The sequence below is a fragment of the Heteronotia binoei genome, chromosome 18 (assembly GCF_032191835.1).
Source record: "Heteronotia binoei isolate CCM8104 ecotype False Entrance Well chromosome 18, APGP_CSIRO_Hbin_v1, whole genome shotgun sequence".
Taxonomy (NCBI): Eukaryota; Metazoa; Chordata; class Lepidosauria; order Squamata; family Gekkonidae; genus Heteronotia; species Heteronotia binoei.
Genome location: NC_083240.1, coordinates 50,479,690 through 50,768,047, shown reverse-complemented (window position 1 = coordinate 50,768,047; position 288,358 = coordinate 50,479,690). Strand labels below are relative to the sequence as shown.

General features: G+C 47.1%; 2 protein-coding genes across 3 annotated transcripts in view; both read right to left on the bottom strand.

Moving 5' to 3' along the window:
- Positions 1-95,606: 95,606 nt before the first annotated feature.
- On the bottom strand, positions 95,607-243,283 carry WSCD1 (WSC domain containing 1). Of its 2 annotated transcripts, XM_060259396.1 has the most exons (8): positions 242,596-243,283; positions 207,769-207,883; positions 205,454-205,638; positions 175,957-176,078; positions 128,897-129,074; positions 101,750-101,914; positions 98,378-98,578; positions 95,607-96,600 (listed from the first exon to the last, which is right to left on the bottom strand). In XM_060259396.1, exons 1-8 carry the CDS (start codon positions 243,014-243,016, stop codon positions 96,248-96,250), a joined length of 1,740 nt encoding a protein of 579 aa, XP_060115379.1. In that variant the 5' UTR covers positions 243,017-243,283; the 3' UTR covers positions 95,607-96,247. The 2 variants fall into 2 exon arrangements, with proteins under 2 accessions (XP_060115379.1, XP_060115380.1); XM_060259397.1 differs by lacking the exons at positions 205,454-205,638; positions 207,769-207,883 and having other exon boundaries at positions 96,040-96,600.
- Positions 243,284-287,880: 44,597 nt separating this feature from the next.
- LOC132586858 (uncharacterized protein K02A2.6-like) overlaps positions 287,881-288,358 on the bottom strand; it is a gene marked incomplete at its 5' end in the record, with an annotated part of 5,620 nt that continues 5,142 nt past the window's right edge. Inside the window, one exon of the mRNA XM_060258990.1 lies at positions 287,881-288,078. Coding sequence (XP_060114973.1) covers positions 287,881-288,078 — 198 coding nt within the window. The remainder of the gene's footprint in view (positions 288,079-288,358) is intronic.

Here is a 288,358-nt window from a genome sequence, read left to right as displayed (position 1 = left end):
AAGCCCTATTGCTTCAGTATGGAGACCCTCTCCAGGAGACCCGGGCCATCACGGCCTTGCGAGACATGCAACAAGGGTCAAAATTGGTGAGGGAGTACACCGCTGACTTCAGGGCACACTGCTCCAAGGTCTGAGGCTTGAGTGAGATGATGAAGATTGAGGTGTACCAACGCGACCTCAATGCCAGCCTCTTGTATCGGGCCCTCCAGCAAGCTCGCCCCACAACGCTGGTGGGTTGGGTGCAACTGGCAGGTGAAGTAGAAACCAACATCAAACACGTGGCCCTCCAGCACCAGCTGCAGCAAGGGGAAAGGGGAGACGTGAGGCTTGGCCAGGGGGCAAAGCTGAAGGGAAGAAGGGGGCGACCCAAGGGGGAACCCCCAAGCCCAACACGGGCCGCAAGTGCTTCCGCTGCGGCAACCCAGGCCACCTCACTGCCAGCTGCCCAGAGAAGCCTCAAGCCCCCCCTTAACCCAAAGCCGACTGCGGCGGGACCAAAGAAGACACCAGCCAAGCCGAAGGAATCGAGTCGCAGTAGCATTGCAATTTCGATGGTGCTTGACGAGGATACTATAATTTTAGACAACCTGAGTGAAGAGTCGTGGGGAACCGAACCGAGAGCGACCTGCACTGAGAGGTGCCGGGAGGCAGGTCGTGGATCTAATGGCACTGTTACGGGTGAGAATAACTGGATCTTTATTTTTTGTCCCATTGACTTTACTAAACCCGAAGCTTAAACACTTCATGCACACCCGGGCTTTGATTGACTCAGGGTGCACGAGAGAAATTATCACCCCAAGATTAGTGGATGCCCTCGGACTTTCTCGATCGCCCCTACCCCACCCGATCCAGTTCGAGCAGATGGACGGGTCAATAATGCGAGGGAAACCCTGCATAGAGGAGACTCAGGGGCTGCCAGTGGGGATAGATGAGCACTGGGACATAGAGGTCTTCGTGATCGTCCCCTCCTCGTAATTTGATGTGGTGCTAGGGGTTGGTTGGTTGGCCAGGCACCAGCCGGACATACAGTAGGGGGCACAGACCATAGACTTCACCGACAACCTGTGCAAACACCACCATTGGTCGGGGAAGTGGAGACCCAATTCATCCCCCAGGAATGAAAAAATGTGCGTGTTGGTGGAAGAGATCCAATCGATTCCCCGAGAGTACAGGGACTTACGCAGGGTGTTTAGCGAGGAGGAAGCGAACGAATTGCCCCCGCATCGGAGCACCGACTGTGCCATCAAACTCATGCCCGGTCAGGAGCTACCTAAGGCTAAGCTGTATTCAATGGGGTGGGCAGAAAAAGCCGAACTACGAAAATTCATAGACAAAAACTTAAAGAGGGGTTTCATCAGGCCAGCTACCGCTCTGCATGCCGCACCAGTCCTATTCTGGAAAAAGAAGGACGGGAGCCTTAGACTTTGCACAGATTTTTGTGGGATAAATGGGATTTCAATGTCAAACGCCTACCCCATCCCCCTAATCAAGGATCTACTAAGCACGGTGTCAGAAGGGTCCATCTTTACCAAATTGGACCTGAGGGACGCTTACTTTCGGGTGCAGATCAAGGAGGGGGATAAGTGGAACACTGCCTTTAACACTCCTTTGGGGCAATTCGAGTACCTAGTGATGCCGTTTGGACTACAGGGGGCCCCGGGGGTGTTCATGAACTTTATCAACGAGGTCCTAAGAGAATATCTGGACAGGAGGGGGGGGTGTACCTGGATGACATCATTATTTATTCAAAGGACCTGTCCTCCCATGTCCAATTAGTAAGAAAAGTGCTCACCACTTTATACGAGCACAAACTGTATGCTAAATTGTCGAAGTGCGAGTTTTACCAAAAGGAACTCGACTACCTGGGCTTTTGTGTCTCCGGGAAGGGATTGGCGATGGACCCTGCAAAAATACAGGCGGTACTGGATTGTGAGGACACGTAGACAGCTACAATCTTTCCTCGGGTTCGCAAATTTTTACAGGGGGTTCATTCAGGGGTTTGCCCAAGTGATGCTGCCCCTGACAAACTTATTAAAAACCAAAGGGAAGGGCCCTGAAGCAAAAAAGACAGGAGCCAATTTGAAATGGTCCACGGCTTGCCAGAAAGCCTTTGACAAACTCAAGCGCTTGTTTACTAGTGAACCGGTATTAGCCCATCCTAATGAGCTTAAGCCCTTCATTCAATGTGACGCTTCCAACGTGTCCGTAGGAGCAATATTGATGCAAAAAGATTTGGAAGGGTGGTTGAGACCATGTGCCTACATTTCCAAGAAATTCTCCCACAAACAGCGCAACTGGTCAGTTGAGACAAGGAAGCATTTGCAGTGACTTTCACATTGAAAACATGGCGGTCTTAGCTAGAGGGGGCCAGAGTACCATTTGAGATTTGGACCGATCATAAAAACTTGGAAGCGCTCACCAGGCGCAGAAAATTGACTGAAAAACAAATCTAGTTTATTGATACTGTTGTTCTCGACTAGGCTAGTATTAAAAGACTAAAGATCATACATATAAGGTACACTTCATATAAGGTACACTTCAAAGGGATTCTTTAGGGAGGGGGACTATGCAGGGCACATTCACACACTGATGTTACCATTTCGTTCTCAGGCCTGCTTTGGCCTTGAGCATTGTTGGCTCCAGCCTCCCCCTGAGCTCGGCCTGAGAAGGCTCAGATAAAACGTTCACATATTCCCATTTCAAAGCATAACTACATAACAAAGGAAGGGAGGGGGGAAAGGAGAGTTCAAGCTAGCAGCAATGGAATACAGGTTGGCTTTACCCAGGGTGCCTTTTACCCAAGCCAAAGTTAGGTACAGACTTGACCAGAGTTTTACACAGACTTGACACATTGGAACTGATGCCCGTTGGCGGGAACATGAATGCTTTAACCAACATACATCAAAGGCTTTCTAAACAAATCTACATTCTCACACTATAGGGATACATGTAACACCTTAGCTTCCCTTTATCTCTTTGCGGTTCCCTTTCTCACGGAAGAGCCCTGCTGGCTTTCCTTGAGGCATTTTATCTTCAAGGGGTTGTTGCTTTTGTTAGTACCAAGGAGAGGAATTCACAGCAGGGGTTAGTAACATCTCTGTTTCTACTTTGGTATGCAAGGTTTCTGCTTCAGGGTTAGTAGTAAATGTTCAAAGATGGAGTTAGTTAGGTCAGGCTATACATTGTATTTTAAGCATACTATCATATCATAACAGCAAAGCTTTCCAGTGTCTGACAGCTATGGCTGACCCAAGGCCATGCTAGCAGATGCAAGTGGAGGAGTGGGGAATCAAACCTGGTTCTCCCAGATAAGAGTCTGAACAGTTAACCACTACACCAAACTGGCTCTCTCTATAAAAAAGGGCCACAAGAACGAAGCCCTGATGCAGCCCTTTCTGTCCTCCTTCTCATCATCTGCCTAAGTTCACAGAAGGAACATTGCTGTCAGATGACCATCTAGCCTCTGCTTAAAAACTCCAAGGAAGAGCCCACCACCTCCCGAGGAAGCCTGTTCCACTGAGGAACCACTCTAACAGTCAGGAAGTTCTTCCTAATGTTGAGTCGGAAACTCTTCTGATTTAATTTCAACCTGTTCATTCTGGTCCTACCTTCTGGGGCCACAGAAAACAATTCTACATCATCCTCTATATGACAGCCGTTCAAGTACTTGAAGATGGTGATCATATCACCTCTCAGGCTAAACATGCGCAGCTCCTTCAACCTTTCTTCATAGGACAGTCTCTAGACCCCTCACCATCTTTGTTGGCCTCCTCTGGACACATTCCAGCTTCTCAATATCCTTCTTAAATGGTGGTGCCCAAAACTGAACACAATACTCTAGGTGAAGTCTCACTAGAACAGAGTAGAATAGAATCATAGAGTTGGAAGGGACCTCCAGTGTCATTTAGTCCAACCCCTTGCACAATGCAGGAAACTCACAAATACCTCCCCCTAAATTCACAGGATCTTCATAACCATCACTTTGCATGACCTAGACAGTATACTTATGCTGAGACCAGGGCTGGCGGGTGGGAGTAGGCCAAGTCAACGACCACCTCGGGTGCCACTTGGCCTAGGGCCACCATGAGGCGCCCCTTGTCCCCGCACCCACTGCCCTCCATCTCCCCCCACAGCCATCCATCTCCCAACATGCCTGCTACCACCAGCCTCCCCACACTAGCTGTCATCTGCCATCCTGCGCCGGCCTCCCCACATCCACATCACATACGGTGCTGGCTGATGATGCTTGCACATGAGCTCTCAGCCTGGCCCAACCCTCCCCTGCTTCAAAGGTTGTGTGTAAGTGAGTATGCGCAATCGCACAGCCCAGCCTGCCCATGCTTCAAAGGTACCTTTGAAGCAGGTGGGGCCGGGCTGAGTGCTAGCATGCAACCACACATAGCTTGATGATGTCACTTCCAGTAATAAGAAGAGATCGGAGGGTGGGGTAGGGGAACAGGCCTCGGCCTAGGGGTACCAGAAGCCCTAGTGCTGGGCCTGGTTGAGACAGCCCAAAATCTCATTGGCCTTTTTAGCAACTACATCACACTGCTGACTAAGACCCCTAGAACCTTTTCACACATGCTTTTCTCAAGGCAAGTCTCCACAATCTTATAATGACACATTTCAGTTTTCCTACCTAAATGTAGAACTTTAAACTTATCTCCATTAAAATTCATGATATTAGCTTTAGTGAGTTTCCCAGCATGTCAAGATTATCCTCTATCTGTCAAGAATGCTTCTTGTCAGATTGGAATATAACTACAGTAAATGCTTAGCCTCACTGACTCCATTTTATTAGCATTGATACTAACCATGAGAAAACTTGCTGCATATCAAAGTAGAGGCCACAGAATGTTACTAATACTTGGTGTGAACATTCCTTTCCCTGTAAACTAACAAAAGATACTTTCCTTTGAAGATAAGTGCCTCAGGGCTGGCAATTCAGCCATTCCTGTGAAGCAGCAATAACAAAGAGATAAGAGGAAGTACCTGTGTGAAACCTAGCACCCCGACCTAGCAATGTTTAGATGTGTGGGTTTTTGCCTAGCAAGCTTTGATGTAGAATTCTTTAAGATATGTGCTCATATGCAACACTGTATCAGTTCCAATCTTTCTTCGTTCAGATGCTATGGATTCTCTAATAAAGCCTAAACTTTGTATCAAATCAAATGGTTGATTTGAAGTTCCATTGTCTGCCATTTTGGTACTGATCCACTTTTTAAAAAGTTTATCCGTGCCGGCTACTTTTAAGCCAGATGGCTGCAAAATTTCCGGATAATGGAGAACCTACCAAACCAGCAGAGGAGCCGAAGGATACCCCCCCACACACACACGTTACTGGGACTAGGGGCACAGGAGGGTCCCTGCTGCATTTCCAGACAATCTTCCTCACCCCAAAGCAGTGGAAGCCCCACACCTCAACCACCTTAATGGACGAGGCGGTGAGTCGATATGAGAAAGTACTCGCAAGGCCAGACCAGGGCGAGAACCCGGGAGGCGATGATAATCCGAAACGAGGGGTAACTGAGGAGGGTCGAGACGGGGGGGGGGTGACTCGGACGGAGAGGATGGGAACCCCCAAAAGGAGAGGAAATCCTTGAGCAAATACGAAAGGAGATGAGAGGCTGGGCCAAAGACCTCCGGAACGAGATACAGGCGAACACAGTGCACATCGCCAGAGAGGTTCAATGGCAGCTCGACCAGCTACAAGTTTGCCCACCACCAGCACCCGGCCCGCCGGACGCGCCGCCAGGGGAACCTGCAGCACGCCCCGCACCACCAACACCCCCTGCACCGCCAGCGAGGCCACCCGTCCTGCGGCCCGTGGGGCCCAGGCCTTGGGACGGGGGGAGAGGCAGAGGGCTGGATATCACTTTTGATGGAGACCCAGAAGAGGTCGAATACTTTACGATCCAGGGCAATAGTTACATGCACTACTGGTGCAGCTGGTGCAGAACGCGGCGGCTAGGCTGCTATTGGGGCTTCCAAGATGGGAGCACATACGGCCAGGGTTGCGCGAACTGCACTGGCTGCCAGTGGTCTACCGAGTTCATTACAAGGTGCTGATCATGACCTTTAAAGCCCTATATGGCTGAGGGCCTGTCTACCTGAGGGACCGTCTCTCCCTATATGAGCCCCAGAGAGCACTGAGGTCAGCTGGTAAGCACCAGCTGAATATCCCTGGGCCAAGGGAGGCCAGATTAAAGACCACCCGGGATCGGGCCTTCTCCGTTGCGGCCCCACTACTCTGGAACCAACTCCCGGAGGAGGTACGGGCCCTGCGATGTGTAAATCAATTTCGCAGGGCCTGTAAGACATACCTCTTCAAAATAGCCTTCGCCCATGCCAAGCTAAGATAACATCGCTGTGTATGTTTTCTGCTCTTCTACTGAATTTAAGATCCATTTAGCACCTTAATGTCAATTTTAATGTAACTGTATACTGATTTAAGATGATTTTATTGTTTATATGATTTTATTATATTGTATTACATTTATATGTTGTGAGCCGCCCTGAGCCTGCTTCTGTGGGGAGGGCGGAATACAAATAAAAAGTTATTATTATATATTATTACTGGGGGAACACCTTCCCTGACGAACCCAGCCGGGTGGACTATCTTGCCTCGAAGCTGAAAGGGGCAGCCCGGAGATGGTACATGAGCCTGTACGAGAGTCGGGCCCCCGAGCTGACCAGTGTAGAAGGGTTCCTGCAAGTAATGCTACGCTACCCTATCCAAGAATCCCGGGCCCTGACCGCGCTGCGTGAAATTCAACAAGAGTCGAAAATGGTGAGAGAGTACACCGCAGACTTCAGGGCCCACTGCACGAGGGTCCAAGGCTGGAGTGAATCGATAAAGATCGAAGCTTACCAGTGAGGCCTCAATGCAAGCCTGCTGGACCACACTTTCCACCAAGCCCAACCGACCATGCTGGTGGGGTGGATGCAGCTAGCTGGGGAAGTGGAGACCAACTTGAAGCGCATAGCCCTGCAATGCCAACAGCAGCAAGGGGCGAAGGGGGGAAGAGAGACTCAGCTGGGGGCGAAGCCAGAGGTGAAGAAGACCCAAACCCCGGGAGGGACCCCCCAAACCACCAGGGGGCCGAAAGTGTTACCGCTGTGGGGACCTGGGGCACCTGGCCGTAAATTGCCCGGAAAAGCCGAAGCCGACAGCGGCAGGCCCAAAGAAGACCCCGGGGAAGCCCAAGGAGCCAAGTCGGAGCAACGCTGCCATATCGATGGTGATTGCCCGGAGAACCCGAAGCCGACAGCGGCAGGCCCAAAGAAGACCCCGGGGAAGCCCAAGGAGCCAAGTCGGAGCAACGCTGCCATATCGATGGTGATTGACGAGGATAGTATAATTGCTGAGGACACGAGCAACAAGGCGTGGGAACCCGAGCCGGTGGAAAACGAGAACAACCTGCACTAAAGGGTGCCGGGCAGCAGGTCGTGGAACTAACAGCACCATTATGGGTGAGAATAAACGGGTCCCTACTTTTCGTTCCCCTGACTCTATTAAATCCAAGACTTAAGAGATTCATGCACGCTCGGGACTTGGTTGATTCAGGGTGCAACCGAGAGATCATAACCCCGCGGTTGGCGGACGCCCTGGGATTGGCGCGGAACACCCTTCCCCACTCGATCCAATTTGAACAAATGGATGGGTCGGCCATGAGGGGGGAGCTATGCATGGAGGAGACCCAGGGGTTACCGGTGCGGATTGAGGAACATTGGGAGGTGGAAGTATTCGTCATCGCTCCATCTTCCTCTTTCGATGTGGTGTTGGGGGTGGGCTGGCTCGCGAGGCACCAGCCGGATATATAGTGGGGAGCACAAACAATAGACTTTACGGACCGACGGTGTACACACCACCACTGGCTGGGAAAGTGGGGGCCCAACCCACCCCCTAAGAATGAAACTATGTGTGTGTCAGTGGAGGAGATCAGGTCGATACCTAAAGAGTATCGGGACCTGTGGAGGGTGTTTAGCGAGGAGGAAGCCACCCCACCGCAATACCGACTGCGCAATTGAACTGATTCCGGGGCAGGAACTCCCAAAGGCAAAACTGTACTCCATGGGGTGGGCAGAGAAGGCGGAATTGAGAAAGTTTATTGACAAAAACCTCAAAAGAGGATTAATCAGACCCGCTACGGCCCCTCACGCTGCCCCAGTCCTCTTCCGGAAGAAGAAGGATGGGAGTCTTAGGCTTTGCACGGACTTTCGCGGGATAAATGGGATTTTGATGTCAAACGCCTATCCCATCCCGTTAATTAAGGACTTGCTAAGTACAATGTCAGAGGGGTCCATATTCACTAAACTGGACCTAAGGGATGCCTACTTCAGAGTAAGGATTAAGGAGGGGGACGAATGGAAGATAGCGTTCAATACACCGATGGGGCAGTTCGACTACTTGGTGATGCCGTTTGGCCTTCAAGGGGCCCCAGGGGTGTTCATGAACTTTATTAACGAAGTGCTCAGAGAATACCTGTATAAGGGGGCGGTGGTGTACCTGGATCTGTCTATTCCAAGGATCTGCCCTCCCATGTGCAGCTGGTTAGAAAAGTGCTCTCTACACTGTATGAGCACAAACTGTACGCAAAGTTGTCAAAATGTGAATTTCACCAAGCGGAACTGGATTACCTGGGGTTCTGGGTATCGGGAAAGGGATTGGCTATGGACCCAGCCAAAATACAAGCAGTGCTGGACTGGGAACCTCTAAGGACACGTAGACAGCTACAATCCTTCCTCGGCTTCGCAAATTTTTATAGGGGGTTCATTCAAGGGTTCGCCCAGGTGATGTTGCCCCTGACCGAGCTACTTAAGACTAAGGGAAGGGGGCTGGAGGCTAAGAAACCCGGGGCTAAACTCCGATGGTTGCTGCATATCAAAGTAGAGGCCACAGAATGTTACTAATAGTTGGTGTGAACATTCCTTTCCCTGTAAACTAACAAAAGATACTTTCCTTTGAAGATAAGTGCCTCAGGGCTGGCAATTCAGCCATTCCTGTGAAGCAGCAATAACAAAGAGATAAGAGGAAGTACCCGTATGAAACCTAGCACCCCGACCTAGCAATGTTTAGATGTGTGGGTTTTTGCCTAGCAAGCTTTGATGTAGAATTCTTTAAGATATGTGCTCATATGCAACGCTATATCATTTCCAATCTTTCTTCGTTCAGATGATATGGATTCTCTAATAAAGCCTAAAATTTGTATCAAACCGAAGTCTGGTTGATTTGAAGTTCCATTGTCTGACACTTCTTGCCATAGGAACAGGCCTGTGGCTCTTGGCCTAGGGGCTCTGTAAGGACCAGGAACCCAGATCCCTAATTTCCTTGTGCTCCCAATAAGGTAAGTTGATCATCCAGAAGAGGAGCCACATAAACAAACAGGATTTAAAAGGGACTATATGTATGTATGTGTATATATATATATATACATCTATTTTAAATCTATCATATATATATATATATATATATATATATATATATATATATATATATATATATATATATATATATATATATATATATATATATATATGTGTGTGTGTGTGTGTGTGTGTGTGTGTGTATTTAAATCCATCACATATATATATATATTTTAAATCTATCATGACGGTAGAATGCCAGCAGGGGGCTGGGGGCTTTCCAGTGTTTTGCACTGAGTGTCACATGTATGACTATCTCCCCATAGGACAGAAGTCTTGGGTGTGTGCTCGATGCAAGGAGCACCTGGTCCTCAGGGAACAAGTTCGTACCCCTCGACCAAAAGACATGCACGATGAGGACTACCAGATGTTCCGTTCGATGGTGCATCGGGAAGTCGACAGGGCAATGTGGGGCCTGAAGGACGAGATGCAGACCCTGACAGCCCAACTGGGGAGAGCGCTGGGGGTGACCGGGTCCCGAAGACCACCACCGGTCCAACCAACGACCCGAGGCCACCTGAGCCAGCCAGTGTAGGCAGCAGCCCCCGCAAGAGGCGCAGCTCCCACGATCCCACCGGCCCCTCGTGACAGTGGAAGGGGGCGAGAACTGGATGCCACCTACGACGGGGACCCCGAGGAGGTGAACTACTTCGCCATCCAGGTGAACAGCTACATGTATTATTGGGGGAACTCATTCCCCGATGAGTTTAGCAGAGTCGACTACCTGGGGTCGAAGCTGCGGGGGGCGGCCAAGAGGTGGTACGTGAGCCTGTGCGAGGCCATGAGCCAGGATCTGGACTACCCGCAGACTTTTTTGCAGTCCTTGCTGACCCAGTATGAAGACCCCCTTCAGGAGACCCACACGCTGGCATGCAACAGGGGGCTCGATCCATCCGCGAGTACGCGGCCGAGTTCAGAGCAAATGCAGCCAAGGTCCGGGGTTGGAGCAAGCTGATGAAGATTGAGCACTTTACCCGGGGGCTCAACACTAGCATCCTGGACCGGGCCCTCACTCAAGCCCGCCCGGACACCCTGGTGGGATGGATCCAGCTGGCGGGGGAAGTAGAGACCAACCTGAAGAGGGTGGCGATGCAGCGCCAACACCAGTCAAGCAAGGGTCAGCCCAAAGCAACCCCGGTGAAGGCAGAAAGCCAGAAGTCCAAGAAGCCCACCGGGGGGGGGGTGCCAGTGGGACCCTGCAGGTGCTTCAGGTGCGGGGACCCAAACCACCTCGCCTCCAGTTGCCCACGACCCCCCGTCGCCCGAGCCCACCAGGCGGGCCCCAAGCTCGGCACCCCGGGACCCAAGAAGGCGATCAGCCGCCCTAAGGATGCGGCGAAGAGCAGTGCGGTGATGGCCGAGGAGCCGCTGGACGAAGAGGTGCTGCTGTCAGCAGAGCTAGCCAACCTAGCCTGGGCGGACGAACCGGTGGGAAAAGAGACCAGCCTGCTCTGAACGGTGCCAAGCAGCAGGTCGAGCGGGAAGAGGCACCAGTGACGGTGAGAGTAACGGGACACTTATATTTTGTTACAATGAAGTTGCTGAACCCCAGGCTGAAAAGGTTCCTGCAAATCTGGGCCCTAGTGGACTCGGGGTGCAACCGAGAGCTAATTTCCCCCAAGGTAGTGGAAGCGTTGGGGCTTGAGAGCTCGCAGCTACCGCACCCGATGCTGTTTGAGCAGATGGACGGGTCCGTAATGTGCGGGGAACCGTGCACTTTAGCAACCCAGCCCTGCCCCTTGGGGATCGAGGAACATTGGGACCAAGAGGTCTTTGTTATTGCCCCCTCGTGCTCCTATCCCATAGTGCTGGGTGTAGGCTGGTTGGAAAAGCACAAGCCTAGCATCCGGTGGAGAGCCCAAACCATCCGGTTCCTAGACCCCCTGTGCAAAGGCCACTTATGGGACCCGGCATGGGGGCCACGCGCTCCTGTGGCCAAGGAAAGGGCTTGTGTGTCGGTGGAGGAGGCGCACCCTGTCCTGAGCGTCTACCACAACCTGATGGGGGTGTTTAGTGAGCGCGAGGCCAACCAACTACCCCCCCATCGGAGCACGGACTGCGCCATAGAACTGATCCTGGGAGAGAGCTTGCCAAAGGCCAAACTGTACCAGATGGGGTGGGCGGAGAAAAAGGAACTGCGCAAATTTTTAGATCAAAATCTGGAGCGAGGGTTCATTAGACCGGCAACGACCCCCCACACCACCCCAGTACTGTTCCGAAAGAAGAAGAACGGCTCGCTTAGACTTTGCACAGATTTTCGCGGGATAAACGCAATTTCCATGTCCAACGCCTACCCCATCCCCCTTATCCGAGACCTACTGAACACGGTTTCAGGGGGGGAAATTTTCACTAAGCTGAACTTGAGAGACGCGTACTTCCGAGTGCGCATCAAGGAGGGGGATGAGTGGAAAATGGCGTTCAACGCTCCCATGGGACAGTTTGAATATTTGGTCATGCCTTTCAGGTTGCAGGGGGCTCTGGGAGTGTTCATGAACTTTATAAATGATGTGCTGAGAAAATTTTTGTACAAGGGGGTGGTGGTGTACCTGGATGACATCATTATTTACTCCCAGGATGAGCAATCACATGTAAAGTTGGTGAGAGAGGTGCTCAGTACCTTGCTGCAGCATCAGTTGTATGCCAAACTGTCTAAATGTGAATTTCACCAAATGGAGTTAGACTATCTGGGGTTCCGGGTATTGGGGCAGGGGTTGGCGATGGACCCAGCCAAAGTACAGGCAGTGTTAGAATGGGCCCCACCGAGGACTCGTAGACAACTCCAATTGTTCCTTGGCTTCGCATATTTCTACAGGGCCTTCATTGAGGGGTTCGCCCAAATTGCCCTGCCCCTGACCGAGCTCTTAAAGACCAAAGGGAAGGGGCCGGAAGCCAAGCGGCTGGGAGCCCGGCTGCATTGGACCCTGAAGTGCCAGGAGGCTTTTGACCACCTAAAGCGCTTGTTCACTAGTGAACCGGTACTAAGTCACCCCGACGAGCAGCGGGCCTTCGTGGTACAATGTGACGCCTCCGACGTGGCCGTAGGAGCCATTCTCATGCAAAGGGACGGGGAGGGGAAATTACGACCCTGTGCCTATATCTCCCGGAAGTTCTCGGGGGAACAAAGAAACTGCTCAGTGTGGGACAAAGAAGCCTTTGCAGTCATGTTTGCCCTAAAAACCTGGAGGTCTTGGCTCGAGGGGGCTAAGGTGCCATTCGAGATCTGGACGGACCACAAGAACCTTGAAGCCCTAACGGGGAAAAGAAAACTGAGCGAAAAGCAAATTCGGTGGGCGGGCTTCTTCTCCAAATTCGATTTCACCCTGCGGCACATTCCAGGGACCAGGAATTTTCTGGCCGATGCTTTCTCCTGGCTCCCGCAACACGAGAGTCAGAGGGAAGAGGTGGTAGACTCCTTAATTCCGCCCTCCCAAGTGGCGGCCATGGTCACCACCCGATCACAAAAGAAGCGGGAGCTGGAAGGGATTAGTAGCGACCGAATTGCCGTGGAAACGGAGAGGGAGGGAGGAGCACGGCCAGAGGGGGTGCTAAAAGGAAAAGATGGACTCTGGTACAAGGTAGAAAAGCTGTACATCTTGAGGGGCTAAGAAGGGAGGTCCTGCAGCTCTGCCACTCTTCCAAACTAGCCGGACACTTCAGTTACGTAAAAACTCTGCACCTAGTCAACCGGCAGTTTTGGTGGCCGTCCCTCAAGAAGGACGTGTCGGAATACGTGGCTGGCTGCCCTGTTTGCATCATGGCCACACGGAGGGGGGGGGGAGCCGCCAGGGCTCCTGCAACCGCTAGAAACAGCCAAACGGCCATGGTCAGTAGTGTCTATGGACTTTATAGTAGAACTACCCCCCTCCCGGGGGAAAACGGTGATCCTCGTGGTGGTCAACACCTTCTCTAAACAGGCCCACTTCATCCCGTGCGCACAGCTACCCATGGCTAAGAAATTAGCAATCCTGTTATTTGATCACATGGTAAAACTTCACTCGTTCCCTGATAAGGTCATTAGTGACCGCGAGCCGCAGTTTGTTGCCAACTTCTGGCAGGAGTTTTGTAAGCTGGTGGGGATAGAGCAAGGCTTAAGCTCAGCCTATCACCCCCAGACGGACGGCCAGATGGAGAGGGTGAACGGGATTCTAGAGCAGTACTTAAGATGCTTCATCAACCAGCGTCAGTCGGACTGGGCTGATCTTCTCCCCTTCGCTGAATATGGTTACAATAATAGTGTGCATAGCTCCACAAAAGCCTCCCCTTTCTCCACCATGTTCGGATACGAGGGAAAGCCTATCCCCTTGCTTCCTGGGGGGGGGGGAAACCCTGGGGACCCCCTCTGCGTTTGAACAATGGTGGCAGGGACCAAGCCGAAGCTGGCCAACCATCCAGGTAAACCTGGAGGCTGCTAAAGAGACTTACAAAAATATTATGACAAATCCCATGTCCCCGCCTGGGATTTTAAAATTGGGGACTCTGTTTCTGTCAACCAAGAACTTACCTCTCTCCCTTCTGTTAGGCCAAATGCCCTCAAAACGAGGTTGGGGAATTAGTTTAATGGACACTTGGCTTTAATAGGAATCTTTTTTATCTATGTATACCAGGCTCAACCATTCAGAGAGTGATGCTCAATAAACTGGACTCTAATTTAATAAAATCAATTGTAATTTATTTGAAATAATAGTTCTTTCACACAAGGTACAAAAACAATCACACATTCACACAGATCTAAAGAAATATAGAGAGATCGATAGGGGTAACATATATGGGTAGACAAGCAGGGTCATATTTACCATCGTCGTCTTCAGGGAAGGTTTCCAATGGCGACATAAGAGGACAGGGGAAATGGACCCAAAACTGTGGCCAGAATTGGGGATGGATCTAGACAGTGGAACTGGGATACTGTTAGATGCACACATGAGTGGAGTTGGGTCAGAGGTTAAATAGACTCCCTTAGACCCTTAGGGGCTGGGAGGTCTTGGGGAGGAGCAAGGGGGAGGCTCTGTGATGACCAAGGAGGCTGGACATTAGCAGAGCCAATGGGGAGCTCCTTGCTGACACCTAATTGGATGCCAGTTTGGGCCAATGAACTTCACCTGAGTCTGGTGAACCTGGAAATTTCCAAGCTGCAATGCTGCCTGGGGCGGCTCCAAGGTGAGAATGGGAATGACTAGGGTGAGAATGGGAATGGCTGGATACTTAAGGTTAAATGGGATTAGCTGGGAAGGTGACAATAGGGAATCAAATACTGGCCTAGGTACCACCCGGGTAAGACAAAAGACTTGATGAAGACAGGAGATGTCCTTCCTCTTATCTCATCTTCTGCTGGGCAAGATTTATTGTTCTGGTATTGCTGAGCAATTAGGATCAACAGTGGAGCTATTAATCCATTCATGAGGTAAATGAGTTGCTTGCAGGCTAGGGTGTGTACGTGTGACTTTCCCACTAAGAAGGAATGAGTTCAGCCTGGCAGGGTATGCTTGGGTCAGGAAAGCAAGATGGATTCTGCTGTTGTTAGCCTTAGGTCCATGGAGGCAGGCTGGAAACATGGTGGCCTGGCTTCTTCCACTGCAGTGGCCAAGACTGGGCACACAAGGAGCAGCTGGAGCATGTCTGTAGTTCTGGCTAACACTCTTCAGAGATGTAGAATGCAAAGCTGAGGCTTATAGTATCCACATAAGCCTTAGAAACTGTAAGCAAAGTCCACTTCTTAGAGCAGATGTGTGAGAGCCAAATCTCCAGGCACCCTGGCAACCATATTGGTGATCATGATGTCCATGTGTATGAAAAGTAGGGGGCTTTTCCTTACACAGCCATCCAGGAAACTGGCCTATAAATTCCTGGGGCCATTCAAGATCAAAAGGGTCATTAATCCAGTAACTGTAGAGTTGAACCTGCCACCTGCCCTTGGTAAAATACACCCTGTATTTCATTGCAGTCTACTCCGTCGAGACCCTGGCTCTTCGATTTGGCATCCTCAAGAACCAGGGCCCCTCCCAATGCCGAGGGGGAAACAGAGCCATGCAATCCATGAAGTCTGGGACTCTAAGACCAACCAGCTTCCCCCACTGCCTCTGGCTGTGGAGGGGGCCTAGGGGGGGGGCAGTATGTCAAGTCTGCTCTTAGCTTTGGTCAGGCCTGCACTCAATCTTTGGTTCAGGAGAAAAGCATCCTGGGTAAAGCCATACTGTATTCCAATGCTGCTAGCTTGAACTCTCCTCACCCCCCTCCTTTCCTTTGTTATGTAGTTTTGCTTTAAAATGGGAATATGTGAAAGAGATTATCGGGCCTTCTCAGGCTGGGCATCGGGGGAGGTTGGAGCCAAGAGACGCTCAAGGCCAAAGCAGGCCTGAGAAAGAAATTGTAACATCAATGTGTGAATGTGCCCTACATAGTACCTCTCCCTCAAGAATCCCTTTGAAGTATACCTTATATGATTGCATTCTACTTTATGATCTTTAATCTTTCAATTTCGCTGTAGTCGAGAACCATGATATCAATAAACTTTGTTATCAATAAGGACTCGTTATTGAATCTGCCAACTTGACAGCACTGGGATGCTTTCTGGAACAAGTGGGAGCTGTACAAAAGAGACCGTCTCCACTTGTCCCCAGATGGAACCAGGCTGCTGGCACTTAAAATCAAAAAGGTGGCAGAGCAGTTTTTAAACTAAATCTTGGGGGAAAGCCGACAGGAGGTTCAGGAGGACTTATCTCAAAGAGATGAAGGGTTAGCTGTTACTTTTCTATCGGGTAATTGATCAGAATTGTCCACTGAGATGGTGACAAACAGTATGGACTGTCTGTCAAAGTCTCGAGGCGGCTAGGTTGCGGGCCTAGGTTGCCTGGAAAATTAAAGATATTTGTATGCAAATGCTAGAAGTGTTCAAAGTAAAATTGGTGAGTTGGAACGTTTAGTGTTGGGAGAAAAGATAGACATTGTGGGAATTTCAGAAACTTGGCAGAATGAGGAGAATCAGTGGGACGTGATTCCTGGATATAAGTTATATCAGAAGGACAGGGAGGGCAGGGTTGGAGGTGGGGTGGCTCTGTATGTCAGAGAGGGTATACGGTCCGGTAAGACTGAGGTGAGAGAATTAGATTCCCTTATAGAAATGCTTTGGGTTGATATAGAAGGCCCAAAAGGAAATTTAACTATGGAAGTTTGTTATCGCCCACCAAATCAAAAGATAGAGGACGATTATAATATGATGGAAGGGTTAAAGATAGCGGCTAAACGTGAAAACTGTGTCGTAACAGGTGATTTTAACTATCCACAGATTGATTGGGTCAATATGTGTTTTGGTCGAGAGAAAGAGTTTCTTGATTCTCTCAATGACTCTGCTATGGAGCAGATGGTCTCAGAACCTACCAGGGGTGGGGTGATCCTGGATTTGGTCCTAAGTAATGCCCAAGACTTGGTGAAAGATGTAAAAGTGATTGCACCGCTTGGGAGCAGTGACCATAACGTTATTGATTTCACCATTTGTATAAATAGAGAGTTGCCCCAAAATACCAGCACAACTACGTTTAACTTTAAAAGGGGTAAATTCTCTCAGATAAAATATATACCACAAGTTAGGAAAGGCACAAACAGGTATAAGAAAAGGCCTGCATGGTTAACAAACAAAGTAATGGAAGCTATAAAAGGTAAGAAGGACTCCTTTAAGCGGTGGAAAGCTACTCCAAGTGAGATTAATAAAAGGGAACACAGGCTGTGGCAAATCAAAAGCAAGGCTGTGATCAGGCAGGCAAAAAGGGACTATGAGGAGCATATTGCAAAACACGTAAAGACCAACAATAAAAATTTCTTCAAATATATTAGAAGCAGGAAACCAGTCAGGGAGGCAGTGGGGCGCTTGGATGACCAAGGGGTCAAAGGATTACTGAAGGAGGATAGGGAAATGGCTGAGAAGTTGAATGCATTTTTTTTCCTCCGTCTTCACTGTAGAAGACGAGAAGTGTTTGCCCGCTCCAGAACCACTAATTTTGGAAGGGGTGTTGAAAGACCTGAGTCAGATTGAGGTGACAAGAGAGGAGGTCCTACAACTGATAGATGAATTAAAAACTAATAAGTCACCAGGTCTGGATGGCATACATCCAAGAGTTCTGAAATAATTCAAAATAGAACTTGTGGATCTTTTGACAAAAATATGTAAACTTTCATTGAAATCTGCCTCCGTTCCTGAGGACTGGAAGGTAGCAAATGTCACCCCCATCTTTAAAAAGGGTTCTAGAGGAGATCCAGGAAATTACAGGCCAGTCAGTCTGATTTCAATACCAGGAAAGTTGGTAGAAACCATTATCAAGGACAGAATGAGTAGGCATATTGATGAACACAGGTTATTGAGGAAGACTCAGCATGGGTTCTGTAAGGGAAGATCTTGCCTCACTAACCTGTTACATTTCTTTGAGGGGGTGAACAAAAATGTGGACAAAGGAGACCCAATAGATGTTATTTACCTTGACTTCCAGAAAGCTTTTGATAAAGTTCCTCATCAAAGGTTCCTTAGAGAGCTCAAGAATCACGGAGTAAAAGGACAGATCCTCTTGTGGATCAAAAACTGGCTAATTAATAGGAAGCAGAGAGTGAGTATAAATGGGCAGCCTTCGCAGTGGAGGACGGTAAGCAGTGGGGTGCCGCAGGGCTCGGTACTGGGTCCCATGCTCTTTAACTTGTTCATAAATGATTTGGAGTTGGGAGTGAGCAGTGAAGTGGCCCAGTTTGTGGATGACACTAAATTGTTCAGGGTGGTGAGAACCAGAGAGGATTGTGAGGAACTCCAAAGGGATCTGTTGAGGCTGGGTGAGTGGGCATCAACGTGGAAGATGAGGTTCAATGTGGCCAAGCGCAAAGTAATGCACATTGGGGCCAAGAATCCCAGCTACAAATACAAGTTGATAAGGTGTGAACTGGCAGAGACTGACCAAGAGAGAGATCTTGGGGTCGTGGTAGATAACTCACTGAAAATGTCAAGACAGTGTGCAATTGCAATAAAAAAGGCCAACGCTATGCTGGGAATTATTAGGAAGGGAATTGAAAACAAATCAGCCAGTATGATAATGCCCCTGTATAAATCAATGGTGCAGTCTCATTTGGAATACTGTGCGCAATTCTGGTCACCGCACCTCAAAAAGGATATTATAGAATTGGAAAAAGTGCAGAAAATGGCAACTAGAATGATTAGGGGGTTGGAACACTTTTGGGCTCTTGAGCTTGGAGAAACATCGACTGCGGGGTGACATAATAGAGGTTTACAAGATAATGCATCGGATGGAGAAAGTAGAGAAAGAGGTACTTTTTTCCCTTTCTCACAATAGAAGAACTCGTGGGCATTTGATGAAATTGCTGAGCAGTCGGGTTAAAATGGATAAAAGGAAGTATTTCTTCACCCAAAGGGTGATTAACATGTGGAATTCACTGCCACAGGAGGTTGTGGTGGCTACAAGCATAGGCAGCTTCAAGAGTGGGTTAGATAAAAATATGGAGCAGAGGTCCATCAGTGACTATTACCCACAGTGTGTGTGTGTGTGTGTATAGGCCACTGTGTGACACAGAATGTTGGACTGGATGGGCCATTGGCCTGATCCAACATGGCTTCTCTTATGTTCTTAACTCCCTGCACAATGCAGGAAACTCACAAATACCTCTCTCCATACACACACCAGTGCTACCTGTTCCATGCCTGAAGATTGCAAAAAACAAACAAACAAACAAACCCCAACAAACCTCCAGGATCCCTGGCCAAATTGGCCTGGAGAAACACTGCTGACTGACCCCAAAGTGGTGATCAGCATTTCCGTGGGCATGCCAGAAAGGGACACAAGAACTAAGCACTGCTGCAGCCTTTCCTGCCCTCCTTCATAGAATCAGTATTGCTGCCATCTACCCTCTGTATAAAAACCTCCAAAGAAGAAGTGCCCATCACCTCCCAAGGAATTAGTTGTTTATCTTGCACCTCCTTGATAATTCCACTGCCAAATTACCTCCCAAGTTGACTTGTGAATAGTTACTCACCCTCCTACTGGGCCCCCAGGCCAGACTTCCCAGGCTGAAAGCCCTTTGGCTTGCACCTCTGTCGAGGAGAAGCCTTACAATTTAAAGGCTCACAGCCCCAACCTCTGACTCAACAGCCAGAGTAATTTCAGACTTTCAACCAAACTTATCTCAGAGGGTGGTTGTGCAGATCAAAGAGAGGAGAGAAGAATGATGTAAACTGCTTTGGTCCCCACTGTCGAGAAAGACTTCCTTTTCCTAGATATAGGCTGGGAGGGAGGAGATGGAAAGCTGAAGTCAGAGGGGCTGATACAGGTAGGTTGATGGTTGACTCAGAACTTCAGGTTAGGAAATTTCTGGGGACTTGAAGGGTGTTTATTTATTTATTTTATTCATATCCCGCCCTCCCCGCCAAAGCAGGCTCAGGGCGGCTTATAACATAAAATCCCACAAACAATTAAATTAATAAGTATTAAAATTACACATTCACTAATAAAACAAAATAATAAAAGGGTGGAGTCTGGAGAGGGTGGGGTTTGAGGAGGGCAGGACCTCAGTCAGGTACAGTGCCATTGACTCCATCCTCTAAACCAGCAATTTCCTCCTGGAGAGCCATTTTTGCCAATCTCCAGGTGAGGACTGGAGACTACTCAGATCACTTCTCCTGGCGATCACTCCCCCTGGAGAAAATGTCTGTTTTGCAGGGTGGACTCTGCTGAGGTTGCTTCCCTCCTCCTTTGGTCCACACTGTGGAGAAAGACTGTACTTTTCCTTGGTAGAGGCTGCTGGGGTGGAGGAGATGGAAAGCTGAAGTCAGATCAATTCTCTTATAGAAAATGGCCACCTTGAAATGCATATTCTATGGTATACCATAAGACAGCCATGCCAGGCACCCCCTCCCAAAAAAACCAAACAAACCACAAGCACAAACTGATACCAAATATTGCAAGGCCAATTACAAAAAGAAAAGGCAGCAACAACACCCTGCAGATGAATGGAGCGCTGAGCTTCACCGTCTGCATGATCATCACGTTATGATGCTGCAGCAAATCGACGCTGAGTGTCCATGTCTGGGGCACTCGAACACAGCCTCTTTCCAGAAAAGGGCAACTAGAATGATTAAAGGGCTGGAACACTTTCTCTATGAAGAAAGGTTGAAACGCTTGGGGCTCTTTCGCTTGAAGAAACGTCGACTGCGGGGTGACATGATAGAGGTTTACAAGATAATGCATGGGAGAAAGTAGAGAAAGAAGTACTTTTCTCCCTTTCTCACAATACAAGAACTCGTGGGCATTCGATGAAATTGCTGAGAAGAAAGGTTAAAACGGATAAAAGGAAGTACTTCTTCACCCGAAGGGTGATTAACATGTGGAATTCACTGCCACAGGAGGTGGTGGTGGCCACAAGCATAGCCACCTTCAAGAGGGGATTAGATAAAAATATGGAGCAGAGGCCCATCAGTGGCTATTAGCCACAGTGTGTGTGTGTGTGTATAATTTTTTTTTTGCCACTGTGTGACACAGAGTGTTGGACTGGATGGGCCATTGGCCTGATCTAACATGGCTTCTCTTATGTTCTTAGAGCTCATTGTATTTATTCTCACCATGCACTAAGGCTTCCTAGTGCGTGATATATAACATCTATACTGTTTGTCTTTCAGTATTTTGATTTTGCACTGTCAGTCTTGGCCCTATTATTTATTTCCTGTGACTTTGACAATTTCTCATTGTCATTTTGGTCAGGGTAGAAAAGTTCATATAGGAGTTGTTATACCATCGGGAGTTGCAGATTTGGTGATGTTTCCTTTTTGTATTGCGTATTTATTTTAACACACTCCCTTGAGGGGAAAAAAACCTTTGCTTTATTTCACTTTTCACTTATAAAGGCGAGTGCTAGTTGTGGCTGGTTATGGCCTTGCAGGACCCAGACTAGGGCTTCTGTTCCAATAGACTGTTTTGGTACCAGGTGCTGTGCAATTATTACATTTTAAGATATTCAGATAGTTTGGACCCAGGCCTCTTAGGGTTTTCAAGGCCTAAACCTACATTTCAAGTAAGTGCAGACAGAAACTGTATGCAGGTGCTGTTGGATGAGTAGATGGCTTCCAGGTGTTTGCCACAGACACAATACAAGCCCTCAGCACATCAAATCAGCCTCCCAGTTCTGAACTGGGATGAGGCCATGTAGACAAGCCCCATCTTGTAAAAGCATTCAGCACTTTCAAGCTGGCATGATGCCAAAGAATTACCAAAGAAGCAAAGGCAAGCAGAGAATGTGTGAGAGGGGGAGCAATGTGAAAAAGTATGGCCTTGCATGTTTATGTACTGGAGATAAAAATGTACCTTGCCTTTTAAATCTGCAGCATCTATGGCTGAAAATTAGCTGATTACAAGGTATGTGAGCAGAAAACTTATAAGGGCATCATCATTCAACAGAACATTGTTGAAGGCCTTGCTGAAAATCACACCTGACAGACTGAAGAGCCTCTAAAGTGTTTCTAAGTCTGGGAAATTAAATCCATATTACCATGGAATGAGAATATATATACCCAGAGAGAGAGCGCTATGCTTTAAATTTTCTTCAGCCAACTAAAACCATTTAAGAAGTGCTTTTTATGATGTATTTTCACCTGTGCTGGGTTAACTGGAGCCAACACAAAGAACATTTGCATCCACCAGATGGTTGAAGGAGAACAACACTGGGTGTGATCACACAAGCAGTTTGGCCCAACATAGCCACCCCTCCCCTCCAGATCAAATGAGCACATCTGGCCCCCATGCCCCTCTTGTCCCTACCTTGTGCATGACTCCCATGTGGATTAAATTCTGATGGCTACCTCAGCAAGGCACTTGGGTGTCTGATCTCCTGGGCATGCCATGAACTGCAGGAGTGGTGTGATCATGCCATTCTGTTTCTAGCACATCTATTACCCCCTGCCCCCCTCCAGCGTGCACTTCAGTGCCCCCTTAGAACTGGATAGGAGTGTGTGGCACTTATCTGTCTCTGCACATGCTCAACAGGACTTAGAAAAATAACAAACCAACCCAGCTGCGGGTCTATGGTTGTGACATATTAGTGATGTGAATAACCAACCAGAGGCCCGCGGCACTATGATGCCAGCTTAAAGGGCGCTGTCTGATCAACATAAACTGCTCCAAACTCAAGCAACTTATTTAAAGCTAAGATACTCCTATGGCAATCTGCCTGTCTGACCACACCCTCCGATAAAACTATATTTTCAGACTCCCCTCTCATATGTTCTGCCCACTTTCTCCAATTTACACTGTTCTTTTTACAGCCCAAATGACTGATTTCTGCAGATAGCCAAACCTTCAAGTACAGAGGATGGTGTGGAATTGTTTTCCATGGCCCCAGAAGGTAGAACCAGAACCAATGGGATGAAATTAAATCAGAAGAGTTTTTGGCTTAGCATTAGGAAGAACTTTCTGACAGAGTGGTTCCTCAGTGGAACACACTTCCTCAGGAGATGGTGGGCTCTCCTTCCTTGGAGGCTTTTAAATGAAGGCTAGATGGCCATCTGACAGCAATGCTGATCCTGTGAGCTTAGGGGGAGGTATTTGTGAATTTCCTGCATTGTGCAGGGGGTTGGACTGGATGACCCTGGAGGTCCCTTCCAACTCTATGATACTAAAAGAACTCGCAGATGTAATTTCTGAGCCTCTACCCATTATTTTTGAGCATTCTTGGAGAACTGTTGAAGTACCAGAAGACTGGAGCTGGGCATAGGTTGTCCCCATCTTCAAGAAGAGAGGAAAGGAGGATCCGGGTAACTAATGACATGTCAGCTTGATTTCTATAAAGAACAAGCTGTGAAAAATGACAGAATCATTAAACAGTTTCTAGCTCTATTACAGATCTATTATCATTACAGTCAAGTCAATCAAATACCAAAATGCATATGAAATTACAGTCTCATATCATTCCAAAGATTTGAAGTGCAAAAGTCCAACCATATCAAATCACTCTATCTTCCTTTAAATGCAAAGTTCCAATGTATAACAAAGTAGATCTTTTCTCCTTTCTTCTTTTCCACTCCTTGGTTCTTCTCTGTAAAGTGCCTGGGCAATCCCAAAAATCAACTAAAGCTCCTGAAAATATTCATATGAAATTTGGTCTCATCAATTCATTTGTAGCTGTCAGGATGGACTCATGTAGAAAAGCTTTTGATGGTAACATCGACTAGGTCACTATGTCTCCCAACGCCTTTATCAGAGGTATACTTAGCAGTCTATCCCTACAATATACAATCGAGAACCATGCCAATATACAAATAAAGAAAATTATTGTTCAGAGATTTGGAGGCAGTTGTCAAATGAGGCTCACTACCACTTGTTAGATAATAGCTCTACCATGCATGTAGTTTATGTCATTTGAATGGTTTTGATTGATGCAGAACAACTAGGCACAACTGACAGTAAAATATTTCAATATTTGTACGAGTGTCCAGAGTTCCTGTCCTTTATACCCTTCCTAAAATTAATAAACCTGCCCCCCCACACACACACTGGGTAGACCTATAATTTTGGGGTTGAAATCATTATTAGAACCCTTATCTAAGTTTGTAGATTTCTTTGTAAAGCCATTTGTGTCAGTGATTCCATCTTACATTCAGGCAGTATTAGCTTCACTGTTCAATTGCAGGAGTTTGCAGGTTCCACAGGGTGCTTTTTTGCTGACATTGGACATTTTGTCCCTGTATACCAACATCCCACTGGAGGAAGCAAGGGGCATCATACAGGATTTTTTGGACAGGACACAGGATCTTAGCCGCCCCGTCAAGTCGGCTGGATTCAATAACGAGACTTTGGTTGAAACAAAGGTACTAGTTTATTGTAATCAGACATATCGACCAGGGCTGAGATTGAAAGACTGAAAATCACACAAACTAACAAAGCATTTAAGGCATAGATCAAAGGGATTCTTGAGGGAGGGGCACTCTATGCAGGGCACATTCACACCGGGATGTTACTACTTCGTTCTCAAGCTGCCTTGCCTGAGAAGGCACCATAATCTTGTCCCCATGTTTCCATTTCAAAGCAAACTACACAACAAAGGAAGGGAGGGGGGTGAGGAGAGTTTAGCTAGCAGCATTCGGTGTACAGTGTGGTTTTACCCAGAATACATTTCTTCTGAACCAACGTTTGGGTACAGGCTTTACCAGAATCCAAGCAGACTTGACACCGCCCCCTCCCACATACTTTCTAATGGAATTAGTAGATGTGATTTTTGAAAATAATCATTTCAGGATTGATTTTACCTTCAAATCAAGGGCATGGCAATGGGGAGGAGTCCGGCACCTTCAGTTGACAGTTTGGTTATGGCAGACTCCAGAAGATTTGTAATAGAGAGTCTAATCCCTTTTAGGATCAGGTATTAACATATAAGAGTTATATAGATGATCTCTTTATTATCTTAAACAGATGGAAGTATACAGCTCCGTATATTGATCGGTTGAATTCAGTGCATACAGACATATTTTTTCTTGAGCTGGAGATTTAGCAACTGTTGCTTATTTGGATGTGCAGATTTATAAGATTGAGGATAACATCTTGACTATGAAATTGTATAGGAAGGCCACAGATCATAGCACCTACTTACATTTTTCATCCTTTCATATTTTCAAGAGCTTTATTTGATTTTTATTTGTAAGGCTGCACCTCACCAGAGTGTTGCCTTCCACTCCTGCTACTGCCAAGTAGCTTGCCTTCAAGGATTCCTCTGCCCCATCACCATTGGAACTGCCCTTTCTCTTCTGTTGATGTTGATCCATGAAGGGGTTGGGTGCACCTCTGTCTGGTTTCTCAGCTGTGACCTTTCTGCCTGAGTTACTTTGCTAGGAGTTTAGCCTCTAGACAGAGCCTAGTGTCAAGCATGGTGAAATTTCATTGATAATTGATTAAGGGTCCTGCCTAATCTGGTCTGTGAAGTATCATGGAGGATCCAACTTTGCTAGCTTGTTATTCTTTCCCTTTCCCCCCAAGTAATCAGCACCTTCCCATACATTCCTGTAAGGGAGTAAGAGACATCTGGGGAAAGCAAGTGCCAGACGTTGGAGTTCAAAGTAAACGGACCTCCATTTGTTGCAAAAGTTAAGGCATTTATTTGATATCTCAAAGTTCTGAATAGGCAGTTATTGGAACTGATACATTCGAATAGTAGGCACAGGGTTTTAAACCCTTACATCAAAGCAATTCTAACCAATATGACATTCTCACACTTCTAGGCTACAAGTAACACTTTCCCTGCAGCTTATCGCTTGTGGTTCTTCTTCCCACGGAGGAGCCCTGCTGGCTCTCCTTGAGGCCTGTTACCTTCAAAGAACTTTTGCTTTTGTTAGTGCTATGCAGAGTAATTCACAGTGGGGGTTAGTAACATTTCTAAAACTGTTTGATATGCAAGATCTTTGCTTCATGGTTAGTAATTAAGATTCAAAATGGAGTTAGTCATGTCAAGAAGCAAGTTACAGATTACATTCAGCATAATATCATAGTAGTATTCTCCAATGTCTGACAGCAAGGACACGGTCCTGATAACACTATGGGAATGTAGACATTTATGATAGTTTATATGTGAATGCTACCCCGCAACCCCATCCCTTGGAATCCCTTTGAAGTAGGCCTTAAAAGTATTGTATCTATGGGCGTTTTCGCACTGACCTTCAAGTGGCGCGACGACCCTCTTCACACCGGAGGATCTGCGCGGATTTCACACAAGAAGCGCCGGCGCACCCAAAAGAGCTGGCGACTTCCATCGCGAAACCCGCTCAAACGGAAACTGCCAAGAAGCAGGAAAACGTTTGAGCGGGTTTCGCGACGGAAGTCGCCGGCTCTTTTGGGTGCGCCGGCGCTTCTTGTGCGAAATCCGCGCAGATCCTCCGGTGTGAAGAGGGTCGTCGCGCCACTTGAAGGTCAGTGTGAAAACGCCCTATGTGTATTCAGTATTACTCTCAAGAACCTGTTACCAAAGTATCGGTCTATCAATAAACATAGTCTTTGTATCAACTTCGACTCGTCATTGAACTCGCATGCTTGACATCTAGAGCCATTACAGTATTGCTCTCAGCTTTGCTAACACACACAAACCCCTCACCACACTGAGGTGTGTTTTCAAGAGGAGGACTTAACTAGTTAGAACATGTCAATAAAGTATGATCTGATCCCTAGGTTTCTTCTTCAGCGTTCCACAACTCAGATGCTTGTTAATAACATTGTTAAGAGAAATTCTCCTAATGCCTCTTTGCTCAATTTCTCCCATAAACCTACCAATCCATTTCTTTCCCCCTTTTTAGGAATTTGGAGTTTCTTTCTAAAGAAGTGACTCAGCTGGGCTGGGAGAAGGAGCTGGGACAGAACTGCTGAGGAGATGATTGTTAATTCTGCTTTTCCTAAACTGCTGGGGAGCATTAACTGAGGTTTCTGTGTGAAATCACTGTGTGAAAGAACTGTGTGAGTACTTGGAGCCTGCTGGAGATGGGTTTCTGACTGATTCTCTGTGTTTTTTGTCTGGTTTGTTGCTGAGAGAGGAGGGCTTCTTTGTCTGGAGGTGGTTGCTGACTCTGTACTCTGATTCAACAGCCTTAGTAAGCTCAAGAGTTGTGGAGTAAAAGGACAAGTCCTCTTGTGGATCAAAAACTGGCTAATTAATAGGAAGCAGGGAGTGAGTATAAACGGGCAATCTTCGCAGTGGAAGACGAAAAGCAGTGAGGTGCCGCAGGGCTCACTACTGGGTCCCATGCTCTTTAACTTGTTCATTAATGCTTTGGAGTTGGGAGTAAGCAGTGAAGTAGCTAAGTTTGTGGATGACACTAAATTGTTCATGGTGGTGAGAACCAGAGAGGATTGTGAGGCACTCCAAAGGGATCTGTCGAGGCTGGGTGAGTGGGCATCAATGTGGCCAAGTACAAAGTAATGCACATTGGGCCCAAAAATCCTAGGTACAAATACAAGTTGATGGGTTGTGAACTGGCAGAGACAGACCAAGAGAGTGAACTTGGGGTTGTGGTAGATAACTCACTGAAAATGTCAAGACTGCACAAACTTAGCCACTTCACTGCTTACTCCCAACTCCAAATCATTAATGAACAAGTTAAAGAGCATGGGATTCAATACTGAACCCTGTGGCACCCCACTGCTTACCATCTTCCATTGCGAAAATTGCCCATTTACAGTCACTCTCTGCTTCCTATTAATTAGCCAGTTTTTGATCCACAAGAGGACTTGCCCTTTTACTCCATGACTCTCAAGCTTACTATGGAGCCTTTGATGAGGAAGTTTATTAAAAGCTTTTTTTTTTTTGTTCTGCATTGTTATATGTATTATTGCACTGTTTTCTAATTCAGCTTTAGTGCATTGTTATAGTGTTCGATTGCATTAAAAAAAACAAAATTGTAATCCACCTAGAATCTCAGCAAGAATGGCAGACCAGAAATGAAGCAAGGAAGTAAACAAATAGCAACTATGTTCTGCACTGTACACTACAGCTGTGCTCTGGGGAACTGGCCTTTCATCCTTTCTCATGGGGCATTTTCGCACTCACGTTCAGCCGGCGCGACCCCCCTCTTCACCGCGCAGCATCTGCGCGGATTTCGCACTAAATGCTGTGGAGCAGCCGGAAGAGCCGGAAACTCCCGTCGCAAAAGCTGTGCAAACGGAAACTGCTTTTGGGCGGTTTACGTTTGAGCGGCTTTTGCGCCGGGAGTTTCCGGCGCAAAAGGCTGCTCCGCGGCATTTAGTGCGAAATCCACGCAGATCCTGCGCGGTGAAGAGGGGGGTCACACCGGCTGAAGGTGAGTGCGAAAACGCCCATGATGCCACATGCCATACCTGACTGCTGTTTGAAGCCCTCGATGCAAACCTTCCTGCCTACTGAAGGAAGTGCTTTGTGCCACTGAAGAAGGGGCTCTGAATCCTGAAAATGTCTGTCACAAGAAGGTAACAGGGCAGTGGACTCTAGTTTTCAATACAGCCATTTGTAGGGTTAGGGCCTTTAAAAAAAAAAATCCCTAGAGTTTCAGTTCAGTTTGTCTTTCAGCCTCAGACCCTGTTTTGAGGACTGTGAATCCAGCCAGGCTGCTCTTTCACTCTCAGAGCTCAGTGGAGGCATGGCTGATATCTTTGGCTCTCTTTCTCTGACCTTTGGGTGCTAGGAGACCTGCCGACTTTGGGGGGGGGGGTGGCAACAAGTAGCACATAGCCCGGCAACTATGAGGACAGTCACCTTCCCACCTCAGTGGTAGAACATCTGGTTTATGATGATGATGATGATAATGATGATATTGGATTTATATCCCGCCCTCCACTCCGAAGAGTCTCAGAGCGGCTCACAATCTCCTTTACCTTCCTCCCCCACAACAGACACCATGTGAGGTGGGTGGGGCTGGAGAGGGCTCTCACAGCAGCTGCCCTTTCAAGGACAACCTCTGCCAGAGCTATGGCTGACCCAAGGCCATTCCAGCAGGTTTACATGCAGAAGGTTCAACCACAGGCATCATCAGTTCACAGGAACAGGGAGGAAGAGACCCTGGCGACCCCCTGGAGAGCTCCTGCCAGTCTGGCTAGACAAGACTATCTTGATCAACCAATGGTCTCACGTGGTCCAAGGCAGCTTCATGTCCTCCTGTTTCAATGGCCATCAGGTGGGTGCCAACTGCCAGGGAATGGGCAGGGATGGAAAGTTATGGGGACAACCGCAGTGAAGTGATGGGCTTGGGGAGAGGAGCCTGGAGAGGAGCAATCCTGCTCTGGCCTGCAGGCACTATTCCACTATGCTCTCCAAGGCCCTCCCAACATCCCAGGGGAGGGGATTTCCAGATGTTACAGATGTTTTACAGTGCCTTCATTACCTTTGAGCCCCTTTCAGGTGTGTAGGTCAGCACAAAGCAATGGCTGCCTTCCCTAGACCTCTGGCCAGAGTTCTGTCTGCCTCAGTGGAATCAGCACAAGAGAGACCCCCCCTCCCTCCCAGCTCCCCAGAGTTTCATCTTTTCTCTTTCTCCCCCCATTGACCAGATCAGGCCAGGTCAAAGAAGCTTCTCCTAAAGTCTCCAGAAGATTTTGTCTTGAAGTCTTTCTAGAACTTTGTTCCTCCAAATCTCTCTTCTTTTTAGACATAATCTGTCTAGCTAGAAGTGGGTGAAGCAGAGCCATCCCATTCCCTCTTGCTTGACCTATGAGCATTTCCAGGGCTTTTTCTGAGCAGGAACACACGGGAACACAGTTCTGGTTGGCTTGGTGTCAGGGTGTGTGGCCTAATATGCAAATGAGTTCATGCTGGGGTTTTTCTACAAAAAAAGTCTTGAGCATTTCTAAAAGGGGGCTAAATTCAGGCTGGAAGGCAATTGACTTGACTTCCTCTTTCCTACTTGGCCAAGAGACAGGAAAAAAAAATTAAAAACTCAGAGTGGAGACTTTGCTCAGTTTAAACTTCCAAAGAAAAATGCATTATTCTGGGATGGTTATGTGTTGAAAAGTCCAGGATTACCCCCACTGAATTGTTTTTATAGTGTAGTGTGAGAGTTCTGGAGACTCTTCTGGTTCAAAAGGTAGGGTAGAAAAAATGTATTTTATAGGAGATTGTGCCCCAGAGACAGATGTCAAGACAGAGCTGGACTCACGCTTGGAAGGCAGAGTTGAAATCCCCACTTGGCTGAGACTTGTGACTTTGGGCCAGTCACTTCCCTCCAGTCCAGCCGAACTTAAATAGGGAAAGGAGAGCTCCAGACACCAGCCTGGGCTTTTGGGAGAAAGGGCTGGATAAAAATGACCCAAAGGGTCTTCATTTGTGCCCTACAGCTGAATTGCCTGGTCTTCACTTTCTTCCAACTGGGCTTTTGACAGAACATGAAATGCTTACATAGACTTCTAGAACAATCACTGTTGAGTTTGTAGAAATATTCAATTAGTTTCATTCCAAGAATTTCTAATCAATATAGCATTGTAGCTGAGAAATAACATAATAACAGCAATTATTAGGATAATTCTGTCATCAAATTGTTGACATTCACGGATGGCAGCATATCTTTAATTAATACCTGTGATATTATTCCAATACATGCTATTCTTATTTTCCATTTATTTTATCTCTTTTTTGTTTTCTTCAGCATACATAAATATAAACTAGGCTGACCAGTGTTTAGCTTTGGACTTTACTGGTCAGAATTTTAATATGCATTTTTTCTATGCTTATGTTAATTAATTTGAACACTGAAAATACATCCAATGGATAATATAATAAAATATATGATTGGAGACCTTCTGTTTTCAGTGTAAAGTTAAGCCCAGAAAACACAAGGGAAAAGCAGATGATACACAGCTCTCCTGTGCAAAAGGAAGAATCACAGTGCACCTTCCCTCACTCCCTCTCCACCCACCTGATGCAGCTGCCCACCTCTGAGCCCACCAGCCACTCCTTGGGAGGGCAAAAGATCAAGCAGCCAGAGTGAGAAGACGAGGCAGCATCCAGACCCCACCCACTCCATCATTACTACGTCTGGCTCCACAGATCCATCACCCTTGCTGAAGTCTGTCACATCCCTGTTGCCCCCTGGGGGGGGGGTCCCCTGGGGGTCAGCCCTCCCGGTGGACCCTCGAAGCCAGCTATGGAGGTCTCAGAATTTGATAGGGGTGGGATTGAGTCACCCAGTCTCCTATCCCTGGTGGTGTTTAGGGCTCACATACAGGACAGTTCTCGGATTCGAGTGAATGACAATTGTGCACTGACTACTGAGTCCAGCTCAACTTTGATCTCACTGGTCCCCCTTATGGAAGCACAAGTTAAATCCCCATGTCATGACGTTGGAAACTTCCCATCCTCCCACGATACTGATTATACTCCACTATCCTCTATAGAGCCCCAAATCATCTCCAATTCTGATGATTTATTACATCTACCCACAGAAGCTCCTCTCCCAATAATGACATTCAAAAACTCCACCAAAAATGGCAGTGTATTTCTTGATCAGGGGAGAGTTCTGGGTAAGATATCAGAGTCCAACTGACTATTCAAAGGTGCCCAAGAACCAGCCCAAAAGATTTTATCCTGGAATATTGCAGGTTGGAAGAAAAAGGTGACTAGCACAGATTTTTGGACTTTCCTCAAACAATTTGATATTATATTATGCCAAGAAACTTGGGCTCAGAGTGAAATACAATTTGAAGGTTATAACCCTATTCCACGCCAGCAATTAAGCTTAGGCAAATGGCCCGCTGTAGAGCAGGCCTATGTTGTTTAATTTCTTACCAGATTAAAGCAGAAACTACCTTTCTTCACCCTTGCTCTTCACTGGCCCAGGCGCTTTTGCTTAAACTATCAGCCCTAACATTAATAATGGTTAATGTATATTTACCCCCTTGTCTAAAGAGAGGAGACCTTCAGCACAATGGAACAGTTTTAGCATGTATATTGAGAACCTAGAGCAGGAGTTACCCCTCTGCCAAATTTATAATTATGGGTGATTTTAACGCTAGAATAGGTAAAGATAATGACACATTATGTAAATCCTTGGGTCTTGACCTGCACGACTCCCTCCCCGAATTCCTGATTTTTTCAAGGAACTCCAAGGACCCCCATGCTAATGCAGCGGGAGTATTCCTAGCAAATTTTTGTATCCCCTCTAATAGATCTATATTAAATGGGTCTATGCAACATGACTTGCTGGGGGAGTACACATTCAGTTCCAGATTAGGCAATAGTGTTGTCGATTATGTTATTGTTTCTCCCAATCTGAGAAAACTTATTGTGGACTTTTTAGTGGGGAAGAGCTTGGACAGTGACCATTTTCCATTGATTACTAAAATTTGAGGCTGTTAGCCATTCATCTCTGGGTCCTGTCAATATGCCTGCCCCTCCAAGAGTCAGATGGACAGAGACAGTTCGAGAAAGCATTAACCTGTTGCTCCAAACAAATAAATTAATGGAATTAAATCAGCAACTGGCTAAAGCTGTAGACCCTTCTGAGGCCCTTCAAATTTATAGCAATATAACTTCTGCTATAATTAACTTTTATAAACAGCAATTGACAGCTAAATCCAGTCCCCTTGTTTGGAAGACAGACCGATGGTATGGTAAGGAATGCCAAAAACTGAAACGCCAACTGATGATAAGTGAAGTACACTTATCATAACAGCCTCACTGCTAATATCCTCCTAAGCTACTTCAAACTGAAAAATTCTGACTGATGGGCTTCCCCTTTGGTGACTCTCTTCACAGTGATCGATAAAATAGGGACCATGGCTGAATCATGGACAAATTCCATAGTTGTCCCAGTTTATAAGAAGGGTGACCCACAAGCACCAGAGAACTATCGCCCAATTAGTCTGCTTGACATAGCAGGCAAATTATATGCGAGACACCTGGAAAAACTCACTTCATGGATGAAAGAGCAAAATCTCCCAAGTAGGGAACAGATTGGATTTTGTCCTGGCAAGTCTACAATGGACCACTGTATAATTCTTAACCATCTGATAGAGAAATACAGTAATAGAGGGGGAAGAGGGCTGTTTGCAGCTATAACAGCATGCCTTGCGGTCTCACTGGATCGCTTCTATATGCGGCTTATGGTGACCCCAGCCCCTCTTCAGCCTCAGTTCTTCCTTTAAAACATTTACCTCATGACTATTGGATTCAAGGGGTGGGTATAATATGGATTTCTCTATACTAGACTCTTCGGGGTATTTGTTTTGGTTTCTGATGGATATAGAACTCAATTCGTCGGGGACCACAGCAGCTTTGATAGTTTTCACAAAATATAGGCACCAGAGAACTTTAGAGTAAACCACAGAAATTTATTAACGTACACAGTCTTCAACTGGGGAATGGGCGATATTTACATGGGCTATATTGTATCTTAAGTAGTTAACAAGTTGCTCAGTAGTTTCAGGCTTTATAATGTATATTTTCCCTTAGGTATCTCAGGTTCCACAGATCATATAGATTTCACTCTCCAACACTATTATAGGCTGGCCTCTTGGGTATAATGTGCCAAGTCTCTAAAGTCGCCTGGTGCCCCTACTCCCAGCCCTTTAGACTTCTAGACCCACATCTGTTCCCTCAACCACCTCTTTAGCTCTTAAGAGACGTGTATATGTGTCTGTGACCGCTCAGGACTTCACTGTGACTCTCCTTTTGTCACACACAGCCCCTTGGCTGTTTTTATAGAGCTAGCAGTGAGCTTTGCTTCTCTCGAAGACTCTCCTCAGCTACTGTCTCAGCTCCTTCTCAGAATCAACTGCTCTCTTCAGCAGTCTCCCTCAGACTCTGTTAGTCAACTGACTGCCCTCAGCCGTTAGCTGTCAATCACCTCTGAGAGTTCCGAGCACCCTGGCCTCCACTTTCAGGTCATCTGACGCAGGCTCTAAGCATCCTTAGTTTTTTCCTTAACCCATTCATTACCGTCACAGCAGCCTTCCTTGATTTAAAAGGGGCATTTGATTCTATTCCCAGGGATCTTCTCTGGAACAAATTGGACATCATGGGTCTGGATAAACGGCTACTTTTTCTTATTCCTAAAATGTATTCCCTTAATACCTGCCAAGTGCGATATAACAACTTAGGTGCATTAACTTCAAAGATCATTTCCAATCAGGGAGTCAAACAGGGCTGTATTCTAGCCCCCTATTTGTTTAATTTATTTCTGAATGATCTGGCCCCCTCTCTAAATGCTATTGATGGTCACTCCCCTATGGCCATTCGTTATTCCTTAATTGCTCTATGCCGATAATGCAGTTGTACTATCACGTCTGCAGAAGGGCCTCAAGCGCCTGTTACTCGCTTTTACTTCATACCGAGACAAATTTCCTGTCTATAAACTATGTAAAATCCAAAATTTTAGTATTTTCAAAGTCCTGGAAACCACAAAGCTGGTGCCTCAAGAGAAATAATATTGAACAGGTGAAATCTTTCAAATACTTGGGGGTCTTTTTCCAATATAATCATAACTGGACGGTACAACGCAAGCAAGCAGTCATCTCAGCAAGGTGTAGTTCGTTTGCAGTGGTTAGCTTTTTTTTACAAGAACGGCAACCAATTTGTCCCAGCTGCCATTTGTGTCTTTAATGCTAAAACAGTTTCTCAGTTGTTATATGGGATCCCCATTTGGGTTTGCGCCCTCAATTTCCAACTTGAGCAAATTCAGGCAGCATTTTTACGCCGTAATTTAGGGGTCCCCAACTGTGTCAGCTATGCTGCAATGTGCCTAGAGACTGGAATCCATTTGATTGAGACAAGGGCATGGATACTAACTATAAAGTTTTGGCTACGTCTACACTTTAGGGCAGACCCTACTAGTTATATCCATATGATGCTAGCGGATTCCTTCGTTTCCACTTGGTATAGTCAGATCCAAAAGAAAATACATTCCATAGGTGTACCCTTGGACAGCCTCTGTATGCTAAGTGAAACACAGGCATTCCGAATCCTGAAACAGAGGATCTTAGCTATTGAGAAACAGTCCCTTTGTTCTTCTGGACATAAAACTTTTTTTTTCCTGGTTTAAAACAATTATATTTGGTAACATATTTCTTGCATCATTAATAACTTCTTTTATCTATCCCATAAATTACTTTCTACCCACCCCTCCCCCAGTTACTTGACCCCCGCCGGTGTTATTTACTTAAAATACTAATATTTAAAGGTACCCTTAACTAATAAACACAAAAATTAATGTTCTCCTTTTTTCTAAGACTTAATCATTATCAAAAATTGTCCAATGTCCTTTTATTCTCCACTCTTTTTCTATATATCTTCTGAACTTTTTCCACTCCATCTTAAACATTTCTACATCATAGTCTCTTAAAATTCTTGTTAATTTGTCCATTTCACTCCACATCATAACTTTTACAAGCCAATCCCATTTCTCTGGTATTTTTTCTTGCTTCCACAACTGCGCATACAATGTCCTAGCAGCTGAAAGCAAGTACCAAATTATAGTTTTATCTTCTTTTCGAAATTTTTCCATTTTAATCCCAAGAGAAAAGTCTCTGCAACTTTCTTAAAATCATATCCCAAGATTTTAGAAATTTCTTGTTGAATCATCTGCCAATACTTTTTGCTCTTTCACAAGTCCACCACATATGGTAGAAAGAACCTTCATGTTTTTTACATTTCCGACATCTATCTGGCATCTTGTTGTTCATCTTTGCCAATTTCTTAGGAATCATATACCATTTATACATCATTTTAAAACAGGTCTCTTTAATACTATGACACCTTGAGAGCTTCATAGAGTTCTTCCACAAGTATTCCCAAGTTTTCATCTGTTTTTTTTAATTTACATTAATTGCCCATTTAATCATTTGAGATTTCACTACTTCATCCTCCGTAGACCATTTTAAAAGTGATTTATATATTTTTGAAATTAATTTTTCATTGTCTCCAAGCAGAACTTTTCCCATTTCTGTTTGTTCTTTTCTTATTCCTTCATTGATATCATTATCCACCAAACTCTTAATTTGTTGCATTTGAAACCAATTATATTTACTATTCAGCTCTTCAGCAGTTTTCAATTCTATTTTGCCACTTTGTATTTTTAATAATTGATTGTATGACAACCACTTTTCTTTACCTATCTCAGCCATTATTTTTATTACTTCACCTGCCACTATCCATAGCAGTTGTCAGAACCTGTATCTGTCATGTATGCTGAGCTTAATGTTAGCCTAACTGACTCCATTTTGTAACTGTATACTAATCCCATGTCCTTGTAGCTAGGGCCACTAACTAAATGCTTTGCATTTCAAACAAACTGTAACCACTGAAGGGTGGCAGATAGCCTCTGGAAAACATCTGCAGGTGTCCTTTGAAGCTGACCAACCAGAGCATCACAGCAGGACTCCTTCCTCCTTTCGGAGATAAGGAACCCTGGGAACAGACAACTGTCTCCCAGGGTGTGAGAAAAGGGTTTTATTGTTTCGGTAACAACTGCATAAAAAATGTATCAATCGCTGAGCCTGTTATCAGAGTCAACTTGTGCCTTCCCTGAAGGCAGTTCTCAATAAATGCCTTATACTTTTGCAACAAAGTAATGGGCCTCGTTTGAAGTTCTTCAAGTTCTGACATTTTGACTCTGATCCATTTTTGGAGCTAATCCGAACTGGCAACTTAGCTGAATGGCAGCAAAGGCTCCAGATAACAGAGAGCCCAGCACCCCACCAAGGGAGCGCCCGATCGAACCAGGAGTTACGGTAGTGAGGCGCAAGGCGAAGGAACAAGTGCACTTCTTCATGTTCATCTTTTCCCCGAGGACCTGGAGCCCGCGAAAGTCAACCACGCTCATGGACGCGGCGGACGAGTGCTACAAGGCGTTGGTGACGGGCACTGGGGCCGAGGCCAGGCAAGACCCCGAGAAAGAGGAGGGCCCGATCCCGCGAGGGGAGGACTATGCCCAGATGCTGCGCAACAAACTGTTCCAGTGGGTGAGAGAGATCCACAATGAGGTCCACAAGAGCTGCGTACAACTCGCCGGGGAGATGCACCGGCAGATGAACGCCATCCAGGAGCAGATCCAGGCGCTACAGGGAGCTGGAGCGCCCGGCAGAGGGGAGCCGACTGGCCCGCCCGGCGGAGTGCTGGGCCAACCGGTGGTGGCGCCCGACGGAAGGCCGGGCCAGCCGGTGGCGCCAGACGGCGGAGTGCTGGGCCAGCCGGCGGCCCTGCCCGGCGATGGGGGGGCCCCGCCGGACCACCCGGGGGGGTCCCCGGCGGTCAACCAGCGGGACCACCAGTGGGGCAGCCGCTGGTGCAACTGGCAGGGCCACCGCTGGGGCCAGGCCCGGCACCAGGGGGCCCGGCAGTACCGGGCGCCCCGGGAACCGGAGAGGGGGCGCGAAACCGGGAACTTCAGATCACCTTCGACGGGGACCCAGAGGAGGTGGAGTTCTTCACCATCCAATGTAACAAATTTATGACCCACTGGGGAGCAAGTTTCCTGTCAGAGGCGAGCTGAGTGGACCACATAGCCTCCAAACTGAAAGGGGCCGCGAGAATATGGTATGTTGGACTGTACACTGGGAGGAAACCGCAGCTGGCAACCGTGGCGGAGTTCCTCCAGGTGATGCTACGGCAGTATGGCAACCCACTGAAAGAGGAGAAGGCCATAGAGGCCCTCCAGAGGATCGAGCAGGGGAATTGCACCATCCGGGAGTACGCCACCGAATTCATGGCGCACTGCACTGCGGTGAGAGGCTGGAGCGAGCTGATGAAGTACACCGCGTTCAAGAACGGGCTGAACGCCAACATTCTCGACCGGTGCTACCATCAAGGGAGGCCCGACACCCTCGTCGGCTGGATCCAACTCGCCGGTGAAGTGGAGACGAACCTACAACACGTAGGAATTCGCCGCCAGCAGCAACTAGTGAAGAAAGGGGGAAGACCGAGCCTCTCCATCGCCAAACCCGAGGGGAAGAAGCCCTCGGCGACCCTGGCGCCGCCAGGGCCGCCGGGCGGAAGAAGGTGCTTCCGATGCGGGGACCTGGGGCACTTAGCCGCTAACTGCCCAGAGAAGCCACGGCTTGCGACACCACCCCCCAAGCCATTCGCGCCAACCCCAAAGAAAGGGGGGACGAGCAAAGGAGCCCAGTCGGGGCGCCGTCGCCATGTCCATGGCGATTGACGAGGATGTTATAACTATCGAGGAGTCGAGTGAGGAGTCCGGGGATCCTGAGCTGGTGGGAAACGACAGCGGCCTGCTTTAATGGGTGCCGCGAAGCAGGTCCAAGAAGCGACGGCACCGATGACGGTGAGAATAACCGGGAAACTATTGTTTATGGTTGTGACTTTATTGAACCCTAAGTTAAAGCGATTCATGCATGCCCGGCCCTTAATAGACTCAGGGTGCACCAGAGACATCATCACCCCCCCCAGTAGAGGCCCTAGGGCTGGCTAAATCCCCCTTGCCCCACCCGATCCAATTCGAGCAGATGGACGAGACGGTGATGAAGGGGGAACCCTGCACCGAGGAGACACAGGCAGTGCCGGTGGGGACGGAAGAGCACTGGGGGATAGAGACGTTTGTGATAGCCCCCTCATCCTCGTTTGATGTAGTGGTAGGGGCGGGGTGGCTAGCAAGGCACCAGCCCGACATCCAGTGGGAAGCGCAGATCGTCAACTTCCCAGACTGGAGGTGCGAGCACCACCATTGGCGGAGGGAGTGGGGACCCAAACCCCCGCCGCAAAACGAGAGGCTATGCCTAACCATAGAGGAAGTTAAGTCAATCCCCAGGGAGTACTGGGACTTGAAACGGGCGTTTAGTGAGGAGGAGGCCAACGAGCTACCCCCGCCCCGCCCCACTGACTGTGCTATTGAGCTGATCCCTGGGCAAGAGCTGCCAAAAGCCAAACTCTACTCTATGGGGTGGGCGGAGAAGGCAGAACTAAAGAAGTTCATAGACAAAAACCTGAAACGGGGTTTCATCCGCCCCGCCACCGCACCGCACGCGGCCCCGGAACTGTTCCGGAAGAAGGACGGGAGCCTGAGACTTTGTACTGATTTTCGCGGGATAAACGGGATTTCTATGTCCAACGCTTACCCGATCCCGCTCATAAAAGATTTACTTAGCACAGTGGCGGAGGGCAAGGTGTTCACAAAACTCGACCTCCGAGACACATATTTTAGAGTACGAATCAAGGAGGGGGACGAGTGGAAAATGGCGTTTAACACCCCCATGGGACAGTTCGAATACCTGGTGATGCTTTGCATTTCAAACAAACTGTAACCACTGAAGGGTAGCAGATAGCCTCTGGAAAACATCTGCAGGTGTCCTTTGAAGCTGACCGACCAGAGCATCACAGCAGGACTCCTTCCTCCTTTTGGAGATAAGGAACCCTGGGAACAGACAACTGTCTCCCAGGGTGTGAGAAAAGGGTTTTATTGTTTCGGTAACAACTGCATAAAAAATGTATCAATCGCTGAGCCTGTTATCAGAGTCAACTTGTGCCTTCCCTGAACGCAGTTCTCAATAAATGCCTTATACTTTTGCAACCAAGTAATGGGCCTCATTTGAAGTTCTTCAAGTTCTCACAGCAGTCTTCTTTCATCTCCATATTTCTTATATTTCATCCATGTATTTAACAAATTATTTCTTATATAATGGGGAGAGAAAAAACCATCCATCTTCTTTTTTCCATAATACAAATACGCGTGCCAGCCAAATTTATTTCCATGACCTTCCAGCACTAAGAGTTTTTTATTTAACAGCATTATCCATTCTTTTATCCACACTAAACAAACTGCTTCTTGATATAATTTTAAATTCGGTAATTGAAATCCACCTCTCTCTTTTGCATATGTCAAAATTTTCATTTTGATCCTTGGTTTCTTCCCAGCCCACACAAATTCTGAGATTTTTCTTCTCCATTTATCAAATTGTTTACTATCTTTCACAATAGGAATAGTTTGAAACAAATACATTATTCTTGAAGGAATATTCATTTTAATTGCAGCTATTCTGCCCAGCAATGACAAATGAAGTTTATTCCATTTTAACATATCTTCATCCATTTTACGCCATAGCTTCTCATAGTTATTTTTTAACAAATCAATATTCTTCATTGTTATTTCCACACCCAAATATTTTACCTTGGAGGTAACTTCACAGCCCGTTAGTTTCTGCAATTCTTGTTGCTTGTTTATTTGCATATTTTTACATAAAAACTTTGATTTTTCTTTGTTAATACAAAGTCCCGCTAACTCTCCATATCCTTGTATTTTGGCTAACAACAAAGGTGTAACTTGTATAGGATTTTCATTTATAAACATTATATCATCTGCAAATGCTCTATATTTGTAAGTAAATCCTTTTATTCTTAATCCTTCTATTTCTTTATCATCTTGAATCTGCATCAATAATATTTCAAGAGTCATTATAAACAACAGCGGGGAGACAGGACAGCCTTGTTTTGTACATTTGCTAATTCTCATATCTCCTGTAAGATCTGCGTTTATACATAGCCTTGCACATTGTTCAGTATATATTGCTTTTATCATTCTTATAAAGCTTTCTCGCAACTCCATTTTCTCCATTACTGCAAACATAAAGTCCCAGTTTAAATTGTCAAATGCTTTCTCTGCATCCGCAAAGAATAATGCTACTTCCTTTTCTGGATGTCTTTCATAATATTCTACAATATTTACAACAGTTCTTAATATTGTCTCTTATTTGCCTTTTGGGAAGAAACCCTGCTTGTTCCTCCTTTATAAAATTTATCAGATGTTTAAGCCGTTCTGCCAAGATTCTTGTATATATTTTAAAGTCATTGTTTAATAGCAAAATTGGTCTGTAATTTTTTACATTCATGACATCTCTATCTTTCTTTGGGATCAACGAAATAACAGCTTTCTTCCATGTGTTTGGTATTTTCCCTTTTATTCTTATCATGTTCATCAACTTCTGCAATTTCGGTATTAACTCTTTAAAGGTTTTAAAGTATTTAGCTGTATATCCATCTGGCACAGGTGCCTTTTTCATTGCATTAATTGCTGCTTCAATTTCTATTTTTTCAATTGGATCATTCAAAACTTTTTGCATATTTTCTGTTAAGGGTTCTGTTTTTTTCTTTTGTAAATACTCATCCATCTTTTCTTTCCTTATTTTAACACCTTTAAACAACTTGGCATAATACTTAAAAAATTCTCTTTTTATTCCCTCTTGATTAACCACCTCTCTTCCATCTACCATAATTTTATTAATAATTTTATTTTCTCTCGTTTTCTTCAATTGCCAAGCCAAATATTTTCCAGGTTTTGTTTGCACCCTCAAAAGTTTTCTGCTGCAATTTTTTCAAATTCCATTCCAATTCTTTATTTAACAAATGTCTCATTTGCATTTGTAGTATTGTAATTTCCCTTATAATTTTCTTTTTCCCTGGCCTTTTTCTCAACTCCCCTTCTTTTTTATTTATTTCATTTTGAATGGCCAACAACCTTCCAGCCAAGTCCCGAGGCAGGACACAGTCCTAACAAGCAGCAGACTGGGATGTCAAGCATTTCATTAGAAACGTTATTTGACTGTTGAAATTACCATATTAGACCAGGAAAACCAGAAATGAGCTGATCAGGGTTCAGATTGCAGCATTTTTGGAAGTACCTGCTGCCCTTTCTTCACTTTCCAGAAGTGCCAGAGACTCCCCATCATCAGGGCTGGATTAAACATTGTGGAGGCCCCTAGGCAGTCAAAATCTTGGGAGGGCCCTCACAAATTATCTCAGCGTTGGAGCACCCACTCCACCGCCTGCGGCCTCCACTGCAGCCTGCAGGCACCTTCTCAAAAGCCCCTTTGACAAAGCTGTGGGAGAGAGGCAGAGAGAACCACATTTGGTGACAATGCCAGCAGCAGCCACACCAGGCATGTCGGGCAAAGAACAACTCAGTTGCTGGCTGTGTGTGCAGGCTGGGGAGCTGTAAACAGGAGGGAAACTGGGGAGGAAAGCCAGCCTGAGGACCCTAAAGTCATGGGGGCCCATAGGCCAGGTCCTACTTGGCCTAATTGTTAACCCAGCCCTGCCCACCATCACCTCTTCCAGCTCACCAGATTCTGTGGACTGCCACATTTGGACAGGGCCTCTTTCCCTCCTTCCTGCTAGCACTCCCTGACCCTCACAGCAGGCAGTTAGGGTTGCCAAACTCCAGGTGGTGCCTAGATTCTCTTGGGATTACATCTGATCTCCAGACTCCAAAGATCCACTGCCCTGGAGGGGAGGGCAGCTCTGGAGAATGGTCTTCAGGGCATCAACCCCACCCCCCCTGAGCTTTCTCTCCAGGCACTACCCAAGAGCAGGAATTCCCAGACCAGGCGTCTGGCAGCCCTATGGGGAAAATGGAGACTTGGGCAAGAGGGTGACATCCTTTCCGGCATCACTGCAGCGTATCACTGGAGTTTTCCTAATCGCTATTGTTTTTACCATAGTAATCAGGGGAGATCCTAGAGCATTGCACGGCAAGGTAATGTTGCTTCCAGGTTCCTAGGGAGAAGTGCTGCTACCGTGTCTACCCTGAAAGGGTCCCATCACTGCTGGAGCTGGGCTGACAATCCTACGGCTCACCCAGTTTTCATAGACGAGTCAGCCTTCTGCCCGCCCCCCCCCCTCCGCCCATCCTAGGCTGCTCCTGACAAACATTGCCTTGTTTATGCAGCCTTCAGGGAACTCATGATGAGCCCAGGTGACTTGGACTGATACACACACAATCATCCCAACACCGTCCGGGAGGGTGTAGAAGTTAAAGCGTGCCTTGCTTGAGTCCAGTCGCTTAAAAGTTTGGCAATTAAAAAATGTTGCATGGAACAACAAAACACTGTTGTGATTACTTGCGGTTTTTCACACCTATTTGCCTGGACCCTTTTTTGGAGATGCCAGGGATTGAACCTGGGACCTTCTGCTTACCAAGCAGATACTCTACCACTGAGCCACTGTCCCTCCCGATGACTAATAAGTCACCAGGTCTGGATGGCATACATCCAAGAGTTCTGAAAGAACTCAAAGGTGAACTTGTGGATCTCCTGACAAAAATATGTAAACTTTCATTGAAATCTGCCTCGATTCCTGAGGACTGGAATGTAGCAAATGTCACCCCTATCTTTAAAAAGAGTTCCAGAGGAGATACGGGAAATTTCAGGCCAGTCAGTCTGACTTCAATACTGGGAAAGTTGGTAGAAAGCGTTATCAAGGACAGAATGAGTAGGCACACTGATGAACACAAGTTATAGAGGAAGACTCAGCATGGGTTCTGTAAGGGAAGATCTTGCCTCACTAACCTGTTACAGTTCTTTGAGGGGGTGAACAAACATGTGGACAAAGGAGACCCAATAGATGTTGTTTACCTTGACTTCCAGAAAACTTTTGATAAAGTTCCTCATCAAAGGCTTCTTAGTAAGCTTGAGAGTCATGGTCCTCTTGTGGATCAAAAACTGGCTAATTAATAGGAAGTATAAATGTGCAGTCTTCGCAGTGGAGGACGGTAAGCAGTCGGGTGTCGTAGGGCTCACTACTGGGTCCCATGCTCTTTAACTTGTTCATTAATGATCTGGAATTGGGAGTAAGCTGTGAAGTGTCCAAGTTTGCGTATGACACTAAATTGTTTAGGGTGGTGAGAACCAAGGAGGATTGTGAGGAACTCCAAAGGGATCTGTTAAGGCTGGGCGAGTGGGCATCAACGTGGCAGATGAGGTTCAATGTGGCCAAGTGCAAAGTAATGCACATTGGGGCCAAGAATCCCAGCTACAAATACAAGTTGAGGGGTGTGAACTGGCAGAGACTGACCAAGAGAGAGATCTTGGGGTTGTGGTAGATAACTCACTGAAAATGTCAAGACAGTGTGCGATTGCAATAAAAAAGACCAACGCCATGATGGGAATTATTAGGAAGGTCTACCGAGTCTACCGAGGCCCACACGACAGCATCTACCAGCCTGCAGGTATTGAACTTGCCCCTCTCCGCCCCCGACAAGGTCAAAATGACGGTCCTCATCGAGGGCGCCCCCTGCCTCATGGAGGTGGACTCGGGTTCCTCCATCTCCATAATTTCGGAGGAAACCCTTAGGAAACTATGTCCCCGCTGCCGCCTCACCCTGAGGTCGGCTGACTTTGTTCTGAGGGACTTCCAAAAAAACCCGGTGCACATCGTGGGCTGGGCCCGGGTACGGATAGAGAGAGGGAACTTCAGGGATCCCCTGGACATTCTGGTGGTCAAGCGCCAGCTCACCACCCTACTGGGGCTGGCCTGGTTCCAACCATTAGGGATCCAGTTAGTGGGGGTGGAGCAAGTGCAGACGAGCAGTTTTGAGGATGTCTGCCAAGAGTTTCCAGCAGTTTTCGATGGGTCCCTGGGGAGTTACAAAGGGCCGCCCATCACCCTGCCGCTCGATCCCCTGGTCAGACCGATCCGGCTCAAGGCGAGGCGAGTCCCGTTTGCCTTAAAACCTAAGATAGAGGCAGAACTGGACTGCCTCACAGCCCAGGGAGTCTTGGAACCAGTGTCTTACGCGGCCTGGGAAACCCCCATAGTCACACCGGTGAAGCCAAATGGGGACGTGAGAATCTGCGCTGACTACAAGTGCACGATAAACAAAGCGCTCCAGGACAACCCCTACCCTGTCCCAGTGGTCAGCCATGTACTGGCGGCATTAGCGGGGTCCAAAATTTTTGGGAAGCTGGATTTGGCACAAGCTTACCAGCAACTACTGGTCGACGACAAGACAGCTGAGGCACAGACCATCGTGACCCACAGGGGAGCCTTTAGGGTGCGGAGGCTACATTTTGGGGTTAGTGTAGCTCTGGGGATTTTTCAGAGCATAATGGACTCTCTCCTTAAAGGGATCCCTGGAGTGCAGCCATTTTTCGATGACGTTCTAATCGCCGCCCCAGACACAGAGGAGTTCAGCAGCCGCCTGCGAGAGGTACTCCGCCGTTTCCAAGCGGTGGGGCTAAAAGTGAAAAAAGAAAAATGCTTGCTAGGGGTCCTGAGGGTGGAGTTCCTGGGGTTTGCCGTGGATGCAGCGGGGATCCACCCAAAGAAGGACAAGACCAGGGCCATAGTCCAAGCCCCGGCCCCCACATGCAAGACGGAGCTACAAAGCTTCTTGGGGTTATTGAACTTCTACCATTCGTTCTTGCCCCACAAAGCCGCCATCGCGGAACCGCTCCACCGGCTGCTCGATAAACAAGCCCCGTGGGTTTGGGGGAAGCAGCAAGCCGCAGCGTTCCAAGCGGTCAAAGATCTACTGGTCTCCAACGCAGTGCTCCACCACTTCGATGAAGCCCTGCCGCTGATTTTTGGCCTGTGACACTTCCCCGTACGGGGTGGGTGCAGTCCTGGGGCAACAACTCCCGGACGGGAGGGAGGTTCCGGTGGCATATTATTCCAGGACCCTTACTTCCGCAGAATGGAACTACGCCCAAATCGATAAGGAGGCTCTGGCGATGGTGGCCGGAGTACACAAATTTAACGATTACCTGTACGGCTGGCGGTTCACCATTGCCACGGACCATAAGCCGCTCCTGGGCCTCCTCGCTCCTGACCGCCAGACCCCACAAATTGTGTCTCAGCGGGTCCTGAGGTGGAACCAATTCCTAAACTCATACACGTACACCCTGGTGCACCGCCCGGGCAAAGCCATGGGACATGCTGACGCCCTGAGCCGCCTGCCGCTTCCATCGACAGACCCCGATCCTGCCCCGGCCCACCATGTGATGCTAGTGGAGTCTTTGAGGTGGCTTGGGCCACGGGAAGGGACCGCATACTCGCTCGAGTTTCTGACTGGGTGGGAAGGGGGTGGCCCACGGGCAAGGTAGGCACGCAGTTCAAACCTTTCACTTCACGCAGAGATGAGCTATCCACCCACAAGGGATGCATACTCTGGGGTAGCAGGGTGGTGGTTCCCTCCCCCCCATGCGGAAGCAGGTGTTAGCCGCCCTTCACGAAACGCACCCAGGGATAGTGAGGATGAAAGCCCTGGCCCGCAGTTACGTTTGGTGGCCAGGGATGGATGAAGAGATAGAGGGTTGGGTTAAACGGTGCCAACCCTGCCAGGAATCCCGGCCCGATCTGCCGTGCACCCCCGTCCACCGCTGGGAGTCCAACCGGCAGCCGTTGTCCAGTCTGCACTTAGATTTTGCAGGACCCTACCAGGGCCAAATATTTTTCATACTGGTGGACGCATATACTAAGTGGCTAGAGGTAATCCCCGTAGCTTCCACCTCAACAGCGGCGGCAGTTAGAGCCTTGCGAAGGGTATTTTGCACGCATGGAATCCCCGATACCCTGGTCACAGATAACGGAACGGCCTTCACCTCCCGGGAGTTCTGGGAGTTCCTAGATAGGTACTTGATCAAACACGTCCGGCCCGCCCCCTTCCATTTGGCCACCATTGGGCAGGCAGAGCGAATGGTGCGTACCACCAAGGAATCCCTGGGGCGGATTGTACAGGGGGACTGGGACCACTGCCTGGCAGCCTTCTTGTTTCACAATAGGATTACCCCGAACCCCCTCACCGGGTCGAGCCCCGCGGAACTACTCATGGGTAGGAAACTAACCACAAGGCTAGACCGGCTACATCCGGACAGGGCCACCAATGTCCGCAGCACACCCGAGATCAGGGAAGCGGTGCGGGGGTTCTTCCCGGGGGACCCTGTCTATGCGAAAAACTTTGCAAATGGCCCTGAGTGGGTAGCAGCCCGGGTGCTCCGGGTGACGGGATCCCGTTCTTACAAGGTCTCAACAGAGGGGGGCCAGATCTTAAGGCGGCACATAGACCAGCTGCGCCGCCGAACCTTGCCAGAGGAGCCAGCCGGAGCCGGGGAAGCAGCAAGCAGAGAAGAGTCAGCCGCAGAACCACCCGAAGTGACCCCACAGGTGCCAACCCTGCCGACGTACAATTCCCCGAGACCGGCAGACCCGGAACCGCAATCCGGGTCGGCCAACCGGCCGCCAGACGCGAGTCCACAAGAGGAGACCCCCTTCCCGGGGACCGCTTCAATGCCCCAAGCAACCCCGAGGCGCTCTACCCGGGAACGCAGGGCTCCTGCATACTTGCAAGATTATGTACAGTGAACTAGGGGGGGAGGAGTGTAGTGTATTGTGCTATATGAAGTAGCACCGCGTGGCCACGCAGCAGAGGCATCCAGGGGAAGTCCCTTGTTCACTCTGCGCAGCGCGGGAAAGACTCCGCCAATCAAGACCAGTGGCGGGAAGTTTGACTGGCCAGGATTGGACTGGCCAGCTGGAGGGCTGTTCCGGGAAGAATGTATATAAAGCGGGTCCCGGCCCGCATTGCCCAGTTCTGTGATGTACCTTCTTCAAATAAAGTATGTTGCCTTCTGCACGTCTAGTCACTGAGTACATTACAGCAGGTCATGAGAGTTTTTGGTTGAGGATAGCAATGGCTTCCATCCTGGCTGGCCCCCTCCTCCGTTCTTCATGTCTGCTTTCCCTTCCCCCCTACCTGTGGGGGGGGGGGACTGGCAGTCTGGTGTAACAAGGAACTGTACTTGCCAACTGTTTTTTATAATACATTTAGTTTTGTCTGTTGATTTATCTTGTAAATGTTTTTAACCTTACATTTCCCAGAGCCCTGCAGTAGCAGGAACTGGGCAATTCACAAACTGAATAAATAATAAATAGTCAAACAGGGAGGGCAGGAAGAGTTGAATCATTACTTAGTTTTCATGCTCCTTTCTTACATGCCCAGGAAAATGCTGATCACCACTTTGAGGTCAAGAAGCAATTTTTCTCTAGGCCAGTTTGGCCAAGAATCCTGGAAGGTTTTTTGCCATCTTCTGGGCATGGAACAAGAGTCACTAGGAGTGATGTTTCCAATAGTCTAGGATACCTTAGCAATAAATAGATAGTTGCTTAGTAATCTTTGAACCCGTGACTGACATATGCATCTGTAGTGTAACCTTTGATGATATCCTATATAGCAACTCTGTAACCGTTGGTACTCCATTACTCCCAAGGCTTGTGTCCTCGGTAAAGCTCTTGAGTTTCCTGAAATAAACATATCTTTTGTTTCAAAACAAAAGGACTCTGTTATTGGGAAATATCAGTGCTTAGCATTTTGGGAGTAACCCCACTGGGGACTTTACCAAACTTTGAAACTTTCTATCGCAATGGCGGAGAGAGCTCCAGATAATGGAGAGGCCCCTAGCCATCCCGAACTGCCGGCTGGCAAGGATGAAGGAGCAAATACAGCCCTGAGATAGCCTCTGGGGCATATACTCGACACCAGGAGGCCTGCGGGCAGAGGGTCCCCACTACACATACAGTGACTATTCATAACCCCAAAGGACTGAGGCCCCCGAAGGTCTACCAGCCTAATGGATGAAGCACAAGCGTGAAGGGAAGTGATCTTAGCGCTACTCCCCCATGCACATGGATGGGGGATGATAGCGACCAAGGCACCTCCGAGGCATGGGGGTGACGGTTGAGAAGATTAGGGCACCAACCTGATCCTGGATGAGGAGGAGGAAGAACAAGATCCTGACCCACAGGACTTCTTCCAAATGATGTGGTTTGAAATGGTGGAGATGGCCAGAACCCTCAGAGAGGAGATGCGAGCGAACAATGCTTTCATGACCCAAGAGGTGAGGAGGCAGCTCAATTGGGTGTTGCAGTCACCAGTGCAAGGGGGGGCAACCACAACAGCCCCCACAACCCCAACCTCAACAATCGCAGCAACCATAGCCGCCGCCACAACCCCAGCTCCTGCTGCTGCAACAAGTAGACTTTGGCCAGGGCCAGGAACTAGATGCCACCTTTGACAGGGACCTCGAAGAGGTGGAATACTTTTCAATACAAGCGAACAGCTTATTGTGTTACTGGGGGCATACCTTCCCCAATGAGTTCAGCCGAGTGGATTACTTACAAACTGAAGGGGGCTGCTAAGAGATGGTGTGTGAGCCTCTATGAAACCCGAAGCCCTGAGCTAGATACAGTGGCGGCATTTCTGTGGGCATTACTGACACTGTATGAAGACCTCCTACAAGAGACCTGAGCACTGACTACTCTGCGAGACTTACAACAGGGGCCCAAGTCAGTATGAGAGTATGCAGCGGAATTTCGTGCCAATGCCGCCAAAGTACGAGGCTGGAGCAAACAGATGAAAATCGAGCAATTCCAGAGAGGTCTGAACGCAAACGTGCTGGATCAAGCCCTTCAACAAGTTCACCCAACCTCGCTGGTCAGGTGGGTGCAACTTGCGGGGAAAGCAGAAACCAACATGAAGCAAGTGGCTCTCCAGCATCAACAGCAGCAAGGGAGAAAGGGGGGATGTGAGTCTCAACTGGGGGCAAATGCAGAAGGGAGGAAGACAGGCTAGTCCGGGGGTGCATCCAAACCACCCACCCCTCGATGCTGCTTTTGATGTGGAGACCCTAACCACATGGCCACGAACTGCCTCAAAAGCCCTCAAGGCCCCCCCTACTCCAAAGACCAGCACACCCAAAGCAAAGAAGGCGGAGGGACGAGCAAAGGAGCCAGCAAAAGGCAGCTCAGCAGCAGCAACCCCATGAGAAGAAGAAATCATCATCATTGACGAGCTGGGAAAAGAATCCTGGGAAGAGGAGTCGGCGGGAAACAAGAACAACCTGCATTGAACGGTGCAGAGCAGCAGGTCATGGAACTAACAGAGCCGCTGAGAGTGAGAATTACTGGGAATTTGTTTTTCATCCCACAGACTTTACTGAACCCTAGCCTTAAATGTTTTATACATGCTCAAGCATTATTAGACTCTGGGTGCACTAGAGACATAATCACCCCCAAACTAGTTTAGGTTCTTGGGCTCCCTACGAGTCCCTTTCAGCTTTGCATGGATTTTAGAGGGATTAATGGGATTTCCACCTCAAATGCATACCCCATATCACTGATCAAAGATTTGCTAAGCACGGAGGGAAAGATTTTCACCAAGCTAGATCTGCGGGATGCATATTTCCAGGTGCGCATAAAGGAAGGGGATGAATGCAAAACTGCCTTTAATACACCCATGGGCCAATTTGAATATTTGGTCATGCCTTTTGGACTACAAGGCGCCCTGGGGGCCTTTATGAACTTTATAAATGAAGTTCTCCGCAAGTATTTATACAAGGGGTTCGTGGTGTACCTGGATGATATAATTATTTATTCCAAGGATTTACAATCGCATGTGAAATTGGTACAAGAAGTGTTAAACACCCTGTATGAAAACCAGCTGAATGCCAAATTATCCAAATGTGAATTCCACAAGACGGACCTTGACTATTTAGGAGTGTCCAGGAAAGGATTATTTATTTAGAGTGTCCAGGAAAGGATTAGCAATAGACCCCGCCAAAATCCAGGTGGTGTTAGATTGGGAATCCCCGAGAACACATAGACAGCTCCAATCTTTCCTCGGGTTCGCCTATTTTTACTGTAATTTCATACAAGGGTTTGCACAAACGATGCTACTCCTGACTGATCTGCTCAAAACAAAAGGGAAGGGTCCTGAAGCTAAAAGACCCGGGGCCAAGTTAGAATGGACAGCTAAATGCCAAGAGGCATTCAATAAATTGAAGAGACTATTTACCAATGAGCCCATCCTAATTCACCCTAATGAATTAAAACCTTTCGTGGTTCAATGTGATGCCTTGACGTCGCTTTGGGAGCAATTCTGATGCAGCCCGATGAAGAGGGGGCATTAAAACCTTGTGCGTATATTTCCCAAAAAATTTCCCTTGAACAGAATTGGTCCGTTTGGGACAAAGAGGCGTTTTCAGTGACTTTTGCGCTAAAAGCCTGGAGATCATCGCTAGAAGGGGTAAGAGTTCCATTTGAAATTTGGACAGATCATAAAAAACTAGCAGCTCTCACAGGGCGAAGGAAGCTAACTGAAAAACAGATTTTCTGGGCAGGCTTCTTTGCAAAGTTTGACTTCACCCTGAAGCACATTCTGGGTTCAAAAAATTTCTTAGCAGATGCATTATCTCAACTTCCCCAACATAATAGCCAAAAGGAAGAGGTGATCAACTCCCTTATTTCCCCAAGTCAACTAGGATGGGCAGTGACCACCTGTTCCAAAGCTAAAAGGGAAAACCTTGAAGAAAAGTGTGTGTGGGGGGAGAAAGACTAATTGCTGAAGTAGAAAAAGAAGGAGACAACAAACCTGAGGGAGTCACTAAAAGAGAAGGGGGATTCTGGTACAGAGAGGGGAAACTCTACGTACCCGAAAACCTTAGAAAAGAAGAGCTGCAATTTTGCCATAGTAGTAAACTTTCAGGACACTTTGATTAAGTGAAAACTTTGCATTTGGTGAATAGGCAATTTTAGTGGCCCTTCATGAAAAAAGACATTTCCACTTACGTAGCATCTTGCCCAGTGTGCATAATGGCCAAGAAAAGGGGAGGGAAACCCCTAGGGCTATTGCAACCTTTGGAGACAGCTACCAGACCATGGTCGGTGGTCTCGATGGACTTCATAGTAGAACTCCCTACATCACAGGAAAAAACAGTAATTTTTGTGGTAGTGGACACATTCTCAAAACAGGTGCATTTCATCCCATGCGACCAACTACCCACAGCAAAAAAGCTGGCCCATTTATTTTTTCAACACGTGGTAAAATTACATTCATTCCCCGATAAGGTCATTAGTGACAGGGGACCTCAGTTTGTTGCCAACTTTTGGCGAGAGTTTTGCAAATTGATCGGAATGGAACAGGATCTGAGCTCTGCATATCACCCCCAAACAGATGGACAAACAGAAAGAGTGAATGCACTGCTAGAGCAGTATTTACGGTATTTTGTAAATTACAACAATCCAATTGGGTGGAGCTTTTGCCTTTCGTGGAATATGGATATAATAACAGTGTGCATAGTTCTACAAAGACCTCTCCTTTTCTGGTGGTGAATGGGTATGATGATGCAAGATGGCGACCTAGGAAGGAGCTCAGGTGCTAGAGCTCCCGAGTATCGGGTTCTATTATCCACCTAACCACCCATGAGAAACCCCGACAGGCTGGGATTCGATACTGGCGAGGAACGAGACACTGGAGACACTGGAGACTGCAGAAAATTGGAGGCTACCGATGCCGACGCCGGGCTCCCAGTAACAAACAAACTGAACGCGGACCGCGGCCTACCTGACCGCGAGTACAGCTGAGGCGGCGGAGTAGACTGCAGTCGATCGCGGCAACGACGCGGACGCCCGGGCCAGGACTAAAATCAACATCGAGGCCCGGCGGCCCGGCGATTCGGCGGCCGAGCGGGGACGAGTGCAGTGAAAGCGGGGCAGAGCGGAGCGGAGTGGAGAGCGGGGAACGGGGCGAGTGCAACAAGAGACCCCCCCCACGCTTGCGAAGTGGGAGTGACGGAGGAGTAGCGGCGAGCGGGGAGCGCAGTGAGAGACCCCCCGGCGCTTACAGACCAGGAGCGACGGGAGGAGTGCCAGAGCAACGAAGGGGCCGACGCCCAAGAGAGAGCTCTGATGCAGGTGACCTGGGTGCTTCTGCCTGAAACTAACAACTGGCCGTACAGGCATAATAGGGCTCCATATGAATTGGTTGTCCCTACAGGTAATACAGGAGGGGCTTTACGGCGCGGCGGGGAGTACGAGGGGGGTTTTCACCCACCGCGGGCTCACCAGCCTGCGCGAGATACAGCGAACAAGCCCCAACCATGAGACCTTTACTTGCACCCAGAGCCTGCAACCTCTCAGAACTATCTGGCGCATTCATATGACCGGGCACAACCACTGACACTTAGTCCTGGACTCTGCACTGTGCACTTTACTTCACTCCGTGCTGACTGGCTGACTGCTGACTGTAGCTTGATTGGCAACACCCCATTATACCTACTGGTGATTGCTACCCCACAAGGAGCGTCCAAACTGCACTCACGTCGCACTTTAAGAACTGCCAACCCACTCCGGAATTTAGTAGTTAAAAAATTAATTTATTACCAATTAACTCATTGATTTATTATTATATATTTGACCTGGACCCATGCCCCTCCTGGCTAATTAAGGCCTGCCAGGAGGAATTAAGATATCCTATTATAAATCGATCCCTTTCAGAAGGTGTTTTTCCAACACCCCTGAAAGAGGCATTGGTCCGCCCTCTCCTGAAAAAACTGTCATCAGATCCGGCCGAATTGGCACATTACCGGCCGGTCTCAAATTTGCCCTTTTTAGGCAAAATTATCGAGAGGGCCGTGGCGGTGCAGTTACAGGAATTTCTGGAGGACGCTTCCGTCCTAGACCTATGCCAGTCCGGCTTCCGCCCGGGCCATGGGACAGAAACAGTCCTGGTCGCCCTCATGGATGACCTCCGACGACAACTGGATCGAGGCGGCTCGGCGGTATTGCTGTTGCTAGACCTATCGGCTGCGTTCGATATGGTCGACCACTGGCTGCTGACCCGCCGCCTCGCCGACGCAGGAATTCGGGGGCTAGCTTTACAGTGGCTCTCCTCCTTTCTTGAGGGTCGGGGACAAAGGGTGGCAATTGGGGGAGAACTGTCTCAGAGGTACCCACTTCATTGTGGAGTGCCTCAGGGAGCAGTTCTCTCCCCAATGCTGTTTAACATTTTTATGCGCCCCCTTGCCCAGATTGCACGGAGGTATGGGCTGGGTTGCCATCAATATGCAGATGACACCCAGCTCTATCTACTGATGGGCGACCGGGCTGGTGATGTCCCTACAAATTTGGACCGGGCACTACAAGCCGTGGCTGACTGGCTCAGGCTGAGCGGGCTGAAGTTGAATCCGGCGAAGACTGAGGTCCTTTGCGTGGGCTGAGGCGGACCAGGAGGGGAGATCACTTTACCGGCCTTTGACGGTGCGCCACTGGTACCGGTGCGCAAAGTCAAGAGCCTGGGAGTGCTACTGGAGTCCTCCTTATCAATGGAGGCCCAGGTAGCTGCCACTGCTAGATCCGCCTTCTTCCATCTCAAGAGGGCGAGGCAGTTGGCTCCCTTCTTGGAGCGCACCGACCTAGCAACTGTGATCCACGCAACAGTCACTTCGAGGTTAGACTACTGCAATGCCCTCTACATGGGGCTGCCCTTGTACCGAACACGGAGACTCCAGGTAGTCCAGAACGCGGCGGCCAGGCTGCTGGAGGGACTACCACGGTGGGAGCCTGCGCGGCCTGGGCTGCGGAATCTGCATTGGCTGCCGGTTGTGTACCGTGTTCGCTATAAGGTGCTGGTTATCACCTTTAAAGCCCTATATGGCCGAGGACCTGCCTACCTAAAGGACCGCCTCTCCCCATATGTGCCCCAGAGAGCACTGAGGTCTAGTTCTCAGAACTTACTAACAATCCCTGGGCCAAGAGAAGTTAGGTTGAAGGCTACTAGGGAGCAGGCCTTCTCGGTGATAGCCCCTCGTTGGTGGAACGACCTTCCAGAAATGGTGCGAGCCCTGCGGGACCTGAACCAATTCTGCAGGGCTTGCAAAACATTTCTTTTTCAGTTGGCTTTCGCGATAGAACCTGACTAACAAACGAGCAGATACCCAGCCATCTTGTGTACATCATGTTTACAGCACTTTAGCACCTATTTTATATGTTTTATCTATTTTAAATAACTTATTTGTAATTGATATCTAAATTGTTATGTTGTTTTATGCGAATCATGGGACTCCCATGTCTGTTATGTTGTTTTATGTGAATCATGGGACTCCCATGTCTGTTAGCCGCCCTGAGCCCGCCTGGCGGGGAGGGCGGGATATAAAAAAATTAAAATAAAAAAATATATTATTATTATTATTATTATTATTATTATTATTATTATTATTATGAGGGGAAGCCTTTCCCATTGCTACTGGGAGGATCAAACCCTGAAGTGCCTTCCTCTTTCGAACAATGGTGGGGAAACCTAGGGAAGGTGTGGAAAGCAATACAGGAGAATCTGGAAGCAGCCAAAGACACCTACAAAAAACACTATAACAAAAGTCATACCCCCGTGTGGAATTTTAAAGTAGAAGAGACAGTCTTTTTTTCTACTTTTACCTCTGCTTCAGCCTGTCAAGCATGGTAAAATTCCATTGATAATTGATTGCTTTAGGGTCCTCCATAACACTGGTCTGTGAAGTATCTTGGAGGAGCAAGGTATGCTAGCTCTGTTATTCTTTCCCCTCCCCCTTCCTGCTTTATTGCTTGCAAAGTAGAAGAAGAGAGAAATGAAACTAATTTGAGAAGAAGTAATCAGCACCTTCCTGTTAGGGAGTGTGACACATCTGGGGAAAGCAAGGACAAAGTCCTGATAGCGCCATGAGAATGTAGACATTTATGATAGTTTATGTGTGAGAGCTATCCCTCGCCCTCACCTTTTGGAATCCTTTTGAAGTAAGCCTTAAAAGTATTTTATCAATGTATTTGCAGCATCACTCTCAAGAATCTGTTGCACTGAAAGTATCGGCTTATCAATAAACGTAGTTTTGTATCAACTTGGACTCGTCATTGAAACCGCATGCTTGACACAGCCTTCTAAGAAACTGGCATACAAATTTCTGGGTCCGTTCAAAATAAAAAGGGTGACCAACAAAGTGACAGTAGAATTGGAATTACCTAAAATGTTCGGTAAAATACACCCTGTTTTTCATTGCAGCCTACTCTGTCAGGACCCTGGAGCTACGTCTTGGCACCCTCAACCTCAAGCTCCACAACCTATCCAGATTGGGGGGGTCAGAGCCACAATGAAGTCAAGGAGATTTTAGATGCTAAGTTAAAATGGGGGGTGCTGTATTTTTAATTAGATGGAAACATTTCTCAACAAGCCATGATGAATGGGTCGAAAGCCCAAATGTGAATGCAAAAGAATAAAAAAGTTCTATGAACTTCATCCTTCCAAGCCACGAACCAGATCTTAGAGGGGGCAGTATGTCAAGCATGCTATTTCTGATTATTGGACTACTGTGTCTTCTTTCTTCACCCTTCCCCCCTCTCCTCCATTCCTCTACATTTGAAAGTAGTTGCTTCTCTTCCCGCCCCCCCTTACCTCGCAACTCTTAATGATTAGAATATGCAAGTAACCTTGCAATTGTAAAGCGAAATGCCTCTCCCCCGGGTTCCCATCCACAAGCCTTATCAGCAAGCTGGGAATGTATGAGAACCAGGAGATGTTATTATTCTGTAGTGACCAAATGGATAGTTGATAGTACCCTTTGAACCCTCAATGTAATTTGCATCCTTATGTTATGCTTTTGAAGTTATCTACAACTCTGCCTTGAAGTAGCCTTTAAGACTCTATGCTATGTGAAACTCTGTATCACTTCCAAGGTTTCAGTCCTTGGAGCAAGTATTGGAATATCAATAAAACAAGTCTTTGATTCAAAGAACAAAAGCTTGATTATTTCGAAATAATGCTTGACACATTCACCCACTTGGGACTTTAAAGTGGGAGATACCATATTTCTGTCAACCAAGAACTTGCCATTACCACAAAAGTCTAAAAAACTGGCCTACAAATTTTTGGGACCATTTCATATAAAACGAGTGATCAATAAAGTGACTGTTGAACTAGAACTGCCAAAAATGTTTAGAAAGATACACCCAATTCTGTTATGCCATTAAAGCTTTGGTATGGTATGATACATTCAATTTTTCATTGCAGTTTACTCTGAAAAGACCCTGGAGTGACGCACTGGCACCCTAGACCAAAAGCGCCGGAACCTATCCCAGTGGGAGATCAGAATCACCACAAAGTAAAAGAAATCTTAGGTGCTAAGCTGAAGCGGGGTGTGTTATATTTTCAGATTAGGTGGAAACATTTCTCAACAGCCCATGACAAGTTCAAACGTGAGGGCCCCAGTCCTAGTTAAACAATTCTAAGTTAAATATCCATCTAAGCCCAGGAGGGTGGCTTCAGGGGGGGGGGGCAGTATGTCTAGCGCGCTCATTTCTTGACCAGATTTTACTATGTAGAGGGCATGTCACCAGTCCGGCTCTCCTTCATTATTTACAACCCAGAGGGCACGTAGCAAAGTCATCTGGCCCTGGAATGTTTATGGTACAGGCTAGCATCTTCCCCTGGTTTCACACAGGCAACTTTTATCTCTTCACAGAGAAGTGTGAGAATGTTTCTGATGTTTCCAATAGCCTAGGATGCTTTGGCAATAAATAGACAGTTGCTTAGTAACCTTTGAACCTGTGACTCACGTATGCATCTGTAGTGTAACCTTGATATCCTATATAGCAACTCTGTAACTATTGGTACTCCATTATTCCCAAGGCTTGTGTCCTTGGTAAAGCTCTTGAGTTTCCTGGAATAAACATATCTTTTAATTCAAAACAAAAGGACTCTGTTATTGGGAAATATCGGCGCTTGACACTCATCTACCTAACCTAGCAAAAATGGCTTCTTTGAAGGATGGACTCTATGACATTACACCCTGCTGACACCCCCTCCTCTCCCCAAATCCTACTTAGAATCATAGAGTTGGAAGGGATCTCCAGAGTCTTCTAGTCCAACCCCACCTAAATAATGCAGGAAATTCACAGATACCTCCCCCACACACCAGTGTTCCCTCTAAGCTGAGTTAGTGTGAGCAGGCTCACAGATATTTAGCCTCCAGTTTACATATCCACCTTGGACCCATTCCAGTCCAGCTTTCACCCAGGCCATGTCCTAGTTGTTTTCACCAATGACCTAAGATGGCATCTGGATCAAGGCGGGTCAGTGCTGCTGATACGTCTCAATCTGTTGGCAGTGTTTGACATGGTCAATTACGACCTTATGACCCACTGCCTCGCCACTGCTGGAGTTCGGGGGGTGGCCTTACAATGGTTTTCCTCCTTTCATTGGGGAAGGGGACAAAGGGTGGTGCTTGGCAAGCAGGCTTCCTTGTCAAGCATGAGATTTCAAAATAACCAGTCTTTGGATTTTGAAACAAAGTTAGGTTTATTGATAATCCATGTGGCTCATTCAAACTGAAGACTGGAACTGATACTTTGTAGCACTAGAATACATGCTTTAAAATGGCACATCGAAGGTTCTATAAACAATTCTACATTCACATGTGAAATTCACACGCTGGGTTCCTTATCTATATTGCGACTAGTACATCCTGGGTTCAGGTCTGGCTGGGCCTGGGAACAAGTCCCAGCAGGTCTTATCTTCAAAGAGGACATTTCTGCATCTGTTAGTAAAAGCGAAAGAAGAAAAGTGGGGGCTGCTACTTTGATGTGCTCACATTTTTAACTTTGGGTTAGTAACAACTCTACAATCTGAATTCTATAATATAAAAGTAACAATTCTAAGATCTGGCTTCTTTAATATAGAATGGGTATACAATGCTTGACATACTCCCCCCCCCCCTAAGCTCTTGCTCGGGGTTTGTCTGGGTGCAGTAGGTAAAATCTTTTGAGGAGGAGTGGGGCTCGGAGGTCAGATGCTTTCACCCACTCATCGCAACTAGGGGGGAAATATTTCCAGCGCACTAAGAAGTATAACACCCCTCTTTTCTCTCTTGCATCCAATATCTCCTGCACCTCATGATGACTCTGACCCTTCACTTGAATAGGTTTGGGCTCCGGCAGGCAGGGATGCCAACTCGTAGCCCCCGGATCTCGCCGAAGAAGGCTGCAATGGAAAACAGGATGAATTTTACTAAACAGTTTTGGTAATTCTAGTTCTACTGTCACTTTGTTTATCACCCTCTTTATTTTAAAGGGTCCCAGATATTTGTAAGCAAGTCTCCTGGAGGTTTGTGGCAATGGCAGGTTCTTCGGAGATAGGAACACAGTCTCTCCTACTTTAAAGTCCCATTCTGGGGTGTGCTTTTTGTCATAATGTGCTTTATAGTCTCATTTGGCTGCATCCAGGTTTTCTTGAATTACAGTCCACCCCTTTCCCAGCGTCTCCCACCACTGCTGACAAGAGGAGGGGTTTTTGGTCCATTGTCCTCGGGCAACAGGGGGAATGGTTTCCCCTCATAACCATTCACAATTTTAAACGGGGATGCTTTGGTTGAGCTATGGAGGCTATTATTGTATCCATATTCTGCAAACGGCAGCGGCTCCACCCAATTGGTCTGTTGATAGTTCACATAGCACCGTAAATACTGTTCTTGAAGCGCGATTATGTGTTCTGTCTGCCTGTCCGTCTGGAAGTGATAGGTGGAGCTCAATCCTTGTTCCATGCCTGTTAGTTTGCAGAACTCCCGCCAGAAGTTGGCAACCAACTGCGGGCCACGGTCACTAATGAACTTATCGGGAAGGAGTGGACTCTAACAATGTGTTGGAAAAATAGGTACGCCAGCTTCTTTGTGGTGGGCACCTTTTGCACGGAATGAAATGTGCTTGCTTTGAAAAAGTGTCCACTACTACTAGTATTACGGTCCTGCCCTGAGAAGCCGGTATAAAGTCCATAGACACTATGGACCATGGCTGCTCTGCAGTCTGAGTGGGTTGAAGGAGACCGGGTGTCAGAACTTGTATCTGTTATGTATGCTGAGCTTGGTAATATTAGCCTAACCGACTCCATATTGTAACTGCCTACTAATCCTATGTCCTTGTAGTCAGGCCTACTAACCAAATGCTTTGCATTTCAAACAAACTGTAACAACTGAAGGGTGACAGATAGCCTCTGGAAAACATCTGCAGGTGTCCTTTGAAGCTAGCCTGCCAGAGCATCACAGCAGGGCTCCTTCCTCCTCCATGGAGATAAGGGACCCTGGGAACAGACAACTGTCTTCCAGAGTGTGAGAAATGGTTTTATTGTTTCTGTTACAACTGCATAAAGAATGTATCGATAGCTGAACCCGTTATCAGAGTCAACTTGTGCTTTCCCTGAACACAGTTCTCAATAAACGTCTTATACTTTTGAAACAAAGTAATGAGTCTCGTTTGAAGTTCTTCAAGTTCTGACACCGGGGGGTTTCACACCTAGCTTTTTTGCCATTATACACACTGGGCAAGTAGTTACAAATTCTGAAATACCTTTCTTCATTTGAGGCCACCAGAATTGTCTATTGACCAGATGCAATGTCTTTACGTAACCAAAGTGGCCAGACAGTTTATTACAATGACAGTGTTGTAATATCTCTTGCCTCAGTGCTTTTGGCAGATATAGTTTCCCATCGTGATACCAAAAGCCCCCGGTCCCTTTAGTTAATCCTTCTGGCTTCCCCTCGCCTTCTCGTTCTGCTTCTTCTATTAGTCTATTACCCACACACACACACGGCTCTGGCGTTCCTTTTTTCTTCCCTGACCAAGTGGTCACGGCGCCAGCCACTGCGCTGGGGGAATGATGGAGTTCACCACTTCCTCCCTCTGACTCTTGTGCTGGGGCAATCTGTCAAGTCGGCTGAATTCAATAACGAGTCTCTTGATAAAGTAGCAAGTTTATTGTAATCAGAACTGTGGACCATGGCAGAGATTGAAGGACTGAAACACATATGCACTAATCCAGTATTTAAAGTATGAATCTAAAGGATTCCTACGGGGGGCAATCTATGCAACACATCTTCACACTAGGATGCTACTTCTTTCGTTCCCAGACCGAAGTCTTGACACCCCATACTCCCCACAGAGAACAAGGCTGGGAAGGCGCCACTATCTTGTTCACAGGTTAGCATTTCAAAGCAGGTTACACAACAAAGGCATTTCTAGAGAGGGGGCAGGAGAGTGAGCTAGCAGCCCCCGGTGTACACTGTAAAGTACCCAGACTCCTTCACTTCAGAACCAACCTTAATACAGATATTGAGTAACCCATAGCAGACTTGACATACTGCCCCCCCTAGGATCCCCCTCCTGCCGGGCGGCCTCGCAAGGAGGGCGAGTCACATTTATGGCTCCGGAACTCGGGCCCCGAGAGGCTCCGGCACTCCCCCTTCGAGGGGAGGGTTGGTGAATCTTGTGAATGCCATTTGGACGGCCCCGGAGATCTGCGCAGTAGGCTGCAATGAAAAACAGGGTGGACTTTACCAAGAGCAGGGGGGAGGTCTAACTCTACTGTCACCGGGTTGATTACCCGCTTGATTTTGAATGGCCCTAAGAACTTAAAAGCCAATTTCCTAGACGGTTGTGCCAGAGGCAGGTTTTTTGTTGACAGGTACACGGAGTCCCCCACCTTCAAGTCCCAGACTGGCACATGGCTTTTATCGTACTGTTTCTTATACGCCTCCTTGGCCAGCTTCAGGTTTTCTTGAATGGCTGGCCAACATTGGCTGGGACCTTGCCACCATTGCTCGAAACTTGAGCCCGTCAATCCCTCCCCCCCTGGCAGCATGGGAATCGGCTTTCCCTCATACCCGAACACTGTTGCAAAGGGAGATGCTTTTGTGGAACTGTGAGCGCTGTTGTTGTAAGCGTATTCAGCGAAGGGGAGGAGGTCCACCCAGTCCGACTGGCGTAGGCTCACAAAGCACCGTAGGTACTGCTCTAGCACCCCGTTCACTCTCTCAGTCTGTCCGTCCGTCTGGGGGTGATAGGCAGAACTTAGCCCCTGTTCCATCCCTAGTAACTTACAAAACTCCCGCCAGAAGGTGGCAACGAACTGAGGCCCCCTGTCACTTATGACCTTGTCAGGGATGGAGTGATGTTTGGCCACGTGGTCGAAAAATAAAGTCGCTAGTTTCTTGGCCGTGGGTAATTGGCTGCAGGGGATGAAGTGGGCTTGTTTTGAAAACATGTCCACCACCACCAGTATGACTGTTTTCCCCCGGGAGGGGGGTAGCTCGACTATGAAGTCCATGGACACCATGGCCCATGGCCGTTTTGCTGTTTCCAGAGGCTGTAGGAGTCCCGGGGGTTTCCCCCCCCTCCTTTTTGCCATCACACACACCGGGCAACCAGCTACAAAGTCCGACACATCCTTCTTTAGGGACGGCCACCAGAACTGCCGGTGCACCAAGTGCAAGGTTTTTACATAGCCGAAGTGCCCAGCTAATTTGGAGCAGTGACATAGTTGGAGAATTTCTTTCCTTAATATTTCCGGGATGTACAGTTTCTCCCCCTTGTACCAAAGAGCGTCTTTTCTTTTCTGCAACCCCTCCGGCCGCCCACCTCCCTCCCGTTCGGCCTCTAGGGTGATTCGTTCTTTGCTTAGCCCGCTCAATTCCTTTTTCCTCTGCGAGCGGGTAGTGACCATAGCCGCCACTTGTGTGGGGGGGATCAGGGAATCTACCACTTCCTCTCTCTGGCTCTCATGCTGTGGGAGCCTGGACAGGGCGTCTGCTAGGAAATTGCGGGTCCCCGGGATGTGTTTCAGGGTGAAGTCGAATCTGGAGAAGAAGCCCGCCCACCTGATTTGCTTTTCACTCAATTTTCTTTTCCCTGTTAGTGCCTCTAGATTTTTGTGGTCCGTCCATATCTCAAAGGGCACCCTGGCTCCCTCCAACCAGGACCTCCAAGTTTTCAGTGCAAACATGACAGCGAAAGCCTCTTTGTCCCACACTGACCAGTTCCTCTGCTCCTCCGAGAACTTTCGCGAAATGTAAGCGCAGGGTCTCAGCTTCCCCTCCTCATCCCTCTGCATGAGAATGGCTCCTACGGCGACGTCGGAGGCGTCGCATTGGACCACAAACCCCTTCCGCTCATCTGGGTGGCTTAAGACCGGCTCGCTTGTGAACAGTTGTTTAAGCCGGTCGAAAGCCGCCTGACAAGTCGGTGTCCAATTCAGCCTGGCCCCTGGTCGCTTTGCCTCCTCCCCCTTCCCCTTCGTCTTCAGGAGGTCTGTTAGGGGCAGAGCGATCTGGGCGAACCCCTCAATGAATGTCCTATAGAAATTGGAGAATCCGAGGAAACTTTGGAGCTGTCTACGTGTCCTCGGGGGGGCCCACTCTAGAACTGCCTGAACTTTGGCTGGATCCATGGCCAGCCCGTCCCCAGACACCCGGAAGCCCAAATAGTCTAGTTCCGTGCGGTGGAACTCGCATTTAGACAGCTTGGCGTAGAGCTGGTGCTTCAGCAGGGTGGCCAGCACTTCCCTCACTAGTTTCACATGGGATTGTTCGTCTTGCGAATAAATAATGATGTCATCAAGGTACACCACCACCCCCTTGTACAGAAATTCCCGCAATACATCATTTATGAAATTCATGAACACCCCCGGTGCCCCTTGCAATCCAAACGGCATGACTAAATATTCAAATTGCCCCATCGGGGTGTTGAACGCCGTTTTCCACTCATCCCCCTCCTTGATGCGCACTCGGAAGTACGCGTCCCGCAGGTCAAGCTTTGTGAAAATCTTCCCCCCCGCCACCGTGCTTAGCAAATCTTTGATGAGGGGGATGGGGTAGGCGTTTGACATGGAAATCGCGTTAATCCCACGAAAATCCGTGCAAAGCCTAAGACTGTGGTCCTTTTTCTTTCTAAACAACACGGGGGCCGCGTGGGGGGCCGTCGCGGGTCTGATGAACCCCCTTTTCAAGTTCAAGTCTAGGAATTTTCGCAGCTCCTTCTTCTCAGCCCACCCCATTTGGTAGAGCTTGGCCCTGGGAAGGCTTTCCCCGGGGATTAGTTCTATCGCACAGTCTGTGCTCCTGTGGGGGGGTAGCTGGTTGGCCTCCCGCTCACTAAATACCTCCATCAGGTCGCGGTAGGCGTCCGGGACATGGTGCACCTCTTCCACCAGGACGCACGCCCTCTCCCGAGCGGCTGGCGCTCGTGGCCCCCATGCTGCCTGCCAAAGGTGCTGGTTGCAACTTGGGTCGGGAAATCTGATGGTCTGGGCTCTCCAGCGGATGAGGGGCTCGTGCTTTTCCAACCACCCCACTCCCAGGACCACGGGGTAGCCGCAGGCGGGCGCGATCACAAACGTCTCTGAGTCCCAGTGATCCTCAATCCCCAGGGGGCACGGCTCAGTCTCTTGCGTGCAGGGTTCCCCCCCCATTACTGACTCATCCATCTGTTCAAAGTGCATGGGGTGGGGCAGTTGTAAGCGTTTCAATCCCAGAGCCTCCACCACCTTGGGGGAAATCAGCTCTCTATTACAGCCCGAGTCTATGAGGGCCCGGATCTGTAGGAACCTTTTTAGCTTTGGGTTCAACAATTTGACCACTATAAAGTACAACCTTCCCGTGGGTCTCACCGTGAGCGGTGCCTCCTCTCGGTCGACCTGCTGGTTGGCACCGTTCAAAGCAGGTCGGCGTCGTTTCCCGCCGGCTCCTCTTCCCACGCCAGCTCGGCCAGCTCCTCTGACAGACGCACCTCCTCCTCTTGTAGGTCGTCTTGCACCAGGAGCGCGCTGCTCTTCGCCGCGTCCTTAGGGCGGCCGGTGGTTTTCTTGGGGCCGGGGGTGCCCGGGCGGGTGGCTCCCTGCGGTGGGGCGGCCCCGGTGGCTGATTGGGGGCAGCCGGAGGCTAGATGGTTGGGGTCCCCACACCGAAAACAACGTCGGGGCCCCCCCGGGGCAGCCACCGCCTGCTTCTTGACTTTAGGTGGCTCAGCCTTCCCGGGGCTTGCTTTCGGCGTTCCCCTGCCGGCGGCCAGTGCTTGGCGCAGCATCGCCACTCGTTTCAGGTTGGTCTCCACCTCCCCCGCCAGCTGAATCCACCCCACCAGGGTATCGGGGCGGGCTTGCGTGAGCGCTCTATCCAGGATGCTCGGGTTCAGCCCATTGGTGAAGTGCTCTATCTTCATCACCTCGTTCCAGTTCCGAGCCCGGGCGGCGTTGGCCTGGAAGTCGGCCGCGTACTCCCGGATGGATCGGGCCCCTTGCTTCATGTTCCGCAGCGCCGCCAGCGCTCGGGTTTCTTGCAGGGGGTCCTCGTACTGGGTCAGCAGGGCCTGCACGAAAGTGTTTACGAAATGGAGGACCGGGCTGTTGGTTTCGCATAGGCTCACATACCACTTCTTCGCTGCGCCCCGTAGCTTCGACCCGAGGTAGTCCACGCGGCTCATCTCATCGGGGAATGAGTCCCCCCAGTAGTGCATGTAGCTGTTTGCTTGGATCGCGAAGTAGTTCACTTCCTCCGGGTCCCCGTCGAACGTGGCGTCCAGCTCCCGGCCCCCCCCCCCAGGTCTCTTTGTCTGACCGGGGCAGGGGGGGGCGCCGCTGGGGCTTGCGGGGCCGCTCCGGGTGGAGGAGCGGCGGGGCCCTGTCGAGCCGGGGGTCCCCGCGGACCCGCCGGGGCTGGCTGTTGCTGGCGAGCCCCGGTCACCCCCAGCGCTCTGCCCAGCTGCGCGGTCAGGGTCTGCATCTGGTCCTTTAGGTCTCTCACCGCCCCGTCGATCTCCCTGCGGACCATCGCGCGAAACGTCTCGTACTCCTCATCGGTCTGGTCCTTGGGGCTCGCCCCTCCGTCCTCCGCTCCGCACTCGGCCCCTTCGCTTCCACTCTCGAGGTCCTGCGCCCCCGCGGCGCTGGCGCCTTCGCTCGCCTCGCCCGGGTGGACGGCGGCGGCCTCGGCCAGTTGGACCCGCTTGGTGTGGCGGGTCATGATCGCCTCCCGACGGACCGGGGCTTGATCCATCAGCGTAGTGGAGGTTCTTGGCTGGTATTGCCGTGGGGTCGCCACCAGCTGAAACTGTGGAGGGGAGGCCGCGGTCCTTCTGGCAGTATGGATGTGCCAGGGTGTCTCGGCCCCCTCCACTCTGGTTGGGAATCCTCCATTCTCCGGAGACTGTTCGGACATCGCCTTTTCAGTTGCCGGAAAGGTTGAACTCCAAGATAGGGAGTCCTTCAAAATGTCAAGTCGGCTGAATTCAATAACGAGTCTCTTGATAAAGTAGCAAGTTTATTGTAATCAGAACTGTGGACCATGGCAGAGATTGAAGGACTGAAACACATATGCACTAATCCAGTATTTAAAGTATGAATCTAAAGGATTCCTACGGGGGGCAATCTATGCAACACATCTTCACACTAGGATGCTACTTCTTTCGTTCCCAGACCGAAGTCTTGACACCCCATACTCCCCACAGAGAACAAGGCTGGGAAGGCGCCACTATCTTGTTCACAGGTTAGCATTTCAAAGCAGGTTACACAACAAAGGCATTTCTAGAGAGGGGGCAGGAGAGTGAGCTAGCAGCCCCCGGTGTACACTGTAAAGTACCCAGACTCCTTCACTTCAGAACCAACCTTAATACAGATATTGAGTAACCCATAGCAGACTTGACACAATCTGGATAGCGCATCGGCTAGGAAATATTTTGCCCTGGGAATGTGTTTTAGGGTGACTTCGAACTTCGCAAAGAATCCCGCCCACCGAATCTGTTTTTCAGTTAATTTCCTCCAACCAGTCACAGCTTCTAAGTTCTTATGATCAGTCCAGATCTCAAATGGCACCCTCGCTCCCTCTAGCCAGGACCACCATGTTTTCAATGCAAAAGTTACTGCAAACGCCTCCTTGTCCCACACCAACCAGTTGCGCTGCTCTGGTGAAAAGTTTTTAGAGATGTAAGCACACGGTCGCAGTCTCCCTTCCGAGTCTCTTTGCATTAGTATGGCTCCTACGGCCGCACTGGAGGCATCGCATTGGACCACGAAAGGCTTAAGTTTATCAGGATGGCTTAATACTGGTTCGCTTGTAAACAACCATTTAAGTTTCTCGAAGGCTTTTTGGCAGGCGGGAGTCCATGCTAACTTTGCTCCCGGCTTCTTCGCCTCCAGCCCCTTCCCCTTAGTTTTAAGTAAGTCCATTAGGGGCAACATCACCTGGGCGAACCCCTGAATGAAGGTTCTGTAAAAATTTGCGAACCCAAGAAAGGATTGTAGCTGTCTACGTGTCCTCGGGGGTGCCCAATCTAATACCGCCTGTATTTTGGCAGGGTCCATGGCGAGCTCCTTCCCAGAAACTCTGAACCCTAGATAGTCAAGTTCGGTTTGATGGAACTCACACTTGGATAGTTTCGCAAACAACTTGTGCTCATACAAGGTGGAGGGCACCCTCCTCACTAACGGTACGTGGGAAGTCAGGTCTTTGAAATAGATAATGATGTAATCCAGGTACAGCACTACCCCCTTATACAAGTATTCTCTCAGAACCTCATTGATAAAGTTCATAAACACTCCTGGGGCCCCCTGTAATCCAAAAGGCATCACAAGATACTCGAACTGCCCCATTGGAGTGTTGAAGGCTGTCTTCCACTCGTCCCCCTTTTTGATCCACACTCTAAAGTACGCGTCCCTCAGGTCCAGTTTTGTGAAAATTGATCCCTCGGACACCGCACTCAGTAGATCTTTAATCAAGGGGATGGGATACGTGTTGGACATCGAGATCCCATTTATCCCATGAAAGTCAGTGCAAAGCCTCAGGCTCCCGTCCTTCTTTTTCCAGAAAAGCACCGGTGCAGCGGGCGGGGCAGTGGCTGGCCAGATAAAGCCTCTTTTGAGGTTTTTGTCTATGAACTTCCGTAGTTCTGCCTTCTCAGCCCACCCCATGGAGTATAGTTTGGCTTTAGGCAGTTCCTGGCCAGGGATTAGTTCAATCACGCAATCAGTGCTTCGATGCGGGGGAAGCTCATTCGCCTTATCCTCGCTGAATACTCTGCGCAAGTCTCTGTACTCTCTGGGGATAGAATGAATCTCTTCCACTGACACACATATTTTTCGTTCCTGGGGGGCGGGGATTAGGCCCCCAGGCCCCCAACCAGTGATGGTGTTTGCACCTTCTGTTAGTGAAATCTATCGTTTGGTCCCCCCCATTGTATGTCCGGTTGGTACTTAGCTAGCCACCCGACTCCTAATACCACGTCAAAGGAGGAGGAGGGGGCGATCACAAACATTTCTATGTCCCAATGGTCCTCTATCCCTACTGGTACTCCCTGAGCCTCTTCTACACAAGGCTCCCCCCTCATTACCGACCCGTCCATTTGCTCGAATTCGATCGGGTGGGGTAGGGGCTTCCGCACCAGTCCTAAAGCATCCACTAATTTTGGGGTGATAATCTCCCTCGTGTACCCCGAGTCGATTAGGGCTCGGGCATGGATAAAGCGTTTAAGCTTTTGGTTCAACAATGTCAATGGTACAAAAAATAAGGATCCAGTCACTCTCACCCACAATGGTGCCGTTAGATCCACGACCTGCCTCTCGGCACCTCTCAGTGCAGGTCGCTCTCATTTTCCACCGGCTCTGTTCCCCAAGACTTCTCACTGAATGCGTCCACAATTATAGTATCCTCGTCTAGCACCATTGACATTGCGGTGCTTCCCCGAACTGACTCTTTGGGTCTGGTTGAAGTTGGCTTCGGAGTAAGAGGGGGGGCTCGAGGTTCCTCTGGGCAGTTGGCCGCCAAGTGATTTGGATCACCACATCGGAAGCACTTGCGCCCTGGGGGAGGTTTTGGCGTCCCCCCCCCCCGGGCCACGTTCTTCCCGTCTGACTTGGCCCCCGACTGAGCCTCATGTCCCCCCTTTCCCCCTTGCTGCAATTGGCATTGGAGGGCCACCCGCTTCATGTTAGTCTCTACTTCACCTACCAGTTGTACCCATCCCACCAGGGTGGTAGGGCGGGCTTGCTACAGGGCTCAGTCCAGCAGGCTCGTGTTTAGCCCTCTCTGGAACTCCTCGATCTTCATAATCTCACTCCATCCTTGTACTTTGGCCGAGTGGGCTCTGAAATCGGCCACGTACTCACGCACGGATTTTGCCCCTTGCTCCATCCCGTGCAGGGCCGTGATGGCCTGGGTCTCCAGAAGGGGGTCTTTGTACTGAGTTAGCAGTGCCTGCAGGAATCCGGCCACGGTGTCGAGCTCGGGGCCCCTCATCTCGTATAGGCTTACGTACCATCTTCTTGCTGCTCCTTTCAGTTTTGACCCAAGGTAATCCACTCGGCTGAACTCATCAGGGAATGTGTTCCCCCAGTAATGCATGTAACTATTGGCTTGAATGGTGAAGTACTCCACTTCTTCGGGGTCGCCGTCGAAGGTGGCGTCTAGTTCTCGCCCCCTCCCGTAGTCTTAAGGGGCCAGGGGCCCCGGTGGCACTGGGGGTGCTAGCACGTTTGGTGGTGCCGGTGGTATTGATGCTGGCGCAGCTGTTGGAGCTAACGGGGGCCTCCCGAGGTTGCGTCTTAGCATCTGATCGATCTGCCTCTGCATCTCTTGCGCCATGAAGGTGGCGTTGGCTTGAATTTTGTCCCATAGCTCCCTCGCCATGGCAGTCATTTCTCCTCTCACAGTCTCCAGGATGTCTGGCTTTTTCGGGTTGCCCCCATCTTCCTCCTCTGACTCAGACCCAGCTGAACGGCTGTCCTCTAGTCAGGGTCCACCCCGCTCATCCTCATTTCTTATGGGGCAATCCTCCTGGCTTCCCCCAGGGTTCCCGCCGCTTTTGCTCCCTTGTAACGGCCTCAAGAGGATGATTTTGTGGCATGCTGGTGCTTCGTCCATTAGTGCTGTGGAGGTGCACAGCTCCCACTTCTGAGGGGTGATGAATAATTGCTGTACGTGTAGCGGGGATCCGCAGCCCCCAACTCTCCGAGTCCCAACGATGTGCCTGGGGGGGGGGGTCTGCACTTCTACTCCTTCGAATGGATCAGAAGGGTCTCTGTTGTCTGGTGCTCTTTCAGCCATCTGGCTTAAAAGTTGCCAGGTCAGATGAACTCTTAATAAAGGATCAGTTCCAAAATGTCAAGCATTTGATTTCAAAATAACCAGTCCTTGGATTTTGAAACAAAGTTAGGTTTATTGATAATCCATGTGGCTCATTCAAGTTGAAGATTGGAACTGATACTTTGTAGCACTAGAATACATGCTTTAAAATGGCACATCAAAGGTTCTATAAGCAATTCTACATTCATTTGGGTTTGTAGAATCTTTCAGGCTCAAGTGCTGTGTTCTACTGGAGAAAGTTTTCCTTCCAGATGTTTCGTTCTCAGCTGCGGAGAACATCCTCAGTGGCTGGAGGGGGTGTGATGAAAGGGCAATTGGTTTGTGGAAGTGCCCATTGTTTGGTGGGGCTTCCTGTCAAGTCTGCTGTAATGTCTGAGTAGTTTAGGCCCAAACGCTGGTTCAGAAGAGGCCCCTGGGTAAAAGCCATACTATATTCAAATGCTGCTAGCTCAACCTTTTCGCTCCCCCTCCTTTCCCTTGTTATGTAGCACAGCTTGGTAACAAGAGTATGGGAACAAGATTATGGTACCTTCTCAGAGATAATGAGCGCTAAGGAAGCGCCCAAGGCCAACCAAGGCCTGAGAACGATAAAAGTAACTACGATGTGTGAATGTGCCCTGCATAGTGTACCCCCCTTCAGGAATGCTTTTGATTTGTACCTTAAAAGTTTGCCCTTTGTGTATGCTCACCAGTCTCGCAATCTTTCGTCTATAGCTCTGCAACATGTTGCAATAAACTAGAACCTTCTTATCAAAAGAGTCTCGTTATTGAAACATCAGACTTGACAGTGATAAGGAAACTGGCTGTTGAATGTGACCATTGTTCTGTGTTAATTGCTGGGAGGGTTGGAAGGGGTGTGAAGATAAGGAAGATGGTTGTTGACTGTGCTGATTGTTCTGTGTAATGTGCTGGTTGTTCTGTGACTTTCCGCAATTTATAGTCTGTAGGGTGTTTTGCAGAGCTGGGTACCAAGATTGGTGGATGAAAATGCCTTCTTCCTTTCTGTTAAAATTGTGCTGGTGTTTGTAAATCTCAATAGCTTCTCTGTTCAGGCGGGTATGATAATGTGAGACTGTAGAAAGGACTTCAGTTCTTTCAAAGTGGATGACGTGGTCTTCTTGAAGTGCATATTCAGCTACAGCTGATTTTTCTGGCTGAAACAAGCGACAGTGTCTCTTGTGTTCAGTGAGACGGGTGTTGATACTGCGTTGGGTAGTATTCAACAGCCAGTTTCCTTATCACTACCCTTCCAGGAAACCCCACCAAACAATAGGCACATCCACAAACCAATTGCCCTTTCACCACACACCCCCCAGCCTAGAAATAGCAGCTCTCCAGCAGCCCTGGCCCCACTCAATGCACAGCAGCCAAGAAGGTCAGAGCGCCTGCTCCGGCTGCAAAGCCACTGAGGATGTTCTCCGCAGCTGAGAACGAAACGTCTGGAAGGAAAACTCCAGTAGAACAAGGCACTGGAGCCCGAAAGATTTTACAAACCTTAATGATGTTACCAGCCGTGAAAACCTGAAATCTTTGATAATTCTACATTCACGTGTGAAATTCACATGCTGGTTTCCTTATCTATATTGTGACTAGCACATCCTGGGTTCAGGCCTGGCTGGGCCTGGGAACAAGTCCCAGCAGGTCTTATCTTTAAAGAGGACATTCCTGCATCTGTTAGTAAAAGTGAAAGAAGAAAGGTGGGGGCTGCTACTTTCATGTGCTCACATTTTTAACTTTGGGTTAGTAATAACTCTACAATCTGAATTCTATAATATAAAAGTAACAATTCTAAGATCTGGCTTCTTTAATATAGAATGGGTATACAATGCTTGACATTAATAACAATAAAAATAATAAATTTATTTTTGTATCCCGCCCTCCCCTGCCAAAGGCAGGCTCAGGGCGGCTCACAGGACATGGTATAACCATGATTTCAATAAAATACAATCAGTACAATAAAACAGATTAAAATACAATTGAATTACATTTATAAATTAAGTTAAAAATTAGATAAAACAGTTAGCCGTTATGAGTTATTAATTAAGGTGCTACAATTCACAAACATGTATAGGATGGCTAGAAGTCAATTTAGCCGGGTTCCATCTTAAAAGCGAGCTGAAAGAGGGTGGTTTTGCAAGCCCTGCAAAACTGATTCAGGTCCCGCAGGGCTTGCACCTCCTCTGGGAGTTGATTCAACCATCGGGGGGCTATTGTTGAGAAGGCTTGCTCCCTTGTTGTTTTCAATCTAGCCTCTCTTGGTCCAGGGATTTTTAAAAGATTTTGGGAACTGGATCTCAGTGCTCTCTGGGGAACATATGGGGAAAGGCGGTCCCTAAAGTAGGCAGGTCCTCAGCCATATAGGGCTTTAAAGGTAATAACTAGCACCTTATAATGAACTCGATACACAACCGGCAGCCAGTGCAGCTCCCGCAGCCTAGGCTGCACATGTTCCCACCGAGGTAGTCCCACTGTCAGAACTTGTAACTTTCCTATATGCTGTTAGCCTAACTGACTCCATATTGTAACCGGATACTAACTCAATGTGCTCTCAGCCAGGCCACTAACCAAACCGCTATGCATTTCAAACAAACTGTGATCACTGAAGGGTGGCAGATAGCCTCTGGCCAACATCTGCAGGTGCCCTTTGAAGCCGGCCGGCCAGGACATCTCAGCAAGACTCCATCCTCCCTTGCTGATAACAGACCCTGGGAAACAGACAGTTGTCTCTGGCCGTGTGAAAGATCGTTTTATTGTTGCTGCCACAAGCACATAAAAATGTAACCAATGCTAACTCCGTTATCAGTGTTATTCTGTGCCTTCAGTACTGTAGTTCTCAATAAACGCCTATACTTTTGTAACCAAGTCCTGGGCCTCGCTTGAAGTTCTTCCAGTTCTGACATTATAACACTGATCCCTTTTTGGGAGCTTATCCAAACTGGCAACTTAGCTGGATGGCAGCAAAGGCTCCAGATAACGGAGAGCCCAGCACACCCCCGGGGGAGAGACCGCTAGAACCCGGGGTGACCGCGGTGAGACGAAAAGTCAAGGACCCAGCGCACTTCTCCACGGCAATCTTTGCCCCGAGGAGCTGGACACCGCGAAAGTCCACCGCGCTCATGGAAGCCGCGGACGAGAGATACAAGGCGCTGGTGACTGGAACCAGAGGGGACGACTGGGACCTGGAGAGAGAAGGGACCCAGATCCCCAGTGGCGGCGAGCTGGCACACGCGCTCCGCAATGAGCTCTTCCAGTGGGTGAGAAAGATCCACGATGAGGTCCACGAGACCCGCGTCCAGCTGGCCGCGGAGATGCACTTGTAGCTGGCCGCGATCCAGAACCAGATCCGTGCCCTGCAAGGGGCCGGACTGGGGGCGCCGGCCGGGCCCCCCGGAGGGGGACCGATCCCCCCAGCCGCACCCGCCGATGGAGCACCAGCGGCGCCTGACGGAGGAGCACCAGGGCAACCTGCGGCACCCCCCATCGACGGGGGTGGGGGCCCAGCCGGACCATCGGCCCCGCGGGGCCACCAGCCGGACCACCTCCGGGCCTGCCGCCGCCGCCAGCCGGGCCCCAACCGGCGGGGCCGGCGCCGGCGGCGCCCGCAGCACTTGCGGCCCCAGTGGCGGGGGAACGGAGCGAGGGTCCGCGAGCTCCAGATAACATTCGATGGGGATGGAGACAAGGTGGAGTACTTCACCATCCAGTGCAACAACTACTTCACCCATTGGGGCGTGAGCTACCCAATGGAGGCAAGTCGAGTAGACCACGTCGCCTCCAAGCTAAAGGGGGCCGCGAGGAAGTGGTATGTGGGGCTATACACAGGAAGGAGACCCGAGCTGGCGACAGTCGCGGATTTCCTCCAGGCGATGCTGTGGCAGTACGGCGACCCCCTGAGAGAAGAAAAGGCCATAGAAGCCCTCCAGAGAATTGAGCAGGGGAACCGCACCACCCGAGAGTACGCTACAGAATTTATGGCGCACTGCGCGGCAGTGAGGGGTTGGAGCGAGCTGATGAAGTACACGGCATTTAAGAACGGCCTGAACGCCAACATACTCGACCGGTGCTACCACCAGGGCAGACCCGACACCCTGGTCGGTTGGATCCAACTGGCCGGAGAGGTGGAGACGAACCTGCAACATGTCGGAATCCGCCGCCAACAACAGCTAGGGAGGAAAGGGGGAAGGCCGAGTACCCCAGCGACCAAACCCGAGGGGAAGAAGGCGCCCACCACCTCCACCCCGGCCGGGGTGGGGAGGAGATGCTTCAGGTGGGGGGACCCGGGGCACCTGGCCGCCAACTGTCCCGAGAAGCCACAAACCACCACCCCGCCGCCCAAGCTGTTCGCGGCCACCCAAAGAAAGGGGGGGCGAGCCAAAGAGCCCAGTCGGGGCGCCGTCAGCACGTCCATGGTGATTGACGAGGATATTATAACCGTCGCGGAATCGAGCGAGGAATCGTGGGACCCCGAGTCGGCGGGAAACGACAGCGACCTGCTTTAATAGGTGCCGCAAAGCAGGTCCGTGAAACGCCGGCACCAATGACGGTGAGAGTTACCGGGGAACTGTTATTTATGGCCCTGACTTTATTGAACCCCAACTTAAAATGATTTATGCACACCCGGGCCCTAATACTCAGGGTGCACTAGGGATATTATCACCCCCCGCCTCATAGAGGCGCTCGGGCTAGCCAAGTCCCCGTTACCCCACCCAATCCAATTCAAACAGATGGACGGGTCAGTGATGAGGGGGGAGCCCTGCACCAAGGAAACCCAAGCGGTGCCAGTAGGGACCGAGGATCACTGGGGGATCGAGACGTTTGTGATAGCCCCCTCCTCCTCGTTCGATGTAGTGGTGGGGGCGGGCTGGTTAGCGAGACACCAGCCAGACATTCAGTGGGAGGTACAGATTGTGCGCTTCCCAGACTGGCGGTGCGAACACCACCATTGGCGGAAAGAATGGGGTCCCAAAGCGCCACCTCAAAATGAACGGCTATGCCTGACCATAGAGGAGGTGAAATCGATCCCCAAGGAATACCGGGACTTGAGAAGGGCGTTTAGCGAGGAGGAGGCGAACGAACTGCCTCCCCACCGCCCGACTGACTGCGCCATCGAACTAATACCAGGGCAGGAACTACCGAAAGCCAAGCTTTACTCGATGGGCTGTGCGGAAAAAGCGGAAATGAAAAAGTTCATAGACAAAAACTTGAAGCGGGGGTTTATCCGCCCCGCCACGGCCCCCCATGCAGCCCCCGTCCTATTCCGCAAGAAGAAGGATGGAAGTTTGAGACTTTGCACAGATTTTCATGGGATAAATGGGATTTCCATGTCAAATGCTTACCCGATCCCGCTGATAAAAGACTTGCTAAGTACGGCGGTGAGGGCAAAATATTCACCAAGCTTGACCTCCGCGATGCGTACTTTAGGGTCCGAATCAAAGAGGGAGACAAGTGGAAGACGGCGTTCAACACGCCAATGGGACAGTTTGAATACCTAGTGATGCCGTTTGGGTTGCAGGGGGCGCCGGGGGTGTTCATGAATTTTATCAATGAAGTGTTAAGGGACTACCTGTATAAGGGGGTGGTGGTGTACCTGGATGACATCATTATTTACTCTAAAGACCTAGAATCACATGTACCATTGGTTAGAAAAGTGTTGACCACCCTGTATCAGAACAAACTGTATGCCAAATTAACCAAATGCGAGTTCCACAAGACGGAACTAGACTACCTGGGGTTCCGAGTGTCGGGGGAAGGGCTAGCGATGGACCCAGCAAAAATCCAGGCGGTACTAGATTGGGAGCTGCCCCGAACCCGACGGCAGCTACAATCTTTCCTCGGGTTTGCCAATTTTTACCGCGGGTTCATCAAGGGGTTCGCCAGGGTTATGCTACCCCTCACAGAACTACTCAAAACAAAAGGGAAGGGGGAAGAAGCAAAAAAGCCCGGGGCGCGCCTTGCATGGTCACCAGAGTGCCAACGTGCGTTCGATGAACTGAAAAGACTATTCACATCCGAACCAGTATTGGCCCACCCCAATGAGCTAAAGCCGTTCGTGGTGCAATGCGACGCCTCCGACATCGTGGTGGGGGCAATATTGATGCAAAGGGACGACGAGGGGGGGTTGAGACCCTGCGCATACATCTCCCACAAGTTCTCGAACGAACAGAGAAACTGGTCAGTGTGGGACAAAGAAGCCTTTGCGGTCACATTCGCTCTAAAAACATGGTGATCGTGGCTGGAGGGAGCCCGGATCCCTTTTGAAATTTGGACAGATCACAAAAACCTCGAGGCGCTAACCGGACGGCACAAACTCACCGCCAAACAAATACGGTGGGCGGGGTTTTTCGCTAAATTCGACTTTGTGCTCAAGCACATCCCTGGGACTAAAAATTTCTTGGCCGACGCACTCTCACGCATGCCCCAACATGACAGCCAAAGAGAGGAAGTGATAGACTCACTCATTCCCCCCACCCAAGTGGTGGGCGGAGTCACCACCCGGTCGGGAAAAAAGACAGGGGCTCCGGAGCCCAAAGAAAAGGAATGCTTCGCGGCCGAAGCAGAGGCAGAGGGAGGGGAAAGGCCCGAGGGCGTTGAAAAGGGAGAAGGAGGGCTGTGGTGTTACAACGGGAAGATCTATGTGTCAAAAAGCCTGCGGAGTGAGGTCCTAACACAATGCCACTCCAGCCGCCTAGCCGGGCATTTTGGCTATGTAAAAACGCTCAACCTGGTCACCCGGCAATTCTGGTGGCCGCACCTGAAAAGGGACGTGTTGGAGTTTGTGAGCTCCTGCCCGACATGCATCATGACCAAACGGAGGGGGGGGGGAAACCACCGGGTCACCTAATCCCACTGCCAACTGCGACCCGACCATGGGCAGTGGTGTCGATGGACTTCATAGTAGAACTACCCCCTTCCCAAGGGAAAACAGTAATCCTGGTGGTAGTGGACACCTTTTCAAAACAAGCCCACTTCATCCCGTGCAAGCAATTGCCCACAGCCAAGAAGTTAGCCTATTTGTTTTTCAATCACGTGGTCCGGCTCCACTCCTTCCCTGATAAGGTAATTAGTGACCGCGGGCCACAATTCGTTGCCAACTTCTGGCGGGAGTTTTGCAAACTTGCAGGGATAGAGCAGGGGCTTAGTTCCGCTTACCACCCACAAACGGACGGCCAGACGGAGAGGGTCAACGGGCTTCTAGAGCAGTACCTCAGATGCTACGTCAACTACCAACAGTCCAACTGGGTGGAACTCCTGGCCTTTGCAGAGTACGGGTATAATAACAGTTTGCACAGCTCCACAAAGACCTCGCCCTTCCAAATAGTCAACGGGTATGAGGGCAAGCCTTTCCCTCACCTCCCCCTTCGAGCTGGGGCCCCTGGGCAAACCTCTTGTCAGCAGTGGTGGGAGGGAGTCCGCCAAGGGTGGGAGGTAATACAAGAAAATCTGGAAAAGGCCAAAGAGGAGTACAAACGGCATTTTGACCGAAAGCACTCCCCCCAGTGGGAATTTAAGGAAGGGGAAAAGGTGTTCCTGTCAACTAAGAACCTCCCGCTACCCCAGACCTGTCGGAAACTAGCCTACAAATATCTGGGCCCCTTTAAAATAAAGCGGGTGATCAACGAGGTGACCGTAGAACTGGAGCTGCCCAAGCTATTGAGTAAGATCCACCCTGTTTTTCATTGCAGCCTTCTTCGCAAAGATCCTGGAGCTACGTCCTGGCACCCTCGCCCTCTAGAGCCACCTCCTACTCGAGTGAAGGGCCAGAGCCACCATGAGTTGCAGGAGATCCTAGACTCCAGGGTCAGGCGGGGGGTATTGTACTACCTGATTAGGTGGAAGTACTTTCCCCCGAGCTGTGACGAGTGGGTCAAGGCCAGTGATGTGTCAGCCCCGCAGCTGCTTAAGAAATTCCACCTACTGTACCCACACAAGCCCAAGGCGAAGAGCTTAGGGGGGGCAGTATGTCAGAACTTGTAACTTTTCTATATGCTGTTAGCCTAACTGACTCCATATTGTAACCAGATACTAACTCAATGTGCTCTCAGCCAGGCCACTAACCAAACCGCTATGCATTTTAAACAAACTGTGATCACTGAAGGGTGGCAGATAGCCTCTGGCCAACATCTGCAGGTGCCCTTTGAAGCCGGCCGGCCAGGACATCTCAGCAAGACTCCATCCTCCCTTGCTGATAACAGACCCTGGGAAACAGACAGTTGTCTCTGGCCGTGTGAAAGATCGTTTTATTGTTGCTGCCACAAGCACATAAAAATGTAACCAATGCTAACTCCATTATCAGTGTTATTCTGTGCCTTCAGTACTGTAGTTCTCAATAAACGCCTATACTTTTGTAACCAAGTCCTGGGCCTTGCTTGAAGTTCTTCCAGTTCTGACACCCACTAACAGCCTGGCTGCCGCGTTCTGCACTAACTGCAGTTTTCGCGTTTGGTATAAGGGCAGCCCCATGTAGAGGGCATTACAGTAGTCTAGCCTCGAGGTGACCATTGCTTGGATCACAGTTGCCAGATTGCTACGCTCCAAGAAGGGAGCCAACTGCCTCGCCCTCCCTTATGGCATCCACTTATACGTAGAGTGCCGCAGGGAACCATTATCTCACCAATATTATTTAAGATCTATATACGCCCCATTGCCCAGATTGCCCAAAGTTTTGGGCTGGGTTGCCACCAGTACGCTGATGTCACCCAGCTCTATCTGTTGATGAGTGGTTGACCAGTCACTGCCCCTGACCAGCTGTCTGAATGATTGAGAGCCATGCCTGAAGCTGAATCCAACTAAGACGGAGGTCCTGTACCTGGGTCGGGGTGGGGTGGGTATGTGCATCAGCTTCCAGCTTTGGACGGTGTCACATTGGTGCCAGCCTAACAGGTGAAGAGCTTTGGACTGATCTTGGATACCTCCCTTTCCATGGAGGCCCAGATCAGATGGTTGCCAGGTCTGCCTTTGGCTACAGTGATCCATGCAATGGTCACTTCCAGACTAGACTATTGTAACTTGCTCTACACTGGCTTGTCCTTGAGACTGATCCGGAAACTGCAGCGGGTGCAGATGCAACGGCTCACCTACTGACTGCACTACCTCTACAGATGGACATTTGGCCGGTGCTCCGCAGTCTGGGCTGGCTGCCTACTGAGTACCCGATCTGCTTCAAGGTTTTAGTTTTAACATTTAAAGACTTATGCGACCTGGGACCAACATACCTGCGGGACCATCTCCTCCCATATATGCCCGGGAGGTCGTTATGTTCAGCCTGCCAACATCTGTTGGCTGTCCCCGGCCAAAGAAATGCCCGCCTTGCCTCAACTAGGGCCAGGGCTTTTTTAGTCCTACAAAGATCTGGGCTCTACTGGCTTATTAGCCTTCCGTAGGGCCTGTAAAACGAAGCTGTTCTGCCAGGCTTTTACAATTTAATGGACTATTTACAATTTAATGGAGTAAATTTAAAAGGTGGGAAATGAAAATCTAGAAAGCTTGGAAGAAGAAGGGAAAAAGAGGTGAAATTTGGACTTTGTAAATATAAAGGACAGTGCTAAAAAGTGGAAAGGAATTTATTGTTTGGTCTACTTGCCATTTTGAAAAAAGAGCACCATCGTCACAGACCTGCAGCATATTCAAGCAAAACAGGAAGTACGTCAAGTATCATGAGATCTCCTTACTAGTGTGAATGAGACTTCGTGGCAAGTAAACCAGGAAGTAGTGGATGGAAAACCTACTCTAGGAATATAACACCATTGAGAAATAGCAACGGCCATTGCATGGAGGTCAAAATTAAAATAAGGTTTTTAAAGTGTTCGGGACATTAAAAATTGTTGGAATTAACTCAGAAGAGGACAAGAATATAAGTATTATTGGACATATTATGTGTGTGAACTTTATAAGTTTTTAAAAGGGGAAAAAATTGTAAGGAGCAGCAAAAAGTCATGACCGCCATTTTGAAACATTTAAAGACTTTAAAAATAAATATATTGATTTTGGAAGCTTGGAGGATGGCAAAATTAGGCTTATTAAAAAAGGCAAGTCCTATTCTTTTGAATCTGATAGTTGAATTTGAATTTGGTGAGGTCTAAATTTTCACTGTTTTTTAAATGTCAGAACACAATCAACCCCGTACAAACGCTACTTCATTAGAAAAAATGCAGGACCAATTAGAAGCAGTGGAGGCCAGAATGATGAGAGGTGTGAGAGAGATGATAACTGAATCAAAAAAAGAAATTATTGAAGAGATTAAAAAAGATATGGAGGATCTCAGAAAGGAAACATCTAAGAAAGTGCAGGAGGTAGAAGGCAGAATGAAAGTTTATGATTCCACCTTGTTGAAAATGCAAGAAAAAGTGACAATCCATGACTGCAAACTGATGGAGACTCAGATACGTCTGAGAGGAGTACCCGAAAAGGAAGATGGTGATCTAAAAGAATATATAATAAAAATAATTGCAGAATTTTTAGAGGAAGATCCTGAAGAGACTAAAAACATGTATGACTATATGTATAGAGTGAACACACTTTATGCCAAGAAAAACAATTTATCAAGAGATGCTGTTATAAGATTTATGACAAAGGAAATGTGGAAAGGATCATGAATAAAAACTTTGAAAAGACATTGATAGTGGGAGGCAGTAGAGTAAAATTATGAAGGAGTTGCCAAGGCAAGTGATAAATAATAGAAGAACATATAAAAAATTGACAGAAAAATTAAGAGATAATGGAATAAGATTTAGATGGATAATATCTGAAGGTCTGAGCTTTGAACTTCAGGGGAAAAGAATCACAATTACAAATGCACATGAAATGCGTAGATTTTATGAAGAAAATAAAGAATTTGCATCATGATGGATTACAAATTATTGTCTTGGAACGTAAATGGACTAAATTCACCACAAAAAAGAAGGGCAACATTTCATTGGATTAAGAAACAAAACTGTAATATAATTTGTTTACAAGAAGTGCATATTAAACAAAAGGATTACAAATTTTTATGAAATAAACAATTGGGACTAGAATTTTTTTCATTGGCTGAACAGAAGAAAAGGGGAGTGATTTTTTATATTAAACAAGAATTGGAGCCAAAATTAGTGTTTAAAGATAAAGATGGGAGATTTGTAGCAGTAGAAACAATATTAAATGGAAAGAAAATGTTGCTATTGGGACTGTATGTGCCTAATGGTGCAAAGGATGCTTTTTAAAAAGACATTATACAACAGCTTGATTTACTGACCTATGATCAAGTTTTGATAATGGGAGATTTTAAGGGAACAGTTAAGAACTCATTGGACAGGTCTGGAGGGGAAAAAAACAACAGTAAAGAAGGAAAATTGCCAAAGTCTTTTTTTGAATTGGTTAAACAAGAAAATCTAGAGGATATATGGAGCAAATTTAACCTGAAGTTCGGGACTATACTTTTTTTTCAGCTAGACATAAAACTTTTTCTAGAATTGACATGTTGTGGGGAACTAAAGATTTAGGTCTTATAACAAGGAAAATAGAGATTTTACCTAAAATTGGGGCTGACCATAACCCAATAATGTGGATTACAAAATTGTCCAAGAAGTTGAGAAGATGGAGATTGAATGAAGATTTGCTACAGAATAAAGAAACAGTGACATACCTAGAAAATGAAATTAAAGCCTTTTTCCAAATGAATGACAAAGAGGACATAGATTTCTAGACGGTCTGGGATGCTTATAAAGCAGTAATGAGAGGAATGTTGATTACTTTGAATAATATGGACAAAAGAGTAAAAGAGAAACAGATGTTGGACATTCAAATGGGAAAAAGAAAAAAGAAGGGGAGTTGAGAAAAAGGCCAGGGAAAAAGAAAATTATAAGGGAAATTACAATATTACAAACTCAAGTGAGACATTTGTTAAATAAAGAAGTGGAATGGAATTTGAAAAGATTGCAGCAGAAAACCTTTGAGGGAGCAAATAAACCGGGAAAGTATTTGGCTTGGCAATTGAAAAAAAAAAGAGGGAAAGTAAAATTAAATTAACAAAATTGTGGTAGATGGAAGAGAAGTGGTTACCCAAGAGGGAATAAAAAGAGAATTTTTTAAAGTATTATGCCAAATTATTTAAAGGTGTTAAAATAAAGAAGGAGAAGATGGATGAATATTTACAAAAGGTAAAAATAGAGCCCTTAACTGAAAATATGCGAAAAGTTTTGAATGATCCAATTGAAAAAATAGAAATTGAAGCAGCAATCAACGTGATGAAAAATGGAAAAGCACCAGGGCCAGATGGATATACAACTAATTTTTTTAAAATCTTCAAAGAGGAATTAATACCAAAGTTGCAGAAGTTGATGAATACGATAAGAATGAAAGGGAAAATACCAAACACATGGAAGGAAGGTGTTATTTCGTTGATACCTAAGGAAGATAGAGATGTCACGAATGTAAAAAATTATAGACCAATTTCACTATTAAATAATGACTATAAAATTTATACAAGAATCCTGGCAGAACAGCTTAAACAGCATTTGATAAATTTTAAAAAGGAAGATCAAGCAGGTTTTCTTCCCAAAAGGCAAATAAGAGACAATATTAGAATTGTTGTAAATATTGTAGAATTATGAAGGACATCCAGAAAAAGAAGTAGCATTATTCTTTGCAGACGCAGAGAAAGCATTTGACAATTTAAACTGGGACTTTATGTTTGCAGTAATGGAAAAAATGGAGCTTGGAGAAAGCTTTATAAGAATGATAAAAGCAATATATTCTGAACAAAGCGCAAAGTTATGTATAAATGCAGATCTTACAGAAGATATGAAAATCAGCAAAGGTACTAGACAAGGTTGTCCACTTTCACCATTGTTGTTTATAATGACTCTTGAAATATTATTGATGCAGATACAAGAAGAAAAAGATATAGAAGGATTAAGAATAAAAGGATTTACTTACAAATACAGAGCTTTTGCTGATAATATAATGTTTATAAATGAAAACCCCATACAAGTTACACCTTTGTTGTTAGCTAAAATACAAGAATATGGGGAGTTGGTGGGACTTTGTATTAATAGAGAAAGATCAAAAATTCTGTGTAAATAATATGCAGATAAATATACAACAAGAATTGCAGAAACTAACGGGCTGCGAAGTCACCTCCAAGGTAAAATATCTGGGGGTGGAGATAACAATGAAGAATATTGATCTGTTCAAAAATAATTATGATAAGTTATGGCGTAAAATGGATGAAGACATGTTAAAATGGAACAAGCTTAATTTGTCATTGTTGGGTAGAATAGCTGCAATTAAAACGAATATTCTACCAAGAATAATGTATTTGTTTCAAACTATTCCTATTGTGAAGGATAGTAAACAATTTGATAAATGGCGAAGAAAAATTGCAGAATTGTGTGGGCCGGGAAGAAACCAAGGATTAAAATGAAAATTTTGATAGATGCAAAAGAGAGAGGTGGATTTCAACTACCGAATCTTATATCAGGAAGCAGTTTGCTTGGTGTGGATGAAAGAATGGATAACGCTGTTAAAAAGAAAACTTCTAGTGTTGGAAGGCCACGGAAATAAATTTGGCTGGCACGCATATTTGTATTATGGAAAAAAGAAGATGGACGGTTTTTCTCTCACCATTATATAAGAAATAATTTGTTAATTACATGTAGTAGTAGTTCTTTATTCATGGTCATCCGACCAGCTTAATACAAACAAAAACAAAATCATAAAAACAAACCCATCACCTCTTACACAAAATTCCTGACTCCTACTATTACACATATTGTTAAAACTCATAACCAAGATTTACATTCGCATAACAGAAACGGGCAATCTTAGATGAAACATCAGAATGAGCATCAGACAGGAGGAAGGCAATTTGCTCATCCTCCTGCCTGCCCGCCAAGGATCCAAGAATCGGAGAGATTAATTCATTGTAATTAGGGCAGTGCAAAACGATGTGGAGAGTTGTTTCCACCTCATTGCAATTGCAGGGGCACAATCTTTCCAGATATGGGTACCCAGCGTAACGTCCCAAAAGCACCGAAGAGAAAAGAGCATTGAGTCGTGCTTTTGAGAAAGCTATCCGATATTTTGGGATAGTGATGTTGAAAAGGTACCTGGCTGGGGACAGTACTTCGGCTTGCTTCCCTAAGAAAATGTGTGCAGAAAGACTAGCTCTAGCAGATCTCAGTTCAAGCTCCACCAACCTGAGGCGCAGAAGTTCTTTCGCATCCCTCAGTTCCATCATTACTAGGGACTCAGGGGAGAGATCACAGAGTCTAAAATGATCTAAACACCTTTTCTCCCAAGTTCCCACAAAAGAATAAAAAAAAATCAGATGGGGAAGGCCACCTGGCTTTGAGAGAACCTTCAAAAAGTAACAAAGGGTGTTTAACCACATAGACGTCTCAATGCTTGGGACGCCAGAGTCCAACCTGATGGCAGTGTTTGGCACACAACTGGGAACAAACAGAAGCTTGCGCAGGAGTTTAGTTTGTACAATCTCCAACGGCTTGGTGGTTAAATAAGGGGCAATTTCAGCGCCATAGAGCAACTGGACCCTGGTCTTTGCAGTATGCAACCTTAATGCTGCAGGCAAGAATTTAGCCCCTTTGGAGGTATAAAAATGGTAGATGGCATCAGCTGTTCTTAGTGCAGATTGTGCAACATAGTTCTTATGTGCCAAACGCTTACCCCGATAATGAAAAATCACCCCCAGGTATTTAATAATTTTTACTTGCTCAATGGGTTTACCATTTAGAAACCAGCAATGAGCCTTGAAACGTTTGGCGAAAACTAAAACCTTGGTTTTTTCTAGATTTATTTCCAACTTTTCCTGCAGACTGGTCTGGGTTAGATGGCGAAGGGCCCTTCGCATACCAACCTGCGTCCTGGATAGTATAAGCACGTCGTCAGCATACGCCAGAACTGGAATATGCCGATCGGCGAGCTTGGGAGGATGTAAAGCCAAATCATTAAAGGAGGTTAGAAGTGAATTTATGTACAAATTGAAAAGCAAGGGGGCAAGCACACAACCCTGTCTGACACCCTTGTTCACTAAAATTGGTTGGGTTAAATGGCCTTGAGATGAGCATCTTATCCTGATGCCTGAGTTACTATAAAGGCTAACCATTAGCAACAACAGCCGTCTGTCAATAGACGAAGCTGCAAGCTTTTCCCATAACCTGGATCTGGGTATCAGATCAAAGGCAGCCTTAAAGTCGACAAAGGCTGCAAAGAGTCTGGAGCCCTTTGTGGCCAAATATTTATCAACCAGAAATTGCAGCACCAAAGTCTGATCAAGGTGGGATCTTCCAGGGCAGAAGGCAGCCTGAACATCGGCAATAATGCCTTGAGAATCCATCCAGGCCGTAAGTTTGTCCCTCAGATGTAAGGCATACAGTTTGCTAATAGCACTTAGCAAACTAATTGGCCTATAGTTCAAGGGGAGATCATGACCCCCTCTTTTGTAAATGGGCACAATAATCGCCCAGCCCCAATCGGCTGGCATGTTTGCTGTCTCATCGATATATGAGAAAAGGGAAGCCAACGTTGGAGCCCACCAGTCCCGATGCTCTTTGGATGAAATATAAGAAGTATGGAGATGAGAGAAGACCGTTATGGATAGTACCGGTGGAAGTAATAGAAAAAACAGCTGAGATAGGGGAGGAAAAGTGGTTGTCATATAGTCAACTGTTAAAAATACAAAGTGGCAAATAGAACTGAAAACTGCTGAAGAGTTGAATAATAAATATGATTGGTTTCAAATGCAACAAATAAAGAGCTTGGTGGAGAATGATATTAAAACTGAAGGAATAAGGAAGGAGCACACAGAAATGGAAAAAGTTCTGCTTGGAGACAATGATAAATTAATTTCAAAAGTATATAAATTACTTTTACAGTGGTCTACAGAAGATGAAGTAGAAAAATCTCAAATGATTAAATGGGCAATTAATGTAAATAAAGAAATACAGATGGAAATTTAGGAATATTTGTGGAAGAACTCTATGAAACTCTCAGCATGCCAGAATATCAAAGAAAATTGTTTTAAGATGATGTACAGATGGTATATAACTCCTAAAAAATTGGCAAAGATGAATAACAAGATGCCAGACAGATGTTGGAAATGTAAAAAGCATGAAGGTTCTTTCTACCATATGTGGTGGACTTGTGAAAGAGCTAAAATGTTTTGGCAGATGATTCAGCAAGAGATTTCTAAGATCTTGGGATATGAATTTAACGAAGTTGCAGAGACTTTTCTGTTAGGATTAGAAATGGAAAAATTTCCAAAAGAAGACCGAATTTTAATCTGGTACTTGCTCTCAGCAGCTAGGACATTGTATGCGCAGTTGTGGAAGCAAGAAAAAATACCAGAGAAATGGGTTTGATTGTTAAAGTTATGACATGGAGTGAAATGGATAAGTTAACAAGAACTTTAAGAGACTATGATTTAGAAGTATTTAAGATGGAGTGGAAGAAGTTCAGAAGATACGTAGAAAAAGAATTAGGCAGATCATGAGAAGGTGGGCAGGAAGGGTTGCCTCAGTGCTTAGTTCTCATGGCTCTTTTTTACATCCATCTTTTACCATCTTCTGGGCATGCAGCAGGGGTCACTGGGAAGGGGGGGGGAGTATTTGTGAATTTCCTATATTGTGCAGGGGGTTGGACTGGATGGCCCTGGAGGTCCCATCCAGCTCTATTATTCTATGATTAAAAAGATATAAATTTGGTTGGGACTAAGTTACAGAACTGCTCATAGTCAAGATTCCAATTTCAGGGTTGATTTGCACAGAAAAAAAAATCATAATAGCAAAAAGGATGCCATGATGGATTTGGAGACCGTGGTTTGGTGAAGGGGTCTCTCTACTCTCAGGTAACACTGGTTTGGCTTTTGTTTCTAAGCAAATATCTATGGGATTCAGCTATGCTTTTGTCATGGTTTGTAGCTGGGGAGGGGGGTGGCTTCCCTAAGGACATGAGTTTCTGAGTTAACCTAAGTCTGATTCCATTTTGCAAATGAAACAACTTCTGCAAAACTTCTGCTAGAGATCTAAAGAGTTACATCAGAAATTATTCCATTTTCAGTTGTGCTTGTTAATGGATTTGTATTTTTGGCCAAGGCCTATTACAGCTGTCCCTAAGAGAGGAATAGCTAACCACCTTCACATTAATGGTGTCAAGTGCTCACTATAATGGAATATAAAATTAAAGTGCATTATTAAAATGAAATGTTTTATGCAACAGTTAAAGACTCTCTTAGAGATCCAAGGATATTTTTGAAAAAAAAACCACTATAGTTAATATGATCTAATTTCCTTTACTCAGTGGTTAAGTGTGCGGACTCTTATCTGGGAGAACCGGGTTTGATTCCACACTCCTCTACTTGAACCTGCTGGAATGGCCTTGGGTCAGCCATAGCTCTTGTAGGAGTTGTCCTTGAAAGGGCAGCTGCTGCGAGAGCTCTCAGCCCCACCCACCTCACAGGATGTCTGTTGTGTGTGGGGGGGGGGGCAGAAGGTAAAGGAGATTGTGACCACTCTGAGATTCAGAGTACAGGGTGGGATATAAATCCAATATCTTCTTCTTATCCTTTCTCACAGTTTATTTATAATATCAAGTTTATACCAGCCTTGCTGAATTTGTCATTTCCAGAGCATTCCCAAATAATTGCTGTGAACTTCTTATTTATTTATTTATTTATCTGGGATTTATATCCCGCCCTTCCCCTCGAGTGGCTCAGGGCGGCTTACAACATATGTAAAACTAACATAAAAATAAATTACACTATAAAATTAACATTTCATTAAATAATTAAAATCCAACGTTTGTTATAAATGTACATGTCGTTAAAATCAGACAGCGGTCGTAAAGCTACACTCTATTCAAATTCAAATACTGATTCGGTATACCGTCTTCAACATTTCGATGTTCCATATTCGATATTCAGTAGTCGGTATACAGGTATACAAGGATACAAGGCCGGTTAGTTGTGGGCCAGCCGGAAGAGGGTTGTCTTACAGGCCCTGCGGAATTGAGTAAGATCCCGCAGGGCCCTTACCTCCTCCGGCAGCTGGTTCCACCAAAATGGAGCCATTACAGAGAAGGCCCGGTCCCTTGTGATCTTCAAGCGGGCCTCCTTTGGCCCGGGGACGACCAAAAGACTTCTGCCCAACATGGAATTCAGTCAGCCCAAATGTAGGTGTTTGTTAATGTTGAAATGCAATGAGGGGTTGGTGAGCACACCCAAACTCAGTCTGAAACAGCTGGATTCCTTTTTCTGGCAATCTCCTGGGATTACAACTGATTCAGGGACTGCAAAAATATGGAGGCAACGGCTGCAGTGGAGACATCCCCTCCCTGCTGAGGCCCCTCCCCTCCCCCCCAAATGATAAGCAGTTAGATTTGTCAGTTGTTGTGGTTGTTTAGAACAGGACTTGAGAGATCTGGATCTCCATTCAGCAATGGAGCTCATTGCAGGAATACAAACCAGTAAACTAACTAATTAACTAACTCAGTCTCTCTCTCAGCTTCATCATTCAGATAGGACTGTTTGGAAGGCAACAAAGAAGGGGAAGGAACTATGTATACTGCTTTGACTTGCATGGGAGAAAGATGAATAAAAGATGTTAGATCATAGAATTGTAGAGTTGGAAGGGACCTCTAAGGTCATCTAGTCCAACCCCCTGCACAATGTGGGAAACTCACAAACACCTTTCCCAAAATTCACAGGATCTTCATTTCTGTCAGATGGCCATCTAGCCTCTGTTTAAAAACCTCCAAGGAAGGACAGCCCACCACCTCCCCAGGAATTCCTCCACTGAGGAATCGCTCTAATGGTCAGAAAGTTTTTCCTAATGTTGAGCCGGAAACTCTTTTGATTTAATTTCAACCCATTGGTTCTGGTCCTACCTTCCGGGGCCACAGAAAACAATTCCACACCATCCTCTAGATCAGTGTTTCCCATTTGCAGGGTTGTGACCCAGTACCGGTCCACAGAAGCCTCACTACTGGGTCACAAGAAAAGCCAAAGCTAGCCCCGCCCCCAGTAAAGCTAGTCCTGCCCTGTCTCTGTGTTGTGCAGAGAGAAGCTGGGCTGCCTCTCCTTTCTTCTCCCCCGCTCCCGGTGTTTGAGAGAAAAGCTAGCATCCACTGGCACTTTAGACCCTTCAAGGTATAAGCTTTCATGTGCCTTGCAGAATGTTCTTTTGGAGAGATTTCTTCGGGAGGCCTGGGGGGGGGGCAAAGAAGGGTGTGTGTGTTTTTTTCAACTGGGAGGGGCGGGGAGTGGGCATTCCAGTAGCTATTTTTTTACCAAATGACCCCTGGGCAGAATTTTTGCTGGCTGGGGTCATCTGATGGTGAGAAAGGCTTTTTTTTCTTTGCCCCCCCCCCTTCTTTCTTTCTTTCCCTGCAAGTGATGCTCTGTCTGTATTCATGGTGCTGGGAGGAGGGGAAGCAACAGTGGCAGGGCTTCTAGTGCCCTGGCCCCACTGGTGGACATTCTGGTGTAGTCAGTGTCAGACGTGTAACTTGCTGGAATTGAAATGTAGAATAGAATGCTTGACATGACTAACACCATGATGTACCCTAGTATAAACTCTGCTTTACTAACCATGAGAGTTGTAGCAAATGCCTTTCCCCCCCTTTCACATTGTAACCGCAAGAGTGAAATCTCACCCCTATGCGAAAAGCCAGCTGCAGCTTTGAAGTCCACATCCTCAAGGACTCTTCCCCTGGGAAAGAGATAACACCCTGAGAAGAGCTGGCTGTCTCTGGGGGTGTGAAAAAGACTGTATTGTTTCCCGCCTGTAGAAACCTAGAAAAGACTGGCTCCAACCTTGGGCCAGTATCAAACTCAATCTGCCTCCATACTGTACGTGTGTTCTCAATAAATGGATTAATTGTTAAAGCAACATGGTCCGACTTTGCTTGAAGTTCCACGTCTTGACAGTCAGGTGGCCTTCTATGAGATTTCTGTGTGAGTGAGTGAGAGTAAGAGGTGTGGGGCAGAAAGAGATTATTGGAGATTACTGCGGTATATCTCAACACCACTGGAAGAGATGGTACTATGAACCTGGCACCATTTTACTGGTCCCGCTTTTAACAGCTGTCTGACACCAAAATTAAACTCCTCCTGTAGATATTAAAAAGGATGAAAGTAGTTCACTGGCTAAGTATCTGCACAACAGGTTGCTTTTAAAGGCATGGGAAACACAGTCAGTAAAAAGCTGCAAGCCCCTCATAAATATCCTTTTTGGGATAACTGCAAAAAAGCTTGTATGAACTTCATATAACTTGAAATTAATTCATTAATTGTAGTAAAATTCTCTGCTACCTTTCACAGCAATTTCTCCATGTTTCAACCAAAGAAAAGTATGAAAAATAGCTGTCAAATGATTTTCTTGAAACCAAGCAAGCTTGGTTGTAGCTTGAAGCAGGGTTCCAGTAGTAGTAGCTGAAGGAAGGGCCTACTAAATGTGTCAGCATATTTTGAGGTAGAGCAGCTGCCATGGCCCAGTGTGGGTGGTACACAGTGCTGGCATTCCTGATGGCAATGGCACAGCACTCCCAACTGCATACACTGGCCAGTGTTGTTGAGGAAGGGATGTGTAGGTGGTGCAGGCAATTAAACATGAGCATTAGGAGTGCTTGCAAGCTGGAGAAGAATGCACAAACAGATAGGTGCATGCAGATGTGGGGGTGAAAAGAGAGGACAACCCACTTTCCATCTTCATTTTGGCTCAGCATGAGTTTCAGAGAGATTTTTCTGAAAATGAATTTACTTCTGAAGAAGAGGCAAATTTGGGGGAGTGCCCTGGAAGTGACATCACAGGAAAAGGTGGAGTTTTGGTTCAGTGTGCCCCGGAAGTGACATCACTTGGTCCTTGACACCACAGGAAATGACATAATTCCTGTCTCCCGGCTCCACCCCCAGAGTCTCCTGGCTCCAACCCCAAATTTTAGTTGGCCACGAAGGAGAAGTGTAAAAATAACGAGGCCACGGGAAAGAAAAGTTTGGGAAACACTGCTCTAGATGACAGCCCTTCAAGTACTTGAAGATGGTGATCATAACACCTCTCAGTTGCCTCTGTCAAGCAATGTTTTATCTTACTATGACTGTCTATGTTTATCAGAATGTAACTGCCATGCTGTAACTATTACTAACCCTAAAACAAAGCTGAGGCACATCAAAGTAGAGAATTAGCCGGCGCCTCTTTCCTGTGCCTCTTTCGCTTTTACTAACAAATGCAGGAATTCGTTCTTTGAAGATAAAGCCTCCAGGGACATATTCCCAGGCCTGGGCCCAGGAAGAATAACCGCAGGGAGTTAAAGAAAGTACTGTGTGAATTTTCACATGTGAATACAGGACTGTTTAGTAATTGTAGCTTTGTTGATAGAACCTTTAAGTATGCATTCTACTTTACTCTGTATCATTTCCAATTCTTGACTCAATAGAAGCACATAGATTATCAATAAGACCATACTTTGTTTCAATTCAAGGACTGGTTACTTTGAGATCCGCTTGTTTGACAGCCTCCTCTCCAGGCTAAACATCCCCACCTTCTTCAACCTTTCCTTATAGGACTTGATCTCCAGACCCCTCACCATCTTCGTCGCCCTCCTGTGGACCCATTCTAGCTTGTCTATATCCTTCTTAAAATGTGGTGCCCAAAATATTCCAGGTGAGATACTATCTTTGTTCAGGTGGGGATTTTGGCTGAATTCTAAAACACCCCCAGTGCCATGAGGATGTTATTTCTGGTTGTCTGGAAGTGAGGTCTTTGTGGGCACTGCAATGCCGATACCTGAGCAGCAACAGGGCAGCAACGGATGGGCAGGGGATGCAGCAATCCTGGTGGGGACAGAGCCAGTATGCTTTAATGTCTTTGTATGTTTCCTTCTACATAATTATGCCATGTGCACAGAGCTAATATGGTGCAATGTATATAGTGTTGGAGCAGAACTAGAAAGACTTGTGTTCCAGCCCCCCATTCAACCATGAAAAGGACCTTGGGTCTGTCTATGGGTGTGATCAGATGAGCAGTGTGGCCTGCCATAGCCCCCCCCCCTGGGTTAAGTGGGCGCAATCACACAAGTCCCATGCCCCACTCATCCTTTCCTCGTGCTCAAATGATTTCCATGCGGATTCAGGTGGCTTCCCTGGCAAAGTGCTTTCATGGTGGGTTTCCAGCCATTGGATTGCCCTGGCAAACCATGGAAATGTAAGAGCTGTGTGATCACTCCATTCCGTTTCTGGTGCGTCCTTCCCCACCCCCCACCCCCATTACAACCAGCTAGGAGTTTCTGCGTTCACACAGCAAGGATTTGGGAAAACTCCATCATGGTGTAGATGGAGTGGTGTAGATGACTGTCCCTGGCCTGCAATGCTACAATTCCAGTTTAGCAGCTGCTATCTAATTGGTGGGGAGTTACACAAAATCAAGCGGCTTTTTAAAAGCTGAGATCCTGCCGTGGCAACTTGCCTGTCCAATCACACCCATTGTCTCTCAGCATAATTTACCTCTCTGAGTTGTTGTGAGGTAAAAAAGAAGTGCGTTGTGAGTGCTCCTGAACTCCTAGGAGGCAGGGTGGGATAAAAGCAGAGTGTGATATTACTACTGTGAAGATTGCACAGCCCAAACCAATTCTGTGTTAGATACCATCAGCCACTGAGACCTGCAGGAACTGAAAGCTGGGATCAGGATGAATCTTTTATGGGCCAGCTTGGAAGAGCACTGAAACAATTTTGGTTTTGCACAAATTAAAAAGTGGGTTTTTTTAAGGCAAACACACTGAGACTCATCAGCTGAATTCTATCAGTTGTACTGTGATGGTTCATTTGAAATGTGGGTGCTGGAGGAGAGTTGTACAGCGGCCTGCCAAAAAGGACAAATCAGGGGGGGCGGGTTCTAGATCAAATCAGGTCTGAATTCTCCTAGAAACTAAAATGTCTAAACTGAAGCTATCATACTTTGGTCACATTATGAGAAGACAAGAGTCCCTGGAAAACACAAGAATGCTGGGAAAAGTTGAAGGCGGCAGAAAAAGAGGAGGACCCAACATGAGATGGATGGTCTCAGTCAAAGAAACCACAAGGGCCCCCCTCAATTGGCAAGATGGGAGCAAAGCTGTTAACCCCAGAATGGTTTGGAGATCATTCATGGAATTGCCATAAGATGGTGCTTAACACAGGTATTGCAAAGGTGTCCTTGCGAGAGCAGAGTGCCCTGCTGCTTGTGTGAGAGACTGCCAGAACTTCTAGAAGGCTGGAGTTGATTCCTTATTCCCAGTTTCTTATTCATTCCTTATTTGTGAGTTATTTATGAATCCAACCAAAACCACTGAACCCGAAAATAAGGTCTGGACCACTGTATGTCGTATACTTCCATGTTGGGGTTCTGAGCTTTCAAACTCTCCTCAGAGTGGCTATGTGCTGTTTCCTGCTCCAAAGTGTGGCAGCTGTTCCAAAGTGCAGTGCTACAAGATTCAATTTGGCATACCACTAAAAAGGCCTGTCTTTCAAAGTACATTGGAATAAGGAACCACTCCCAGTGAGGTGCTGGCAGGACAACCACACAGGCAGACCTCAGGACAAAGGTCATTTCACTGCTGCATGAGAATTAACACTCCTCAGAGAATCTTCAATTACTGATAAACTGAGATTGCTGAATTTTAATTCATTCACAAGTTCACAATGATGGATCCATCAGGGCTTAATGGAGTCTTCTCTCACCATAAATGCTGATGTTCCACATCCATGTCCCAATCAAGCTAAGAAAGCACATTGCAGCTTTGCACTCTGACTTCTTTCTTTTAAACTGTCCTTCCATCCTTTTATCTCAATATAACAACTTAAAGGTTTCTATTCAAATTCTGTCTAAACAGATGAGCTTTGATAGCTGAAAGCTCAGATTCCCAAATGATGTTTTATGTTGTGCACTTTGCTGATTTTAAATGTTTATTTTATAAAATCTGTAAAATCTCTTATGTTATCTCACAGAGCCACTGTGAGTTACATTTAGTAATATTTTGTACATATTATTGATGAATTTCCTATTTCATTGCCATTTGTTTATCCCCAAATGGTCTGTGAGCAATAAACATATATAATATGATGATTCCCAAACCCAAAGTAAGCTCAGAGGTGCTCCTTAGGACAGTGTAGCTGGGTCCAGAATGGCAGCTTGGGGCACATAGGAGGGGTCCCAAATTGGGCCAGCTCAAAATGGAGCAGCGGAAGCCCATCCACACATTCCCCTGCAATGCACCTGTATCCCATGTGGGACACACTTTGGTGCCGTCAGATGGCTGTTGTGCACCATCCCCATAGCTTGCTCTGGGTTTCTTTTTCCCCCTTTCATTTCCCCCCCTCCATTCATTTATTGGTCATGGTCATGTGTGCCCGAGCCTCCATGTACTTGGAAGCAATACATTTTTTGTAAAAAGTCGTCCCTGTGTTGACTTAAAATGCTGGTCTGGTCCCAGCCTCTCTCTGTTTGACTGCTCAGTGATTGGGGTCTGAGACACATGTAGTTGGTGCAGATGTCCATAGGATGCATTTGGGTCTGAAACGACTTACTAAATGTAACCCACAGTGGCTCTGTGAAGTAACATAAGAACATAAGAGAAGCCATGCTGGATCAGGCCAAGGGTCCATCCAGTCCAACACTCTGTGTCACACAGTGGCCAAAAAAAACAGGTGCCATCAGGAGGTCCAGCAGTGGGGCCAGGACATTAGAAGCCCTCTCACTAGAAGCTCAAGCACCAGGAACACAGAGCATCATTGCCCCAGACAGAGAGTTCCAACAATACGCTGCGGCTAATAGCCACTAATGGACCTCTGCTCCAGATGTTGATCCAATCCCCTCTTGAAGCTGTCTATGCTGGGTATTCCATGTGCCCCAAACTGCCAGTCTGGCCCCAGCCAGACGGTCCTAAGCTGCACCTCTGAGATTAGTTTGGGTTTGGGAATCTGAGCTTTCAACTGTCAAAGCTCATCTATTCAGACAGAATTTGGGCAGCATAGGTAGGATTATTTTTGCAGACCGCTTTCAGGAGCATATTGAATGTGCATTTTCATATATGTGAGCCAGCTCTTTGCCCAGGTGGCATGTCAAGATATGCTTTGGGCCCTACAACACAGCAGTTTAGGCCTGGATCTTTCTTGACATTCTGTGCAGTAGCCCAGTGCTCCTTGGGGCTTTCAAGACTCGCTTCCAAGAAAAGTCCCTGCACTTCCCAGGTGCCACATTGGTGAGGTGACATCAGAAATGTTGAAAAAGTAAAATAAATAACTTTGAAAGTGTCAGCTGGTTTAGCACAGAATAAAAAAATTAACACAAGTGTAACTGATAGTCTGGTCCTTGTATACTGAAGGCAAAGGAAACCAGGGATGGGGGTTGTGATACTGCAACATTTCAGTATGAGAATCCATGTTACATGCACCATTTTTTGATGCCAGAACCAGTGCTTGGAGCAGCACCACTGTATGTCTTCATGCAGGGGACAGTCTCCAGGGCATACTGTGACCCAAATATTGTTTTGGGGTGCATCCAGGCCCCAGTGTCTGCCTGTGTGGTTGTCCTGAGGGCATCTGGCTTTGGAGCAGCTGGCATGAGAACTGCTCTTTGTTCCAGGAAACAGCACATGTCCCCTAGAAAGGGGAGAATCCCCTGAACATGGGGGTGTATGATATATATGGTGGTTCAGACCTCTTTTGGGACTCAGAACTTTCAAACTCTCCTCAGTGTTTTTGGTTGAATTCATGAATAAGTAACAAATATGGAATGAATAAGGAACTAGAAATAAGGAACCAGCTTCAGTATCCTCTTGAACAGGAGTTCTTACATCACTTGTTCTACTAGTGGGACAGTTTTAGGTGACGTTGGGGTTTCAGAAGACAGAGGATCCAATCTGTGCGCAGAACTCTACGCATAATCCCTTGGATCCAATCCAGTCTTACGGCTTCTCCCCCCTTTAAAGCCCCTGCGTCCTTTCCTTTTATTCTCTTAAGAGCTCAGCAATTGACAATCCTGAGTAGCAGAAAAATTCATCATTTTCTTATGCAAGGGATGAAAAGCCTGAAACAAATTTTGCTACCACCAAAGTAATCTTAGGATAATTATCTTGAAACAAATGAAAGAAAGTTTCTGAGGTCTGGGGTGGGGGTGGGGTAACTGGCCAGTAATAGAGACTGCAGCATCTGCCTCTTGAGATGTTAAAATTCAAATTCATTCAAATTAAGAGATCACACATTTAATTTTTTTTTTAAATTCAAATCAAACTAAAACTAGGGGAAACTCCCCTGCTCTGAGCCAGTAATATTAAAGTCAAAAGACAAACACAACTCCTCAAATTACAACCTTCTTGATATATCCCAAATTTAAAACATTAGTTTAGAACTTATGGAGATTGTTTTAGTGAAGGAAAAAAGCAAAGAAACCATTCATTTGCCATTTTAAATGATTAGTTAAAACTATTTATCAGGCTGAGTTTTAAACAACAACAACAAAAAACAGGTAAAATGTACACATCTGAATTGCCAAATTGCTAGAAAAATCTCTAGATACTCTTGACAAAGGATTGCTAGTCTGCAGTTAGGATGAGACCAAGAGGCCATTTTTGTTGTTGCCTGGAATTAGCAGCGCACCAAAGTGTTACCATTTGTAGCCATTTATAGAGAAGAAGACAACACTCAGGCAGATGCTAATAGCTTTTGCCTTGGTTTAGAACCCAATTTCCAGCCTTCATTGCTTGCTGGTCAAAGCACTTAGTGTACCCCTGAAGAACATCCAAGTGTTGAGAATTTGCATTCATCAGCAGACTATACACAAATCTTGCCTTTTTTACTGCTATAAAACTCTAGTCTTTTTTATTGTTAAGATTTTTTGAAAATGCAGCTCACCTACTATGGGCCATCATCTGGGCAAATATTCTTTTGGCAGCCCAGTGAAGTTTCTGTCCCTTAGAGCTTTGTCCACAATAACAATATATTTATTGATCAAGTCTTTCATTTCTTTTGTAAACGGTTCAAATCTTTTCTGCCTGGCACCGGACCGCTTGAAATTCCCATCACGGTTGTTTTCCACACAGAGCAGTCGGTCCTCAGCCACACTGACATTCAGAAATGCCACCATTTTGTGGAGCTGGGACAAGAGGTTCTGCTTCAAGTCTTCATAGTGAACGACAAGGAGATGCTTCCCGTACCTCAGCCAGTCAAGGGCATGAGAAGCCCACCAGGAGGCATAGCTGTTTACAAAATCTGGCCATTCTGTAGGGGGGGAAAGAAGACTCAGTATTTTCATCTAGGAGAAAGAACTAAAGAAATAAGGCCTCCCAAAGAGAGGTTCCCCACACAGGAGGCTTTCCCAAAAGACAGCTGCCTGGCACCTCATGTCCCCTCTTTTAACATCAAGTGAAAACATTTTTTTTTGGGGGGGGGGGGTGTCTTTCTTTTAGTGTCATGTGTTAGTTAGGGTCATTGCAGGAAAAAAATGGCTTCATCAGCAGTCTAATTTGTACTCACTGTTTGTACTCACTATTTCATATGCTGCATTACTACGTGCTGGTATATCAGTTTATATTTGAACTTGCATTTTATCTACTGTTCTTATTGATGGAATAATTTTGCTTTTACTGTTTTGTTGTAAACTCCTTTGAAAATAATGTATGGAGAAGTGTGGCTAAGGAATTTAAAAAACTGGGTTTCATCAAATATTCATCCACACCAAAAAGGTGTGGTATCCTTGCCAATAATGGGTTAATAGTATTGTATCATTCTGAAAGTACCTTCATGCTCTGTATTGAGACTAATCTCCACCTGTTGTTTCGTCTATGCTAAATGCCTGCTTGCCAGAACGCTGTAAACAAGAACTGGGCTTTGGGAACCAAAGTGTTTTGCTTTTTGTTATCCAAGCAGGACCTCCGGCTGGGGCTGCGAGAACAACTTGCTCTGAACCATGAGAACTGAGGACCTGAGAACCAGGGGGGTAAGGGGGCTTGCATTTGTGCACTTTTGCACAGTATAAACTGTACATCTGAGGCACAGACCTCAGTCTTGACTCAAACCAAAAGTGAGTCTATATCTTTCCTGATGTTTTAATAAACGGAACCATTTTGAACCCAATAGACTGAGCTAACAGGGGTAGGATTGACAAAAGGATTGGGTGAGTGAATGTTTTGTCTCTTGTGTCTTTTTATGAGTGTTTACAGCTTTGTTGGTTTGTCAAGTTACAGTTCTCCATTTTCCCAAGTCTGTAGATTTGTTTATTTTGTATCTGCATGATGTTTATGTTTAACATGCAGTTTATCTGTACAGAATACCCCATTTTATCCCATTATATATATACACACACACACATTATGTATAGCCCACAAATCTTATTGAGACATAAATGGGGGGGGGGGGGGGAATCAGTGTCATGGAAGAGAAAATGCAATAGAAGTAAAGAATTGTGAGTTCAAATTATGCAAAGAAGAAATGAAATTGAGAATTTTAAAGTCAAAATATCAGGGGTGAGTAATTTAAAATCATACTTTGAAAAAGGATCTTGGGGGGGGGCTGAAATATTCCCCAAAGATCCTAAATTCTTATGCTTTTGCATTTGTTTGCCTGTTGTCTATCATTCCGTTAGGTTCATGTTTCAGCACCAAGTTTTGTCTAATGCTGTCTTCTTCTCCTTTACGACCCCATTTCAGCAAATCAAGAATTATGTTGAGAATGGGATTCCATCACTAGGAGCCAGATTTGACATTTTGATAGAATTGAGGGGGAATAAGGCTTTTGGAGTGAAATGGGCCGAAGGAGGAAAAGGCCCTTTGCCACCTCCCCTTAATTAAGCCAGGCAAAACCTGGGAGCCACCTTCACACCCCCAAGGAGTCAAGCCTGGAACCCCCTTCCTGATGTCCAAGGAAGGGCTGAGACTTCAGGGAGGCCATTGGACAGTTAAGGAGCCCTGGGATGGGAATGGCCCCCACAATTTCATATTTCTAAGACCCCTTTTTTCCCATGACTTGAGGGGAAAAGATAAATCCCTGATCTTTTTACCTTTGCTTTTCCAGTTCTGGTCTGTAGCATATCCAAGGTGACCGGCACATTTCCGATTAAATTCTGCCACAAGCGACTTGTAGGGATTCCGTATCAGCAAGATGGCTGAATCAAACATTTCAATTTCCTTTCTGCCGCTCTCATGTGTTTTGACACAAATAGTCCTTCTACTTCTCCAGTGATCTTTTTCCCCTTTAAAACCTGTGTTTTTAAACATATGTGTATACAGTTATGATCTTAGGCCATCTGCACATTGCTCTATTGCTGTCATTTGGACTAAAGTGTTATTTATTTATTTTATCAAATTTATATCCCACCCTCTCCTAACGGGCTCAGGGCATCTAACAACAGTAAGGAACCACATCAAACATTAAAAACAATATACAAATAATCAATTGCACACATTTTTAACCTTAAATCCAAGATGCACGTCAGTGTTTCTGAATATCTGTATTTGTCCAATGAGATTGTAAGTATTTGTCCAATGGGATTGTAAGGGGCATTTGCTACCTCCCCTTAACCATTGAAGGCAAGCTTAAATAGCTTGGTCTTACAGGCCCGGCGGAATTGTGGCAGGTCCCCTGATGTTTTTGGGGAGGGCATTCCACAGAGCAGGGGCTATTGTTCAAAATGCTCTGGCTCTAGTGGTGGACAATCTAACTTCTTTCAGTCTGGGGATCTGGAAGAGATTTTGGGACCCTAAATGTAATGCTCTCTGGAGTACATATGGAGAGAGGCAATCCCAAAGGTAGACAGGTCCCATGTCAAATAGGGCTTTAAAGGTTATGACCAGTACCTTGAAATGAATCTGGAACACCACCGACAACCAGTGTAATGTTTCCAGTGCAGGTTGGATGTGCTCCCGTACAGGTAGCTCCGATAACAACCTGCCAGTTGTGTTTTGCACCAGTTGCAGCCTCTGGAGTTGAGTCAAGGGCAGTCCCATGTAGAGGGCGTTACAGTAGTCTATTCTTGAGGTGACTGTTGCAAGGATCATTGTTGCCAATTCATTACATTCCAGGTATGGAAACAACTGCCTTATCTGCCTAAGATAATAAAATGCAGATTTGACAGTGGCTGCCACGTGGGCCTCCATTGTTAATGAAGGCTCCAGGAGCACCCCTAAGCTCTTGACCCTTGATGCTGGCACCAGTGGTGTCCCACCAAAGGCTGGCAAAGGTATCTCTCTACCCAGGCCACCGTGACTAAGGCACAGGACCTCCATCTTCGCTGGTTTCAATTTCAGTAAACTCTGCCTGAGACATTTCACTATGGCTTGCAATGCCAGGTCCAGATCTTCTGGGGCGCAACTGGACTGGCCTCCAATCCAAAGATACAGCTGGGTGTCACCTACATATTGGTGACAACCCAGCCCATATCTCCGGACAATCTGGGCAAGGGGGCACATATAGATGCTAAACAACATCAGGGAGAGAATTGCCCCCTGAGGCACACCACATATAAGTGAGTTTCTCTGGGACGATTGCTTCCCTATTGCCACCCTTTGTCCCCAGCCTTGGAGAAAAGAGGTAAGCCATTGAAGGGCAGACCTCTGAATCCCCATGTCAGTGAGACAGCGGAACAGTAGATGATGGTCGACTGTATCAAATGCAGCCGACAGGTCTAATAACAACAGCACTGCCGAGCCACCCTGATCTGGATGTCTCAAAAGATCATCCATGAGGGTGACCAGTACCGTCTCTGTCCCATGACCTGGACAGAAACCAGACTGAAATGGCTCTAGCATGGAAGCGTCATCCAAAAACCACTGTAAGTGTGCTGCCACTGCTCTCTCGATGACTTTACCCAATAAGGGCAAGTTTGACACCGGCCAGTAGTTTGCCAATATGGCCTTATCCAATGGGTAGTATCATGGCCTTGACAAAATAACATTCCAATGCAGCATCCACAGAGCCAAAGAGAGAGAGAGGGAAGGGAGGGAGGGCTGAAGCCACAACAGAGGTGTGGCAGAGATTACAATGAGAAATGAAAGACAAAGTCTTCTTTAGAGACAGAAAAGGAGAACAAAGAGGAATCAATGGCTATATTTACAAAAGTGGGTTTTGCGAAAAGGAAATTTTTGCCCCATAAGACAATGCTGAACATGCCAGCCAGGGGGTTAGCTGTATAGCTGTGTAGACTGGAAAGGCAAAGTGTTGTCCAAGTCAGTCATTTGCCCATTCCATGACACCTCAGACTCAACTTTCAGGTGAGCTTTTTGACCCAGTGAATTGTTCTCTGTTGTTGAAGTTGCAGCAGGACTCTTCATAGAATAGAATCATAGAGTTGGAAGGGACCTCCAGGGTAATCTAGTCCAACCCCCTGCATGATGCAGGAAATTCACAAATACCTCCCCCCATACAAGTGACCTTGGCTCCATGCCCAGAAGATGGCAAAAACCTCCAGGATTCCTGGCCAAACTGACCTGGAGAAAAACTGCTGACCAACCCCCAAAATGGTGATCAGCAATTCCTTGGGTGTGTAAGAAGGGACCATGAGAACTAAGCCCTGATGCAACCTTTCCTGCACTCCTTCTCATGATTTGCCTCATTCACAGAATCAGCATTGCTGTCAGATGGCCATCCAGCCTCTGTTTAAAAACCTCCAAAGAAGGAGAGCCCACTACCTCCCAAGGAGAAAGCCTGTTCCTGAGGAAGCCTGTTCTGCCCATTTAATTTGTATCCAAGCTCTGGGTGGCACCCATGGATTCACCACACCTCCCATTTCACACTATGAGGAAGGGTCAGTGGAGGGAGAGAAATTTGCCTAAGATCACTCAGTGAGCTTCATGGTTGAGTGAGGATTTGAACCCAAACCTCCCTCCTCTCCATTCCCTAGCCCACTACCTTTGAACAGCATAGTGGCTCTTCTCTTCCATCGACCCAACCATTCTCAGGCAGATGCTGGGGCAGTGAGAGGAGGCACTCCCAGCAACTGCTCTCTTCCCATCTTCTGCCTTTCATCCACTTGGCTGACCGTTGCTGCAGAGCAGGGGGTCTAGATGCTAGGAGCCATTCAGAGGCCACGAGGAGCCTTGGGGAAACTCTGATCTCCAGAGCTTCTGGGTCCTGCCATAGCGGGATTCACCAGGGAGAGGAGAGAGGAGAAAGATTCACCAGGGAGAGGAAGGGAAGCAGGGCATTCCTTCCAAGACCAACAAGTAATACCTGCTACAGTTGTTGGAGCTGCCAGATTTTTTTTTGGTGGGGGGGGGGAGGAAGAGGATCTTGTGGATCACAAGATTCCATGATAACTTAGAACTGGGGGAGTTTTTTATTCTCCAGTGTGGCTGGAGTGGCAGTTGCCAGCTCCATTCCAAAGAGAGCATGGGGGAGTTTGCTGTACACTGAACTGGATCAATCTGTGCAGTACCTTTATTGTACAGGGTCCCATCAAAGTAGTAGCTCCCTGTGTAGAATCCTGTGGCGTGTTCTATGAGGTGACGGGCCCAGGTGTTTCCGGCTCCCGGGAAGCTTGACAGAGCAACAAATGCTTTGGATTTTGTAGGGAGAAACTTCCGGTCAGTACATCGGGTATCTGTAACCAAGTATAGTTGCTATTTCATTAACATTGTAACCTTTATCATAAGGAATGCTAAGGTATCAGGTTGCTTTCTGCTCAACACTATTCAATCCTAATCGAGTGTAGGCTAAATACACACATGCATTGAGAAGAATCATAGAAATAGTCACAGAACACTAGCCTGCATGTAGCAGAGGGGTGAGATTGTGCTTTTCTACCTCCCCATGAGGCATCCCTGTCCCACTTCCCACACCACTGGATGCTCCTTCATGGCACTAAGGCTGGAAGAGACACTTCCCCTCTCACACAGACATAAAACACTTGTGTTCCGTCCTCCCCCCAGTTCATGAACCAACTTTGTAATCTGTGCATATAACACTCTTCAAATGTTATGTCCATGGATGGATGCTGAGAGAGGAGCAGTAGGTCTTGCACTGGGACCATTGCCCCTTCCCCACTGCTTGGGGCCATCTTAGCTACTGAAGAACAAGGGCAACTCCCTCAGACCCCCATTTTAAGGGACCCTGACCACACACAGCCTTGCCCTAACAGAGGGAGGAGGAAGTAGTAGTAGTAGAGTAGTAGTAGAGTAGTAGTAGTGTGGGCTTCCACCACCAACCCTCACACCATTTCCCAGGCTCCTCCTCTTCCTCCCTAGCTCAGCAGCAACTACTTGTGCCTGCTGTGGCCAAGACTTGGGCAGCCGTTTCCAGCCATCGCCCTGGTGGTGAAGGCGAGCAGGGTGGTGGTGATGAAAGAATGGTAATGATTATGGGGCCCCATTAGGGACTTTTGCCAGGGTCCTAGAAGAATCATTGCATGGAAATGGAAAGGAAGGAATAGGACAATCCAAAATGGACTCTGGGTGCTTGTTTACTGGGCATAGATGTGTGTAAACAGGTGTGGGGGACTCTGACCGCACTGGGAGGTGTAAACTCCTACTACTTATCCCCAAGTATCCTGGCCAATGGCAGGTGGCAAATGTCTGCAGTGTTGTCCCTTACACGACCATAGTCGTGACTGACCCAGAGAGGGGTAGCTAGCTCTCCAAATATATATCTAGCCTCTTTCCACCATAAGTTATTCTTCCGCGTCTTCCTGACCAGTGTGCATTCAGAGTATCATACTAGTATCTGAGAAACGAAGGTTCGATTCTCCCCTTGTGGCATGGAAGCTCCTTGGGAGACCCTGGGTCAGTCATACTCTCTCAGCCTCACCTACCTCACTGGGTTGTGGTGAGGGTAAAATGAAGGAGAAGAGACTTAAGTAAACCAGTTTGGGTCCCCATTGAGGAGAAAGGGGGATATAAATGAAATAAATAAATAGTACAAATCCCTGCTGGGTTGATGGGAATTAAAGGTTTTGCAACTTCTTAATCTGAATTAGAAGACCAAAGTTCTGATGATGAATGGTACCAACTGTACAAATGCAAATACACTCAAAAGACTCCTCGTCCTTGAATTATAGTCAAGTCAGCAGTGTGAGATTGTGGAACACTCAACTTGAGGGGAAAACAGGAGTTATGAGCCATGTTCCCTCTAAGCCATGTGGTCTTGTGAGCAGAAATTTTACCTTGTGAGCTGAAAGATCTACTAGTCTTAAAGTTGTGAGCGTGCCTACACGCACACACACACACACACAAGTTCACAAACATAGAAAATGAACATAAAATATAAACTATTTGTATTGCAAATCAAATATGAAACTTATCACTGATGTCTTTAGCTGACACCACCTTGTTAAAACATGCAAGTTCCTACCGCTATTTCATTTAGAAGTCCTGATACTATTATCCAGTTTGTTCTGAGTCTTCAGAATGAGAATACTACCCCTCTAAACCACATTTTACTAACTTGTCAATGCGACTAGTATGTGGAGCCTTATCTAAATCCTTACTGAAATCAAGATAAGCTATGTCTACAGCATTTCCCTCATCCAGCAAGGTAGTCACTTTCTCAAAAAAAAAGAGATAAGGTCTTAGTAATCGCAGTCATCTTTTCTAAATGCTCAAGGACAGACCAACTGATGATTTGTTCTAAAACTTTTCCAGGTATAGATGTCAAGTTGGCAGGTCAGTAGTTATTCAAATCCTCTTTTCTCTCCTTCTTGAAGATCAAAACAACATTTTCCCACCTCCAATCTTTTTGCACCTCACCTGTTCTCCAAGAATTCTTTTTTAGAAAAGAATGTCCAGGGGCTCAGAAATTATGTCCACAAGTTATTTTAGCACCCTTGGATGCATTTTCTCTGGCCCTGGGTACTTAGTTTCATTTAAAGAAACCAGGTGATTATGTACTATCTGTTGGAAATTTTGTGAGGGAAATTATTTAAACTTTCCCAGATAGTTCCAAGGACCACTGGATCACAAAAGAGTTGAGTTTAATATTGAAAAAATATTTTATTTCTAAAGAGGTAGGGACATTGGGATGACAATAACACTATAGACTACATTCTCTAAGTTGTCACTAACAAGATGTTCCTCAGTCAGCTCAGTGCAGATCCTAACACAGAACTGCCAACTGCTCTTCTTTAACTGTCTTTTTCAAGCCTCTACTTCATATTCCATCAGCTCTAGTCTGATTGACAGGTAAACATATCGAACACTATAATGACTGAACTTTAGACATGGCCTAGACATACAATATAAATATTCAAAATTCCAACACCCCTTCTGAATGTCTAACGTGCAAGTCATTATACAGTACATTCAGCAATTATTGCTGAAACATTGTTCACTGTTTCAGTTAGATTTACCAAATTTAGCATTTCATGTAAACATTTCAGTCTTGTATGAGATAATGGCTTGGCGAGAATATCAGCCACCATTTCTTCTGTATGATAGTATTCTATTTCAATCAGCCCCTTCTGGAGCAGATCTCTCACTAGTTTACAGTTCATGCCAATAGATCTACTTCTGGCTTTAGATTGGTCTTTAGGTGCCAGTGGTGCAACTCCTGTAGACATAGGCTGGGAGATACCTTCTGAAAATGAAGCTATATTCCTGGGTGGTACAGGGATCTATTTCACCCCATTCCGAATTTCTCCCCAGATCAGTTGCTGCTTCAGTAGTTCAATTTCTTTCTTCAGTTTAGCATTTTCTACACTAAGCCTCAAAGATGTCTGCAAGATTGCTTTTTCTTTCAGAAGAGCAACTGGATGCTTAAAGTATTTGATATCTTGATCTGCTTCTGCTTCCTTCTGCTTCAATCTGTTCACAACTGCATTGTTGCCAGCCATTTTGGGTTCTTTTATAGATTGCACAGTTTCACAGTATCCATATTTCTTTGGTGGTTGCCCTTTAGTGCTCCTTTCAGATCGTCTGAAAGTGGGTGAAGATTCTGCTGCGGATTCTGCTGCTTTCTGATGTATAGTTCCTACTTCCCCTTTTGGCTGAGTAGTGTCTTCAGAAGACAGACCTGCTAGTTTCCCAGTGGTCACTACAGGTAACCAAGCAAACCAGTCCTCAGCAGCAGTCTCAGGGTAAACTTGGCCAATTACTGTCATTAACAAACACCACATTGCAAATCTGCACTGTGTGGGTTTGTAGATGATAAATTCTGTAGCCTTTCCCTCCAGTAGTATCCAACTACAAATGCAACTTGAGCGCTGGCATCAAGTTTTCCTCTATTCTCTTTAGAAACGTGCATAAGCTTTGAAACCCAAAACTTTGATGTGCTTGAGTCCAGGCCTCTTGCCAAACTAAGCTTGAACTGGAATGATATCTGTTGATTTTGAAGGAAATCTATTATGCAGGTACACTGCTGTATTTACAGCTATAGCCCATAAACCTTTAGGCAGTTCAGAATACATTAACATAGCTCTGGTCATTTCCTGCAAAACCCCATTAAGTCTCTCTGAGGAGGACTGTGTGGAACAGTCACTTTATGTTCAATCCCTTCAGCCTCCAAAAACCTTTTAAATTCAGCATTGTAATATTCACCACTTCCATCAGTTAACAAACTTTCTGGTGTGCGCCTAAATTTGTTTTTAACTAGAGCAACATAGCACTTGAATTTACTTTGACTTGCTTTCTGTAAAGGTTACGAAGTACTGATTTTGTCCATTAGAGGGCAATAGAGGACCTATTAGCTCACTATAAACAGTTTCCAAAAATCTTACTTCCCAGTATAGCTGGGTGAAGTTCCCTTTGCTTTGAGACAAATATCACACCTTTCTTTAGACTTCTCACAATTCACAGCAGCAATTCTACATTCCTTTAGCAACTTTTCAACACTTTGCATACTGTGATGAGCAAATTTTGTATGCCATGCATAAAGACAGTATTTGTGATCACATTGGTTGCTGCTAGTTTGATGAACTGACTTTTTACCAACATCAACAACATTTGAGTCTTCACTAAGATTGACAACATAATGAAAACCATTTCTCTTTGTCACCTTAAAATCAATACCAGAAGCTTTTCCTATGATTTTGCTTTCATCATCAACATCAAGCAATACTGCATGTTTGGTCTTCATAAGCTGTTTACTTGAAATCAAGCTATCAGCGGCTCTAGGTGCAAAAATAACATTTTCCACCTTAGCATTTATAAATTTTCCTTTAGTAGTAAGTAACTTAACTCTTACTTTCCCAATGCCTAGTACTTCTAATGGTTTTATTGGCACCTTGTTCAGACCTTTTATTTAGATCTAGTTAAGAACATAAGAGAAGCCATGTTGGATCAGGCCAATGGCCCATCCAGTCCAACACTCTGTGTCACACAGTGGCCAAAAAACACGAGTGCCATCAGGAGGTCCACCAGTGGGGCAAGAAGCCCTGCCACTGTGCCCCACACAAGCACCAAGAATGCAAAGCATCACTGCCCTGGACAGAGAGTTCCAACAATACGCTGTAACTAGTAATCACTGATGGACTTCTGCTCCATATGCTAATCCAGTCCCCTCTTGAAGCTGTCTATGCTTGTAGTTGCCAATGGCAGTGAATTCTATGTGTTAATTACCCTTTGGGTGAAGAAGTACTTCCTTTTATTACTTCTAACCCGACTGCTCAGAAATGAATTGAATGTCCACGAGTTCTTGTATTGTGAGAAAACGAGAAAAGTACTTCTTTCTCTACCTTTTCTATCCCATGCATAATCTTGTAAACCTCTATCATGTCACCCCATAGTTGACGTTTCTCCAAGCTAAAGAGCCCCAAGTGTTTTAATCTTTCATCATAGGGAAAGTGTTCCAACCCTTTAATCATTCTAGTTACCCTTTTCTGCACTTTTTCCAATGCTATAATATCTTTTTTGAGGTGTGGTGACCAATTCTGTACACAGTACTCCAAATGAGGCTGAACCATCGATTTACACAGGGGCATTATGATACTGGCTGATTTGTTTTCAATTCCCTTCCTAATAATTCCCAGCATGGCATTGGCCTTTTTTATTGCAATCACACACTGTCTTGACATTTTCAGTGAGTTATCTACCATGACCCCAAGATCTCTCTCTTGGTCAGTCTCTGCCAGTTCACACCCCATCAACTTGTATTTATAGCTAGGATTTTTGGTCCCAATGTGCATTACTTTGCACTTGATCACATTGAATCTCATCTGCCATGTTGATGCCCACTCACCCATCCTCAACAGATCCCTTTGGAGTGCCAGTTTGGTGTAGTGGTTAAGTGTGCAGACTCTTATCTGAGAGAACCGGGTTTCATTCCCCACTCTTCCACTTGCACCTGCTGGAATGGCCTTGGGTCAGCCAGAGCTCTGGCAGAGGTTGTCCTTGAAAGGGCAACTGCTGTGAGAGCCCTCTCCAGCCCCACCCACCTCACAGGGTGTCTGTTGTGGGGGAGGAAGGTAAAGGAGATTGTGAGCCACTCTGAGACTCTTCAGAGTGGAGGGCGGGATAAAAATCCAATATCATCTTCTTCTTCTCTGGTTCTCACCTGAACAATTTAGTGTCATCTGCAAACTTAGCCACTTCACTGCTTACTCCTAACTCCAAATCATTAATGAACAAGATAAAAAGCATCAGATCCAGTATTGAGCCCTGCGGTACCCCACTTTTTATCATCCTACATTGCGAAAATTGCCCATTTCCTGTTAATTAGCCAGTTTTTGATCCACAAGAGGACTTGTCCTTTTACTCCATGACTCTTGAGCTTACTAAGGAGCCTTTGATGAGGAACTTTATCAAAAGCTTTCTGGAAGTCAAGGTAAACAACATCTATTGGGTACCCCTTGTCTACATGTTTGTTCACCCCCTCAAAGAACTCTAACAAGTTATTGAGACAAGATCTTCCCTTACAGGTCCTTCAACACCCCTCGCAAAATTAGTGGTTCTGGAGTGGGCATTCAGCATCTCAGCCATTTCCCTATCTTCCTTCAGTAATCCTTTTACCCCTTGGTCATCCAAGGGCTCCACTGTCTCCCTAGCTGGTTTCCTGCTTCTAATGTATTTGAAAAAAAAAATTATTGTTGGTCTTTATGTTTTTTGCAATATGCTCCTCAGTCTCTTTTTGCTTGCCTGATCACAGGCTTGCATTTGATTTGCCACAGCCTGTGTTCCCGTTTATTAACCTAACTTGGACTAGCTTTCCACCACTTAAAGGAATCCTTGTTACCTTTTACAGCTTCCATTACTTTGTTTGCTAACCATGCAGGCTTTTTTATACCTATTTGTGCCTTTCCTGACTTGTATATATTTTATCTGAGCTTCTAGTATCAAACATCGATATTTCGCAATAATCAAGCGTTAGTTCTTTAATCAAAACTTGTTTTATTGTAAAACTCCATAGCTTGCTCCACGGACGGATTCCTTGGAAGTAATGGCATACATAGTATTGGATAGTATCTTATAGGCAAACTTCAAAAGGCAGGGTTACAGATAACTTCAAAAGAATAACATACAAATGTAAATTGAGTTGAGAGTTCAAAGGCTACTCCCTAGTATCTCTTTTATGACTAAAGAATGTCAGCTAATGATCACATCTCCATTTCTCACACATTTTCTGTGAGCTGATAAGGCATGGCTGTGTGAATCTGGGGCATTCTACACCGTTAATACAAGGTTACTCTAAAACATCCTGAATCCAGATGGATTTATTATACATTATACATTCAAAAGGGGGGAAAGAGAGAAGGGGAGAGAAGAAGAAAGGGGAAAGGACAAAGGTGACACTCTGCTTTAACTCTGGCCTGTCCCCTAGGTACATATAAAACCAGTACTTAGAATTAGCATGCTTGACATCTAGGATTGTAGTTTTAAATAGTCTCCAAGTTTCCCCAAGGGTTTTGACTTTATTTACCTTTCCTTTCAGTTTCCTCTTCACATGCCTTCTCATCTCAAAGAATTTACCCCTTTTAAAGTTAAAAGTGGTTGTGCTGGTCTTTTGGGGCAACTTCCTATTTATACAAATGGTGAAATCAATAACGTTATGGTCACTGCTCCCAAGCGGTGCAATCACTTTTACATCTCTCACCAGGTCTTGGGCATTACTTAGGACCAAATCCAGGATTGCCCCACCCCTGGTAGGTTCTGTGATCATCTGCTCCATAGCACAGTCATTGGGAATGTCTAAAAATTCAAGCTCTTTCTCCCGACCAGAACACATATTGACCCAATCAATCTGTGGGTAGTTAAAATAACATATTATGACACAGTTTTTATGTTTAGCCACTATCTTTAATTCTTTCATCATATTATAATTGTCCTCTATCTTTTGATCCGGTGGGCGATAAACTCCCATAGTTACATTTCCTTTTGGACCCTGTAACAGAGTCTGCCAACCTTCCTTATACATTATTACACATTATACATTCAAAAGAGGGGAAAGAGAGAAGGGGAGAGAAGAAGAAAGGGGAAAGGACAAAGGTGACACTCTGCTTTAACTCTGGCCTGTCCCTTAGGTACATATAAAACCAGTACTTAGAAATAGTATGCTTGACATGCTGCCCCTCCTAAGATCTTCTTCAAGGTTTAGAAGGGTGGGCATCATAGAACTTTTTTATTAAATGTGGTACTCTCCTTCACCGATTCCTTCAATCGACTTTCTGTCTTCTTTGTCTTGGGCGCTCCGGGTTTCGGAGCAAAGGGGGGGTTTTGAGGTCATTACAAGGAATTGGCGGCCAAGTGGTTTAGGTCTCCACACTGAAAACAGTGTCTGGGGGTAGTTGGTTTAGTAGCTCCCCCCGCTGTGCTGGCCTTTTTCCAATCTTGTTTTGTGCCTGACCAAGACTCATGTCCCCCCTTTCCCCCTTGCTGCTGCTGACATTGTAGGGCCACTTGTTTCATGTTGGTTTCGACCTCACCTGCTACTTGCACCCACCCCACCAGCGTGGTGGGGAGCCCGATCCAGCACGCTCACGTTTAGGCCCCTCTGGAACTGTTCTGTCTTCATTTGCTCATCCCATCCACGAATCTTGGCCGTGTTAGCTCGGAATTCAGCAGCATACTCATGCACAGCTTTGGACCCTTGCTGAAGGCCTCTCAGGGTGGTGAGGGCCCTTGTTTCTTGTAGCGGGTCCTCATATTGGGTTAAGAGTGCCCGAAGGAAAGCGGCCACAGTGTCCAGTTCAGGGCTTCTGGTCTCGTATAAACTTACGTACCATCTTTTTGCAGCCCCTTTCAGCTTCCCTCCTAGGTAATCCACTCTACTGAACTCATCAGGGAAGGTGTTCTCCCAGTAATGCATGAAGCTATTCACTTGAATTGAGAAGTACTCCACCTCTTCTGGATCTCTGTCAAAGGTGGCATCCAGCTCTCTTCCTCTCCCATAATCACAGGGAACGAGAGGTAGTGGAGGTGGCTGTAGTGATGGTTGCCTCAGAGGAGATATCTGCCCTCCTTGTGGGTCTGGCGGTTGCAGTACTTGCTCTAGTTGCCTTCTCATCTCTTGGGCCATGAATGTAGCATTGGCTTGCATCTCAGCCCTCATCCCCTTGGCCATTTCAGCCATCTCATTTCTCACCACTTGGAGGAACCCATGTTGGTCGTATTGGGCTCTTCTTCCCCCTCATCCGGGCACAGTAGCTCTCTGTCACCCCCATCCTCTTTCTCCTTATCTGGCCTCGGTAGTTCCTGGTCACCTCGACCACCTCCTCCGCTCGCTCTCCAACTGTCTTGGTCACTTTCTTCTCCCGCTCACGAACACAGGGAGGGTAGTGCCAGGATCACTCCTCTCCAAGCCGGTGCCTCATCCATCAGGGTGATGGACATTCTGGGGACCCACACTTTAGGGGTGATAAACAGTTGCTGTATATGCAGGGAAGATCCTCTTCCTGTGACTCTTTGAGTGTCAAGGATGTGCCATGGGGGTGTTCGTACCCCAGCACCGTCTCCTCCAGGCTCACCTCTCAGTCTGTCTGGAGTTATAGGGAATCTTTCATTGTCTGGAGTTCTCTCCGCCATACGGTCAGAAAGCTACCAGTTCGGTTACACTCCCGAGTAGGATTACTTCCAAAATTCAAGCCTTGATATTTCGCAATAATCAAACATTTGTTCTTTAATCAAAACTTGTTTTATTGTAAAACTCCATAGCTTGCTCCAAGGATGGATTCCTTGGAAGTAATGGCATACATAGTATTGGATAGTATAGGCAAACTTCAAAAGGCAGGGCTACAGGTACCTTCAAAAGAATAACATACAGATGTAAATTGAGTTGAGAGTTCAAAGGCTACTCACTAGTATCTCTTTTATGACTAAGGAATGTCAGCTAATGACCGCATCTCCATTTCTCACACATTCTCTGCGAGCTGATGAATCTGGGGGGAGAATCTGGGGGCTGTGTGAATCTGGGGGAGAGGCATTCTACACCGTTAATACAAAGTTACTCTAAAACATCCTGAATCCAGATGGATTTATTATACATTATACATTCAAAAGGGGGGAAAGAGAGAAGGGGGGAGAAGAAGAAAGGGGAAAGGACAAAGGTGACACTCTCTGGCCTGTTCCCTAGGTACATATAAAACCAGTACTTAGAATTAGCATGCTTGACATCTAGGATTGAAGTTTTAAATAGTCTCCAAGCTTCCCCAAGGGTTTTGACTTTATTTACCTTTCCTTTCAGTTTCCTCTTCACATGCCTTCTCATCTCAAAGAATTTACCCCTTTTAAAGTTAAAAGTGGTTGTGCTGGTCTTTTGGGGCAACTTCCTATTTATACAAATAGTGAAATCAATAACGTTATGGTCACTGCTCCCATACCTAAATTTCCTTTTGGGCCCTGTAACAAAGTCTGCCAACCTTCCGGCTGAGTTTTGCCAGCAGAGCTGTTAACCAATAGCACAAACAGAAACAAAGCCTGGTATTTCACTTCTGACTGGGTTAATCTCTAGTACAGAGGCCCCCAATCAAATCTGCCTAATTGAGACACACTAAAGAAAACCAAGCCACTCTCTTGCAGCAAGGGGTTCCCAAAGTAAGTTTTTAAAGAAATGATAGTAGGCACTCCGAGGCTAATGGGCAAGCTTTGGCAAAGTTGCTATGACTTCAAAAGCAAACAACAAAAGGTAAACTTATAAGAAAGTTTATTTTAAAGAATAAGCATAACAATAGCACTTGATAAGTGATCCAGAAAAAAATAAAGACATTATAAATTATAACTAATTTAGTGCAGCTTAGTCGTCCAGATATTACCATCAAACAGAGTCCAATGTCCAGATGGAATCAAGTAGTTGCACAAAGGAATCAAGTCAGGAGGTTTTCCAGCATGACAACAACAGGAGAGAGTCTTATCTCCGGATCATAAGACTCCAACCATGCTCTAGGCTCTAGTCTCCAGGCTAGGCAAAAAGTTACCCAGGCATAGTTATTTTATGCCTCAAGGACCCTCGTGGGGTAACCAATTAGAGCTGATCTGCAGTTTCAGCGATAATTAAGTTCACATGGTGGTAACTGGGCCGAAACACTTAAGCCAATTAAAAGAAAATCTAACTAGTATACTCGTACAACGACCTTGCAGGTGTTCTTTATTACTACCAGCAACCACATTCTTTTACACTGAGCAGAACCCTGCAAAGAAACACAAGTTAAGTTTCTTTTCCAAATAGCAGGCCAAAACTTGACCCTTGTTAACTTCGGAAAACATTTTTGCATGGCTACTGCACTACAGGCCCACTATTTCAACCCAAAACATTTCTAGAAGGGAATCTAGTAAAGAAAACTTTTCTCTGTATTTACAAATATGCACAGAAGATCCACTATCAATAAGGAAGTCTGATTTCCCTTTTAGACTTAGGATTTCCCTTTGGTTTTAAACTTAAAACAGACATCACATTAGACAGTTCACTTTTCTTAGAATCATGTGATGCTGACTCCTCTTTCAGGGTACTTAGGAGTCCCGCTAAAGTCAAATTTTCTTGCTGTCTTAGAACCATTGTTAGAGGTGCATAGCTTTGTGGCAATCCCTTTAAAATTGTTGTAATTGTCTTTTTTCCAGGAATAATTTCCCCCAGTTCCTTTGCTTTGGGTGCTCAGAAGCTGTTTCAGTTGCCCTAGCACAGGCTCACAATCTTTAATTTCAAATGCAAATATTTGGCCTTTTAAAGCATAAATTGTATTTGTGGGCCCTTTCTCATACTTTCTTTTCAAGCAATTAATCATCTCTTTGGCTGTTTTAAATGTGTGTAGATCTGGGACCTCATAGGGGGTAACTGACTCCATTATTAATGCTTTTGCTAGGCCATCCAGTCTCTTAAAAACAGATTTCTTAGGGTCTTGGACTGGGCAATCTGTTAATGTGTCTTCAGCCCCATATATCTGAAGTTTTTGACTCAGAAACAAATACCAATAAGTATAATTATGTGAGGTCAGCTTCAGAGTACTAAGTCCCACTGTTGCAGTAGGGGTACCAATATTACTCACAACATCAGAATTTACAGATAAGCTTGCAGCTGCTGCATCTTCCCCATTGTTCATGGTTGTAAACAGGCACAGACAAGATTAAAATTCTTTTCAGCCATGCATGCACATGATAGAAGAGTAGTCTCCGATGTAATCCGCAAAAATTTTCAAAAATTCTTGACAGCTTCCTTGGATATCTACCAGCACACAGTAGCAGGGTTTCCAGAACTTAATAGACTCTGAATCCCAGCTCATATCAGTGCAGTAAACTCATTAAAACAAATCAAAACTTTCAAAGAGAAAAAAAATGTTCATTTTAAACTCACGCCTCTGTCTAGCAGCTTCTCATTGCTACTATGCCCCTTGTCTTCTAAATCTCTCTCTTTGGATCCAGAACACTTAAAAATTATTCCAAAATATAGGAAACCATCAAGCTATGCTACCACTTGTTGGAAATTTTGTGAGGGAAATTATTTAAACTTTCCCAGATAGTTCAATGGACCACTGGATCACAAGAGTTGAGTTTAATATTGAAAAATATATTTTATTTCTAAAGGGGTAGGGACATTGGGATGAAAATAATAACACTATAGACTACATTCTCTAAGTTTTCACTAACAAGCTGTTCCTCAGTCAGCTCACTGCAGACACTACCGCACTTTAAAAAAAAAATTGCACCTTAGACCGCACTTCAAGAACTCTTTATGAACAGCTTCACTCTAAAAAAGCAGTCTGCACTACAATAAAAAAAGGATAACATCTGGCACTTTAATACCACAGCACTCTTATCTACTGACTTTTTTTGTTTAAACCAATTTTATTATTCTGCAATATATTGTAATAATAATCCATCTTCATTATAATCCTTTAGTCCTTATAAAAAAAAGTTGAAAAAAATATGTTCACCTATTCTCGCTTTTTGACTGTAGTCCATTTATTATTCCTCTAAAGTTCAACTATTGTCAAAAATCGTCAAGTATCCTTTTACCTTCCATTGTTTTTCAACATATTTTTAAAATTTTCCCCACTCATTTTTAAACTTTTCTAAATCATATTCTTTTAAGATTCTTGTAAGCTTGTCCATTTCACTCCAATGCGTAACTTTTAAAGTCCAGTCCCATCTTTCTGGTATTTTATCTTGCTTCCACATCTGCGCATATAATGTCCACGCAGCTGAAAGCATGTACCAAATTATCGTTCTATCTTGTTTCGGAAATTTTTCCATTTGTAATCCCAACAAAAAGATGTCTGGTGCCTTCTTAATGCTATAACCCAACATTTTCAAAATCTCTTGCTGAATCATTTGCCAAAATTGTTTTGCCTTTTCACAAGTCCACCACATGTGGTAGAAAGATCCTTCATGTTTTTTACATTTCCAACATCTATCTGATCAGTCTCAACAGATTCAGGCACCCTTCTCAAACGTATCTGATTTTCCACTAGTTTACAATCTTGTAGCACTGCTTTCTCCTGCATTTTTTTATAGTGGAATCCACTGTATCAATTCTTGAGTCTTGGTCTTTCACCTTTTCTTCTACCTCCTGCACTTTCTTTAATGCTGCTTGGGAGTCTTTCCTGAGTTCCTCAATTTCTTTTTTAACTGCCTCTGCAACGGATTCAATGACTTTTTAAAATTCTTTCTTACTCTCTGTTATTGAATCTTTTATTACTTTTGCCAGTCTTGCCTCCATGGTTACTATTGCCTCCTGCCATTTAGACATTTTTGCTTCTTCAAGTGACCTAGCACTCGTACGAATTTGCTTTGTTCCTGATTTATGCACAGACATCACTGTCTGCCCATTGCTAAAATAGGCTTTGAAACTGACCTCATCAAACTGGTTTTCAATTACACACTCTTATAGATTAAGGCTTGCTCTTTTAAATGAGCCCAAAATTGCCGTTCCTAGAAGCTCCTAAGTCAAGATATTAATTTTTTAAAGTTTTATTTTCTTCAAAATGGTGTCCGCAGCTTTTCTGTCCCTTGTAAAAAAATTTTTCCTTTTTCTCCTGGAGTGCTCCAAAATTAGTTCAAAGCATATAATCCAATAGATTTCACCTTTTAATAATGATATCTGCCGGCTCCAGTGTTTTTTAAAGTCCCTTTAAAAAAAAAAATTTTAAACTTTTGACCTTCTTTTAATGGCCGCTGGTACTTATCTATGATTTATGGTTCTAGAGAGGGCTAGGAGGCTTGCAGTTTTCCCTTCTCTTAATGGCTACTTCCTTTCTTTTTTGCCACAAAGTCTCGTTTTCAATGGTTGAGAAGTCTCACGTTACTTCTATGACGCCATTTCCTGTGACATCCATTGAGTCAGCAGTTCTGTTTCGGAGGGGGTTGTCTGGCCCGACCACAGGTATTCAAAACAAAAGTTGTTTTTCCTCTTTTAACCTTGTTTCTCAAATTTCATTAGTCCCAAATTTACCCCCTCCTTTATCTTCTTTACTTTAAAATAATGTAGTTGGATGCAGACCTTTGTCTTTATTTCAAATAAGTCTTATTTTAGTCCCGGAGTGATAAAGATCTTTTACCTTTAAAGTTGCTATCCTTTTGAACACCGTTCTCATCAAAGATAGATGTTAATTAGTTCCAAAGAAGCTTTGAATCCTGGTGAATTTAAGTTGATTTAACAACCCCAGAAGTCCTCTGTAGACGTTGGAATGCAATCCTTCTCCGGGGACTCTTCAAAGCCAAAAAGGAACCCCACTGGGATTCCTTGTCAGCCAAAGTAAATCCCCTCAGAATTTAATATGCATGTCTTGGCCTTCTCCCTACCTGGGAGAAGTAGGCAGCAGGTGTTAAGATCACCTTCTCTGCCCAGAACAGAGGCTCTGGTCTGCTCCTCTACTGAGAAGCAGCTCAATCCTCCATGACCCAAACCCGGAACTCTTATCTACTGACTTTTAACCATCCCTACTCACCAAGATTGCTGGCTACTAAAATGATTGGGAAAAATTGTTTTAGTTAATTAATTGGATTTTGTTAATTGTTTAGCTTTGATGAATTTATATATATTTTTAGCAAATTAATTGATGGAGGATATTAATTGGGAGGGTTTAATCTATTAAGGAGCTACTGATTAAATTAAAATTTTTAGCTGATCAATTAGAGGAGAGATTACAGGGTTGGGATTTTTAAAATAATTGTTAGATTAAATTATTAGTGAGCTAGCCAAATTTGATTGGTGAGGGAAGGGCAGGGTTGGAAGTTTTAACATCTAATATAGGGTGGTGAGGGAGGCTGTACCCACATTGGTAAGGGTCATACCGGTCACCAGTGAGGATGCCCGACCTGGGGATTCCAGTACTCCTGGGGAGGGGAAGGTATGATGGTGGGAGCAGGCAGAATTATAAGGGAAGGAGGCCGAGACAAAATAGTGCCCAGCTCCCTTCCAGTCTGTGTCCCATCCCGATGGTGACAGGCAGTGGTGTCAAGCGGCATGCCCCGACTCCATCATTGGTGTTATGTAATGCCAGGTCCATAAATAACAAGACCTCGACCCTTAGAGAGTTCCTGCTTAAGCAGGAAGTGGACCTGGCTTGCGTGACCGAGACCTGGGTGCGAGATGGGGAGAATGTAGCTCTCTCTTAGATGACCCCCCCCCTAGGATACTTGGTCTTTCACCAATCAGGGTGGGGGGGAGGGGCGGTGCTATTCATACGAGAGGATTACTCCTTTCGGGCCCTCCCGGCCCCAACGATCAATGGTATAGAATGTGCCGGTCTGGCGTGGGGGGGGGGTTGGCGATCTGGCTGGTGTACCGTCTGCCTAACACACCAGCCAGCGCCTTACTATCCCTGATGGAGGCCGTAACAGACTGGGCATTGGAATACCCAAGGCTTGTGATCCTGGGTGATTTCAATGTCCATGCCGATGACGCGACCTCCAGTCAGGCGATGGACCTAGTGTCTTCCATGGCAACGCTGGGACTCTCCCAATTTGTTACAACACCCACTCACCAGGCAGGGCACATGTTAGATTTGGTCTTTGCAGCCGGGGTTCTGGTGGACGGTATTACCGCTGAAGCGATGCCATGGTCAGACCACTTTGCCCTCAAGGCTCGTGTGGATGTACCATCCCAACCCAGTATGGGCGGAGAGCCTATTTTGGCTCGCCCGCAGAGTCTAATGGACCAAATGGCTCTGTGGGATCCCTGGCTCCCTGGTGATTCCCTTGATGACCTGGTTGAGTCTTGGCATGGTCGACTATCCAGGGCCATCAATGAGATCGCACCTCGACGCCCTCTGCACCCTCGTGTTAAGCTGGTTCCTTGGTATACCACGGAGCTGCAGCAGCTGAAACAAGGGCTCAGATGGTTAGAGAGGCAATGGCAGCGACGAGAACATATTATAGAGAGTTTATGAGGTTCTATGAGATGGCAGTCAAAGCCACTAAGAAGGATTACTTTGCGGCTAAGATTGCATCTGCAAATTCGCGCCCAGCACAATTGTTTAGGATAATTGGGAACCTTACAACACTACCTCAAGGCAAACCAAATGCTAGAGAATTAGAGAATGGCTGCAAGGCTTTTGCAAATTTTTTTGCAGATAAAATCATGTTGCTCCGCCACGACTTCCCTGCCACATTGGATACAGTACAAGAACTCAAGGCTCTGTGCCTGTCTTCTGGTTCAGTTCTGGATCACTTTGACACACTTAGCTTGGGGAAGTTGACGGAATCTTCTCTACTGTACGCCCAATAACTTGTGATTTGGACCCATGTCCCTCGTGGCTAATTAAATCCTGCCAGAGGGAACTTAGATGTCCTATATGGCAGATCGTAAATAGATCCCTCTCAGAGGGGCGTTTTCCAACACCTCTTAAAGAGGCTGTGGTCCGCCCTCTCCTGAAAAAGATTACATCAGATCTGGCCAAATTGGCACATGATCAGCTGGTCTCAAATTTACCATTTTTGGATAAAATCATTGAGAGGGCAGTAGCGTTACAGTTGCAGAGTTTTCTGGATGACGCTTCCATCTTAGATCCTCATCAGTCCGGCTTCTACCTGGGTCATGAGACGGAGACAGTGCTGATCGCCTTGGTGGATGATCTCCAGAGGCATCTGGATCAAGGTGGTGTGGCAATGCTGATGTTGTTAGATCTATTGGCTGCGTTCAATATGGTCAACCATCGGCTGCTGACCCGCCGCCTCACTGATGCAGGAATTTGGGGGCTGGCCTTACAATGGCTTTCCTCCTTCCTTGATGAACGGGGACAAAGGGTGGCAATTGAGGGAGAGCTGTCCCAGAGGCACTCACTAGATTGTGGGGTGCCACAAGGGGCAGTGCTCTTTCCGATGTTATTTAACATCTACATGTGCCCCCTTGCCCAGATTGCCAGAGATATGGGCTTGGATGTCATCAATATGTGGATGATACCCAGCTCTATCTACTAATGGATGGTCGGCCTGACTGTGTCCCCAAAAATCTGGACCTAGCATTGTAAGCTGTGGCAGATTGGCTCAGGCTGAGTAGGTTGAAGCTGAATCCAACAAAGACAGAGGTCCTTTGCCTGGGTCGTGGCAGTCTGGGAAGGGAAATCCTCCTTTCAGTTTTTGATGGTGCGCCATTGAAAGTGGCGCACAAGGTCAAGAGCTTGGAGGTTCTACTGGAGCCTTCCTTGTCAATAGAGGCCCAGATAGTAGCCACTGCCAAATCAGCTTTTTTCCATCTTAGGTGGGCGAGGCAGTTGGCCCCTTTCCTAGAGCGTCACGACTTGGCAACAGTGATCTACGCAACGGTCACCTCGAGATTGGATTACTGTAATGCCCTCTACATGGGGCTGCCCTTGTGCCAAACCCGGAAGCCGCCCTGAGCCTGCTTCGGCGGGGAGGGCGGGATATAAATAAAATGTGATGATGATGATGAAGCTGCAGCTGGTGCAGAATGTGGCGGCTAGGCTGTTATTAGGGCTCCCGAAGAGGGAGCACATACAGCCAGGGCTCCGCGAGCTGCAATGGCTGCCTGTTGTATACCAGATTCATTACAAAGTGCTGGCTATTACCTTTAAAACCCTATATGGCCGAGGACCTGCCTACCTTAGGGACCGTCTCTCCCCATATGTGCTCTAGAGTGTACTGAGATCAGGTACACAAAATCGGCTGACAATCCCTGGGCCGAAGGAGGCCAAACTGAAGAGTACAAGTGAAAGGGCTTTTTCAATCGCAGCTCCACACTGGGGAAACCAACTACCGTATGAAGTGCGGGCCCTGTGGAGTCTTGATCAATTCTGCAGGGCCTGCAAGACTAACCTTTTTCAAATGGCCTTCACTTAAATGTGGATTGATCCACTATATTCTTCCATCATAAACTACCAAGGAGAACATGTAGAGTATAGCACTGAAAATGTTAATTTCATTGTAACTTTATGTTTTTAATTATAATGGTTTTAATTAGTAAATTACATATATTGTTTTGGAAAATGTTTTATATTGTAAATTGTAAGTTTTACATGTTGTGAGCCGCCCTGAGCCTGCTTCAGCAGGGAGGGTGGGATATAAATATAATATATTATTATTATTATTATCCTAACACAGAACTGCCAACTGCTCCTCTATAACCGTCATTTTTCAAGCCTCTGCTGAACATTCCATCAGCTCTAGTTTTAGATATCTGGGGTATACTTCCAGGCAAATGGTGCAAGATCATGTAATATGAATGTAACTGTTTTAAAGGCTAACAGGAACATGAGCAATCAAAAAAAAAATTGGCACAAGGATGGCAGATGCGTAATAGCAGCCCTCAGGTTGTTTAAAGCAGCAATCCCCAACCTTTTTGGCACCAGGGACTAGTTTTATGGAAGACTTTTTCCCACAGACTGGGGGGGGGGCGGGGTCATGGTTTCGGGATTATTCAACTGTGCACTTTATTTCTAAAGTGTTTGATGTGGTGGTTAAGTGTGTAGACTCTTATCTGGGAGAACCGGGTTTGATTCCCCACTCCTCCACTTGCAGCTGCTGGAATGGCCTTGGGTCAGCCAAGGTTGTCCTTGGCAGAGGTTGTCCTTGAAAGGGCAGCTGCTGTGAGAGCTCTCTCAGCCCCACCCACCTCACAGGGTGTCTGTTGTGGGGAGGAGGATAAAGGAGATTGTGAGCTGCTCTGAGATGCTGAAATTCGGAGTGGAGGGCAGGATATAAATCCATTGTAATATATAATGAAATAATTATACAACTCATGGCCCAGTTGCTAACAGGTCACGGACTGGTACTGGTCCATGGACCGGAGGTTGGGGACTCCTGGTTTAAAGCCAAAGTACTTAATCAACTTACATATGGTGCCCCAATTAATATCACCGCAAAACACAAAAGGTTGGAAATTGTTCAATCTAAATTTTTGCTTTCAGTTCTTCAGCTACCTCAGGACATTCCAATTCAGATAGAAACTGGTATGATCTCAGTGGAGGCAAGGCTTTGGATCATGAACATACAGTATGCATACAGTATTGACTGAAATTAATCTTTTTCCCTAAAAGGCCAACAAGCTTAATCTTCCAAGGTATCTCCATTTCACCATGGCTTAGGGTCATAGAGGAAAAACTTCCCTATTTTGGCCTTAGAAAACAATATCTTAGCACTCTTACATATGATAAAGCCAGAGAGCTGGTGAAACAGAGAATATCAGATCTTGCCAGACAGAATGATCGTAATAACACCTCAAAATGGGGTGCCCTTGTAGAACCGGTTAACGGGATGGCATCCATGCCATATTTACACCAGCTGGAAAATCATGAGCACAAGAGAATTTTTACCCTCATGAGGTGCGACACCCTCTCTTCTGCAGTCTTGGAGGGCAGATATAACAAAATATCTATTGAAGATCATATATGCCCCTGCTGTAATGTAGGGATAGAATCTTTAGTGCATATCCTGTATGACTGCAAGGTGTACAACATTCACCAACATTGTGGGAGGTATGGTGGCTCAGTGGTAGAGCATCTGCTTGGTAAGCAGAAGGTCCCAGGTTCAATCCCCAGCATCTCCAAAAAAGGATCCAGGCAAATAGGTGTGAAAAACCTCAGCTTGAGACCCTGGAGAGCTGCTGCCAGTCTGAGAAGACAATACTGACTTTGATGGACCAAGGGTCTGATTCAGTATAAGGCAGCTTCATATGTTCATATGTTCACCATGAAATCCTTCCTTTTTCTGCAATATGGCCTACCACTCTTAAAAAAAATTGCAACAACTGAAGGATCTTCTGAATTTTTTTTAATTTTTTTTTATTTCTCTAGATTTATAGTCCACCCTTTCCCATGATGGGCTCAGGGTGGATTCCAACAAGATAAAATCATTAAAACCAACAATAAAACATCAGAACAGTTAAAACAATTAAAACAATTAATAAATTACAATTAATTTAGGACAGCATGGATGGTGTGAGCACATGAGGCATAGTTATTATAGGCAACTTAGATTGCCCAAGATGTCAGCAGTATTGGCCCCAATCAAGGTGGCAATCATTTCTGGGAGGCCAGTTAGATGGCATAGTAAAATGAGGATGCCTGCCTGCCTCAACCATAGGCTTGGCGGAACAACTCCATTTTACTTTGGAATGGTAACAAATCTGGAAAAGCCCAAATCTCCGTAGGGAGCTGATTCCATCAGGTCAGGGCCAGGGTCGAAAAGGCCAGGGTCAAAAAGGCCCTGGTCAAGGGAAGCCAGACATCCTTTGGGCCAGGGATAAATAAATAAACATAAATAAACTTTTTATTTATACCCCACCCTCCCCGCCTAGGCAGGCTCAGGGCGTCTTAAATAAATAAACTTTTTATGGTCAGAAGATGTTGACTGACGGATCGTAATGGCCTTCGGGGATCATATGGGGAGAGACAGTCCCGCAAGTATGTCAGTCCCAAGGCTTCCCCTCCCCTTTTATTAAGTGTTCCAAAGGGTATTACAATTAAAAAAAAAAAACTTTTACAAAAGGTAGATAGGTAAGTATATAGCTTCAAGTTTGGATTTTAAAAAGAAAAGTAACGTAAGACGTTTGACTTTGGGAGCTCCGAGGAAGGCGAAATTGGGCTTGTTATAAAGGGCAATTCCTACTCTTTTGAATCTGATAGTCAAATTGGAAATTGGTGAGGTCCAAATTTTCATTGTTTTTTAAATATCTGAACACAAGCAGCCCTGTACAAGGGCTACTTCAGTGGAAAAAATGCAGAACCAATTGGAGGCAATAGAGGCCAGAATGATGAAAGGGGTGAGAGAGATGAGAAATGAATTGGGATAAAATATTGCAGAGATTAAAAAAGATATGGAAGATCTCAGAAAGGAAACTGAGGAAACATCTAAGAAAGTGCAGGAGGTAGACGGCAAAATGAAAGAATATGATTCCACCTTGTTGAAAATGCAAGAAAAAGTGACAACCCATGACTGCAAATTGATGGAGACTCAGATATGTCTGAGAGGAGTACTTGAGAAGGATGGTGATTTAAAAGAATATATAATAAAAATAATTGCAGAATTTTTAGAGGAAGACCCTGAAGAGTCTAAAAACATGTAGGACTATATGTATAGAGTGAACTCACTTTATGCCAAGAAAAATAACTTACCAAGAGATGTTGTCATAAGATATATGACAACGGAAATGTTGGGAAGGATCATGAGTAAAAACTTTGAAAAGACACTGATAGTGGGAGGCAGTAGAGTGAGAATCATGAAGGAGCTGTCAAGGCAAAAGATAAATGACAGAAGAACATATAAAAAGTTGACAGAAAAATTGAGAGAAAATGGAATGAGGTTTAGATGGATAATACCTGAAGGCTTGAGCTTTGAACTCCAGGGGGAAAGAATCACAATTACAAATGCACAGGATATGCATAGATTTTTGGAAGAAAATAAAGAATTTGCACCATGATGGATTACAAATTATTGTCTTGGAATGTAAATGGACTAAATTCACCACAAAAAAGAAGGGCAACATTTCATTGGATTAAGAAACAAAACTGTAATATACTTTGTTTGCAAGAAGTGCATATCAAACAAAAAGATTATAAATATTTATGGAACAAACAATTGGGAGTGGAATTTTTTTCATTGGCTGAACAGAAGAAAAGGGGAGTGGTTTTTTACATTAAACAAGAATTGGAGCCAAAATTAGTATTTAAAGATAAAGATGGAAGATTTGTAGCAGTAGAGACAATATTAGATGGAAAAAAAGGTTTGTATTGGGACTCTATGCACCTAATGGTGTAAAGGATTTTTTTTAAAGACATTATACAACAGCTTGATGAATTGACCTATGACCAAGTTTTGATTATGGGAGATTTTAATAGAACAGTTAAGAACTCATTCGACAGGTCGGGAGGGAAAAAAATAGTAAATTGCCAAAGCCTTTTTTTGAACTGGTTAAACAAGAAAATCTGGAAGATATATGGGAGGAAATTTAACCCTGAAGTTCGGGACTATACTTTTTTTTCTGCAAGACACAAAACTTTTTCTAGAACTGACATGTTGTGGGGGACTAAAGATTTAGGCCTTATAACAAGGAAAATAGAGATTTTACCTAAAATTGGTGCTGATCATAACCCAATAATGTGGATTACAAAATTGTCCAAGAAGGTGAGAAGATGGAGATTGAATGAAGATTTGCTACAGAATAAAGAAACAGTGACATACCTAGAAAATGAAACTAAAGCTTTTTTCCAAGTGAATGACAAAGAGGATATTGACTTTCAGATGGTCTGGGTTGCCTATAAAGCAGTAATGAGAGGAATGTTGATTACTTTGAATAATAAAGATAAGAGAGTAAAAGAAAAACAGTTGTTGGACATTCAAAATGAAATTAAAAAAAAGAAGGGGAGTTGAGAAAAAGGCCAGGGAAAAAGAAAAAAATTACAGGAAATTACAATATTACAAACTCAATTGAGACATTTGTTAAATAAAGAAGTGGAATGGAGTTTGAAAAGACTTCAGCAGAAATCCTTTGAGGGAGCAAATAAACCGGGAAAGTATTTGGCTTGGCAATTGAAGAAAAAGAGAGAAAATAGAATTATTAACAGAACTGTGGTAGATGGAAGAGAAGTGGTTACTCAAAAGGGAATAAAAAGAGAATTTTAAGTACTATGCCAAATGGTTTAAAGGTGTTAAAATAAAGAAAGAGACGATGGATGAGTATTTACAAAAGATAAAAATAGAGCCCTTAACTGAAAATATGCAAAAAGTTTTGAATGATCCAATTGAAAAAAATCGAAATTGAAGCAGCAATTAATGCAATGAAGAATGGAAAAGCACCTGGGCCTGATGGATATACAGCTAAATATTTTAAAACTTTAAAAAATGAGTTAATACCAAAATTGCAAAAGTTGATGAATACGATAAGAAAAAAAAAAGAAAGTACCAAACACATGGAAAGAAGATAGAGATGTCACGAACGTAAAAAATTATAGGCCAATTTCGCTATTATCTGGATCGGGGCGGCTCGGCGGTACTGATGTTGTTGGACCTATCGGCAGCGTTCGATACGGTCGACCATCAGTTACTTGCCCGCCGCCTCGCCGACGCGGGGATTCAGGGGTTGGCCTTGCAATGGCTTTCCTCTTTCCTTGAAGGTCGGGGACAGAGGGTCGCGATTGGGGATGAGCTGTCCCGGAGGCACTCGCTTGATTGCGGGGTGCCTCAGGGTGCGGTTCTTTCCCCGATGTTATTTAACATCTACATGCGTCCCCTCGCCCAGATTGCCCGAAGGTACGGGCTGGGTTGTCACCAGTATGCTGATGACACCCAGCTTTATCTGCTTATGGACGGCCGGCCGGTCTCCGCCCCACAAAATCTGGACCGGGCGCTACAGGCTGTGGCTGGGTGGCTCAAACAGAGCGGGCTGAGGCTAAACCCAGCGAAGACAGAGGTCCTTTGCTTGGGCCGTCATGGCCCAGGGGGGGAAATACCCCTTCCGGTTTTTGACGGTGCGCCGCTGATGGCGGCGCACAGGGTCAAGAGCCTGGGGGTACTTCTGGAGCCTTCCTTAACTATGGAGGCCCAGATAGCAGCCACTGCCAAGTCCGCATTCTTCCATCTTAGGCGGGCTAGACAGCTGGCTCCCTTCCTGGAACGTGACGATCTAGCAACAGTGATCCATGCTACGGTCACCTCGAGGCTGGACTACTGCAATGCCCTCTACATGGGGCTGCCCCTGTGTCGAACCCGGAAACTGCAGCTGGTGCAGAACGCCGCCGCCCGGTTGTTATTGGGTCTCCCAAGGTGGGAGCACATTCAGCCGGGACTTCGGGCGCTGCACTGGCTGCCAATATCCTACCGAGTTCGATACAAGGTGCTGGTTATTACCTTTAAAGCCCTATATGGTCTAGGACCTGCCTACCTGAGGGACCGTCTCTCCCTGCATGTTCCCCAGAGAGCACTGAGATCGGGATCTCAAAATCTTTTGGTTGTCCCCGGGCCAAAGGAGGCCCGCTTGAAGATCACAAGAGACCGGGCCTTCTCTGTAATGGCTCCATTTTGGTGGAACCAGCTGCCGGAGGAGGTAAGGGCCCTGCGGGATCTCACCCAATTCCGCAGGGCCTGTAAGACAGTCCTCTTCCGGCTGGCCCACAACTAACGGCCCTGTATACTGACTACTGAATGCTGTATATTGTATACTGAATTTTTATCTGAAGCTGAATAGAGTGTAGCTCCACGACTGCTGGCTGTTTTAATGATGTATAGTTATAACAAATGTCTGATTTTAATTATATATTGTGAAATGCTAATTTAAAGTGTAATTTTATATTTTTATGTTAGTTTTATATATGTTGTAAGCCGCCCTGAGCCACTCGGTGGGAAGGGCGGGATATAAATCCCAGATAAATAAATAAATAAATAAATATTAAATAATGACTATAAAATATTTACAAGAATCTTGGCAGAACGGCTTAACATTTGATAAACTTTATAAAGGAAGATCAAGCAGGGTTTCTTCCCAAAAGACAAATAAGAGACAATATTAGAACTGTTGTAAATATTGTAGAATATTATGAAAGACATCCAGAAAAGAAGTAGCATTATTCTTTGCAGATGCAGAGAAAGCATTTGATAATTTAAATTGGGACTTTATGTTTGCAGTAATGGAAAAAATGGAGCTGGGTGAAAACTTTATAAGAATGATAAAATCAATATATTCTGAACAAAGTGCAAGGTTGTGTATAAACACAGATCTTACAGAAGATATGAAAATTAGCAAAAGTACTAGACAAGGCTGTCCGCTTTCACCATTGTTGTTTATAATGACTCTTGAAATATTATTGATGCAGATTCAAGAAGAAAACGAAATAGAAAGATTAAGAATAAAAGGATTAACAAGCAACAAGAATTACAGAGACTAACGGGTTGTGAAGTCACCTCTAAGGTAAAATACCTAGGGGTGGAGATAACAATGATAACAATTGATATGATTGGTTTCAAATGCCACTTTTTATGTTAGCAAGACTCAATGTTCTACCCTCACCGGTATTGTCTGGGAGGTTCGCCAACATCCCTTATCAGGATAGAGTCTGCCCATGTAATGGAAGGCACCTTGAAACAGTCGCCCATGTCTTACTTTATTGTGATTTTTATGGGGAAGTGTGGGACTGCATAATCAAACCTATTCTGATTTAGTTTTTTTTCTACTATCTGACCAATGTTCCCATATCATAAGCCTGGTTGCAAAGTACCTTTTGGCTGCCATAACAATCAGGGAGCAAAAGACTAGCTCCCCTTCTTGATGTTTGACTGTTTTTTTATAGCTGAAACTCCATGTAAATTTGCTATGCTGTACTTTTTATTTCTATGCCAATAAAGCTACTTGGATTTGGAGTCAACAGTGTGATGCGGTGGCTAAAAAGGCAAATGCAATTTTGGGCTGTATCAACAGAAGTATAGTGTCCAGATCACGTGATGTGATGGTATCGCTTTACTCTGCTCTGGTAAGACCTCACCTGAAGTATTGTCTTCAGTTTTGGACACCACATTTTAAGAAGGATATAGGCAATCTGGAATGGGTCCAGAGGAGGGCGACGAAGATGGTGAGAGGCCTGGAGACCATATCCTATGAAGAAAGGTTGAAGGAGCTGGGGATGTTTAGCCTGGAGAGGAGGCAGCTGAGAGGTGATATGATCACCATCTTCAAGTACTTGAAGGGCTGCCATCTAGAGGAAGTTTTGGAATTGTTTTCTGTGGCCCCAGAAGGTAAGACCAGAACTAATGGGCTGAAATTAAATCAGGAGAGTTTTTGGCTCAACATTAGGAAGAACTTCCTGGCTGTTAAATTGAATTGCAAATACAGTAGAATACAGAGTTAGTATACAGGATGATCTTGTCAGGCTGAAAAACTGGGCTACAACAAATAAAATACATTTTAACAGGGATAAATGTAAAGTTCTTCATTTAGATAGGAAAAATCAAGTGCATAATATTAGGATGGGGGAGTCTTGTCTTGGCAGTACTATGTGCGAAAGGGATCTAGGGGTCTTAGTGGGCCACTCGCTGAACATGAGTCAGCAGAGTGATGCGGTGGCTAAAGAGGCTGTTAGGTTTAATTGGCTGACAGCCATTTCACTGGTTGGTTTTGCTTCCTCCACTTCAAAGTTAAAGGGGAGCAAGATGGATGGGTTTAATAGCTGCCAGTCATTCAAAAGTAACAGTACTTTAGGTCCACCCATCTGCTGTTAGGTTTAAATGACTGGCAGCCATTTCAGCACTCCATTTTGCTCCCTCCCTGCTTGAAGTCAATGGGAACAAAAACCCCAACTCCACTATCCATATAGGGGAGTACCTCAAGGAGGTCTTCAGCCAGTTTGATGCCTCTAACTTGCACAGTGTTCATTTTATACACTGCTGAAGCTGCATTCAACATTTCCCCAAAAGCACTTTCCCAGAGTCACCCTATTCAAGGGGCCATAACTTGCCCCCCCAAAGTCCAATTCAATCCTCACCAAATTTAGTAGGAAAGTAGAAGCGAGTCAGCTGGAAGTCTCCTGTGAGTTTGGGGTTACTAGCAAGTCAGGTTGGCATTCTTCTCCTCCTCCTCCAATTTACCATACCAGTTCATTTTTTATGGAATTATTTCATTTCATTATTTCATTTCAGTTTGGTTTGTGAATACATCATGAACCAAACCATATTTTTCCACTTTGTGCCCATCCCTCGCTGGGTCACCTTGGGCCAGTCACAATTCTCTCAGCCTACTGTGAGAAGGGGAAGGGAAAGGCAATTGTAAGCCACTTTGAGTGTGTGTGTCTTACCTTGGACTGGAGTTTGATAGACAAGGCCATAGTTCTCCCCACTTGGCATTTCAGCTGTGCTGCTCACATTCTGCAGCCTTCTGCAGAGGGATCTGTCTGAACTGTTGTGCAGAGGGAAATGAATGGTAAGGAAGCCACAGTGGCAATTAGGCCCTCTGAGGACAGCCAGGGGGAATTCCTAGGAAAGGAGAAAGGGAAGAGGTAAAAAAAAACAAATGTTAAATTCAAGAGGACAACAAACATGAACATACTTCAGCTAGAACTTGAATACAGCCCCCCCCCCCCCATTTCAAAGCAAACATCCCTGTTTTGAGCTGGTTTAGCCACTGCAGAATGTAAACCTGTGCACTTTATTTGTAAGCAGAACAAAAAGGAAAAAATACCAGGCGCTAGATGACTGAATTATTATACAAAGTCCCAATGTGTTTCATCAAGCAGGCTTCGTCAGAGGAAATATATATGTTTTTATTCAATACATTTATAGAAAGACCTCTTAAGAATTACTCCAGAATGATTAAAATGTAATTTTAAAACTTCATTTCCACAATTCAAATTCTTTCTATTCCACAATTCTTGGGTCAGATGCAAGAGTAGGTCCATGTAGAATGACAATAATCCAGTCTGGAAGTGGCCAAAGCATGGATCATTGTAGCCAAGTGGTAGGTGGAGAGGTAGGGAACCAGTTGCCACACCTGCCGCAGGTGGGGAAAAGGGCTGATTTGGCAAGCATGGCGACCTGGGCCTCCATAGATTGTGAGGCATCCAGTATCTCCCCAAGGCTCCTCACTTTTGGCACTGGCACCCATAGCTGTAACACTTTGCCCAGTTATGACCAGAAGACTCCTTGAGGGGCAGAGGGCAGAAGAAGCCCTCTTGCTTAAGAGATCAGGAAGCAACCATGATCAGCATGCGATTCACAAGGCCATGCCTTGCCAGGCTAAGGAACAAGCGGAAGTTACAGGCCAGATACAGATGACCCCTTAACAGCCCAGCTCCTTTTCCTGCCTAACCCGCTCCCAAGAAAAGTCTTTGAATTATATTCCCAGGCCCCCCTCCTTCAAGGCCACATCCTGATGGCTCAGACATCTCCAGCTGGCATCAGTCCTCATTACAAAGGAGATGAGATTAGGCCAGGCTGCAGCTGGACCTCTTTCTTCCCAAAGAGAACAAACAATGCCAATTAATACAGAATAATACCACCAATTAATACTCTAAACCAGGGGTATCAAACATATGGCTCACAGGCCACACCCAGCCCGCCCAGGGCTTTAATCTGGCCCGCGGGGCCTCCTCCCCTCCCCACCAAACAGCTGTGCAGAGAGAACTCACTCGACCATTCTGGCCAGCTTCCGTGTGCTTCTGTGGGCTCTTTAAATTGTGCACCTGTTGGAGTAGAGCAGCTGCCTGACCTCTTCCCCTCCCCACCAATCAGGTTTGCAAAGGCAGGAGTTCATCCACAGAGCTGGTAGGTCCCAGGTCATTCTTATTCCTCTTTGAATTGTGTGCCTGTTGTGATAGAGCAGTCACCCTGGTCTCCGCCCCTTCCTACTAAATAAGCAGGTTTACAAAGGCTGGAACTCAGTCAATGGAGCCAGCTATCCCTGTTTTGTTCTGATGCCTCTTTGAATTGTGTGCCTGTTGGGGTAGAGCAGACACCCTGGTTTCCTCCCCTCCCCACCAAACAGGTTTGCAAAGACAGGAGTTCAATCCACAGAAGCAGCTGGCCTTGCATCATTCTGGTGCCTTTCTGAATCACCCACCTGTTCAGGTAAAGCGGCTGCCCTCTTCCTCTCCCCATCAAGTAGGTTTGCAAAGACAGGAGCTCAGTAGACCAAGCTGACTGAAAGCTGCCTCATGTGCTGTGTTGTTTGCTATAGATGTGTGGTTGTTTCTCTGAGCATTGCACGTTGGAGTGAATCATTTTTTTTTTGCCATTAAATTACATTTCAGTGTGGTTGCATGGAAAGTGTGGTTATTTACTTGAGGTTATGAAAAACAAGTCAAAAAAAGATCTGTTTGAATTAGCAACACTCTCTTTATAATGTGAAGCTGCATTTAATATTGCAAATATTATCTTAGGAAACAGCATTTGTGTTACAATGGATCCATTTATGTCCAGGCTTGCTTGTGGTACTTTTGTGTGACCTTTGATGGAACTTTTCCTGGAACGTTGCCTGATTGCAATTTGGGAATTTTAGTGGGAGCTCCCTGCCCAGCAGAATGGGCCATTGGCCTGATCCAACATGGCTTCTTTTGTGTTCTTAGGTTTCATTGTAGATTTACCTGTCTTTTTCTTTAAATGGGCACAATTGGGTTTATTTGCTGCTATGTTTTGTGGGCCTTCGAAAGTTATGTTCATGAACAGCTTCTTCTCTGTAATGAATGCTAATAAATCAAAAGTACATTCACAGCTTACAGATGCACATATAAACAGCATACTCAAGACTGCTATAGCACAGAAATAGTTTTCAAATTTTAATACAGAAATTCAGAGCAAGAGGTGTCAGTTATCAAACTAAAGTTGCAGGAATGTTAATATTTCAAGCATGTTTGTGTTTTAAGAAAAAAATATCCTTAGTTGTGTTTGTCTGTGTACTTTATAATGCATTATATCTCCACTACCTGTCATTACATTTTATGATCCACATGGCCTGGCCCAACAAGGCCCCATTTATGTTAGATCCGACCCTTGTACCAAATGAGTTCAACACCCCGGAACCATATAATAAATACCACACATATTGCTAAATACACTTGATTACAAAATAACATGAATTGACATAAGCAAAGACAATACTATTAAGAAAAGCAATCAAGTTCAAGAGGCAGATACAGTGAGGAATGCCATTGCTAGGGACCTGTACCTGACAATAATGCCCCATCCAAAGCTGGGAGCCATATTTCCACATCTAATCCCTTGCAGCTCACATACAAGACTTCTGTCTTCATTGCATTCATCTTCAGTCAGTCTGCTGCAACCAGCCAGTCACAGCTCCTCAGGCCCTTCCAAAACATTTGGAGCTGAGCCTGGCTGGCCATCTTTTAACAGACATATTGATGGCACCCTGGCCCAAATCCCTGGATTAGCTGGATGACGGGGTGCATACAGGATGCTAAAAAGCATCAGAGAGAGGACTGCCCCCTGAGGGACACTGCAGTCCAACAGGAACCACCAAGAAACCCGCTCCCCCAGCATCACCCTCTGTCCCTGACCATGGAGAAAAGAGGAAAGCCATTGCAAGCCTGACCCCCAAATCCCTGTGTTGGTGAGGTGGTGAGCCAAAATATCATGGCTGACTGTGTTGAACACTGCCTTCTGGTCAAGGAGCAACAGCAGCACCAACGTGCCTCAATCCAGCTGCCTCCAGAGACCATCTGTAAGGGCAACAATACCATCTCAGTCTCATGGCCAGGTTGGAAGCTGAGCTGGAAGGGATCCAGGACAGAGGCATCATCCAAGAAAACCTGCTGTTTTTTGGCCACCCCTCTTTCAACTACCTTACCCAGGAACGGATAGTTCTATACTGGGCAATAGCTGCCCAGGACTGTTGGCCTCTTCAAGAGCAGATGCACCACTGCCTCCTTCAGGTCCTGTAGTGTATCGGACTCAGCGCAAGCGCCGTGCAACCCGAGCCACCCTCGGGTCGCCGTGCGCAGCGCGGGAAAAGCCACCGCCAATCCTGACCAAGGGCGGGAAGTTTAACTGGCCAGGATTGGGCTGGCCAGCAAAGGGGATGTTCCGGGAGGCATGTATATATTAGCGGACCCGGCCGCGTGTTCTGTGTTGCGTGTGATGTACCAGCCAATAAAGACCTATGCCTTCACCACGTCTCGTCTCCCAGTACATTACACTGGCGACGAGGATGGGATCTAGATAGGTCCGGCCGCCCCGAGGGGAACCTGACCGGGCCGGAGACGAGGAAGGCGTGAGACCGCAGGATCGCACAGCCCGCCGCCACCATGGCGAACTCTACGGTAACGACGGGCCATCTTGCGGAATTCAACCCGGAGCACCCCGAGAGATGGGAGACCTACACAGAAAGGGTCGAGTGCTACCTGCGGGCGAACCTGATCGAAGATGACGACAGGAAGAGAGACGTCCTGCTGAGCGTCTGTGGAGAAGAAACTTTCGAGATCGCAAGAGGCCTCTCCGCTCCAGCTAAGCTGACCGAGAGGACCTACCGGGAAGTCGTGAGACTCCTCACGGGCCACTTTTCGCCCCAACCGTCCATCGTCGCCCGCCGATTCCTCTTCCACAAGAGGGACCAAAAGTCGGGGGAGACAGCGGCGGTCTACCTGGCGGCCCTTCGGCAGATCGCCGGGAACTGCAATTTTGACAAAAGGGACGAAGCCCTGAGGGACCGTTTCGTCTGGGGCCTCCGAGACGAACGACTGCAGCAGAAGCTCTTCGCTAAGGAGGAGCTCACGCTACAACAAGCCTTCAACGAGGCGACGGCGTTCGAGAGGGCCACCAAGGCGTTCGGCCAGCCACGCGGCGAAGCAGTCCACCAAGGAGAAACAGAGCTGGAAGACCGAGCAGAAGAAGAAGCGTTTCAGCTCCGGAGGCCTCAGAGAACGGACACACGGGCCCCCGCGAGACAACGAGCGACGGAGAGGGCCACCGCCACCACCGGTTCCAGGTGCGCCAGCTGCGGCGACCCCCACGAGCGACGGGACTGCCCGTACCGCAACCTGGACTGCCGCAGCTGCGGAAAGACAGGCCACATCGCCCGGGCTTGCCGGGCCAAGAACAGCCGCCGCCAACCGTCAGCGCATCACGACTCCCTGGACACACACACGACGGCATCCACCAGTCTGCAGGTATTGAACTTGCCCCTCTCGGCCCCAGACAAGGTCAAAATGTCGGTCCTAATCGAGGGCGCCCCCTGCATCATGGAAGTAGACTCGGGTTCCTCCATCTCTATCATTTTGGAGGAAACCCTCAAGAAACTATGTCCCCGCCGCCGCATCCAAACGAGGCCAGCGGACTTCGTACTGAGGGACTTTCAGAAGAACCCAGTACACATCGTGGGGTGGGCCCGGGTGCATGTAGAAAGAGGGGGTTTTAGGGGGCCCCTAGACATCCTAGTGGTCAAGCGCCAACTGACCACACTTCTCGGGTTGGCATGGTTCAATCCACTGGGGATCCAGCTGGTGGGGGTGGACCACTTGCAGGCCAGCAATTTCGACGGGGTCTGCCGGGAGTTCCCCGAGGTCTTCGACGGGTCCTTGGGGAGCTACAAGGGTCCGCCCATCACCTTACCGATAGACCCAATGGTCAGGCCCATAAGGCTTAAAGCGAGGCGCGTCCCGTTCGCCCTTAAGCCTAAAATAGAGGCAGAACTGGACCGCCTAACAGCCCAGGGCGTCCTAGAACCTGTAACGTATGCGGAATGGGAGACCCCCATAGTAACGCCAGTCAAACCCAACGGGGAGGTTAGGATCTGCGCTGACTACAAGTGCACGATCAATAAGGCGCTGCAAGACAACCCCTACCCAGTCCCGGTGGTTAGCCACGTCCTAGCAGCACTAGCCGGGGCGAGGGTTTTTGGAAAGCTGGACTTAGCACAAGCATACCAGCAACTGCCGGTCGACGCTAAGACAGCGGAGGCGCAGACGATCGTGACCCACAGGGGCGCGTTCAGGGTTAAACGGCTGCAGTTCGGGGTCAGTGTAGCTCCGGGGATATTCCAGAGCATAATGGACTCTCTCTTGAAAGGGATCCCCGGAGTTCAACCCTTCTTTGACGACGTTTTAATCGCCGCCCCCACCGAAGGAGAGTTCAGCTGCCGCCTGCGAGAGGTCCTCAGACGGTTCCAAGCGGCGGGGCTGAGAGTCAAAAAGGAGAAATGTTTGTTGGGTGTTCCGCGAGTGGAGTTCCTGGGGTTCGCCGTGGACGCGGCTGGAATTCACCCGACGGCGGACAAGACCAGGGCCATAGTCCAGGCCCCTGCCCCCAAATGCAAGGCAGAACTACAGAGTTTTTTAGGATTATTGAACTTTTATCATGCATTCCTGCCACACAAAGCCGCCGTGGCGGAACCGTTGCACCGCTTGTTAGATAAACAGGCCCCGTGGGTCTGGGGTAAACGCCAAGCCGCGGCGTTCCAGGCAGTGAAAGACCTCTTGGTCTCTAACGCGGTACTTCATCACTACGATGAAAACCTACCCCTGATCCTGGCTTGCGACGCCTCCCCCTACGGAGTAGGAGCGGTCTTAGGGCACCAACTCCCGGACGGGAGAGAGGCGCCGATCGCTTACTACTCCCGGACTCTGTCCCCTGCCGAGCGGAACTACGCCCAGATCGATAAGGAGGCCCTGGCGATCGTGGCGGGGGTGCAAAAGTTCAACGACTACCTCTACGGTAGGCGTTTCACCATCGCCACTGACCACAAGCCGCTCCTCGGCCTCCTAGCCCCCGATCGTCAGACCCCCCAGATTCTGTCTCAGAGGGTTTTAAGGTGGAACCAGTTCCTGAATTCATACACTTACGCACTGATACACCGCCCCGGTAAAGCAATGGGTCACGCAGATGCCCTCAGCCGCCTGCCGCTACCCACAACGGACCCAGATCCCGCCCCGGCACACGGGGTGATGCTCATTGAGTCGCTCCCCGAGCGCCCACTGCACGCAGACGAGGTGGCTCGGGCGACTGGGAGAGACCGCATCCTCGCACGGGTCAGGGACTGGGTGGGAAGGGGGTGGCCCTCGGGCAAGGTGGATGAAGCATTTCGGCCGTTCGCGTCCAGGAAGGACGAGCTATCGACACACAAGGGGTGCATACTCTGGGGGAGCCGGGTGGTGGTCCCCCCCCCCTGCGCAGACAGGTATTGGAGGATCTCCACGAGACCCACCCGGGCATCGTGAGAATGAAAGCCCTGGCCCGGAGCTACGTGTGGTGGCCGGGCATGGATGAGGAAATAGAGGGGTGGGTAAGAAGGTGCCAACCATGCCAGGAGTCCAGACCCAATCCGCCGTCCGCCCCGGTCCACAGGTGGGAGTCGAACGGGCGGCCGTGGTCCCGCCTCCATGTGGATTTCGCGGGGCCGTATCAGGGCCAGATCTTCTTTATACTTGTGGACGCATATACAAAATGGCTAGAGGTAATCCCGGTGGCCTCGACCTCCACCGCAGCAGCAGTCAGGGCGCTCAGAAGGGTCCTCTGCACACACGGGATCCCGGACACCCTGGTGACGGACAACGGCACGGCATTCACCTCCCGGGAATTCCGGGAGTTCACCGACCGGTACCTCATAAGGCACATAAGGTCCGCCCCATTCCATCCAGCCACCAACGGCCAGGCGGAGCGCATGGTGCGGACCACCAAAGAGGCCCTTGGCTGTATAGTACATGGGGATTGGGACCACCGCCTCTCAGCATTCCTGTTCCACAACAGGATCACCCCAAACCCTGTAACCGGTTTCAGCCCCGCAGAACTGCTCATGGGGAGGAAACTGACCACTCGTCTAGATAGGCTACACCCGGACCGGGCGCCGGATGTCCGCGGGTCCCCCGAGGTCCGGGAAGCAGTGAGAGGATTCTTTCCGGGCGACCCAGTGTATGCGAAAAACTTCGCAAGCGGCCCCGAGTGGTTGGCGGGAAGGGTTCTGAGGGTGACAGGCTCCCGGTCATACGAGGTAACCACCGCCGGAGGCCAGGTGCTGAGACGGCACATCGACCAGCTGCGCCGCCGCACCCTACCCAAGGAGGCAGAAGAGGCAGAGAGTAGGGAACCGCCAGCAACGGAACCGCCAGAAGGGGCCCCGCCAATACAGGAGCTACCCACGTACGATGCCCCCGCAGCCGCGGGACCAGAACCGGAGCCAGCACCCGACCCGGGCCGGCAACAGCCAGAAACGGCGCCACCCACGTTGGGATCGGGCCCCACACCAACGGCAACCCCGAGGAGATCAACACGGGAACGCAGGACGCCAGCGTACCTACAGGACTATGTAGTTTAAACTAGGAGGGGAGGAGTGTAGTGTATCGGACTCAGCGCAAGCGCCGCGCAACCCGAGCCACCCTCGGGTCGCCGTGCGCAGCGCGGGAAAAGCCACCGCCAATCCTGACCAAGGGCGGGAAGTTTAACTGGCCAGGATTGGGCTGGCCAGCAAAGGGGATGTTCCGGGAGGCATGTATATATTAGCGGACCCGGCCGCGTGTTCTGTGTTGCGTGTGATGTACCAGCCAATAAAGACCTATGCCTTCACCACGTCTCGTCTCCCAGTACATTACAGGTCCTTTGGGGAAAACCCCAATATCAGGGATAATTTAATAATGTCACCCAGGGAGGCCCACACTGTATCTCCGCAGGCCTTGACCAGCCAAGACAGACACAGATTGAGGGGGCAAGTGGTGTCTTCACAGCTGCAAGGGCCTTGTCGACCTCCTCCTGTGAGAGCGGGCTGAAGTGATCTGGAACAGGACCAGAAGGTGGCCAAGGGGCTTCCAGTTCCGCTACTGCATGAATAGTGGCAGGGAGATCACAGAGGAGTGCCAAGATTTGATTCATGAAATAGCTCACGAAAGCCTCACAACCATGTCCAAGTCCATACTGTTTTGCCTCCCCTGTGGCAGGCAAGTCAAGGATCAAATTGTTCTAAGTAATTGGGTTGGGCATGAGTTCTCAAATGCAATTACAGTTGCATAGAAATCCTTCTTAGTGACTTTCACTGCCATCTCATAGGTTTTCACAAACACCCTATAAGATGCTCTTGTGGCTTCATCATGAGAATGCTGCCACACTCACCCTAGCTGACAAAACTCCCTTAGCTCTTAGGTATACCACAGAGCTAGTTTGGTATGGGGGTGAGGATGGTGCCAGGGGGCGATTTCATCAATGGCTTTGGAAAGATGGCTGTACCAGTCTTCCACCAGCTCATCCAACAAGTCACCTGGGGGTATCAGTTCCCACAAAGCATTCAGGAAACCATCTGGATCTATAAGTCTTCATGGGCAAGCGTAAAATGGCTCACTGCCTAAATGGCTCACTGCACAGACCCAGGAAGTTGAAAAGTGGCTGGGCATCATGTTTGCTCTGTCCTCGGAGCCTGAGCAAACACCACCACACTGCTCCCCACCCCTTTCTCCACACAGACCTGGGAAGGAGAAGGTGTGTGGTGGCATTTACTCTGTCCTCAGAGCCTGAGCAAACACTGCCGCATCACTCCCCCCCCCCATTCTATTTTCCAGATCTGTGCACAGACCTGGGAAGGAGAAGGGGGAGGGCGGCGCAGCGACATTTGCTCCATCCTCAGAGCCAAGGATGGAACAAATTTCACCACTCTACCTGCCCCTTTCTGCTTCCCGGGTCCGTGCCCAGACCTGGGAAGCAGAAAGGGGCAGGGGGAAGGGCTGCCAGGTGGCATTTGCTACATCTTTGGAGCTGAAGACAGAGCAAATGCCCCAACTCTCCCAGCTCCATTCTGCTTCCCTTTCTGCTGCCACACTATTTTTTGAGTGGGGGCAGCACTGTTTAGTTTTTGCCCCCACTCAAAACTAGGTAGATCTGGCCCTGCCTTGTAGTCTAGGCCTGATGGAGGATGCTAACCCTAACCCTCTACCTAGCTAGTCCTAAACACATGAAAACTTAAAACTAACAGTCAACACTCTTGGGTTGCAGATATCAGGAGGCTGGATGAGATCCTCTGTAAAAGAGTCAGGAATAGTCCGAAAGAGGCCAGGGCATTAGAATAACCTGATCTTCTTCTGCTCAGCTGATTAACTGGAAGGGCCCTTGTAGCTCACCTCTTCTTGATCTCCATCCCAGTCCAGGCTTTCTAGCTGACCTCCAGGGCCTACAGTCCACTGCCTAGATTGGATTGGACAGACCTTTCTGCAGGCCCCAAGAGTTCTTCCATGGCCACTACAGTGAGAGTGAAGAATGTCCTGGCTGTGCTGAAAGGCACCACCGGCCTGTCTTTATTTGGAAGACATTCTCTGTTTCCTCACATTCTAAACTTTATTTTGGCATAAAAATGGAATAAAATATATGAACTAGGAGCACAAGCAATAGATATGGATGCCCTTGAAGACAACTCGGAAACTACAAGTGATTCTCAGAATGCAGGAGCCAGACCATGGACTGGGGCTAGCTGATGGGAGCACCTCTCCAGTAGGCTTCCCAACACCCCCCTCCGCCCTGCCGGGGGACCCCCGAATTAGCAGCCTCTCCCCCGCTCTCCAAAAATCCGGAAGTGGGGGGGGGACGGTGCCGTGTCTCTTTCCCTGCCTGCCTACCTCGCAGGCTTCAGGCTCCTCCCTTCCTCCGGGTCACAAAGACCCGCCCATCGCCAGCCTGCTATTCGCTCCAGTCTGGCCTCCCTTCGCGAGGTGCATAGAGGGACTCGTAGTTCTTGCGTCCTCTCCGGCTGCCTGGTGGCGTCTCCTCGGGGAGTCTGGCCGGCGGGGGGGGGGGGAAGCTCCGCCACAGAGGACCATGTGCATTTCTACCTCTGGAGGCTTCAGTCGCTGATTGAAAGGCTTCCTCTTGGGATGGTGTGTCTGTATTACTTTGAAGAAGTTGGCAGCAACTCATGAGTAGAGAGGCCAATCCCCCTTCAGAGTCGCCAGAAATGGGGGGGGGGGAGTCTGCTGAGCACTTCATTATTCTCTATGTGAAGACTGATTCTCATAGGGTATAATGAGGAATTGATCTGGAGGTTTTGGGGGCTCTGGGAGAGTTGTTTTTTGAGTTAGAGGCACCAAAGTTTCACTATAGTATCTAGTGACTCTCCCCAAAGTATCCCCCAAGTTTCAAAATGATTGGACCATGGGGTCCAATTTCATGAGCCCCAAAAGAAGGTGCCCCTATCCTTCATTATTTCCTATGGAAGGAAGACATTTAAAAAGGTGTGCGGTCCCTTTAAATGTGATGGCCAGAACTCCCTTGGAGTTCAATTATGCTTGTCACACCCTTGTTCTTGGCTCCGCCCTGATGTCTCCTGGCTCCACCCCCAAAGTCTCCTAGCTCCACCCCCAAAGTCCCCAGATATTTCTTGAATTGGACTTGGCAACCCTACTCTCCAGCCATTTTGAAACACCTATATTGGCAGCCAGTTTGATTTTGAGCTGAAGTGAAGATACTGGTTAACAGGAAAAAAACATAACAGACCTGCTCAATCAGTTTATTTTTACATATATTTTTTTAACAGGGGGGAGGTGCTGGATCTGACCAGTGGCCCATCTAATCTAGCAGCCTATTCCACACAATGACCAACTGGTGGCCCTGAAGGATCAACAAACATTGTGTGGCGTACCAAGGCCCAAGACTTTCTCCCGGATTGCTGCCTCTGAAAGTGGAGATTCCCCTTAGTCAGCAGAGCTAGCAGCAACTGGTGGACCTACTCTCTACGAATTCACAGAATCCCCTTGAAAAGCTACTGATTTACCCTCCTTCCTGCAAATTACCTTCCCCATGACATTAAATTGAAAGAAGGCCTATCTATCAAAATCACCAAAGCACATCGCCTTGGCCCCATCAATCAACCAAAGTGCTGCAGCCCCAGAGACATTCTGGTGGTGATCCCAGATGCTATTACCCATAAAAATACTATAACTCGTAAAAATATACTTGATCTCACCAGAGAGAGAGGCTTCCTGTCATTTCTTTCTCTCTCTCTTTTTAAAAGATATTTTTTTTCGTTTTCAAAAAAGGATGGAAGAGGGGAGGGAGGGGAAAAGGAGAAAGGGGAATAGGGGTGAAGCATAAAATCCATAATATATAAGAACATTTACTGTTCCAATTTCTACAGTAAGTTCACATTATCAATGATAGTGCCTGTCAGTCTGTTAACCCTAATACAGTTATTTGTTTAACTATCATCAAATTGTTCTGAAGATCTAAAACGTATCATAGTATAAGTCTAAAACATAACATACAAGTCTATATATAATTTGTAACTTCCAATATTCAGCTTTCAAATATAATATTCATAATTCAGGTTTGAAGAGTATTTATACAAACAGGTTTTCCTTAAATATTCTGTTATTTCCACATTAGCCTTCCATTTTTAGTCAATTGTCTATTCTCAGAAAGTTGCCTTTGGAAATTCATCATTTTATCATTCAGCTCTTTAATTTGGTCTGACATCTGTGTTCAGACTATTTTGAACTTGGTTCAGACCTGCTGTGAAAACAGCTTGCAAACTTATTTGCAGATCTTTTAAGGCCTCTTGAGTTAGCATTGTTCCAGCTGAGTCGGGTTGACCAGAAGCAGGGGCTAGGGGGATGATTGGCATGGCTTTCTTGTCCAAACTGTTAATTTTACTCATCTTATTCATTCCCAAATATCTTTGTAAAAGGAAAATAATTTTAAAGTCAAACTACAAAGATTTTTACCTTGCCAGCTTAGATTAATGACAGCAAATATATCAAACTTTATAGCCAGCTCACAAGAAGAGTTTCTCTTTTAAATATAACTATGGTCAAGTATTATATTAATCAATAATATCCAACATATAAGACAAGATCAAATAATAAAACTACCCTCTTTTGTATTCAGTCAGACAGCATATGATTCTTAAATCTCAACAAACAAAATGCACCTCCCCCAGTACAGTCAGCTAGGAAAATGAAAACACTTTGTTTTAAAGTTACTGATAAGGCTCTAGTTTCCCAAGTTCAGTGTTCTCACAAAATGTAAGCAAAATCGACTTTTCTGGATAGAGTTCAATTGTTTGTTATCTTCTGTTAAGAGGACAAAAACAGTAACAAAGGGAGAAGTTCTGTTCAAATATGTCCTTGTGATCTTCAGAAATTTCCCAGAAGCTATTATTAGTCCATGCAGAAGAAGAGAAAAAGAAAAAAAGAGACGAAATCTAATGATAAATGACCAACAAAAAAACACAAAAACCATTCTAGGGTTCCAAAATCTGATCAGGTATAATCCAATTTGGGTCAATTATATCCATAGTTTAATTGCAATGCATTCTTTTCCACTTAAGGCAATATATAATCCATTTAAAAGTAGTTACAATCCTTCTCTCTTCACCTCCAAACAATAACATTTCATCGAGTTCATAATACAAGTCATAATTTATTTCCTTTCAAACCAGATAAATCCCAATATATAGCTTCAGTTCCCCTATGAGAGAATCCCCTCCAATATGTACTATTTAACAAAAAGAGACTTGCAGGTTTTCAGAAGAAAAGCTCTGAATAATGGCTAGTAGAGATTCTCGCTTGGATTACGCTTCAGTGCTTCTCTTGCTGGCATTTGCAGCTGGGTGCCATCATGACTCCCACATGCATCAGTGCTGATTTAAGATGCTCAAATCTCCAGACCATCACCTGAAGAGAGCCCCTTGTCATGTCCCCTGCTTTCAGAGACCCTCTCTGGGAGTTTACTAAGGTCTTGGACCATCCCCCATCCCGGAGACCTATAGACCATGTGGTTTGGTTTTCCCACTGGAGTGAAGCTCCACGGAGTGACCAACCTCGCCATGCCAAAACCAGAAGTCTCTGAGAGGCCTCCTGTCATTTCAAGGTGAACAGATCTGTGTTTTCCCCAATCTCCCACCAGATATTCTAAATAAATGTCAGGAACTTACAGAATCTCTACAAAAAGCCCATGTGCCATATCATTGGACAAATATGACAAAGATCCAAGTCACTCACAATGGAAAGACTCTATGCAGCTGATCCTCTCTCTTGTCAGTCCCTTTTGCAGGAGCTTCAAATCGCAATGGCTACGGATGTGAGAAAGGTGTCACAAAAATGGAAGAAAGATCACCCACCTTCTCCTGCAACTAGCAGCAAGATGTCTGACTACTTAAGTACACGTCTGTCCTTATCTGATGTTTTTCTAATGAGCTATGTGTATCATCCTGTTTACCTTTAAAGCCCTATATGGCCAAGAACCTGTCTACCTTAGGGACCGTCTCTCCCCACACGTTCCCCAGTGGGTACTTAGATCTGGGATGCAGAACATTGTCGATCCCTGGGCTGAAGGAGGCGAGACTGAAGTCTACTAGAGAGAAAGCCTTCTCAGTTGCGGCCCCCTACTGGTGGAACCAACTTCCAGAAGAAGTAAGGGCCTTAGCTCAGTTCCACAAGGCCTGTAAAACAGTACTATTTCGACTAGCCTTCAGCAGAATTATAGTACAAGAGGATGCCCAACATCGCTGAATATATTGAAATTGAAATCCATACTAGCACCAAAACTGTTTTAAATTATTTAACTGTTTTTATGAGTTGTCGAAATGCCAATGTTTTTTCATTGTTTTATTGCTTACTCTTGACTGTTGTGAGCTGCCCTGAGCCTGCTTCAGTGGGGAGGACAAGATATAAATCCAAGAAATAAAATAAAATAAAAATACATTGAAAGCAATCTGGAACTACATTCTCTCATTGCTTGCTACTTGTTATATGTTAGGTTTTGGAGTGGGGAGAGTGGATCACGGCATCTTTGCTCCTGTCTTTCTCTCCCCTTTGTTCTCTTTTTTAACAAAACAAAAACTAAGGAGATACAAGGAAAATAAAAAATTCTACTTTTCATCTCTTTAACACGCAGTCCCTACTTCGTGGAGGCTTTTCATTTCTCCAACTCAAGTGAGACCTCAATCTCCTTGAGTCTATTAAGGCTGTGATAAGTTACATACATTATTGTTCTCTATTTACAGTTGCATTAACTGATTGAATATTGATTACCTGATCATACCATTGTCAAGCTCCTACATATTTCTTTCCTTTAGAATTTAGGCGCTTGGCAGAGGAGCCCTGTTGATCTCTGGAATTTACTACCTAATAGCTTTTACCATCTGGCGTGGGAGTGTGTATAATCTCACAATGCCCTGTTTTGTCTCATTGTGTGTGAGAAGAAACACTCTGGGGGCTTCAAAGCCTCTTATCTCTTTGATATGCATCTCTCTGTAGTTTGTTATGCTAACCTGTGATCCTTAGGGTAGAAGTTCCCACCAAAGTAGTAATGGTTATCCTATTATATATCTCTGTATGTGGTTTGGTTCTTTAGTTCTTTCAGTTACCTCTGTAAGCATCTCTAGGTCTGAATAAATGAGTCTATTTGGAATAAACAAAGGATATCGTTAATTGGACTATCGGAGCTTGACAACCATACAATAAGTTGTGTTATAATAATTCATACATCTTCATTAGAGTCATCCTAATGTCAGATATATTTACATTTTATTATATAGACTACATTTTACATTTTTTTTGTGGGGGGGGGTGTTTCAAAGATTTTATTCCAAGTTTCTACATAGCGTAACATAAAATTCATAAAACCAAACTTAAACAATATTACATAAGAAAAAAAAGATGAGGTAAGCAGTTCCTCCATACACCCTCTAAATTTATGCAACCTTAAATACATTCCAATACGACTTTATATATTTCTATCTCATTATTTATTTACTGGAAAAGTATCGATATTGATTTTCTTCTTTTTAAAAATACATTTCCTCGCCCTTGATTCTAGACTTTTTGGCCTTCTAGCATTTTCTTAGATATTTCAGTATATTACTATTTTTCACTTACATTTACATAACCATTCATAGAACTTAGACCAGTTCTGGGTCTTGTTCTTGTCAGTTTGAGAGTTAAGTATATATGTCAATTCATCTACTTCTGCTACCTCCATTATTTTTACTATCAAGTCAACTATAGTCGGGTTCTCTTTTTTCTTCCAATATTTAGCAAATATAATTCTTGCAGCTGTTATTATGTGAATTTTCATATGCTTTGCTGTTTTATCCAGCTTGGCTGTAAACATGTTTAACAAAAATAATTCAGGTTTAAAGGGTACTGGCTGAACCAAAATCTTTTGAATCAATTCATGAACTTTATCCAGTACCTTTTGGTGATCTTACAGATCCACCACATGTGGTAGTAAGTACCGACCTGTTTCTCACATTTCCAGCATCGGTTAGAGATCATCGGGTACATTTTTTGCCAATTTTGCAGGGGTTATATGCCATCTATTAATCATCTTTAAAATGTTTTCTTTATATGAAACTGATTTTGTCATTTTTACATTGGTCGTCCACACCTGTACCCACTTTTTCAATTCTAAATTTTGTTCTATATTTGCGGCCCCTCTACACACTTCCTTGAGGCAGCTATCAACTTCAGCTTCCATTTTAAGTCTTCCCCCGCCCCTCCAAAGTTCCTCCACCTGCAAGTGGAGCTTTTGGACTTGCGTGGTTACCGCTTCCCCAAGGGAACAGTCTGGGTTGATTTCTCAGCTGCCTGCGGATGGTAGGCAGAGCTGAGTCCCTGCTCAATATTGGTCATTTTGCAAAACTCCCGCCAGAAGTTGGCAACGAACTGGATGCCATGGTCGCTAATTAGCTTATCAGAGAATGAATGGAGTTTCACCATATGATGGAAGAACATGGAATAAAGTGTGCTTGTTTGGAGAAGGTGTCTACCACGACTAAGATCACTTATTGATCTATTCAAAATTTCTAAATGCAGGATAAAGAACAAAGGTGATAAAGGGCATCGTAGCCTAGTTCCTTTTCTTATTTCAATGGCCTCTGTTAGTTCCCCATTGACATTTACTTTTGCAAATTGTTTCATGTAAATTGCTTTAGTCATCTGTCCCTCCCTCCTGAACAACTGCGCAAGGCGAAAGGTCTCAGCCTTTTGCGGAGCAATGGGTACATGTGGGCCACACTTACTTGGGTTTCCTCCTGGTATAACTTTAAACATTTTGTTATAACCTCATATCACTAACTATGTACATTTTGTTTCATATAAATATTCATAACTTCAGCAAGGTCACAATACAAGACCAATTTTTTCAGGGTTACATTGTTCTGGACAACGCATCAGCAATTACATTTTGCTTCCCTGGTATATGTTGGAAAAAATCTTTTGGTACTGACCCAGAATCGTTTGTATTTGCCCTCTTTGCTCTCTGGTAAGAGAAGGGGCGAACTGAACCTCCTTTATGGTAATTTCTTGGGATATTTCCCCCCAACCCGACAGTTCAGTTCCCTTACACACTTCCCCTTTGGCCATTAGTACCAAATTTCCTCGGTCATAATAAGGTTTCAACATGTTTACATGAAACATTTTACACTGTTCACCATTTTCACTCATGGTTGGAGACCTTATGGGCGATGGTATAAGGTCCCTCCCAGGCCACATCTAGTTTGTTCTTCCTCCTGGGTTTCAGAACTAAGACTCGGTCCCCAGGTTTAATTCTCTGTCCCTGTACTTGGAGTCATACCGCAACTTCTGCCGATGTTGTGCTCTTCCCATGTTGCCTGCAGTGGCCGTCCTCACCTGCAGATGTTGTTGTAGCTCTTGTAGATAGGTGATGATATCTGTCTTCGTGCCCAGACCACGCTTCCTTCAAAACATCAAGGGGTCCTCTGGCTTGTCTCCCGTAGAGTAGCTCGAATGGGCTTAACCCGGAACTTTCTTGGGGTACCTCCCTATACCCAAAGAGCAGGTGTTGCAAACATTGGTCCCAATCATTGGGATGTTTGTAGGCAGGTGTTGCAAACATTGGTCCCAATCATTGGGATGTTTGTAGGCATATGGGACCTTGAATCTTTCATTCAATCCGTTGGCTTGAGGATGGTATGCAGTTGTTGTTACATGCCGGATTCCACAAGCTCTCATTAACTATTGCATTACGTTCGACATGAACGATGTGCCTAAATCAGTCACCATTTCTTTTGGAAAACCAAGCTATGCAAATACATTCAACAGTGCCTCCGCCACGGTTTTGGCCTCAATGTCTCTAAGAGGTACTGCTTCTGGGAACTTGGTAGCATAATCCACGATGGTGAGGATATACTTGTTCCCTCTCCTGGTGACTCTTGAGATAGGACCAACAATGTCCACTCCTGTTTTCTCAAAGGCTTCCGATACTATAGGGACTGGCTGTAGTAGTCCTTTTAGGGCCTTCCCTACCATTTGGCAGGCCTGACAAGACTTACAAAAAGCCCTAATGTCTCTTCCCATATTTGGCCAAAAGAACCTCTCCTGTACTCAGTCCCTTGTTTTGTTGATGCCTAGGTGAGAGGCCATGGGTGTTGCATGGGCCAAATCCAACACTTGCATCCTATATTTTCTTGGAACTGTTTCTTTCTCTCCCAGACCACATTATGTTTTCTCCTTAAAGCAACCCGATACAGTTTTTGGTCGATTACTTTAAATTGGCAAGGCTTTTCTACTGTGATTTTTTGATTACTCACATCAGCTCTCTGCCACAGTTCTCATAAGCTGTCATCGTGCTGCTGCTCACTGAGAAACTCTGCTGCCTGTACATTCTGCAACAATGTTTCCTCCTCCTCTGGTTGCTGCTCAGACTCATCAGCTAGTTGTTCTGGTCTGCTTCTTGTAACAATATTGGTAGAGATAGCTTGCTGCTGTTTTATCTCTGAAGCTAAATCATTCCCCACCAAAAGCGATGTTCCAATGTCATTGAGAACTCCCATTATCCACTTGCCTTGGAATTCTCTATATTTTACAGGAACTAGAACTGCTAGAATTCTGCACGGAGCACCAGCTCACCATCACCAACACTATCTTTCAGCAGAAGAACAGCCTGAAGACAACCTGGATGCACCCACGGTCCAAGCACTGGCACCTTATCGACTACATTCTGGTGCGCCAGAGAGACCTTCGAGATGTCTTACACACCTGAGTAATGCCCAGTGCGGAATGTCATACGGATCATCGTCTTGTACGCTGCAATCTCCGTCTTCACTTTAAACCCACACCCAGGAGAGGAGGTATCCCTCGGAGGAAGCTTCAGGTTGTCAGCCTTCAGTCAGCCGAAGTTAAAGCTGCCTTCCAGGCAAAACTCCAGTCAAGAATTGAGGACCCCAGTTGCCCCACAGACCCTTCTCCAGAAGCACTCTGGGAACACCTAAAAACTACCATCCTGTCGATCTCTGAAGAAGTCCTCGGGTTCTCCACAAGAAAGAACAAGGACTGGTTTGATGAGAACAATCAAGAGATCCAAGAATTACTAGCAAAAAAGAGATCTGCCTACCAAGCACATCTTGCTCAGCCCTCCTGTCCCGGGAAAAAAGCAATCTTTCGCGCTGCATGTAGCAACTTCCAGCGCAAGCTTCGAGACATTCAGAACGAGTGGTGGACCAAGCTTGCAGAGAGAACCCAGCTGTGTGCAGACACTGGTGATTTAAGAGGGTTCTACGAAGCCCTGAAGGCAGTATATGGCCCATCATATCAGGCTCAGAGTCCCTTGCGTAGTGCAGACGGCCAAGTGCTCCTCACAGACAAGGCATCCATAGTGAATGGAGTATTTTCAGGTTCGGAGTGGTGGTGTTTTCAGGTTCGGAGTATTTCAGCGGAGTTCGGAGTATTTTCAGGTTCTCTTTGGTGCCAACCACGTAGTTCAAGATTCAGCAATCCACCTCACCCCACTTCAACCAGTGAAAACAGAGTTGGATGAGATCCCCGCCCTAGAAGAGACTGTTAAAGCCATCAAGCAACTGAAAAGTGGCAAGGCAGCGGGAGTTGATGGAATCCCACCAGAGATCTGGAAGCATGGGGGCACAGTACTACATAGCGCACTTCACAAAGTACTTGTCACCTGCTGAGAACAAGGCAAACTACCACAGGACTTTCGCGATGCAATCATCATCACTCTACACAAGAACAAAGGGGAAAAGTCAGACTGCTCCAACTACCGGGGGATAACCCTGCTCTCCATCGCAGGCAAAATCCTTGCCAGAATACTCCTGAACAGACTGGTGCCCACCATTGCAGAAGAACTCCTCCCAGAGAGCCAGTGCGGCTTCAGAGCTAACAGGAGCACCACCGACATGGTATTTGTTCTCAGGCAGCTCCAAGAGAAATGCAGGGAACAGAACAAGGGTCTATATGTGACTTTTGTCGACCTTACCAAAGCTTTTGATACCGTTAGCAGGAAAGGCCTGTGGCAAATCTTGGAAAGTTTAGGATGTCCCCCAAGGTTCCTCAGCATGATCATCCAGCTACACGAAGACCAGCGAGGCCAAGTCAGACACTGCAACAACCTCTCGGAGCCCTTCCCAATAGGCACAGGTGTAAAGCAAGGCTGTGTTCTCGCGCCAACTCTCTTTACGATCTTCTTTAGCATGATGCTTCAAAGAGCCGCAGTAGATTTAGATGATGACGATGGTGTCTACATCTGCTATCGCACTGATGGCAGCCTGTTCAACCTGAGGCGACTAAAGGCTCACTCCAAGACAATGGAAAAACTTATCCGAGAGCTACTGTTTGCTGATGATGCTGCACTCGTCTCCCACTCAGTATCAGCTCTGCAGCATATGACGTCCTGCAGAGGCTGCCAAGCTATTCGGCCTAGAAGTTAGTCTGAAGAAGACAGAAGTTCTCCACCAGCCTGCACCCCAGGAAGATTATCACCCTCCTTGCATCACTGTGGGTGAATCAGTTCTGAAGACAGTCCAGCAGTTCAGCTACCTGGGGTGCATCATCTCCTCAGATGCCAAGATCGACAAGGAGATTGACAACAGGCTGGCAAAGGCAAACCGTGCATTTGGCCGACTGCACAAAAGAGTGTGGAGCAACAAGCATCTGAAAAAAGGCACAAAGATCAATGTTTACAAAGCGGTTGTGATGACAACCCTCATTTACAGTTCTGAATCGTGGGTTTTATACCGTCATCACCTGCGACTCCTTGAGCGCTTTCATCAGCGCTGCTTTCGCACCATCCTCAACATCCACTGGAGTAACTTTGTGACCAACACTGAAGTCCTCAAGAGGGTGGAGGTTACAGGCATCGAGGCACTGCTGTTGAAGATGCAGCTGCTCTGGGCAGGGCATATTTCTAGGATGGAAAACCACCGCCTTCCCAAGATTGCTCTGTATGGCGAACTTTCCACCGGCCATCGAAATAGAGGGGCACCAAAGAAGAGGTACAAGGACTCCTTGAAGAAATCCCTTGGCACCTGTCGCATCAACCATCACCAGTGGTCTGACCTAGCCTCAGATCGCAAAGCATGGAGGCACACCATCCACCAGGCTGTCTCTTCCTTTGAGAACGCACGCATAGCTGGTCTTGAGGACAAAAGGAGATTGAGGAAGAATCGCACTGCTACAGCACCAACCCCAGATCAGACTTTTCCCTGCGGCCACTGTGGCCGGATCTGCCTGTCCCGCATTGGTCTTGTCAGCCACCAGCGAGCCTGCAGCAGACGTGGACTACTGCACCCTTCTTAAATCTTCGTTCGCGAAGTCAAGCCGAGAGAGAGATAGGAACCTCTGCCAGGGCCACCTCAAATGCAGGTCCTCTAATGCCTTTAATAGTGTAGGATTTTCCTGGCAAATATTGATGACTTTGCACTAATCCTGGCTGGATCAGAGAAACCTGTGCCCCTGTATCTTTGTAAGCTTCTACTTCCTTGTCATTCACTGTTACAGTCTCAGTATATTCCTCGCTCAAGCCTTCTTGTACTCTCCACACTTGCAAAACACTATTAGGTCTTTCTAGTGGTGCGTTCTCTGTAAGTGAGGGTGTTTTATCTGACTCTTGATTTATACACTTTACCACTTTGACAGTTTTAGGTGGTGGTGTCTTTTCCCCTTTCTCCATCTTTGGGCACGATCTAATATAATGCCCTATCTCCCCACAGTGGAAACAGGTAGCCTCCCTCTTTCTGTATGGAGGAGGACTGGACCGCTTTTCAGGGTTGTTGTTCCCATGCCCAGACTTTTCTGAAGGGTTCCAGACTCTGGCTTTTTTCATAGGAGCAATCCACATAGATCTCCCTAAGTCTGATTCTATTTCATCAAGGATAACAGCAGCTTCTTCCACTGTTTTTAATTTTTTGTCCCTCAGAATCCATCTATACTGAAATGGAACTTGATTGTAAAACTGTTCCAAGCCAATTAGATTTTTCAAATCTTCCACGGTGGTGACTTTACTTCCCTCAATCCACCTATTCAGTGCTTTGTCTAAACGACATCCTAACTGGGAATATGTTTCTCTAGGCTTTCTCTTAATGTCTCTGAATGTTTTCTTGCTTTGTTCAGCAGTTAAACCAAAACGACCTCTAACTCTCTCCTTATATAGCTGGTAGTCAGAGGTCTCCTCGTCTCTTAATTCTGAGTAAATTTCCCTTAGCCCCCCGCAAATCTGTGGTCTTAAATACATCATCCTGTCCTCATCAGCTACTTTCAAATCCTTACAGGTTCTTTCAAAACTAAACAGAAAAGCCTCTACCTCATCCCCTTTCTGATATTTGGGGAATTTCTTCTGTTCTACTGAGGGCCGGTATTCATTTCTAGCGCCACCTTGAAGCTCTGGCCTTGCCTGAATTTCCTGGAGCTTCAAATTATACATTCTCTCCTCATGTTCTCTGGTCTCTCTTTCTCTTTCTGCCTGTAGTTTAGCCATTTGAATCTCTTTCTCTCTTTCTCTTTCTCTCTCTACCTCTAGTCTACCTATTTAGATCTCTTTCTCTCTCTCTGCATCTAGTTTAGCCATTTGGATTTCTTTCTCTGCTTCGATTTTGGCTAACTCTAACTGTAATTTCATAGCCTCAATGTTCTGACTAGGATTCTCCTCAGGAATCCCTCCCTGTGCTTGTCCATCCCCAGTGGCTGTAGTTGTTCTCTTTGGTGGTGCCATTTTCTGACAGAATTTTTTTTTTCAAACTGCCTTTATTTCTATACTGCAGTGTCCCTTTGATGGCTATGTGTCAGGGTGATAGTTATTTTTGGGTTTTAGATTGGAAATCCCGACGCTGGTCACCAATTATCACAACTACTATGGCGACACCAGCCTATCGCCTCCTGCCTCAGCGAGGGCAGCTAAATATACGTTAGTCTCTTCAGGGGTCTGATACGGTAGATGAGCAGGGGACCACTGCAGATTTAAAGTCTTTCCCAATCACACAGGCACCAGAGAACGTAACAGCAAACTATAGTTCTTTATTTACAAAATAGGCTTTAACTGGGGAATGGGATATATATACAGAGGCTAGTTTGTATCTTGTAGGAATAACATTTGCTATACAGTATGTCGGCTAGACTCTCCAGCAATGCTCTGAGGTATTTTAGGGTACACAGTTCTTCTATAAATCCACTCTCCTAAACTTTAATCAGGCTGGCCTCTTGGGCTTTGAGTGCCTGGTCCCTCGAGTCATCTGGTTTGACAAGCCCCAGCTCTCCTGACTCCCTCAAACCCACGGCTCTCCCTCAGCCACCTTATAAACTCCTAGGAGCAGTGTATCATATGTCTGTGACCACTAAGGTCTTCCACTTAGACACTCTCTATCACCTTCCTCTTCCTTAGAGGGCACTTGTGACTTAGAGATATGCCTAACGATCAGCCACCTGGCTGATCTCACAGAGTGTATATAGAGCTTCACTTCACACCAAGACTCTCTCACCACACTCTGAGTCCAACTCCCCCTTTCTGACCGTTTTTTTCTGACAGTTCACCTCTGAGCCATTAGCTGTCACTCAGGACTTGAGAGTTCTGAGCACCCCTGGCCCTAGGGTGGCCATAATATCTGCAGGCCAGCCAGGGACACCTTGAGGGGGAAATGAATGTGTGTGTGTGCGCGCGCTTTGTGTGCGCCGCCGCAAACAGGAAGTGACGTCACTGCCGGTGACGTCATGCCACCGCCAGAAACAGGAAGTGACATCACTTCCTGTGACATCGTCCCCCCGTGCGCCACCTGCCGGAAGCAGGAAGTGACATCACTTCCTGTGACATCATTTCCCCCAAATGCCACTGCTGGAAACAGGAAGTCTGGAGATCAGTTGTAATTCTGGGAAGTCTCCAGGCCTAACTGGAGATTGGTAATGTTAGTAGGCAACTAGCAGGAGAGGGGGGGCAAGGGTGGGGGGGCACTGCTAGCAGCTACATTATATCACTTCCAGGGAAAACCCAGAAGTGCTGCTTCTGGCGATTCCGAGAAAGGGCAGTGACATCATGCCATCAGTCAACTGCCTTTTGGGGGGGGGGGCATATTTTTCACCACTGCCACTCCCTTATGGAAACTGTAAAGCTTTTGTTCAGTTATTTAAGAAGCTGTGGTTGTGATGGGCTGCTTTTTGTTCAAATGCCTCCACACTATAAACTTGTGCTTCTAAAACTATTTTTTACTGTAATAGCTTTTAAGCAAGGCATTTCACATAACAGAAAAAAAAATACAAAATTTATAAACAGTCCACTTGGTTTGAAGCAATGACTCTTAATATGCTTGGAAACTAGTTTATCTTTGTAATGTAGAGATACCTTTGGAGACTTCTAGCATACTGATATAACCATCCTGCTGTGAGTCTCCAGAGACATAGACAGTAATCACCTTGTATTTTTTCCAGCTATTCCTTTTAATCTTACATTAATGGAATTGATGTATATACAGTGAAGCTGAGAGAGAGTATAGCCTAAGGTCATACAGTGAGCTTTCCATCTGAATGCGTATTTGAACCCAGGCCATGACTTATGCGTCATTTCAGTTATGTTATGCTTCCTAAAGATTCAAGAGTTCAACTCTACTGCGTATTAGAAAGAAAAGGAATTCTGCTGTTAAACTATTTAAAATTCTGGAGCCTCTTCTGTCAGTCTCTATTAGCTGCAAGTCAAACATTTTCTGAAGCCAAGAGGCTTTGATGATGGAAATATCAGAGGTGTGTGAACTGGGAGGATTAAATTTGTCTGGCATGGCTGGGGAGGTAGCCAGCCTGTGTGCCCCAATCTCAAATTATGAACTCACTGAGGATAGCATTTATTCAGAAATAATAAAAAATGTAAAAACAAAGAGTGTCAGATATAGATATGGCAGGCTCCTGCCTTTAACAGCAAAGAGGGCTCATCTCATTTCACAATGACTCAAGGGAAGCACCACAGCCAGATCACTGCCGTTTCCCTTAGGCTATGTCTACGCACCTGTTAAGCCCGCCCGGCGCTGAGATGTGTCTAAGGCGCGGCGACTTTTGCAAATCGGCAGCAGGCGGCCCGCCTCCTCGACCACCCTGCCCTCCCGCTCCCACACCCCCGCAGAGCCGCCGCCTGGTCGGAAGCCGCTGCGCTTGTAGTTCCAGGGGCTGGCTGCGGTGCTGCGCCACTCCTCGCTCGCTGGCCTGCCCTTGCACCATGGGCGACCGCCCGGCTTGCGGAGCTGCTGGGCCGGAGAGCGAGAAGGTGGGTGAGCGAGCGGGATTTTGGCGAACCCGGGATTTGATGGGTACCAGGTTAGCCAACCCGTTCGGAATTTGGGGGCAGGGGCAGGACTTTCCCGGGTGGGCGGGACGATCTGGCCACCCTACCTGGCCCCCACCTTTGGGTCACATGACTCAGGGCTCTCTGAGTCCTCAGCTTCTCCATTAACCCTTTGATTCCATCATCTTTCCAAATTTTTCTCCAGATTGCATCTAATTGCTCAAAAACAAAATTCCAGTCTAAATTGTCAAATGCCTTTTCCACATCTATAAATATTAAGGCTAACTTCTTCTCATTATGAACTTCATAGTATTCTAAAATATTCATAATATTTCTGAGATTATCTCTAATTTGTCTATTCTGTATGCCTGGTCCTGATGAATTATCTGTGTCAGAATCTTCTTTAATCTTTTTGCTAGGATTGCTGCAAACCATTTATAATCTATGTTAAGGAGTGGAGGCAAGCAAATGTTGTCTCCATCTATGAACATATATGAACATATGAAGCTGCCTTATACTGGGATTTGTTAACATCTGATAAATTGGCAACGCAATTGTTTTTGTAATCAAACTTTTTATTTTGCAATATATTGAAATAAATTCATCTATTCAAATTCAAATATACTTCTCCAATACATTACATATTTTCCTCCCCCCTCCCACTCCTCTTATTCATGACCTCCGCCGGTACTTAAAACAAATTAAAAGCATATTAAAATCTTATAAAAGCATTATAAAATCTTTAGAAAGAAAAATTATCATTCACTAACCTTTTCTCTAATAATCACTTAGTACTTATTAAACACAAAGCTCATAGTTTTTAAATCAGTTCCAGAGTTCCACCTATCTTAGTCTTATCTTAACTCTCATATATATATTTACCAAATAACTATGTTCTACTAATGCTTTTATCACAATTCCTCTTTATCATTTAAAGTTCAATTAATATTGTCATACACTACTAAATATCTTTTCACCATTATAAAATTTTTACACAAGAGTTATCTTTCATTAACCTTTTCTCTAACATTCACTTAGTACTTATTAAACACAAAACTCATAGTTATAAAATCAACTCCGGAATTCCAGCTGTCTTTTATCTTAACTCATATATGTATAATTACCATGTAACTATATCCTACTAACTCAATAATCACGATTCTTCTTTATCATTTAAAGTTCAATTAATGTTGTCATAAACTACTAAATGTCTCTTCACCCTCCATTGTATTTCCACGTAACTTTGGAATTTACTCCAGTCTTCTTTAAACTTCTCCAAATTATTGTCTTTTAAGATTCTAGTAAGTTTGTCCATTTCACTCCAGTTAAGAACCTTTGAGACCCAGTCCCATTTTTCAGGTATTCTGTCTTGCTTCCACATTTGTGCATACAATGTTCTCGCAGCTGAAAGCAAATACCACAACAATGTTCTGTCTTGCTTTGGAAAGCTTTCCATTTGTAATCCCAACAGAAAGACATCTGGTGCTCTCCTAATATTATAACCCAAGATTTTCAAGATTTCTTGTTGAATCATTGTCCAAAATTGTTTCGCCTTTTCACAAGTCCACCACATGTGGTAGAAAGAACCTTCATGTTTTTTACATTTCCAACACCTATCTGAAGCTTGATTACTCATTTTTGTTAGCTTTTTAGGTGTCATGTACCATCTGTACAGCATTTTGAAGCAGTTCTCTTTTATGTTATAGCACGTTGATATTTTCATTGAATTCTTCCATAGATGTTCCCACGTCTCCATCTGTATTTCTTTATTAAAGTTAATCGCCCATTTAATCATTTGAGGCTTCACCACCTCCTCTTCTGTAGACCATTTCAATAACAGCTTATACATCCTTGAGACCAATTTTTCATTCTTGCCCAACAGCATTTTCCCCATTTCTGTTTTCTCTCGTCTTATACCTGTACTCTTAATGTCTTTCTCTATCAAGCTTTTAATTTGTAGCAGCTGAAACCAATCAAATTTGTCCTGCAGCTCTTCAACCGATTTCATTTCAACTTTGCCCCCCTTGAACTTTAGCAGTTGTTCGTATGATACCCATTTCCCTTCCCTTACACTTTGTGGCATACTTATTACTTCTGTTGGAACAATCCAAAGTGGTTTCCTCTCATCTCCATACTTACTAGATTTTTCCAAGTATTCAGCAAACTCCTCCTTATATAGTGATGTGAAAAAAACCCATCCATCTTCTCTTTCCCGTAATACATATACGCATGCCAGCCAAAGATATTTCCATGTTCTTCTAACACCAATAATTTTTTGTTGATCAAAGTCATCCATTCCTTAATCCATAACAAACAAACTGCATCATGATATAGCATTAAATCAGGTAATTGGAAGCCGCCTCTTTCTTTCGCATCTGTTAAGATTTTCATTTCATTTTGGTTTCTTACCCGCCCAAATAAACTCTGAAATCTTTCTTTGCCGCAGGTTAAATTGTTTCTTATCTTTCACTATTGGGATAGTTTGAAATAAAAACATCATCCTTGCTAGAACATTCATTTTAATTGCAGATATCCTCCCCAGCATAGATATGTTTAGTTTATTCCATTTTAACATATCACCTTCTATTTTATGCCAGAGCTTTTCATAATTGTTCTTATATAAGTCAATATTTTTCATCGTCATTTCCACACTTAAATATTTTACTTTGGAAGCAACTTCATATCCAGTGGCATTTTGTAATTCTTTCTGTTTGCTTAGTGTCAAATTCTTAGTAAGGATTTCTGATTTTTCTTTATTAATATAAAAGCCAGCTATCTCACCATACTCTTTAATTTTCTTTAACAACAAAGGCATCAACCAATCAAGCCCAAGATTGCAGATCCCTTTGTTTCCTTCTCCACATTCTGGAAAAGAAGTTTTCAGCAAGACAAGTCAGGAATTTATTTGACCTTTAATTTTTGGCAGAGCTGGACGTTCAACAGATGTCTGGGTAATTGAAATCTCTAATAACCACTGTGTCCCTTCTCTTTGAAAAATTGTAATCTGTTGTAGGAGAATCTCATCCAAGTCTTCTGCCTGGCTTTGTGGTCTATAGCAGACCCCCACCATAATATCACTGTTATTTCTTACTACTTTTATTTTTACCCAGAGACTCTCAACTGAGCTGCCATGCTCAAATTCACAAATTTCCTCACATGTATATACCTCCATCACATATAATACTTTGCCTCTACCCTTTCTTATTTTTCTGCCCCTTTTAAATAAGTCATATATCTCAATCATAATATTCCAGTTGTGAGAGCTGCCTTTGACTCAGTCCCCAGGTCCCAGCTCGGGCTTAAACTAGCGAAAACCTCAATTGATAAAAGGTTGTTTTGGTTGATCTCCAAACTATTATGAGAATCCAACCACCCAAATTTGCTTTAAGTTGGAGGGCCAGCTCACCAACACTATCCCTCTGTTAAAGGGTGTCAAACAAGGCTGTCTGATAGTGCCTACCCTTTTAAACCTTTACATAAATGATATAATCCCATATATTAAGGCAACAGCACATCATGCTCCAGTACTAGCTAGCCAGGAAATTCCCATTTTGCTTTATACAGACGATATGGTCCTTTTGTTGAGATCAGGACTTCAAAAATTTCTAAAATCATTTATAGGGTATTGCACTCAAGCAGGGTTATCAATAAACTATAACAAATCAAAAATAATGGTTTGTCATGGGTGAGAAAATAGAACAGGTGACACAATTTAAATATCTGGGAGTGACATTCAGTCAAATTTTCAGCCACCTCCCACGCGCCACAGAATGCCTGTCTGCTATCAGTGATAAAGTTGCAATAAACCCACTGAGAGTAGGATTCCTCCCGATCTTACAATTTTTTTATTGATAATTTTATCTGTAAAATGACAAAAATCTGGATTGACTATTTTATATTTACTTAATTGAACAATAGAATCATAGAGTTGAAAGGGACCTCCAGGGTCATCTAGTCCAACTCCCTGCACAATGCAAGAAACTCACAAACACCTCCCCCTAAATTCACAGGATCCTCATTGCTGTCAGATGGCCATCTAGCCTCTGTTGAAAAACCTCCAAGGAGAGCCCACCACCTCCCAAAGAAGTCTGTTCCGCTGAGGAATCACTCCAGCAGTCAGGAAGTTCTTCCTAATGTTGAGCCGGAAACTCTTTTGATTTAATTTCAACCCATTGGTTCTGGTCCTAACTTCTGGGGCCACAGAAAACAATTCCACACCATCCTCTAGATGACAGCCCTTCAAGAACTTGAAGATGGTGATCATATCACCTCTCAGCCACCTCCTCTTCAGGCTAAACATCCCCAGCTCCTTCAACCTTTCCTCATAGGACTTGGTCTCCAGACCCCTCACCATCTTCATCACCTTCCAGTTTGTCTATATCCTTCTTAAAATGTGGTGCCCAAAACTGAACACAATACTCTAGGTGAGGTCTTACCAGAGCAGAGTAAAGCAATACCATCGCATCATGTGATCTGGACACTATACTTCTGTTGATGCAGTCCTAAAATTGCATTTGCCTTTTTAGCCACCGCATCACACTGTTGACTCATGTTTAGCGTATGATCCACTAAGACCCATAGATCCTTTTCACGCATACTACTGCTAAGAGAAGCCTCCCCCTTCCTATAACTGCATGGGATTTTTCTTACCAAAGGCATCACTTGTACTGGGTTCTCATTAATGAACATCACATCATCTGCAAAGGCTCTGTATTTATATGAAAAACCTTTCAACTTCAATCCCTCTATTTCACTATCTTCATCAATTTGAGTCAACAAGACCTCTAGGGTCATTATAAACAACAACGGAGATAGGGGGCAACCTTGTCTTCAGTTGATCTTCAGTTGTTCAGTTAAGTCAGTATCCACACAGAGTTTTGCCTGTTGTTCTGTATATATTGCTTTAATCATCCTTATAAAATCATCTCCTAATTTCATTTTCTCCATCACTGCAAACATAAAGTCCCAGTTAAGATTATCAAAAGCTTTTTTTGCATCCGCAAAAAATAAAGCCACCTCCTTTTCTGGATGTTAAACTGTCCTCCCTCCCGGAAACGAACTAACTTGCCTGTGGTGCTCAGGCCGAGTTGTGCCGCGCCGCGGAGTGGAGTGGGAAGGCGGCGGCGACGGGACCTGCTGTGGGCGGTGTGCGTACCGAGGGAGAGGCGAGCCAAGTCGGCCGGGGCCGTGGTCGGGCGCAACTGAGGCGAACGTGGAAGTGGAGGAGCTGAGCCGACCGGACCATGGCTGGACATCTCTGGGGCGGTCGCGGAGGCTGAGGAGCGGAGTCGGGGGCTGGAGGAGCCGAGCCGCGGGCTTGAACTGCGAGCCGGAGGAGATGATAACAGCGCCGGACTAGCTGCGGGACTGTCCCCCTTACCCCTCTCCCTGTGTGGGAGTGTGACCTTGACTGGGGGGGAGTGCGGGATTGATTGGTGGCTGAAGGGTCTGGAAGAATATCGGAAGGGCCGAATTGAGTTGCTGACAGGCGGATTAGGGCGGAGGCTGTGGGACGAAAGGGACGCGGAGGGCTCATACCCTCCGGGCCCCCCGAGTCTGCACAGGGAGTTGCCCGAGTCTGCCGGTCGGCCAGTCGGCCATATAACTAACATAAGAACATTTCAATGACCCTTACCCAGCTATCTACTTCTCGGCAATTCCCCCCCCCCCCTTTTTACCGCTCTACAAGAAGCAGGCTCCATATGGAAAACAGTACGCCAGAAGAAAAAAGATAAGAACACGGCAAAATAAGAACACTGCACTCATAGGCACTAGCACTTTAAAACCACTGCTCATTACTCAACTGTTTACATCCCCTTGTCTCTATCCCCTCGTCCCATCAGATCTGAACTGCCAATTGAGAGATATTATTTATTATTAGTTGTGGTTTATAGGCTATTTAAATTGGAGATTATTTATTGGCTAAAGTGAGAGTTGAATTATAGCGAATTAATTAGGGAAGAATTCATTGGGAGGGTTTTTTATGATTAAGGAGCTTTTGAAACTAAAAATTGATCTGTGGCAAATTGATTAAGGAAGGATAATTATTGGGGAGGGTTTTATAATTAATAAGCCTTTAGATTAAATTAATTTAAATTTTAGCTAATAATTGTTGGGAAGTTTAGAGGGGATTTAGTTAAATAGCTAATTAGTAAACGGCAGATTAGTTAAAATAGATAGATCAGCTGGGAGGAGGGGGTGGAAGAGAGGGTAGTTTATTTATTTATTTATTTATTTATATTTACATTTATATCCCGCCCTCCCCGCCTAGGCGGCTCAGGGCGGCTAACAACATTTCACATATTTAACAAAGATAAAACTTTAAAATTTAACAATTAAAGAAATTAAACATAAAAACCAGTTAATTAAGTTAAAATAATTAAAATACATGATTCATTACATAAATAAATCTGGCAGCAATGAACTTGTTTGGCGCTGGTTCTGCCAGTTTAGATGGTTCCATAGTCGTATAGTAGATGGCGGCTCCTTATTCTTAGCAACTCAGCAGATATCAGCATAGGCTTGTCTAAAAAGAGCGGTCTTGCAGGCCCCGCGGAACTGGTCAAGGTTCCGCAGGGCCCGCACTTCCTCCGGAAGCTGATTCCACAGTACAGGAGCCGCAGCTGAGAAGGCCCGAGTTCTGATGTTTTGAAGTTTGACCTCTCTCGGCCCAGGGATAGTCAATTTATTTTTGCCCATCGACCTCAGTGCCCTCTGGGGTTCATATGGGGAGAGATGGTCCCTTAGGTAGGCTGGTCCTCGGCCATATAGGGCTTTAAAGGTAATAACCAACACTTTGTACTGGACTCGGTAGGTAATTGGCAGCCAGTGCAGTTCGCGCAGTCCCGGCCGTATGTGCTCCCATTTTGAGAGCCCCAATAATAGCCTGGCCGACGCGTTCTGCACCAGCTGCAGCTTCCGAGTCCGGCACAGAGGTAGCCCCAAGTAGAGGGCATTACAGTAGTCCAGTCTTGAGGTGACCGTTGCATGGATCACTGTTGCGAGGTCGCGACGCTCCAGGAAGGGGGCCAGCTGCCTTGCCCGCTTCAGATGGAAGAATGCTGACTTGGCAGTGGCTGCTATCTGGGCCTCCATTGACAATGAAGGCTCCAGTAAAATGCCCAAACTCTTTACCTGGCGCGCGGGTTTCAATAGCGCGCCGTCGAAGGTTGGGAGAGCTATTTCCCCTCCTAGAGCGCCGCGATCCACGCAAAGGACCTCTGTCTTCGCTGGATTCAATTTCAGCCCACTCAACCTGAGCCACGTCGCTACAGCCTGTAAAGCCCGATCTAGATTCCCTGGGGCGGAGCCGGGCCGGCCGTCCATTAGCAGATAGAGCTGGGTGTCATCAGCATATTGATGGCAACCCAGCCCAAACCTCCGGACAATCTGGGCAAGGGGGCGCATATAAATGTTAAATAACATTGGGGAGAGAACTGCCCCCTGAGGCACCCCACAATCAAGTGTGCGCCTCTGGGATCGCTCCCCCCCAATAGCCACCCTTTGTCCCCGACCGGAGAGGAAGGAGGAAAGCCATTGCAAGGCCAACCCCCCAACCCCTATGTCGGCGAGGCGGCACTTTAGTAACTGATGGTCGACTGTATCAAATGCCGCCGACAGGTCTAGTAACATCAGTACCGCAGTGCTACCCCGATCCAGATGTCGCTGGAGGTCATCTACCAAGGCGACCAGCACCGTCTCCGTCCAATGGCCCGGTCGGAACCCAGACTGGCACGGGTCAAGGACGGAAGCGTCATCTAGGAACCTCTGAAGCTGCAACGCCACTGCCCTCTCAATGATTTTACCTAAAAATGGTAAATTGGACACCGGCCGGTAATTCGCCAATTCGGCCGGGTCTGCTGTACATTTTTTTAAAAGAGGGCGAACCAGCGCCTCTTTCAAGGGCGTTGGAAAGTGCCCCTCGGTGAGGGATCTATTTATGATGTCCCGTAAAGGACATCTAAGCTCCCTCTGGCAGGATTTAATCAGCCAAGAGGGGCAAGGATCCAGATCGCATGTTGTTGGGTGAGCAGCAGAGAGGATCCTATCGACTTCCTCCAGGTTGAGTGGGTCGAAGTGATCTAGCACCAAATCCGAAGACAGGCCCGGAGCCTCAATTTCGCTCACTGTATCCAAGGTGGTAGGCAGGTCTTGGCGGAGCAATGAGATTTTATCTGCAAAATATTTCGCAAATGCCTCACAGCCGATCTCCAATTCTCTAATGTTTGGTTTGCCTTGTGGCAATGTTATCAGGTCCCCAATTATTCTAAATAATTGTGCTGGGCGCGAATTTGCAGATGCAATCTTGGTTGCAAAGTAATTTTTCTTTGCAGCCTTGACTGCCATCTCATACGACTTCATAAACGTTCTGTAGGATGTTCTCATTGCTTCGTCCCGAGTATGTCTCCACTGCCTCTCTAGTCGTCTGAGCCCTTGTTTTAGCTGGCGCAATTCCAAGGTGTACCATGGGGCCAGCCTCATACGAGGGCGCAGAGGGCGCCGGGGTGCTATTTCGTCGATGGCCCTGGTTAGCTGGTCTTGCCAGGTTTCCACAAGGCCATCGAGGGAATTGCTAGTGGGCCAGGGATCCCTTAGGGCCGTTTGGAACCGTTCCGGGTCCATCAGGCGCCGAGGGCGAGCCAAAATAGGCTCTCCGCCCATACAGGGTTGGGGCGGCGTCCCCACATGGGCCTTAAGGGCTAGGTGATCCGACCATGGTATCGCTTCTACCGCAATATCGTTCACCGAAATCCCAGACGCAAAGATCAGGTCTAATGTGTGCCCGGCCTGATGCGTGGGAGTCGTAACAAATTGAGAGAGCCCCAGTGTCGCCATCAATTTAGGGGGACATTAACAGGAGATGATTGGCCTGGGGATTCCAGTGCTCCTGGGGAGGGGAAGATATGACGGTGGGACAAGGCAGAATTATAAAGGAATTATAAAGGAATTATAAAGGAATTATAAAGGAATTATAAAGGAAGGAGATCAAGACATAACAGTGCTCGACCCCCTTCCAGCCTTCGTCCCATCCCGACGGTGACAGGTAGTAGGGCCAGGCTGAATTACTTGCCTCCGTCACTGGTGTTATGCAACGCCAGGTCTATTAATAATAAGACCTCTGTCCTGCAGGAGTTCCTGACCGAACAGGACATGGACCTGGCTTGCGTGACCGAGACCTGGGTGCGCGAGGGGGAGACGGTGGCTCTCTCCCAGACCGTTCCCCCGGGATACTCGGTCTTTCACCAGTCACGGACTAGCGGGCGGGGGGGGCGGGGGGCACTTTTCATACGAGAGGCTTACTCCTTTAGGGCTCTTCCGGCTCCAGAGATCCCAGGCGTTGAATGTGTTGGCCTGATGTGGGATGTTGGGGAGGGGTTGGCGATCTGGCTGGTGTACCGACCGCCTAACGCACCGGCCGGCGCCTTACCATCCCTGGTGGAGGCCGCGGCGGGCTGGGCGTTGGAGCACCCAAGGCTTTTGGTCTTGGGTGACTTCAATGTCCATGCCGACAACGCGGCGTCCAGCCAGGCGATGGACCTGCTGTCATCCATGGCGACACTAGGACTCTCCCAGGTTGTTACAACACCCACTCATCAGGCGGGACACATGTTAGACCTGGTCTTTGCGGCCGGAATATCAGTGACTGATATTGCAATGGAAGCAGTGCCATGGTCAGATCACTTTGCCCTTAAGGCCCGTATGGAAGTGTCACCCAAAACCCGTTTAGGCGGAGAGCGTATTTTAGCTCACCCGCGGAGCCTGATGGACCCGGAATGGTTCCTAACAGCTCTACGGGATACCTGGCCCGCTGGCGATTCCCTGGATGATCTGGTAGAGTCCTGGAACGATGGGCTCTCCAGGGCCATCGAGGAGATCGCACCCAGGCGCCCTCTGCGCCCCCGCCCGAAACCGTCGCCTTGGTTTAGCCGGGAGCTGCGGCAACAAAAGCGGGGGCTCAGACGACTAGAGAGGCAATGGCGGCGTACTCGAGACGAAGCGACCCGAACATCTTATAGAGAGAGTTTGAAGGCCTATAAGATGGCAATCAAATCCGCAAAGAGAGCGTTCTTTGCGGCTAAGATTGCGTCCGCAACTTCGCGCCCGGCACAATTATTCGATGTAATTAGAGGACTCACAACGCTGCCGCAAGGCAGGTTAAATTCTATTGAATTGGAAATTGGCTGTGAGGCTTTTGCGAAATTTTTTGCGGATAAAGTCGCGTCACTCCGCCCCGACCCCCCTGCCAGTTTGGAGACAGTTAGCGAACCTGAGGCCCCGAGCCTGTCTTCGGAGTATACTCTGGATGGCTTTGGCCCCCTCAGTCTGGAGGAAGTTGACAGAATTCTTGTATCTGCTCGCCCAACAACTTGTAAATTAGACCCATGCCCTTCCTGGCTTATTAAATCTTGCCAGGGGGATCTTAGATATCCCGTGCGGGATATCATAAATAGATCCCTAACGGAAGGGCACTTTCCAATGCCACTCAAAGAGGCTGTGGTCCGACCCCTCCTAAAAAAGCCATCTTTAGATCCGGCCCAATTGACACACTACCGGCCGGTTTCAAATTTGCCCTTCCTGGGTAAACTTATTGAGAGGGCAGTGGCGATGCAGTTACAGACTTTCCTGGAGGACACTTCCGTCCTTGACCCATTTCAGTCCGGCTTTCGCCCGGGATACGGGACGGAGACGGTGTTGGTTGCCCTAGTGGATGACCTTCAACGGCATCTGGATCGGGGTGGCTCGGCGGTGCTGATGTTGTTAGACCTGTCGGCTGCATTCGACACGGTCGACCATCGGCTACTGACGTGCCGCCTCGCCGACGCGGGGATTCAGGGGTTGGCCTTACAGTGGCTTTCCTCTTTCCTGGAAGGTCGGGGACAAAGGGTCGCAATTGGGGGGGAGCTATCCCGGAGGCGCACACTCGATTGTGGTGTGCCCCAGGGGGCGGTTCTCTCCCCGATGTTATTTAACATCTACATGCGGCCTCTTGCCCAGATTGCCCGAAGGTATGGGCTGGGGTGTCACCAGTATGCTGATGACACCCAGCTCTATCTACTGATGGACGGCCAGCCTGTCTGCGCCCCGGAAAATCTTGACCAGGCATTACGGGCCGTGGCTGAGTGGCTCAGACTGAGTGGGCTGAAGCTAAATCCTACGAAGACAGAGGTCCTTTGCTTGGGTCGCAACGGCCTGGGGAGGGGGATCCCCCTGCCGGCTTTTGACGGTGCGCCGCTGATGGCGGCGGACAGGGTCAAGAGCTTGGGGGTGCTATTGGAGCCTTCCTTAAAGATGGAAGCTCAGATAGCAGCCGCTGCTAAGTCCGCATTTTTTCATCTTAGGCGGGCAAGGCAGCTGGCCCCCTTTCTGGAGCGCGACGACCTAGCAACAGTGATCCATGCTACGGTCACCTCAAGGTTGGACTACTGCAATGCCCTCTACATGGGGCTGCCCTTGTCTCGGACCCGGAAACTGCAGCTGGTGCAGAATGCCACGGCCCGGCTGTTACTGGGTCTCCCAAAGTGGGGACACATCCGGCTGGGTCTCCGGACTCTGCACTGGCTTCCAGTGATATACCGAGTCCGGTACAAGGTGCTGGTTATCACCTTTAAAGCTCTATATGGCCTGGGACCTGCCTACCTGAAGGACCGTCTCTCCCCACATGTTCCCCAGAGAGCACTGAGGTCAGGAACACAAAATCTCCTCACTATCCCCGGGCCAAAAGAAGCCCGTCTGAAAGCCACCAGAGGAAGGGCTTTCTCCGTTATGGCCCCCGTATGGTGGAATCAGCTGCCGGAAGAGGTGAGGGCCCTGCGGGACTTGGCGCAGTTCTGCAGGGCCTGTAAGACGACCCTCTTCTGGCTAGCCTATACCTAGCTAGAATGACAACTGATGTAACTGGCCAGCCATCTGTTTACAGTAAATTGAAATATTCTGTTTTAAAGTTTTAACTGTTTAAATATTTAATTGTTTTTATACCTGAAATTGTTTAAATTTTATGTTGATTAATTGTTGGAAGCCGCCCTGAGGCATCCGTGGGAAGGGCGGGATATAAATCCCAAATAAATAAATAAATGTTTTTCATAGTATTCAACAATGTCTATTACATTTCTGATGTTATCCCTTATTTGCCTCCTGGGGAGAAAACCCGCTTGTTCTTCCTGAATAGAAATGTTTAAATGCTGTTTGAGTCGTTCCGCTAGAATTCTAGCAAATATTTTAGAATCATTATTCAATAGTGAAATCGGTCTATAGTTTTTAACATTCGTGGAGTCTCTTTCTTCTTTCGGTATTAATGAAATAACAGCTTCTTTCCATGAATCTGGTACTTTCCCATCTTCTCTAATACAGTTCATCAACTTTTGCATTTTGGGTACTAGTACATCCACCAAGACTTTATAAAATTTTGCTGAAAAGCCGTCTGGACCTGGAGCTTTCCCTAATTTCATTGAACAAATCGCTGCTTCAATTTCAACCTTCTCAATTGGATTATTCAAGATTTTTTCCATATTATCATTCAAGGGTTTCACTTTTATTCTTTGCAAATAGGCATCAATTTTTTCTTTTTTTACCTGTTGACCTTTATACAGTTTGGCATAGAATTTAAAGAACTCCCTTTTAATTCCAGCTTGATCTACAATTTCTTTCCCTTCCACACAAATTTTATTTACAAACTTTTTCTCCCTTTTTTTCTTTAGTTGCCAAGCCAAATATTTCCCCGGTTTATTGGAAGAAGAAGAAGATATTGGATTTATATCCCGCTTTCCACTCCGAAGAGTCTCAGAGCGGCTCACAATCTCCTTTACCTTCCTCCCCCACAACAGACACCCTGTGAGGTGGGTGGGGCTGAGAGGGCTCTCCTAGCAGCTGCCCTTTCAAGGACAACTCCTGTGAGAGCTATGGCTGACCCAAGGCCATTCCAGCAGGTGCAAGTGGAGGAGTGGGGAATCAAACCCGGTTCTCCCAGATAAGAGTCCGCACACTTAACCACTACACCAAACTGGCTCTCCTGGCACCTTCAAATAATTTTTGCTGTAACCTTTTTAACACCCATTCCACCTTGTTCAATAAATGTCTCAACTGATCATGCAAAGCTGTGATTTCTCGCATTTTTTCTTTTTCCCCGGTCGTTTTTTTAGATCTTTTTTTCTTTTTTGCCTATTTCTGTTTGTAAGTCTTTCAATTGCTTTTCTTTAGCTCTTTTGTCTTTGTTGTTCAATGTGATTAGTAATCCTCTCATCACTGCTTTATACGCATCCCAAACGGTCTGTGTTTTAACCTCTTGGTCTTCATTTGCTTGGAAGGAAGCTTTAGTTTCTTTTTCCAGAGACTTCACTACTTCCACTTTTTGCAACAGATCTTCATTTAGTCTCCATCTTCTGCTCTTTCTCATAGCCTTCACTGACCACATTAGTGGATTGTGGTCTGCACCTATTTTCGGAAGAATTTCCATCTTATTTGTAATAAGTCCCAGGTCCTTCGTGGACCATAACGTATCAATTCTTGAGAAGGAGTTATGCCTTGCTGAGAAGAAGGTATAGTCACGTACATTAGGATTAAACTTTCTCCAAATGTCTTCCAAACTTTCTTGCTCTGTTAAATCAAAGAAGGACTTTGGTAGCTTCCCATCTTTCTTCTTTTTGTTTCCAGATCTGTCCAGAGAGTTGTTGAAAGTTCCATTGAAATCTCCCATTAGCATAACCTGTTAATAAGTCACTTGATTAAGTTGTTGCAAAATGTCTTTAAAGAAAACATCCTTCGCCCCGTTAGGGGCATACAAGCCCACCAACAACGTGGTTTTTTTTCATTTATCAACACCTCCACTGCAATGTATCTGCCATCATTGTCTTTAAAAACCAGTTTAGGTTCCAATTCTTTTTTAATGTAAAAAACTACTCCCTTTTTTTTTCTTTAGCTAATGAAAAAAATTGATCTCCCAAAGCCTTATTCCATAAAAATTTGTAATCCAATTGTTTAATATGCACTTCTCGTAAACAAATTATATTAGATTTCTGTTTGTTAATCCAATGAAAAATTGCCCTTCTTTTTTGCAGTGAATTAAGTCCATTTACATTCCAAGAAATTAATTTGTAATCCATAATGTTTTCTCAGTTATTCTGTACCTTCAAATTCTTTATTGTCCACAAAAAACTCATTCATTCCTTGAGTGTCAACTATTATTTTTCGCAGTCTTTTATATTCAAAGCTGAGACCTTCTGGTAGCATCCATCTATATCTTATGCCCTTCTCTCTTAGCTTGTCCGTCCATTTTTTAAATTGTTTTCTGTCACTGATAACCTTTCTTGGCAGCTCCTTCATTATTCGTACTCTGCTTTCCTCCCTCACCATTGGGGTTTCAAATTGCTTGCTTAGGATCCTTCCCACCACGTCTCTCCTGGTAAACTTCACTACGACATCCCTGGGTAGCTTACGCTTTCTGGCAAATTCTGAATTGACTCTATATGCATAGTCACATAAATGCTCCATCTCCTCCGGATCTTCTTCCAAAAATTCAGCTATAATTGTGGCAATATGAGTCTTCAAATCCTCTTGGTCATTCTCAGGTACTCCCCTTAGCCGAATCGTATTCTCCATCAACTTACAGTCTTGTAGTATTGCTTTGTCTTGCATTTTATTAATGGTAGCATCTTGATCTCTAATTTTCACTTATCTCATCAGTCTTTTTAGCTATTGCTTGAGACTCTTTCCTTAGTTCATCAATTTTCTTCTTAAATTCTTTCTTTAGCTCTTCAGCACTGGAGTTTATTTCCTTAGTTAATTTCTTCTCACTTCCAGTGATTAAATCCCTCATTGCCTTCAATAGTCTTGCTTCCATAGCATCCAGTTGTTCATGAACTTGTTTAGACATTCTCCCCTCTCGCACTGAGGCAGCTCTTAACCTTGTAACTCTTGATTCCAACTTCTGCTCAGACATTACTGACTGCCCATTGCAAATAATGTGTTTTTAGTTGGTATCTTCAATCCCCAATCTGATAGTTGCATTCAACAGAACAGAGCATGCCCTTTTCAACAAGCCTAAAATCGCCGTCCTCAGAGCTTCCTAGCTCAAGATATTAATTTTTAAAGTTCCAAGCCTCTCTTTTTTAAAAAAAATTTTCCTCCCCCCCCCCCTAGGGCTTATTTTTCATTTTCAAGCACATAGTCCATGTTATGTAGCCCTTAGGGGATTGTTTATATATGTTTTGAACCCTTTTAAAGTCCACTTTCAGGTTATTTAGTGAAAATATTTTGGCCTTTCTGTAATTGGCCTCCGATGTTTCTCTATGGTTACTGACTCTTGCAAGTAGCCGGATACTTGGATGCTCCTCTTCACTCCACACTTACTTCCTGACTCTCTAACACTGAAGTCTCGTTCTCAATGGCTGTAAGCCTCGCAATGATTGCAGGAAACTTCACTTCCTGTTTTAAGGAGAGAGTCTGCAGCTTTGTTATGACTGGTTTTTTTTCCCGAAGCCACAAAAATTCATAACAGCAAGCATTTTTCTGCACTTTTCTGCTTTCTTTTAAGTCCAAAAAAACCACTTCTACCCCCTTCTACTTCTCCTTGATTTCACACTTTGAAAAATAGTTCTGGGTCCCAGATCTTCCCTTTTAACAAGCTTAGATTAAACCCGGAGTAGCAGATAAGGATCTTTACCTTATTAACGACGTCTATTATCTCGTTATACCGTCCACTTTATCTCAAATGTTATTATAGTCCATAGGAAGTTGAAGCCTTAGTGAGTTTATGTCAATTTAATGACTCCAAAGATTCTTTGTAGGCGATAGAAGGCAATTTTTCATCGGGGGAATCTTCAAAGCCGAAAAAAAAACCCTCCTGGGATCGTTCGTCAGCCAAAGTGAATCTCCTTCGAAATAAACATGCATGCCATAGACAAGTTCCTTTACTGGAAAAAGTAGACAGTAGGCTTTAAAAAGCCTTTTCTGTCCAAAAACAAAGATCTTGGTCTGCTCCACACAAGGAAACAGGTCAGCTCACCAAGCTTCAACCCCAGAAGTCCTCACAACGCAATTGTTGATAGCTGAAAATCCTTTATATAAAGCAGATTTTGAGGAGAAATGGTCTCCATTTTTTAATTATGTTGCTTCTCATAAAACTTTGGTTGGAAGAGTGCCAAAAAAATGTACACTTCTTCTCTTATTGATCTACTATGTCTATACTACTAATTTTTTTTACTATGTTGCTTATGATATTACTGTGTGTATTTATTGATTTTTTTTACTATTGTCTTGCTTATTATTATTATTATTATTATTAAATTATCCTTTAATGTATTGTTTTGCAATTTAAAAATAAAATTTTGAAACTTGGGGAGGGGGGGGGACTAGGCACTCATCATCAGCATCATTTAAATTTTTGACCGCCCTTCACAATGGTTGGACTCAGGGCTGTTTACATCAGGTACACACAAGGCTTTTTTGTAACAGGAACTCCTTTGCAAATTAGGCCACACACCCCTGATGTAGCCAATCTTCCTGGAGCTTACAGAAGGCCCTGTACTAAAAGCCCTGTATGCTCTTGGAAGATTGGCTACATCGGGGTGTGTGGCCTGATATGCAAAGGAAGAAGAAGAATTGCAGATTTATACCCCACCCCTCTCCCTGAATCAGAGACTCAGAGCGGCTTACAATCTCCTATATCTTCTCCCCCACAACAGACACCCTGTGAGGTGGGTGGGTGGGGCTGAGAGGGCTTGAACAGCAGCTGCCCTTTCAAGGATCACTCCTGTGAGAGCTCTGGCTAACCCAAGGCCATTCCAGCAGGTGCAAGTGGAGGAGTGGGGAATCAAACCTGGTTCTCCCAGATAAGAGTCCGCACACTTCACCACTAAACCAAACTGGCTCCTGCTATAAAAAAAAGCCCTAGGTACACAAAAAAGCCTGTGGGAAGGGCGGCCTAAAAATCGAATAAAATAAAATAATAATGAAAAAAACAAATTAAAACTGACATAAAACAGTAAAAAAAACCAGATTCCTTAAAAAGTAGGTGATATCACATTCCCAGTAACGCTGCCATCTCACAACACTATCTGACATCCAGGGGGGCTGCGATTTTGCAGGGAGTGGGTGCGGGGCTCCTTGGGGGCAGTCCTCTCCTCAGTGTGTGCCCCCTCCCCCAATGGGTGTGGAATCTGGGGATGGCTGCAGTTTCACCAGTTGCATCTGTTGATGAGTGGCGAACCAGACATGACCCCAGTGAACCTGGCTGAGGGCTTGAAGGCTGTGGTGGGAGGGCTGAAGCAGAACTGGCTGAGGCTGAAACCTGCAAGGATGGGAAGGGGAGATCCAGGGTTGAGGGGCCATCTCCCAGCCCCCCAAAAGCATTATGCTCAGTCGATATGAACTTGCTAGTGGTCCCTAGCCTGAGATGTCCTCAACCTAGCCTGGATATCCTCAACTAGGGTGGGAGCAGGGTTTTTGGCCCTGGCCCCAACCTAGTGGAACTCTCTGCCAAATAACATCCATGTCCTGCAGGACTTAATGCAGTTTTGTTGGGCCTGCAAGGCAGAGACATTTTATATTGATGTGCACCATTTCACAGAGAATGACCCATGTCCTGATCTCAGCTGGGCATGGCACGCACACAGGAATCAAGGAAAGCCCACCATTCACATCAGCTGGTGTTATGCCTGATGTAGGGCAGGAACCCCAGATTCAACCAGTGTACCTTGTCATATGTGGTTAGCAGTGGCTTTAAAAGCCCTGCTTGCCAGTCTACCCACATATATAGAATTTCATTCCTCTTGAAACACCACATAAGTTGGTTTCTCTGGTTACTGAGGAGAGGAAGCAGCACCATTTGATGAGTAAACCAGTTGCTGGGACTCCTGGGAGTTGCTGGGAGGCTGCTATCATGGCTGAACCCTCTCTCCATGTTATGTATTGTACATAGTTTATAGCAGCAACAAAGCATGATTTTGCCCTCCAGGATATTAATGTCTGTGCTACGATTGGCCGTTCCTGAAACTGGCCAATCAGGGCTCCAGGCATCTGAAGGTCATATGCAAATAAGAGGATCCTGGAGTGTCCAATGTTTGAGTTTCCCGCCGACTGAATGGGCATGTATGGGGCGGGATCTGTATGTATATATTCCCTGGAGTTTGTCTGTTTCCCCTAGCTCCGGTCTGAAATAAAATTGAGTTGCATCTACCCACAGCTGAACTCACTATTTAACATTGAAGACAAGGATGGGATTTGCCTAGGTATGCAACCCCGGGAAAAGAGCTGAACACTAGGATGGTCACTTGGGTAGGCAGCCCCGAGGTTCACTGCAGAATCACATCACTGAAACTTGTATCTTCAGTTCAATATATCTGAGAAAGTGTGCATGCATACAAATACTTTTATCTTATATCAGGGAGTTAGACTAGATGACCCTGGAGGTACCTTCCAACTCTGATTCTATAATGTATAAAATTTTGTTGGTCTTAAAGGTGCCACTGCCTCAAACTTTGATCTAGTGTTACCTCTATTTTGAGGGGGTGGTTTGATCCCATGTTGTTGGGTTTTTTAAGATTTCTGGTTTTCCTGGGGTGTTTAGGTTCATACAAAGATCTGTCTCCAGTCTCTGAGCCACTTGTGGGAAGGGCGGGATATAAATCTTAAATAAATAAAAAAATAAAATAAATAAATAAATAAATAAATTTAGGTATCCATGGCTGATTTCCAGACTACACAGACCCCTTCCCCTGTAGAAACTGGCAACTTTGAAAGGTGGACTCTACAGCATTATACTCTGAGGAGGTTCCTCCCCAGGCTCCACACCCAATTGTCCAGGAATTTCCCAACTCAAAGTTGGCAATTTTAGTCCATGTGGGCTGGCCTGTAGCCACAAGGGGACCTGTGGGGGCTCTGCCCCCTGACTTTAGGCCAGGGCCACCTAACTCAGGCCCCAATTGCCAACCTCTGGAGAGCTGCAGCGGTCCTTTCCCAGCCCACCACAGCCTTCTGCACTCTCCATCCCCCCAACTGAAATTGCAGGGGAAGGGTGGTGGAACACCCCATCTCAATGAATCCCTTCACCAGCCCACAGAGACAGATATTGACTAAACAATCTTGTAGCCCATAGAATCAAACTGGTTCCCTGGAATATTGCTGGATGGAGAAGCGAAGCCGATGACCAAGAGTTCTTAGACTACCTTAGAGTCCACGATATTATTCTTCTGCAAGAGACTTGGTCAACCATGCCACTGTATCTTGAGGAGTATAAAGCCTTTTCTCAGCCAGCAATCAAGACTAATAATAATTGCTGTCCTCTTGCCAGCCTTGCTACATTTGTTTCCACAATTTTTGATGTAAATCTCATAGGTTTGCAGAATGTCAGGACTGCCAGGATCTAGCTCTTGTAACCTTGCTCACTTTTGATAGAGTCTCTTTTATAATAACTAATGTTTACTTATCCTAAAGGTGTCACTGCCTCAAACTTTCATCTAGTGCTACCTCTATTTTGAGGAGGTGGTTTAACCCCATGTTGTTGGGTTTTGTTTTGTTTTGTTTTTTAAGATTTCAGGTTTTCCTGGGGTGTTTCCTAGAGAGCCATGGTGGTCCTTTCCTGGCCCATCACAGCCTTCCGCACTCTCCATCCCACCAACTGAAATTGCAGGGGAAGGGTGGTAAAGCAGTCACCAGTCTCCTGCGCTATTTAAAGGGTCCTGTAGCCAATCAGCTGACTGACAGCCTCTTTAAATAGGGCAGGATGCCACCAGTTGCTCCAATGCCCATCCTGCATGGTATGAATCACAGGGGAGGGGCAGCAGAGAGGAAAGAGCCAAGAGAGTGGCTGCTTGAGAGCTGTTGTGGCTGCTGCTGCTGCCTCCTCCCCCCTTCCACTTGGGAACCCCCTGAAAAATTGAGCCCCCCCCCCCCCCCCCCCCGAATTTGCTAATTCTGGCTATGGCCCTGCATGTGTGGTTGAAGAGTGCACACCCACTGGAACCAAACAAATTGGGGTCTGGTCAGTGCCTAAATGAGATTCTTTGTGGGAGATATCTTCCCCACCCCCTACCCCAAACATTACTTTGATTTCTGTAATCGAAAGAAGATAGGATATTGCAAAGAAATTCATGTTCTCCTGGGAGGGTGGCAAGAAGCAAAGTCTCCACCTTTGCATTGTTGCAGGGTTCCCCTCCCCCTTTCTCTAACATGCTTCCCACAGCCCACCTTCATACAGATGCTAATGAGGAGTCTAACTGGAGGAAATGGGATGGCCAACCTTCCCCCTTGGGTTGGACAGGAGAGGGCAGGAAAAGCTTCCTCAACCTGGCCTGACCAGGGGTGGATGTGACAAACATTCTGTGGGGTTCCCCCTGCTGGCCTTGCCCCGCAGGGTGTCCGTGGTGGGGTGAAGGGAGGCAAAGGGGTGCTTGTGGCCTCAGAAAGTGGAGGGGGAGGCATTACTTCATGCCACCGCCTCCTCAGCGGAGTCAGGCACTCTCAGATTCCCTCACTCTGTGTTTGCCTGCTGCTCCCCACTCTTTTTTCTACCTCGGCCATCAGTGTTGTTCCCTTTTATCCCTCACACCTCCGTGCCCCAGCTCTCCGCCCTCTTCTCCTTCCGTGTTCCCCTGCCCACCACCATCTCACCCCCCAGTGGCTAAATCCTCCCCCACAGACGGGCTCCTCCCGCCCCTTCCTGAGGTGCCATGCATGAGCTCCGCCCTCGGGGAAGACTGGAGTGGGACGCACTTGTTCCGGCGGCCTCGCTAGGCCCGCCCATCGTCCTCTGTACCGCCTTCAGCTCTGGTGCATTTGGTTGGGCCGTGCCAGCCACAATCGTGTCAGACAGCTGGGGTATGGCCATAGCCCGGGGGCAACTCTGCGGTGGAGTGGCAGGCCCCGGACAGACGGCCCCTCCGACCGGCCCCCATGTCGCCCAGCGGAGGCACCACAGGTAGGCGGGCCTGGGGGTGCTGGGGGCAGAGCCGCCAGCCATCTGGCCATGCTATGGCTGCTCTCAACCATTGGGTATGGGGCGGGGCTAGGCCGAGCTGCCATGGGCCCGGGCAAGGGCAGGACACGGCGGCCCGAACACTTTCTTTGTTGCAGGAAGGAGCTCTCTTCTTTTCCTTTGTGTGCCGTTTTTCAGGAGAATTCTAAGGGCTGCAAGTTGTGCTTGCCTGGGAGAGCTAGAGCAAGCTTGAAGGTAAAGGCACTCTGTAGAGGACTGGAACATCTTAGCTGATAGGGCATGTAGAGAGAGGGACAGAGAAATTGTGATTTTACAAATTTCTTTTGAATCCCTTGCTCACATCTGGCATTGTGCTAAAAATAAGCTTGTAAACATTTGCTTTTAAATAAATACTTCATCATTTTTGATGCTGGGAGTGGTTCTCTGTGCCACACAGACCTCCACCCACTCAGACATGCCATTTGACAAGGGTGCCATGGAAGGAGGCTGGCATTGGCAAGCAGTTATTCCTCCAGGGCTCCCAAGGCAGCAGACTGTCCCCATGGTGACCTGGGCAGTGGGAGGCACAAAGGCAAGGGAAGCTGGGAGGCCTCCTCTGCCGAGTGGGAAATCCCTACAACCCCCAGGTGGCGGTGGCAAGCTACCAAGAGGGCAAGAAAAGTTCCTCCCAGGAGCTGGAAAGGATAGGGCTCGCGGGCCACAAATAAGTGACAGTCTATTGACATGGTTTGATTTAATCATGCATACAAAAGAACCTAGAACAGTAAAGCATAGTGAAGCCAAACCAATGACAAAATATAAATGAATATAAAAATAAAGAAAACATGAACATTCACTCAGTCTTGATAAGGAAAGCAATTGCAGGTGCATCTGCCATCACAAACATTCATCACTTTGGGCTACACTTTTGGCTTCTTTCTTTTAGCAGGAGAGCCCAGGGACACAAAGATCTTGTTGTATGGTGTCCAAAACTTGAAAGAAAGACAGGAAAAGATAGAAATCTCCTCTTACTTTCTTGGAGCAAAATTCAGAGCACATCTCCACTGTCAAATTGGAGTGCATCAAAGTGGCTGGCAAGGTGTTTGTTAAATTCTCTGGCACTCGAAAGCATCCTCGATAGATAATATTTCGCCCTGTGGGGATAGGAAATAGGTTTCCCTTGAGAAAACGGCAACTGCAGTGGCTTCCCATTATTCAAGGCAATGATACAAGCTTCACATTCTAAAATAAATATACAGATAGATATAAAGATACCAAAATGTAGTGTTGGGAAGTAATAACTAGTATTGCGGGAGCTACACCCTGAGAAAATGTGCTTTAAAGCCTGCCAAGCCAAGGAATGCACAAGTTCTAGCAAGGCCCTGCCTATGTAAGTGTGGGTCAGCACAGCACAATTGATACTAAATTCCACTGGGGGGAGGGCAAGATAGCAGCCAATTTTCTTTTGAGTCCAGCTCTCTCCTCAAATTTTCCCTGAAAAATGTGAAAAGCTCTGATAAAATCTATAAAGCATCTCACCATCAGCACCAGCAAAGAGATGGGATTTCACTGAGTTACACCTTGAGGGAGCCACATTCCAGTCTTTGTGGGTGGATGTGCTTTGTTACTACCTTGCTCACAGAGCACCTTTTTTGTTTTCATTCTTTTCTGTGCCAGAGAGATTATTATGATCTTCAAGAGCTGGAAGAAAACCATGGAGTGTCCATCAGAGACCACAAAGTGAGACTTCTGCAGGCTCCCCCGGATGCCCACACCCCTCCACCCTCTTTGCCCACTCTCACAGGGGGAGGGGACTGCCACGGGGGGGGGGGGGAGATGTCCATGCCAATGTCAGGTCATCATGACCACAACGATCTTTCTGAAAATTTCTTTCTATTTTTTTTTAAAGCCAGAAAAAGGACAAGGGAAAAATTCTTTAAATCCAGCAACAACTTTTTTTATAAAAAGAAAAACAAAGTGTGTGTGTGGTGGGGTGGGGGAGAAATAAATAGAGTGTGGGGGTGCAAGTGGGGCCTCAACTCCTCACTTTTCATGGAGGTGCTATCAGCAGGAAACCCCCAGACCCTGGTCCAGTGGATACAACTGGCTTGCGAGATTGAAAGCTGGCAGAAGGTGGTCACACTCTACCACAAGAAGCAAGGGGGTTTCACCCCCAAAGAGACTAAAGACAGAGGTGGAGGGAAAGGAGACCTCCGCAAACCCATCCTTACCCTGACAGAGAAGAAGTAGCATGTGAAGAATCGTCTGTACTTCAAATGTGTGTGTGGGGGAACCACGTAGTCAGCGAATGCCCGAGCACCCCTCGGGGGTACAACCCCTGGGCCCCCAAAAGGGGAAATTGAAGAAGACAACCACCACCCCTACTCATTTCTGGAACTTTGTATTTTGTACCCGTCACCCTAGTAAATCACTAACAAAAAGGTTCACAAGTGTACGAGCCTTGTTAGATTCAGGCTGCTCCAGAGACTTGCTATCCCTGGCTCTGGCCGATGCCTTGGGTCTCTCACGTAAACCCCTACTCTCCCCACTTTTATTTGAGCAAATGGATGGAGAACCCATGAAAGGCAGGCCATGCACCCAAGAAACAGACTTGTGCGCAGTGGGAATGGGGGCCCTTTGGGAAGTGAGGCCTTTTGTAATAGCACCCTCAGCCCGCTTCCAAGTGGTTTTAGGGATTGAATGGTTAGCCAATCACAACTCTTTCGTGAAATATAGTGGCTGGGTCATCTACTTTCAGGATGAAAAGTGTCAGAGTCATGGCTGGGATACATATGGTGCCCTGAGCCCCCACTCCGAATGGAAAACCTCTGTTTGACCCAGGAAGAAGTATCATCCCTCTCTCCCGAGTACCAAGACCTAAAAGGGGTCTTCAAAATGGCAGAAACCAATGAGCTCCCCCCCCCTCATCATCCCACTGAGTGTGCAATCAAAGTGATTGAGGGGGAGGCATTGCCGAAAGCAAAGTTGTACTCCATGAGTCGCCAGGAGGTATCCCAAGGCAAGATTTTTACTAAGCTGGATTTGCACAATGCTTACTTCCAGGCACGCATCAAAGAAGGAGATGAGTGGAAAATGGCATTTCACACACCCCCAGGACAGTCTGAATACTTGGTCATGCCTTTTGGGCTGAAGGGGCCCCTGGGGGTGTTCATGAACTTGATCAATGAAACCCTACAGCAGCACCTGTTTAAGGGGGTGGTCTGTTACCGGAATGACATGTTAATATATTCAGAAGACTTCCCCTCCCTCCCACATAAAGCTAGTGCGAAAAGTCCTACAAACCCTCTATGAGAACAAACCGTTTGCTAAATTGTCTAAGTGTGAATTCCAAAAGACTGAACTCGACTTCCAAGGTTCCAAGCCTCAGCTGGGGGGCTGGGGATGGAACCCGCAAAAATACAAGCTGTGGTAGATTGGGCTGTCCCCCACCAGGCACAAAAGCAATTACAAAGTTTCCTTGGTTTCACAAATTTTTATAGAAATTTCATCAACAATTTCGCTACCATGGCCCTTCCACGCACCAATCTATTAAAATTGAAAGGGAAAAGCATGGAGGCACAGAAACCCAGGGCCTGACTTGACTGGTCCCCAGCCTGCCAAACGGCCTTTGAGGAATTGGAATGATTATTCACATCCAAACCCATCCTCATCCATCCTGATGAAAATAACAAAACTGTGGTCCGATGTGATGCAAGTGATGTGGCCCAAGCAGCCGTTCTGCTCCAAGAGGGGGAGGATGGAAGATTACACCACCGCACCTCCCTCCCTCCAAAATTCTCTTCCACAGAATGCAATTGGTCTGTCTGGGACAAGGAGACTTCAGCCATCAACTAGACTTAGAGGCGGTGGCATTACTTAGAGGGGGCCAGGGTAGCCTTCAAGCTCTGGACTGAACATAAAAATCTGGCCTCGCTTGTGGCCATCCACAAGCTCAGTACCAAATAAATTCAATGGGCGAGATTTTTCCACAAGTTTCACTTCACATTGGGGCATATCCTTGGGAAGCGAAACTTCTTAGTCGATGCACTTTCCCGCCATCCTCAACATGACAGCAAACGGGAGGTGGTAATAGACTCGCTATTCTCTCCCTTCCAACTGGGAGCCTTAGTCACTATCAGGTGCCAAGCGTAAGCCCAGAAGAGTGAGGAACAGGGCGAGTCTTTTATGACATCACTGCACACCGAACTGACCAGGCACCCACCGGACCAAAGTCTGGGACTGTTCCTATCACCTGATGGCCTCTGGTACAGAGAATCCAAACTTTTTATCCCAGAACCACTGCAACTACAAGTATTGCAACGATCCCATGATGCCAAATTAAGGAGCCACTTTGGCTTTGTAAAAACCCTCCACCTAGTTCAGCTTCAGTTCTGGTGGCCGGGACTACACCGGGATGTCTCAATATGTAATGAGTTGCCCGTGGATCGACCAGGGACTGAGCTCTGCCTACCACCCACAAATGGATGGACAGACGGAGCGCATGAATGGCGTGCTTAAACAGTTCTTATGCTGTTATGTTTTGTTTCAACAGGACAACTGGGTGTCAGAACTTGTATCTGTTATGTATGCTGAGCTTGGTAATATTAGCCTAACTGACTCCATGTTGTAACTGCCTACTAATTCTATGTCCTTGTAGTCAGGCCTACTAACCAAATGCTTTGCATTTCAAACAAACTGTAACTACTGAAGGGTGACAGATAGCCTCTGGAAAACATCTGCAGGTGTCCTTTGAAGCTAGCCTGCCAGAGCATCACAGCAGGGCTCCTTCCTCCTCCATGGAGATAAGGGACCCTGGGAACAGACAACTGTCTCCCAGAGTGTGAGAAATGGTTTTATTGTTTCTGTTACAACTGCATAAATAATGTATCGATAGCTGAACCCGTTATCAGAGTCAACTTGTGCTTTCCCTGAACACAGTTCTCAATAAATGTCTTATACTTTTGAAACAAAGTAATGAATCTCGTTTGAAGTTCTTCAAGTTCTGACATTTTGACTCTGATCCATTTTTGGAGCTTATCTGAACTGGCAACTTAGCTGAATGGCAGCGAAGGCTCCAGATAACGGAGAGCCCAGCACCCCACCAAAAGAGCGACTGGTCGAGCCCGGAGTGACGGTGATGAGGCGCAAGGTGAAAGAACCGGCGCACTTCTCCACACTCATCTTTACCCCGAGGAGCTGGAGCCCGCGAAAGTCAACCACGCTCATGGATGAAGCGGACGAACGCTACAAGACGTTGGTGACAGGCACCGGGGCCGAGACCGGGCAAGACCCCGAGAGAGAGGAGGGCCCGATCCCGAGAGGGGAGGACTATGCTCGGGCGCTGCAGAACGAGATGTTCCAGTGGGTGAGAGAGATCCACGATGAGGTCCATGAGAGCCACGGACAACTCGCCGGAGAGATGCACCAGCAGATGGACGCCATCCAGGAGCAGATCCGGGTGCTACAGGGGGCTGGGGCGCCCAGCGGGGGGGCACCGGCCGGGTCGCCCGGCGGAGCACCAGGCCAGCCGGCGGCACTGCCCGACGGGGGGCCGGGGCAGCCGGCGGCACCGGACGGCGGAGCTCCAGGCCAACCGACGGCCCCGCCCGGAGATGGGGGGGCCCCGCCGGGCCGCCGGGGGGTCCCCGGCGGCCAACCCGCGGGACCCCTGGCGGGGCAACCGCCGGCGCAACCGGCGGGGCCGCCGCCGGGGCCAGGCCCGGCACCCGCAGGCCCGGCGCTACCGGGCGCACCGGGAGGCGGAGAGGGGGCCCGAAACCGGGAGCTTCAGATCACCTTCGACGGGGACGTGGAGGAGGTGGAGTATTTCACCATCCAGTGCAACAACTTCATGACCCACTGGGAAGCGAGTTTCCCGTCGGAAGCGAGCCGGGTAGACCACATAGCCTCCAGACTGAAGGGGGCCGCGAGAAAATGGTACGTGGGATTGTACACCGGGAGGAAGCCAGAGTTGACGACCGTGGCGGAGTTCCTCCAGGCGATGCTGCGGCAGTACGGCGACCCACTAAAAGAGATGAAGGCCATAGAAGCCCTCCAGAGAATCGAGCAGGGGAACCACACCATCCGAGAGTACGCCACCGAATTCATGCCGCACTGCTCCGCGGTGAGGGGTTGGAGCGAATTGATGAAGTACACCGCGTTCAAGAACGGGCTGAACGCCAACATCCTGGACAGGTGTTACCATCAGGGGAGGCCTGACACCTTGGTCGGTTGGATCCAGCTGGCCGGTGAAGTGGAGACAAATCTACAACATGTGGGGATCCGTCGCCAGCAGCAACTAGTAAAGAAAGGGGGAAAGCCGAGCCCATCCCCCGTCAAATCCGAAGGGAAAAGAGCCCTGGCGGCCCCGACACCACCCGGACCACCGGGTGGGAGGAGATGCTTCCGATGCGGGGACCCGGGGCACCTAGCCGCCAACTGTCCGGAGAAGCCACGGCTTGTGACCCCACCCCCCAAGCCACTCGCACCGGCACCAAAGAAAGCAGGGGAGAGAGCAAAAGAGCCCAGTCTGGGCGCCGTCGCCACATCCATGGCGATTGACGAGGATGTTATAACCATCGAGGAATCGAGCGAAGAGTCCTGGGACCCCGAGCTGGTGGGAAACGATAGCGACCTGCTTTAATGGGTGCCGCGAAGCAGGTCAAAGAAGCGACGGCACCGATGACAGTGAGAATAACCGGGGAACTATTATTTATGGCCGTGACTCTATTGAACCCTAAGTTAAAACGATTCATGCACGCCCGGGCTCTGATAGACTCGGGGTGCACCCGAGACATCATCACCCCCCGCCTGGTAGAGGCGCTAGGGCTGGCAAGTCCCCCCTACCCCACCCGATCCAATTCGAGCAGATGGACGGGATGGTAATGAAAGGGGAGCCCTGCACCGAAGAAACACAGGCGGTGCCGGTGGGGACGAAAGAACACTGGGGGATAGAGGTGTTTGTAATAGCCCCATCCTCCTCGTTCGATGTAGTGGTGGGGGCGGGGTGGCTAGCGAGGCACCAGCCCGATATACAGTGGGGAGTGCAGATTGTCAACTTCCCAGACTGGAGGTGCGAGCACCACCATTGGAGGGGGGAATGGGGCCCCAAACCTCTGCCGCAGAACGAGAGACTATGCCTAACCATAGAGGAAGTTAAGTCCATCCCCCGAGAATACCGGGACTTGAAACGGGCGTTTAGTGAGGAAGAGGCCAACGAACTACCCCCGCACCGCCCCACTGACTGTGCTATTGAGCTTATACCCGGGCAAGAGCTACCAAAAGCCAAACTCTACTCCATGGGGTGGGCAGAGAAGGCGGAACTAAAGAAATTCATAGACAAAAACCTGAAACGGGGCTTCATTCGCCCCGCCACCGCACCGCACGTGGCCCCGGTCCTGTTCCAGAAGAAGAAGGATGGGAGCCTGAGACTTTGTACCGATTTTCGCGGGATAAACGGGATTTCTATGTCCAACGCTTACCCGATCCCGCTTATAAAATACCTACTAAGCACGGTGGTGGAGGGCAAGGTGTTCACGAAGCTCGACCTCAGGGATGCATATTTTAGAATGCGGATCAAGGAGGGGGGCGAATGGAAAACGGTGTTTAACACCCCCATGGGGCAGTTCGAATATCTGGTGATGCCGTTCGGACTACAGGGGGCACTGGGGGTGTTTATGAACTTTATAAATGAAGTGCTAAGAGAGTACCTATACAAGGGGGTGGTGGTGTACCTGGATGACATCATTATTTATTCAAAAGACTTAGAAACGCGCGTACCCCTGGTCAGGAAAGTACTGACAACCTTGTACCAAAACAAACTGTATGCTAAGTTGACCAAATGCGAGTTCCACCAAACGGAACTAGATTACCTAGGGTTCTGGGTGTCTGGAGAGGGGCTGGCGATGGACCCCGCCAAAATCCAAGCAGTGCTGGATTGGGAAGTGCCCCGAACCCGACGGCAGCTACAATCTTTCTTGGGGTTCACAAATTTCTACCGTGGGTTCATAATGGGGTTCGCCGAAGTGATGTTGCCCCTCACTGAACTCCTCAAGACCAAGGGGAGGGGGGAGGAGGCAAAGAAACCCGGAGCCCGTCTGGACTGGTCGCCCAAATGTCAAGAGGCGTTCGATGAACTGAAAAGGCTGTTCATGAGCGAGCCCGTGCTAGCCCACCCCAACGAACTTAAACTGTTTGTGGTACAATACGAAGCTTCCGACATCGCCGTTGGGGCAATAGTGATGCAGAGGAACGAGGAGGGGGGATTGAGGCCTTGCGCATACATCTCCCGAAAATTTTCCAATGAACAGCGAAATTGGTCAGTGTGGGACAAAGAAGCATTCGCCGTCACCTTTGCCCTTAAGACCTGGCGATCATGGCTGGAAGGTGCGCGGGTCACCTTTGAAATCTGGACCGACCACAAAAATCTAGAGGCACTGACCGGGCGGCGCAAGCTCACAGCTAAGCAGATCCAGTGGGCGGGGTTTTTTGCCAAATTCGATTTCGTGCTGAAGCACATACCCGGAACTAAAAACTTTTTGGCCGACGCCCTTTCCCGCATGCCCCAGCATGAGAGTCAAAAGGAAGAGGTGATAGACTCACTCATCCCTCCCTCCCAGGTTGCGGGAGGGGTCACCACCCGGTCAGGGAAGAAAACGGGGGCCCCGGAACTGAAAGAAAAGGAACGCCTAGTGGCCAAATCAGAAGCGGAGGGAGGGGAAAGACCCGAGGGCGTGGAGAAGGGGGAGGGCGGACTTTGGTATTACAACGAGAACATATATGTATCAAAATGCTTGAGGGGGGAGATCCTGACGCAATGCCACTCCAGCCGCCTAGCGGGGCATTTCGGCTATGTGAAGACGTTGCACTTAGTAGCACGTCAATTCTGGTGGCCACAGATGAAAAAAGACGTTTCAGAGTTTGTGAGCTTCTGCCCCACTTGCATCATGGCCAAACGAAGGGGGGGGGGAAAGCCACCCGGACTCCTCCAACCATTACCTACCGCCACAAGACCATGGGCGGTGGTTTTGATGGACTTTATAGTAGAACTGCCACCTTCCCAGGGGAAAACCGTGATCCTGGTGGTGGTGGACACCTCGAAGCAGGCCCACTTTATTCCATGCAAGAAGTTGCCCACGGCTAAGAAGTTGGCCTATTTATTCTTTAACCACGTGGTCCGCCTTCACTCATTCCCAGACAAGGTAATTAGTGACCGCGGGCCTCAGTTCGTTGCCAACTTCTGGCGGGAGTTTTGCAAAATCACAGGCATGGAACAGGGGCTCAGCTCCGCCTACCATCCTCAGACCGACGGACAGACGAAGAGGGTGAACGGGATACTAGAGCAGTACCTCAGGTGCTACGTCAACTACCAGCAGACTAACTGGGTGGAGCTCCTGCCCTTTGCAGAGTATGGATACAACAACAGCCTGCATAGCTCCACCAAGACCTCCCCTTTCCAGATCGTTAATGGCTACGAAGGGAAACCCTTCCTGCTCCTACCGGCGCCGCCTGGGGCCCCGGAACCAACCTCATGCCAGCAATGGTGGGAGGGGATTCGGGAGGGATGGAAGGTGATACAGGAGAACTTAGAGAGTGCAAAAGAGGACTATAAAAAACACTTCGATTGAAAGCACTCCCCCCAGTAGTCTTTCAAGGAAGGGGAGAGCGTATTCCTCTCGACTAAGAACCTTCCTCTCCACCAGACATGTCGGAAACTGGCGTACAAGTACTTGGGCCCCTTCAAAATAAAACGGGTGATCAATGAGGTTACTGTAGAACTGGAGCTACCCAAAATGTTTAGTAAGATCCACCCTGTTTTTCATTGCAGCCTTCTTCACAAGGATCCTGGAGCTACATCCTGGCACCCTCGCCCTCCAGAGCCACCACCTACTCAAGTGAAGGGCCAGAGCCACCATGAGGTGCAGGAGATCCTAGACTCCAGGGTCCAACGGGGGGTATTGTACTATCTAATAAGGTGGAAGTACTTTCCCCCTAGCTGCGATGAATGGGTCAAAGCTAGTGACGTGTCTGCCCCGCAACTGCTTAAGAAATTCCACCTACTGTACCCACACAAGCCCCGAGCGAGAGCTTAGGGGGGGCAGTATGTCAGAACTTGTATCTGTTATGTATGCTGAGCTTGGTAATATTAGCCTAACTGACTCCATGTTGTAACTGCCTACTAATTCTATGTCCTTGTAGTCAGGCCTACTAACCAAATGCTTTGCATTTCAAACAAACTGTAACCACTGAAGGGTGACAGATAGCCTCTGGAAAACATCTGCAGGTGTCCTTTGAAGCTAGCCTGCCAGAGCATCACAGCAGGGCTCCTTCCTCCTCCATGGAGATAAGGGACCCTGGGAACAGACAACTGTCTCCCAGAGTGTGAGAAATGGTTTTATTGTTTCTGTTACAACTGCATAAAGAATGTATCGATAGCTGAACCCGTTATCAGTTCTCAATAAATGTCTTATACTTTTGAAACAAAGTAATAAGTCTCGTTTGAAGTTCTTCAAGTTCTGACACTGGGTCTCCCTTCTGTCCTTTGCGGAATATGCTTATAATAGCATCCACAGCTGCACCAACGCCAGCCCCTTCCTCATTGTGAATGATTACAAAGGAAAGCCCTTTTGACACACAAGCCCCCGCCCCCACAGCTGACCAAATATTTCCATCGCCGCTTTCCTGAGAAGCTGGGGGGGGGGGTGAGGGCTTGTGGGGAGAAGTATGTCAAGCACCTTGCCATTTTTTGGATTGCTGAAGAACTTTTGCTTTTATCTCTTTGCTTCTGTTGTGGCTATTTCTTGTAACAGTTATCTAAATTCTTTCACACTGGTCTGAGAGGGTTACCAAGAGAAACCAAGGTCGCTCTTCCACATTAGGAACACCTGCGGAAGGGGCCTGGGAATGTCTTGGGGGGAGGGATTGAGGCTTCCCGCTTGCCTTTGAAAATATAAGTTTATGGTATCCTATATAAGAGGCTAAAAAGCCCGCCTTGCCAGTCTTTGCAAAGCACGTCCTGCCTGTACCTGCTGTCATGAGTCAATAAACAACCATAAATGAAGTGGACTGTTTGTGCTCTTTGAACTGCCAGGGTCTTGACAACGTTTATTCCAATATTTAATAAATGGGGACCAAATTAGAATAAACAATCTGAGAGCCAGTTTTCCTTTTTCAGATCTTCTTATACACTGGGGTTTGTTTTAATCAAAACTTGGTGCCAGACTTTACATGCCTTTTAACTATGCCTGGAAGAAATGACTGTTTGTGCAAGAAGTTTCCTTGATGCCACCAACAGATTTCTAATTGCATATCCCCCCCCCCCAAATTTATCACGCTTATTTTACCAAATAAGAGTGAGAAATGGAAAAAAGTATTAACAGTGTTATGCCAGGCTTACACTCCACTTTACACGCCAGAATACAATTTATTTCCTTAAATATGTTTACCCAAAATTTCTATGCAAGCAGGCATTGCCACCAAATATAAAAAAGGTACCAACCTCTGTATTGCAGCACCATGCAAAGTCTTGTGTTCAGTTTTGGGCACCACCGTTTAAGAAGGATGTAGAGGAGGCGGCTGAGAGGGGATCTGATCACCATCTTTATGTACTTGGAAGGGCTACCCTACAGAAGGTGGGGCAGAGTTGTTTTCTGTGGCCCCAGAAGTTCAGAGAAACATTTAATGTTTATGTGGTTTAATTTGTTGTTGTTAGCCACCCTGAGCCCATTAGGGGAGGGCGGGATAGAAATTTCATAAAATAAATAAAATAAATAAATCTATTTTCTAGTCGCTCATTTGAGACCAACAAGAGTTTCAGGGTCTGCCTTTGGGAGACAGATCTCCCTATGTGTCTCTTGTGTCTAACCAAGGGAGTTTGACTCTGGAAAGCTTCTATGTCAAAAAACGGTCTCTCAGGAGCTCCTGGACTTGAATCTAGTTGTGCTACAGTAGACCAACATGGCTGCCCTCTGAAACTTCCAAGCACACCATTCATCATGCAAAAGCAACTCGAGTTCTGACCACAGATTCCTTGTCAGGCACACACCCCTTAAAATTCTGCAATTCCTCCAAGACCAATTGGCCCCTGGGTTTTGGCCACTGTGTGACACAGAGTGTTGGACTGGATGGGCCATTGGCCAGATCCAACATGGCTTCTTTTATGTTATGTTTAGGCTTTTCTCAGCAGCATATCCATTGGTATCTTCCTTCTCCTTCAGCTCCAACACATGCAAATACATATGAGGATTTTGAAAGCCTAAACTGCAGTTATTTTCTCCAGGTCTGTTATCTGAAATTCAGTTGTGATACCAGGAGACCTTCAGCCTCCAATTGGAGATTTCTTACCCTAGGCCTGGCAGCACCTCTTGGGTGACTTGATTCCACCCGACTGGCATGACTTAACTAGCCCTGGCTGCTTACTCCTGTTCAGCACCAGCCCCACTATAACAGCCACTATGACATGGCAATCAGCATTTCAGAGCAGGGTCTGCCATACACAGGTTCCTACTGTGGAAGATGACTGGGTGATTTTAGACAACCCACATACTTTCACAGCGTAACCTACCTCACAGGGTTGTTGTGCAGATCAAAAGGGGGAGAGGGAAATGTTGTAAGCTGCCTTGGTCCCTACTATGGAGAAAGGCTGTCCTTTCTCTAGGTAGAGGCTGCAGAGATGGGGGAGGAGATGGAAAGCTGAAGTCAGAAAGGCAGATCAAGTTAGGTTGATGGTTGGCTGGGAAGGAGATAGAGTTGCCAACTCCAAGTTGGAAAATTCCCAGAGATTTGAGGGGTGGAGCCTGGAGAGGGTGGAGTTTGAGGAGAGTGAGACTTCAGACAGGTACAATGCCATAGACTCTACCCTCCAAACTAGCCATTTCCTCCTGTGAAACCATTGTTGCCAATCTCCAGTTGAGAGCTGGAGATCAGTCAGAATTACAACTGCTTTCCAGATGGCAGAGATCACTCCCCCTGGAGAAAATGGAGGACTCGGAATAATTACACCCTGCTGAGGTCACACACACACACCCCCATGATAGCCAGTGTAACCTGGCAGTTGGCACTTCAGAGCAGGGTCTGCCAAACCCAGCTGCCTGGGTGATTTCAGACCAATCACAGACTTCCAGCTTAACCTGCCTCACAGGATTGTTGTGCAGATCAAAAGGGAGAGAGGAAAATGATGTAAGCTGCTTTGGTGTCCACTGCAGAGAAAGACCGCACTTTTCCTAGGTAGAGGCTGTAGAGAAGGGGGAGGAGATGGAAAATAATCTACCCCTCATCTCTTTTGCCCCATCCCTTCTTCTTTCTCAATCTACCCCTTCTCTGATAACCTACCCCGCATTCCCCAACTTTCTCTATTTCCCTTTCCAACAACTGCCTTCTTGACATACCTTGCCTCCCTCTATCTTTCCCTTCCCTCCCCTCCCCAGCCTGTCCCCCCACAAGGCCATGACACTCACCCACAGCACATTTCTAGCGCCCATTGTATTTATCTTCACAATGGGCCTTATTCATAGTAAAGTAATTAAGCATCAAAAATCCACTCAACAGCTGCCTTAGTCCATCATGAAATTTCAGATAGCCAAATGGATGAAATCTGTTTGTCCATTTTAGGCTCTCTCTACATGGGCCATCTGCCCCAGGTTCAGTGCTGCGGGGAAACGAGCCTTTCTCCTACTTCTGTACAGCCCTGTGGTACATTTGTGTACCTCTTGTTGTTTCCCCAGCCATTTCCTCCTTGTACAACTGGGGGGGGGGGGAGGCTTCTTTTTGGAAAATGTCAATTACATATCATAATATTAATATTTCATTATACCAATATGTGTAACTAGATCCATGAATTCTCAGCTTTATTAAAATGCTAAGTCTCTATCTCCTTTCACTGAGATATAATTGGAATGGCAACATAAGGGTCTAGATACATACATTAAAAAATGAAAGCTGGGGACTCACAGCCCCTGTTGCACTTGGTGTTATCACTTTGCATTATCTAGATCAGGGGTGGCCAAACTTGCTTAATGTAAGAATCACACAGAATAAACGTCAGATATTTGAGAGCCTCAAGACATGAACATCAGATGATTGAGAGAGAAGGGAAGGAGGGAGGGAGGGAGGATGGAAGGAAGGAAGTGTCAGCTTGTGCCTTGAAGTTTGCTTTATTATTTGAAATGTTTATTTACTGCTAACTAACCCTACAACTCCTTGCCTTACTAACACCAGTGCCACAACAGAATGTGAAAGATGGACGAGGCGGGGGGCAGGGGGGAGATTAAGGTGCCAAAGGTCTTTGAAGTGCAAAACATCTAGCTAGTTCTCAGGCGCCTGCCGGAGCCGAGCAAGGCCACAGCAGGGGAGGAGAGACAGGCTGTGCATGTGGGAGATAACAGATATATGAACTGGTTACTTTTAGCGGAAGGGCTCCAATTTTATTATGAGAAGTGATTTAAAACCCCTATGCTTTGATGTGCGTCCATAAATGCCTATGCTTGTACCCTTCTCGCTATTAGTATCAATGAACCTGCGTAGAGAATAGCATTGCTGTAATCAATAAATGGAAACTTAGTTTTGAACAAAGACAAGTCTGTTCCTTCTTGAAACTTCAATGCCCCTTCGCTGACAGGAAGGAGAATAGATGGGGAAGGAGAATCATAGAATCATAGAGTTGAAAGGGACCTCTAGGGTCATCTAGTCTAACCTGCTGCACAATGCAGGAAACTCACAAACACCTCCCCCAAAATTCATAGGATCTGCATTGCGGTCAAATGGCCATCTAGCCTCTGTTTAAAAACCTCCAAGGTAGGAGAGCCCACCGCCTCCCCGGGAAGCCTGTTCCACTGAGGAATTGCTCTCACGGTCAGAGGTGGAAAGAAAGCAACTTTAAATGCATTCTCCAAGCCATTGGCAGGCTTGGCTTAGAGAAGTGATTTAAAGAGAGAAAAGCCTTCTCCAAGCCAGTCAATGGGGTGGTGGGGACTTTGAGAGCCACACAATAAGTGTGAAAGAGCCACATGTGGCTCCTGAGCTGCAATTTGGCCACCCCTGATCTAGATAATCATATAAAGTACTGATTTAAAAAACAATTGAAGAAGACCCAGAAGCCTCAGGGGAGGGGGGATGGCCACTGCTGTGGGACTGAGGCTGAGAAAGTGTGGGAAAACCTGCCACGTTTAAGACCTGTGGCCACCACACTGCATCAGCAGCCACACCAGCCACAGGGAAACCACGTATTGGGCAACTGAGGGATTGGAGCTGGGAGAGAGGGGAGGGGTTCTTCTGTGGAAACCATCTTACTTATCTATCAGCTGTAGTTCCTGTTCTTTCTGTTCCTTAAACTCATCAAAATGTCAGCATTCAAGTATGATTAAGTCTCTCCTGATCTTGTGAACATTTGTGGAGGTTCGAGTACGGACTGTGAGCATCACCACGGAACAGATGCATGAGAGGTGTGACCACGGTGTCTACCATGAAGCTGAGCGGCGGGGTTGCCAGGTGTCTCTTTTTGAACTGGCTATTTCTCCTTTCATTCCAATGAATAAACTGAATGTCCGTTATTTTCTACTTAAGTAAGCCTGCAACCACTGCAGCCAAGTTCTATGGATGTGCTCTTCCTTTCCTCTGTGGCTTGATAAAGTCCACTTGTTCTCCATCTTAGCCAGCAAAGTTTGAAAAGAAAGGCATGCCCCATTCAGTTGCCAGGCACAACACTCCTGGAGGAATCTTGTTCGCTACGCTGAAGAAAACTGGAAAGGGAGGGACTTTGGGGGCAACTGTCAAGCAATGTTTTATCTTACTATGACTGTCTATGTTAATCAGAATATAACTGCCATGCTGTAACTATTACTAACCCTAAAACAAAGCTGAGGCACATCAAAGCCTCCTTCCTGCACCTCTTTCGCTTTTACTAACAAATGCAGGAATTTGTTTTTTTTAAAAAAATAATAATAATAAAAAGCTTTATTAATATAAAGTTCAAGATACAAGTATGAAAATGCATCGGCAGATGTGTAGTATGTACCCATATACAGCGGGAAGATGGATATAAACAAAGTTAGTTATTAAAATACAGGTTACAACAACAGTTGACATGACATCAGTATAGCATGATATGGGTCATTAGGATTTTTGCTGTCCTTTGAGACCTTGTCAATAAAGGGACGCCATTTACACACAAAGTCCAGAGAAGCAGATTGGGAGGTGTTACGAGGATCTAAATCATGAGTGAGTTTATCTAAGACAAAGTAGTCCCACAGCTTTAGCCACCATGCCTGCCTTGATGGAGGATTTTGCTGTTTCCAAACCGAGGCGATTGCAAATTTGGCCACCACAAACATATGTGAAATTAAATCCTCTGTTTGTGTAGGAATACGCGAAGTGCCTGTATGATTCAGGAGAGCATATTCCGGCGTGAATGGGGGAGAAAATGAGGCGAGGTCATGTACTTCTTGGTAGATTAGTCTCCAGAAATTATTTATGATGGGGCATAGCCACCAGGAGTGAAAAAATGTGCCTCTGTGACCGCAGTTCTTAAAACAAAGGGGAGAAATTGAGCAGGAGTGTGATAACTGTACCGGGGTCTTATACCAACGTGTGAGAACTTTAATGGCTTGAAGTTGTACATTCATTGCTTTTGTTTTATATATGGTGGAGTTCCAGATGGCCAGCCATTGCTCTTTGGCTAGTTCAATACCCAGATCTCGGTGCCAGGCCCCTTGATAGGAGTGTGGTTTCATGTCAATGGAGTGGAGTAGTAATTTGTAAATTCTCGATATCAAGCCTTTAATTGGGGTTGAATCGCTGAATAGAAGTTTTTCAAAATCACCAAGAAGTATTCGCAAGGGAGGACTAAAGAGGTGAGTATCCAGTAAATGCTTGAGTTGCAGGTATTCAAACCATGGAAGTCGGATGGCAGAGTTTGCCTCTAAGGTCACTTTATCTTTTAATACCCCTTCAGACAGGACATCAACAAAGCGAGTCAGCCTCAGCCGTCTCCATTTTATGAAAGAGTTTTTATACCGACCTGGGGTAAACCAGGGTTGGCCGAGAAACGTGGCTAAGGGGGATGTTGGAGGGGCTAATAGGTTGCAGTGTTTGTGCCAAATTTGTAGAAGAGAAGCTAAAAAGGGATTTGAGGAAAGGGAAGGTTTGACACGCCTGAAGACACCCCAAAGCTCTTCCTGGAAGGAAGAAGTCTTAAGATAAGAATTTTCAATGAACTTCCAATCCGCCACATATGACGGCCTGTAATATTTTATTAGGGTAGTAAGGATGATAGCATCATGGTACCTTGAGATGTCAGGGACCGCCAGCCCTCCCGTCGAAGTAGGTCGTCTGCAGGACGCAAAATTAAGCCTTGGCTTTCGATGTTGCCATACAAATTCATTCACTTGAGTCTGCCATTTACGTAGCAAGGGGGCTGGGATACACAAAGGGACAGCGCGTAGATAAAACACTATCTTAGGCAAGACCAGAGATTTGACTAGATAGATGCGTTCCAACAGAGTGAGAAATTTTTCGCCAGAGAGAGTTAAAAGGGAGTTGATAGAATCAGAGATCTCCGTCCGGTTGATGGAAGAGAGGGTATCGAAATTTAGAGGGATATGAACTCCAAGGTGTTTCCAAGATTTTGTGACCCATTTGTACCTATAGTGTTTTTTTATGAAGGCACTGGAAGCAGAGGATAAGGAGATGGGATGTAGAAGGGATTTATCAAAATTTATAGTGAGGCCAGAAGCTGCAGCAAAGTCAGACAGATGGGAATGGATTGCCGGGAGCGATAAGAAAGGATTGGTGAGATATAGGGTTATATCATCTGCGAAAAGGCTTATCTTAAAAGTTCTTATCGTTACCGGGACACCATGGATTCGTGAGTCTTCTCTGATTTTGATGGCAAGAGGCTCAATTGCAAGAGTGAATAAGAGAGGCGAAAGAGGGCACCCTTGGCGAGTACCCCTAGACAATGTAAAGATATCTGAGTTAAGGTTATTGATCTGTAACAGAGCTGAAGGGGAGAGGTATAAAGAATCTATAAGGTTGCGAAATTTGGGACCAAAATTCATTTTTTCAAGCAAAGAGTGGAGGTACAGTGGCTCAACCGAATCAAAGGCCTTCTCTATATCTATAGATAGGATGCAAGCATCACGAATGGCCTTAGATTTGCAATGGTATATTAAGTTCAGCGTTTTTTGGGTGACATCTGTTAAGTCGCGACCAGGAATGAAGCCTGACTGATCAGGAGCAATATAATTAGCTATGAAGCTATTTAACCGTTTAGTTAGGATACTAGCAAAGAGTTTGTAATCAGTGTTTAGAAGGGATATTGGTCGATAGGATCTAGGATCCTGTTCATTTCTTCCCTTCTTGTGCAAAACAATGATCTTAGCGAGGCTCCATGACTGAGGAGTAGAGCCAGTGTTTAAGATATGGTTGAAAAGGGACAATAGATATGGAGAGAGAGAAGAGCCATGTGCTTTATAGAATTCGGAGGTGAAGCCATCAAGGCCCGGGGATTTATTTGTACGCAAGGATTTAATAGCTTCAGCGAGTTCCAGTTCATCTATGGGATGGTCGAGGTAACTTCTGTGAGATTCTAGTATCTTGGGCAGAGAGTTGATAGATTGAAAAAAGGTCGAGATCGATTCTAAGGATGGATTTTTGGATTGATATAAGGAGGAATAAAATTGTTTAAAGACTTTTAAAATGGATTTTGAAGAAGTGCATAAAGTGTCGTTACGGTCTCTGAGACCCTTTACATTTAAATTAGCGACTTGGCGCTTGGCTTTCCATGCCAAGAGCCTTTGGAATTTGGGGCCTCTGAAACAGTAAGCCTGTTTAGTGAATAGTAGATTACGCTTGATTCCCTGTGTTTCTAAGGCTTCTAACCGTTTCCTTTCTTCTTGTAAATGAAAGTAGATTTTTTTGCTACACGTTTGCTTATGTTGAAGCTCAAGATCTCGAATTGTGGCAGTCAGGCTGTTAATAAGACCCTGCCTTTTTTTCTTTCGAGCAGCAGTTAGCGCAATGATCTTGCCTCGTAGGACAGCTTTACACGCGTCCCAAATTATTTGCGGAGGGAGATCTTCAGAAAGATTATGCCTAAAGAATTCTTTAATTTCACATTCAATTTGTCCAGAGAATTCTTTATCCAATAGGAGGTAGTTATCTAGTCTCCAAGAGAAGCTACGATCGTATTGTTCCGTTAACTTTAGAGAACAAAGAATGGGGCATGATCGGACCAAAGTTTTGGCTCAATAGATGAGTCTATGAGGGTGTTGCAAAGAGAGTTAGAAAGAAAGATATAATCAATGCGTGTGTGGGTTTGATGTTGTGCTGAAAAATAAGTAAAATCCCTCTCTTTCTGATGCAGGAATCTCCAGGCATCTGTAAGCCCCATATCTAGCATGATTTTTTGTAGGCCCGTAGGCGAAGAAAACCAATTTAGAGGGGGGTGAGGAGATGTGCAGTTTGTTTTTCTATCCAGTCGGGTGTCCATGAGGAAGTTAAGATCAGCACCAATAATAATAGGGCCTTCCTGAAAGACTTTTAGTTTGGACATAACCTCGCGAATAAAGTCTAACTGCCCCGAATTGGGTGCATATATGGCTGCTAGGGTTATAAGTTCCTCATTGAGTCTGCCCTTAACAAAGAGATATCTACCACGATCATCTCCTTCTGAAGCCTGACAAGAGAATTGGAGAGAGCGTGAAAGTAATATAGCTACTCCCCGGGCATGTTATGAGCCTGGAGCAGTAAAGGTCATGGGAAAGTAAGAAGAATGGAACATGAGGTTAGTATCATTTCTCAAGTGGGTCTCTTGCAAAAAGACGATGTCTAGAGCCCCCTTTTTTAGGCTTGAAAAAATACGTCTTGATTTGATTTTGCTATTAAGCCCCCGGCAGTTAAGCGAAAGAATCTTCAGATCCGTAGCCATTGAAATTTGTATGTGCAGATAAAGTGGAGATACAAAGCAAAAAAGATATGGTGAGGAGGCAAAAAACTGCGGTCATGGTAAAGGAGCATAATATAAATCCTTGTACTAGTGTAGTAGGGCGTTAGGCATAGGAGCAAGTGTGAGGTGATACTGAGTAGTGTGTTTATAGCAATCGCATGGTGGAGTACTAGAAAGTAAAAAGCTACAGGGGTCGGGCCCAATTGCTTTGGTGTCTTATGCCAATTTATCAAACCCAGCCAACAGAATGGGAATAGACCTGAAAGAAGAGGGACCCATATCTCAAGTGACAAATCTACAAGGCAGAGGGACAAGGAAAGATTATCTCTAAGATAGTCCACTGGTGGGAGAGTCATGTCTAACCTTAAAAAACTAACAGAAACATGAAAGAATATAACGCATGTCAGTAAAAATCTTGCAAATTCACTTGTTGTCCAGTAGATGGCATACTTGCATAACTGATCCAACAATAACCAGAGTATCTAGTAACAAAACAAGGAAAATGCCAGCGCATGTAAACCGTTTTCCCCCCCTTCCCCCCACCCCCCTTTACTGTTTCCCCCACGATCAGATTACTATATTGTGTAGTTCGCAAAAGTAGGCGTGGAGGAACATTCTCATTCCCTGATAAATTCAACAATATTACTAGAAATAAACAAACAGGGAGAACTCGTGGGTCCCAGGAAACCACCCAGGACAGAGAACCTCTTACCCTTCCACTAGACATCCCCACCATGTTCAGGAGCTGGAGAGTGCGGCCCCTTGTTGCCCTCCCTCCCCCTCCCTCCCTACGATATTGCAAAGCATTTAAAACCCTTTCTTTAAGAAAGGGCGATGAAACGACACAGGTTTATGGAGAAGTCATGGGTTGTAAAACTTGCACAGAGTCTGGATCACGAGCTAATTCAGGAGTGCGGACTGAGATTTTGTGATCCTTTGGTGGCGATGCAAAGGTCCATTTACGCTTCTGTGTTTTGCGATCCAGCTCCATTGGGACATCTAGGTTAAGTGTTTGCAGCAGATACAAGCCTGCGTCTGGGTCTTCAATAGTCCAGGTTTTCCCTTGATGGTGTACAATGAGCTTGCCAGACGGTGACCACTTGTAGCGGATGTTCGCTGCAGCCAGTTTTTGGGCTATTGGTTTAAGTATGTATCTATTTTGCAGAGTTTCTGCAGAAAGGTCTGGAAACGCTAAAATACGCTTGTCTTTAAATGCAAGACCACTTTGGTTTCTGGCAGTATCTAAGATCTTCTTTTTGACACGGAGGTCGGCTAATTCTATAATAACATCACGGGAGCCACGGGAGCGGGGGGAATATGCTGAGCCCAACCGATAAGCGCGCATAATGTGTGGGGCAATGCCGTCTTCTAAACGAAGGGCAGTTGTTAGCCAGGATGCTAAGAAAGCGGCAAGGTCTGAAGATCCCTCCTCGTGCTCATCAAAACCTCTAAGTTTGACGTGCCGTTCCCGTGCTTTGTTATCCAAGGTTAGGATTTTTTCTGTGGCCCAGCGTTCGTGGGCCTGAAGATGGCGGATGTCGTCTTGATTAGTGATGCCTGTCTCCAAGGCTGAATTAGCCGTTGCTGTGGCTTCTTGCAGGGTGAGCTGCATAGCGCTCAGTTGCTCTGTGATCGGCCTAAGTATGGTAGTTATGTTATCAAGCATGTCCGATTTGAAAGAGTTCAGGGTGCTGCGAAACTCTTTAATAGTGAGAAGATCTGAGGAAGAAGGCTGGCTGACAGCTTCGTCCGCCATATTGGGTGAGTCAGTCGGCCTTGACAGGGAACAGCTTAATCGGGAGCTTGACTCAAAAAAAGATTCAAGGAGCCGAGCGCTGGCAGAAACGGGCTTACTTTTCTTGTGGGACGATTTTCCCATAATCTGAGGAGAAACTCGATGTGGTAACCTGTGTCAGTGAGGGAGGGTGGGGAGATCAGGTCGGGAGCCGAAGCCTCACACGTCCGCTGCCATTTGTGCCGACGCCACGCCCCCCCAGGAATTTGTTCTTTGAAGATAAAGCCTCCAGGAACATATTCCCAGGCCAGGCCTGGGCCCAGGAAGAATAACCGCAGGGAGATAAAGTACTGTGTGAATTTTCACATGTGAATACAGAATTGTTTAGCAATTGTAGCTTTGTTGATAGAACCTTTGATGTGCTATCTTTAAGTATGCATTCTACTATTACTCTGTATAAGTTCCAATTCTTGGCTCAATAGAAGCACACGGATTATCAATAAAACCATACTTTGTTTCAACTCAAGGACTGGTTACTTCAAGATCCACTTGCTTGATAGCAACCAGTTGGCTTTCAGGAAATCGATGGTTTTGCTTTTCAGATGCTACAAAATAGCACTATCAAATTAGCCTATTATTGGCTTCTTCTGTTGAATTTCCACCTGCTGAACTACCATTTAAAATTCCTGTCTGCATTTGTATTAAAAGGGGAGAACGTATTGTATAGTAGTGCTTAGCATGTCAGACTAAGACTAGGTTGATTCTGTTAGGATGGGCATCTGCCTGGAGAAAAATGTCTTGTCCATTTAATGGAAGCTTAATTCCAGGCACAAAATCTATCCTGCCTCACCTATATCCAGAGGGGCTTAAATTACCAGCAGCAGGGTTTGAGCAGGAGGCCCCTTCAAGAAAGGCTCACCACACTCTTGGTGCCAAGGACAGGGCATCAAGGTGGGCCATTCTACAAGAGGTCAAAAGTACTATATGGAGGCCACAGGAAGCAGTCGCTCACCTCACGGATGAGATGGTTGCTGTAGCTGGCCAGGCCTCCACCCTTGTGGAGAACGCAGCCCTTTGCCACTTGTGTGATGGTCAAAGCTCAGCTCTCCAGCATGCAAGGCAGAACTGTGCACTTCACAGCAGACCTCAGAAGCAGACATCAGGATTGTTGAGACACTAGGGATGCCAGGAACATCAAACATCATACTCCCAGGGTCCCCTTCAAGCCAAATGGCATGACTAAGTACTCGAATTGGCCTCTCTCTCTCTCTCTCTCTCTCTCGGCTTGGCTTCGCGAACGAAGATTTAAGAAGGGTGCAATAGTCCACGTTTGCTGCAGGCTCGCTGGTGGCTCTTCCACTCATCCCCTTCCTTGATGCGTACCCGGAAATAAGTATCTTTCAAGTCCAGCTTTGTGAATATTTTCCCCCAGGAGACCTTTCTAAGCAAATCTTTGATCAGTGGTAGGGGATATGCATTATTTATGGAGATGGCATTCAAGCCTCTATAGTCTGTACAAAGTCTCAAACTCCTGTCCTTCTTCTTCGGGAAGAGAACTGGGACAGCATGGGGGGATTGAGCAGGGCAGATGAAGCCCCATTGCAAGTTGAGCTCAACAAATCTTTTTAATTCCTCCCATTCATCCCCATTCGTAGAATACAGTTTCACCTTCAGGAACGGCTCCTCCTCTACTAGCTCAATTGCACAATCGGTGGGTCTATGTGGGAGGGAAGGGCAACTCAGCTTCCCATGTCCCAAACACTCCCTCCAAGTCTCTGAATTCTCATGGTATCCTGGAGGCCTCCATTTTCGTTATACATACACTTTTCATTAGGGGGGGGCGCTCTGTACCCCAACGTTTATCCCAGACATGTTTCTGACACCCAGGATCTTGGAAATAGATGGCATTCCTGCTCCATTTCACAAACGGGTCATGGTCTGCTAGCCATTCCAGGCCCAATACTGCTTGGAACTTGGCCAAGGGTGCTATCACGAAAGACCATTGCTCCCAGTGGGGCCCCGCCTCTAATGCACATAGTTCAGTCTCTTGGGTGCAAGGTTCCCCCCTCATGGGTTTCCCATCCATTTGTTCAAAGAAGAGGTGGTTGGGTAGGCCTCTTTGGTCCAACCCCAGGATATCAACAAGACCCGGTGATAATAAATCTTTAGAGCAACCAGAGTCTAACAGGACCCGTACATTAACAAACCTCCGGGTCGCTGTGTTTACTAGGGTAATGGGGACATAATACAAAGTTCCCAAAATTCTCACCCTTAGTAGTACAGCTGTCTGTGTGACCTGCTGGCACATGCTCTTCACAGCAGGTCATTGGTATTTCCCGCCAGCTGGTCATCGCTACTCTCTTGTTGCGACTCCTCTTGGGAATCCCCCATGTATTACAGGAGGGCCACCTCGCTGCAGGTGGGTTTGGGAATTGGCTTCTTCTTCCCTTTGTTCTTTTTTTGGAGCTCATGGGGGTCAATGTGTGATGGGTGCTGGGACACTCGTTGGCTAAGTGATTCCCCCCCACAGACACCTGAACCAGAACCTTTGCTTGAGCCTTCGTTTCCTCTCCCCTGGCGTGAGGGTTGATCTCCCTGGAGTGTGGGGGGTTGACTTCCTCGGGATTAGGTCTTTTGGTTCCTTGGGGGTGGGGGTCCCTTGCTGCAAGGCCACCATCTTTTGGCGGTCCTCAACTTCACAGGCCAGCTGAATCCATTCCACTAGCGTTTGGGGGCCCCCCGCCTTGAGCACTTCAGCAAAGATGCTGGAGTTCAGGCCCCTTTTATACTGTTCAACTCGGGTCTCACCTTTGGTACACTTTACCTTCCCACCGCCGGAACTTTGCACGGTACTCCAGGACTGATCTAGACCCTTGGTGTAGGATGGCTGAGATGATGTTAGTCTTTTGTAGGGGATTTTTGAAGTGCGCCTTCAATGCTTTGAGTAGCTTATGAGTGGATGCGAGCACCGGGGAGCAGGACTTGTATAGGGTGACGTACCAGTCAGCCACAATCCGCTGTAGGCATCCCCCTATATAAACCACGTTCAACTCTTAGATCAGGAAGTTGTCAGCTCTCAGGTGACCCTGAATCTGCACCAAGAAGTACCCAAGGTTTGTTGAGTCTCCATTGAACTTGGCTTCATGGACCTTGGGACCCCCAGGAACTCTGAGCTCTGGAGGTCCTGCTGGAGGCTGAACCAGCACTTGTCCCATGTCTGGAATGGGGGTTGGCACGTTCCCATCCGGTGCCGGGGGTACTTGTACCAGCAGTTAAGCAGGAGGCTGCCCAGTGATCCGAGTGGCTACCATTTGTAGCTGATGGGCGAGCTCCCTCACCTCCCACATCAGGACCTCTTGCATCACTTGCATCTCGTCTCACATGTGCTGGTCATGGGTCATAAACGTCTCCATCAACCAGTCTAGGAGTTCACGCTCCCCCCTCAAAGCTCCCAGTCCTCTGGGAGCCCCCCCCCCACACACATGGGGATACTCTCTGTTTCTTCATCCAACTCCCAAGGGCGTAGGGGTCCTAACAGAAGCAGGTCCGGCAGGGGATGGCTCATTGGTCCCCCCACTCACTTGCTCCTCTGCTTCCGTGGTCTGGCCTCCGCACTGTCACCCCCATCTCGAGCTGCCATGGGACCTCTGCTGGAGGGTCTCCCAGGGGAGTTTCTTTCACATTCGGGATCTTCTGATCATCCTTGGATTTACCTGTGTCTTCCCCTGACATGGTAGGTGGTCGAACAGGTTCCAAGTTGAAGGGAGTCTTTGCAATATGTCAAGTCCTCAGTCTCCCAGGAACATCAAACAGACCATTGATATAATAGCAGTTTATTGAACGATAACTGTATTAGGTATGGCAGGTCCTGCAAAGACTGGCGGGGCCGATCTTTCACTCCCTTATATACATTCAGTATAACCGTTATATTTTCAAAGGGAAAGCGGGAAGCTCAGGCGGGAAATATACACGGGAAGTTCTTTAGCTCTTCCTTTCCCAGGTGCATCTAGCCTGGTCGGTCGACCTTGGTCTCCTAGGCAACTGCCAGGCCGGCGGAGTCTTCTTTAATAACTCTTTGCAAAGAGATAGTGGTGAGCAAAGCAAAAGAGCAAGGGAACATCAGAATAACAGTGTGCAGGAATTCATGGCAAGACCCTTGACACCCTGCTTCAGAGTTATCAGAAAGTGTGTGTGTGGGAGGGGGGGGGAGAGGGAATGTCTGCTGGGCACTCCATTAAACCCTATGGAGACCAATTCCCATAGGGTATAATGAAAAATTGAGTCATGGGTATTTGGAGCTTGGGGGGCTGATTTTCAGTATAGCACCTGGTGACTCTCCTCAAAATACCCCCCAAGTTTCAAAAAGACTGGACTAGGGGGTCCAATTCTATCAGCACCAAAAGAAGTGCCCCTATCCTTCGTTATTACAAACGGAGGGAAGGCATTTAAAAGGTGTGTGGTCCCTTTAAATGTGATCGCCAGAACTCCCTTAGAAGTTCAGTCATGCTTATCACACTCTTGCTCCTGGCTCCACCCCCAAAGTCTCCTGGCTCCAACCCAAAGCCCGCAGATATTTCTTGGGTTAGACCTGGCAACCCATGGGGCACAGCCCAGGAGGAGACCGTCCCGCCACCAGGCTACAAAGCGGTTCTGCTCCATGTGCAGGGGATGGATGCAGACTACACAGCATTGCTGCTGTGAAACACAGTAGACTGAGGAAGTGGGTGGGTGGTGGCAACATCATCCATAACTACATGGTCATGGACACCAGGACCAACATACTGGCAGTGGTGAATGGTGTGCACCTCAAGGGCAGCATTTGTCTGGTACCCATATTTCACCTCGTGATGAAGAATGCCCTGGAGCTGGGGAGAACTGTCAAGAGGATGAGGAACCATTTGGGTGTAATCAGTCAACCAGTTACAGATCCACCTAACAGTAACAGGATCCAAACCACATTTTACCAACTTGTCAACAAGGATAGTATGTGGAACCTTATCAAAAGCCTTACTGAAATTAAGATAAATTATGTTTAAAGCATTCCCCTGATCCAACAAGGTTGTCACTTTCTGAAGAAAAAAAAAGAGATCAGGTTACTCTGACATGACTTGTTCTTGAGAAACCCATGCTGGCTCTTAGTAATTACAGCCATCCTTTCTAAATATTCCAGGACTGACAGTTTGATGATGTGTTGTAAAACTTTTCCAGGTATAGATGTCAAGCTGAGGGGTCGGTAGTTACCTGGATCCTCCTTTTTCCCCTTCTTGAAGATGGGGACAATATTTGCCTGCCTCCAATCTTCCGGCACCTCTCCTGTTCTCCAAGAATTCTCAAAAATAATAGCCAGAGACTCAGAAATTACATTCACAAGCTCTTTTAGAACACTTGGATGCAGTTCATCTGGCCCTGAGGACTTAGATTCATTTAAAGAAACTAGATGTTTATGTACTACCCTATACTGATCCTAGGTTACAACTCCATACCCTCATTATATGTTCTGTTTTCGCCATGTTGAGCACCGTTTCCCTCAGAAGAGAAGACTGAGGAAAAGTAGGAATTGAGCAGTTCTGCCCTCTCTTCATCACCTGTTACAATTTCACTTTCCTGCTCTTGCAATGGCCTACCATGTCCTTGCTTTTTTTCTTAATCTGAACATGAGAAAAGAACTCTTTTCTTTCTTTCTTTTTTTTAGCATCTTTGGCCAGCTTATACTGAGTTTTAGCTTTCCTAACTTTTTCTCTACAAGCACTGGTGATTTGTTTATATTCATCCTTGGTTATAAGGCCCTCTTTCCAATTCCTAAAAGAGTTTTATTTCTCAAGTCTTTAGAGAACTGTTTATGGAGCCAACTCGGCTTCTTTAGGCTTTTCCCATTTTTTCTTCTCATAGGAATCATCTGTGATTGCACTTTCAGTATTTCGCTTCTAGAAGATTCCCACCCCACTTTGACCCCCTTCTTCCTAGGCATTTCTGACTATGGGATTTTACCCAGCATAGTTCTAAGTTTGTCAAAGTTTGCCTTTCTGAAATCCAACCTATATATCTGACTAAGAACATAAGAGAAGCCATGTTAAATCACACCAATGGCCCATCCAGTCCAACTCTGTGTCACACTGGCCAAAATTCCAGGTGCCATTGGGAGGTCCATCTGTGGGGCCAGGACACTAGAAGTCCTCACACTGTTGCCTCTCCTAAGCACCAAGAATACAGAGCATCACTTGCCCCAGACCTCTGCTCCATGTGTTTAGCCAATCCCCTCTTGTAGCTTGTAGCCATCACCACCTCCTGTGTTAATCACCCTTTGGGTGAAAAGTACTTCCTTTTATCCATTCTAACCCAACTGCTCAGCCATTTAATTGAGTGCTCACAAGTTCTCATTTTGTGAGAAAGGGAGAAAATGACTTCTTTCTCTACCTTCTCTATCTCATTCATAATCTTGTAAACCTCTGTCACGTCACCCCTCAGTCGATGTTTCTCCAAGCTAAAGGAACACAGCCTTGAGAGTAGGGAGGACAATTGTAAAATATGTTTGTGTCAGTCTCCCTGCCACATTTTTTGCTAAACTTTAGGAAGAAATTCCTGACTGTTAGAGTGGTTCCTGAGTGGAACAAGATTCCTTAGGTGGGCTCTCCTTCTTTATAAGTTTTCAAACAGAGGCTCAATGGCCATCTGAGAGCAATGTTGATTCTGTGAACTGAGGCAGAAGCATCACTTACAGGAGGTGAATTTGTCTTCTCGGCCTTAAAGGTATTTAATGCTAATGCGCTAAACCAATTCCTGTACTGTGCAGAAATTTGGATTCAGGCCACTTCTGAAAAAATAGATTCCATCAAGTATGGCTTTTTCGGCTTCTGGGTTTTGGTCATGGTAGATTGAGCTGCTTCTCAGTCGAGGAGCAGACCAGAACCTCTGTTCTGGGCAGAGAAGGTGACTGCAACACCTGCTGCGTACTTCTTCCAGGCAGGGAGAAGGCCAATCGGTGCACAAGTACATAGCTGAATTCTGCACCCAAGCCAGCAAAGTGCATGGGTGGAAAGAGGCGATGGAAGTTGACCAGTTCAAGAAGGGGTTAAACTCAAACCTCTTCATGAGAACCTTAGATATTGAAGACCCACCGATGCTAGTTGAGTGGATCCAACTGACGTGCAACGTAGAGAACTGCCAGCAAATGGTGAACCTGCACTGATAGCAGCAAGAATCTACAGCCCACAGAAGCTCAAAGAGCGAGGTCAAGCCAGGGCCCAAAAAGTCCTCGACCCCGGTAAGCAAGAAGGAGAAAGAGAGACGGCTTAAGAGCCACCTGTGCTTCAGGTGTGTGTGTGTGTGGAAATCCATCTCACCAGTGAGTGCCCTAGCAGGCCCAAAAACACCACCCCCTCTACTCCCAAGAAGTCAGATGAGAAGAAGAAGGCCCAGAGCCAGTTTGGTGTAGTGGTGAACTGCGTGGACTCTTATCTGGGAGAACCGGCTTTGATTCCCCACTTCTCCACTTGCAGCTGCTGGAATGGCCTTGGGTCAGCCATAGCTATCGCAGGAGTTGTCCTTGAAAGGGCAGCTGCTGTCAGAGCTCTCTCAGCCCCACCCACCTCACAGGGTGTCTGTTGTGGGGGGAGAAGATATAGAAGATTGTGAGTCACTCTGAGTCTCTGATTCAGAGAGAAGGGTGGGGTATAAATCTGCAGTCTTCTTCTTGCCTTGTAAGCTCTTGGAGGATTGGCTATATCAGGGGTGTGTGGCCCCGTATGCAAAGCAGCTCCTGCTAGAATTTCATCCCTGGTCCCAAATGTAAGAAGAGCTTTTACTTGGACAAGAATGAACACTCTTTCCACAGCAGTTTTGAAGGGCAGATATAATACCCTATCACACTCTTATGATAAAATCAAAAATATTGAACATATGATTATGGAGTGCCCATATTTAATGAGTTGAGGGCTAATTTAGTCACCACTTTAGTTAAAAATATGGAATTGTTAAATGTGCAAGTCCAGGTGTCATGGCTACTATCAGATAAAAATGATTGTGTCACCCTCTCGGTGGTAAAATTCATAGGCACAATAATCAATTATAAGAGAAATAATCCTGAGTAAGGTCTTCTAGAAATATTTTTTTATTCTAACTTCTGCTTAAGGTGATAGCCATATGAGCAGTATAAGAGAGAGAGAGAGAGAGAGAGAGAAGAAGGAAGGAAGGAAGGAAGGAAGGAAGGAAGGAAGGAAGGAAGGAAGGAAGGAAGGAAGGAAGGAAAGAAAGAAAGAAAGAAAGAAAGAAAGAAAGAAAGAAAGAAAGAAAGAAAGAAAGAAAGAAAGAAAGAAAGAAAGAAAGAAAGAAAGAAAGAAAGAAAGAAAGAAAGAAAGAAAGAAGGAAAGAAAGAACGAACTTAGGTAGCTCATCAGAGGGAGGGCAGGAAGGGTTGCATCAAATGCTTAGTCCTTGTGGCCCTTACCTACACGCCCAGGGAAATGCTGATTGCCACTTTAGGGCCAGGAAACAATTTTCTAGAGGCCAGGCATGGAGCTGGGGTAACTGGGGGTGTAGGGGGAGGTATTTTTGAATTTCCTGTATTAAGCAGGGGGTTGGACTAGATGACCCTGGAGGTCCCTTCCAACTCCATGATTCTATGCACTTCGCTTTGTGAATCATGAAACAGCCAAAATTCATCAAGGAGTTTAGTTCATGAGCTGGTTCATGCCCATTCCTACTGAAGCTCTGTCCTCATATTCTCCCTCTGCCTCAAAGCTCCCTGGATAAGTGTGTACCATTCAGTCTCTCTGACTGTGCCACACCCCTGCCCTCCTGCAAGGGACAAGACATGCCGCGCCCCATCACTGTTTGAGGGAGAGCCTTATATCACTTACGTCGCTTGGGTCCTGTCCATGACTCCTCCACCCGGAAAACAGAAAGCCTGTTCACTCCTCCACAGATGATTCCTTTTTCTCCTTTACATTCATTGTTGCACTCCTCCTGTTTTGCTACAGTCAAGGGTAACTTGTTTCCACAGTAGCATTCTGCTCCATACTCCAAACCAGCATAAGTATAAGCCCTATAAATTATCAAAAAACAAAGAAACCTAAAAATGGTAAAAATAAGCAATAATTATCATCCCAGGATTTGGTTCAGACCAGGGGTGTATTGGTCAGTATCCTAAGGCACGGGGGCCACTGGGCTGCATTCTTTTGCTCTCCTTACCATTGACAAGACTGTTCAATGGAAGAGAGAAGGCTCCGTGTAAGGAAGGTCCCAGGGGAAACAACAAGTGTCCAGGTCTGCTGCACGGACTTTCCATCACATTTGCAAGCTCCTCCATGGGAAATGCAGTTCCCACAAAAGCGGCAGTTGATTTAGAGAGGGTAATGTTTATGCCTCCCCCAGCACCATGTTCCAACCTTGAAATAACCCTAAAAAAGAACTATTTGCCCTGTGGGGAAAGCCTGCATGCCCACCACTATTATGTGGATTCCCCAGCAGGGCAAGTACCCAGCCTATTCCAGGTCAGCAAAAGAACATGGGCAGGGGGAGAGATGCAAATGCCCTCTTCCAGTCCACTGTATTCCCAATCTAAATTTGGGGGCCGGTTCACCAGGGAACAGGGCCAGCCCTACACTGTCTGGCCCCCTAGGCAAGGCTAACTTCTGGCACCCCCCCCCCCATGACAATGCCATTGAGTCATATGAGGGGAACCCAATGTGGTGTCCCCAGAAGGCCAGCACCCTAGGCAATCACCTAGTTTGCTTCGTGGCAGGGCCAGCCCTGCCTGGGAACAGAGTTCCTAATAGGGAACTCACAGTTTCAGAGTCCTTGAGGCAGACCCAGGCACAACCCAAGGACTTGACAATTTGTAATTTGATGGTAAATCTCTGCTGTTTCTGGTTATAGCATATTAGAAAGCAGAGAGGGGAAATATTTGGGCCTAAGATCTTGCAGAACTTCTGTCCACCAAAGGAGAAAGTGAACAGTCCAATGTCTATAAAATAGAAAGAAGCAGCTTAAGGGAAAGGAAAACCCAAAAGACAGAGCTGACTAGGAAGGAAACTATTGGGGGGATGGGGAGTGCTGTGGTAGGTCTGTCAACTTCCTGAAGGAATAACAAAGGCTCACTGGGCTATTATTTACTAGGTGGTTATTTACCCCTCTGCCATGAAAAGCATCAACTGCCTCTTTCTGCCCATTCAGCCTCTCTGCAAGGGACAGGACAATCCCCCCCCCCCCCCCCCCGTTGGTCTCTTGAAAATCCCAGCTGGTGCAAATAATTACAATTCAGTTATTGTTAACAAACTGATAAAGCATTCTTGAAAGACCTTAAAGAAACGTTTCAAAACAGGTGATTTTGTTCATTCATGTTTGCCCCCTCAACAAGTTGCAAGATGCCCCCTTCCTCACACAAAGTGGAGTCCCTCCTGGGCTTCTGCCTCTTGAAGGGTCTCCACTGAAGAGCTTCTGCCACTCAGCAGACAATGCTAAAACCAGCCTATACATAAAGATGGATTTGGTGGAGGTTCCAAAATAATTCATTAATCCAACATTGGTTGATAGTAGCCCTGTCCATATGTTACTGTGACCACATGGGCATGCATACATTTCTTTGTAAGTAAGAACTAATGAATGCTCACTTCACCAATGAAAGTGGGGTAATGTGGGATCTGCATCACACGTTCAGCTGTCCAGGCCTGGATTGGAACATGAGTCTAAAGAAAAATAAAGTGTACGCTGCCCATGGATTGCATTCCCTGTGATTCACAAACAGGGCAACAGTAATCTGGAAAAAGAGTTCTATTTGTAGCCCTGCATTGGACTAGGAGGACGCGGGCAATTCAGACTCACATTCCTCCTCAACCCTGAAGCACTCTGGGCCAGTTAAACACTTCCAGTCCACTCAACCTCCCAGGGTTGGTGTGTGGATAAAAGAGGAAAGATTGGAAGAGTTTTCTTACAATTAGAAGCTCTTAGAGGAAAGCTGGAATGAAGTCATAATAAATAAATAGCTGGATCAGTGCCATACCTCAAGATAGCTTTGGATGTCTGTGGTATTTTAAAAATGAAATACATGATATTAAAATTAGCATATGTACATGTATTTCATTTGCTTTTGATACAAGTGGGGCAGTAAATTTACAGAGAAAATAAAAGTGTATTATCTATCTATCTAACCATCCATCTATAGATGTACTTTTACCTTTCAGCACAAGCTTCCTGGCAGTGAGAAACTGTCATTTTCCTCAAGTCATAAAACACGGCACCTTTCAAAGTCCTCTCTCTGGAATCGTCACTGAAGCATCCAATGTAAGTGCCTCGAGTACATGAAAACAACATGACAGTTAGAAAGAATCTTGTCAACAGGATCATTTGAGTGCGAATCTACGTCCTCTTTTTCGAAAGGATGACCTACTCTTTTGCTTCTCATTATGTTTGGAACAGAAAGATCTTGTAGAATAATAAAAGGAGTGTCCTGCTATTCAGGGTAGAATGAGACATTACAGGATATTACTGGGCTGCTGTTCTGTTTCTCTCCTTGTGCTGGTAACTTTGCTATGGCTAATAGTAAATTGTGTGCTCTTAACAATGACAATAGTGGCAAAGCCCCTGGACAAGGCAGTGGGCATTCCACTCTAAAGAAAGACTCCCAGGGAGAGGAGAACCTCTTCAAGGCCCAGAGTTCTCAGAAAGCCCTGAGGCTGGATCCTGTGCAATAATTTGGCTTTTGCAAGAGCCCTTGGCCGAGCAGGAGCACAAGAGAAGGACAAGAGTAGCCCCTGGCATTAAACTATACTTATATGCAGACCTTGACTGCCTGGCACCCTGGGCAAGGCTAACTTCTGGTGCCCCCCACCCCTGCACTGATAGTATCACTGAGTCATGTGGGGAATGCCCAATTCAGCACCCCCAGAAGGCTGGCACCTTAGGCCATCACCCCGTTTGCCTAGCGGTAGGGCCAGCCCTGCGTATATCACCTCTTGCATTTCTGCTGCCAGGAGACTGCACTAGATGGCCTGCAGCCCATTTCCAGTGAGAGCAGGAATCCTCAGGGGGCTGCCAGTGACCACAGCTGATCTCCAGACAATGGCGCTCAGCTCCTCTGGAGAAAATGGCAGCTTCAGCGCAGGGACTTTCTGGTATTATACCCTGCTGAGGCCCTCTCCTCCACAAACCCCGCCCTTCCCAGGCTCTGCCCTGAAAATCTCCAGGCATTTCCCAAACCAAAATTGGCAACTCGACTGACCAGGGGCACCGTCATATGTTCTGCATGAGAGGAAGGGGCCCAGGCTCAGTGGCAGAGCCCAGGCTTTGCGGCCAGAAGGGCTCAGGCCAAATCCATGGCAGCAACAGCTAAAGGATGCTGGCTGGAGGCGACTGGCAAAGGCCGTACTCTGCTGGCGGTGCCTGAGACTCTCAGGCCATTATTGTGGACAGGTTTGATGCTCTGATCTGCTGAAAGACAATAGATACCCACAGCTTCAGAGAGGTGATTACAAAAGCCGTGAGACTCTCGATTGGCACCAACTGATTCCCTTCTATTTAGTCAGGTCTTTTCTCAGTGGAGTTCTCTTCACTTTCTCTGCCCCAATGCTTTGTTTAACACCAAAAAAAATAGGAGGTCAACTGCCTGTTTTTAAAGATCTGTTGCTGTTATTTTAGGGGTTCATCTAGTTTTACTGTTGGTTATTACATTATATATCACATCATCTTCCAGTGCTTTGATCATTCATAGCTATTTTGTTGGTGATTTTAGTTTTGCTTGTTAAAATTTATTAGCTTCTGTTTTAAAATAGTTTGTCTTGTGATATAAGTTATTTTCTTTGCAGCTACAGATTATTATTTTTTTTTAAATCTTGAGCTAAGATTATGTTAAATTTGGTGTAATTGTAATATTTTCTTCTAAATGTTTTAATTGAATGTTCACGTAGCATGGATACTTTATGGCACTGAGAATATTCTTAAATAAAACTTCAGTAATGTTGATGAATTTTCATTGATGAATTTTCATTGTTCTTTATGAATTGTCACAGTCGTTCATAGAGAGAGCAACTGGTGGGTGCTGTTCTGCAGTTCAAAATCCAGCCACATTCTTGTGAACTGCAGAGGTCTCTTCTTCACAGGATTCTGGCTATTCTAAGCAGCAACGTTGTCCTCTGGAGCTGAGGGGGTGTTATTGGTTCAATGCCCAGAATGTCCAGGTGCTTCGTGAATAGGGATTTATTTATTTATTACATTTCTATCCCACCCTCTCCGCAAGCGGACTCAGGGCAGCTAACAATCAATAGTATAATACAATTTTAAAAAACCAGTAAAATACAGTTAAAAACATTTTAAAAACATTTTATGGTGCTATACAATTTTAGATATGGCGAGATCTTTCTTCTTGCTGTTCGTGATCATATGATGTTTGTAACTTCTCAGCGATGTGACGTGGCAGTTCTTCCCGGTTAGGTATTGAAGGCCTGCTGGAACAATTCGGTTTTGCAGGCCCTGAGGAATTGAAAAAGGTCACGCAGGGCCCTTATGGCCTCTGAGAGGGCATTCCACATTTCTGGAGCTGCCACCGAGAAGGCCCTAGCCCCTGTGGAACAGAGTCTGGCTTCCTTTGGTCCGGGGATGGACAATAGGTTTTGTGTCCCTGAACGCAGTGCTCTCTGGGGAACATGCGGAGAAAGGTGGTCCCATAGATAGGTAGACCCCTGACCATAAAGGGCTTTAAAGGTCAAAACCAACAGTGCAGCCAGTGCAGTTCTTTCAGCACTGGCTGAATGAGCCTCACTAACAGCCAGTGCAGTTCTTTCAGCACTGGCTGAATGAGCCTCATTAACAGCTTTGCTGCAGTGCAGTGTTCTGCACTACCTGTAGTCTCTGAGTCAGGTTCAAGGGTAGCCCCATGTAGAGAGCATTACAGTGATCTATTCTTGAGGTGACCGTGGTATGGATAACCATAGCTAAGTCATCATGTTCCAGAAAAGGGGCCAACTGTCGTACCCGCCGAAGATGGAAGAAGGCAGATTTAGTAGTGGCTGCTATTTGGGCCTCCATTGTAAAAGAGGACTCCAGGAGCACTCCCAAGCTCTTGACCGTGAGGGCTGATATCAGTGGCACCCCATGAAGAGGCTTCTCTTATGTTCTTATCAAGAGGGGTTTAGATAAAAATATGGAGCAGAGGTCCATCAGTGGCTATTAGCCACAGTGTGTATATATATATATATAAATTTTTTGCCACTGTGTGACACAGAGTGTTGGACTGGATGGGCCATTGGCCTGATCTAGCATGGCTTCTCTTATGTTCTTAAGAGCTGGCAAAGGGATCTCCCCAGCCCACCCCAGCTCAGATGGAGAACCTCCGTCTTCGTCGGATTCAGATTCAACCGACTCAGCCTAAGCCAAGCTGCTATGACTTGAAGGGCCAGGTCTAGATTTTCCAGGGTACAGTCGGAGTGGCCACCCATCAATAGATAGAGCTGGGTGTCATCTGCATATTGGTGACATCCCAGCCCATACCTCCTGACAAACTGGGCAAGGGGGCGCATGTAGATGTTAAATAATATCAGGGAGAGAACCGCACCCTGTGGCAACCCACGTATAAGTGGGTGCCTTTGGGATGATTCTTCCCCTATCACCACCCTTTGTCCCCGACCTTGTAGAAAAGAGTCCAACCACTGCAAGGCGTACCCCTGGATCCCCACATCAGCAAGGTGGCTAGACAGTAACTGATGGTCAACCATGTCAAATGCGGCTAACAGATCTAATAATAACAGTACTGCTGAGCCACTCCGATCCAGATGTCGTAGGAGATCATCCATGGGGACAACCAAAACAGTCTCCGTCCCATGACCTGGCCAAAAGCTAGACTGGAATGGATCCAGTGCAGAAGTGTCATCTAGGAATCCCTGTAGCTGAATTGCCATTATCCACTCTATGACCTTTCCCCAAAAGGGAAGGTTCGACACCGGCCGATAGTTTGCCAATACAGCCAGGTCTGCAGATGGTTTTTTCAAGAGGGGACGAACCACAGCCTCTTTAAGAGGCATGGGAAAGATCCCTTCTACGAGGGATCTGTTGACAATAACCTGCAGTTGCTCACATAGCATCATCTGGCTAGCTTTTATAAGCCAGGATGGGCACGGGTCCAACCTACAGGTAGTAGGGCGTACAGCTAAAAGAATCCTGTCATCCTCCTCCAGGCTGAGTGGAGTGAAGGAATCCAGAAATTGGACCAGAAGACATGCTCGATGCCTTGAGTTCCTGCACTGTATCAATTGTGGCGGGGAGGTCGTGGCCGAGCGATGAGACCTTATCTATACATGGGCTCTAAGATGTTGGCGGCATCTGTAGGCTCTAAGATGGCGGCGTCAAGCTGCCTATGCTGGATGATATGCTGCTGGGGAAGGCGAGGGTGACTTTAGAGCTTTGCCCATCCTTCCCTCGAGAGAGAAGTAAGAAAACGCTTACCAGCTGGGCTGTGTCAGTGCGGAGGACGGAGGAGGAATATACTCCCTTCAGCTGTCTACACTGAATGATATGCTGCTGGGGAAGGCGAGGGTGATTTTAGAGCTTCGTTCGTCCTTCCCTTGAGAGAGAGAAGTAAGAACGCTTACCAGCTGGGTTGTATCAGTGCGGAGGAGGATGGGGGAGAGTGGAGTGTACGAAGCCGGGGTTGGGAAGCCGGAGGACGTCAGTGAGAGGCCGGAGGCAGCGACGGCGGTGCTGGCTGAGCTGTGAGAGAGGTGATGGGGCAAAGTACCAAGGTTAGCTTGGACTACCAACAGGACGATGGCCCCTATCTCTCCCCCCCGCCTGTGTTGTTGTGACTGAGGGGTTGTGGACAAAGAGCTGGGGAAGCCCGAGCAGGCCGAGAAGATCAGCAGTGAGTGGTGTGGCTGGAAGATTGCCTGGTGGGGAGGCTGAGACATCGGCAGGCACGTGCATGATTTTCTGGGTCCCTGAGGGCATCGACTGTGCGCTTGGAGGGACACAGGGGGGTTGGTGCCTCCCTGGGCCCCCTAGGTTGTGTGGTGGGTGGCTTCAGGTTTGCCAGATAGCACGATAGCTTACCATACCCCTGGACATGATCACGCCCCCATGGAATAAGAACCCGTGCACTCCATGATTATTGCCTCAGGAGTAAGAACATCTGCACTTTTACGGATGTTGGCGCTCCCCAAGAACAAGAACATTTGCACTTTACGGTCACCGACACTGTAAAAAACAGCAGCATTTTTTATTCAGTTTTAAATCCCTTTTTAACCCTTTTTATCTCTAGGGGATCTTAACTGCCAATTTTATGAGAATTAGATTGTAGTTGATAATTTATTGGTTATTTAAGTTAGATTGTTTTATTGATTAGCTAATTTGAGGAAGCGTATTTGTGGCAAATTAATTAGGGAAGAGAAATTGGTTGAGAGGGTTTTTATATTTAAGGAGCCTGTAGATTAATTAATTATTGTTACGTAACGAATTAAGGGGTTGATAGGATAGGGTTGTAAATTAAACAACTATTAGATATATTGGCAGATTAGAATATTGAACAGATCAGCTGGAGAAGACGGTTGAGGAGGAAGTAGATCCAGCTATTCACTGGTCTGAAGGGCTGGTGGACACCAGCAGGAGATGACTGGCCTGGGGATTCCAGTACTCCTGGGGAGGGGAAGTTATGACAGTGGGAACAGGCAGAATCATAAGGGAAGGAGGCCGAGACATGGCAGTGCTCGACGCCCTTCCAGCTTGTGTCCCATCCTGATGCTGGCAGGTAGTGGGGCCAGGTTAAATTACTTGCCTCCGTCACTGGTGTTATGCAATGCCAGGTCCATAAATAATAAGACCTCTACCCTTCGGGAATTCCTGCTTGAGCAGGATATGGACCTGGCATGCGTGACTGAGACCTGGGTGCGTGATGGGGAGACTGTAGCTCTCTCCCAGATACCCCCCCAGGATACTCGGTCTTTCAACAGTTGCGGACTAGCGGATGGGGGGGAGGGGTGGCCCTATTCATATGAGAGGCTTACTCCTTCCGGGCTCTCCCGGCCCTGGAGATCAAGGGCATTGAATGGCCGGTCTGGCGTGGGACGTTGGGGAGGGGTTGGCGATCTGGCTGGTGCCTTACCATCCCTGATGGAGGCCGCAACAGGCTGGGCATTGGAGTACCCAAGGCTTCTGATCCTGGGTGACTTCAATATCCATGCCGACGATGCGGCCTTCAATCAGGCAATGGACCTAGTGTCATCCATTTTTTTTGTTATTTATACTTTATTGAGTTTTTTCCATAAAGCATATCACAGACATTAATTCCATCGAACGAACAGAGGCACTCATCCTACACCCTGTGCACCGCCACCATATATTCTCCTAATCTAAACTGCCTAAACTTAATCGAATTAATTAGATGCCGGCATGCCAATTCCCCAGCCCAAGCGCCCCCGGGCAAACAAATCCCAGACTTCAAGATGCGGAGCTTTGAATATTAGATGCTTCTAAAAAAGCCAACCAAATCTCTTCAAATTGTTGTTGTTGACATTGCCGGCGATATGCTATCCTTTCTTGCACAGCCAAAGCATACATTCCCTCGAGCCAAGTGGTAATCGTGCCGGTGAAGTCTTCATGCCACTGCCGCAGGATAAGCCACTTCACAATCATTATCGCACGTGCCGCCCATCTTCACTGCCAACGAGTCAATGGCCAGGTTGATGGGAAATAGTTCAATAGTATCTGCATGGCAGAAATAGACTGGTCAGTATTAAGTACCTGTTGCATCCATCGAGTAATCCCATCCCCAAAATTTTGTAACATCGGGGATTTCCACAGCATGTGAGCCAGACCCGCCTCTGAACGTAGACACCGCCAACAAGCCGAGGATTCAGCCAAATTGTGCTTATAAAGGCAAAGAGGAGTCCAATAAATCCTGAACAAAAGCTTTTGTTGAATTAAAATCAAACGAAGATCTTTCAAACAATGCCGGAGACCACTACAGATAGCTGCCCATTGAAAAGGGTAAATAGGGCAGTTGATTTCCTCGCTCCATTGACAATGCAAGTCTTCCATAGAGTATTGCGCGTCTTTTTTCAGACATGAATATGAAACACGGACTGGTTTATTTTGTTCAATTGCATGTTCTAGGGTCTGCAAGAGAGGTGGGGCATCCAAAACTGCCAAGGCGTCTATGCCAAAAGAAGTAGACAGTGAATGCTTCAGTTGCTGGAACTGCAGCCATTGGTTAGCTGGTAACCCAAAGACACTTTGTAGATCCTCAAAAGAGAGAAACGCGTCCTCATTGCTATCTTTAAGCTGATTGAGAGTTAAGAGACCCTTCTGTGCCCACGGCTTCCAAATCACCGGCCATTCCCCTATCTTCACTTCAGGGTTGCCCCAAAGGGTCATCCGGCTATGGATGTAGTTGTCAAATCCAAAATATCACCCAAATATTGCCATGTTTGTCTTGTCGCCCGAATTGATGGAAGAACCGACTCTCCCTGATGGTATGTTGACCCAAGCGCGTTCCATGTCGACAAAGGAGTAAGAACAGCAGTTTCCAAGTTCATCCAGGGAGACTCAACAAGATGATTAAGTGATGATTAATATAACAAGATGATTAAGTGATGATTAATATAACAAAATCTTAAATGTCTGTGTCAGTCAGTCAGTCAGTTTATTGCGGCGCTAGGCCAATCAACAACAACAACACAACACATTGACAATAATACAACGCAACACCAAGCTAAAATATGGTATAACTATAAAATAACTGTATGCAACCTTCAGAGTTGTATTAAAATTAACTGGTATAAGCAGCACATAACTAAGGGCGGCATTATACAATCAGATCACAACTTCTTTCAAGTACAAGCAACATTAAGTTTCTTCCTGTCAAGGTCAGTAACATATAAATACTTAGCAAGATCCAGGGAAAGTTGATCACTCCCATCCCCTAGGAGGAAGTAAATGGCCTGGGCCTGATTTAAAGATTTAGCTTGCATTAGATGGTTCCGCAGAAGTCTGTACCTTGCCTCTGTATGGAAGAGACAGTTCAAAATGAGATGGGAAACCGTATCGATCTCCTCGAGGCCACACGGGCAGGTCCTATCTTCTAGCGGAATCTTATGGAAACGGCCCCTCAGTACTGCCGTGTCCATAATGTTCAAGTGTGCCAAGGACAGCATCCGTCTGAACTTAATTGGCTGTATCATTTCTAGATATCTGGCACTTTTAAGTTCACTTGTAAAAAAGGTTGGGATATACGTCCCCCCAACTTTGGCCAGAGATTGTTTTAATTCCAATTCCTGTAATCGATCTCTGATAATTGCTTTTGCCCCGTTCTTAAACATGAGGGCTAGAGAATCAATATTCAAGTCACATTCATCTAGTTTGGATTTTAATTTCATTACCCAGTTACTAACAAATGAGTCATAGAAGATTTGATATGCAATATCATCCGGGTTTGCCAGCACCCTTAGAAGAAGACTCAAACCTCTATTCCACATTAATGTGGAGAGGCTTGAAAGCCCCGTTTCCAGCCTAATTGCAATGGATGAAGCGTACTTTGGCACCTGAAGGATACATCGTATAAACTTCGATTGAACCATCTCCAATTTAGTTAATTTGTTGTACAAGAAAATCTCTACTCCGTACATTAACTGGGGTATAACCTTAGCGTTATAAACCTTAATAGCCGCTAAGGCATTATAAGCACCCTTGGAGAAGTAAAACTCCTGCAAAGCAAGCGCCGTACGTTGGGCGTTACAATGTACGTTGTCTATATGCCCTTGGTAAGATCCCGTATGATGAAAAACAACCCCCAGATATTTCTATGTTTTAACTTGTTTCAGTTTTTCATCATTAAAACGCCAGATCATTTCTCTGAATCTTTTAGTGAAAACTATAATTTTAGACTTGTCTCTGTTGACAACTAAATTAGTGTCGAGACAAAAGAGAGAAAGCATTCTGAGCGACCTACGTAAACCAACTTGGGATCTTGACAGGAGTAATACATCATCTGCATACAACAAGATGGGCACAGCAATCTTCCCGATTTTGGGGGGATGCAGACTTGGGTCAGTAAAATACCCTACAATGCTATTAATATATAAATTAAAGAGTTGCGGAGCTAATATACAGCCTTGTTTGACACCTTTACTTGTTTGAATTGGATGAGTCAAATGACCTTGAGGTGTGCATTTTACCTGCATACTAGAATTTTCGTACAATTTCATCATAAGAAATAGGAGTCTACGGTCAATTGATGTACTGAGCAATTAGTGCCACAGCTTGTCTCTTGGCACAGAATCAAAGGCTGCTTTAAAATCTATGAACGCTGCGTATAAACGAGAGCCCTTTGCTGCAGCCTGCTTATCAACAAGGAATTTCAAAATTAACACGTTGTTCAGGTGAGAACGATTCCTTCTAAAGGCTGCTTGTACATTTGCCAGGATGTGGTTTTCCTCCATCCAGGTTGTTAATTTCTCCCGGAGGTGTAAGGCGTATAGTTTCCCCATAATATTTAAAAGGCTGATTGGCCTGTAATTTTCAGGCTTCTCTCTCCCGCCCTTCTTATATATAGGAGATACTATAGCCTTACTCCATTCCTCTGGCATTATAGCTGTTTCGTCTATAAAGGTGAATAGGGAAGCCAGAACAGGCGACCACCAGTCCTGGTACGATTTTATCAATTCTATCCGGACACCATCTGACCCTGGGGCTTTCTTACGTCTGATCTGCTTTATCAGCTGATCAATTTCTGAACAGGTAACCGGTTCCCACTTAGGGCAGTCTGTTAACTCTAGATGTAATGGAGGAGAGACTTTAGAATCCAGCTCAGCATTGTACAACTTACTGAAGTGGATCTCCCACTCTTTAGGGCTGATTAAATTCTTAGGGCAATAAGGACCTTTCCGTTGTAACCGGTTTAGTTCATTCCAAAAACAGATCGAATTTTTATTTTTAGCAGCCGTATATAATTTTAGCCAATTTTCTTTAACATAAGCTCTTTTCTTTTGTTTAATCAAGAGCTTGTACTGTCTTTTTACATGCTTATATTTAATTCTATCAGACCAATTATCAGTCGATTTTAACGTCAAAAACAGATCATTAAGGGATTTCCTGAGAGTTCTACAGTCCGAGTCATACCATTCATTTAAGTGCCCTCGGTATCCAGACCCTAGGTGGAGTTTTGCTCCTTGAACCAAGTTAGGTTTCAAGATTTCTACTAGCTTGTTATAACTATTCACTTTATCAGTATCTGCCTCTAGTATTTCCTGTCGCAACTCAACCACTTCCCTGGAATCTAAAATATACTTCATTTTGACACATACTTGCTGTGACCATGGAATACTCCTTCCTTTACTGTCTGAAAGCTCCGATGAACAAGGGCTTATTGTTAATCGTTTAACAGTGGAGCCAAGATCTAATTCCAATTTTAAAGGAAGATGGTCACTTTCTGATCTAATGAGGATTCTAAAGTCCTTAATTAGCTCGGCCAATGAGTTTGATACTAAGAAATAATCAATTAAAGAGGGGCTGCAAGACCCCCAATATGTAAGCTCTGCTGGTTGATCGTTCCAAGCTCCGTTTAAGATGTTTAAATTTAACTTTTGGCATATCTGGGCCAACCTTAGACCTCTAAGGTTCCACTTACTATCTTTCGATATCCTGTCGCTAAGGGGATATATGACTGGCCAATCCGCTGGTGCCAATCCAGCTGCACTGAACAGATGCTCATCTGAGAGCCCGAACCTTGCATTGAAATCCCCTGCAACAATTGTGTAGTCTGCCATGTATGTTTCGTGCAACACGTCCAAATATTCATGAAAACGTTTCATAAGGAATTCTACCTCCTGCTTCAGGGAACGTGGGGGTAAATACACGTTTACCAGCAGTAAGGATTCAGTGCTGGTACTTAGTTTTAGAGTTAACGCATATTCCCCAAAGGAAGCTAATTGTTCTGAGCAGCAGTTAAGGGCATTAGATATAAACGTAATTAAGCCCCCCTTCCTACGACCCATTCTCTTGCTTTCGGAAGCCGGCAATGTATAGGAAGAATACCCTTCAATGTACGGTTTGTAAGCACACCAACTTTCTTGCAGGCAGATGACGTCAAAAGATGTGATGAAGTCCAGGAAATCATTATGCTCCCTCTTTGAGTGCTAGCCTGCAATTTCCAGCACAAAAGGTTTAAGGGGGAGGGTTGGGGAGCTTCACCATTGCTGCTAAAGGTCTTTTTTTTTAGTACCCTCCATCACTTCCAAAGTATTGCCTAATCCGTGCATGGCATGCTGGCCTTCTTCCTTAACTGTGAGAGAGGAAACCACAATACCCGGGGTGAAGGATGGCCCTGCACTGTGGTCAGCGTCCGTTGGGAACTCTGTTATCACATTTGTCTCTAACTCTCCTGTGAGCACAATCAGCTCTTGGTTAGAAGGCTGTGAAGGGGTTAACGGCGGGGATATCACAGGTGGTTCTTCGACATCCATTAGGCACAGTAGTTCTGAGTGAGTGACCTTGGAAGCAGATGTCTGATTAGTTTCCGCACTTTCCAGCCTGTCAGAATTCGTGGGAGTTTCTTTCCAGGTATCCAGGGGAAAACTGCAGACAGAGTTGTTTTCCAGTGACTTTGCTTGGTCCAACAATGTCCTTTTCTCAATTTGTCCAAATTGACCCAAGCAAGCTTGCTGTATTATTTTAGAAAAATTGCTAGACAGCAAAGAGTCCAATTCTGTAGGGTAGGATGAATCAGGAGCCTGCACCAGAATATCACCTGAGTTTCTTTGCAGCTTCTCAAAGTCTTTCACAAGCTCCTTTAGATTTGAAATTACAGCCCCCTGGTCTGTCAGAGCTAAATCAGCAAAGGAGTCACGTAATTGCAACTCAAATATCGGGTCTAGAAGCTGCGTGTCTGGGTACTCAGGTTTACAAGGGGGAGTTTCAGATTTACTGGCAAGCTTATCCTTCCGAGGTTGAGTAAAAGAGACTATTGGAGGTTCAAAGTAAACTCTTCTGCATCTTATCCCAAATCTTTGCAAGAGAGGAAGAGACTTAAGTAACATGCTTGGAATCACGTCCTCGCGGAAAGATAGCATTATGTTTAACCAGCGAGGGGGGGCACCTAGTCTTGTGACTTCCAAGAGGTCCACCGCATGTAAGGAACAGCGCAACAGGCTTGACAAAGATGATTGAGCTCTGTGTCTACTATGCCACCTTCCATAGTTCAGTCTGTTTTGAAAAATAGAGAGAAAGATCCTGCACGGTAGGATCTCTCTCTCTGGCTTCATTGTTGTTTCCGTAATAATACCGAGGGGCCCCTCCCCGCTGGAACGCTTGATCCTAGCTGATAATGACTGCACATGGGCGCACAGAGCTTCCAATTGTCTGGTTAATTGTTGTTGCCTGTTAAACATCACTGTCAAGGTTTTCGAGACCAACACACATTGCTTACAAAACATGTCTTTAAGCTCTTGGAAACTGGCCAGTTCCAGAGTGTCTGTGCAAGTTGCTACATTTCGCACCGGCCTGGCGTTCTCTGCCTCTCCCGAACCGCTGAGGGAAGATGGCGTTATACCCTTCTCCCCGGGGAGACAAGATTTAAAGTGCCCCTCTTCAACGGCTACAGTCCTTTCAGGAGTTAATTCCGGGGTCTTACTTACTTTTGTTTGCTGGAGTGGACAGGCAGTTAACAGTAGCTGTTTTGAAACTTTGAGGCTGCGTGTTTTCTTTGACGCCGACTCCCCAGCAGCTGTTGGGCTCGTTCGCTGGCGTTTAGTCCGTTTGCTCTTACTTGCGAAGGGGTGTTTATTTCTGGATCCCAGCAAGGACATTATCGGAATTACTCCTGGTGTTTATACCGATAATACCCAGGCGAATTACTTAAGACCAGATAAATTCTCAAATAGTTCGTAATTATCCAAAAATAAAAGAATAATGTGGTTACGGACGGAGCTCACCTGAAGCGTGTGCTGCATCCACAGCAGCCCGGTAAGGACTGGTTTATTTTGTTCAATTGCATGTTCTAGGGTCTGCAAGAGAGGCGGGGCATCCAAAACTGCCAAGGCGTCTATGCCAAAAAGAAGTAGACAGTGAATGCTTCAGTTGCTGGAACTGCAGCCATTGGTTAGCTGGTAACCCAAAGACACTTTGTAGATCCTCAAAAGAGAGAAACACGTCCTCATTGCTATCTTTAAGCTGATTGAGAGTTAAGAGACCCTTCTGTGCCCACGGCTTCCAAATCACCGGCCATTCCCCTATCTTCACTTCAGGGTTGCCCCAAAGGGTCATCCGGCTATGGATGTAGTTGTCAAATCCAAAATATCACCCAAATATTGCCATGTTTGTCTTGTCACCCGAATTGATGGAAGAACCGACTCTCCCTGATGGTATGTTGACCCAAGCGCGTTCCATGTCGACAAAGGAGTAAGAACAGCAGTTTCCAAGTTCATCCAGGGAGACTCAACAAGATGATTAAGTGATGATTAATATAACAAGATGATTAAGTGATGATTAATATAACAAAATCTTAAATGTCTGTGATTGGTAACACAAGCCATGGATATTGTCATTCAATCGAACCGCCCTAGCAAATGGCTCCAAACAAAGATCAAAGAGAAGAGGGAATAGCAGGCACCCCTGTCTGGTGCCGCACCGAAGATTAATTGATGTCAAAGGTGACCATTCACTCGCAACCTTGACGTAGCGGACTTGTAGATCAGGCACGTCCAATGAAAGAAATCTTTTGGGAAACCCATATGTTTCAATACCATCTGCAAGAAAGATCTGTCAACCCAATCGAAGGCCTTCTCTGCGTCTAAAGAAATAAGGAGGGCGACATCATCTTTCTCAGCGTGGATCGTGGCCAAATCCGTGATGAGCTGAATATTATCTGCACCAGAACATCCTTGGATAAAACCAGTTTGGGAAGGGTCAACCACCGAGGCGATGACCCTTTGAAGACGCTTAGGCAATATTGCCGTCAAAATCTTGTTGTCAATGTTTAAAAGTTATATAGGGCGGTAACTGGCGCAGAGATGTGGGTCTTTCCCAGGCTTAGGAATTAAAATAATCCAGGCTTCATAAAAATAGCTTGATGGCATATCCTGATCAAAAATCGCTTGGTATGTAGCCAACAACTTCGGAGCAAGTTTATCTGCAAACCGGATATACCACATCGGAGAGAACCCGTCAGGGCCCGGCAAAGAAATAGTTTTAAGTCTGTGGATCGCCTCATTCACTTCCTCAAGTCTCAACGGAGCCCCCAGTAGTTCTTTTGCTTCCTCACACAACTGCGGAAGACCCAGGGAACACAAAAAAGATTCCTGAACTGACGGGTCCACCGGAGTATGTCCTTGATATAAGGTCTGGTAGAATTAACGGAAGCATTCAGCAATCCCAACAGAAGAGACGTGAGGCTTATCATATTGATCCACAATTTGAGCGATCCATCTCTGCTCTTGCAGGGCTTTAAGCTTAGATGCCTACCTTGTCTCTCTCCGAATTCCCATTGCTGTTGTTTGATGCGTGCATAAACAAGTTCAACCTTATATGACCTGAGCATGTTGAGTTGAAAATTTATTTGTTGAATCTGCCTAAATTGCACCTCTGAAGGGCTTTGGAACTGTGCATCCCATAGGGCCCGGAGTCTGGACTCAAAATTCGCCTCAGTGCGGCGTTTTTCCTTTTGTTTTGCAGCAGAATAGGCGATGATTATTCCCCTTATCATTGTTTTAAAAGCCTCCCATACAGTCAAGTAATGTTGAACAGAACCCTCATTAGTGGCAAAAAAGTGTTGAATTTCTGCTTCCATTTGTACACAAAAAGTCTCGTCGTTTACTAAAAAGTTATTAAAATACCACGATGGGAACTTATCTATGTGTAGCAAGTTGTCCACTTCCATAAGCACCACGTGATGGTCAGAAAGAGTGGAGGGACAGATTGCTGATGAGCGCACACATCGGAGTATGGACTTAGACACCAATAAGTAATCTAATCTGGTGGATGTGAGAGCAGAAGGTGTAGGCTTTCAAGTCTTTATGTTGCTCCCTCCATACATCCACCATCCCAAATTCCTTCATCAGGGCCAATAAGGCCAACCGTGATCTCAAGGATCGTTCAGTCGCACCCATGCGATCCATCTTGCTATCCAGAGTAGTATTAAAATCACCACCTAAAATAATATTATCATAGTCCAGGTTCTCAAGTATAGCAGCCACTTTATTAAAAGTATGAGGACTGTCATTATTCGAGCCATGGATATTGATCAGGGCCGTCCTCACCCCCTGGGCTTCACCTAACAGCACAATATAGCAACCTTGGGGGTCGGGGAACTCCGAGATCTTTGCCCACCTCAACTTGGCCCTGATAATTACGGCAACAACACGAGCATTTTGTTCAAAGCCCGCCAAAAACACCTGGTCACTACGATACTTTGCCAACCGGCCGGCTTCGTCTTCGAGAATGTGGGTCTCTTGCAGCATAACAATATCAGCAGCTCGTATCTCGCGTGTGCCAAAGATCATGGCTCTTTTTTTGGGGTCACGGAGGCCACGTACATTGAATGTCAAAACCTTAAACGGCATCCTGCGCCTTAGTCCGAGGGCACCCGGCCAGGGGTTGACAGCCAGGCATCAAATAGTAAGTAAGAACAGACATATTACACCCTACAGTGAAACCCACCACAAAATACACTCCGAACCCCAAGGAGCATATAACCCCCACCCACTAGGACTCTCCCAAATTGTTACAACGCCCACTCACCAGATGGGGCACATGTTAGACTTGGTCTTTGCAGCGGGAGTTTCAGTGGACGATATTACTGCTGAAGCAGTGCCATGGTCGGACCACTATGCCCTCAAGGCTCGTGTGGATGTCCCACCCCAAGCCTGTTTAGGCGGCAAGCGTATTTTAGCTCGCCTGCGGAGTCTGATGGATCCGGAACGGTTCCTGACGGCTCTACGGGATCCCTGGCCTCCTGGCGACTCTTTAGATGATCTGGTGGAGTCTTGGAATGATAGACTCTCCAGAGCCATCGATTAGATCGCACCTAGGCATCCTCTGCACCCTCGTCCAAAGCCAACACCTTGGTATAACCAGGAGTTGCAGCAATTAAAGCAAGGGCTCAGACGACTAGAGAGGCAATGGAGGCGTACTCGAGACGAAGTGACTAGAACATCTTATAGAGAGTTTATGAGGTCCTATGAGATGGCAGTCAAAGCTGCAAAGAAGACATACTTTGCGGCTAAGATTGCGTCTGCAATTTCGTGCCCAGCACAATTGTTCACTACAATTCGGACTCTTACAACGCTGCCACAAGGCAGATCAAATTCTAAGGAATTAGAGATCGGCTGTGAGGCTTTTGCGGATTTTTTTGCAGATAAGATTGTGTTGCTCCATCATGACTGCCCTGCCATATTAGAGACAGTATGTGAACCCGAGGCCTCGTGCCTGTCTTTGGATCATATTCTGGATGGTTTTGGTGCTCTCAGCCTGGAGGAAGTTGACAGGATCCTCCTATCTGCATGCCCTACAACTTGTAATCTGGACCCGTGCCCCTCTTGGTTTATTAAAACCTGCCAGAGGGAGCTTAGATATCCTATACGGGATATCATAAACAGCTCCCTGATGGAAGGGCATTTTCCAGCGCCCCTCAAAGAGGAGGTGGTCCGCCCTCTCTTGAAAAAATCATTTGATCCGGCCGAATTGGCACACTACCAGCCAGTCTCGAATTTGCCCTTTTTGGGTAAACTCATTGAGAGGGCAGTGGCATTGCAGCTACAGAGTTTCCTGGAGGATGCTTACGTTCTTGATCCCAATCAGTTCGGCTTTCGCCCGAGTCATGGGACGGAGACAGTGCTGGTTGCCCTGGTGGATGATCTTCAGTGGCATCTGGATCGAGGCGGCTCGGCGGTACTGATGTTGTTAGACCTATCAGCAGTGTTTGATACTGTCGACCATTGGTTGCTGACTTGCTGTCTCGCCGACATGGGGATTCAGGGGCTGGCCTTACAATGGCTTTCCTCTTTCCTTGAAGGTCGGGGACAAAGGGTGGCGAATGGGGATGAACTGTCCCAGAGACACACGCTTGATTGCGAGGTGCCTCAGAGGGCAGTGCTCTCCCCAATGTTGTTCAACATCTATATGCGCCCCCTTGCCCAGATTGCCCAAAAGTATGGGTTGGGTTGCCATCAGTATGCTGATGACACCCAGCTCTATCTACTTATGGAGGGCCAGCCCGCCAGTGTCCCAGAAAACTTGGACCTGGCGTTGCAAGCCGTGGCTAAATGGCTCAGACTGAGTGGATTGAAGCTAAACCCAGCCAAGATAGAGGTCCTTTGCCTGGGTCGTCGTGGCCTGGGAAGGAAATTCCCCTTACCAGCCTTTGACGGTGCACCACTGACAACGGCGCACAAGGTCAGGAGCTTGGGGGTACTATTGGAGCCTTCTTTGACAACGGAGGCTCAAAAAGCAGCCACTGCCAAGTCCGCATTTTTTCATCTTAGGAGGGCGAGGCAGTTGGCCCCTTTCCTGGAGCATGACGATCTGGCAACGGTGATCCACACAATGGTCACCTCGAGGTTGAACTACTGTAATGCCCTCTACATGGGGCTGCCCTTGTGCCAAACCCGGAAGTTGCAACTAGTGCAGAATGCTGCTGCCCGGCTGCTATTAGGGCTTCCTAGATGGGAGCACATCCAGCCGGGGCTCCGGGGACTGCACTGGCTGCCAATAATATACCGAGTTCGGTACAAGGTGCTGGTTATTACCTTTAAAGCCCTATATGGCCTAGGACCTGCCTACCTCAGGGACCGTCTCTCCCCATATGTTCCCCAGAGAGTGCTGAGATCGAGTTCTCAAAACCTGCTTGCAATCCCCAGGCCAAGGGAGGCCCGACTTAAGTCGACCAGAGATAGGGCCTTTTTAATCACAGCCCCTTCCTGGTGGAACCAGCTACCAGAAGAGGTGAGGGCCCTGCGGGACCCTGGGCAGTTCCGCAGGGCCTGTAAGACAGTCCTCTTCCGGTTGGCATACAACTGATCGGTACTTGAAAATTTAGAATAGAAGGCTGTAGTATGGTACTTTGGTAAATGGCTTTGTTTTACTGTTTTACTGCTTTTACTGGTTTATTGTTTAAATGTTGTAAATTGATGTATTTTAAAACTTAATCCTATGTTAGAAGTTTTGTGTTGTGAGCCGCCCTGAGCCGCTTTGGTGGGAAGGGTGGGATATAAACTAAATAAAATGAAATGAAATGAAAATGAAATTATCTGTGAAAAAACTTTCAAAAGCCTCACAGCCGATTTCCAATTCTCTAACGTTTGGTTTACCTTGTGGTAAAGTTGTTAGTGTCTGAATTATTCTAAATAATTGGGCTGGGCATGAGGTCGCAGAAGCAATCCGGGACGCAAAATAAGCCTTCTTTGTGGCCTGGGCTGCCATCTAATAGGTTCACATAAATGACCTATAAGATGTTCTCGTAGCTTCATCCCAAGTATGTCACCACTGCCTCTCTTAGTTGCTGTTTCATCGATTGCAGCTCTGGGGTATACCACAGTGTGGATCATGAACGGGAATGAAGAGGACGTTGAGGAGAGATCTTGTCGATGGCTGCAGAGAGATGGCTATTACAGATCTCTGAAAGCTTATCCAACGAGTCACCAGAGGGCCAGGGATCCTGCAAAGTCATTTGAAGCTGCATAGGGTCCATCTGGTTTTGTGGGCGAGCCAAAACTTGCTCTCCGCCTAAACGGGGTAGAGGTGAAATATCCACACAGGCCTTCAGGGCATAGTGGTCAGACCATGGCACTGCATCAGCAGAAATCTGATCCACTACAACTCCCGCCACAAAGATCAGGTCTAACATGTCCCTGGCCTGATGTGTGGGCATTGTTATATATTGGGAGAGTCCCAGTGCTGCCATGGAAGACACTAGGTCCATCGCCCGAGTGGAATCGTGTCCTCGGCATGGACATTGCAGTCACCCAAGACAATAAGTCGAGGGTGCTCCAGTGCCCAGCCTGCTACAGCCTCCATCAGGGATGGTAAGGCACTGGCCGGTGCATTAGGCGGACAGTACACCAGCCAGATAGCTAAACTCTCCCCAACATCCCACATCAGGCCAGCACACTCTATGCCCGTGATCTCTGGAGGCGGGAGCGCCCTAAAGGAGCAATCCTCCCGTATGAAAAAGCTACACACCCCCGCCTGCTGGTCCGTGCCTGGTGAAGGACGGAGAACCCAGGCGGGGCTACTTGGGAGAGAGTTACTGTCTCCCCATCTCACACCCAGGTCTCCGTCACGCAAGCCAGGTCCATGTCCTGCCTAGTTAGGAAATCTTGCAGGACTGAGATTTTATTATTTATGGACCTGGCATTGCACAACACCAGAGACAGAGGTGAATGTTTCCACTTGGCCCCCATACCCACTATCCTTGGGGTGGGACACAGGCTGGAAGGGGAGCGATCCCTCCTGTGTCTCAGTCTCCTTCCGTTCCAACCCCACCTGCTCCCACCGCTGTACATTCCCCTCCCCAGGAGCACTGGAATCCCCTGACCAGACATTTCTCACTGATGGTCTTTGCTGAGCCTCAGATCTCCGTCAGCAGGACCTTGTCACAAACCTAATTTCATGATGAACATTGTTGGACCCCTGAACATCACTGTGCCCACCCCTATCCATGAACCTCCATGTGATTTCAGGGAGATCTGTGGGGTTTGTGTTGGGAACAGGAGAAGAGTGAGAGCAAAGCAAACCATTTCAGCAATCCCTTTTGCTCCCCACACTTCCAAGCACTCCTTTTTAATGGCTGTTGCAAGTGGGCACAGACTTCACTTGGGCTTCACTCATACACAGCATCCACTTGCAAAAGTCATTTAAAGGGATCATTCTCTTTTAATGGATTTTGCATTATCTCCCCCACCCCCCTTCCATCCTGCTTGTCTCAGGGAGCCTCTGCTGGCAGAAAAGGGAGGGAGGATCTTCCCTGACCCTCACAAACCAAACTAGTTTGGTAAATTGGGGAGGTGGGAGGGGGTCAGAGAGGTTTGTGGTCCAGGGGACCTCACAAACCATGAACCAGAGTGAACCTTCTTCCCCCTGGTTTGTGCCTATCCTTAGGCACTGCTCCAAGGACTCCGGTGACAACTGGCAGAATGGTCACCTACTCCTCCCAGAGGGACTCTAACTGCATTTGTAGGTCTTGGTATTTCATGATCTTCCCCTGTTCTTTCTTTTCAATTCTGCTGCCTCCTGGGATTGCAATGGCAATTATCCAAATCCTATTTCATTTTGGTGTAATGGTTAAGTGTGCGGACTCTTATCTGGGAGAATTTGGTTTGATTCCCCACTCCTCCACTTGCAGCTGCTGGAATGGCCTTGGGTCAGCCATAGCTCTCACAGGAGTTGTCCTTGAAAGGGAAGCTTCTGAGAGAGCTGTTTCAGCCCCACCTACCTCACAGGGCATCTGTTGTGGGGGAGGAAGATAAAGGAGATTGTAAGCCACTCTGAGTCTTTGATTCAGAGAGAAGGGGGGGGGGGTTAAATCTGCAATCTTTCCCTACAATGGTGCTATCAGGGGTGTTATGCTCCGGGTGTTTATCTGTTTGTAATTGGAATCCCCCCCCCCCCCCCCAATTCTTTGTTTCATCATTTACCATGATCTTGTCTGGTCTGTGCTCCCATGAATTTCTGGTTGACTTCAACCTTCTTGCAAAGAATCCAGTGCAAAAGAGCTGCAACTCTCTCATGGTGTTCTTTATAGTCAGGCTAAACTATTTTACTCCAACCACTGACCATCCTTGCAAATGGTTAAGTGTGTGGACTCTTATCTGGGAGAACCGGGTTTGATTCCCCACTCCTCCACTTGCACCTGCTGGAACGGCCTTGGGTCAGCCATAGCTCTGGCAGAGGTTATCCTTGAAAGGGCAGCTGCTGTGAGAGCCCTCTCCACCCCACCCACCTCACAGGGTGTCTGTTGTGGGGGAGGAAGGTAAAGGAGATTGTGAGCCGCTCTGAGACTCTTTGGAGTGGAGGGCGGGATATAAATCCAATATCATCTTCTTCTTCTTCTTCTTCTTCTTCTTCTTCTTCTTCTTCTTCTTCTTCTTCTTCTTCTTCTTCTTCTTCTTCTTCTTCATTTCGTGTTCTTTTTTCTTCTTTAACTGCTTGCTTAACTTTCAGGAGACCTCTTCCACCTAATTTCCTTGATAAGTAAAGACATCCAGTGTCTCTTCTAGGGTGCAGTGCATGATGCATCATCATTATCATGTGAGTTTTTCAATCTATTGCTTCTAATCATGCTTGTTTCCAGTCAATGACACCAGCTTTGTACCTAAGAACTGGGACTGCCCAAGTGTTAATTGCATTTATTGTTGTTGTTGTTGTTGTTATTTATTGCATTTGATTAATCGCCCTATCCCAGCTAGTGCCAGGCTCAGGGCGATGTACAACAATAAAAACACACATATATAAAATCAATTACATTAAAATATATAGACCCTGATGGTGTCTTTGAAGTGCTCTTAGTTATTACATTGTCTTTACCATATTGCCTCCATTTAAATTTGTTTGCAGTATATTTGTAACTCTTTGGTAATACTCCTTGATTGTATTTTTCTTGACAAGGGTATGTTTCATATTGTCAGTTCTGACAGTTAAGGCTTCTGTGTCTCACTGCTGTTTGTATTGCAGATATTATTATCCTTGCTCATTAATGGTTTAGTATTATTTCACTGTATCTTAGCCTTCATGAGTTACTAACCACATATAGTAATTTTAATCATGAGTACTACCTATTAATTTTTTTTAGGCATTTAGTATTTTATATGAGGTGTTCTAGGCCTGCAGGTGAAAGAGGGCCGTGGGGAGACAGCTGTAATCTGGTCTCCCTGGGCAACACTGATACGGACCAACTGAAAAGAGAAGAGTACTTGGAATGTGACCTTGATTGGAAGGAACACCGAGGCCTGAGAATGGACTTTATGTTAATTCAAAAGAGTTTTGGTGGCATGGGAAAGAGGAGAGCCATTATTTTGTAACCTATAATTGCCTGGTAACTTTTAATTCATTTCAGTCTGGCAAGACCTGGTCTTGTGACTGCATGCCTTGAGCTTGCTTTCGCAGGGAGGGTGGGATATAAATTGAATAAAATAGATAAATGCCATTAAAGTTTGCTTCAAGCCTCATCATTAAAATCTTCTTTTGAACTGATCTAAGAAGCCTCATGGTTGAACTTGGGCGAAAATTTACAGTCAGCCTCCAAAATTACAGAATATTTGTAGTTTTCTTCAATGATCATTGTTTTAATGCTGCTGTTATTCTTTGGCACCTTGCCTTCTTTTTGTTCACTGATCTTTCCTCTATACAATGGTAATACTGTGCATTTGTGAAGACCAAATTTCATTGCTATATCTTTAATAAAAATCCAAACTGTATTTAGTAATGAATCGTTCTCTGATGATGAATCTCCATATATTTTCAAGTTATCCATATAAATCTGTTGCAAAGCAATTGGTTCCAGGATTTCCACATAGATACTGATTCTTCACCACTGGAACAAGGGCTACTCCCCCAGCCACCCTGAAGCTTGAAGGAAATTCCTCAGGCCCCCATGGATGAGAGGACTTGAGCTTCTGGCCCCAAAAGGTAGGACCAGAACCAATTGTTGATTTGAAATTAAATCAAAAGTTTCCGGCTCAACATTAGGAAGAACTTCCTGACAGAGCGATTCCTCAGTGGAACAGGCTTCCTCGGGAGGTGGTGGGCTCTTCTTCTTTGGAGGTTTTTAAACAGAGGCTAGATGGCGATCTGAAAGCAATGAGGATCCTGTAAATTCAGGGGGCGATATTTGCAAATTTCCTGTATTGTACAGGGGATTGGACTAGATGACCCTGCAGGTTCCTTCTAACTCTATGATTCTATGATACTGCTCCCCAGCATAGGAGAAGGTGTGTGCTAGTAACTGGTGATTCTCTACCAAAAGGGGTAGAGCACAAAGTGCGCCAGCCAGACTTGTTGTCTTGAGAGGTATGCTGTCTGCTGCGTGCATGCATCCAGGATGTGACAGAAAGGCTAGACAGACTCGACAAGCCCACAGATTATTATCTTTCCTTGCTCATATGTGGGCACAAACGACACCACCCAGCTCAGTGCAGAATATATTAAAAGAAACTATGTGGCTTTGGGTAAAAAGGTGAAGGACCACATGAAGGTAGGAAAAATGTATTTGGTAAGAGCCTTGCAAACCTAATAAGGAGGGCTTTAAACTAAATCTTATGGGGGAACAAGACAAAAATCAAAGCTTAGTTTGATGCCAATAACAGGAGATAAGAATGCTGAAGTTTTGCAGGGCCTGGCACATATGTAATAAATAACAATGATTAAAACAGTTAAAACAATTAAAACAGAAAAACAGATTATTAAATTGGTGCTATTCCATTTGTCATTCCTCTCCAAGAGGATGAGGAACCATTCATTCAGTTACAGTTACAGATCCACCTAATAGCAATAGCGTCCCAACCACATTTTACCAATTTGTCAACAAGAATAGTATGTGGAACCTTATCAAAAGCCTTAACTGAAATCAAGATAAAAAATGTCTTCAGCACACCCCTGACCCAGCAAGGTAGTAACTTTCTCAAAAAAAGAGATAAGGTTAATCTGACATGACATGTTCTTGAGAAACCCATCCTGGCTCTTAGTAATTACAGCCATCTTTTCTAAATACTCAAGGACTGGCTGGTTTTGTTTTGTTTTTTTTGTTGTTCTAAAACTTTCTCAGGTATAGATGTTATGCTGATGGGTTAGAAAAAAGTAGAATATGAATATAGGTTCTTATGGTTTCAGGGTACCTTTAAATGTTAGTATTTTAAGTATACAACTATGGTGGGAGTCAAGTAACGGGGGGAGGGGTGACAAGAAAATAGCATATGGGATAGATAAAAAGAAGGTATTAATGGATATGGTTACCATATGTTATCAATAAAATTGTGTTTAAACAGGAGTCCCACTCTGCTACAAAATGAAAGGCCAAATAAATTCCTGGCTAGTCTTACTGACAACTTCATTGCCCAGAAAGTGGAGAAGGAAACAAGGGGATCTGCTATCTTGGACTTGATTCTCACCAACAGGGAAGAACTGGTTGATGAGGTGAAAGTAGTAGGCATCCTGGGTAGTAATGACCATGTGATTTTGGAATTTAAGGTCTTGGGGAAGAGAAAAGATGTATGTAGTCAGACATATAGGCTGGCCTTCAGGTAAGCAAATTTTGACAAAGTGTCATGCTGGGTAAAATCCCATGGTCAAAAGGGAGTTAAAGAGGTTTGCAAATTTCTTACAAGTGAAATCTTGAAGGCACAATCACAAATGATTCCTATGAGAAGGAAAAATGGGAGGAGATTAAGAAGCCAAGATGGCTCCATCAACAGCTTTCTAAGGACTTGAAAAATAAAACAAGACTCATTTAGGAAATGGAAGGAGAGTCTTATAACCAAGGATGAATATAAATGAATACCCAGTGCTTGTAGAAAGGAAAGCTAAAGCTCAGTATAAGCTTAGACTAGTGAAAGATGATAAAAACAACAAAAAAAGGGTTCTTATGTTCAAAGAAAGAAAAAGAGCAAGGATGTGGTAGGTCCATTAAGGGGACAGGAAAGTGAAATTGTAACAGATGATGAAGAGAGGGGAGAATTGCTCAATTCCTACTTTTACTTAGTCTTCTCTTATTATTTATTTATTTATTAATTTAATTTATATCCTGCCCTCCCCACCAAAGGCAGGCTCAGGATGGCTCACAAACCAAGGGTTGACATGAACACATTAGTGTGACCGATACAATAAAATAACAATAAAAATATAAAACATAAAAACAATTTAAAACAATTGCATATGCTATAATCAAAATTTCAGGCAGCGATTTAAATTCTGGTGGTTAGCTATACTCAGAGGTCTCAGGATCGCCATAGCACAGTGAAGTAGGCCATTGGTGGTGTTCTTATGGGCCAGTCCCATTGCTGCAGATGTTACCATTCATGTAAATGCCTGGCAGAAGAGTGCCGTTTTGCAGGCCCTGCGGAACTGTAAGAGCTCTCGCAGGGCTTGAACCTCCACCGGCAACTCATTCCACCAGCTAGGGGCAGCAACAGAAAAGGCCCTGGCTCTCGTTGTTTTGAGATTTGCTTCTCTGATGCTGTCAACAGGTTTTGAGACCCGTACCGAAGTGCTCGCTGGGGCATGTGCAGGGAAAGGCGGTCCCTAAAGTATGCAGGACCCTGGCCATATGGGGCATGTGAGGGAAACAGTGCTCAACATGGCAAAAACAGAACACATGATGAGGGAAGGGAGTTGCAACCTAGGATTGGCATAGGGGTAGTACATAAACTAGTTACTTTAAATGAAACGAAGTTGTCATGGTCAGATGAACTGCATCCAAGGGTACTAAAAGAATTCATAGATATAATTTCTGAGTCTCTATCCATTATTTTTGAGAATTTTTGGAGAATAGGTGAGGTGTTAGAAGAGTGGAGGTAGGCAAATGTTATTTCCATCTTTAAGAATGGGGAAAAGGAGAATCTGGGTAACCCATCAGCATAATATCTATACCTGAGAAAGTTTTAGAACAAAAAAAAAAAACAGTCAGTCCTTGAGCATTTAGAAAAGATGGCTGTGATTACTAAGAGCCAGGATAGGTTTCTCAAGAACATGTCATGTCAGATTAACCTTATCTCTTTTTTTGAGAAAGTTACTACCTTGCTGGGTCAGGGGTGTGCTGAAGACATTTTTTATCTTGATTTCAGTTAAGGCTTTTGATAAGGTTCCACATACTATTCTTGTTGACAAACTGGTAAAATGTGGTTGGGACGCTATTGCTATTAGGTGAATCTGTAACTGTAACTGAATGAATGGTTCCTCATCCTCTTGGAGAGGAATGACAAATGGAATAGCACCAATTTAATAGTCTGTTTTTCTGTTTTAACTGTTTTAATCATTGTTATTTATTACCGAATATGTATTTTTAATATTTATTAATTTTATTGTTTCCGGGACTTTATGCTGTAAGCCACCCTGAGCCTGCTTCGGCAGGGAGAGTGGGGTATAAATCAAATAAATAAATGCCTCAAGGATCTGACCTGGGACCTGTTTTGTTCAACATCTTTATAAATGATTTGGATGAAGGAAATAGAGAGACTGCTTATTAAATTTGCAGATGATACTAAGGTAGCCGGCTCAAGATTGACTCAGCCTTCCATCCTTCCGAGGTCGGTAAAATGAGTATCCAGCTTGCTGGGGGTCACATATACAGTAGAAGACAGAGTCAGGATACAGGATGACCCTGACAGGCGTGAAAACTGGGCTAAAACAAATAAAATGAATTTTAACAGGTATAAATGTAAAGTTCTGCATTAGGTAGGAAAAATAAATTGCATAATTATAGGATGGGGAGACTTTTCTTGGAAGTAACACGTGTGGAAAGATCTAGGGGTCTTAGTAGACCATACAGTAAACATGACTCAGCAGTGTGATATGGCAAATGTGATTTTGGGCTGTATCAACAAAGGTACAGTGTCCAGATCACATAAAGTGATGGTATTGCTTTACTTTGCTCTGGTTAAACCTCACCTAGAGTATTGTGTTCTGTTTTGAGCACCACATCTTAAGGACATAGACAAGCTGGAATGTGTCCAGAGGAGGGCAACAAAGATGGTGAGGAGACTGGAGACCAAGTCCTATGAGGAATGACTAAAGGAGCTGGATATGTTTAGCCTGGTGGGGAACTGACGGAGAAGTGGTATCATAATCATCCTCAAATACTTGAAAGGTTGCCATAAAGTGGATGATGTGGAGTTGTTTTCTGTTGCCCCAGAAGTTTGGACAAGAACCAGCAGTTTAAAATTAAATTGAATTGTGTTCAGCTTTGGGCATCACATTTTAAGAAGGATATAGACAAACTGGAACGGGTCCAGAGGAGGGCGACAAAGATGGTGAGGGGTCTGGAGACTAAGTCCTATGAAGAAAGGTTGAAGGAGCTGGGGATGTTTAGCCTGGAGAGGAGGCGGTTGAGAGGTGATATGATCACCATCTTCAAGTACTTGAAGAGCTATCATCTAGAGGATAGTGTGAAATTGTTTTCTGTGACCGCAAAAGGTAGGACCAGAACTAATGGGTTGAAATTAAATCAAAAGAGGCTCAACATTAGGAAGAACTTCCTGACCATTAGAGCAATTCCTCAATGGAACAAGCTTCCTCAGGAGGTGGTGGGCTCTCTTTCCTTGGAGGTTTTTCAACAGAGGCTAGATGGCCATCTGACAGCGATGAAGATCCTGTGAATTTGGGGTAGGTATTTGTGGGTTTCCTGCATTGTGCAGGGAGTTGTACTAGATGACCCTGGAGGTCCCTTCCAACTCTATGATTCTATGAAAGAGTTTTTGGCATTTTGGAGGTTTTTAAGGAGAGCCAAGCAGCCCTGTGGCACAGAGTGGTAAAGCTGCAGGACTGCAGACTGAGCTCTCTGCTCACAACCTGACTTTGATCCCAGCAGAAGCCGGGTTCAGTAACCTGTCAGAACTGGCAGAACGTCAAACAAGACCCAAAACTTGTTGCAAAGTATAGGCATTTATTCGAGAACTACAGTGCTGGAGCTTCAAGATAACACTGATGCCTGAGCCTGGCATCTAGTTACATTTTATGCGGTTAAGACAGCAACAATAAAGCAATCTTTCTCACGGTTTACAGACAAGTGTCTCGTTCTCAGGAGTTGTTATCAGAGGGGAGGATGCAGTCCCGCTGAGAGGGCCTGCTCCGCCTGGCTTCAAAGGGCCACCTGCAGATGTTGACCAGGGGTTATCTGTCACCCTCCAGTGATCACAGGGTGTTTGAAATGCAGAGCATTTTGTGTTAGTTACAGAGGCAAAGCATTATGTGTTAGTATTGGGTTACAATATGGAGTCAGTATGGCTAACATCATGTAAGGAAGTTACAAGTTCTGACATGCTGCCCCCCCTAAGCTTTTCGCCTTGGTCTTGTGCGGGTACAGCAGGTGGAATTTCTTGAGTAATTGGGGAGCCGATACATCGCTAGCTTTGACCCATTCGTTACAGCTCGGGGGAAAGTACTTCCACCTGATGAGGTAGTACAGTACCCCTCGCCTGACTACTGAGTCCAGTATCTCCTGCACCTCATGGTGGCTCTGGCCCTTCACTCGAGTAGGAGGTGGCTCTGGAGGGCGAGGGTGCCAGGATGTAGCTCCAGGATCTTTGCGAAGAAGGCTGCAATGAAAAACAGGGTGGATCTTACTCAGTAGTTTGGGTAATTCCAACTCTACAGTCACTTTGTTAATTACCCTTTTTATTTTGAAGGGCCCCAGATACTTGTAGGCCAGCTTGCGGCACGCTTGAGGGAGAGGGAGGTTTTTGGTTGACAGAAATAACTTCTCCCCTTCCTTGAACTCCCACTGGGGGAGTGCTTTTTGTCGAAGTGCCGCTTATATTCTTCCTTGGCCTCGTCCAGGTTTTCTTGAATCACTTTCCACCCTTTACGTATTCCCTCCCACCATTGTTGACAAGAGGTCTGCTCGGGGGACCCTGCTGGCAAGGGGAGGTGTGGAAAGGGCTTCCCTTCGTACCCGCTCACTATCTGAAAAGGGGAAGTCTTGGTGGAGCTATGGAGGCTGTTGTTGTACCCATATTCTGCGAAGGCTAATAATTCCACCCAGTTTGTTTGCTGGTAGTTGATGAAGCACCGGAGATATTGCTCTAGCAGCCCGTTCACCCTCTCCGTCTGTCCGTCCGTCTGAGGGTGATAGGCTGAGCTGAGCCCCTGTTCCATCCCGGTGATCTTACAGAACTCCCACCAGAAGTTGGCAACGAACTGAGGCCTGCGGTCGCTAATGACCTTGTCGGGGAACGAGTGTAGGCGGACCATGTGGTTAAAAAATAGCTGCGCTAGTTTTTTGGCATTGGGCAACTTCTTGCAGGGGATGAAATGAGCCTGTTTGGAGAATGTGTCCACCACCACCAGGATTACTGTCTTCCCTTGCGAGGGGGGCAGTTCGACTATGAAATCCATTGACACGACCGACCACGGTCTGGTGGCCGTGGGGAGGGGTACTAGGTGGCCGGGTGGTTTCCCCCCCCCCCTTCGTTTGGCCATGATGCATGTTGGGCAGGAGCCCACGAACTCTGATACGTCTTTCTTTAGGTGGGGCCACCAGAACTGTCTGTTTAGTAGGTTCAGAGTTTTCACATAGCCAAAGTGCCCCGCTAGGCGGCTGGAGTGGCACTGCTCAAGCACTTCTTTTCTAAGGCTTTTGGGCACGTAAATTTTCCCTTTGTAGAACCAAAGTCCCCCCTCCCCCTTCTCTATTCCTTCTGGCCGCTCCCCTCCGTCCGCTTCCGTCTCGGCCATGAATCGTTCTTTCTCCTTCGGTTCAGGGGCCCCTGTTTGCTTTCCGGATCGGGTTGTGACTCCCCCTGCCACTGATGAAGGGGGGATGAGGGAGTCTATTACTTCCTCTTTTTGGCTGTCGTGTTGGGGCATGCGCGACAATGCGTCGGCTAAGAAATTTTTTGTTCCAGGAATGTGTTTCAACACAAAGTCAAATTTGGCGAAAAAGCCCGCCCATCGTATCTGTTTTGCGGTTAGTTTGCGGCGGCCGGTCAGGGCTTCTAGATTTTTGCGATCGGTCCAAATTTCAAACGGGACTCGCGCCCCTTCTAACCACGATCGCCATGTTTTTAAAGCAAACGTAACCGCAAACGCTTCCTTGTCCCACACCGACCAGTTTCTCTGTTCGTTCGAGCATTTGTGCGAGATGTATGCGCAGGGTCGGAGCCCCCCCTCATCGTCCCTCTGCATTAATATGGCCCCCACCGCAACGTCAGAAGCATCGCATTGTACCACGAAGGGTTTTAGCTCATTGGGGTGGGCGAGGACTGGTTCAGAAGTGAATAATCGTTTGAGCTCATCGAAGGCGCGTTGGCACTCAGGCGACCATGTCAGGCGCGCGCCGGGTTTTTTAGCTTCCTCCCCCTTCCCCTTTGTTTTGAGGAGTTCCGTAAGGGGCAGCATGACCTGGGCGAACCCCTTGATGAACCCGCGGAAAAAATTTGCGAACCCGAGGAATGATTGCAGCTGCCGTCGGGTTCGGGGTGGCTCCCAGTCTAGGACCGCCTGTATTTTCGCGGGGTCCATCGCTAACCCTTCCCCCGACACTTGGAAACCCAGGTAGTCCAGTTCCGTCTTGTGGAACTCACACTTCGTTAGCTTAGCATACAGTTTGTTTTGGTACAGGGTGGTTAACACTTTTCTCACTAACGGTACATGTGATTCCAGGTCTTTTGAGTAAATAATGATGTCATCAAGATAAACCACCACCCCCTTGTACAAATATTCTCTTAACACTTCATTGATAAAGTTCATAAAAACCCCGGGTGCCCCCTGCAGTCCGAACGGCATCACCAAATATTCAAATTGTCCCATTGGCATGTTGAACGCCGTTTTCCACTCATCGCCCTCTTTGATCCGCACGCTGAAGTACACATCGCGGAGGTCGAGTTTGGTGAACACCTTGCACTCGGCCACTGTGCTCAGCAGGTCTTTTATCAGCGGGATCGGGTAGGCATTGGACATAGAAATCCCGTTTATCCCGCGAAAATCTGTGCAAAGTCTCAGACTACCGTCCTTCTTCTTGCGGAATAGGACGGGGGCAGCGTGGGGGGCCGTGGCCGGCCTGATGAACCCCCGTTTCAAGTTCTTGTCAATAAACTTTTTCAGTTCCGCTTTCTCCGCCCAACACATGGAGTACAATTTGGCCTTTGGCAGTTCTTGCCCTGGTATCAGTTCGATGGCGCAGTCTGTGGGGCAGTGTGGGGGGAGTTCATCCGCCTCTTGCTCGCTAAAGGCTTTCTTCAGATCCCTGTATTCCGCCGGGATCGATCCCACCTCTTCTATCGTAAGGCAGAGCCTCTCGTTTCGAGGCGGTGCCTTGGGTCCCCACTCGGGCCACCAGTGGTGGTGCTCGCACCACCAGTCGGGGAAGCGCACGATTTGTTCTTCCTATCGTATGTCCGGCTGGTGCTGCGATAGCCACCCCGCCCCCACTACTATGTCGAAGGAGGAGGAAGGGGCTATCACGAAAGTCTCTATCCCCCAGTGGTCCTCCGTCCCTACTGGAACTGCTTGGATCTCATGGGTGCACGGTTCCCCTTTCATTACTGACCCATCCATCTGTTCGAATAGGATTGGGTGGGGCAGGGGGGACCGGGTTAGGCCGAGGGCCTCTACCAGCCGCGGGGTGATGATGTCCCTGGTGCACCCGGAGTCTATTAGGGCTCGGGCGTGCATAAAGCGTTTTAGACTGGGGTTCAACATTGTCACTGCCATGAATAAAAGTTCCCCGGTAACTCTCACCGTCATTGGTGCCGGTGTCTCCCAGACCTGCTTTGCGGCACCGATTAAAGCAGGTCGTTGTCGTTTTCCGCCGACTCTTGGTCCCACGCCTCCTCGCTCGACTCGGCAATGGTGGTAACCTCCTCGTCAATCGCCATGGAAGTGGCGACGGCGCCCCGACTGGGCTCCTTGGTGCGGCCTCCTCCCTTCTTCGGGGTGCCCGCGAACAGCTTGGACGGGGTGGGGGTTGGCGGGGGCTTCACGGGGCAGTTGGCGGCGATGTGCCCCGGGTCTCCGCACCTGAAGCATTTCCTGCTGGTCGCCACGGGAGTGGAGGTGGTGGGGGACCGCTTCCCCTCAGGCTTGCTGGTGGCTTGGGCTGGCTTCCCCCCCTTCTTCCCCAGTTGCTGCTGGTGGCGCATCCCGACGTGTTGCAGGTTGGTTTCCACTTCTCTGGCCAGTTGGATCCAGCTGACCAAGGTGTCGGGTCATCCTTGGTGGTAGCACCTGTCGAGGATGTTCGCGTTCAGCCCGTTCTTGAAGGCGGTGTACTTCATGACTTCGCTCCATCCTCTCGCTGCCGCACAGTGGCCCATGAATTCGGTAGCATACTCGCGGGTGGTACGGTTTCCCTGCTCGATCCTCTGGAGAGCCTCGATGGCCTTCTCTTCTCGGAGGGGGTCCCCGTACTGCCGGAGCATCGCCTGGACGAAGTCGGCCACCGTGGCCAGTTCGGGTTTGCGCCCGGTGTACAGCCCCACGTACCACTTCCTCGCGGCCCCCTTCAGTTTTGAGGCGATGTGATCCACGCGGCTCGCCTCCGTGGGGTAGCTTGCTCCCCAGTGCGTAAAAAAGTTGTTGCACTGGATGGTGAAGTACTCCACCTCGTCCCCGTCTCCGTCGAAGGTGATCTTCAGTTCCCGGGCTCCCCCTCCTTCGCCTCCCCCTGGACCCCCGGGTGTGGCAGGTGGCGGTCCCGCTGGGGCCGGAGCGGCGGGGCCCGGTGCCGGTGCCGGGGGCACTGGAGCGGTGGGGCCCCCGGGGACCGGTGGTGCGGCGGGGACCCCTGGAACTCCCGGTGCAGGTGGTGGGGGCCCGGCCAGCGCTGGCACTGGAGGGGCCGGGGCTGGCGGCCCCGCAGGGCCTCCTCCCCCTCCGTCACCTGGCCCCGTAGGCAGAGGGGCCGGGGGCGCCGGGGCTGGTGGTGGCACGGGCCCCCCTCCGGGCGGGCCTGCCGGGGCGGCCGGTAGAGCCTTTTGCAGGGCGCGGATCTGGTCGTGCAGTGTGCCCATCTGTTGCTGCATTTCTTCCGCCATCTGCACCCTGGACATGTGGACTTGGTTGTGAATGTCTCTCACCCAGTCGAACAACTCGTTGCGGAGGGCTCGGATCGGGTCCCCTCCGCCAGGGACGGTGCCTTTGTCCCAGCCTGGATCCTCTTCGTCTCCCCCCATGCCGGTGGCAAGTGCCCGGTATCTCACGTCCGCGGCGTCCATGGCGGCGGTGGATTTTCTCGGGCTCCAACTCCGCGAGGGGAAGGCGTTTGTGGAGAAGTGCGCGGGGTCTTTGATCTTGCGTCTCACCACGTTCACCCCGGGCTCTAACGGCCTCTCCTCCGGGGGTGTGCTGGGCTCTCCGTTGTCTGGAGCCTTTGCCGCCATTCGGCCAGGTTGCCAGTTCGGATAAGTCCCAGAATAATGGGTTCAGTGTTATAATGTCAGAACTGGCAGAACGTCAAACAAGACCCAAAACTTGTTGCAAAGTATAGGCATTTATTCGAGAACTACAGTGCTGGAGCTTCAAGATAACACTGATGCCTGAGCCTGGCATCTAGTTACATTTTATGCGGTTAAGACAGCAACAATAAAGCAATCTTTCACACGGTTTACAGACAAGTGTCTCGTTCTCAGGAGTTGTTATCAGAGGGGAGGATGCAGTCCCGCTGAGAGGGCCTGCTCCGCCTGGCTTCAAAGGGCCACCTGCAGATGTTGACCAGGGGTTATCTGTCACCCTCCAGTGATCACAGGGTGTTTGAAATGCAGAGCATTTTGTGTTAGTTACAGAGGCAAAGCATTATGTGTTAGTATTGGGTTACAATATGGAGTCAATATGGCTAACATCATGTAAGGAAGTTACAAGTTCTGACATAACTGGCTCAAGGTTGACTCTGCCTTCCATCCTTCTGAGGTCGGTAAAATGAGTAGCCAGCTTGCTGGGGGGGGGGGGGGGAAGTGTAGATGACTGGGGAAGGCAGTGGCAAACCACCCTAAAAGTCTGCTGTGAAAACGTCGTGATGCGACGTCACCCCAGAATCGGAAATGACTGGTGCTTGCACAGGGGAGCCAAGATGGCCATCTGACAGCAATGCTGATTCTGTGAATTTAAGAAGGCCATGAGAGGGAGAGCAGGAAGGGTTGTTTCAGTGCTTACTTGTTGTGTCCCTGTCTTGAACCCCCAGAGAAATGCTGATTGCTACTTTGGGGGTCAGGAAGCAATTTTTCTTCAGACCAGGCCAATTTGGCGAAGGTTCCTGGAGATTTTGTGCCATCTTCTGGTCATGGAACAGAAGTTACTGGGGGTGTGGGAAGATGTATTTATGAATTTCCTGCATTGTGCAGGGGGTTGGACTAGATGACCCTGTAAGTCCCTTCCAGCTCTATGTTTCTATGATCCTTGGACCTGTCTTTCATCATCATCATCATCACTACTACATAAATATATAAAATTTAAAAAGACAGAAATGATTATAATGCAAATTTCTGTAATTCTTCTTTCAGTATACTGGGTTCAATACTAGTCTTCTGCTAGTTAAAAAAAACCCCTGTCCTCTGGACAAGGGGACAATGCCCTTTCTGCCCCCTGCTGGAGGCAACATTATTCCTGGGGGTCCTCTGGAGGTTCTTGGGAGGGGGGGCATGCACTGCAGAGTAAGGAGAGGAGGGAAGTTTCATACCACAATCAACCCTACAGAAATTAACACATTCGCTATAAATAAGGTTATTTAATTTTCTGATACAAGAAGATAATTTCACAATCTGTTTAATTTGTGTTAGCATGTAACTACTGGAAACAGTTGATTTATTTCCCTTTTGGATTTTGCCCCAATCTTAAATTTGACTGTTGCCACCACACTTAATATTCCTTTCATAGCTGATCTTTCAGTAACCCCTTTGCAATAACTAATTTAAATGACTGCTCAAAAGGAGGATTTGTGCTGCAAAAATGTTTGCAAATTCCGCCCCCCCCCCCCCATGTTTTTGGCTTTGCACAAACAGCAAGTTAGTTCTTTTGATCCTGACCCAGCTTTCCAACTCAACTCATATGCCCTCACCTTTCAATGTCCTTTCATTGTCAAATGAAAAATAATACAATTATAATACAGAGTGGCACACAAGCATAGAACTGCTCAAGCCATTATAGATTAAATAATGTAAAGTCAAGAGCAGCCAAATCATCCAATTATTTTTACAAGTTTTAACATAGAACCTAAAGGAGTGGCATCCTAATACATCTGGGGAAGGATTCCCATAAGTGAGGAACTACCACCGAAAAGAATCTCTCCCCATGTGGTTTCTGAAATGGGGGAAACCCAAAGAATGTCTCTAAAGCACCTTTAACCATTTGTGCTCTATTTTCCCTCCTCCCACTGGAAAGGCAGAAACCCTCTCACCTCTGCCTCCAGATGCTGGCTTCCCTGCTTTCACCTCTGTAGCCTGTGCTGGCTCCTGTTCATTGATGAACCTGAGAAACCACCTCCTTCGTAACTGTCTCAGTTCTGAATTACGATACATCAACCACCGTGGCCCATACTTATGGTCTGGTGCTGGCCCATGGAGCTGTTCCATGTTTACCAGGAGGCTTAAATGAGACTGAGGGCGTTGTCTGCTGTCTGTGTTCCCAGCACTGAGCATGAAGTCTGCTACAGGCAGGGGCTGATTTCCAGAAGTCCCATGAGAACTTTGTTGGAGCACCAAGCGAGAGCGCTGCAGAAGCAAAAGACTGCCAGCCATCAGGTAAGCTGCTGTGAGGAAAAAAAGCAGACACTGAGTCCTGCGAAGAAACTTCTGTGGTTTGAAAAAAGGTTTGGCCATGCCCCTCTTGTGATGAAATGGGGCTCTTTCACACCTTGGGAATGGCCTTGAAGCCTTCTGCTATGTCCTCCCATCGGTTCATCTCATGATCTTAGAACTTTCACTCTCTTAAAATCGTTTTCTTCCACAATCATATCCAACCACGTATCCATTGCCATCTGTTTCCAGAAAGTTCTGAGCCATGAGGAGGTCCATACTTGTGCTGCAGAACATTGCAGGCATCTTCTTCAGCATAGCCTGTTGCTTTTCACCCACCGAAGGCCCTCAGTCTGCAATATTAGAGCCAAAACTGGTTGAGTTCTAGTGAACAATCATTTGTTATCATGACACATTTGTCTCTCTAGCTGAATGCCCCTCTCTCTGTTGTTTATTATTCTACATTTTAAAGACAAAAATCCTAGGAGAATGATTGGTGTGGAGGAGGAATCACAGACCTTCAGCTGCATAGGCCCTCCCTCATTTTATCTCCCAAAGATGATTCTCACTGAGAATGTATTAGAAGACACAAAGCACTTTCTTGGCTGCACAATCTATTTACAGCATATTGTTTTCTTTTTACATATTTTGAAAATTTGTAACTCATTTTTCAATAACGTATTTTCAAGGCAGGAATAATTATAAATGGCAGAACACAACAAGACTACCAGTAATTCCAGACCTAAATTACTGTATTTCTGATATGGATGCAATCTAAAAAGAAATTAAGAACAACAACACAAATTCTGAGATTAATGAACCTTTCAAACCAGTTACAAGAGGCAGGGCCAGGATTTGGAAGTCAGAGGGCATTCACATTTTTCAGGGGGAGGCACTGATGCCCCACATGACCTTCCCCCTGCCCTCCCTCCCTGCCTCTCTGCCGCTGCCCTCCCCTCCCACCAAATTGCTTCCAAGCGAGGGGGGGCAGAAGCAGCAGGGCCAGATCTACATATTTCTATTGGGGGGGGGAGTAAAAACTGGCACTTTTTTCCTTTCCCAGCATGAAAGGCTCCGTGCAGGAAGCAGATGCACTAAGGAATGAGCAGAAACATGGCTAAGCATCCTCAATTGCTCACTACCCACACACACACACCACACCCTGCCCCAAGTACACAAGATTTTGCATAGTGCACAGGAAGCTAACTTACCAGGGCAATTGCCCCCCTCTGTCAGACACTGGAATATAACTACAGTAAATGCTTAGCCTTACTGACTCCATTTTCCTAGCCTTGTTACTGTCAGAACTGTCAGAACTTCAAGTAAGGCCCGAGACTTAGTTGCAAAAGTATAGGCGTTTATTGAGAACTACAGAGCTGAAGGTACAGAATAACACTGATAACGAAAGCTAGCATTGGATGCACTTTATGTGATTCTGTTGACAACAATAAAATGATCGTTCACACGGGTAGAGACAACAGTCTGTTTCTCAGGGTTTGTTATCAGGCAGGGAAGATGGAATCCCGCTGAGAAAGCTCAGGCCGGCCTGGCTTCAAAGGCCATCTGCAGATGTTGACCCTGGGCTATCTGTCACCCTCCAGTGAGCACAGTTTGTTTGAAATGCACAGGCATACACAAAATGCGGGCTGGTTAGTTACTGTGGCAAAGTTGCATGGGTTAGTATTGGATTTCAATATGGAGTCGCTTGGGCTAACAGCATATAGGAAAGTTACAAGTTCTGACAGTTACTAACCATGAGAAAGCCTGTTGCATATCAAAGTAGAGGCCACAGAATGTTACTAACAATTGGTGTGAACATTCCTTTCCCTGTAACTAACAAAAGATACCTTCCTTTGAAGATAAGGGCCTCAGGGCTGGCAATTCGGCCATTCCTGTGAAGATGCAATAACAAAGAGATAAGAAGAAGTACCCGTGTAAAACCTTGCACCCCGACCTAGCAATGTTTAGTAATGTTTAGATGTGTGGGTTTTTGCATAGCAAGCTTTGTCATTAATTCCTTAAGACATGTTCTTGTATGTAACACTGTATCAGTTCCAATCTTTCCTCATTCAGATGCTATGGACTTTCGAATAAATCAAAAACTTTGTATCAACTCGAAGTCTGGTTGATTTGAAGTTCCATTGTCTGACATTTTGGAACTGAACCCATTTTTTAAGAGTTTATCCGTGCCGGCTACTTTTAAGCTTGATGCCTGCAAAATTTCCGGACAATGGAGAACCTACCGAACAAGCGGAGGAGCCGAAGGACACCCCCCCCATGTTACTGGGACTCGAGGCACAGGAGGATGCCCACTGCACTTCCAGACGATCTTCCTCACCCCAAAGCGATGGAAGCCCCGCACCTCCACCACCCTGATGGACGAGGCGCTGGGTTGATACGAGAAACTACTCACAAGGCCAGACCAGGGCGAGAACCCAGGAAGCAACGATAACCCGAAGCGAGGGGCAACTGAGGAGGGTCGATTCCGGGGGGCTGACTCGCATGGAGAGAATGGGAACCCCCCGAGAGTGGAAGAAATCCTTGAGCAGATACAGAAAGAGATGAGAGGTTGGGCGAAGGATTTGCGGAATTAAATCCAAGCCGACACAGTACACATCGCCAGAGAAGTACAACGGCAGGTTGACCAGCTGCGGGTTCGCCCACCGCCAGTGCCCGGTCTGCCGGACGTGCCGCCCAGCGAACCAGCAGCACCCCCAGCACCACCAACAGGACCAGCGGCACCGCCAGCACCGCCAGCAGGGCCGCCAGCGGGGCTGCCCACCCCGCGGCCCGTGGGGCCAGGACCTTGGGACAGGGGGAGAGGCCAAGGGCTGGATATCACATTTGACGGAGACCCAGAGGAGGTTGAGTACGTCACGATCCAGGGCAACAGCTACATGCACTACTGGGGGAAACACCTTCCCTGACGAACCCAGCCGGGTGGACTATCTCACATCGAAGCTGAAGGGCGCAGCCCGGAGATGTTACATGAGCCTGTACAAGAGTCGGGCCCCCGAACTGACCAGTGTGGAAGGGTTCCTGCAAGCGATGCTACGCCAGTACGAAGACCCTCTCCAAGAAACTCGGGCCCTGACCACGCTACATGACATGCAACAAGGGTCGAAAACGGTGAGAGAGTACACCGCAGATTTCAGGGCTCACTGCGCAAGGGTCCGAGGTTGGAGTGAATTGATAAAGATCGAAGCTTACCAGCAGGGCCTCAACGCGAGGCTGCTGGACTACGCCTTTCACCAGGCCCACCCGACCACGCTGGTAGGGTGGATACAACTAGCCGGGAAAGTCGAGACCAACATGAAGCGCATAGCCCTGCAACACCAGCAGCAGCAAGGGGCAAAGCGGGGGAAGAGAGACTCGGTTGGGGGCAAAACCAGAGGCGAAGAAAGCCCAAACCCCGGGGGGGACCCCCAAACTACCAGGGGGCTGAAAGTGTTACCGCTGCGGAGACCCAGGGCACCTAGCCGTAAATTGCCCGGAGAAACCTCGAGCTCCCCCCCTGAACCCGAAGCTGATGGCGGTGGGCCCAAAGAAGACACCAGGGAAGCCCAGGGAGCCCAGTCGGGGCAACATCGCCATATCGATGGCGACTAACAAGGATAATATAATTGCTGATGACCTGAGCGACGAGACGTGGGAACCCGAGCCGGCGGAAAACGAGAACGACCTGCATTAAAGGGTGCCGGGCAGCAGGTCTTGGAACTAACGGCAACATTACGGGTGAGAATAACCGGGTCCCTACTTTTCGTCCCCCTGACTCTATTAAATCCAAGATTTAAAAGATTCATGCACGCCCGGGCCTTGGTCGATTTGGGGTGCACCCGAGAGATCATAACCCCGTGGTTGGCGGACGCCCTGGGATTGGCGCGGACCACCCTGCCCCACCCAATCCTATTCGAACAAATGGATGGGTTGGCCATGAGGGGGGAGCCATGCACAGAAGAGACCCAGGGGCTGCCGGTGGGGATTGAGGAACATTGGGAGGTTGAAGTATTCGTCATCCATCCTCCTCTTCCGACGTGGTGTTGAGGGTGGGCTGGCTCGCTAGGCACCAGCCGGACATACAGTGGGGGGCGCAAACTATAGACTTTACGGATTTACGGTGTACGCACCATCACTGGCTGGGAAAATGGGGGCCAACCCCACCCCCTAAGAATGAGACTATGTGTGTGTCAGTGGAGGAGATCAGGTTGATACCTAAAGAGTATCGGGACTTGCGGAGGGTGTTTAGTGAGGAGGAAGCCAACGAGCTGCCACCCCACCACAGCACGGACTGCGCAATTGAATTGATCCCGAGGCAGGAACTCCCAAAGGCAAAACTACTCCATGGGGTGGGCTGAGAAGGCAGAATTGAGAAAGTTTATTGACAAAACTCTCAAAAGAGGATCCATCAGACCCGCTATAGCCCCTCACGCTGCCTCAGTCCTCTTCCGGAAGAAGAAACACGGAAGCCTTAGGCTTTGCACAGACTTTCGCGGGATAAATGGGATTTCAGTATCAAACCCCATCCCGTTAATAATAATAAATAATAATAATAAATTTTATTTATACCCCGCCCTCCCCACCGCAGCAGGCTCAGTTAATCAAAGATTTATTAAGTACGGTGTCAGATATTAAATCAATATTTAAGCTCAGGAAGGTCGGAGAATGGCGAAATTAGTCTCATTTTAAAGGGCAAGCTCTAAGCTAAAGACATATTAGCTAAAGATTTGATAAAAATCTTTTAGCTAAAAGACATATTAGCTAAAGATTTGATAAAAAGGTTTCATCAAAACAAAACCGACAGGGCGGTGGAGGGGGCTTAAGGGGGGCAGTATGTCAAGTCTGTGTAAAACTCTGGTCAAGTCTGTATCTAACTTTGGCTCAGGCAAAGAGCATCCTGGGTAAAAGCCAAACTGCATTCAGTTGCTGCTAGCTTAAACTCTCCCTACCCCCCTCCTCCTCTTTGTTATATAGTATTGCTTTGAAATGGGAATATGTGAAAGCTTTATCTGTGCCTTCTCAGGCTTGACTCAGGGGGAGTCTGGAGCCAGTGACCCTCAAGGCCAAAGCAGGCCTGAGAACGAATTGGTAACATCAATGTGTGAATGTGCCCTGCATAGTCCCCCCTCCCTGAAGAATCCCTTTGAAGCGTACCTATATGATTGCATTCTACTGTATGATCCTTAGTCTTTCAATCTTAGCCTGGTTGAGAACAACAGTATCAATAAACTAGTTATTTTGTTTCAACAACGACTCGTTATTGAATCTGCCGACTTGACAACTATACCTTTTTTTCAGCAAGACATAATACTTTTTCTTGAATTGATATGTTATGGGGTTCTAAAAATTTGGGCCTCGTAACTAGAAAAGTAGAGATTCTACCAAAGATATGTGCAGATCATAATCCAATATTTTGGGCTGCAACATTGCAAAGGAAAACAAGAAGATGAGAATAAATGAGGATTTGTTACAAGATAAAGAAACTGTGACATTTCTAGAAAAGAAAACCACAGCTTTTTTCCAAAAAAATGATATAGAATTTCAGACGGTTTGGGATACTTACAAAGCGGTAATGAGAGGAATATTGATTACATTGAATAATAAAAATAAGAGGGCAAAAGAAAAACAGATGTTGGACATTCAAAATGAAATAAAGAAAAAAGAAGGGGAACTGAGAAAAAGACCAGGGAAAAAGAAAATTATAAGGGAAATTACTATATTACACTCAAATGAGACATTTATTGAATAAAGAATTGGAATGGAATTTAAAAAATTTGCAACAGAAATCGATTGAAGGTGCGAACAAACCTGGAAAGTATTTAGCCTGGCAATTGAAGAGAAAGAAAGAAAATAAAATTATTAATAAAATTGTGGCTAATGGAAAAGAGATAGTAGAGCAAGAAGCAATAAAAAGGGATTTTTCAAATATTATGCAAATCTATTCAAAGGTGTGAAAATAAAAATAAGAAAAAATGGAGGCGTATTTATGAAATATTAAAATAGCACCCTTGACTGAATATATGAAAAAGATTTTGAATGATCCAATAGAAAAAATTGAAATTGAAGCAGCAATCAATGTAATGAAAGTGGGTAAGGCTCCTGGGCCGGATGGATATACAGCTAAATTTTATAAAACCTTTAAAGAAAAGATAGTACCAAAATTGCAAAAATTGATGAATACGATAAGAACAAAAGGAAAGATTCCAAATACTTGGAAAGAAGCTGTAATCTTGTTGATTCCTAAGGAAGATAGAGATTTCACACATGTAAAGAATTACAGACCAATTTCACTATTAAACAATGACTATAAGATATATACAAGAATCTTGGCAGAATGACTCAAACAATATTTGATTAATTTTATAAAGGAAGATGAAGCTGGATTTCTCCCTAAAAGGCAAATAAGAGACAATATAAGAACAGTTGTAAATATTGTAGAATACTATGAGAAACATCCAGAAAAAGAGGTGGCATTATTTTTTGTGGATGCAGAGAAAGCCTTTGATAATTTGAACTGGGACTTTATGTTTGCAGTAGTGGAAAAGATAAATCTTAGAGAACATTTTATAAGAATGACAAAAGCAATATATATGGAACAACATGCAAAGTTGTGTATAAATGCAGATCTTACAAATGATATCAAGGTGAGCAAAGGTACAAGACAAGGATGTCCGCTTTCACCATTGTTGTTTATAATGACTTTTGAAATTTTGCTAAGGCAAATACAAGATGTTAAAGAAATAGGACTGAAAATCAGAGGATTCTCTTATAAATATAGAGCATTTGCGGATGACATTATGTTTATAACTGAAAATCCAATACAAGTGATACCTTTGTTGTTAGCTAAGATAAAAGAATATGGAGAAATGGCAGGACTTTACATAAGTAAAGAAAAATCGAAATTTCTTTGTAGAAATATGCAACTAAATAAACAGAAAGAACTGCAGAGTCTGACGGGGTGTGAAGTTACCTCTAAAGTTAAATATTTGGGTTTAGAGATAACAATGAAGAATATTGATTTGTACAAAAACAATTATGAAAAGTTATGGCGTAAGATGGATGAAGATATGGTGAAATGGAATAAACTTAATTTGTCTTTGTTGGGTAGGATTGCTGCAATTAAGATGAACATTTTGCCAAGAATAATGTATTTGTTTCAAACTATTCTGATTGTGAAAGACAGTAAACAATTTAATAAATGGCAAAGGAAGATTTCAGAATTTGTATGGGCTGGGAAAAAACCAAGGATCAAGATGAAAATTTTAACAGATGTTAAAGAGAGGGGAGGATTTCAGCTTCCAGATTTAAGATTATATCATAATGCAGTTTGTTTGGCATGGATAAAGGATTGGGTGATGTTGTTAAATAAAAAACTTTTAATGCTGGAAGCTCATGGAAACAAATTCGGCTGGCATGCTTATATGTACTATGGGGAAAAAAAGATGGATTTTTTTTCTCACCATTATATCAGAAATAATTTGTTAAATACATGGATAAAGTACAAGAAATATGGTGATGAAAGAAAGCCATTATGGATAGTACCAGCAGAAGTAATAAAAATAATGGTTGAATCTGATGAAGAGAGAGGGTTGTCATATAATCAGTTACTAAAGATGCAAGGTGGCAAAATTGAATTGAAATCTGCTGAAGAGCTGAACAATAAGTATGATTGGTTTCAAATGCAACAAATAAAAAGCTTGATGGAAAATGATATTAAATCTGAAGGAATTAGCCGTGAACAAACAGAAATGGAAAAGGTTCTGCTTGGAGATAATGAAAAATTAATATCGAAAATATATAAGTTATTGTTGAAATGGTCTACAGAAGAAGAAGTAGTAAAATCTCAAATGATTAAATGGGCAATTAATGTAAATAAGGAAATACAGATGGATACATGGGAATATCTTTGGAAGAACTCTATGAAAATATTAACATGTCAGAGTATTAAAGATAATTGTTTCAAGATGATGTATAGGTGGTATATGATTCCTAAAAAATTGGCAAAGATTAATAAAAAGATGTCGGATAGATGTTGGAAATGTAAAAAACATGAAGGTTCTTTTTATCATATGTAGTGGACATGTGGAAGAGCGAAAAAGTTCTGGCAGATGATACAACAAGAAATATCTAAAATTCTGGTATATGACTTCAAGAAAGTAGCAGAGACCTTTCTGTTGGGATTACAAATGGAAAAATTTCCAAAAGAAGATAGAACTTTAATTTGGTACTTGCTCTCAGCTGCTAGGACATTGTATGAGCAGTTGTGGAAACAAGAAAAAATACCAGAGAAATGGGATTGGATTGCGAAAGTTTTATCATGGAGTGAGATGGATAAACTAACAAGAATCCTAAGAGATTACAATTTGGAAGTGTTTAAAAGGGAGTGGAAGAAATTTAGATGTTATGTAGAGAAAGAATGGAATGTAAGACGACATTGGACAATTTTTTAATAATGATTAAGTATTAGAAAAAGGTAGTATTTAGATTTTTATAGTTAAAGGTACATTTATAAGTTAACTTTAAGTATATAACTTAGGTGGGAGTCTAGTAATGGATTGAGGGGGGATTAGAAATATTATATCGGTTAGAGATAGAGACGATATAAATGGATATTGTTAGCATATGTTATCAATAAAATTGTTTAAAATCATAAAATGTGAATTTCACCAAGCGGAACTAGATTACCTGGGGTTCCGGGTGTCGGGGAAGGGAGTGGCCATGGACCCAGCCAAAATACAAGTGGTGTTGGACTGGGAACCTCCGAGTGTCAAGTCTGCTATGAGTTACTCAATATCTGTATTAAGTTTGGTTCTGAAGTAAAGGAGTCTGGGTACTTTACAGTGTACACCGGGGGCTGCTAGCCCACTTTCCTGCCCCCTCACTAGAAAGGCCTTTGTTGTGTAACCTGCTTTGAAATGCTAACATGTGAACAAGATAGTGGCGCCTTCCCAGCCTTGTTCTCTGTGGGGAATATGGGGTGTCAAGGCTTCGGCCTGGGAACGAAAGAAGTAGCATCCTAGTGTGAAGATGTGTTGCATAGATTGCCCCCCCCCCGTAGGAATCCTTTAGATTCATACCTTAAATACTGGATTAGTGCATATGTATTTCAGTCCTTCAATCTCTGCCATGGTCTCTAGTTCTGATTACAATAAACTTGTTACTCTATCAAGAGACTCGTTATTGAATTCAGCCGACTTGACATTTTGAAGGACTCCTCTATCTTGGAGTTCAACCTTTCCGGCAACTGAAAAGGCGATGTCCGAACAGTCTCCGGAGAATGGAGGATTCCCAACCAGAGTGGAGGGGGCCGAGACACCCTGGCACATCCATACTGCCAGAAGGACCGCGGCCTCCCCTCCACAGTTTCAGCTGGTGGTGACCCCACGGCAATACCAGCCAAGGACCTCCACTACGCTGATGGATAAAGCCCCGGTCCGACGGGAGGCGATCATGACCCGCCACACCAAGCGGGTCCAACTGGCTGAGGCCGCCGCTGCCCACCCGGGCGAGACGAGCGAAGGCGCCGGAGCCGCGGGGGCGCAAGCCCCCGGGAGTGGAAGCGAAGGGGCCGAGTGCGGAGCGGATGACGGAGGGGCGAGCCCCAAGGACCAGACCGATGAGGAGTACGAGGCGTTTCGCGCGATGGTCCGCAGGGAGATCGACGGGGCGGTGAGAGACCTCAAGGACCAGATGCAGACCCTGACCGCGCAGCTGGGCAGAGCGCTGGGGGTGACCGGGGCTCGCCAGCAACAGCCAGCCCCGACGGGTCCGCGGGGACCCCCGGTTCAACAGGGCCCCGCCGCCCCTCCACCCGGAGAGGCCCCGCAAGCCCCAGCGGCGCCCCCTCCTGCCCCGGTCAGACAAAGAGACCTGGGGGGAGGCCGGGAGCTGGACGCCACGTTCGACGGGGACCCGGAGGAAGTGAACTACTTCGCGATCCAGGCGAACAGCTACATGCACTACTGGGGGGACTCATTCCCCGATGAGATGAGCCGCGTGGACTACCTCGGGTCGAAGCTACGGGGCGCAGCGAAGAAGTGGTATGTGAGCCTATGCGAAACCAACAGCCCGGTCCTCCACTTCGTAAACACTTTCGTGCAAGCCCTGCTGACCCAGTACGAGGACCCCCTGCAAGAAACCCGAGCGCTGGCGGCGCTGCGGAACATGAAGCAAGGGGCCCGATCCATCCGAGAGTACGCGGCCGACTTCCAGGCCAACGCCGCCCGGGCTCGGAACTGGAACGAGGTGATGAAGATCGAGCACTTCACCAATGGGCTGAACCCGAGCATCCTGGATAGAGCGCTCACGCAAGCCCGCCCCGATACCCTGGTGGGGTGGATTCAGCTGACGGGGAAGGTGGAGAACAACCTGAAACGAGTGGCGATGCTGCGCCAAGCACTGGCCGCCGGCAGGGGAACGCCGAAAGCAAGCCCCGGGAAGGCTGAGCCACCTAAAGTCAAGAAGCAGGCGGTGGCTGCCCCGGGGGGGCCCCGACGTTGTTTCCGGTGTGGGGACCCCAACCATCTGGCCTCCGGCTGCCCCCAATCAGCCACCGGGGCCGCCCCACCGCAGGGAGCCACCCGCCCGGGCACCCCCGGCCCCAAGAAAACCACCGGCCGCCCTAAGGACACGGCGAAGAGCAGCGCGCTCCTGGTGCAAGACGACCTACAAGAGGAGGAGGTGCGTCTGTCAGAGGAGCTGGCCGAGCTGGCGTGGGAAGAGGAGCCGGCGGGAAACGACGCCGACCTGCTTTGAACGGTGCCAACCAGCAGGTCGACCGAGAGGAGGCACCGCTAACGGTGAGACCCACGGGAAGGTTGTACTTTATAGTGGTCAAATTGTTGAACCCAAAGCTAAAAAGGTTCCTACAGATCCGGGCCCTCATAGACTCGGGCTGTAATAGCTGATTTCCCCCAAGGTGGTGGAGGCTCTGGGGTTGAAACGCTTACAACTGCCCCACCCCATGCACTTTGAACAGATGGATGAGTCAGTAATGGGGGGGGAACCCTGCACGCAAGAGACTGAGCCGTGCCCCCTGGGGATTGAGGACCACTGGGACTCAGAGACGTTTGTGATCGCGCCCGCCTGTGGCTACCCCGTGGTCCTGGGAGTGGGGTGGTTGGAGAAGCACGAGCCCCTCATCCGCTGGAGAGCCCAGACCATCAGATTTCCCGACCCAAGTTGCAACCAGCACCTTGGGCAGGCAGCATGGGGGCCACGAGCGCCAGCCGCTCGGGAGAGGGCGTGCGTCCTGGTGGAAGAGGTGCACCATGTCCCGGACGCCTACCGCGACCTGATGGAAGTATTTAGTGAGCGGGAGGCCAACCAGCTACCCCCCCACAGGAGCACAGACTGCGCGATAGAACTAATCCCCGGGGAAAGCCTTCCCAGGGCCAAGCTCTACCAAATGGGGTGGGCTGAGAAGAAGGAGCTGCGAAAATTCCTAGACTTGAACTTGAAAAGGGGGTTCATCAGACCCGCGACGGCCCCCCACGCGGCCCCCGTGTTGTTTAGAAAGAAAAAGGACCACAGTCTTAGGCTTTGCACCGATTTTCGTGGGATTAACGCGATTTCCATGTCAAACGCCTACCCCATCCCCCTCATCAAAGATTTGCTAAGCACGGTGGCGGGGGGGAAGATTTTCACAAAGCTTGACCTGCGGGACGCGTACTTCCGAGTGCGCATCAAGGAGGGGGATGAGTGGAAAACGGCGTTCAACACCCCGATGGGGCAATTTGAATATTTAGTCATGCCGTTTGGATTGCAAGGGGCACCTGGGGTGTTCATGAATTTCATAAATGATGTATTGCGGAAATTTCTGTACAAGGGGGTGGTGGTGTACCTTGATGACATCATTATTTATTCGCAAGACAAACAATCCCATGTGAAACTAGTGAGGGAAGTGCTGGCCACCCTGCTGAAGCACCAGCTCTACGCCAAGCTGTCTAAATGCGAGTTCCACCGCACGGAACTAGACTATTTGGGCTTCCGGGTGTCTGGGGACGGGCTGGCCATGGATCCAGCTAAAGTTCAGGCAGTTCTAGAGTGGGCCCCCCCGAGGACACGTAGACAGCTCCAAAGTTTCATCGGATTCTCCAATTTCTATAGGACATTCATTGAAGGGTTCGCCCAGATCGCTCTGCCCCTAACAGACCTCCTGAAGACGAAGGGGAGGGGGGAGGAGGCAAAGCGACCAGGGGCCAGGCTGAATTGGACACCGACTTGTCAGGCGGCTTTCGACCGGCTTAAACAACTGTTCACAAGCGAGCCGGTCTTAAGCCACCCAGATGAGCGGAAGGGGTTTGTGGTCCAATGCGACGCCTCCGATGTCGCCGTAGGAGCCATTCTCATGCAGAGGGATGAGGAGGGGAAGCTGAGACCCTGCGCTTACATTTCGCGAAAGTTCTCAGAGGAGCAGAGGAACTGGTCAGTGTGGGACAAAGAGGCTTTCGCTGTCATGTTTGCACTGAAAACTTGGAGGTCCTGGTTGGAGGGAGCCAGGGTGCCCTTTGAGATATGGACGGACCACAAAAATCTAGAGGCACTAACAGGGAAAAGAAAATTGAGTGAAAAGCAAATCAGGTGGGCGGGCTTCTTCTCCAGATTCGACTTCACCCTGAAGCACATCCCGGGGACCCGAAATTTTCTAGCAGACGCCGTGTCCAGGCTCCCACAGCATGAGAGCCAGAGAGAGGAAGTGGTAGATTCCCTGATCCCCCCCACACAAGTGGCGGCTATGGTCACTACCCGCTCGCAGAGGAAAAAGGAATTGAGTGGGCTAAGCAAAGAACGAATCACCCTAGAGGCCGAACGGGAGGGAGGTGGGCGGCCGGAGGGGTTGCAGAAAAGAAAAGACGCTCTTTGGTACAAGGGGGAGAAACTGTACATCCCGGAAACATTAAGGAAAGAAATTCTCCAACTATGTCACTGCTCCAAATTAGCTGGGCACTTCGGCTATGTAAAAACCTTGCACTTAGTGCACCGGCAGTTCTGGTGGCCGTCCCTAAAGAAGGATGTGTCGGACTTTGTAGCTGGTTGCCCGGTGTGTGTGATGGCAAAAAGGAGGGGGGGGAAACCCCCGGGACTCCTACAGCCTCTGGAAACAGCAAAACGGCCATGGGCCATAGTGTCCATGGACTTCATAGTCGAGCTACCATCCTCCCGGGGGAAAACAGTCATACTGGTGGTAGTGGACACGTTTTCAAAACAAGCCCACTTCATCCCCTGCAGCCAATTACCCACCGCCAAGAAGCTAGCGACTTCATTTTTCGACCACGTGGCCAAGCATCACTCCATCCCTGAGAAGGTCATAAGTGACAGGGGGCCTCAGTTCGTTGCCACCTTCTGGCGGGAGTTTTGTAAATTATTAGGGATGGAACAGGGGCTAAGCTCTGCCTATCACCCCCAGACGGACGGACAGACTGAGAGAGTGAACGGGGTGCTAGAGCAGTACCTACGGTGCTTTGTGAGCCTACGCCAGTCAGACTGGGTGGACCTCCTCCCCTTCGCTGAATACGCTTACAACAACAGCGCTCACAGTTCCACAAAAGCATCTCCCTTTGCAACAGTGTTTGGGTATGAGGGAAAGCCGATCCCCATGCTGCCAGGGGGGGAGGGATTGACGGGCTCAAGTTTCGAGCAATGGTGGCAAGGTCCCAGCCAATGTTGGCCAGCCATTCAAGAAAACCTGAAGCTGGCTAAGGAGGCGTATAAAAAACAGTACGATAAAAGCCATGTGCCAGTCTGGGACTTGAAGGTGGGGGATTCCGTATTTCTGTCAACAAAAAACCTGCCTCTGGCACAACCGTCTAGGAAATTGGCTTTTAAGTTCTTAGGGCCATTCAAAATCAAGCGGGTTATCAACCCGGTGACAGTAGAGTTAGACCTCCCCCCTGCCCTTGGTAAAGTCCACCCTGTTTTTCATTGCAGCCTACTGCGCAGATCTCCGGGGCCGTCCAAATGGCATTTGCAAGATTCACCAACCCTCCCCTCGAAGGGGGAGTGCCGGAGCCTCTCGGGGCCCGAGTTCCGGAGCCATAAATGTGAATCGCCCTCCTTGCAAGGCCGCCCGGCAAGGGGGGGCCCTAGGGGGGGCAGTATGTCAAGTCTGCTATGAGTTACTCAATATCTGTATTAAGTTTGGTTCTGAAGTAAAGGAGTCTGGGTACTTTACAGTGTACACCGGGGGCTGCTAGCCCACTTTCCTGCCCCCTCACTAGAAAGGCCTTTGTTGTGTAACCTGCTTTGAAATGCTAACATGTGAACAAGATAGTGGCGCCTTCCCAGCCTTGTTCTCTGTGGGGAGTATGGGGTGTCAAGGCTTCGGCCTGGGAACGAAAGAAGTAGCATCCTAGTGTGAAGATGTGTTGCATAGATTGCCCCCCCCCCCCGTAGGAATCCTTTAGATTCATACCTTAAATACTGGATTAGTGCATATGTATTTCAGTCCTTCAATCTCTGCCATGGTCTCTAGTTCTGATTACAATAAACTTGTTACTCTATCAAGAGACTCGTTATTGAATTCAGCCGACTTGACACCGAGGATACATAGACAGCTACAATCCTTCCTCAGTTTCGTGAATTTTTACAGGGGGTTCATTCAGGGGTTCGCCCAGGTGATGTTGCCCTTGACCGACCTACTTAAGACTAAGGGAAGAGGGCTGGAGGCTAAGAAACCCGGGGCTAAACTCCGATGGTCGCCGGAGTGCCAAAGGGCGTTTGAGGAACTTAAAAGACTATTCACGAGTGAGCCCATCTTGGCCCACCCGAACGAACTCAAGCCCTTCGTGGTCTAGTGTGACGCTTCCGACGTCGCCGTCGGGGCAATATTAATGCAGAAAGATGAGGAGGGGCGGTTAAGACCGTGTGCTTATATCTCCCGGAAATTGTCCCCAGAACAACAGAACTGGTCGGTCTGGGACAAAGAGGCGTTTGCAGTAACATTTGCCCTAAAAACTTGGCGGTCATGGTTGGAGGGGGTGAGAGTCCCGTTTGAGATATGGACCGACCATAAAAACCTAGAAGCCCTGACCGGCCAGCGGAAACTAACCGCCAAACAGATCTGATGGGCCGGCTTCTTTGCTAAGCTTGATTTCACCTTAAGGCACATCCCGGGGGCAAAGAACTTTCTGGTCGATGCACTATCCCGGCTCCCCCAGCACGAAAGTCAAAAAGAGGAAGTCATAGACTCTGATTCCCCCTTCGGCGGTGGCCAGGGCGGTGACGACTCACTCCAGGAAGAAAACAAAGCCTCTAGAGCCTTGGTGGGGGGCAATAAACTAATTGAGGAGACAGAGAAGGGGGGTTTTGGTATTACGAGGAGAAACTATATGTACCCAAGACCCTCCACTCCGAGGTCCTATAACACTGCCACTGCAGCAAAATAGCAGGGCACTTTGGGTATGTGAAGACGCTGCACTTGGTAAATCGGCAGTTTTGGTGGCCAAAAATGAAAAGAGACATTTCCAAATTTGTGAACTCCTGCCCGGTTTGCATCATGGCAAAAAAGAGAGGAGGTAAAGCACCTGGCCTCCTCCAGCTGACCCCCACCACCACGCGGCCATGGTCAGTGGTGTCCATGGACTTTATAGTAGAACTTCCAGTGTCTCAGGGCAAAACTGTGATCTTAGTAGTGGTGGACACTTTTTCTAAGCAAGCACATTTCATCCCTTGCAAGCAACTCCCTACTTCTAAAAAATAAGCCTACTTATTTTTCCAGCACATTGTTAAATTACACTCGTTCCCGGACAAGGTCATTACCGACTGCGGGCCGCAGTTCGTTGCCAACTTCTGGTGGGAGTTTTGCAAGTTGGCAGGCATAGAACAGGGTCTGAGCTCTGCGTACCACCCGCAGACGGACGGACAGTACGCGTGAACGCCCTTCTGGAACAGTATCTAAGGTGTTATGTAAACTATCAACAAACAAATTGGGTCGGACTATTGCCTTTTGCCGAATATGGGTACAATAATAGCTTGTACAGCTCAACCAAAGCAACACCCTTTCAAATCGTCCATGGCTACGAAGGGAAGCCGTTCCCGTTGCTGCCCAGCGCCACCTACCTCCTGTCAGCAATGGTGGGGAGAAATAAAAAAGGGGTTGGCGGTCATCCAAGAAAACATAGAGGCCGCGAAAAGAGACTATAAAGCCCACTTTGACAAAAAACATTCCCCAGAATGGGACTTTAAAGTAGGGGAGACTGTATTCTTATCTACCAAAAACTTACCTTTGCCACAGACCTGCCGGAAACTGGCCTACAAATATCTGGGGCCATTCAAGATCAAACGGGTGATCAATAAAGTGACTGTAGAATTGGAGCTCCCTAAGATGTTTAGTAAAGTTCACCCTGTGTTTCATTGCAACCTTCTTCGTCAGGACCCTGGAGTTTCGTCATGGCACCCCCGCCCTCCAGAGCCAGTTTGGTGTAGTGGTTAAGTGTGCGGACTCTTATCTGGGAGAACCGGGCTTGATTCCCCACTCCTCCACTTGCACCTGCTGGAATGGCCTTGGGTCAGCCATAGCTCTCGGTGAGTTGTCCTTGAAAGGGCAGCTGCTATGAGAGCCCTCTCCAGCCCCACCCACCTCACAGGGTGTCTGTTGTGGGGGAGTAAGGTAAAGGAGATTGTGAGCCGCTCTGAGACTCTTCGGAGTGGAGGGCGGGATATAAATCCAGTATCTTCTTCTTCTTCTTCTATTCAAGTGAAGGGCCAGAGTCACCATGACGTGCAAGAATTGCTAGATGCCAAGATAAAGAGGGGGGTGTTACATTACTTGGTGCGCTGGAAATATTTTCCTCCAAGCTGTGATGAGTGGGTCAAGTCATCCAATCTCCATGCTCCTATGCTTCTCAAAAAAATTTACCTACTGCACCCAGACAAACCCCGAGCAAGAACTTAGGGGGGCAGTATGTCAGACACTGGAATATAACTACAGTAAAGGACTCCATTTTCCTAGCCTTGTTACTAACCATGAGAAAGCCTGTTGCATATCAAAGTAGAGGCCACAGAATGTTACTAACAATTGGTGTGAACATTCCTTTCCCTGTAACTAATAAAAGATACCTTTCTTTGAAGATAAGGGCCTCAGGGCTGGCAATTTGGCCATTCCTGTGAAGCTGCTATAACAAAGAGATAAGAAGAAATACCCGTGTGGAACCTTGCACCCCTACCTAGCAATGTTTAGCAATGTTTGGATGTGTGTGTTTTTGCATAGCAAGCTTTGATGTAGAATTCCTTAAGACATGTTCTCATATACAACACTGTATCAGTTCCAATCTTTCCTCATTCAGATGCTATGGGCTCTCGAATAAATCCTAAACTTTGTATCAACTCAAGTCTGGTTGATTTGAAGTTCCATTGTCTGACACCCTCCACCGAAGCACACAGTAGTCGGACATTTCCCCTCCTCATCTCCTCCCCTACCCCCACTTGCAAAAGAAGTTGATGCACAGGAAGTTGATGCATCAAGGGCAGGAGTAGAAGCAAGAATAATCATCCCAATGCAAGGAGCTTTGCACAGGAAGTTGAATACACCAAAGCAGCCACCACACAATCATCCTTCACCTAACATATGGGATTTTGCTCAGGAAGCTGACAGTGGAGGAGGAAAAGGTGTATGTTAAATAGTGGGTTCAATGCATGTAGAGGCGAGCTGCAGTGATCAAAGCTCTTTTATACATAACAGGGTGTGAGAAAGAAAAAGATCATCATCCCAAAGTGAGGAGCTATAATATAGTGGGTTCTATGCAGTAATGAGGCGAGGTGGTAGTGAACATAGCTCTTTTATTGAATACAGCATGGTATAACGCTGCCTACAAAGACTAACTGCTAGGGCCGTGGGGTCCTCTATAGATGGACCTCTATATATGGGTCCTCTATATATGGCGCATGGTATAGCGCTGCCTACAAAGACTAACTGCTAGGGCCATGGGGTCCTCTATATATACACAACCAAAGTTCAGCGCTGTCTGTGACTGAACAATTCAAACCAGTCAGGGGCTCTTGATTGGAGCAGGGCAGCAGGATTTGGATCCTGCTGTCTATTGTTCCTGAGTCCCCCAAGCTCTGTCCCCCAGTGAGCCAGGCAAGAACTCCAGCTTATAGATACAATTCTAAGCACATACACAACATCCCTCCCCCCTTAGTTCGAAAGCCTAGCTGACATAGTCATTGAGGTAGGGTGGCTTGCAATGCTCTCTGGTGGACTGCCTGAGCCCTGGAGGGGGTGAGGGAGCAGACGCAGTTGCAGCGGCGGTGACTGGAGGGGCTGCCGCTGTATTGCTCTCAGCCGGCAGTTCCCGGGCCTCTACTGCATCGGTCGGAGAAGGAGTGGAGGTGGCGGTCTGGTTGTCAGGACTGTAATCCTCTACTTCTACCCCGGGGCTCTCTCGGAACCTCAGCTGGTCAATGTGCCTCCTTATGGTTGACCTGATGTGCCTAATGAGGTTGCGGGCGCAGAAGTCCTAGAATTCTCCCGACGTGAAGGCCGTCCCGTTATCTGAGACCAGCGTGTCCAAGAGGCCATACATGGTGCACACCCGATGGAGAATGCCGATGGCGGCCCGGAAGGAGGTGGATGCCACTGGGAGCACCTCCAGCGATTTTGAGTATGAGTCCACAATTAAGAAAAACGTTTGTCCCTGGAAGGGCCCCGCAAAGTCCAGCTGCAACCAGGATCTGTCAAGCAAGCGGATCTCAAAGAAACCAGTCCTCGATTTGAAACAAAGTATAGATTTATTGATAATCCATGTGCTTCTATTGAGCCAAGAATTGGAACTGATACAGAGTAATGGCAGAGTGTATATTTAAAGATGGCACATCAAAGGTTCTATCAACAAAGCTACAATTACTAAACAGTCCTGTATTCACATGTGAAAATTCACACAGTACTTTCTTTTAGCCTGGGAAAATGTCCCTGGAGGCTTTATCTTCAAAGAGTGAATTCCTGCATTTGTTAGTAAAAGCGAGAGAGGCGCAGGAAGGAGGCGCCAGCTAACTTCTCTACCTTGATGTGCCTTAGCTTTGTTTCATGGTTAGTAACAGGTACAGTATAGCAGTTATATTCTGATAAACATAGACAGTTATGGTAATATAAAACATTGCTTGACAGGACCAGGGGTTTCGTGTGGATTCCCAGTGCTGCACCGGAGCCCAGGGAGGTGCCAGCCGGGTCTCCTGGCAGGTCTGGCATCGAGTGACCCAAGTCTCTATTGCATCGTCCATCCCGGGCCACCATACATAACTGTGGGCGAGTGCCTTCATACGCATGATCCCCGGGTGGGTTTCATGCAGCGTCGTGAGGACTCGGTGTCTCAGATCTGGGGGCACCACCACCCTGTTTCCCCATAGCAAACACCCCTTATGAACAGAGATCTCATCCCTGTGGACGCAAACGCCCCAAACTCTGGTCCCACCCGGCCCGTGGGTCATCCCCTCCATACTCAGTTTAGTACTTGGGAGAGTATTTTGTCCTTGGCCGAGCAGCATGCAATGTCTTTCGCGTGCACTGGGCGGTCCAGGAGGGACTCTAGAAGCAGGATTTGGTGTACTGGGGCCAGATCCAGATCTTCCAACACCAGCGGCAGGCAGCTGAGGGCGTCCGCGTGGTGCATGGCTTTCCCCGGCCTGTACTGAAGACCATACTGGCACCCCACCAAGAAAAGGGACCACCTTAGTACCCTGGGTGACAACATCTGGGGCGTTTGTCGGTCGGGGGTGAAGAGGCTGAATGGTCCGTATGGATGGTGAAGGGCCGGCCGTATAAGTAATCATGGAATTTTTTTACTCTCGCCACGACTGCCAGGCCCTCATCTATTTGTGTGTAGTTGAGCTCCGGTTTCTGCAATATTCTGGAGTAAAAGGCCACAGGGACCTCCCTGCCATCTGGCAACACATGGGCAAGGACGGCGCCCACCCCGTAAGGGGAGGTGTTGCAGGCCAAAACGACGGGCATCCTCTTGTTGAAGTGTGCCAGCAAGCTGTTGGATGTCAGGAGGTCTTTAACGGCCTGGAAGGCGGAGGCTTGCCGGTGACCCCAAACTGAAAGAGCCCTTCTGTCTAAGAGCCTATGCGAGGCTTCTGCTACCACCGCCTTGTGGGGGAGGAAGGCGTGGTAAAAGTTGAGGACGTTGAGGTTTTGTTAGTGGGGGCTGGCACGTCACAAATGACTGTGATTTTGTCCTTGGATGGGTGGATCCCGTTTGCATCCACCGTGTACCCCAAAAAGTCTATTGTAGGGACCCCCAACAGATATTTTCCCCTATTTACCTTGAGCCCCACCTCGTTGAAACGCTGTAGTACAGTGCGGAGGCAGCCGGCAAATTCCTCTTCTGTTGTTGCAGCGATCAGCACATCGTCAAAGAATGGCTGTACCCCAGGAATCCCTTTTAAGAGAGAGTCCATTAAGCTCTGAAAAATCCTCGGGGCTACACTGACCCCAAACTGGAATGTGCCCCGATGTGTGACTATGGTTTGGGTCTCGGCCGTGGTAGCGTCCACTGGCAATTGCTGGTACGTTTGGGCCAGATCCAGCTTCCCAAAAATTTTGGCACCTGCTAGGGATGCTAACACATGGCTGACCACTGGGTCTGGGAAGGCATGGTCCTGCAGCACTTTATTGATCAAGCATTTGTAGGGTTTCCCATTGTGCATTGGTGACCGGCTTCAGGACCCCTTGTGCCACTAGGCGGTCTAGCTCCTCCTCTATCTTGGGTTTCAAGGCAAAGGGTACCCACCGGGCCTTTAGCCGTACGGGCGGCACGTTGGGGTTTATTTGTAATGACACGGGGGAACCCGTGTAGGTTTCTAGTGTCTCATCAAAAACTGCCGGGACCTCCCCACAGATGTCCTGGAAATCCATGCTGGCGGGGGCATGATGGATTCCCTCTACTTGGATCCCCAAAAGTGCAAACCAAGCCCGGCCCAACAGGCTACTCAGGTTTCTTTCCACCACCAGCAAGGGGAGGTCTCTCGAAATTTTTCCGTATTGCAGCTTGACTACCCTGGCCCCTTTGATGCCAATCGCCCTTTTCTGGAAGTCTCATACAAGCATGGGGGATGGGTATAGCTTAGGTCCCCCCTTGGGGCAAAGTTTCTTTAGGGTCTTGGCAGAGATGATGGTGTGTGTGGCCCCTGAGTCAACCTCCATCCAACAGGGGGCACCCTCAATAAACACTGTCATTTTGAGTTTATCTGGGGACAGCATGGGGATGTTGCATACCTGTCCGACTGACGCGGTGATCATGCTGATATCCTGTACGACGGCAACCTCATGACGGCGGCCATTTTTTTCGCCCTTCCAACGGGGGGGGGGGTGCTCTCTCGGGTTGGTGTTGTTTTCAAGTGGCAGACCCTGGCGAGGTGACCCGTCCTCCCACACTGGTGGCAGACGGTGTTTCGAAATTGGCAGGAGCGGCGCTCATGGTTTTCCCCACAACTTGCACACTCTCGAGGTGGTGCGTTTTCAGTCGCATGTGGTTGCTGGTGCTTTGCGGCAGCGTGGTGGAGCTTGAGAGCGTTATCTCCCTGAGTCGTCCACATCCAAGGAGGATGAGGCGGCTTGGTGAGCCTCTGCTGCCATGTGCTCTCCCAGCGATTTCTCATAGGCGGTAGCTGCTTTGATCACCTTCGGGACTTCCATCTCATCTTTCCCAAGCAGCTTCCTCCTCAGCGGCTCGTCCTGCAGCCCGAAAATAAACCGGTCCCTCAGTCTTTCCTCCAATCAGTTGAACTCGCAAAGGAGTGATAGCCAGCGGAGGGCCACAATGTAGTCAACGGCAGACTCGTTGGGCCACTGCCTGCGTTTGGAAAAGTCGAAGCAACGGGTCAGGACTGATGACTGTGGTGTGAAATGGGTCGTCAGGGCAGCGATGATGTCCGTGTAGGAGGCATCCTGGAGGAGGGTGGCCACCATTAGACCCTGGGCTAGCTCCTGGGTGTTCATCCCACATGAGCTGAGGAATAGCAATCTCTTTTTATCCCCCACAACTCCGTGGTAGTGGATGAAGTTCTCCAGTCAATCCAACCTGGTCTCCCATCACTCTGGGCTGGTCACATTGAACTCGGGAATCGTTCCTGGTGCAGCGGCCATTGTCAGCGCCGGTGGTGCATGGTGTAAAATGCCCATGGCTGCTGGCATCACTTACCAGGATCCCACCTTTGTCGCCACTATAATGTAGTGGGTTCTATACAGTAATGAGGCAAGGTGGTTGTGAACATAGCTCTTTTATTGAATGCAGCATGGTATAGCACTGCCTACAAAGACTAACTGCTAGGGGCCCTCTATATATACACACCCAAAGTTCCCTGCGCTGCCTGTGACTGGACCATTCAAACCAGTCGGGGGCTCTTGATTGGAGCAGGGCAGCAGGATTTGGATCCTGCTGCCTATTGTTCCCGAGTCCCCCAAGCTCTGTCCTTCAGGCCTCCGTGAGCCAGGCAAGAACTCCAGCTTATAGATACAGTTCTAAGCACATATATAACAGCAGCTTTGCACAAGAAGTTGATGCAACAGGGAACAAGCGGGTGTGGGGCAGGTGGACCAAAATAATTATACATACTAGTCTCACAATAAGAAGAGCTTTTCTTACGTGGTAGGAGGACTTTAGAGCAAAAGTCCTTTTGCTTGCCATTCCATCCTACAGTCTGATGAAGTGTGTTTCTAGCACACGAAAGCCTACATTCTGAATAAAACTTCGTTGGTCTTAAAAGTGCTACTGGACTGTGTTTTGTTCTACTGCTTCAGACCAACATAGCTGGATCTTTCTTAGTGGATATATAAACACCACTAAAATTAATTGAACTTACTATGTTGCAAAGGTGCTTGGTAGAAATTTAACCATGGGGCGGGATCTGAAGCATCATCTCAAACCAATATGAGGTAGGAAGGAAGGAAAGAAGAGAAAGGAATGATAGGAAACAAACAGAGAGAAAGAGAAGAGGGAGGAGGGGGAGAGAGAAGTGAAATGAAGGAAAAGAGAGACAGAAGGAAAGGAAACAGAAAGAGGAGAGAGAGCTGGAGGGTGAACCCTCCTTACCGGTCGGTTGGGGTGTCAGGAAGAGGACGTGGTGAAGGAGAAAGGAAGGGAATAGCTGGCCTCTCTCTCTCTCCTGTCAAGCCTTTGCAAGGCACGAGTTCTGCATGAAGGACAGAAGAGGAAAGGAAAGCCCCAGAGTGAGTAAAGGAGTCTCTAACCAGGAGATGAAACCAGAACCGAACAGGACGGTTCTAAACAGCAACAGGGGAGAAGTGGGAAAGGAAGGGGTTTGATGCAGCTCTGGAGGAGAAGGGACGGGGGTGGGAGATAAACTAGGGACAAGGTAGGAAAAGAGGAGAGGCAGAGAGAGGTAGGTCATGGTGGTACTTCAACAGCTTCATCCAGGGGAAAAGGCAGAGCGGCTGCTGAGGCGGCTGGTGGGCAGTGGCTGCGAAATTTAACCCCTCGTATGGTGGAGTTGCTCCAGCTGCCGGAGGAGAGGGGGGGAAGGGCCCTGCGAGACTCTGCAGGCTGGGGTACAAATGCAACCAGAGAGGTTTGTCAGGGGTGTGGGGGGGGGGCTTACTTGAAGTAAAAAAAAAATCCTGACGTGCCGCACATCAGATGCCTCGCTGCCGCCCCCCCCCCCCTTTGTGCACACTACTAAACTAGCCTGCCCGGCCTGTGGCAGAACCCCCCCCGCTGGGATTAAAGGGCCCGCAAAAAAGCTGATTGGCGGGTCCTTTAACTCTGGCAAGAGGCCCAGACTGCTTCTGCCACCGGCCCGCAAGCGACCTCTCTACCGCCCAAATCACTTGTGGGGCTTGCGGCAGCCCCGAGAACCATGACAGAAGCCTTGAGGGCTGGTTGGGCCCTGAGTCAGGGGGCCTCACTCAGAAGTCAAAGGGGCTGTGCCCCCACAGGCCTGACAAGAGGTAAGGCTGCCTGTTTCCAAGTGTGACCTGGAGGGCTCCCAAAAATACAACTGATTAGGTGGCTGAGATAATTTTCCCTGGAGAAAAATGGCTGCTTTGGAGGGTGGAGTCTATGACATCGTACCCTGCTGAAGTCCCTCCCCAGCCTCCACCCTCAAATATCCAGGAATTTCCCAACATGGAATTAGCAGCCCTAGAGACTCAGGAAAGCCTCAGTTAGGGATGCTTCCAGATTTTTCAGTCCCCCCCCCCCCCGGCCAAAAAAAACCCCTTTGGATTTCCAAATTCTCTGCTCTTGTTCATTAGGAGGAAGTAAAGTATCCTTTTTAAAAAAGAGAACATGTTTGTGCAATTTGCTACAGTTTTCAGTTTCTTCATTTTAAGTATATTTCCCTTCCTCTGTAGGGTTGCCAAGTCCAATTCCAGAAATATCTATGGACTTTGGGGGTGGAGCCAGGAGACACTGGGGTGGAGCTAGGAGCAAGAGTGTGACAAGCACAATTGAACTCCAAAGGGAGTTCTGTCCATCAAAATTAAAGGGACCGCACAACTTTTTAAATGCCTTCCTTCCCTCCAACAATACGCTGTGGTGCTTAAAAGTGGTGTGGCATTTGCGGGGGTGGGGGGAGAATGCAAACCTTTCCGGGGGAGATCACCCCTCCTATCTTATATAGCTCAGATAAGGCGGGTAGAGTTGGGGGAAGCCATGTTTGAGGCCGGTGGGCGGCAAGGCCAGCTGGTACAAGGCGAAGAGGAGGAGGAGGAGGCCTTGTGGTGCCTCCCGCCACTTCCCGCGCTTTTGGACGGCGGGAGCGTGTAGTCTGCGCAGGGAACGGCGAGGGCCAGCGGTGAGCTTTTCCCACCGAAATAGGCGCCGCCGTGCTGGGCTGTGGAGGGGGGCCACACCCAGGCTTTCCTTCTTTGATCTTGAGGCCGGCTTGAAGTCGCCGGCGGCGAACAAGTAGTGCGGCTGGGGCTGCTGCTGCTGGCCCTCCTTGGGCGAGTAGGCGTAGGGGGCGAAGAGCGGCAGGCTGCAGGCGGGCGGCGAGGCCAGGCGCTGCTGCTGCTGCTGGGGGCCGCCGAAGCTCGTATTCCTCCACGTCCAGCAGCTGCCGAGTCCTGGCGGCCAAGTAGGCCGAGTTGAGGGGCAGGAGGGGCACGCTGATGAAGTCCGCATTGTTGGACAAGGAGGAGGAAGCGCAGGAGGCGGCTCCCGGGACGCGCCTGGATGGCGCAGCGGGCCCCAGCCTGTTGCCGCTGCCGGAGGCGGCCGCCTCCAAGTCAGGCTCCCGCGGCGCAAAGGCTGGCTCGCTCTTGGCTGCGACGGCGGGTGCCGATTCCTTCCCTCGGGGGCTCCTGAAGACGGCTCCGCCGGCATCCCTCGCTGCCTTCCAGGGCGAAGGGCGGCTGTCGGGGAAGGCAGCGGCGGCAGCAGCAGGGGAGTCGCATGGCCGGAGGTGCCTCCCGCTTTGCCGTCGGGGCCGCGGTTCATCAGCGCGCCGGGGAACTCGGCGAGCTCCAAGCCGAAGAAAGGCCAGGCGGGCGGGGAGGGCGAGGGTGTCAGGAAGGTGCTAGGACTGCCAGCTCTCCAAAGCGCACCTTTCCCCGCAGTCCCCCAAAGCAGCCCAAGAAACAGATCCCGAAAGCGGCGAGACAAGGCGGCCATGCTCCTTGGCGCCGTTTCCCCCCTCCCCCGCTTCCCTTTTTTGGGGGAGCGGGGGAAGAGACTGGAAAACCTGGGGTCCCCCGCCAGGGCGGGAGGGTTGGGACCCCTATTCCTCTGAGTTGCTGATCCTCGTGGTCATTGGTAAAATGGTATGAAAAATGATGATGTGAAATGTGCTAGATCAAGGGTGTTTTTGTGTTCTGTTCTACCAACAAGGAGGAGCAAATCTATACATTCGCAAAAGACCACCAAAAAGAAAAATCTTGATGGAATCATATAATGGCAGCAAGACAGCTCTTTGTAGTGTTTTATTAATGCACACATACACAATGTAGACAGGATTTCATAGTTTCATTGTAACTGAAAGCAAAGAGTTGCCATATGAACCTACTTTACATCAGAGCCTATGTCAAGGCCTGCAAATATCTTTAACCTGCAGGGACCTTTGGAATTTTGACGCAGCACAGAATCACAGAAACAGTTCTCAGGCCAGACTTCAGGAGACCTGGTTCAGACTTCTGAGCAGACACAAACTGACTGACTGGATCTCACTTTTTGGGGGTGGGGGTGGGGGATGGATCTGTGGGTATTTGTGGGCTAGTCCCAGTCTCTGGGTTCAATCCACCTCATAAGATTTTTGTAAGAATAAAATGGGGGAAGAGAGAAATGAGCACACGCTATATCCTGAGCTCCTTGTGGGAAGGATTGGAAAAAAATACAGATTTTTTCTTTCAAACAGATTTTTATTTTTCCTAGCTAGAAAAATGTTCTAGCATATCTGTTTATGGATTGGATGTGTTTGTGTACATTGTTCAGCAGGGTAATATTGCTTAGAGAAACCCTTGAAAACCAGTTAATTACAAAGTTCACAACATCAGTAATGTGCATGTACTTTAACAATATTTGGAGATTTCTATGCCACTCTACACTGCAATTAGGAAGCCCTCCCATCTCTGCTTTCTAAAGCTTATCAGATATTTTTAGGCTGCTTGAAGGCCTCACTGGGCTCTTTGTTAGCATGGCATACAGTGGTGGGATTGTCCTACAAAGAGAAAAGTACTTTTTGTGCTCCAGGTAACCTTTAACCTTGTACAACAAATAAAAGCTGGCCTTCAGCCAAAGAGTTTGGGAGATTACCAAGGAATGGCTTGTCTGTGGTGGGGTGTGTGTGAAAATGCAGAAAGAAAATGTTATGATTCTTGCTTAGTTTGTACAATGTGAAAGACGTGCTTGTCTGGTTTATTTGAAATCCCCCCTCTTTTAATTCATGCTTTTAACTCCTGATAAGGTACCATCCAAATACTTTTTTACTACTCTGAAATATTCATAAAATCTGAGTTTTGCATAGTCAAGGGCTTAAACTAATGTCAATGTAGTTCAAATATGGATTCAGTTGCTATGCAGCTATACCAGATACACATGCATCCTTCCTTAGATAACATGTTTTTACCAAAGATGTTTTTACCATGTTTTTACCGAGATAACACGATTTTACCAAATGGGCACCATTTGGGGCTCTGCAGAATTTGGGGTGCTTGTGCTTGACAGTCAAAGGTACGATGCTCAACACTTGTCACTTCCGGTGACGGCACTTCCGGTGATGTCATGCCACCGCCGGAAACAGGAAGTGACACCACTTCCTGTGACATCATTTTCCCGCGTCACCTGCCAGAAACGGGAAGTGACATCACTTCCTGTGACATCACTTCCCCCAAATGACACCATTTCCCCCAAATGCCACTGCCGGAAACAGGAAGTGACTTCACAGCACTTCCTGTGACGTCCCCAAAAATCCCCCAAATATCACCGCCGGAAACAATTTTGTTCTCAAATCCTGTATATACTTCATCAGTATATGGGATAAGGCACTTTCTCAACTGTGCTGCATAATGCAGCCTATTTATTTTGTCCTGTTTGCTCTGTTGGCTCTATCTGCGCCACCTTCATCACTTTCGGGGTGTGGATCCCCCAGTGGGGTGGTCTCCCGACTCCCTCCGCCGGTTGTTTCTGATAGCCCTGCACCCCCTCTTTCATTTGATATGTGTCCCGTGCGGGTGCCACCCTCCCGCCGGGAGATGCCGCAAAATGAGCCCCCTTGAGGCTTATGGCGGCAGGGCTTGGGGGAAGCGAGCTAGACTGCTGTTCTTTTGAGGGGTTATAGAGTGTTTCGAGCCCGTCCCTGTGGCATCGGTCCCATCGTTGTAGGGCCCAGGGGGCCGGCGCAGCGGCCCGCTGAAGCAGCCTGTCGGTCACTTCCGGGTTCCTGTCCTGCATCTCGACCTGTGTTATTAGTGACAGGCTGCTTCGGCAGGGACGCTCCCTCCCTCACTCGCCGCCTTCCCCGCCGGCGCCCGCGGCCCACCGCCTCCGGGGCTGCCTAAACCGGGACCTCTAAATGGTCCCGGTATAGCCAGCCCGGGAGGCGGGAATAGGGGGCCAGAACCGGGACATTCCCGGGAGCCCGGGACAGTCTGGCCACCCTAGTTCAGGTTGACACACAGCAACTCACATGCACAGTGGAAAGGTTTGAATCACATTTTTGCAAAATTGCTTCTCTAGGAAAATTCTGCTGATACAAATGAATCAGCAGCCATTAATATTATCTATACAAACAATGTATAGTAGGATTTTTAAAACACAGTATTTAATTATGACTGAGTTATATGATTTTTAGGATTTTATTATATGATTTTTAATATTTTAGTAGATAATCATATAGAGTTAAATTATTTTCAACATTGTGTTCAGTTTTGGGCACCATAATTTAAGAAGGATATATACAAGCTGGAACAGAGGGCAACGAAGATGGTAAGGGGACTGGAGACCAGTTCCCACAAGGAAAGGCTAAAGGAGCTGGGTATGTTTAGCATGGAGAGAAGATGACAGAAGAAGAAGAAGCAGCAGCAGCTGTGGTTGCACCACTCTTTACAAAAACCAACCTTGGATCCTTCTGTTCCAGCCAAATACCACCCAGTTTCAAACTTATTGTTCCCGGGTAAGGTAACTGAGAAAGGGTTAGCTGAAAAGCTCCAGGGCTTCCTGGATGACACATCAGATTTGGATCCATTCACCTTCACCCCAGCCATGGGATGGAAATGGTGTTGGCCAACCTGGCAGATGATCTCCGTAGACAGCTGGATCAAAGTGGGCTTGTGCTGCTGTTACATTCCTCACAGCAGCATTTCACAAGGTCAGTTGTGATCTTTTGGCCTTGCTGATGTGGGAGTTTGTGTGGTGGCCCTTCAGTGGCTGAGATTTCTCCATGGTCAGGGACAGAGGGTGGCACTGGGAGAGAATGTGTCTGCCAGATGCCCCCTAAAATGAGGGGTCCCTCAGGGGGCATTTCTGTCACTGATGTTATTTAACATACAGATAGATTAGATAGATAGATAGATAGATAGATAGATAGATAGATAGATAGATAGATAGATAGATAGATAGATAGATAGAGAGAGAGAGAGAGAGAGAGAGAGAGAGAGAGAGAGAGAGAGAGAGAGAGAGAGAGAGATAGATAGATAGATAGATAGATAGATAGATAGATAGATAGATAGATAGATAGATAGATAGATTTATTGTCATTGTTCTCAACAAAAAGAGAGCAACGAAATGAGGTGCTCTTCCACAAACATACCAAAACATCAAACACACATATTCATAAACTATTTAAATACATCTAAAACCATTTAAACCATTAAAACCATTTAAACCATTTAAATACATCTAAAACAGATAATCATTCATAAAACCATTAAAACCATTTAAACCATTCAAATACATCTAAAACAAATAATCATTCATAACCCTGCATTTAACCTAACCACAGCACTTGGATAGAAACTGTCCTTAAATCTGTTTGTCCTAGCCTTCAACACTCTATATCGTCTATCTGACGGTAAGATCTCAAATAGAAAATGGCCCAGATGTGAAGGGTCCCTTAGGATCATTTGTATCTTCCTTTTACATCCCATATTATACAGATCCACCAATGAGGGGAGAGAACATCCACAAATATGCCCAGCTGGGATGGGATACCTCCTTGCTCAGCGGGGATGGAGTTTAGAGCTTGGGTGACACCAGTACACTAATGACACCCAGCTGTATTTTCTACTGGATGGTCACCCTGATGCTGTCCTGCAAAATCTGGCTGTGGGATTGGGGGCCATGATGAGATGGCTAAAACAGAGCAGGTTGAAACTGAATCCGACAAAGACATAGGTTCTGTGGCTGAGGGGTGCGGGGCTTCAGGGCTGAGGTCCAGAATGCTTGCTCTTGACGGGGTGCCATTGATGATGGCATAGTCCATCAGGAGCCTGGGCATGACCCCGGATGCCTGCTTGAGAATGGAGGCCCAGGTCACACATACAGCCAGGCTGGCATTCTGACACCTACGCCAGTGTCAAGTCTGCTCCCAACTTTGGTCAAGCCTGCACTCAATCACTGGTTCAGGAGAAAAGCCCCCTGGGTAAAGCCACACTGTATTCCACTGCTGCTAGATTGAACTCTCCTCACCCCCCCCCTTTCCTTTGTTATGTAGCATTGCTTTGAAATGGGAATATGTGAACGGGTTTATTGTGCCTTCTCAGGCTGGGCATCGGGGGAGGTTGGAGCCAAGAGACGCTCAAGGCCAAACCGGGCCTGAGAAAGAAATTGTAACATCAATGTGTGAATGTGCCCCGCATAGTACCCCTCCCTCAGGAATCCCTTTGAAGTGTACCTTATATGGTTGCATTCTACTGTATGATCTTTAGTCTTTCAATCTTAGCCTGGTCGAGAGCCATGATATCAATAAACTAGCTACTTTGTTTCAATGAAGACTCGTTATTGAATCTGCCGACTTGACATTTTGAAAGACTCCCCTTTGAAGCTCAACCGTTCCGGCAACTTTATAACCTGATGGCCAAAAAGATTCCGGACAACGGGGAGTTTCCCAGCGAAGACGGGGAGACCGAGACGCCGTGGCACATTCTCGATTCAAGGAGAATGGTGGCATCCCCTCCCCAGTTCCCCCGGCAGTATCAACCGAGGACCTCATCTACCACCATGATCAACCCCCGGCAGTATCAACCGAGGACCTCATCTACCACCATGGACGAGGCACTGATCCACCGGGAGGCCATCATGACCCGACACATGCGGAGGGTTCGGATGGCTGAACCAGAAGCTGCCAACCCAGGCACCATCGAGCCGGGAAAGGTGGACAGCATCCTCGTCGTCCAGGTGCCGGAGGATGAGGGCGAGGGTGCGGAGTGCGGAGTGCATCGAGGGCGGCGGGGGAGATCCATGGCCGAAGGATATGAACGATGAGGACTACCAGATGTTCCGCTCGATGGTGCGCCGTGAGGTTGATGGAGCGATGTGAGGCCTGAAGGACGAAATGCGGACCCTGACGGCCCAACTTGGAAGAGCACTAGGGGTGAACGGGTCCAGAAGGCCGCTGCCAGTCCAACAAGCAGCCCGAGGCCACCCGGCCCCGCCGGCGCCAGCCCCCACAAGAGACCCGGTTCCGGCGATCCCACCAGCCCCATGCGATGGGGGAAGAGGGCGAGACCTGGATGCCACCTTCGACAGGGACCCAGACGAGGTGAACTACTTCGCCATCCAGGTGAACAGTTACATGTACTATTGGGGGAACACCTTCCCCGATGAATTCAGTAGAGTGGACTACCTAGGGTCGAAGCTGAGGGGGGCGGCCAAGAGGTGGTACGTGAGCCTATGCGAGGCCATGAGCCCTGACCTGGACTATGTGCATACTTTCCTGCAATCCCTGCTGACCCAGTATGAGGACCCCCTACAGGAGACCCGCGCACTGGTGGCGCTCCGTGACATGCAGCAAGGGGTCCGATCCATCCGCGAGTATGCGGCTGAGTTCAAGGCGAACGCGGCCAAGGTCCAGGGGTGGAGCGAGCTGATGAAGATCGAACACTTCACCCGGGGGCTCAAGCCAGCATCCTGGATTGGGCCCTCACACAGGCACACCCGGACACCCTGGTGGGATGGATCCAACTGGCGGGGGAAGTGGAGACCAATCTGAAGAGGGTGGCGATGCAACGCCAGCACCAGTCGGGCAAGGGCCAGCACAAAGCAACCCCCATAAAGGCGGAGGCCCAGAAGTCCAAGAAACCCGCAGGGGTGGTGCCGGTGGGGCCCTGCAAGTGTTTCAGGGACCTGAACCACCTCGCCTCCAACTGCCCACAGCCCCCGGTTCACCCGAGCCCCCCAGGCAGGATCCAAGCCCAGCACCCCAAGGGTCCAGGGTCCAAGAAGCCCACCAGCCGCCCTAAGGAAGCGGCAAAGTGTAGCGTGGTGATGGCCAAGGAGCTGCTGAACGAGGAGGTGCTACTGTTGGCGGAGCTGGCCGATCTGGCCTGGACAGACGAACCGGCGGGAAACGAGACCGGCCTGCTCTGAACGGTGCCAACCAGCAGGTCAAGCGGGAAGAGGCACCAGTGACGGTGAGAGTAACGGGATGCTTATATTTTGTTATGGTGAAGTTGCTGAATCCCAAACTGAAAAGGTTCCTGCAAATCCGGGCCCTAGTGGACTTGGGGTGCAACCGGGAGCTAATTTCCCCCAAGGTAGTAGAGGCGTTGGGGCTAGAGAGCTTGCAGCTGCCACACCCAATGCTGTTTGAGCAGATGGATGGGTCCGTGATGTGCGAAGAACCGTGCACGTTAGCAACCCAGCCCTGCCCCTTGGGGATTGAGGAGCATTGGGACCAAGAGATCTTTGTCATTGTCCCCTCATGCTCCTATCCCATAGTGCTGGGTATAGGCTGGCTGGAGAAGCACGAGCCCAGCATCCGGTGGAGGGCCCAAACCATCCGGTTCCTAGACCCCCTTTGCAAAGGCCACCTATGGGATCCGGCATGGGGGCCACGCGCTCCCATGGCCAGAGAATGGGCTTGTCTGTCAGTGGAGGAGGCGCACCCCATCCTGAGCGCCTACCGCGACCTGATGGGGGTGTTTAGCGAGCGCGAGGCCAAACAACTACTTCCCCATCGGAGCACAGACTGTGCCATAGAACTGATCCCAGGGGAGAGCCTCCCGAAAGCCAAGCTGTACCAGATGGGGTGGGCAGAGAAAAAGGAACTGTGCAAGTTTTTAGATCAAAACCTGGAGCGGGGGTTCATTTGGCCAGCAACGGCCCCCCACGCCGCCCCAGTACTGTTTCGAAAGAAGAAGGACGGCTCACTTAGACTTTGCACAGACTTTCGAGGGATAAATGCAATTTCCAAGTCCAACGTCTATCCCATCCCCCTCATCCGGGACTTACTGAACACAGTGTCGGGGGGGGGGGGGGGGAGGAATATTCACTAAGCTGGACTTGAGAGACGCGTGCTTCCGAGTGCACATCAAGGAGGGGGATGAGTGGAAAACAGCTTTCAACACCCCAATGGGACAGTTTGAATATTTGGTCATGCCTTTTGGGTTGCAAGGGGCTCCGGAGGTGTTCATGAACTTTATAAATGATGTACTTAGAAAGTTTTTGTACAAAGGGGTTGTGGTGTACCTGGATGACATCATTATTTACTCTCAAGACGAGCAATCGCATGTAAAGTTAGTGAGGGAGGTGCTCAGCACCCTGCTGGAGCATCAACTGTATGCTAAATTGTCCAAATGTGAATTCCACCAAACGGAGTTAGACTATCTGGGGTTCCGGGTGTCGGGGCAGGAGTTGGCGCTGGATCCGGCCAAAGTGCAAGCAGTCTTGGAATGGGCCCCCCCCCCCGAGGACATGTAGACAGCTCCAATCATTCCTCGGCTTCGCAAATTTTTACAGGGCCTTCATTGAAGGGTTCGCCCAGATTGCCCTTCCCCTGACTGAGCTCCTAAAGATGAAGGGGAAGGGGCCTGAGGCTAAGCGGCCGGGGGCCCGCTTGCACTGGACCCCGAAGTGCCAGGAGGCTTTCGACCATCTAAAACGTTTGTTCACTAGTGAACCGGTCCTAAGCCACCCTGACGAGCAGCGGGCCTTCGTGGTGCAATGCGATGCCTCCGACGTGGCCGTAGGAGCCATTCTCATTCAAAAGGACGGGGAGGGGAAACTACGACCCTGTGCCTATATCTCACGATAATTCTCAGGGAAACAGAGGAATTGGTAGGTGTGGGACAAAGAAGCCTTCGCAGTCATGTTTGCCCTAAAAACCTGGAGGTCTTGGCTCGAGGGGGCTAAGGTGCCGTTTGAGATCTGGACGGACCACAAAAACCTCAAGGCTCTAACTGGGAAAAGAAAATTGAGCGAAAAGCAAATCCGGTGGGCGGGCTTCTTTTCCAAATTCAATTTCACCCTGCGGCACATCCCGGGAACCAGAAATTTTCTGGCGGACGCCCTCTCCCGACTCCCGCAGCATGAGAGTCAGAGAGAAGAGGTGGTAGACTCCTTAATTCCGCCCTCCCAAGTGGCGGCCATGGTCACCACCCGCTCGCAAAAGAGGCGGGAGCTGGAAGGGCTCAGCCGGGACAGGATAGCCGTGGAGACAGAGAGAGAAGGGGAAGCACGGCCACAAGGGGTGCTAAAGGGAAAGGATGGACTATGGTACAAGGGGGGAAAATTGTATGTCCCCGGGGGACTGAGAAGGGAGGTCCTGCAACTCTGCCACTCCTCCAAATTAGCCGGGCACTTTGGTTACGTAAAAACTCTACACCTAGTCAACCGGCAATTTTGGTGGCCATCCCTTAAGAAGGATGTGTCGGAGTACGTGGCGAGTTGCCCGGTCTGCATCATGGCCAAACAAAGGGGGGGGAGCCGCTGGGGCTCCTACAGCCACTAGAAACCTCCAAGCGGCCCTGGTCAGTGGTGTCTATGGACTTTATAGTGGAACTACCCCCCTCCCCAGGAAAACGGTGATTCTCGTGGTGGTCGACACTTTCTCTAAACAGGCCCACTTTATCCCGTGTGCACAACTACCCACGGCCAAGAAACTGGCTACCCTGTTCTTTGATCACGTGATAAAACTCCACGTGTTCCCTGACAAGGTCATTAGTGACCGCGGGCCGCAGTTCGTTGCCACCTTCTGGCGGGAGTTTTGTAAACTGGTGGGGATAGAGCAAGGCTTAAGCTCAGCCTACCACCCCCAGACCGACGGCCAGATGGAGAGGGTGAATGGGGTTCTAGAGCAGTACCTAAGGTGCTTCATCAACCAGCGCCAGTCGGACTGGGTCAACCTCCTCCCCTTTGCTGAATATGGTTACAACAATAGTGTGCACAGTTCTACAAAAGCCTCCCCCTTTTCCACTGTGTTTGGGTACGAGGGGAAGCCTATCCCGTTGCTGCCTGGGGGGGAACCCTCCGGGACGCCGTCCGCGTTTGAGCAGTGGTGGCAGGGACCAAGCCGCAGTTGGCCAACTATCCAGGAAAACCTGCAAAAGAAACTTACAAAAAGTACTATGATAAATCCCATGTCCCCACTTGGGATTTCAAAGTGGGAGATTCTGTATTCCTGTCAACCAAGAACCTACCTCTCTCACAACCCTCCAGGAAATTAGCGTACAAATTCATGGGACCTTTCAAGACCAAGAGGGTCATTAATCCGGTGACAGTAGAGCTAGATTTACCACCTGCTCTTGATAAAATACACCCTGTATTTCATTGCAGCCTGCTCCGTCGAGACCCCGGTTCTTCGGTTTGGCATCCTCACCCACCAGGATCCCTCCCAACGCCGAGGGGGAACCAGAGCCATGAGATCAACAAAGTCCGGGACTCTAAGACCAACCAGCCTCGCCCACTGCCTCAGGGGATGAAGGGGGCCTAGGGGGGGCAGTATGTCAAGTCTGCTCCCAACTTTGGTCAAGCCTGCACTCAATCACTGGTTCAGGAGAAAAGCCTCCTGGGTAAAGCCACACTGTATTCCACTGCTGCTAGCTTGAACTCTCCTCACCCCGCCCTCCTTTCCTTTGTTATGTAGCATTGCTTTGAAATGGGAATATGTGAACGGGTTTATTGTGCCTTCTCAGGCTGGGCATCGGGGGAGGTTGGAGCCAAGAGACGCTCAAGGCCAAACCGGGCCTGAGAAAGAAATTGTAACATCAATGTGTGAATGTGCCCCGCATAGTACCCCTCCCTCAGGAATCCCTTTGAAGTGTACCTTATATGATTGCATTCTACTGTATGATCTTTAGTCTTTCAACCTTACTGTAGTCGAGAGCCATGATATCAATAAGTCTGGACATTCAGCCGTTGGTTATTGATGGTGTTATGGTAGAACAGGTGACAGAATGGAAGTTTTTGGGAATTACTATGAAACAGGATCTAACATGGGGGGCAAATACTTTAGCTCAAGAGAAAAAGGCCCAGCAACGGCTATACTATTTAAGACTCTTAAGATAGATAGATAGATGAATTTATTGTCATTGTTCTCAACAAAAAGAGAGCAACGAAATGAGGTGCTCTTCCACAAACATACCAACACATCAAACACACATATTCATAAACCATTTAAATACATCTAAAACCATTAAACCATTTAAACCATTAAACCATTTAAATACATCTAAAACGGATAAACATTCATAAAACCATTTAAACCATTTAAACCATTAAATAAACATTCATAAAACCATTAAAACCATTTAAACCATTAAATACATCTAAAACAGATAATCCTTCATAACCCTGCATTTAACCTAACCACAGCACTTGGATAGAAACTGTCCTTAAATCTGTTTGTCCTAGCCTTCAACACTCTATATCGTCTACCTGACGGTAAGATCTCAAAAAGCAAATGGCCCAGATGTGTATGGTCCCTTAGGATCATTTGTATCTTCCTTTTACATGCCATATTATACAGATCCACCAATGAGGGGAGAGAACATCCACAAATCTTTTGTGCTCTTCTCGTCACTCTTTGGAGCACCCTTCTCTCTGCTTCCGTGCAGCTCCCAAACCAGCTGGGCCTTTTTCTCTAGAGCTAAAGTATTTGCCCCCCATGTTAGATCCTGTTTCATGGTAATTCCCAGAAACTTCCATTCTGTCACCTGTTCTACCATAACACCATCAATAAACAACGGCTGGGTGTCCAAACTACTCTTCCTGTAATCCACTATAATTTCCTTCGTCTTATTTATATTTAAAATAAGATTATTTACTTTACACCAAAGGGACAGCTGTTGAACTTCCCTCCTGTACGCAGACTCATCATCCTCAGAGATGAGCCCTACCAACGTTGTATCATCTGCATACTTAATGATTTTGTTACTCAGACTGCTAGAAACACACAACAACTGTCAGGGAGTCTGCTGGTTGCCTTTTACTGTAGTTCCATTGAGAGCATTTTATCTTATTGCCTCTGCGTGTGGTTTGGGAGCTGCACGGAAGCAGAGAGAAGGGTGCTCCAAAGAGTGATGGTAAGAGCACAGAAGATTTGTGGATGTTCTCTCCCCTCATTGGTGGATCTGTATAATATGGGATGTAAAAGGAAGATACAAATGATCTTAAGGGACCCTTCACATCCGGGCCACTTGCTATTTGAGATCTTACCGTCAGGCAGGCGATATAGAGTGTTGAAGGCTAAGACAAATAGATTCAAGGGCAGCTTCTATCCAAGTGCCGTGGTTAGGCTAAATGCAGGGTTATGAATGGTTATTTGTTTTCAGATGCATTTAAATGGTCTATGTATATGTCCTTTTTTGGGGGTGTTGATGTGTTGGTATGTTTGTGGAAGAGCACCTCATTTCGTTGCTCTCATTTTCTTTTTTGAGAACAATGACAATAAATTTATCTATCTATCTATAAACTAGCTACTTTGTTTCAATGAAGACTCATTGAATCTGCCGACTTGACACTCAGCATTTGGCCCCTTTCCTACTGTGTCCTAACTTAGCCATGGTAATCCATGCAAGTCACCTCCAGACTAGACTACTGTAACTCACCTTACAATCGCTTGCCCTTGAGACTGTCCTGGAAACTCTAACTGAACCAGAATGCAGCAGCATGACTCCTGACAGCTAGTGCAGCACATATACTGTATGACCTGTGCTGCACTAGCTGCACTAGCTTCCAGAGGAACAAGAAGCCAAGCTCAAGGTCTTGGTACTGACCTTGAGAGTTCTGCAACCAACATATCTGTGGGACCATCTCCTTCGATATGTCCCCAGGAAAATGTTACACTCCATAGATAAGAGAAGAAGGGATTGGATTCATACCCCACCCTTCACTCAGAGTCTCAGAGTGGCTTACAATCTCCTTTCCCTTCCTCTCCCACAACAGACACCCTGTGAGGTAGGTGGGACTGAGAGAGCTCTGAAAGAACTGCTCTTGAGAGAACAGATCTGTGATAACTGGGACTGACCCAAGGTCACTCCAGCATTTGCATGTAGAGGAGTGGGGAATCAAACTCAGTTCTCCCAGATTAGAGTCCACATACTGAACCACTGCACCAAACTGGCTTTCAATCTGCTGGTGATCCCCAGCCCTAGAGACATCTGACAGTCCTGGCCCCAATCTGGTAGAACTCTCTTCCAAACAACACCAGGGCCCTGCAGGACTTTCTGCAATTCTGCAGTGCCTGCAAGGCAGAGATGTTCCTCCCCAGCTCTGTGCCCCCTCAGTCCAATTTAATTCCTCTCCCCTACATCCATAAAGTGTCCACAGACCAGAAATGGGAGGATACGGTACATTTCACCACTTGATTTCTCTCTCTCTCGGCTTGGCTTCGCGAACGAAGATTTAAGAAGGGTGCAATAGTCCACGTTTGCTGCAGGCTCGCTGGTGGCTGACAAGACCAATGTGGGACAGGCAGGTCCGGCCACAGCGGCTGCAGGGAAAAGTCTGATTTAGGGTTGGTCCTGTAGCAGTGCGATTCTTCCTCAATCTCCTTTTGTCCTCAAGACCAGCTATGCGTGTGTTCTCAAAGGAAGAGACAGCCTGGTGGATGGTGTGCCTCCATGCTTTGCGATCTGAGGCTAGGTCAGACCACTGGTGATGGTTGATGTGACAGGTGCTAAGGGATTTCTTCAAGGAGTCCTTGTACCTCTTCTTTGGTGCCCCTCTATTTCGATGGCCGGTGGAGAGTTCGCCATACAGGGCAATCTTGGGAAGGCGGTGGTTTTCCATCCTAGAAATATGCCCTGCCCAGCGCAGCTGCGTCTTCAACAGCAGTGCCTCGATGCTGGTAACCTCTGCCCGCTTGAGGACTTCAGTGTTGGTCACAAAGTCACTCCAGTGGATGTTGAGGATGGTGCGAAGGCAGCGCTGATGAAAGCGCTCAAGGAGTCGAAGGTGATGACGGTATAAAACCCACGATTCGGAGCCATAGATGAGGGTTGTCATCACAACCGCTTTGTAAACATTGATCTTTGTGCCTTTTTTCAGATGCTTGTTGCTCCACACTCTTTTGTGCAGTCGGCCAAATGCACGGTTTGCCTTTGCCAGCCTGTTGTCAATCTCCTTGTCGATCTTGGCATCTGAGGAGATGATGCACCCCAGGTAGCTGAACTGCTGGACTGTCTTCAGAACTGATTCACCCACAGTGATGCAGGGAGGGTGATAATCTTCCTGGGGTGCAGGCTGGTGAAGAACTTCTGTCTTCTTCAGATTAACTTCTAGGCCGAATAGCTTGGCAGCCTCTGCAAAGCAGGACGTCATATGCTGCAGAGCTGATACCGAGTGGGAGACGAGTGCAGCATCATCAGCAAACAGTAGCTCTCGGATGAGTTTTTCCATTGTCTTGGAGTGTGCCTTTCTAAAAATTTCTAAAAATTAATGTATTAACATGGTCTGTACTGATTTTAATATTTCTATAATCTTTTATATGATACAGAGTCCTACAAAAGTAGGAATTAGGTGATTCATAATGAAATAAAATAAATAAATGTTGGGGATATTATAGTTGTGATTTTGTCTCAAACCAGGGTCAGGCTAAAAAGGGCCTTGCAGTGTCTCTCTAGTTACTGTTGTTGAGAAAGCCTGGTGATAACTACCTAAAATCTAAGATCCTCATCTTCACCAAGACCAGAAGATGGAACCCATCTCAATGGTCTATCAATGGTTCCAATACTGAGCTAATCAAGGCTGAAGATGGTTTGCTGGCCCCTTGAAAATGGGATGTTACAGATCAACCTGAAGGAAAGCCCCACATGAGATACTGACGGAAGCTAGAATGCCGACTGATACTTTTGCGATGGGCAAAAAACCAAAGCATTTTCTCTGACTGAAAAGCAAGTCCTCAAAATCACCCATGGCAGTTTGAACCTGAGAACCTGCAGACTATGCTTGCCCCTATTTTTCTGGTCTTTTTTACCCAAAATCTTTGCCCCTTTAGATGTATTGTCAAACCATCCCACATTATTGCAGAGCCTTTTTGTTTGCAAGACTGAACATTATACCTACAATGGTTTTGCAAGGGAGAGTTGGGTTTTTTTGGTGATTATAAGGGATTACTATATTAAACCTTTATTCAACCAACCATCCCCCCATACTCTGCAAAATCTGATTCTTTTGCTCAGTGGCAAGGATTTTAAGATCACTCTAGCAATCGTGAAATTTGTCTCAGTCCTTTTAGCCCTTGCATAAAAGAATGTGAAATAAAGGTCTTCCACTGCTCAAGATTTGTGAATCAAAGAGCTTCTAAGGGTACAAAAGGGAAATGTGACCCTTCCAAGGTAGAGATTAAATAAATCTCATCACAAGTTGCCAGTGGCTGATTCCTCCTGTGGCCAATGTCCTTGGGGTGAAGCCCCTCACATGTGCCCCAAGGGGGAGGAGCCTGTTCTTGCTTGGAACTGAAGGTTTGTTTATTGCTGGATTTATGAACCACCCATCCCCGCTCTGGGCAAAGTAAAACAGAGATAAAATCAGCAAGCATAAATAAACAATTAAAATAATTATATGCAGTCCAAAATCAGATGGCAAAATCCTAATGATTGCGGTTGCAGATGCTGGTGGGGGGTGGGGGACTGTGGAGAGCAGCAGAAGAGGGTGCCCCGCCCGCAACCAGAATGTCACAGAGGGCACAAGGGCTCCCAAGGACCAGCACTGGGGATTCTACAAGCAGAACAGGCTGCCTCCTCCTGACGGAACCTCCCCCCTTTACGGCCCAACATCTCAGGAAGCTGCGCTGAGAACACCAACTGCAGAACAGGAAGGGTGAGGCCTACTGAGGGGCGGGATAAAGACCAAATCAGACCAAACAGATCAGTGGTCTAAGAATTCTTTACTTAAATGATGCTTTTTCATTAGCAATAGGCATGTACCCAGGCCCAGTGCTAGGGCCAGGGTAGTCCCAGGCCAGAACCTGCCCCGTGCCCCCCACCCACACCTGCCCCACTGCTGCACCCCCGCCCATGAGGAGGGCAGGGGAAGGCAAGCCACACCTGCACCGTGCATTCTAGGACAGAAGCCAGGCAGGGTGCATTCTCCTCTGAGCCCACCTTCCCTTTCAAGGGAAGGCGGGCTTGGAAGAAAGCGCACGCTGATATACCATCCCACCACTCTCATCTTCCTGAGTCTGCGGCCCAGGAAGCCATGAGCAGTGGGTGAGGGAAGGGAGCACCCAGCAGTGCCCCAGGTGGGCACCTTCCTTTCTACTCCCATGTGCCAACCAGGCCACGGCAGTCCATATCTGGCATCCTAGGCAAGGCTAACATCTGCCCCCCAATAACCAATTTTCAAAAAGTCCTGCCACCCTGGAGGGGACAAGAAGAAGGGTCCTGGTAGGCATGACATCCCCCATAGAATGCAAACATACTCTTCACGTGCATTGGATGGCAAGACAGAGCAATATTATTAGTACAGGCTAGTCAGCTCTGATTCCTATTTTTCTGCAGCAAAGGCACTGGCCTTCTGCATTGAGCCCCTCATGTTGGACCCTTCAGACTTTCACAGAAGGCTGCAGCCAATTCCTGAATACATCCATGAATACATTTCCAGTTCCATTTTTGGGTGCATGCCTCAGAAACACAGGGGATTAGCAAACAGAGCTCAGCTCCGTAGACAACGACTTTTTGCTGGGGGAGAGGAATGTTCCAGTGAAACTGTCCTGTCAGGATTATTTGTAAGCTATGCAAAATTCATTGAGCTCACTTGAAACTGACTTGGAGAAACTGAGTCAAGACCAAGCGACAGGTTGCCTTGCGGCCATCTGAGTTTCTTGGATTACCTTTTCCTAACATTTCTTAGCTACTTCGCAACACAGAGAAGAAAGAAACAAGATAATTCTTATAAGGTGCTGCTTAGCCCAGAAGGAGTCTCCATTCCCGGGAGGCTTGTCTTTCTCCTCTACCAGACTGGGGGGTGGGGGTGGGAGAGCAGCCTTCTGTCAAAGCCCTGAAATCTTGATTCTCCACACACAGAGTCCCGCACCTCACTGGCCTTCCCCCCTTTCCCCCAACACACACACATTCTGGTCTCCTCTTATCCCTGTGGAGGGTTTTAGCAATTAGTCTCCATTCCCGGGAGGCTTGTCTTTCTCCTCTACCAGACTGGGGGGTGGGGGGGGGGTGGGAGAGCAGCCTGCTCTCAAATAGGGGTGTGCATTTGGTTCGGCCGAGCCGAATCAACCACCAAATCACCCCTGATTCGGCTGTATACGGAATCGCATACAGCCGATTCCAATTGGGGCCCACTATGTGGGAGCTGAGTATAGCTTCCCATATACTTTCGTAGAAATATTCGGAAGTATACGGAAGTCAATGAAAAAGGCGGGAAAGGGGCTTCTGCAGCCTCAGGGGAGCTGTTTGCCTCCTTTTCAGCCTTTGGAAGCCTTTTCCCGCCTCTCCCATAGCCTCCCTGGGACCAGGGAGCGGGGGAGGGAGAAGAGGAGCCCCAGCAGCCAATCCATAGCATGCATTTGCAAAATGCATTGCAAATACATGCTTTGAAGGGCTTTTGTGTAGCTGATCCTCCAGCCAACAGCAACAATGTTGTTCTTTTGTCTGTGTGTGAGAGAGATTGTACTATGCTGGCCCTTGGCCTCAGGCAGCTGCTGCTGCTCAGCCTTACCAGACTTGCTTGGAGTAAGAGAAGACGTCTAAAAGGTAAGACAGTCTTGGGGTTCTTGTTTTTATTTTAGTTGGTAAAAGGACTTTTTAAGACTCAGGGTCCCTTTACTTGTCCAGATTTGGGTGCTGGGTACTAGCTTATTTGGGGTTAGGGTGTTCTGCTGGAGTGTGTGTGTGTGGGGGGGGGGGTTGCCAATTTGCCCATATCTTACTTTAGTGAAAGGGCTTTTAAAAGTGCAGTGTCCTTTTACTTTTCCTGATTTGGGTGGCTTGGATTTCTTGGGGTTAGCGTGAAGGGGTTTTTTTGGGGGGGGGGAGGGGTTGGTAAAGTTCCTGTATTGTTAAAAGTTATTTTTTTTTACTGTTTTAAAAGGATTCTATGTTTGATTTGTTGCTGCTGTTTTGTGCTGCTGTTGTTCCTTTTCTCTTCTGGTTCTGGTTCTTGGGGGGGGGGGTGCTGTTTGGCCTAATTTTTATTGTTTAAAAGGCCACTTTTTAACAGTTGAGTTTCTTGGCCTTCTCCTGTTGTCCCTTTTCCTGGTTCTGGTTTTGGAGGAAGGGGAAGCTGGCACCTGGGCGAGAGACCCAGAACCAGCAGGCTTGTTGTGCTTGGCCAGCTCTCCCCATGTTGTTTGGGGCAGGGCTGGAGAGCTGGCATCTGTAGATTATGTGTTCTGTGGCAGGGAAGCTGGCACCTGGGTGAGAGACCCAGAACCAGCAGGCTTGTTGTGCTTGGCCAGCTCTCCCTGTGTTGTTTGGGGCAGGGCTGGAGAGCTGGCATCTGGGTTTGCTGCAGACCTTGAGCAGATTGTGTTTTGTGTGGCGGTGATGTTGGCAACTGGGTTTATATTGGTTTCAGGCCTGCAGGGTTCATAGAGTAGATAGAGGGATGTAGTGCATTTGGGTCCTATAGAGATTATCTGGTGTGAAGTTAGGTTTGGCTTTGAGTGCCCCAGGAATTGGACCCCCTGGTCCAATTCTTTTTTGGCTTTGTGGGTTTTGTGTGGGACAGTGCCCTGATGCTGCACAGCAGTTTGGGGGGCTCTCCTCAAAACCTCCTGCTCCCCAGAGCCACTTTTCCCACGACAATTACAGTGAGGAAGTGGCTCTAATTGGTTTTTTCTCACCATTGGGAACAGTGTTCCTTTTGGGGTGTCCACAGATGGGTGCAGTCTTTTTGGGCCAGGGGGGTTTCATGCTGGGGAGTTCCCTGAAGCTGCCCTGCAGTTTTGGGGCCTCTCCCTCAAACTCCCCTCTGGCCAGAGCCACTTTCCCCACAGCAATTATAGTGGAGGAAGTGGCTAATTGGGCTTTCCCCATCATTGGTTGCAATGGGCCTTTTGGGGAGCCCAAAGACAGGGACCCCCCGGCCCAATCTTTTTGGGACTTGGGGGTTTTGTAGGGGAGAGTCCCCTGCAGGTTCCCTGCAGTTTTAGGGGCTCTCCCTTAAACCCCCTGCCCCCCAGTAGCCTCTAATTATGCCCTATGTTGCCATTGATTTCAATGGCCCATAGGGTATAATGGTGGAATAGGGGCACCCCCTTTGGGTGCCCCTGGAATGGGACCCCCTGGCCCAATCTTTTTGGGCCTTGGGGAGTTTGTAGGGAAGAGTCCCCTGCAGGTCCCCTGCAAATTTGGGGGCTCTCCCTCAAACCCCCTCCCCTCCAGGTGGCTTCAAATATACCCTATTTGCCATTGATTTCAATGGCCCATAGGGTATAATGGGGCCGTATATTCGGAAATAGCCGCACATCTACCGTATATGCCGCTATTCTGACTACGGAATTCAGAAAGATAGGGGATTCTGAATTTTTTCCCCCCGTATACTTCCGAATCCGTGTACTTCCGCATTATTTTTTTTTGCACATCCCTATTCTCAAAGCCCCGAAATCTTGATTCTCCACACACAGAATCCCGCACTTCACTGGCCTTTCCCCCTTCTCCCGACACACACACACACACACACACACATTCTGGTCTCCTCTTATCCCTGTGGAGGGTTTTAGCAAATCACACTTCCCAGCAGCTCTTGGTCCCTTATTGGCTTCCTCCTGTTTCTCCCACCCATGTTTGGTGGGGCGTTCCCAGGCCGGAACTTCCTGACCGTTAGAGTGATTCCTCCGTGGAACAGGCATCCTCCTTGGGAGGTGGTGGGCTCTCCTTCATTGGAGGTTCTTAATCAGAGGCTAGATGGCCATCTGACAGCAATGAAGATCCTGTAAATTTAGGGGGAGGTGTTTGTGAGTTTCCTGCATGGTGCAGGGGGTTGGACTAGATGACCCTAGAGGTCCCTTCCAACACTATGATTCTATGAGTCTATGATTGGGGAAGGGAGGAAAAGGGCCACAGCCCAGAGTGAGCCTCCTTTAGTCATACCCCCACCACCGATGCTGGCTGCCAAACTCTGCGCCTGGCTCTTTGTTTCCCAGGGAGCCACACTGTCCACCTAAGCCTCTGCCCTCCTGCCCCGTTTGGAGGCCAGGCTGAGAGGCGGCTGCTGCTGCTGCTGCGAGGGCTCCAGGGGAGAGCCTGCCTGTGCCACTGCCTGGCTCTTGTGCTGAGGCGATGGAGGCCCAAGGGAGAGGGGGAACTGGGGTTTAGGGAGGACAAAGGAGGAGGGCTGTATGGCCACAAGGCAGGCATTCTGGAGGAGGAGAGCAGGCTGTGTGCAGACGGGAGGAGAGTCCCTCTGAAGGCATGGCTTGGCTGTATGCGGGGAAGCCTTGCAGATGGTGGTGGAGGCCTCATCTCCAACCCCCAATGGCCTCTTCCTGAACCCCCAAACCCCCATGGATCCCAGCCTACTCTGCTCCCAGCCTGCTCTGTGGAAGGACAGCCTGCCACACAGATCCAGGGAATGGCTCTGTCTTGCTCTCCAAGGCCAGGCTGGTGGGGGAGGAGAAGGGTGGGAGGGGATGCCCCTG

What these genes read in the sequence shown, in the direction of transcription:
- WSCD1 (XM_060259396.1), bottom strand. Translation starts at nt 243,016, where the DNA reads ATGGCCAAACCTTTTTTCAAACCACAGAAGTTTCTTCGCAGGACTCAG. An exon ending in GCCAGCATCTGGAGGCAGAG is followed by an intron (nt 207,884 to 242,595) that starts GTGAGAGGGTTT and finishes CATGTACTCGAG; the next exon opens with GCACTTACATTGGATGCTTC. An exon ending in CAGGAAGCTTGTGCTGAAAG is followed by an intron (nt 205,639 to 207,768) that starts GTAAAAGTACAT and finishes GATAATTTATAG; the next exon opens with GGCTTATACTTATGCTGGTT.